Here is a 288,358-nt window from a genome sequence, read left to right on the forward strand (position 1 = left end):
AAGGGCCCAGTATTATGTTACCGCAAGAGGTTCCAGAAGACCAGGCCAAGGAGCTTCGGCAGAGCCCTGAGAAGCTAGTCCCGCGTAGCACCTGATGTGCTCTTAGGCTCAGCTGGAAAATGAGTTACCTCTGTAGGATCCGGAACCATGTAAGCCACTACTTGGAGGCCTGGCCACGTCGGAGAGGCTCTTAGCATTTCTCCACAATGTCCCTCGAGACTGAGTCCTGGACATTCCCTCGATGCTGGCCAGTTCCTTTCATCTCATATGCAATGTTGTAGCGTCCTGGACAGCGTCCTGGCCATCCAGTCTGCTCTTGAATACTGACCACTGAAATCTGAGCAGCTTGATCTGTGGTGGGACACTTTTATTTATTTATTTATTTATTTATTTATTTATTTATTTAATAAAAAATTTATTTTTCATTGGTGTTCAATTTGCCAACATACTGAATAACACCCAGTGCTCATCCCGTCAAGTGCCCCCCTCAGTGCCCGTCACCCACTCACCCCCACCCCCCGCCCTCCTCCCCTTCCACCACCCCTAGTTCCTTTCCCAGAGTTAGGAATCTTCATGTTCTGTCTCCCTTCCTGATATTTCCCACACATTTCTTCTCCCTTCCCTTACATTCCCTTTCACTATTATTTATATTCCCCAAATGAATGAGACCATACACTGTTTGTCCTTCTCCGATTGACTTACTTCACTCAGCATAATACCCTCCAGTTCCATCCACGTCGAAGCAAATGGTGGGTATTTGTCGTTTCTAATGGCTGAGGAATATTCCATGTACCCATAGACTACAGCTTCTTTATCCATCATCTGTTGATGGACACCGAGGCTCCTTCCACAGTTTGGCTATTGTGGACATTGCTGCTAGAAACATCGGGGTGCAGGTGTCCTGGCATCTCACTGCATCTGAATCTTTGGGGTAAACCCCCAACAGTGCAATTGCTGGGTCGTAGGGCAGGTCTATTTTTAACTCTTGAGGAACCTCCACACAGTTTTCCAGAGTGGCTGCACCAGGTCACATTCCCACCAACAGTGCAGGAGGGTTCCCCTTGCTCCACATCCTCTCCAACATTTGTGGTTTCCTGCCTTGTTAATTTTCCCCATTCTCACTGGTGTGAGGTGGGATCTCATTGTGGTTTTGATTTGTATTTTGTGGGACACTTTTAACTCTTATAAAGTCCTTCCTTTGACCCAGAATCTGTGTGATGTGAATATATCAACGGCGGTGAATAGGACTGTGCACATGTGCATGATTTTTTAGTTTCCATCAGAATTATACACTTCCCTTGACCAGCAGCTTCACCTAAAGGAATCTACTTGGAGGTAATACTAACACAATTGTATAAAGTAAAAGTTTCTGAGAATATTTCCTGGCGAATTGGAACTATGCTGAAAAAACTGGAATGCCTATTTGTGTGTGTGTGTGTGTGTAGGAGAGTGTTTCTCTAGAGGGAACTCCAGCCACAAGCAGGAAACTGCACTTGATGATCTCAAAGGTTCTTCTCATTATAAGCCCGTAAGTTGTTGGGCTGCAGAAGGGAGGGAGCAGCCCTTTGTAGTCTCACTTGCTTCTCAGCATCACTTGTTTCTCCTCCCTCTCTGTCCAGGCTATGGAGTTTTTCGGGGAAAGAACAGAAAAGACTGAGTCCGCCTCGGGAGCCTTCACATGTTCCCCGGGGTGTCTGGGGCCACCTCTTTTGGTAATGCTGGGGGTAAGAGACTGAACATGCAGACCCAGGGCAGATAAGCAGCACGCTGGCAGGGCCGGCTTTTAAGGATCCAGGGGCACACACACCAGCATGGCCAGGCAAGACACTTCTGACAATCCTCAGCCTTCCTGTGTCTGCATCGAGAGCTGCAAACACGTCCTTGTCCTCGGCGGGTACTACTAGCCTGTCAACAGAAACTTCTGGTCTCTCTACCGAGCAGCATGTGCGTGGTGACTGACGGTGATGATACCAGCAGCAAGCCCATTGAAGAGACAGCTGAAGGCCCTGTGATGGAGCCCCTTGTCTCAGCCTTGGAGTTAAATGCCCCAACTTGCAGAGCAAAGTTGATATGAGTGAACAGGATGGAAGCCAGGGGTCTCCCAACCCAGTATTGAAGCTCAAAGCAAAAGGAGGGAAAAGTCAGAACTTCCAAGAGATGTTCCCATTACCACGAGATTGGGGAGGACAAGTTGACCCTAACATCCTTCTTCTGCTGGTCCTTATCTTTTTTTTTTTTTCTTTTCTTTTCTATCTTTTCTTTTTTCTTTTCTTTTTCTTTTCTTTTCTTTTCTTTTCTTTTTTTTCTCTTTTCTTTTTTCTTTTCTTTTTTCTTTTCTTTTCCTTTCTTCTTTTCTTTCTTTTCTTTTTTCTTTTCTTTTTTTTTGTCCTTATCTTTCTATGGAGCTATTAGAAGAAAGAGAAAGCAAAAAAAAAAAAAAAAAAAAAAAAAAAAAAAAAAAAAGGCCAGAATAGCCCATGGACAGAGGACACAGATCTTTATCCCACAGAAATACCAGCTTTAGCCCTCTGCAAAGGAGTTCAGGTCATCTCAAAAATTTGAGAGGAGCTTAACTACAACTAGTTCAAGCTTTCTCAAGTAAGAGCCTCCGAAGGACTAGGATTCCAAAACCCACTCAACTGCACCAACCAACCCTAGGTTCTGTAATAAGATAACTAGAGGGCATGACTGTTTCCCGAAGCTCAAAGCACGTCCCCCCCCGCCCCCCGCCACTGCACACTGAAGTCTCTGGTCGTGGTAGGTTAGACCCTGCAGGCTCAGTTCTGCAAAGCCCACTGCACTGCACGTGGCCCAGAGATAGGGCTCCGGTCCGAGGCTCTGGTGGAGTGCAGCGTGGAGACCTCATGCAGACGGCAAATGATGAGGGAACAGCCATCACTGACACCGGGATACCTGAGACCATCAAAAAATGGAGTTGCAGCATAGGAATTGGGGTGATTCCAGCCGAGATTCTCTTCATTTCAAGTCTATATAAATAGATCAATATTTGTAGAAAAAAGGACAATTTGAGATTGTTGTACTGTCCTCCAAAAAAAAAAAAAAATCTAAGCATTTAAATTTCAGGTATAAGACTCTAAACTCAACCTACGTTGCCCACTGAGTTTGAGAGAAGTACTCGAATTAATTGTTCATACTTGATAATCTCCTTTTCCCCGGTCTCCAGCTTGGTTCCTTATCACTCCGTTGCAGTTGCCCGGTGGTGAACATTAGGAGGAACTTTCGGGAAGGTTAAACATCTGAAGCGGTTTCAGTGAATCATGATTATTCTGATTTTTTGATTCCCCCTCAAAATCACATCAAGTAACTATATTCATAAGCTACGACTACTAATAATGGGTTAAAATGAAAATCCTATTTTGGTTGCTGGTGAAATAGGATTTTGCATTAATTAGACCATTTTAGAAAGTGCTAATTGCTATTCCCCGTAGGTATTGCTCTGATGCTGCCCTTGCGAGAGGTGGATGTTGCGGTGATAGGATTTCAAGAATCTCAAGAAAGCCATCCATTCCACCAGATCCACGGAATCTGTACGTGGGAAACTCACACACAGAGGCACCCACACACTCACTGCCCCAGGCACACATGAGCACAAAGCAAGGCCCCGGGCGGGGATCGTCGTCGTAATACTCCTCGGCAGTACATGCCTCTTTGCCATCCCACTACATTATTTCCTATGGGAAAATCACCCTATTACACAGTGCGTGACCAAGTCTAAAATTGCAGTTTTACTGGACATAGATTGCAGCGTGATGGAAAGGGAAGGCCTCAGACTTTGGATTTGAACCCTTACTCCATTCATTAGGAGACCCCTGAGTGGTAACACACTGTAAGTGTGATCCTTTACCTCTTGTGACCACTGAATCAAATCACGGATCTGAAGCGCCTCGTGGGGAGCCATGCAAGAAAGAGGCACACTGAGAGCTTACATTCCTCCCTTCCACTCGACTGCTCAGATTCATATGGTTGAGGGGAGCGTGATCACAAGATCGCAGACCATCTGGGGACACAAAAGAGGAAGCAAGTGAACTCAGGTAAGGCTGACAAATCAGAAACAGGGTTTACCTGCTAACAGGTATTTTCTACGTCTGAATACACCTTAGAGACCTGTGTTTGAGAGTTAAAGAATTGCTAAAATGATCTAATCCTGACTGATAGGTTTCTTTGTTTGTTCTCTCCGTTCAGGATGAGCTGAAGATCACTTTTTGAAGACTATAGTGGAATAATGAAAATATCAGCGATGGTATTTGTCATGCCACCTGTCCTATCCGTCACCTTTACAACTACTTTGGATATTGCCATGATACAGACATAAAATTACGCTAAGCACTCTCACATCCCAACGCATGTTCCTCTCACCGTCCCCAACTAAATTACTCTTGACTCTTGCTAGAGTGTTATTTCAAAAATAACTTACTTTACCCTTTCTCTTATTTATTTACAAAACACGTCCCAACATTTTTTATGTGGAAGTATGCGTGGAAAATGATGTGGCCGGGGCCTATTAGGCTAAAGCAGGAGGCTGCTGCAGCTGCTCTTAGCCCCCAGAGGCTGTCTTACGGGAGGAAATTATTTCGGGGGAGTGGGGTCATGTCTTTCTGAGATATCCTATTTCTGAGAACTCTCATCCTTGACTTTCTTCAATAATTATTACGGTATAAAGGAAAAAAATAATGAGAGATAAATGTCACTGACCATCAAATTTGTCAGGTATATATGACACTTTGTCTTGTTTCATCCAAAAATACTCCCTAAAGATAAAACCTCCCCGTGCCACCGACGAGAAAAATTAAACATGTGCATTGCCTGAAGCACCAAGGAGCTTATGTATTCTGCTCTGTTCTCTAACTTAGATCCTCAACAGACTGAGCTGGGATTCGAACACAGTCTGATCGCTGAGCCCTTCCTCTGAAATGACTTTAAAATCCCAAGAAAATTATTATTGAGTTCCTTCACTATTGCATGACCTTCCTTTGCCAATGCTTCACTCTGTCAGGTTATCATTTATGGGAGCTGAACACAGTATGTGGGATATGGTCCCTGCCGATCGGAGCCAAAATACCCACAGATGGCAGCCCAAGGCACAGTTTCCCTGGTAGTTACCTGGAATCACTGCCACACGCCCAGGTCTTCTTTCTCATAGGCTCACCTCTTAACCAGTATTTCCCCCATCCTCTATATTTACTTTTGTTTTTCTGGCCTTATTGCTCCTGCCTTAAATAAATGTAAGTGGAGTTCATCTGGGTAGGGTTCCTCATTCTAAGTCATAATGAAACATCTGAATCTTACGCCTATTATTCAGCTTACTCGGTTCTCTCATTTCCTGGTCACCTGCAAATGTGATCATCCTATGCTGCGGCATTTTGCAAGATATCTGCAAATATGCTAAACATGTCAAGACCAATAACACAGTCTATCGAAACCACAGGCCATTCCACGTGTGCCTGCCTGGGTGTGCGTCTTGTAAAACTGAATTACGATGTAGGGCTTTCTTTTATCCAATAGAATAATATTAGCAATCCTGGACGCCGTGTGATTGACAAGGAAAAAACAACAGAGTTAATCTGTGTCTACTAATGCAGTGTGTAAACAGAAGATTAAAGCAATTTTAACACAGATGGAAAGGAAATGACGTTGAGAGAGAAATCCCACATTCCTATGGCTTATCCCCGGCAATGCCAGCAAACGGTGTGAAAATATTAATTCAGGTCAATCTTCTTAATTATAGATAATCCTGCTTTAAGAACAATGACTAAAGAGGCAACAGTTGAAAAACGTTCCTCAACAAATTGACAGTTAACAAATGTGATAAAAACCTCGGTCATTATTTTTAATTCTTGATCCCCTGATTTAAGGTACTATTTTCATGCATGTTGAACGATTCAGATTGTTCAGTTTAGTACAAGAAATGTCTTAAAGGATCTTGGTTTTCAAAAACAATAAAATGGAAAGATAAAAGAATTTTGATATCCAGCTTTGAAAAGGGTTAAAGAACAGTATAATAGAATGAAGAAGGCATTAAGAATGTATGTGAATTATATATATTATTATAATATTATATATAATATAATAATATATATTTAATATGTTAAATATAGTATATTTATATATAATATTTCATTATAATATAATATTATAATATATATTTCATCTCCCGTGGAAAAAAGCTGTTTATTCTCCAATGTCTTTGTTTTCACCCATACCATATGGTTGTGGTTTTGCAGGAAAGAAATGAGTTAATGGCTATAGTAAAAGGCTCTCCAGTCTAATGAAAAAGGACACTGTAATCATGTGGGTCGTATTCTGAATGTTGTTTTATGTGCCGAGCTGTCACTGCAGCCCCTTCTGAGCTTCCATTTCTCCCATCCGTGAAATGGGCATCATCATATTGAAACACAGGGTTCTTGTGATATCATTTTGTTTCCTCCAGGTGGCTGGGTGGCTCAGTGGGCTAAGCGTCAGGCTCCTGGTTTCAGCTCAGGTCATGATCTCAGGGCCCTGGGACGGAGCTCCTTGCCCCATGGGGAGGCTGCCTGGGGTCCTCTCCCCTGACTCATGCATGCACACCCTCTCAAATAAATCTTAAAAATAATATTTCTCTGCATCCTTCAATTCTTCACGCGGTTCACTCAGTACAATGCAACCCTCACCAAAGCTGACAAGGTATCACAGTGGCTCGAGCAGACTTCGAGGCTCACACGCTGTTTGCTTGGAACACCTCTGACTGCTCTCCTCCTGCGCACGACCTGCTCCCTGGAGGTTCACATATGATGAGCCGATTACTATGATTTGCATTTCTGCTCCCCCTGGGGATACGTCCTCCAATTCACAACATAAACGAGTGACTCCTGCCCCATCACCCTCTCCTGGTTTACGGTCCGCCCCTTACCGTGCAGAGCGACCACCAAACTCTGTAGACTATAAACTCCGTGACAGAAGGAACTTTGCCTCTTCATGCTCTGTCCTCAGAGTCAGTGTATAATCGATGCTTAATATATTTTGGTCAAATGAATCATTAAAGGTCTCAGTACATTGCTCAGATTATCACAGGTATAGAATAAATGTTAATTTCCTCCTTTGTATCTGAATTTTCTGACTGCATAATAACGTCTTCACAGCCACGCAGCTGCAGCGTGGAGGACCTATAAAAATAAAATCAAAATGAGAGGGTGCAAACATACACCCCCACCCCCACCCCCACCCCCCGGTAGACCTGAGAGCAGAGCACAAGTCTGGAGCAGACCGTTGGTTATCTGGAAAGGGCATTTTAACTCCCTGAGTGTCCTCAGCCAATTTGATGATAACGTTAAATGTTTGGGAAAGAGAATCCCTAAAATCTATACATACCTCTCCTTTGTAAAACCTATTCTGTGTTTGCTCAAAGAGGAAATGCAGCCAAATAAAGAAATTTAAATGTACATCGTAATAGTCAATAGATCTACTTTGCACTCTGGAGGTTCGGTGCCCTTAGGGGGACCACACTCTGAATTAAAAAGATCGACAATCACCTTTGGAGGCTCTACTGTCCCCCACTTTCCCATTACGGTAGGTGAGTGTCAGGTCACTCCCTCACCCTGGATTTGCTGTCGTGTTTTATGTCCACCTCCGGTGCATTCCTTCCACATTACTCCTGTACGTTCTGGGCTCTCCTTGCCCGAGAGCAGGCAAGTTGGGGGCCTCCTCCTCCTCCTACTACAGTGAGCAGCCCAGAACCGGGCTCGGCACTCGAACCACAGGAGAGTCATGGGGTGAATTCATCCTGTTAAATATACCATTAGAATCCATGCTTCTCGTGAAAATTTTAATGGACTTTATTTTTAGGGCAGGTTTAGGTTCACAGCAAGATCGCGAAGAGAGCTGTTTTCCCACACACCTCCCAGCCCAACGCGTGTATCAGCCTCCCCACCGTGGCCACCTGCATCTGTTTTGGTGCATCACCCCACAGCTTCCAGCAGCTTCTATGCTTGGTGTTACACATCCTACAGCCTTGGGCAAATGTATGATGATGTGGATCAGCCATTAGCAACGGTAGAGAGGAGCTTCACTGCCTTGAGAGTCCTCTGCGCCTTGCCCACCCATTCCTCCCCCTCCTAACCTACCCCTGGCCACTACTCATCTTTTTAGGGTCTCCACAATTTTGCCTTTTCCAGAAGGTCATACAGTTGGATCATTCAGCAGGTAGTCTGCTCAGATTGGCTTCGGTCGCTCAGTCGCAGGAATTCAAGGGTCCTCCCTGTCCTGAGCTGGTTTGAGAGCTCGTTTCTTTTTGGTGACTAAATGATATTTGATTGGCTGCAGTACACACTTTACTTATCCATTCACGACTGAAAGACTTGGCTGCTTCTAAGTGCTTTGACGTCTACATTTGGGGGAAATTCTAGGTCACTATTGCTTTAAGTATTTCCTCAGTTTCTTTCTTTCTTCTCCTCCTGGTATTCCCATGATGTGTATCGTATACCCTTTGTAGTTCTCCCACTATTCTTGGATATTTTTTTGTTTGTTTTTCCTCTTTGTTTCAGCTTTGAAGCGTTCTTTTTTTTTTTTTTTTTTTTTTTTTTAAGATTCTATTTATTTATTCATGAAGAGGCAGAGAGAGACAGAGGCAGAGACACAGGCTGAAACAGACTCCTCGCAGGGAGCCCGATGTGGGACTCGATCCCTGGACCCCGGGGTCACGCCCTGAGCCAGTCAGATGCTCAACTGCTGAGCCACCCGGGCGTCCCAGTTTTGAAAGGTTTAATATTTAAATATCTTCAAGCTCAGAGAGCCTTTCCTCATCCCAGTCTACCAAGAAGCCCATCAAAGACACTCTTCATCTCTAGGACAGTGTTGGTTTTTTATCTCTAGGATTTCTTTTCAGTTTTGAGAATTTCTGTCTCTCTGTTTGCATTTCCCACCTGTTACTGCATTCTATCTACTTTATCCATTAGAGCCCTTAACATATTAATCACAGCAATTTTAAATTCCCGGTCTGATAATTCTAACATCCGTGCCATTGCTGAGTCTCGTTCTGATGCCTCCTCTCTTCCTTCAAATGGTGTCTTTTGCCCCTTAGATGTCTTATAGTTTTTTGTTTCTTTGTTTTTTGCTTTGTTTTGGTTTGTTTTTGACAGGCAGATAAGATGAACTGGGCTAGAGGTCAGGATTTCCCTTCTCCCTCATGAAAGGATGGATGGGGCTAGAGCTGGGTGTTCTCATTCTCCTAGGCCAGCTGGGCTCTGATAAAGCTTCAGGAGATCAGTCTCTGGTCAAATAATTTCCTCTGAGGAAAGTCCTTGCTACTGAGTACAGAATTACCTGGGATATTTCAGAATAGTTCCCTTTCCCCTCTCCCTGCTTGAGACACAAGGGGATTTTTCTCTGATTATTCACTGTGAGAACCTGAAAGAGCTCCAGGAGGTAAAACTCACAAAAGCGTGGTGGCCCTCCAATGAGTAGGTCCCCCTGGAGTTTTTACCTCTCAAACTTGTACACAAAGTCCCTAGCAATTTGTCAGTGACATGTCAGGTTTTCCTATCCTGCCACTGGTTCCCCTGGAGGCTTCCGTTCCTGGATTTCCACCACGTAGGCTGCCTCTGTCACTATGTGCCCCCCCGCCTCTCTGATTCCGGGGGTAGGGATTTTCCCTGTGTTAGGGACTGAACGTTTGCGTCCCCCATTGTGATGGTACCTTTGGGAGCCTTTGGGAGGTGATGAGGGAGGGGCCCTCAGGAATGGGATTCGAGCCCTTCTAAGCGTCAGGAGAGAGCTTGCTGCTCCTCTCTCTGCTCCCTGCATATGAGGAAGGACACGCCACGCTGGCTCTGACCTTGAGCTCCAGCTTTCCACAATGTGAGAAGCGAATCTCTGTTGTCTATAAACCACCCAGTCTATAATAGTTCGTTATAGCAGCCCGACCAGGCTAGGGCATTCTCTGACTTCACTTCTCTTACGGATCTAAGAATGGCTGGTAATTTTTCAGTCTGTCCAGTTTTTCTTTCTTTTATTTTTTTTCAGTTCAATTTCTTTCTTTCTTTTTTTTTTTTTGGTCCAGTTTTTCTAACTTGTTGTTAGAACAGAGCGATAACTTCTAAGTCCAGACCAGAAACTGGAAGTCCTGAAAATTTACATCAAAATCTATGCTACATATCAGGAGGAAATATTACATTAATTAATATCCAGAGGAATCCTTACATTAATTAAGAAGGTTACTTTCCCCAAAGGAGGTCGACTTTTAATTCTCCAAGTAAATAGATGTGTCTTCTCTACCCCTGCCTGACTACACACTCACATACGGGATGATGCCTAGGAAAGAGAGTTTCACATGTTTTCCCTCATTAAATGAGCTCTAAGGTTATCCACTGGTGCTCCAATATAGAGAAAACTGCCTGAGCATCAAGTCAACCTAGAATAAAGCAGGTCTAAGCAAAAATGGGGAAAAAAAAAAAAAAAAAAAAAAAAAACCAGTTTCCTGAACAAATTATTTGAGCACTGGGGTTCACCCAGTTGTGAAGGTGAGGACAAATCTGTGTTTCTTGGTTCAACAAGCCAGTAAACTCCTACCTACCCCAATTTCTTTCGACTTGATCTAATTAGAATTGTGTTTCTCTCGTTAGCAAGGAGAAGGACCTTGACCAACATACCTCTCCTACCTCTCACTCTGTGGTATTACTCTGGCCTATTCACCATTCTAGAGGACACAATAGTGGTTTTCTAGACGTACAATAACTTGCGTAATTTTCATAGTGGATGTTTGTATTATATTTACTTTCTTTACTGTGGCTTAAAAAGAGGAGAAATTTTCATATGTTCCCAAAGATATACCCCAGTTCTTTTCCCAGTAAGCAAAGGTACATGGCCCTAAATCCACCTAAATGCCTTTAAAACTTAAAAACAAAACATAACAAAACACAACAAAGCACATTTGACCTGGTTTTTAAGGCTTATTAACCTCCTCTTAATTCTCCAAATTCCTGGCTTTTATTACCACAAAGGGCTCTATTTTAAAACAGGTTCCTATTTTGTAGGTACAATGTCCTTCATTTTTCTTTTTTAACCATAAACTCTACATTTTATATTTATTCACTCTTTTATTCTCTCAACAATATTTCTGAACGTCAACTATGAACCGGCAGTTGTGGTGGATGCCAGGTTGAAAATAAAAACAAATATGATAATTATTAAATATATAAACATATATATTTGACAGTTGTTCAAATTTACCAAAGATACCCCTGAATGGAATCCTGGTTTCTGATTCCTCTTACAATGCTCCTTTTAAAATAAAAACTTACTTCTTTTATATAGCAACAATGATTGTTTTTCCCCACTTGGTTAGATGGGGGAAAAAATCTGCATTCTTATGCCTAGACATAAACAAAAATCGCTCAAACATCATTTTATCCAAAGAGAGGAGTGATAATTCTTTCCAGTGTGCTTGGTATCTCAAGAAGACACAAAATATCATCCTCATTTACTAGAACTCAGCCATGAAAGCACGTACCCCTCATCAAAGAAAGCATTTAAAAATTAAGCTTCTCTTTAAAATATCCATTTTACTAATTGAGAAGAGAATTGCCAACAACATTTTGACAATAATAGCATCGCGGGCTTTAATCAACTTTTAAGAAAAGTGCTGAAATGGCTTATTTTCTGTGACACCCAGACACATATTGGGGAAAGACATGGGCTAAATACAGAGAGACCTTGGACTCTACCTCCTTCCAATCTTCATCTGACCTGCTGTGTGACCTTCGGCAAATCCTCAATTTCTGGGCCTGAGTTCAATGAGTCCAAGCATCTTATTTTTAAATGTGCAAAGGGTAGCATTTCATGTTTTGTTAAAATGCAGAAGTTTGCTCCGTTAAACTCAATACCAAAAAAGTCAAATGGAAATTATACTAATGGCTGTTATTATTGCCCAAGTAAGCAGGAGATTTAGTGATTCATTCATTCTTACCATTTTCACTCATTTAGCCCACTCATGTATTTCATTTCTTTCGAATTAAAAGTCAGCTTTTTTTGGTAAAGGTCAGATAATAAATATCTTATTCTTTACAAGCTGTACAGTCTCTGTCACCATGATTCAATTGTGTCACGTGACAGCAATACAACAATACATCATAGACCGTACATAGACAAATAGGTGTGGTCGTGTTACACCAACTTTATTTACAAAAACAGGTGGGGAGCCATATTTGCCGAAGAGCTAACATTTTTTAAACAAAAAACAGATATAATTTAAATTGGGCACTAGGCACCCCGGTAATACTTTTACTTGTTTACTCTGTTTAATTCTAACACCCCAAACCCCATTCATTCGATGTGTCATAGACAACAGAAAATAAGACACAAATTCTTACAGATTTTAAATTTCTGTGTAGAAATAAATTCAACAAACTAATTAATACAACACAAGCAAATTATGTGAAACAAAATAAAACAGAGTAAAGGCGTGGAAAGTACTGGGGTACCGTCTCAGACGGATTAGTCCTGAAGTCGTGTATGATACATTGATGTTTGAGCAAAGACCTAAATGAAGTCAGGGTATGCTCCTAACATGAGAAGTGTTTCAGAAGAAGAAAGAGGAAGTGGGAAAACAGAAAAGGCCCTGGGATGGGAGCGTGATTTTCCTGTTAAAGGAAAAATCAGGACATTAACATGAGAAAAGACACATGAGCAAGGTGGCCGGATGGGAAGTTCCCTGCCTCTGTCTTCCCTCAACAATAATCTGGCTTCTATCCACATATAAAAATCCACTTTAGGATCCAGGTAGGAGATGCTGGAATCTCAGTGCTAAGACCTAGGAGAGCCACTTTGAGAAATCCACTCAAACCCGGCCCCAGATACAGACCCAAGGCCCAGACACCAGTCCCTTACCCCTGAGGGCTAGCCTAGCGCCATCTGACTATAGTCCTGCCGCCAGCATCACACACCAAGGGAGGAGGGAGGAGGGAGGAGCCTCGCCCACCCTTGCCTCTGGTAACAGACACACAGACTTTGGTCTCAGCTGTGGACCCTGAGGTGGCTCAGGAAAGGCTCCAGCCTCTCTCTACCGTGGCCCCACGGGCCCTGGAGGTGAGCCTGCCAAAGTCAGCCCACGTGTAGATTCTGAAAGGACTCTAATTGCACTCCAGGCTGTCCCAGCCAGTCACTGAACAGTCCTGACGACTCAGGGACATGGGAGGACACACTCGTGTCTGCACCACTGAATATCCTGAAAGGGCCCTATAGTACTTGGCTCCAGGGCAGTGCATGTGCATGTGTGCAGCCACACAGGCCCCTACTCCCCGCCATGCAGCCTATGAGCAGTCTAGCCTGCCCAGGGCCTGGTGGGAAGCACCCCCATCTGTACCTCAAGAGCCAAGTCTACAGACCTCAGCCTGGTTATGGACCCCGAAACAGCCCAGGACTGGGCCCCAGTGCCTCTCGACCATATCAAACTCCAAGGCTAGTCCTGCCCACCACGGGGCCTACAAAATGACCACGCCGAAGCATTCCCAGGGACCTGACACCAAGCCTGCTGTCTGAGGACCCGAACAGAGGCCCTCATGTGAGCCCTTGTCCCGATGCCACCCTACTGAACCGTACCCTAGAGGCAGTCCCAACCACCCAGGGGCCAGACAGGACCCACACCCATCCGAGCCCCTGTAGTAGGCCTGCCAACTGTGAACCTCATTGCAGGCGCAGTGACAGTTTCATGACACACAACGGTGGTTCCAGAGGTAATACGTCTGCCTGCACGGCTGACTGGCGTGATTTTTTTTTTTAAATGTGGTACACAGATACACAATGGAATAGTATTCAGTCGTAAAAGAAGGAAGCCCTGCCCTTTGTGACAACATGGATGGATTTTAAGGACAGAAATATGAATTAAGTCAGACAGAGAAAAAAAAAATTATTGCACGATAATCACTTTAAAAGTGCAGAAGTCACTCTCAGAAACAGGGCATTGCATTGCATGATTGAAAGTTGCTAAAAGAATGGATCTTAAAGTTTCTCACATAAAAAAATGGTAATTATGTGAGGTGATGGAGATGTTAACTAATCGTAACTGTGATAATCATTTGGCAGCATATATATATATATATATGCTAAATCACCATGTTGTACACCTTAAATTTTCACAATATTATATGTCAATATAATATCTATAAATATATATATTATATACAATATCTATAAATATATAAATATATATAATATAAATATACTATATCTCAATAAATCTAGGGGGGAAAGGAAAGTAATATGACCAGAGCAACGAAGCAAACACACAGTTTGATGGAGGTGAGGTCAGAATGGCAGCCCTTCACCAGTCAGGCAGGGCCACGGAAACCATGGCGGGGAGTCTAGAGTCCATTCTGAGTGAGCTGGGGAGCCAGGAGAGAGAGAAGGAGAAGAGTCATATGATTTCATATATATTAAAAAAAAATCACGCTGGCAGGTATAATGTGCATTAGTGACGGAGCAAGGTGATCACAAACATCTACTACATAATTCAGGCAACAGATTATAAAAAAGGGACTGTGATGATAGTGGGAAAAAATAACAAAAATTAGGTAAATTTTCAGGTCAGATGTTGTAACCTCACATTAACAGAGACCAAAAATGAATCAGGAGGTCTTCAGTGATGTTTTCCAAGTGCAAACAGGTAGGACGTGTCAGGTCCACAGTGTTCCTACCTCCAAAGTCTCACAGACAGACATACTTTAACTCCCTCAATCACTTGTATATCCAAATTCAGGCAAATGGTCAAAAAAAAAAAAAAAAAAGAAAAAGTAGGAAGATACACTGTTCTCAAATCAATGTGTCCCCACAATTTTCTGCCCTGGTCATGCAATAATTTTCCTGTTTCCTGTAAGATTCATTACCTAATTTTTGCCTATTTCTTCTAGGGGAATGTAGTATCTGAGCAAATGCGGAGATAGTATGAAGGGATCAGAGTAGGAGGGTTAATTAAAGGAAGGGCTTAGAGATATCAAACAGTCACACTCATGCACGCTCCGTCAATGGCTCCACACATCCCCTCAAGGCTGCAGCCTCCCTGAAGGACGCCCCTGCTTCAGAGCACCACCACCATCTCCCTCCCTGATCCGGTGAGTCCACACATCCCAGTTTAACCCCGTGTCCCCCAGAAGACATCCAGCAACTATTAGGATGGGACAGAACCAAAAGTCAGAGCCAATAGTTGGCCAAGTGGCTTCTGGACTCCCTGTGATGACAGCCCTGGTACCCTCACTACTTTGGTCGGCAGGAGGTGCCCGGTGCATGAGCGCCCTGTGCTACCCACCCTTACCTCAGTAATTTTCAGAGAATAGTTTTAGAAATGTCTGTTAATTTTTATTAAAAAAATAACCAATTTTTATGAAATGAAGACCAAGTTTTATCTCAGGCTTCAAGCAAATATGCATCAGTCCTCAAACAGTAGAAGCCCGAGGTGAGTTTCACACTGTCTTTCAGAGATCCCCCAGCTGGCCGGGCCCTCGCTGTCCACGGGAGGGAGGGACGTGCCTGCTAACACCCACTCTGTTTCCCTGACCTCTCCATCTCCCCACGGGAGCTTCCTGGGAACACCATGCAAATAAACTTTAAATGTAGACCCTTGCCCCACAGTCTGGTCCTGGGGGATCCTCACCTAAGACACGGTTGCTCTACGACTCTAAGGTTCCTTTAGTATGTTGCTGATTGTGGCCCCACCTTCATCCCCGATGGCATATCCTTAGGATCTTGGAGCCAGTTTGAGGGCCTCTTCACTGATTCAGTGGTAAGGAATTTGGATGCTGAAGTTATAGAGACTGAAACTCTAGCTAAAACTCTTCCACGTATTAGTGGCATGACTTTGACAAAGTCAGTATCTTAAATTGTGGTGTCTTCAGCTATCTGCACACTGACAACTTTTCTACCTCACTTATTCTCATTTTTAACTCAGAGAACACCAGGTAATCTAGGCCTTACAGCTTTCCCAACATGCCTTTCTTATTAAACTATTACTACCTGCCACCCTGCCTCGATATGTTTACTCAGCACATGCCTTTTATTTCTGTTGAAATCCACGTGGTTCTGAATTGGAAGATGTCCTCAAAAGTCATCATCCTAACTCAAACAGGGAAACAAAGTCATCAACATTACACAGACAGGAGAATGTCTAAGTTTGGGATGATATTGTGCATTTTCTTCTGCTATAACCACCAGTCCCTCTTTTTGGATAACCCAATGATGGACATTACCAACATCACGTTAAACTCACTTGAGCACCTAAATTTACTCAAATCACAACATTCCTACAAGGCAGGTATTGTTCCCATTATTAGCTGTGAACGCTGAAACTGATTATAGTAACTAAGATTTACTTAGTTTCATGGGTAATAAATGTCAATATTTGAAACCTGGCCTGTTTTGGCACTAAAGCCAGAACTAAAATAAACTATTGTGTATTCCATTGAACGTCACATATGTTTACACTCAGGTCACCCTTCTCACTTTATACTTTTACCTAATGCTAATTATGACCCACAAATCAACCAAGATCAAATGATACATGGCAAATAGCTAATAAACAGTAGTTTCTATTATTATTACTACTATAGTAGTTGTTTAGAGAAGTATATTTTGAATTCATGAGATTTGTTCAAATGCTATTTTCTATTTATATTTCAAGAAAGAATCCTCTATTTAGCCTCAGAAATCCAGTACACAGACAAGTGTCTGATATAAAAACACATGACTTGTACTTGAAATCTCTATCTAATCGAACTTTGATTTTTCTTTATTTTTTTATTTTTCTTTATTTTTTATTTTTTTTAAATTTTTCTTTAAATTAAGCTTCATGCTTCTATGCTTGAACAGTCACTATAACCAAAAGTACATTAAGTGTTTATCATGCATGAACTTGTTTAGGAGTGGTTGTTTCAGTTAAAACTCATCATTAAATTCTTTTTCAGAGTTCATTGCTTATTATATATATTTGACTTTATAACTTCTAAATCTGACCATTGGGCTAGTTCAGAAGTTCTGCAAGTTATATAATATCTTTTGATAATATATTTACCCTTAATATAGAGTAGTGTCTGCTTCTTTATAAACAAAAACCAAAAGTGCCCAATATCCAGCAATAGTGCTTACTAGAAGGCACAGCCTCGGTAGATTAATCACTGAATATGTAGAATGGGCCTCTGGGTTTCAGACTGGCTAATGCAAAAGCTTGGAAAATTCTGGGTTGCTTACACACTCCTCAAATAAATCTCTTAGGTATCTCCAAAATATCTTTTGCGGTTCTCCTGGTTTCTGTTTTCTAAAATCTCTGAGCTGGGAAAGAAACAGAATTCTAAAATTGAAGTCACTACTTCAGTGACTCAAATGATCTTTCAAACTATTAATTTGTGGCTAATACCCAATCAACAACAACAAAAGGAGCATAAGCTCTTTTAACAAGGCTTTGCAATTCTCCCTCAAAGGGGAGAATTGATAATCAAATTAAGCTTGCTTAGTTTTCATGCATCTTGTATGTTTACCTTGAGGAAATGAGTCTTTTCTTTATTTCGATAATCATGACTTTTTCCAAATTTGCTTTGTGTATTTTAAAGGAACTTGATCATCATCTATTGAATTAGGGTAAAAAGTAAGAAAAAAAAAAAAGCACACACAAATATTTTTGTTCCTAATTTCTATGAAGCCTTCTTTCAAATTCAGAACCGAATCATAAACTATTGACTTGATACTGAAAAATGTTCCCCCAAGGAGTGTAAGTTCCTGGCATAATCAAATTCCGAAGACACAGGATTTTTTTTTGCTATATACAGAAACATTAATTCTTATTTATCACTAAGTGATGGATTGCATTGACAAAAATATTCATAATTTAGGTGTTATAAAAAGAAATCCAAAAATTTATCATCTGAGTTATAATTTATCCCACATCAGAACAAGTCCTTTTTAATGTAAACAACTACCAAATGTTTTAAGTATGATATACTTAGTTGACAAATTGAATGTAAATTAAAATATATATATATATATATGCATAGTATACTTAAACATACATTATTCTCAATTGTGGTTTCTCAAAGATACAAATTTAGAGTTCTATAGAGAGGTGAAAAGTGTTGCAATATAGATACATGTTTTTCACATTAAAATGCAACATTAAACTTTGGGAAGTTTTAAGATTTTACTCTTTTTGCAGTGTTTTGTTTTTTTCATGAAATATTCCATTTCCAGTGGCAGTTCCAGGGTACATTTGAAACTTTTAAGACATAGCAAGAAAACTCAAAGAAAAGGCCTTTCAATTCTTACCACAATTTTGTAAGCACAGACCAACTTTCAAATATTTTTAAAAGAAAGACTTGGAATCTTAATTTAAAAGTTCAGCTTGTATATTTGCTCAACTGCAACCCTTATTAAGAACATTCAAGATTCTTCAGTTACAAGATAAACATGCATTCCTTAAGCAAAGAAATCATATAGAGAAATATGGACTGACAAATATTAAATATTTTAAGGTGTAGAGGAATCTTGTTTTTGAAATATGACATATGGAGAATTATGTTTAAATGACATTACATTTTCCATCAGAAATAGAGATAGTTTACATCTTCTTAGTATTCCATTTTAAAAAGAAGCTGCTTTTGGTGCATTTTCAACACATTGAATGATTCATAATTGTCCACATCTCAGGCTTGTCAGAAAAATAATGGAGGTAGTGGAAACTTTAAGTTCTCGAATTGAACGAATTGTTAGAAATCAGTTTTGTTTAGTTTTTTCTTCTTCTTCTTTACTTCTTGTAAGAATTTCTTCCGTGTTAAAGGAGGACGTGTCAAGTGAGTGTAGTGGGGAGCATCTTCCTAAAACTTTTTGGTCTGGGATGTGCTGCATATTGAAATATTCTCAGGTCACTTCCCAGGGGAAAGTGACATTTAATCCCTTGCTAGCATGATGAGCAAATGCCATCACTGAAGTATTCATCAGAATATAACTCTATTTCTTCTTAAAAGATTCTGTGCTACTCCATATGGGATGCATCTCGATGCTCCCTAAGAAATACTTTCTAAAATACTCAGAAGGGGGCCAAGTGGGGGAATCTTCCCTGATCTGCACTGACTGTTTGGAAAACAATCAGAAAATCGCCCCTCAAGAGTCTGCAGCTTGGGAGTCCATTCGTATGAACAATCTCAGCTGAACGTCATTTCAGAGTCCTAACAGAAACTTGATAAATTTAACAGGAGATTGTTCACTCATCTCTATAAGTCTAGTACCGTTCTAGATGCTATTTATGATACAAAACTAATGTAGAAAACAATGCCTGTTCCCGCCCCCCCGCAGGGAATGGTTTACAATCTAAACTTACCTGGCAATAGTAGTGTTATTCACCTCAGTACTGGATATGAATAGTTATTTATTGCTAACATTTCATGAGACATGGTGGTCGTATTTTGCAATCACAAAGTCAATGAAATAACCTTGGAAGCATTCTTTCTATCATTTGTGATTTGATGCAAAAACTTTGATAAAAAAAGTTTTATAAGAAAATAAAAATTAAATTTCACTGATATATATGATTGATATATATTGATAAGTGAATCAATATATAAATTCGATATATACTGATTATAAGTTGATATATAACTTTGGTATATACTGATATATAATGATCGATATATTGATATATAGATAAATAAATTTCATTTATAATATAAATATATATGTGTGTATATATATATATATATATATATATATATATATATATATTAAATGAGACAAAACGAAACACCTTTCCATGGGGGATAAGTGCAATTACTTGCAAGTGAGACTATGTTTGAAAACACAGAACACAATTTTGTACTAATGATTCACAAATCAAAAAGGGCCAGACAAGCCAGGCACACCTCTAGAGAGGAGATATCTGGTTAAGAAATGAGGAGAATTTGGGAGGAAGAGCAAGCCTGGAGAATGAGGAGACAGAAAAGAAGACCAGCACAAGGTCGGTTGGTCGTGAAGGTACAGTCGGGCTAAAGGGTCCCCGAACCAGTGTGGGTTTCTGGGGTATCACGATGCATGAAGCACCTCTGATGTGCCTCCCTGACCCCCCTTCATTGGGGGACCTATTGTTCCCATTGCTGGGGCTTCCGTCGGCTGTCAGCCCTTCAGGACTTCCTCTGCCACAGACACTACCTTGATCACAGGGACAGTGTGGGAATAGGAAGAGCCGAAATCCTGGCCCGATGTGGGACAGTGCTGAAGGGCCATTCAAGCTCGGAGCTTGCTCTGACAAGTGCATCACAGCTTGCCCTCTCCCTCCCTCCAGTCCTGCTCCCTCTCCTTCCCTTGCAGGGCTGTGGGCCCCACGTTATTCCTCAGCATAAACATCCCGCCTACTAAATTTCACCCCAGAACTAGCTTTCCTGTGAACCTAGCCTGTGATCGCGTGAAAAGGACATTTAGCAAAAATGTTATAGAAACTTTGCTAGTTTAGTTTAATCTTAAACAAGACAATGTCCTTAAAAATAAGAAAGATTATAGGTAAGGAAGGAAATGCAATAGGTTGCTAAAGATAATTATTCTTTTAAAGTCACCTTGAACTTTAGGAGAGAGCATAGCTTGACCATCAGCTTCTCCCCTCCCCCCTTTAATTGTTCAACTACTACCCAAAATAGTTTAGAACATCTTCTGAAAAAATCATAGGTCAACCTAAATTATATTTATTGTAAAATCACTGTGGAGTTTAGACAGTGTTTTCAGCTTCCAAGATCTTAGAAAGGTAATAGCTTACTTCACATCTGATTATGTCATCCTGCAGCAGTTAACTTTGTGTTTTAGAAAAATATCCCACATCTAAGTACATATTCTTGCCCTTGTTTTTATTTCGTGGGGTAGTGTGGATAAATTAAAGAAAAAAAAAATCTCAGCCCTGAATATAAGAGAAAGAGGTTCAAATGCAGAGTCTTCCACTAACTGGATATATATTTACAAAATTTCTGTTACTATTGTACTCGGATCTTCCCTTATGAAGTTAATTAAAATTAAAGAGCTCACATAAATCACCAATAACTCCCTAGACCAAGGATGAAAATCACTTTTTCATACCATCTGAAAATTTTAATACTCTGATAACAGGGGACATTCTATTGAGAAGAATTCTGAATCTATAACTGAGTTTATGTACCTACTTATTTTTTTTTTTAAAGAAAAACCCATATAGTACCCAGTGGTATGCTGGAACTGACTTGTGTAGACTTGTAAGAGCCAATTATCATATAATTAGGAATTGTATGAAGTGGCTGTTAAGCATAAACATCATTAAAAATTAAATAATAAAAACGTACAATTAAATTATACTACAAAGATAAGAAAGGATCAGAATTTGCTGCATCCTAAGTACTTTACTACATTCTAATAATATCTATGCTCTTGAGGTTATTTATAGCTATTGTATCTGTGTAGTGGAAAATTGCATCCCCAATGTCACTGTGAAGCTCTCTCCAATACCACACTTGGTAATGCCACACTAGAGCTTGAAATTGGCCCCAGCAGGATTATAGATATGCAGCCCAGAAACCAGCCAACGCCACAAATCAAAGCCCTCCTCCACCAGCCTGCCCCCCACGCCACCCCCATCCCGCCCAGAGTCGGCTGTTAAGCCCTTCCCGCACTCCATCCACTGTAAAGTGTTGACAGCGTCACATTTCTGTCTGTGCCTAACTCACATTAAACCTTTGAATCCTCCCAAAGACTGTGAAGTCGCTACTACCATTACTTTATTTTACAGGTGAGGAGCCTGGGCCAGGTGTTTACAGTCTCCCTGCCTGCGGCCCACACTGTGTAAGTAGTAGGACCAGAATCTGAATGTGGGCAAACCTCACCCCCCAGACTGCTTCCAAACACTTCCCTCTGTTGGATGCGTTGTGGCTGATGATCACACCTGCCTGGGAAGGAGAACGGAAGAGGAGCCAGGGCCACATTATTGGGGACCCTAGTCTAGGTCAACGGCACTCCTTCCCTAGGATGTTGCTGAGCAGAGTCTGGCACTGTCATATGCTTCAGTTGCCTCCTCTGAAAAATATCCACTGCAGTCACCTCTACTCACGTCTAAGTGAGGCCAGAATGAGATAATGCAGCAGAGTGGCTGGTACACAGCAAGTCCCTTCATTTTAGTTATTTTTTAAATTATAGTTTACATGTACTAATGCGAATGGTCATTTTATCTGACTATAGCAATTTTACAGAAACAATGATTTTCTTGCGGAGTAAACAGGTTGGAGAAGAGTGAAGTGCTAAGGAAGGACGAGAAACACAGGAGACATCACACAGAACAGGATGGTTAGGAAAGAGAAAATGAGTAATGAGTGTGAGAGAGAAAATGCATGTCAGAGAGAAAATACAGACCCCAAATAAAGCAAAGAGAAAAATGAAGAAGGAACACAAGGACACTTTATTAAATTTCTGCATGAGCTTAATGTGGATAATAGTATCATTAACAAATTTCAAGATTACTTCTAACCAGGGCAGATAATTTAGTTCTCCTATAGCACCCACTATTATTTCCCTGTCCGGACACCCTTGTAATGTATTTGCATATGCTTGCCAAGACAGGCAGGGACTTAGAAACATGCAAACTTTATTTTTTTAATTTTTTAAAAGATTTTATTTATTCCTGAGAGACACACAGAGAGAGGCAGAGACACAGGCAGAGGGAGAAGCAGGCTCCTTGCGGGGAGCTCGATGTGGGACTCGATCCCGGGACCTTGGGATCACGCCCTGAGCCAAAGACAGATGCTCAACCGCTGAGCCACCCGGGTGTCCCCACAAACTTTATGTCTGCACAAATATTTATCACACTTAGTAGTTTGTATAAAATAGAACTCAATAAAAGTTGAAGTTAAATACTAAAGTTTGAAACATTTAAATAAATATGCCACACATCTTGTGAGCTTTCTGTAACAAGGAAAATTTTAAAAAATCATATATTCGCATTATCCCTCAAAACCATTTTATGATGATTTAGAAGCTGATGACTAGTCCACAAAAATAGCATGCTTAAAAACAATCTCCATTTTATGGCATATGAATCAAAACTAATTTTTATTGTAAATCTTTGCCCTAAGTGATCTTCCAAAACTGAAAACGAAGGATGGTGGGGAATACTTGCTGTGCTTCTAAATCAGTACTTGCCTACAGATCAATTCTACTCAAATTAATTTAGATCCTTTGGCACATTTTTACTAAACATCACATTATTGAAAATGTAAAATATGCCAAGCCAGCTACTGAGAGGAAAGTATTTCAGTACGAGCTGCATTTAAGGTTTCCCTGGCACATAATTATGAAATATATGATAAATTATAAAGCATAAATATAAACATAATTATTGTGTAACATTCAGAGAAGAACATGAGGTTTCTTAATAAGCCCAGAGAAGAATTTATGATTATTAATTATTCAGATAAAAATCACAGACATATTCCACATAGCAGGAAACCCTTAAGTTCTGCATCAGGAGGCAACATGCTGCTCACCACTGTGCTTCTCGGTTCTGCTTGAAACTTCCATCAGACACAGATGGCGGAGGGTGTGCGATGCAAAGAATCTGGACCAGAATTTGACCAGGAGGCTCCTCCATAAGTGCTGTCAAATGACTTGTATCTGCGCCTTAACCACTGGTGTCCTGCGTGAGGAACTTGTTTTCATTATAATAAAAATTTCGGGGCACTGTGATTTAAGTCATTTAAGACATACAAGACCCTGTGCTAGATGCAAGAGATTAAATGGCACAGTTATTCATTCAACTACAGCAAAAACAAAAGCGGAACAAAAAACAAATCCCACAAGCAAATGCATCGAATCTATATACCTGAAACTATGTGAGGCTCTGGGAATATAAAAGTAGGAAACAGCCCCTTTCCTTTAGAGTTAAGTAAAGCAAGATCCGACTCTCAGGAGAGGCTGTGTAACTCAGTGGAAAGAGCATGTCCCACGGAACTAGACGGACCTGCCTTGGATCCTGAACTCTTCCACCCATTGCAGTCACAAGGTAAACCAGATAAACTTGACAAAATTGGGTCTTCATCTTTAGAACTGATGCTATAAAAAAATAATAAAATAAAATAAATAAAATAAATAAAATAATAAAATAATATAAAATAAAATAATATATAAAATAAAATAATAAAATAAAAAATAAAATAAAATAATAAAATAAAATAAAATAAAATAAAACTGATGCTATACCTAACTCATTGAATAGTTGTGAGGATCAATTAAGATACTTTGAGATTCTGGCACAGTGTGTAACACATTAAACACTGTGTTTAATGTGTCAAACAGTCAATATAATTACTGATAATTTTCTCATAAGCTCCATAGCACTCCCACCAATGTTCTTATAAATATATTTTGTATCAATATATAATATGCTCTTTGCAAATCCTCATATTATGTATTATTTAGTCTTCATAAGCACAGACTTTTGTTTCAAATATTAATATATAATTTTTACCTTCTACCTGAGCTAAATTAAGGAGTTTTCTTATTATCTTAAGATGCAGGGAAATAAAAGCCCCTCTGAATGTAGGATTGTTCTTACATTAACAAATGACAAACTTTAATGTAACTGTATGACATTCTGTAATTGTTTAAATTAAAAGAAATATAGATGTCAAAAAAAAAAAAGAAATATAGATGCTGAACCAACTTAGCAACTTATGGATAGATACCATTTGAGGGAAAGTTGGCAATGACTATTAGATAAACAGGAACATATTTTAAAGATGCCAATAATCTAGCCAAGTCTAAGGACTTTTTACCCCGTTGGGAAGGTTAAACTGGAATACAGCAAAGAGGACAGAGGATAATGAAGAAGTTATCATGCATGTGTAACTTGTATGTATTAACCATGATGTTAAGCACTTACAACTTAGATATATCAGGATAGTAAAGATGTAGGGTACAAGATACTACCCTTAATTTGCCATGAAAAAAAATGAGGGAACAGGCGCCTGAACGTGAGTTTTTAAAAACTCACATGATATTTGCCCCACGTGACATGACTGGTTAGCAGAACCATATTTTAAACCTAAATCTATTAGTCTAACTTTTTTTTTCTTCTGGGGGGGAATACCCCTGCTGTGGAATCAGGTACCAGGTTTTGGGTAAGACAAGTCTAAAGAAATAAACCTAATGTCACTGTGTGACTATATTTCTACTACCTTAAGTGTAATCTGAAGTCATAATAACCATAGACGCATCTTCCATTCAAAACATGGAAGGATAATTAAATTCCAAAGCTTAACTCCGGAAAGTATTTTTTCATATTCGGTAATAGGCTGAATTATTGCCAATTTTTTCTACAGTTATGCAACTTGTGGAATTTTATTTTTATTTATTTATTTTTAGAAACTAATTACAGATAAACTAATGTCTGTTTAACTTCCGAGACTTGCATTTTCCCCTATGGCTGACAGCACGTGTATCGAGTTTTATATGATATAATAAGCAATGTAAAATGCATACGGCCAATCTGAGCCTTTTTTTTTTTTTTAATGAGTCAGATCTAAAAGGGCCAAAACATTAATTGGAGAGGAGGAGAGCTTTGGATGCTATGCTTGTTATTGTTCAATATTTCTGGATGACTAAGAAAGGTGCAGAGAAGCTTATCTATTAAGCAGTCCTCAGAAAGCTAGTCTCACATTCAATCCCTCTCCCTCCAATTCTAATTGTTAATTCATGTGTAAATACTAATCCACCTCAAGAAGTGGCGATGAATGTTATCCGATATAATGTGCATGATGTGTGGTGAACTAAAGCTCTGTAATATGTTCAAAGACCTACCATGGCTTTGTGTATTAGTGCATTCCCGTCTTCCATTAAGAGAAAAGAAAAACAGCTACGGCTGGGCTGTATGGTACATTGGCTTCTCATAATTTGTGCTGATATCTTTCTGTCAGCATTATTTCCTTTGGTTTATCACTTGCAGCAAACAGATTAGTAAACACCATTAGCTTGAGTCTAGTAACTACAGTCAAATTATCTTTGACCGGAGAAATAACCACACAAGAGATCATTTGCCACTAATGGGATCTGAGTGTTCTACTGAAGAGAAAACTCCGGTTATAATTACTGAAAGATGCCGTACCAAGAATTAAAAACAAATGTTTTTATCTAGGAATCAGCAATATCTCATCAAAATTGTGCACATCCTTGTTAGAAATCAATTTGATTTTAGAGTGGAAAACAGTGGAATCCAACCTTGGTAAATATGGTGAAGTTAAGGTCCCATATGGATCTGCGCATAAGCTGGAGGATCAAGGAGTCAGTCACACTCCTTCATAGCTGCCTTTCCAAGATGGGAAAACGAGCCAAGACCTTTCTTTCATGTTTATGTTCTAATGTGCAATGTTTAGTTCATCAGTTACAGCTAAAAAAATCCAAATTTCACTTTGTATTACTAAGAATTCATAATCTCCAAAACATTATACACCTTCAAATGGGATATTACCAAAAGTCTATTGTATAAGTTTTTAAGCAAAAATGAGACCAAAAGGAAGATACTTTCTTTTATCTTCCCAGAAACAGCATTTTAGTTATACTGCTGTGTGCAGACTTCTTACAGAGTGAGGTTAAAGAAAAAGAATTTAGAGCTTCCAGATAAATGGTGAGCTATTAATAATTTTATATCTAGTGTTTAATTATATACTTCTAGCTTAAGAGTTAGTCTTATTGAATAATGCTACTTTTTTCAACCTTCATAATGTTAGTTGTTTGTGAGGAGTGAAAGCCTTTAGAATCAAGCCCCACTATTTGTCTTTTGGGCTTTAGAGATAAAATTAAATCTTTCTAAAATTTTCATTTTTTTTTCCAAGCAAATGTCTGAAAGACTTTTTACATTTAAAATGGAAAACTCATGGTACATTTTGATTTAATGGGAATATGTTTATTCTTTCTGCTAACATTATCCCTGGGATAACAATTCAAAATGATTGCACCTCTTACCTTGAAAACAATTACTTAATGGGTCAATAGATATGAATTTGGAGGAAATTTAGATAGAAGATCAAAGGCAGAATTGATCTTTTGTTAATCCTTTATTCTAACAATTGTTAGAAAGGGGGTGGTACAAGTGCTGCTATCTTAGTACCTTTTCATCACCAGGTTGTCTTGATAAAGTACAAAACAGCACACTAGACCTGAAAGATCTACGAAATCTGCTTCACCTAAGTCCTAGGAAGTCAAAAACACAAACACAGAAAATTCAATAATAGCATTTTCTACCTAAAATATATTCAATTTAAACAAAATCAAAACGTGTATGTTGCTTTGTGAGGATAAAAAGATTACCTACTACCCCAACTTCCATCTCCCACATTCAGAGCATCATAGAAATGATAGTCAATAAATATATAGTCATGTAAGTAGAGATACTATTTCTTAAAAATTACATTCAAATCATCTAGGTTGTTTGCTAAAATTAAGTATTACATACAAAACCTAAACCAATAGATTCACTATCTCCAGAGATTAACAGCTGAGACATCTACATTTTAATGGTCTCTTTAGGTGACTTGTACTCATTAAAGATTGAGGTCCACTGGGATAAAAAAGAAAAAAAGAAAAAAAGAAAGAAAGAAAAAGAAAATTTGGACTTTGCTTTAACTAGTTCCTTAGCTTATCGGAGGCCCTTCCCACTCCCTTTGGCCATTACAAAAAGAGGAGTTATACATTATTCATGATCCAGCCAACCACATGTGGTTGTGGGAGTTCATATGTTTTCACTCATTCTTGTTTTCTGACAAATGTATTCAAGGTTTCACATTTTCCCAAGTACTGCTTTAGCTGTATCACACAAATTTTGATGTGGAGTGCTTTCCTTGTTATTAAATTCTAAGTATTGTGCAATGCTTCTGACTGCTTGATATATAATTCAAAATGCAGTTGCAAACAGAAACCATTTTCAAATAGTGGTTAGAAATAACTGAAATAACGCTATTGTGATAACACTTCAAGTATACTGGAGTTTAAATAAGGTTTTGGCTATTGTCTACAATCCCAAAGACTAATCCACCCATAATTTTTGTGAAATAATACATTACAAAATTAAAAGAAACAAGTATTCTTAAAATTAAATCCTTGTAATATATAAAGATTTTTAATTTGATACCCGTTTATATTAGTAAAAACTACTTTTATTATGTAAAACCATTCAATATTACAGCTCTAAGAACATCCGGTATGCTAATTCTACCCTTTCTCTCTATATATTATATATAGATATATGATATATATATCTATATATAATATATATTTTAGATAACTATATAGAGATAATCATTAGAGTAATCATTAAATAGGGAAATCTAAATAAGACATGTGAATTCACACACTCACACAAAAACACTCAGGTCCTGTTGTCATAAAACATAGTGCCTTCTCCAATTAAAACCAAATATTAGAGCCAAGTGTTTAAAGAATAAATGAGAGGAACTGAATATCAGGTTAGCATGCCCCAGAGTTAAAGCTATAAATACCAGATTTAAAACATGCTTCAACTCAGAAGCACTAGAAAGGAAAAAGAAAAGCAAAGAAAAGCTCTAGAGTAATGTCTTCCTTGACAATCAATTATTTTTTAGTGGCTAAGCCACAATTTTCTGCCAGGAATTCTTTTATTTGGGAAATGTATTTTCTAGTAGATCTCGAGGGCTATATCATCAGTTAAATATACCACAGGTTGAGACAGGAGGCATAACCAATCTGTATATAAACCTTTGTCCACAATACTGAGTACTTGGTACTTACCAAGCAACATGGTTACATGAAGAACATGGACATGGCTTCTGGAAAGAACAATTATCTGTGGATAGTGATGTGCAAGAGATTAGAAGGGAGACTTAAAATTTCCATTGGAAGGAGTCTTTGTTTTTCCATAAATTATTTATATGCTGCTTCTAAGATATTTGCATTATAATTAGACAGCTTATATTATGGCTATTTAGGACCACAAACTATTTATGGCTATTTGTACAAAAGAAATCCAGGGACAAAAGATGAAGATCCAGAGTAGAACATAACCTTAATTATTCTAAAACACCTACATGGACTTTTATATCAGACTTTGGAGGAAAATAATAGAATATATTAGGAACTGTACAGCTCTATATTGTCTCTACTGTCACTAATAAGATAAAATAAAAAAGTAAAAAAATCTTCAAAATGAGGAATTAAATAATTACATTTACTGGCTACTGGAGATAAAAATGAACTTTAGACTATGTTTTCAATGCATCCTCACAACCACCCAGAATGTAATTCTTGGAATTTCAACTAAACAGATAAGAGAGAGATAGAGATAGAGATAGACAGAGAGAGAGAGAGAGAGAATAAAGGATAAGTATCCCAAAGGTAAAGGAAATACTGACATCCATGAGGAACTCTAAAAATCATGACGTTCATTAAAGCAATGAGAATATGGACAAAAAACAAAAAGATCAGAATCAACTTTTTGAGAATTCAGTAAGATAATTAAAGGTTTAAAGTAATCGAAGGAATACTTATTAAAACACAACAACAAGCAAACAACAAAAAATACCACTGAGCTTTGTGGCCTTTTATCCAGTCTTTTATGTCCCCCTTCAAACTTCTGGGTACTCATGAAAACTGAAATCCTGTAAATTTGATGACAATAGCCACTCAAGGCTCTATGCAAGCAGTAGGCAAACGCTTAAGTAAAGTTAAGTGTGATCTCCATGGCTTAAAATTAAAAGTATGTCCCAATATGCACACAGAACTCCCTGGCAAAGACTGGAAGATCTATCGATTTGATACTTTTAAGGAAATCCCTGTCAAACTAAGTGAGCAGAGACTTTATTGGTCATACATGACAAAAAATACACACTTTGAAAAAGTAGTTCTGTAAACAAATAACCAATAACAACAAAAATCATTAATAAAAAACTATGAGGAAGTCTGGGAATCTAATTCCAAAGGTTGATATCTTTTCATATCTAAAATGTCCAGTTTTTTAACAACAAATTAAGAGACAAATTTTAAAACTTAAAATGTATGATCTATATGCAGGGAAAAAAAGACTATAAAACAGTCCTTAAGGCAATCTAGATGATGGACATGCTAAACAAACATTTTAATTCAGCTGTTTTAAATGTGGTCGAAGGAGAAAAAGAAAATATGAGAATGATGTAAAATCAAATATAGAATATAAATGTAGAGATTGAAATTACAAAAAAAAAAAAAAAAAAGACCAAGTGGAAATTCTGAAGTTGAAATCATAATTGTAATGAAAAAAATCACTAGACAGGTTCAATAACAATCTGAGCAGGCAAAAGAATGAATCAGTGAAATTAAGATGGTATAATTGAGGATATTTATTATGAGAAACAAAGAAAAATACTTTCAGATGAATGAAAATATAAACAAAACTTATCAAAACTCATGAGATAGGGCTAGGCAGTGGATATAGAAAAATTTGAAGCTGTAAATACCTACATTTTTAAAAAAAGATTGTAATAACCTAGGTTTTCATCTTAAAAACAAATATAGAAAAAAAGAGCAAACTAAAGTCAAATCAAATGGCCCAAAGGAATTTTAAATATTCGATTAGAAATAAATTAAAGAATAGGAAAACAAGAGAGAAAGTCAATGAATCCAATGTAGATTCCTGAAGAAAACAAGAACAAAATTGACAAATCATTAGTGAGACTAAGAAAAAGGAGAAGACTCAAATTATTAAAATTAGAAATGAAAGAATGACATTATTAATGCTCTTGCAAAATTATATATTACATATTGTACATTAATTTATGTGAAGCCTATAAATATATATAAAGAGAATACTATGGATAGTATATATCAGTAAATCAGATAAACCTAGATGAAGTGGACAAATTTCTACAAAGACACATACTATTACTGAGATGAGAATCCGAATACACTGCTCACATGTGGAATTTGCATTAGCAATCAGAAACTTCCCATAAAGAAAAGTCAAGGACACAAAGGTTTCTTGGTGAAACCTACTCAAGGCACAAATGAGAATTAACACCTAGCCTTCTCAAGACATTTCAAAAATTAGATGAGGCCAGTATTACCCTCACACTAAACCCAAATAAAGACATCACAAGGAAGAAAATAACAGAACAATATTCCTTACGAATATAAATATAATTGTCCTCAAACATAAACAGATTGAATACAGCAATATATAAAAGGATTACACTCCACGACCAAACGGGATTTATCCCAGGAACGCAACACTTGCTCTACATAGAGAAATCAACCAGTATAATCCACCAAACTAACAGAATAAAAACAAAAACACGTGGTCACTGAAATAGATGCAGAAAAATAGTTTGAAAAAAAAATCCAAGAAATTTTCAGGACAAAAGACAATCAACAAACTAGAAAAATACCCTTTAACATGACAAAGGCCATTACAAAGAGTCACAGGTAAAACCATACTGTAAGTTAAGTGACTGAAAGCTTTCCCCCTACGATCAGGAGCAAGGCAAGAATGGTAATAATCCTCACTTTTACTCAAGAGTGTCCCGGAGGCTCTAAGCCATGGTAACTAGACATGTAAAATAAGCAAAGATATCTAGATTGAAATAGAAAAAGTAAGAATATTTATATTTGCAAATGACTCTGTCTTGTGTATCGAAAATTTTTAGGAACACACACACATGTAAACTCACACATGCAGGCGAACCTATTAGAGCTATGAAGAGTTCAAGTTTTCAGGATACGTGATCAAAATACAAACATCCATTTTATTTCTATTCAGTAGCAGTGAAGAATCTCAATATAAAATGAAGAATTTCATTTACAATAACATAAAAATATTTAGAAATAAGTTTAACAGAGGAGATGCAAGACATGTACATTTAAAACTGCAAAAGGAGGAAATTGAAAGAAAAAAGAGAAATTAAAGAATTTAAGAGCTAAAAAAGAAAAAGGTATTCCCTATTCATGAATTATAAAATGCAATGCAGTTGAGATGAAACTATTCCCCAGATTGATCCATTTGTTAAATGTAACTCCTATCAGAATTCTAGTTCATTGTTTTAGAAAAAAAAATAATAAATTGACCATAAAATTATTAGGAAAATACAAAGAGAATCACTTAGAACCATCTTTTTAAAAAATTACAAAGCTGGAGAATGTAGACATTCTAATTTCAAAGATTACTGGAAAGCGGTGGTAATATATAGTATGTAACAGTGTTATAAGAATAGACATATAAATGGATGAAACATAATTTAGAGTCGAGAAATAAATCCTAAAATTTATGGTTAACTGATATTTGACAAAAATGTCAAGACCCTTCAATGAAAAATGAATGATTATTTTATAAATGATGCTGGAACAATTCAATATCCACATGCCAAAGAATAAAATTGGGGACTTAATTCACACATACAAAAATTATCTAAATTGATCAAAATCTGAATGGAGTAACTAAAATCATAAAAAATTTTGGAATAAAACATAAGTGTCAATCTTCATGAATTTGGATTAGCTGTGAATTCTTAGACATTACACCAGAAGTATAAGCAACCAAAAATAAAAAAATAAATAAATAACTTGTACTTCATTAAAATTAAAACTTTTGTTCTTGAAGCAAATACTAGCAAGAAAATGAAAAGAAAAATGACCCATAGAATAGGGAAAATGAATGAAAAATCACAGACGTGTTAAGATCTATTACCCAGAATACGTAAAACACTCTTACAGCTCAAACATAAAATAATTACCCAAATTAAACAATGGTCAAAACATAGGAACTTTTTTTCAAAGAATATACACAAATGGCCATAAAGCACATAAAAAGATGTCCAACACTACTAGCCATTGGGTCACTGCAATCCAAAATGTGAAACCACGTTACACCCACTAAATATTTATCATGAAAAACACAAACAAGAACAAACGTTGGTGAGAAGAGGGAGAAGCTGGAATGTGTATAAGTGACCGGTCAGAGTAAAAAATGGTGAAGCTGCTTTGGAAAACAATTTGACAGTTCTTTAAAAAGTTAGACATAGAACTACCATATGTGCCAGTAATTCTTCACCTGCGTATATACCCAACAGTACCTGCGTAAAAAGAGATAAAAGATCTTTGACAAGACATAGGACGCATGATTTTCGGTACTTTTCACCGAAGGGCTGGGAGACATGCTCTTAAGGAGAATATATGGCACTTTATCACAGACGAGCATGCGGACTAAACTCATGAAATGTCACAAACCGAAGCCCCTTGTGATTATTTTAATCAAATACTTAGCTTTGTATATATATATAAACCTATATTCTCACAGAGTAACTGAAAGAGAGAGAAAGATAAATTTCTTACAAAGTACTACTCTTTTATTGATTCCATTTTTGGCCAAGTTAAGATCAGACAAAAAGAGAACAGCGTAGGGGTAAAAATTTTAGAGCATGCGTCATCTGCATCCTTAACCGTATGTGACCTGAACTACTATTTTAAGATGATTATTCAGGTGTTTTCATTTAGCTTTAATACTGACCAAAATAGCTTTGATGTTCCCCTCAACTTCACTAAACTTTAGACAGGTAACTTCCTGATTATATCCTCTGGCTCCCTTTTCTTAAACTTTTGCTTTAGAAAACTTATCACTTTGGGGTCCCTGGGTGGCTCAGTGGTTGAGCGTCTGCCTTCAGCCCAGGGCGTGACCCCAGGGCCCCAAGATCGAGTCCCACGTCGGGCTCCCTGCATGGAGCCTGCTTCTCCCTCTGCCTGTGTCTCTGCCTCTCTCTGTGTGTCTCTCGTGAATAAATAAATAAAATCTTTTTTTGTTATTGTTTAAAAAAAAGGAAAGATAAAACTTAAAATGTTAAGTTCTTTCTCTGCCACCTTGAGATGTGCATCTTGTATAACCCAGGAAAGTCTTTCTCAAGGACCCAGGAGCCACCCCTTTGAAAGGTCATCATCCAGGACAAAGCCTTCCTGTGTCCCAGTCTCTGGGGAAGGGTAGGAGCCTCAGGTGACTAAGAGTCAGTCAGCAAACATAAATGCCTGATCAGACCGACCGACCTTCTCTTGAACCGCTCCCATGCTTTCCCATTAGCTCAGGGCTTAAACATCCTGCTGTCTTGTTTCAGCAAAACTGAGTTCAGACTCAAATGCAATAGTCGAGAACCATGTCCTCCTCGCCCTTCCCAACAGCTGTCTGATGGGGTTTCTCTTGAACAATAAACACGCGGATCTGGACGGAACAGAGACCCAGAGTACGCATGTGAGACAAAAAGGGTGTGTCCCTGGACGGGACATTCCCTGAAATAACAAAGTAGATTGGATTTTCTAAGAGAGTTGAGCCACACTAGCCAGTCTGAAATCCCAGGTGCGTAAAAGCAGGACGTCCCTGCAGGGCCTCCCCTGGAGGGAGGAACAGGTGGGCCCCAGGCCCAAGGAAACCAGCAGCCCAAGTAGAGATGACTGGAGGCCAAATGGGGCGGGAGGACAGGTGCGGCCCCGTGGCCTGCAGGAATCACAGCAGGACCCAAAGGTCAGGATTTTCAGGCAGGGGCATCAAGTGTCCAGACTTTCATGCAGGCTTATCCCAAGGGGAACGGAATCAGGAGGTCAGAGCGTCCTCATTAACGCTCAGCCTCGGCCACAGACAGAAAGAGAAAAGAAAACCAGCAATAGAGGTATCAGTTCTCTTTGAGAGGAACTTTTCAGGGAGCCTGAGTGTCTCCCTGATAAATCATTCCCTACTCTTCTCTGTTTTATGATTTTTGGCACAGATCGTGCACCTGTTTTGTTAAATCCCTTTATATCTCATACATGTTTGGTGCCACTGTAAATGTCACTTTTTTTTAAAAAAATTTTTTTTAGATGTCACTTTATAGAGAAATTACCTTCATTTGTGCCGTGCGAGCACGTAGAACTAAGTTGGTTTGTGTCTCCCAACCTGGATAACCTTACGATCTGTAGGAATCTGCCACGGATTCCTTGTGATTTCTTACATGAAACGTCATGTCATCTGTGCATCAACAGTCTTAATGTTTTCACCTTTCAGTCTGTATTATTTTATTGAATTGTTTAGGATTTCTTAAGCCACGTGCTGCTGCTGCTACTTCTGTAAATTGGCAAATAGGGCCCACGTTTCTATCAATTCTATGAGACAAAAGAGAGAGAAATGGGGATTCTTTAGACTTCAGTCCATTGGGACCTTTTGCCGCTGCATCCGGCCGGGAAGATGGGTTTGTTGTCCGCTGCCTGTGCCACAATTTTGGGCTGGTGTCTCTCTTCAGGGTAGGAGAGATGGGACAGGGATTTTTTTTTTTAAAGGGCATTTCTTTCATATTCTTCATCTTTCAGGGGGCCATTTTCCTAGCCCTCTGGCCATAAATATGGAGATCGTTTGCAGAATTATTGATGTTCATGTTGCCTAATATGCCTGCACCAGCAGCTCAACCTCTAAAAAAGGGTTGATAGAAATACAAATAACAGAAGAGATACAAAGTTGTGAATGTTTTAAAGTTGAAATAATAAGCAGTAGCTTGGAAATCAGAGTGACTATTTCTATTGCTACATGTACATACACATGCACACACACACATATATATTATTATGCAAACAGATGATATTTTCTATTCCATAGAGTCTTACCAACATAAAATGAGTTAATTCATACAAATGTGGGCTATGTCATAGGCAATATTCAAATGTTAACTGCTGTCACTGTTACTCTGAGCATATATTAAGCATATTAAATGAAAAAGTCTGCTCCTTCATGCTTACTTTTTTTAATCTTTATTTATTTATTTTAAGCATGGAGCCCGATGTGGGACTTGAACTCATGACCCTAAGTAAGATCAAGAGTCATAGGCCCAAATGACTGAGCCACTCAGATTCCTCTTTATTTATTTTTTAAGTGACTCTATGCCCAATGCGGGGCTCAAACAATCCAGAGATCAAAGGTGACATACTCTACCAACTAAGCCAGCACTTTCTTCTTTTTAGGGTGTTCTACAACTCTCCACCCCAAGAAAATGTTATATGTGGCAACAAAACTATCCTTTTCAGTGAAATAAACCTAAATATGTTTCAAACGTGTCCCAAAGCATATCTCCTAACCCTGTATACATATTTTCAAAATATTCTTCTTTTAGGAAAAGATCTATTTATTTTAGAGGGAGAACAGGGGTCAGATAGAGAGAGAGAGAAAATCTCAAGCAGACTCCCCTCGGAGTAGGAGCCCAGCATAGGGCTGGACCTCAGGTCCCTGAGATCATGACCTGAGCTGAAATCAGGAGTCAGTCGCCTAACTAACTGAGCCACCCAGGCGGCCCACAACTATTCTATATATTTAAATAAATCTAAAATTACTTATGTCTCTGTACTTTAGTTTCAAATATAAGAAAATGACAATGTCAACAGTAATGCTTGTAAAAATCATAAGTAGAAATATTTTATTTTCCATGAAACTCTTGAAATACTTTTGTTTTTACTGACCCATAATCGTCCTTATAACATGGCCAAGTGAAAGAATATCGTGATACTTTATTTTAAAAATAAGACATTCCTATTCATACCATACAATATATTAAAAGAAACATTTATAAGGGAAATTAATTCCTTTGTATACATAGAGGAATTAAGAGATATTTTTTCTCTTTCTGTTACTTATCATTTTCTCTATACTTTATTATATCGCATATGATATATATTTGCATAATAATATATATCTAAACATATATTACCAGTTTCATGTTGGCCAAAAGTTTTAACAACTTTTTTAAAGATTTTATTTATTTATTCATGAGAGACACACAGAGAGAGAGACAGAGACACAGGTGGAGGGAGAAGCAGGCTTCATGCAGGGAGCCGGATGTGGGACTCGATCCCAGGACCCCAGGATCACGCCCTGGACTGAAGGCAGGTGCTAAACCACTGAGCCACCCAAGGAAAATTACAACTTGAAATATATATATATACCCACTATATGGGAAACACTTAGTGCGTTTGCTACTGTTTTTGTTGTGATTTATTCAAGTCAAAAATCCTCTTAGAGTACAGTTTCCAAATATACAATTTACTTTTTACTTTAGTTTCCTCCAAAAAAGTAATGAATACTTCTCACTAATTTTAAATCTATTAAAGTAACTGCTATTCTAGGGAGAAAGTAAGATTCTTCAGATGTTTCAATAGGCACTAAGGGGACATCACTCAATCATTAAACCGTCTGTTCAAATGTGTTAAATGTGACTTCATACTTCGCAGAACTAATATAAAATCGAAATCCCCTAAATTTTTTCTGGGATTATAACTGTTTTTGCAGGCAGTCTATTTTTGACTAGGTCAAAAACCTTAGAGAACAGGAAAAAAATCTTATTCACATCAAATCCCAGGACTCTGGTGTTGTATGAGTCACATAGTAGGACATTTATGTTATGTTGATAACTATTTTGGATTTACACTAACAGTAGTTTTGCAATAATTAAGTCAAAGCAAATAATTTCATAATACAGCTAAATAGATTATTTAAAAATATAAAGAGAAAAAAAATATAAAGAGGATTTAAAAGAAGTTTTGCTGCTATAAATGTTTTTGGACCAGTCTTGACTTTGAATGACAAAAATATACACAGTAGATAATTAAAAGCTTTAATACATACTTTCAAAGAAAGTATACTTAAAATGTTGTTTATTTATGAGTGTTCATGATATATTGGTTTAGGATTTGGATGTGATATACTTAACTACTAGGGTGAGGAATTGACATTTAATAAAAATGTAAAAATGCAATAACACTTTGTTTAAAAAATATTCCAAATTCCATGAAAGTTGAAACTTTGAATGAACTGGAGGGTATTATGCTGAGTGAAATAAGTCAGTCGGAGAAGGACAAACAGTGTATGTTCTCATTCATTTGGGGAATATGAATAATAGTGAAAGGGAATATAAAGGAAGGGAGAAGAAATGTTGGGAAATATCAGGAAGGGAGACAGAACATAAAGACTCCTAACTCGGGGAAATGAACTAGGGGTGGTGGAGGGGGAGGAGGGCGGGTGTTGGAGGGGAATGGGTGATGGGCACTGAGGTGGACACTTGACGGGATGAGCACTGGGTGTTTTTCTGTATGTTGGTAAATTGAACACCAATAAAAATTAATTAAAAAAAAATAAAATAAAATAAAATTTGATTTGACACACACAAAAAAAAAGAATATATTTATTTTTTTCTCTATAGTGTATAAACTATATGCTGCATTTGGCAAGACATACTTAAGTATTTCTTATTATAGTTTTATTAGCCTAACTATATTTATTGGGATTAATAAGAATTTTTCATGATACTTCCATCAAATTAAAGAGTTCAATCTTGGAAAGTTTGAGTATGAAGACTAAGGTTCTATGCTAACTAAGATTATTCTTTTTAGGCATTTGGTTTGAAAACTATTATTAAAAAACAAAGTAGAGTTTGACAACTGAAGAATCAACGTACCATATACTTAAAATGTTTTCTGGAGCCAGTTAGCCTTGATCCTCCAAACTATGGTTCTCTATATGAATAATGCTAGTTTTTACAAAATATCCAAGGGGATGGCTTTCTTTATTTAAAGTATCTGTCTATGGCACCTTCCATTTGAATGGAAACCTGAAGAACTTGTAAGCAAGTAGGATTTCTTTGGCTTCCAGTCAACTACCAACAATATGTACGTCCATTATTACATAATGGATGCACGTCAGCAAAGAAGAACAACTTATTTACTTTTCCTTTAAAATATGCTGTTACCATGTGGATTCTGCATCTCAATGGTTCTGTCTCTGATGCTATGTCTCATGGGCATCATTTAAAGCGACAAGCCTAAAAATTATGGCTCTCCTTCTGTCTGTTCCTGTAACAGCAAAAGAATCCCACATCTGTTCCCCAGTTTTGCTTGATTAATAAAGATGTGCAGAACAGAACTTCTCTTCTCCTCCTCAATTGGGAAAGAAAAGCAGGGTGCTCAGGAATACTAAGCAAATTATGGATAAAGCAAAAATCTTTGTCATCAGCTCAGCCACAAGGGGAATTAGACCATTGTTTACATATGGATAGGCTCTAATTTTGGTGGCACATCATTTTGCTAGGGTTAAAAGGATCCTTTTCTCCTTAATTTTGGAGTTGAAAAGAGATACTATTTTTCTAAAATCACAAAGATATAAATGGGTTCTAGACCTGTGTCTGCCAAAAATCTGCAGTAAGGCGATTACACCGCCATACTGCTTGGCTTTAAATTATAAATGTCACACAAAAATCACTCATGTTTTCTTTTTCTATAGCTCCTATGGTAATGATCCTGAATTTACTCAAATGGTATTGAGTATGGCTTGAGGAAAGAAACAATGAAAACACAACTGGGAAATAAATTTACTTTAGATTAATTAAAATAGAAGTGATGGAGTACCTTCTATGTCAGAATTAAACAGAGGAAAACACCTTTTAAATATTATTTTGATTTACTACATAATTTTAGAATTTATGGATATGTCTAAATTTATTTCAATAATGCCATACATTTGGACAGTTAGGCTACTTCATTTTTTTTTAAACTTCTATATAAAACACAGCAAAGAACATCCTAAAACAGAAGGCACCTAAACTCATTTCTCAAGGATAAATTCCTAGAAGTGAAATTTGTGTCAAGCAGTATGCAAATTTTTAAGACACTAGCACTTCCATACTCTGCTGGTAAGAAAGCAATTTGATTCAATTTTCATTGAGATACATTTGACAATAAGTATACAATTTCTTCCACCTTTTACAATAATCTATCTTTCTGTATATATGTCACATTTTGCAATTTAAACAAAGTATTGGGATCTAGGTCACCTCACATTTGGGGGAAAAAGTTACTTTTGTAATTTATGCCAAAGCAGTGAAAACTCCATGACTATGTGGTTAATGAAGTAGGCTCTTCATCTTCCTTGACTATTCAGTGCAAGTTTTGTTACAATCACACCAATGGCACCAATAGTCTAAAATTAGTACAGGTTCTGTCAACATTTGGATGAGATTAGGGTTGTGTATATTCTAAGTCCAAACAAATAGACACGTAAAACACCTGCTATCAAAAGACTGACAGCCGGATATAGTGGATAAAAACACAGGGCCTAATGTCACCATTAGTGAGGACGAGATTTTATTGTTTATCTAGGATTAGTGATTTTGTTCTGTTTGTAAAGTAGTGAAAATATGTTTGTAAATAACTTAAATTCTATTTCATACAGCCAAAATCTATTATATCCCATTTCAAATTCCTACTCTATAATTAATGAAGTAGGACGAGTAGTGAGTGTTTCTAAGAGTTTTCCCAAAATAGTATTTCCAGGTTACTGAAAAACACAATAAAATCTTAATGAAGTAGATTATCATTGGTATGCATAGTACATATTTTAAAGTTTTCAACACAGCAGGTTATCAAATAGAAAGCTAAACATCAAGATTTCTCTAAGTTAGACATCAGTTATAATGAAAAGAAAGTGATAAGAATCTAACTTTTCTTTCTCAAAATAAACTATACATATACATATACATATACATATATATATGTAGTATCAACCAACAAGATTGTATTATTTATCATTTAATAATGATACTTTCTAGAGAATTAACTGAATCAAAAAAGTCTCATTTTTTTTCCAGTGGAGCAATATCATATGTGATGCTCCTAGATTGCCAATTCATGATGTTCTAAATTCAAGCCCCCAAATTTAAACCTTTATATCTATAGCCACCTGGTTCTTCAGTTTTTGAGTAATGGAAATCTAAATTCATCTGTACAAGCCTATCAATATTCATGCAATCTCATTTAGGACTGGATGATATATTTGCAAAGTGAAGCCTAAAATTTAGTTTATGTTAAGATGGACTGAGTTTGTGAGATTCAATTTTTATTAAAGTACAAATATATAAATACCTAAATTTGAAACTTAAAACTCAGAACAACAACTTGATGAAATCAAAGGGGAATCTTCTTATACATTATCCATCTTTTAAATATGCTATATGTCCTATTATTTGGGGAGATTTTGGTTATATACCTATATAATTCTATTGTGTATATTATATATATTATACCTATAATTATGTAGATAATTTTATATGATGTGTATTATACATACATACTTATTCATATTCTGGTATATTCTAAGTTCAGCATTTGAAAATTAACCAGTAAATTCATCACTTTAAAAGAATAAAACAAATGTTTTATTTTAAAAATCACTTGCTACCAAGAGCAAGACAATTATGTCCCCTCTCATCATTCCTTTTTAATGTCGTACTAAAAGTATCAGCTAATACAAGACAAGAAGAGGAAATTGTAGGTATACAAAGTGAGAAGAAAGAAACAAGACTATCTTTGCAGTTGACATGATCATCTGTCTATGTAGATAACCTGAAAATGTAACAAAAAATACTCCTGGAACATATCAGTAACTATACCAAGATTTTAGGATACAAGATAATACAGAAGTTAATCATTTTTTTCTATATACCAGCAATGAATAAGTAAATTCAAAATTAAAAACACAATACCATTTATATTATTACCCAAGAAATAAAGTACTTAGATGTAAATTTATCTATCTATCTATCTATCTATCTATCTATCTATATATATATATATGTAAGATCTAAATGACAAAAACTATAAAACTCTGATAAAAGATCTCAAGAAAGAACTATATCATTGGAGAGATACTCCACGTTCATGAATAGGAAGACTCAATACTATCAGGATTCCATTTCTTCCCAGCTTGATATTTAGAGTCAACAAAATCCCAATCGAAAGCCTACCAAGTTATTGTGGATATTGACAAACTAACTCTAAAATTCACATGGAGAAGCCAAAAGACCCAGGAGGGACAGCACATACTACAGAAAAAGAACCAAGTCAAAAGATTGATGGAATGTGATGTTAACACTATTTCTAGAGTTACAGTAATCAAGACAGTGTGGTTTTTGTGAAAGAACAAACAAAAACATCAATGGAACAGAAAAAAGATCCAAGAAAGAACCCCACATAAATATAGTCGGCTGATCTTTGACAAAGGAACATAGGCAATACAATGGAGAAAAGATAGTCTATTCAACAAATGGTGCTGGAACAAATAGATATTCACATGCAAAATAAGGTAGCCAGACATCTTACAACATTCATAAAAAATTAACCAAAATAGAGCAAAGACCTAAATGTAACATTAAAAACTATAAAACCCCTAGAAGATTATACAGGAGAAAATCTAAGTGACCTTGGGTATGGCAATATCATTTGAGATACAACACTAATGGTATGATCCATGAAATAACTGGTAAGTTGGACTTAATTAAAATTAAAAACTTCCACTCTGCAAAAAGGACTGTCAAGAGAATGAGAAGACAAGCCACAGACTGGGAGAAAATATTTGCAAAATACATCGGTAAAGGACTACAATCCAAATTATACAAAGAACCCTTGAAACTCAGCAATAAGGAGATATAACTGATTTTAAAATATGCAAAAGACCTGAAAAGAAAAACAATTTACCAGAGAATACATACAGATAGCGAATAACCACATGAAAAAAATCATGTATCACTAGGGAAATGCAAATTAAAACAATGAGATACCCCCATACTCCACTACAGAATAGCCATATCCAAAACAATAACCACAATAAGTCCTGGTGACAACTGAGAGGAATAAGAACTCTCGCATATTGGTTATAGGAATACAAATGGTAGAGTCACTTTGAAAAATAATTTATCAGTTTCTTCTGAAACTAAGCGTACTTCCACTGTAAGACCTAGCAGTCAAGCTCCTTGTATTTAACCAAAGGAGTTGAAAACATGTATCCAAATATAAACTAGCCCATGGTTAATTATAGCAGTTTTATTCATAACTGCAAAACTTGGAAGCTATCAAGATGTCCTTTATTAGGTGAATGAATAGATAAACTATGCTATATCCAGACAATGAAATTTATTCTGTGAAATAAAGAAAAACAAAAAGAAAGGAAAGAAAAGCAAGAAAGAAAGGAGAAAAGAGATCAATCTATGAAAAGACATGGAGGAAACTAAAATGCATATTATTTATTTTTATTTTTTTATTTAATTTTTTTTGAAATGCATATTATTACATGAAAGAAGGCAGTCTACAAAGGCTGCCCACCGTATGACTCCAACTATATGACATCTTGGAAAAGGCAAAACTACGGGGACAGGCAAGTGGGTAGTGGTTGCTCAGAAAAAGGGACCTATTCGAAGAGGCCCCTCCTATTCATAATAGGTAGAGCACCAGGGATCTTTGGGACACTGGAAAAAACTGTGTGACACTATAATGGTGTGTACATGTCAGTACACGTTTGTCAAGACCATAAAATGTACAACACCGGAGTGAACTCCAATGTAAACTCCTTTGAATGACAATGATGTGTCAAAGTTGGTTCCTCATTTTTGACGAGTCTACCACTCTGGATGCTGATAGTGAAGGAGGCTGTGTGAGTGTGGGGCCAGGGCTTATACAGGATATTTGTACTCCCTGATGAGTTTTGTCATGAACTTAAAAATTGTTTCTAAAAATAAAGTCTTAGTAAATAGGATTGGGGGGAAAAGGGGGAAGGGGATTAAGACCAAAAATAAAACGAAACAAAACAATCATTTTCTAAGTCAGTACCTATGTATCATAAAAACTCACAGCAAAGGAGGACAAGAAAGAACCATCTCTATTTTTTTTAAACATTGTATTTATTTATTCATGAGAGACACAGAGAGAGAGAGAGAGGCAGAGACACAGGCAGAGGGAGAAGCAGGCTCCATGCAGGGAGCCCGATGTGGGACTCCATCCCAGGACCCCAGGGTCACGCCCTGGGCCAAAGGCAGACGCTCAACCGCTGAGCCACCCAGGTGTCGCCGTCTCTATTTTGTTTTTTAATAGGCTCCACCTCCAGGGTAGAGTCCAATGTGGGGCTTGAACTCACAACCCTGAGATCAAGACCTGAGCTGAGATTAAAAGTTAGATGCTTATAACTGACTGAGCCACCCAGGTGCTCCCATCCCTATATTTTTAAAGTTCAACTTTTTGTTTCTAAAATGTTGTATGTTTAAAAATTGATAAAATTTGCAAAAATTATATAAAGATTTTCCATATCCAAGGTATTCTAAAACTTTCTTAGCATGCTTAGAATTTCACTATTTTGTCACCTCACTCTAGACCAAAACAAATACTTAACAGATCCATTTATAAAGTACTATGGTCCAAACTACATAATAAGCATTTTGAGTCTAAAAACTTAATAGTCATTTGAAAAAAAAGTTAATAAATAGAAATAGGGAAAAATCACTTTTAAAAACCACAATTTATGATGATGTATGTATGCCTGGAAGACTCCACATAACTTTTCAAATCTTGAAGTCAAATCAGACATCATCAACCTCATTAATGGTTCCACACAGATTTCTGATATTTTATTTTTATAGGTGTCATTAATCACAACCAAGATGGAAAATATATATTTTAAAGACATGATGTCATTATATTAAAGTAATATAACCTTATTTAATGTTGAAGCAAATAATTATCTCAAACTAGTAGTGCACACAGTATCAGAAAATACCAAGTTTTGCTGTTTCCCTTGAAAATGTAAAATAGCTTATGGTACCTGAGTTGCTATGGTTCACTATTTTAGATGGATAATTATATACTGTTTATAAGACATCCTACTATTTTAACATCACATTGGCTTTATTACTGGATAAAAGCTTGTAAATGCATTTTGAAATCTATCAAGTGTGGCTGGGAGTTACGTTATTTTTTACCTAGAAAGTAACTTCACCAAGGAGGTGAAAGACCCACACTCTGAAAATTATAAAATGCTGATGAAAGAAACTGAATATGACACAAACAAATGGGAAAATATTCCATGACCATGGACTGGGAAAACAAATATGGATTAAAATGTCCATATTACCCAAAGCAATCTACAAACTCAATACAATTCATATAAATATATGAACAGCATTTTCATAAAAACTAGAATAATCATAAAATTTTTATGAAATCACAAAATGGCCAAAGAAATCTTGGAAAAGAATAAAACTAGAGGTAACATAATCCCACTTCAGGGTGTACTACAAAGCTGTAATAATCAAAACAGTATAATCTTGGCACACAAAAAATAAGACATACAGATCAGTAGAACAGAGAGCCCAGAAATAAATTCATGACTATATGTTCAATTAATCTACATCAAAGGAGGCAAGAATGCCCAATGTGAAAATAACAGTCTCTTCAACAAACGGTGTTGGGAAATCTGGACAGCTACATGCAAAAGAATGAAACTGGACCACTTACTTATACCATACACAAAAATTAACTCAAAATAGATTAAAGACCTAAATGTGAAACTTAAAACTCTAAAAATCATAGAAGAGAGCATAGGCAGGAATGTCTCTGACATTAACCATAACAATTTTTTTTTCTAGATATGTCTCCTGAGGCAAGGGACACAAAAGCAAAAATAAACTATTGTGACTGCATAGAAATAAAAAGCTTCTGCACAACAAACGACATAACCCGCAAAACTAAAAGGCAACTACTGAATGTGAAGAGGTATTTGCAAATGACATATCAGATAAGGAGTTAGTAACTAAAATACATAAAGAACTTATAAAATTCAACATCAAAACAACAAATAATCCAATTTAAAAATGGACAGAAGACATGAACTGATATTTCTCCAAAGAAGGTGTAAAGATGGCCAACAGACGCATGAAAAAAATGCTCAAGGTGCCTGGGTGGCTCAGTCGGTTAAGCATCTGACTCTTGATTTTGGCTCAGGTCTTGATCTCAGAGTCATGACTTCAAGACCTATGCTAACATGGAGCCCAAATAAATAAATAAATAAATAAATAAATAATAAGTTTTTAAAAAATTCTTAAAATTTTAATATACATTTTTAAACATTTTTTAAAAGATGCCCAACATCATTCTTTATCAGGAAAATGCAGATCAAAACCACCAGGAGCTATCACCTCACACCTCTTGGAATGGCTAAAATCAAAAACACAAGAAACAAATGTTGGTCAGGATGCGGAGAAAAAGGAAACCTTGTGCACTCTTGTTGGAAATGCAAACTGGTGTAGCCATTGTGGAAAACAATATGGAGTTTTCTTAAAAAAATAAAAATAAAACTCTTATATGATCCCATAATTCTACTACTGGGTATTTACTCAAAGAGTAGGAAAACACTTATTCAAAAAGAGATATGCACCCCTATGTTTATTGCAGCATTATTTACAATAGCCAAGATATGGAAGTAGCCCAAGTGTTCAATGATATCAATGACACATGAATAGATGTAAAAGACTGTGTGTATGTGCGTGTACGTGTGCGTGTGTGTATTGCCCAGCCAGTTAAAAAAATAATGAAATCTTGTAATATGCAACAACATGATGGGTCTAGAGAGTATAATGCTAAATGAACAAAATCACTTAAAGACAAATGCCATGTGACTTCACTCATATGTGGAATCTAAGAAACAAAATAAACAAGCAAAGAAAAAAAGAGACGATTAAATGAAACAAAATCCGGACTCTTACAGAACAAACCAGTGGTTACCAGAAAGGAGGCAGGCGAGGGTGAAGGGTGAAATGGGTGAAGGGGATTCAAAGTTAACTTATCTTGATGAGCACTGACTAATATATAGAACAGTTGAATGACTGTTATACCCCTGAAACTAACATAACACTGTATGTTAATGATATTAGAATAAATAAAATTGGAAGAAATAAATGAATATATAAGATGTGCTACCTTAATATTAACATATTAATATCCACTGGACTCAGACTGGATCTTTTTGCTTGTAATTATATCAACTGTTTATTATTTTTGTAGTTTGTTAAAGCAAATGCACTGATTTGCTAAACACTGTACCATGTGCTTGTATTTTTTTTTAACTACTGAATCCAGCTCATTCTAGGGTCTTTAAATCTAATAAAGTTACTAACACAATACAAAGAGACAAAGACATCTTGATCCTCAAGGCATAAAACAAAGTCGTCGGTAAAATCATAAAAGAACAAAAATCTGAGTCACTATTTTCTAATATGAAAGCATCTATTGTCCCTCTAATAAAACAATATAAAATTTTCTCCCACAACCTGCAAATAGGTCAAATAGTAAAAAAGCTTGAAAATGTCCTGTGAGTTCTTTTGAAATTCAAAAGGTATCCCTCTATAAAAATTAAGCTTGGTTGTAACAGAGAGTTTGGTTTGTTAAATGACCCAGAAAAATCCCCCAAGCATCATCTTAAGGCAGAAGAGAACTACCTGGGGTTTGTTGCTCCCTGGTCAACAGGTGCCTTTATCATTAGTTAATGCTTTTGCTATTCATGTAGGGCACAGAGAAAGCCAAGTCTGATTACCTCTGCTACATTTGGAGTCTGATTTTAAGTGACCACTTTTCACTGTGAGTTTATGAAATCTTCAAGAGAAGCTGTGAAGGAATATAATAAATTTGAGAAATAAAGCTGTCTCAAGCACCCTGTAGATCCCAGTGGATATAATTTCACAGAACTGAGTTACTGCTCAGGACAGCCAAGATATTTTTAATGCCCCTTTCCATAGCCCAAGATTCTCTGATTTACAGTTCTAGAGGGAATAAAGTCTTGTGGCTAATACAATGAGGAAGAAACAAAAGCTACAACAAAATCTGTGATTTAGTTAATAAAGTGCTGTTTGACTTCCTGAATCTCTCAGAAACTTTTATCACAGATGTGGGTCTATTATTTCAATGATCCAAATAGTATAAAATGTCAAAATAGTATAAAATGTATTTTATACTATAAAATAGTATAAAATGTCAAAGCAAAAGCAAACTATCAAGGGAAAGAAAGAAGAAAAAAAGAAGAAAGAAAGAAAGAAGAAAGAAAGAAAGAAGAAAGAAGAAAAAAGAAAGAAAGAAAGAAAGAAAGAAAGAAAGAAAGAAAGAAAGAAAGAAAAAGAAAGGAAGGAAGGAAGGAAGGAAGGAAGGAAGGAAGGAAGGAAGGAAGGAAGGAAGGAAGAAAGAAAGAAAGAAAGAAAGAAAGAAAGAAAGAAAGAAAGAAAAAGAAAAAGGAGAAAAAAGAAAAACCCTGCCAAGAACAAAAGGAAGCATTGTTGAATCCTTCAGATATTCTTGGAAGTCTGAATGCATAAACTTGATTGAAAATTCTTATTTTTAGTCAGAGTTCACTTATAATTTTGTTAGAAACCATAAACTTTTTGCAACCTACAAATCTTATGCTATTAATCCCTTAAAAAAATACACAACAAAATACTCTTCAATTATTAGTAACTGATTTTTTATATTAAATCTTCTTGTTTGTACACCCCAAATTACCTTGTAGGAAGATATTATCCTTGTAGGATTATATCTATAATCCTTGTAGGATTATCTTGTAGGAAGCCAACAGGCTACTGGAGATTGAGTTTGACTGCAAATCCAAAGACTTGCTGGTCTCTATTTTGGTGACTTAATTATGTTGCTTCTCTTCACCTCTCTGTGTTGCACAGTGACATATCCTGTCTTCAAGGACAAGCACAATTCATGCTTTTTCCACAGAGCCACTGTCTTTCCATGACCTGACTTAATGAAGATGGTGGAACTCTCTACTTTGAAGACACCAGCTTCTCGCAATCTCACGTCACCTATCAGTCCTGTTGGAGCTACCTGCTCTGCTATGTACACACTCTGCTCTAGCATCTATTTGCCGTCTTATCATCTCCAGACAGGACACTTACTGCCTGCCCAGAGCCCCTTATTTTTCTGCAGCCTGTTACCCTGGGCTGTTGACTCCTCGCGTCCTTCGAGAGTTCACCAGTCATTGTGGTGATGTGGCCACCAGTTGCACTTTGTGCATTTCCCACCTCCTCTACCTCAGACCTTGGAAAATCAAATCTACTAAAAACCTGGTAAAAGTATGTGAGGGCGGTGTCTTAGTCCTAGAATAGACCCTAAATGACTCTTCTTGATCAATTAAATACCCACTGATTGACTCAATTTCATACTTCCAATTTCTCCTTGGAAATGAAAATGACTTGTGTATTCACGACTAGGCCTAGTTGTGATAATGTTACTTGAATAAAAATCTTTACTTCAAGAAATAGTTATTATTGTTATTACTTTAGCAAGCTTTAATTCACTTTATTATTTTTTATATATATATATATATATAAAACTATGTGGTGGCCACACCTGGAACCAGAGTCCTCCGCACAATGATTGTGGCGTGAGTCTTTCCAACATGGTTGGTGGATTCCTGGTCAGGAGACTTGGGGAACAGTCTCTTTCCAGAAGTCAGGAGTAAGAGAGCTATAGGTCTTGGGATGGCATCCAAAGTGGCCTTGGCAAAGGTGCCCAAGGTGGGAACGAAGCCTTTGTCTGAGGTGCAGTAATAGTTAATATGAACCACTGTCAGTAGCTTTCTGGGGACAGGGGCTGACACAATGGCAGTGCTCTGGGGCAGCGGTTAGGTGCACCAGCACAGAGCCACAGTGGCCAAAATAGTTTAAAACCTTATCTGATGAGAACTACCTAATGATCACCTCACCTCTTTTATTCTGGCTCCCAGAAAGCCTAAAGAAAACTTAATAATAATTTATAATCTGTAGTTTACAAATATATGCCTTAAGAAACCTAATGGTCTAACCTTACTGATTTTTAAAATTTTAATTCTAAGATGGTACCAACTATAAGATTTATAATTGACCTAACATAGTTTGATCAGGAAAATATTATTAAACATACACACTGATTACAATGTTCATCCATATCTGACACATTGAAAAATGGTACACCGTAAAATGAAATAAATTCTTTTTTTTTTAATTTTTTTTGTATTTATTTATGATAGTCACACAGAGAGAGAGAGAGGCATAGACACAGGCAGAGGGAGAAGCAGGCTCCATGCACTGGGAGCCTGAGGTGGGATTCGATCCCGGGTCTCCAGGATCACGCCCTGGGGCAAAAGCAGGTGCTAAACCACTGCGCCACCCAGGGATCCCCTGAAATAAATTATTAATATTTTTCTTGATACATTATTACTTTTGATGTGTGTTTTTAAATCATGTTAGATTGGGGGCAAATGGGTGGCTCAGGTGTTGAGCGTCCGCCTTTGGCTCAGGTCGTTATCTCAGGGTCATTTTAGTTTTATTTTTAATTCACTTTTCTCACTTAAAATTATTTAGCATAGTAGTTCGAACTCATCCTATGAATAGTTTTAATGAAGATAGAAAATACTGATCCCTTTTTGCAAGTTGGAACAGCTTAAACAATTTAATGGATTTCAAATACTATTTAAGAAAAAATTAATTAGGAGCTGAGAATATTAAGCATAATTTAAACTGTTTGACAGGTAATAAGACTATATTTCTCTATCATGTTATAGATAATAAAATAAGAATATTTCCAAATTAATACAAATATTTAAGCTTTTCTTTTTCACTTAATTGCCTAAAGTCATTGGAATGCTACTCTTTTTTTACACTATTTCAATTCCATTACAAGATGTAGACTCAATACCATTATCTCTCCCATCTACCACAAATTCAGAAAAATGACAAAGTATGTAAAAGTACATGTAAGTCCAAATCATCAGGATGTTAAAAGAGGGAACCTTTGGAGGTCTGTAAACTATAATAGCTTAGAGACAGAAAGAAGACAGAGGCACCCCCCACCCCACCAGAATTATTTTAGTATGATGCTACAAACACTGGAATGCCACCAAAAGCCATTTATGGCTAGATCAATTGGGTACAAAAGAAGCAGCAAGCAAGCAAATAGCAAGTGATGTTTTCCCTCTTGATTTTTCTCTTTACTAACTCTCTTACTTTACTCCTACATTACTTTTCCTCTTACTCCACTGGCGAGGCAAAAGTCATTTCTAGTAGGTAGACTTTTGTTCCCCAAAAATATTTCATGCCCTTGTTTGTGGGAATGTGCATATGATGAGATATGATACTCCTGAATGTGTTGCCTTAGATAGCAAAGATATTTTGTGGATGTAATTAAGGTTGCTAATCAGTTGACCTTCGATTAAAGAGATAATCCTAGATTATCTCACAGGCTGAATGTAATCCCATTAGCTTTAAAAGCTGAGGCAGAAGAAGAGGTCGGGGGACATGAAGAAGGAAGCCTAAAGGGGATGTGATGTGTTTACTGGGATGTGAGGATGGAAGGGCTCATGGGGAAAGATGTGGAAACCTCTAGCAGCAGAGAGTGGATCCTGGTTTATGGTCTGCAGGGATCTGCGACCCTACAACTGCAAGTAAATGGATTCCGTCCACAGCCTGACGGAGCAAATAGATCCTTTTCCAGGCCTATAGATAAGAGCTCAGTCTGGTGGACACTTTGATTCCTGCCTTGCAAGCCCCTAAGCTGAGCCCCCTCAAACACCTGACATAGAGAATGTGGGATGATAAATGGGCATTATTTGAAACCACTGAGTTTGGGGTAATTCATTATGCAGCTATAGTAAACACACAACATAAAAGAATAAAATTCCATCTCAACCCAAATATCCAAATATAGGTACTTTTTCTTTGCACTTTTCTTATGTTAAAGGCAGAGTTATTATTTTTGCCTGGATCTATGCTTTGAATTCCACCTTCTGCTTTTTTTCCTAGAAATCCTGCTTGCTCTTCTAGTTCCAATCTTTTCCTAACCCTTGGCCATTTCTTCTACATTTGAACGAACTCAAGAGTTCGATTTTAACTGTTCTCCACTCCTAACACACCCTTCCTTTCACTGTTATCCTGTTTCATCTTTCATTTAGAGTGTGTTCTTCATTCCAGATCTTACGCTTTTTATTTCAGTCATATATCAAACTCTCTACTGGGCAGTTCTCTTTAAGTGTCCTAGCTCTAATTCAACAGCTTCAAAACAGAGCTCACCTATCCCTGCTGCCTTTTAATCTCAGGGAGCAGCACCAATAGCCATCCAATTGATTGAGCAAAATCCTGCAGATCACGTTTCAGTTTTTATCCCCTTAATCTAAGACTTTATCATCCTCTTTTGATTACATACTCTAGAAAATTGACAATCTTCATTTATTTCTCTCCACATTTCCTGCCAGATTCTCATACACCCCAGCATCATTTACTATCGGGATAACTAGACTACAAACTTCTCTACCTTCCAAAATGTTGTCCTCCTCTAAAACTTTCACCATATTGGATATGAAGTGAAATTTCCAAATCTAGCGTTTGATCATGTTACATTTGAGCCCTTATGTTCTTAATCCTTGATGTTTTTCATATACTTCATTCTTACTACAGCCTACTTGACAGATGAGTAAATGGAAGCCCCAAGAGGGCAACTTTCTTAGATCAAATGCCAGTAAGAGTTGGAGCCAGGTGTCAAACATCAGCAACCAGGCCGTAGCTCTTAACCCTTAATTAGACCGCCTCTCTATTTGCCTGCCACAGTGCCCTATGCTATATTGCTAATTTTTCAACATTTTTATTTCACAGATTAAAAAAAAAAAAACAGTTACTTAATTTCCCCAAACTATTTTGGAGACAAAAAGTGAGTAGACCTCAAGTTAGCACTCACTATCTCATTTGAACATCACAACAAACATGGTTATATCCAAAAGAGAGAAGAAAATGAGTATCAAGTACCTGGCTTGGAAAGTATCCCATTATTAGATAACAGCATGGCCAAGGAGAAAAAAAATGTTTCCCAAACTCTATAACACATTTTTTATTATTTACAATTATTTCATAAATGTTTATTGAACAGTTGTTATGAACCAAATATTATGGGAGGGTGCTGGGAATAAAAAAACTGGTGAATTAGACCAATACTGTTTCTTCTTTTATTTGTAGTGTTTAATTTTGGTAAGGAAAGGGGACTTAGAACAAATATTGTAATAGTTAATGATTTAATTATATTTAATTAAATTCTAAATGAGAAAGAGGACCATGACCTGGTCTGGGAAGTTTTCTTAGAGAAAATGACATTTTAAATGAGCTCTTAGGAATGGGAAGGATAATTTTGACCATAGCTTTGGAATGTTTCATTTAATTTAAATGCTGCTAATGTCTGCACTGACTGAACATCCAGTATGACTGCTGATCAGAGTCAGTGTCTACATAATCTCAAGTTAGAGACATAAAATGTCAGTCAATTTAGGACAATGAGTGCAGCATCTTAATAACTGAATTCTACTACATTGGTAAAAGAGTATTTTCCAAATGTCTGCTCTCAGATCATTACTGTTCAAATAAACCTGAAGCTGCTAAATAATTATGAGGTGTGGACCTTGTCTGCAAGGCACTTTTTCACCCTTTGTGGAGATAAGATGAACAAAGGTCAAACAATTTAGGAACAATATCTCATATTGCAAGCACCAGGATTTAAATACTATGGTAACAGACAGCCTTCATTCAAATATGCCACTTCTCCTTGGCTGAATATTTTCCTACACCAACTAGTTGATTTCTGGTCCTTTACTATCTGCTTTTTCTTCTATGCAGGCATCTCCTGTATGGCTGGCTTATGGGCTCCATCCTGCTGCTGCTCATTACCTGTCAGTGGCTCCCAGCAACCTGAAGGGAAAATGCAGCCTGTTGAAGCTTGTCATCTGGGAGACTTTCTCATCTCTTTCCAGTTTTATTTAATCTCTAAAGAACTCCAGCTTTTGTGCAACCACTGGAGTAACAGTTGTTCATTCACTCACAAGGTCATGCATTCAATTGCTGGGCAGCTCAGACCTCTTTTTTCACTCTCTTATTTCTTTGAGGCTCAGCTATCATGACACCATACAACAGTGGCTCTCATAAAGTTATTTTCTGTGTATCCCCATTTTCAATTAGACCTTTGACAAAAATATACATAATTTAGGCTCCATCGTTCAATTTATCTCGGGTAACAGTCCATAAAACATGTGATGTATTAACTAAATATACATTAAATCTGTCTCCCTCCACTATTTCCCACTTAAAAAAAAAAACAACATTGTTTTTTTTCTAGAGTGAAAGATGGATACATAAATGAACTGAACAAAATGAGTTTCAAATAAGCCATTAAATGCAATGGTATAAATAAATAAATAAATAAATAAATAAATAAATAAATGCAAAGGTTTGCAACCTGTCTAATACCAGTGTGACCTTTTTTTATAGATTTGTGGATGGTGGATTTTTTTTTCTCCCTAAGTTTAAAACTAACCTATCAAATTGCCTAAGTAGAGTATATACTAGGCCTTGGCCTACATATCATTTCACTGGCAAAGGCTTTCTAAGCTCCGTAGACTTGCTTATGTTCTCAGTGCTCCCCTATCACACTCTGTTCTTTCACATCTCGATGTCCACTAATGATTATTTTACTTTTTTATTGCATATGTGTCCTCTTAACTCCATAGGACAATCATATTTGCCTATAATTTATCTATTCCCTGTCCTATCAGAGTCTAGCACCTAACATGGACTTATTATGTCTCTGATGAATGAATTAAAAAAATCTGGAATTTGTTGTGGTTTACACTGAAGAACCTCCCAGGCGTGAAAGCTAAGTTTTATTTTGGCAGCAAAACACGAAGACAAAGAACCACGGAAAACAAAACAAAACAAACAAAAAAGAAAGATAAAGAAGTTGGTAATGTCATTCTCCACTTCTACATCTCAAATTGTATCATTTTTAAAATGAAGACACTGGAGGAGAGAAGAACTTTTCTTGCAACCACACACTATTTCCCTTTGTTGCTTTGTATGGGGCTTCCTTGCTCTTATACAGAGAAAGCTTGAAAAAAAAGTAAAAATATCTGTTTAACATTTTCTACTTTTTCTCCATAAGTAGAACAAATATCTCATTAAGCTCATTGGAAAATTTTTGGGAAATCATGGGAGAACTTATGATTCCAAAATTGTACCCATAGATCTTCAAGCTCTTTCTAAATTACATAAATATGAACTTAGCCCAAAGAGAAAACAGAAAAAAAGGAAAGAGAAACTACATTCCATATTTTAATATGTGACTGAGTTTAACAGAGTTTGAAATCTTACGTATACACCACTGTTAAATTTTAAATTGAAATGATTTGTATTTTAGAGTTCTGCACCATATCACTCTGATAGTCAGATTTGCTTCTCTGGCTTTTAAGAAGGACAATAATTAAAACATTTGTTTTAATAATATATCTTTTGTTCGTGTAAAAATGCTCCCTTTGGAGTAGTGAATGCATTCTGTTGTACATTTTACAGTTGCTATGGGAATCACCAAAATGTCATTTTCCTTTTGTTTATCTCAACTTTCTGATTTAATGTGCATATCTCACAAGATCATACATCTATAACTACCTTTAACCAATACTTTCTAAGAGGAAGAAATGGCTAATTCATATAAGAGACTTATATAAAGAGTGGAAATGTCCTATTAAAAAATCAAAAACTAACAATGCATTTATTAATATCAATATATTATTAAATACAATAGTCTTATAAGAAAAAGGCCTTGTGTACTTTCCCAAGGGGAGCTAGAATGATTTTAAAAAATCAGCATTAAAAAGTGATATTAAATGATGGACAGATGGGAAAGTCTTGGGCCAGAGGTCATTTATTGTGACCTTTTTTCAAGATTGGCTGCAAATCCATCAAACTCTACAGTTGTAGAGCTGTTAATGAGTTCCTAATTAGGAATTAGTCAGCCATATTAATAATATGTAATATTCCCCAGGCCTGTCAACCGGGAGAGAAAAAGCATTCACTACCCTGAATGCTAGGCTTATTGATGTCTGTCCAAATGGGTGACCTTTGCTATAGTAGGTACATTTTCTTTTTGAAAAGGTATTCCCACTTCCTAAAAGTGTAAGGAAAGGATGGGCCTAAAATTCCTGAAAGAAATAAATCTGAAAATACATGCAAATACTTACGGTTATCAAAAATGTTTTCATGCCAGTAATAGTTTCCTTTCTAAATCTACCCCCTTTTATAGTTATTTATTCTGAATTCCTTCAAAAGATACACAATGTCATTGCTAAATAAATATATGTAGGTATGTATATATATAGGAAAGGGCAAAGAAAGGTCAGATTATTTTGTTTTTGTGAAAACCATTTCAGTAAGTTTCAAATCAGGAGGTTTCATGGGGTAAAGATATCTCTTTTGGCATTGGGATGTACAAATTTCTCAAAAAATCAAATAGGGTACAACAGTGTTTAAAATTAATGCTAAACTTGGTGTTCAAGAAAGTTAGAAAACAGAGAGATTTATGTATTTTTCCTTAGGATAAGGACATGGAAAATGTTGAAAATTGTGTTTTTTCATGTCCTTATCCTAAGGATAATAATCAAAAGGATTAATTTTGAAAGCTTATTTTTCTCAATTTTTGAGTACTCACCCATGCTCTATCTTGACATATTATACAATGAAAAATAAATCCTTAATAATATCACACATACACATATATTTTCACTAATCCTAGTGGAAGTATTTTTGTGTTGTGTTGCTGTTGTTTTTAAGGTTTTCTTTATGTCTATCCAGCAAGTAAGCCTTTAATTTCAGGATTTTCCAAGGAAGTTTATAATCAGAAATGCAATGCAATAAATATCTAGCCATAGAACTATATGTATTTAAAGCAAACTAATTTAAAGCAAGCTATAGGTCTTAGCAAACATCAGATGCTAAAGAGAGTTAGACATATTTCCAGTAAGCAAAACTAATTCACTTGTATTCAGTCAACCAAAATGAGATCCTTATTTAAGAAAACTAAGAACCCAACTATGAAGTATAAATGCATTGATTAGCAGAAGAATCTGAAGGACCGTCCAGTCTATTCATGAGCCTGATAATTCAATATTTCCTCTTCGATTCTTACAGGACAAAATCCTTGGGGCCATCCAGTATCTGTGGTTTTGTTATAGCCATGGAGGCCATTTTAGTGTCTAAACAGAATTTTCACTCCCTGTTTTGCTTTAGGATCTCATAACACACCCTAATAGATGGACGGACCACATCATTTGACTCTGCAGAGATTGGCTCTTTGCTGTACCATTGAATTTTCATTTAAAGAGGTTAAATAGCATGAATTTGGATACCACCCTTTGATGTAAGATCATAGGAGCTAGGTCTAAAACTCTTTGCTTGGGACACCTGTGTGGCTCAGCGGTTAAGTGCCTGTCTTTGGCTCAGGGCGTGACCCTGGGGTCCTGGGATTGACTCCCACATCGGGCTCCCTGCAGGGAGCCTGCTGCTCCCTCTGCCTGTGTCTCTGCCTCTCTCTCTCTGTGTGTGTGTCTCCTGTGAATTAATAAAATCTTTAAAATAAATAAATAAATAAATAAATAAGTAAATAAGTAAATAAGTAAATAAATAAATAAATAAAATTATTTGCTTTACTAGAGAACTTTGGAGAATTTTCTTTATTTCACTTTTCTCAAATATAAAATGAGAATGAGGACAGTCATGCTCAAAGTGGCTGGCTCATAGTGAGGGCTCAATATAGGCATAAAAATATAGTAACATTATTACTGCCATTCCTATTTCAAGTTTACCTTTTCTTTCTGAGTGTCCCCTGTTGCAAACTCTAAGTTTCAAGCTCCACTTTGGCCTTTGTTCCTTATTCAATTTATTTTAAGGTTTCTTTAGTTCCTGATCTTTTATCGATGCTGGAAATCTCTGTTCTCCATTGCTTTATGCCCATACACTCCTTAGGCAAGCCCATTCTGATCCTTCAAATCTTAGGGATTAGGGGAAAAGTCATAATAATGTAAAAAAGTTTTTTCCATAGGAGACATTTACTGAATATGTTTCCCATACCGATCTTGCACACAGACATGATTTTATTAAATTTATGTCCTGCATACAACTTGATTCCATATGTGATGCATAACACTGGGTCATAGGCTTGACCCTTTAGTCAATCTGAAGAAAACTAGCAAGTTAGAGGTACAATGTTTGAATCACATAGGGCGTGGTTCCTGGACAATTTTACTGACTGTTTTTATGTAGTAACACCAATAAGAAATGAACATTTTTAATTTTCCAAGTAAGCATGTAATACAGATAGGCTTGATCTACAGTTGGAACAAAGAGCTACTATTTATTGATATTTGGGCATTCAGCGCATAGGCAGAAAACAGATGGCACCTTCCATTTGGTAATTTGGAAAGGGTAATTTAATAAAAGATCTTTTGTAAAGTTCTCGGCAGGACACCAAAAGGGCTAGTGCTGAGAAGCTACAGGGTTTATTGAGGAAGGAGATGGCCCATTACCATCCTCAGGCTTAAAGTTGGGAGGTGGGAGCAGGCCCACAAACCAGAATAAAACAGCTGAGGGGACAGGACTGTATGCTTCAGCTATGGACTTGGTCTTGGGAAGCAACAGACGTGAGGAGACATTAAAAGGAGGAAGCAAGAGAAATAAATACCTGACCTCACTCTGCTCCCTCACTCCCATCTCAGCTATATTCCTTTTGGCTAAGTCAGACATAAGGCAGAAACCAACAGTGCCTCCTGTGAAGAAGACAGAGAGTGGGTCTGCAGGAGCACAGACTAATGAATACAATTCTAATTAATTTTACCCAAAAATGTGTCTTTCTCCCAGAAATAAGCATGTTAAATGATTTGCTTTAAAACTTTAAATGAATAGTAAATCTGATGCCATCTTAAGGTGATAAGAAGAAAAAGAAAAATGTAATCACTTATTTGAGTGATGTTAGACCATAACTACTAATAAAACTGTAATAAAAACATACATATATGCTACTTCATTAAACATGTTAGGAAGAAAATTTAAAACATTAATTGGAATATATACTGAACACTATATTGATGAAAATATATTTTTATAAATTATATATTAAGAGAGTTAAAATATGTGAATATGCTTAGTGTGACTCTATCTTGGTATTATTTAATTCTAAGGATTCCTAGGTCATAGAGGGTATAGGTTATTTTTTTATCCAGTAGAGTTATTAAGTTGTTCCATGACCCTGTTCCCTGCTATAACAGATATAATCCTAAAAAACCCCCACCATATATTTCATACACATTGGCTTTTTCATAATGTTGGACAGGTGGGTGAGAATGTATTAAACCAGAAAAATACCAGCTTATTATTTAACAAATTTAGAAACCATATTAATAACATTGTAGGCTCAAATCATGAAATATTTATACCAGATCCCAACTTCTAGGGAATATGATGCAAATTGCTTTCAGAAAATACAAATTTTTAAACAATCATTATTATTCAATTAATATTACTGTTAGATATGCATGTTAATGATACTAATCCCAAACTATTGGATATCTTTAAAGCAAGATCACAGTACTTGCAGTTAATGTAAGTGAATAATCAGCAACTCATCTCATACCTATCAGATGAATTCCAGACATATGTTCTAGTTAGAGATTGATTGAGAGGTCTAACTAGATTTTTCTCTAATTTTATCTCTTTCTTAAAAAAAAAAAAAAAAGATAGGACTGAGCAATAAAACCAAATGCCTAAAAAGGAAGAAATATAGGTTGGATTCTTTCACAACACAGTAGCAAAACCTCGAAAAAGGAAATTGAGAGAACCCCACTCTTCACTATCTGAGCCCTATACAAGCTTTCTTGACACCCTGTAACTGTTTGCTTTGCACTGAGTACAAAACAAATCCCAACCAGCCAGCAAATTAACAAAGGAATAAATTTAAAAAAATTAAACCAGAAAAAGGAATAAAAAAACAGAGAAGGAAAAATAAAACAAAATACCTCACTCATATAATACAGATGATATTCGCTGCAAGCAAGCAGCAGTGCAGTTGGTGATGCATCCATCCCATTTCCCTCCCTCAAGACAAGTCGCCAAGGGCTAATGAAACAACATTAAAGGATAACATGGTGACTGAAACTGGGAAGCTTGCTACTACGTTAGTTGGTGATAAATGTGCGGACCTTCTTTCCCCTAGTGCTTCCAGACACTGTAACTAACAGTAAGGGCAAATATGATTCTAAAAGCGTAGAGGTTTTCTAAGTAGCTTATATAGGATCACTTTTCAGGAGGTGAGAGAATGTCAGGACGTAGGAGATAATAAGACAAAAAAGGGGTGGGGGACAAAGCAGCAAACACTGCTGGGATTACTTCAGCTTTGACAAAAGTCCTTATATAAATAATCTTAGAAATATACTGAGAAAGGCCCCCAAGAACCACTCGGTGAGAAGGAATCCTTAACCACCAAGTAACAATCAACCATGACTGGCAACAAATGTTGTCCCATTATATGTACTGTATGTGCTCAATTATGTTAAATTAATGGAGACAGTTTACTGGACATTTACTCCGGGACAGTCACTGAACACGCAGATTGTTCTACTTCTCTCTATAGCTAAGGGAACTAAAAACACCGAGGGGTTAAGCGTTCTTTACCATGTTTTACAGCTGCCACGTGCCAGGGCTGATTCACACACTTAGGGAGACTATGTTGTTAGCACAGTACTGTGCTGGCTTTTTAGGAATGGATGAAGACATTAATGGTCAAATCAAGAGATGCACAGACACCTGTGGTCGAAGGCAGTACTAAAGATTTGTTGAATAAGGACATCTTGTACACATTGATTTCTTAGGGTGATTGATAGCGTTGGTGTAAAGCGATAAATGCTGAAAAAGAAACATAATGTGCTTAACTTCTGGATAAATGAGAAGAGCCACCATTTATTTATTTTGCTGTCATGGTGCGGTAGGCACTCCACCTATGCGCTTCACCATCTCTTTGTTGTAAGACATTTTCTGATTTTTCAGACGAAGAAACTGAGGGACACAGATGTGGAATAACTTGCCTCAGACCACAGAGTTTGACGGAGACAGGGATCTAGTCAAACTTTAATAGGGTCCAAAGGCTTTGTGCGTTTCTTCTAGGATACATCAGAGCCGATGCACTGACAGTGCGGTACCTGGACAGAGGCAGACAAGCCAAGTGGAATCAATTTGTATGTATCCTTGAGAAATGATCAAAGTACTCAGGAAAGGGGCAGGACTTGAACTTCTAAGGTGACCACCATGTAATAACTTGGCTGTTCTAGTCTCGGGAATGAAGAAATAATGTCAAAAATAAGAACCAAATTCTTTTTTAAAGTCACTGAGAGCTCCCAAAGTTCAATGCAAAAGTTCTGTATTTGGCTTCAGGGTCAGCAATTCACAAGGCAGGAACATCTCCGTGGGTCCCTTTCACTATTTCTCTGCCTCATTCACTTCTCCCCTGAAAGAAAGAAATGAGGTCATTGTTTTGAGGAAGATCTAAAACTTCTGTTTTTACGTTTATTATACTTAAATCTCAATTGCTCTTATGAGTGTTTAGAGACCTTTATTTACCAATTAAGGGATCTAGAAAAGTATTTTTCTTTTTGCGGTGAAAAAAAAAAAGGGTTAAAAAGGTGAGCTGATAAGGGCAATGAGTTGAAGAAAACAATTTCTCTTTATTAACCAAATTAAAAAAAATAAATGTTAGATCATTTGTCCAATATTTTATTTTACAAAGGTGCTTTGTACAGCTGATTCCCTTTCTCTGATGGGCACTACCACTTTGGGTGGACCCAAAAGAGAGCCATGTTGGGGTTCTCTCCACTGACTACAACCCTGATCAAAGGGGACTCCTGTTCCAGTCATGAAGGTCTCACTTCCTTGCGCTCATCTCCAGCAATATGTAAGCAGCCTTCTTGTTGTTGTGTTCTGTAATACTCATGGCATTGAGGTGAGAATGTATCAGAGCTCTGTGCTACTTACAAGAGGGATGGCAATTAATGCTCAAAAAAAAAAAAAGTCAAACTTATATGAAAATGATCAAGTAGGGCACCTGTCTGACTTCAGCTCAGGTCATGATCTCAGGGTCCTGGGATTGAGCCCCATGTGAGGCTCTATGCTCAGTGGGGAGTCTGCTTGTCCCTCTTCCTCTGCTCAACCCCCTGCTCACCATCTCTCTCTCTCTCTCTCTTTCTCTCTCTCCCTCTCTCCTATCCTTCCTCAAATGAAATATCAAACTTACATACAACTAAGACATGGGCACATCAGTTAATAGTAAAAAGTAATCCCAACAGTAATAGTAATAGGCGTAATAGAAGTAGTGAGGGACTCTATTTGCTAAGTGCTTACACAGCAATAGTTCGTGCATTTGGCCATTTAATGTTCCACCTATGGGAAAGGAGAAAAAATAAGTGGGAAATATCAGAAAGGGAGACAGAACATGAAAGACTCCTAACTCTGGGAAACGAACTAGGGGTGGTGGAAGGGGAGGTGGGCGGGGTTGGGGGTGACTGGGTGGCGGCCACTGAGGGGGGGACTTGACGGGGTGAGCACTGGGTGTTATTCTGTATGTTGACAAATTGAACACCAATAAAAGATAAATTTATTTAAAAAAATGTTCCACCTATGAAGGAAATAGTTGACTTCTGGTAGCCAAGGAAATGTGTCTTGCCGAGTCCTAACTGCAGGAAGCCCTCGCTGCTCCACTTTCCGATGCATTGTCATCTTTGTGCCAAGGCCATACCTGCTGTGTGCTGCTCCCTGTCAGCAACTGATTGCACGGGGAACACTAAGGAGGACCTATTTCTGGGACACACAGGACCCCTCTGAGGTCGAGCTCTGGCCTGAAGACTCCTTCGTGGCATGGCTGAAATGTTCTCAGGTGGCATGGCCATCTATCATGCTTCATTCAACCTTAACTCTCTCATTTCTTCACATCTGCATCACATCTTATGGTTCCTGGTCTTTTTTCCCTTTTTCTCTTATGTTTCTTCATATAGTCATTTCTGCCATAAAACCCTTGCCCGTTTTATCCAATCTTGGCTTATGCTTCTCAGAAGACCTGTACTAACACATCATTTTTCTTATGTTATTACAGAGAGAGAAAGAGGAGAGAGACACCGTGTCTCGATAATGCTTGCCCAAGGCCACATATCCATTAAGTTACAGGAATGGTACCTACTCATAGATTTCTGCTTTAAGCACTCACGGTAGTCACCACTCTGCAACCTGGGACAGTTATAGTGGGAAGCGAAGCAGATAGGAGCACTATGCAAATCCTGTGCCAGCTAATCATTAGCTGTAGCAGAGAAGTAGGAGTAGGAGTAGGAGTAGGAAAGAATCTTATTTTATTTAATATTTTATTTATTTATTCATGAAAGACACAGAGAGAGAGAGAGAGGCAGAGACACAGGCAGAGGGAGAAGCAGGCTCCATGCAGGGACCCTGATGCGGGACTCGGTCCTGGGTCTCCAGGATCACACCCTGGGCTGAAGGCAGAGGCTCTACCCCTGAGCCACCCAGGAATCCCCAAATCTTATGTCTGATAAGAAAGAAAAATCTTATGCTTATGGCTTTCATCCTACAGTGACTCCCACCAAAACTTGGGGTTACCGGTGATCCATGTCTTTCAAGGAAATCTTTCAATTTTGTGCATATTTCCACAATAGATCCTACATATATTTATATTCCCATACTTGTATATCCTTTCCTTGGGAATAATATACCGAAAATGACTGAAATAGAGTTCATACTTTGTTATAACACTGGTTAATTTTTTTTTTTTTTACTAAACCACTAAATTATTGTTGTGTAAGTCTAGCAAACCATCTTTGCCTCATGCCATCAAATGACTTATATTGTGTATTAAGGAGCTAGTTGAGAGGGATTATTTATTTTTTTTTTAATGATTTTTTTTTAATTTTTTTTTATTATTATTTATTTATGTAGTCATACAGAGAGAGAGAGAGAGAGAAAGAGGCAGAGACATAGGCAGAGGGAGAAGCAGGCTCCATGCACCGGGAGCCCGACGTGGGATTCGATCCCGGGTCTCCAGGATCGCGCCCTGGGCCAAAGGCAGGCGCCAAACCACTGCGCCACCCAGGGATCCCCGAGAGGGATTATTTATATGTGGGGTAAGTCAAATGTAGAACCCTTTGAGCCAGGCACCTGCCATGATACTTATGGTATTTCATACCTCTTGTGGTAAATGCCTAAGTTTAAACTTAATATGAATTCAGTCAAATGAAAATCCATCCTGTTTAGCCTAACCTCACATAATTAAATTTTCACTTTTTTTTTTACCAGAAGAACTCTCATCCTTCCTATCTTTCTTCCTTCCTTCTCCCTTCTTTCCTTCCTCCCTCTCTCATTCTCTCTCTGTCTCACACATATTATAGTTCTGTACATGGGCATGTGTATGGGCAGTAACCAAAATATCTCAAAATAAGGTCATTATTAATTTAGCCTTTTTTAAAAAATATTTTATTTATTTATTTGAGGGAGAGAGAGAGAGCAAGCATGAACAGGGGGAGGGGCAGAGGGAAAGGGAGAAGCTGACTCCCTGCTGAGGAGGGAGCCTGACATGGGACATGGGGCTTGATCTCAGGACCCTGAGATCATGACCCAAGCTGAAGGCAGATGCTTAACTGGCTGAGCCACCAGGTACCCCGATAATTTGACATTTTAACATGCAATAGATCTCTGCTAGTATTTTTAGTTTGCCAGGTTGGAAACACGAAAAATATCCATTGTATCTTACAACTCTTCAGTTTTTTCCCTGCAAATGAGACAAAGAAATACATTAGGACACTTAGGCAAGACACTGAATTTATCACTTTTCAGTTATCTCTCAATACTTTCTATGAAAATCACCAAAAAAAAAAGAAAGAACAAAAAAAAAAAAAAAGAAAAAAACACCTCAGAAGATAGAATTCAGTACAATGGGAACAGCGATGGTAAAACCGCTCCTGTGTTAAAAGTTGCCCAAAATGTAGAATGTTATTCTCTACTCTGTGAGAACTATAATCTAAAGACATTTTTTTTATTTAATTCTTGAAGGTCAAGATGTATAACATTTCCAAGCTTACTCTTTCCTTTTGAGGGTCGAGAGGTTAGGTGATTTAGTCATACTTTGTCTCACTAATTAAGCCCAAATGCCCTTGACTTCTCTCCATACTACCCTCCATTCTTCCTCTCTCTTTGGAGCTAAGCCTGATATTTATCCAGATCTCTTTGTAAAATTCTCTCTCACTTGGTTCCATCAATTATGTTCAAATGACTCTTCATTCCACTCTAAGCATACTGAGGGGAATGCCATTTTGGAGCAAGCAAGATCTTTTGATCTATTTGGAGTCATTTGTGCATTTCACCTTTCCAGTGACCCTACCCACATCTCAGGTGCACCTTCCCTTTTGTCGTTGACAAAATCTTTACTATCATTTATTTGGGAAGAATAAATATGTTCACTGACCTGTTTGAACTGTCAGATATTGCTTCTAACACTTGTAAAGATCTATGTTAGTATATTGATGGGAGGGGGAAAAAAGGATGCTCTATGGTGGCTCGCTAGATATTTTCAAAGATTAGAAGAGTCAGAGAAAAAAAAAATCAGCTTTACTCCCCTGCAGTTCCCTTCTTGCACATTCTATAACCCTTAATGAGAAGAAAGAGGCAATGTTATTTGTTATTGATAGTGTTTCATATAAATTCTTTCATATAAAGAATGCCCCAAATCCAAGGATTTGCCATATTACCACAGTTACATATATGACTATTCATTAAACTGTTTACCACACAAACTTAATGGAATACGGGAAAGGGTCTGCTGGCCTCATTCAGAAAGTCACTGTTCATTTAGAGTCAAATATTCCCAAAATTTTTTAAAGAATGAGTATGTTTAATGAGTCAATTTGGAAGCAAAAGTAAAAGATTTATTGGCAACATGTTTTATTGATATATAAGAAGTTTCTTTCCTCTGAATTCTCATTGTGTAATTTGCACTTGAAGTGTGATACTAAGTGGGCACACTTTAAACTCTACTAATTGGATCATATGAGTGAATAGTCTCGGTACAGAAGTGGTTTAGTCATAGAGGTTTTTCGGGACTAGCCTGCTGGCTTCAGATTCTTGCAGCTCAAGGGATGGAGCCGTTGCCTTCCTCTAGACATGCAGATTTAAGGCTGGTTAGAACTCTGGAGACTGAGTGAAGAACTAGCTGTTCTAAAACCAGTCTAATTATCCCAAATGAATTGCACTCACTCTTCTCTCTCACCGAAACTTGCCTCTTTTTTCTTCCTTCTCTTGCTCTTACTTTGACTTTTACTCTGTCCTGGTTTCTCCTGTTTCCAGACAGCCCAATATAAACTCTGGTGCCAAAAAGACCTGCCCTCTGTGAACTGGCTCTTGGGATTAGCCAGCCGACTGTACAGCAAAAGATGGAATCATGTGATATCAATATATTCAACTTATCTGCTCCTTTCAACATGGGCTAAGATTCAGGTGAATTCCCACAAAAAGGGAAATAAAGAAAAGGACTGTTGACCAAAAATAAATCTCATATAAAGTCCCTTCACATGGGAACTTGTTAATCCCAACACCCTATTTTTCATGTCTTTTTGTTTAAAAAATAGCATAACAAAATCTAACATACACAACTTCCTGCCTCATTCTATGCCTTCAGAAATGGAACGCTCACCCTACTTTTAAACTTTTACAAGTTATCCCCTGATATTTTCTTTCCCTTCCACTTATTCCTCATTCTCAACTTGCCCGCATCTATCCACTTTGTCCTTAAATAATACAACGGGGTAGGAAATAATAAACTGTCATATGATTGATAGAACCTTTATGAGGTAAAACTTCTACTTTCATGGATAATTACTGTTTTAAATAGTGTATGGGTAGTTTAAACCCTAAAATCTTTTTAAAAATAAATATTTTATAAATTATGCAACAGTTTTCACTCAAATGAGTTTTATAAAATGTAAAGACAAAATAATAATAAATAACGATAATACACAACCACCATCTGCTGGAAGAAGTTTCTTAAATACCTTCCTCTAGGAATATACCAAATTTTGGCACTAAGGGGTCAAAATGAACCAGAAATATCAGTTCTTTGTATGTCAGTGATCTGCAGACCAGAGAGTTTTAAGAGGCCTGAAGTTCTCTATGATATCTTTCCCAAATTTAATCAAAATATAAACAACCAGGAAATCAAAGAATGAACACAAGCCAAGATCTGAGGTGTGAAGGAAACTGGATCAGAATGCAAGGAGGCAGGCCAAAAAACAAAAAACAAAACAAAACAAAACAAAACAAAACAAAACAAAAAAAAGGAAGAAAAGAAAAGGCATGAGCTTGGATATCACTTTCCATTTATAAAAACTGGTACATTACAAAGGATTAACCTCATTTAGTCTTCAAAACACTCTACGTAGATATAATTATGGCTCTTTCTAAAATATGTAATTTAAAACATGAGCAAGCTGAAATTTAAGGCCACACACCTAACGATATAAACAAATTCCATCCCCTTTAAGTTGGAGAATATGGTTAGATATTTGTATTATACACAATACTGTACTCAGTAGGTGTTCAATAAATACTTCTTAAGTTACGGGGCTATTCCTATTATATGACAAAATTGCGGTATAAGTTTTATATGTATTATCTAAACATTCACCTAGATTTGATTATTATTCTCTTTTTATAGAAGATAAAACTGAGAAAGGTTAAACATATTCTTCAAGGCCACATAGCAAGCAGGTAAAAGAGGTGATATTGTAATTCAATCTGAGTCAAAACTCATAGTACTAACCATTATGCTATATTATCTCCTGAAAGCCTTCCAATTTCATGGTCTTTAAGCACCACCCAAAAGAAATACAATGTGAGTCACAAAGGCAATTTTATATTTTCTAGAAACCACATTAAAAGGATAAACTGAAAGGTAAAAGTAATGTTAATAATATATTTCATTTAACATATCTAAGGTAATATCATTTCCATATGTATTCATTATAAAATATTCATGAGACTTGCATATTTTGGACCATCTCTGAAATCCAAAGTATTTTTTATTCTTGTGGTCCATCTCATTTGGAATTAGCCACACCTGAAATGATCAATATCCACCTGTGATTAATGACTGCCATTCTGGATACTGTAGCTCTAGTCTTAGCATGTGTGTGTGTTTAACAAATGAGTCAGTCGTCTCCTCAAATAATAGCTTTAAAATTCCAGATTCATAATTACTTATACTTTTACAAGTATGTAAGGCAACCAGGGTCAATAAGCTTTTTTTTTTTTTTTCTTCCCTGAGAATGAGTGGCTTTCCATATATAAATCCTGTAAACAGGGACACAGGGTAGCTCAGTAGTTGAGCATCCTTCTTTGGCTCAGTTTGTGATCATAGGGTCCTGGGATTAAGTTCTGCATTGGGCTCCCTGGGGGAAGCCTGCTTCTCCCTCTGTCTACGTCTCTGCGTCTCTCTGTGGGTCTCTCATGGAAAAAAAAAAATCCTAAACAATCTTATCTTGATGCCCATTTCTGCAGTGTCTTAGCACGCAGCAAGGTGCCTTTAGAGTGGTTCTTGGGGCCTGCCTTCGTAATGACAGATTTTCTCTGTGAACCCCATATTAGATGAAGGCTAGGAAAAGCTTGAGACCTGATGATGACCTTCAATACGAATCATTCTCCTTACAACTCCCTATCAAGCCAAGTGCGAGTTTTCTGTTTTAAAATGACTTTGGTCTTTAGGAGGGCATGTACTAAAAATTATAAAATGAAGACATTAGGGGATATTGGATGAAGGCTACAAGGAACACTGCGCTGCTTTTGCAAAAAGTGAAACTTTTATTTTTTTAAGAGAGAACACATGCCTACTGCAGAAAGATAAAAGCCATGTGCCAAAATGGGATAAGCAGGGAAATAAAACTGAAAAATTATTTCAATTATTCATAAAACATGATTTTCAAAATTTGAATTAATGTCTATCTCAAATCACAATCAAATCTCAAATTTACAAATTACTAAATAATGAAATATTTTTCATAATATTTTTTTTTAATAAGTGGAGTTTTGTCTTGTTTTAAACTAAGTACTGTTTATGGAAGTACAGTTCCTCTAGAGGGGGACTGACTACAAGCATAGGACATAGAGGTTTTTAAACCACATATAGGTACTAGCTGAGTAGGCAAGTAGCTGAGAGGCTTTTGTTTTGTTTTGTTTCCTTTCTTCATTAATACTGAGTTACTAAGTCTTTTTTCTTATCAGCTATGTACCATACCAGGTAATGGATTTACAATAGTCAGAGTAGAGACATTTTCTTTATTCTGATGGTTTTTGGAATCTAGATGAGTGAAGGAGGGGGAAAAAAAGACCTTTAAAATTATTAGACAAATTGCTACAGAAAAAGGACTTCAAATGAGTACATAAATAATTACAAACTCAGATAAGGGTTTTGAAGGGAAAATAATGCATTTTAAGAAGCATTTATAACAATAAAACCCAACCAAGAATAAAGAACCCAGAAAAATATCCCCATAGAACTGACATTTGAGCAGACATGAATAATGAATACATGGGAATTAACTAGGCAATTGAGAAAAGGATAAGAGAGATAAGAGAGAAACAATTCCAAGCAGAGGAGAGAGGCCTGAGTAAGAGAGTCCTGGGTTGAAGGCCCTTAAAAATGTGAAAGGAGAAAGTGGTAAGTGATGTGACATTAAAGCTGGAGAGGGAAGAGGATGTTAGACCACCCAAGGAGGACTTTGGAGCATATTCGTATTTTTGACTTATTGTAACACCAATAAATAAAGTTTTTTTTCCCTTTGGTTTAATATGAGGGACATTTGATTATCTGTCCTAAAAAATACTTTAATTAAAGATTGATTAAATGCATATCCTTATAAAGTCAAGGCAGGGGTTCATTCATGTATGTATCTACTCACCTTACGTAGCAAATAGTAGAAGGCATGATGCTGAGAACTGGGGATGTAGCCTTTAAGAAAACAAAGGACTGGGATTGACTAGCAGACCTGCAGGAACGGATCCTCTGCTCACTTTGAACATTGTGCAATTTATTTAGACATATTATGTTGCCCTCCAACACAAGTCCCAAGAATTTATTGGGTAGGTAGCTTTCTCTTCCCTCCAAAATGAGGACAAAGGTCCTTTATGATGCACAGAAGGTAAAAATTCCCAGTTTCCCCTGTTTGCATATATATATTCTTTTATGCCTTAAAGTGTTGGGTACCATGCTATATGCTTCAAACACCTGGTTTTAATACAAGCCAATCTGTACAGACAACTGACCATTATATAAAGTAAAGAAATAATATGTTCTAATATTGGACACTGGCTCAGTGATACTAATTGCACCAGTTTCATCCCAAATTAAAAAATAAAAAAAAAAATCTTCCCACAGTGTAGAGTCACAGCAAATTTGTGTATCTAAGCTAAAATATTACCTAATGGATTATACAGTCTCTGCTGTTGCTTTCCCAGATGGAACATGGAACAACTGCAAGCCAATAATGGTGAAAATGGTCATATGGGATAGTTTAAGCACAAAAGTATATGTCAGATTCTAACCTGGACTTCCTTGGTGATGTTCGGAAAATCTAAGTCATACTCACCCAAACAGACGATAAGGGACATCCATTTGTCACAAAATGCATTGGGACAATCAATGACAAATGAACAAACTGTATTCCAGGAAGGAAATGATAAAAAAGAAAATTTTCATTTGTCAACTGAGGAAGATGTCAGAAAGGTGAGACATTTTAGCAAATTCTTGAACGATGGCTATGAATTTGAAATGAGTTCTGGGAATCAGAGTGGTAAAACACGAGGTGCTTCAGCCTCGGCAAACAACATGGGAGAAGCGTGAGGGTATGAAGGCATAAGGCCTGTTCGTCATGCAAATACAAGAATGATGTGCTACGCCTCCATTAAATCAAACATTTAGTTCTCCAGGAAAATGTGTTTTCCAGGAAAATGTATTTTCTATGGAACGTGTAAGACTACAGCATGCTTTGGGAAGTAATAGAGAACTTAAATCACTCTGGAAGGTTCTAAATGGAGATATTTCTGCTCAAACCTAGGAAACATGTCCTAATTGAGTTGCCCAGTGAAGTGAAGGGAATTTCTAGAAATTTCAGATACTGAGAATAGTCAAGAAAAGGTGGGCCCAATGCCTGTGAGGAAAGATTTGTACATAGTAAGGATTAGATAGAGTAAGACAGAGTAAGAATCCATCACAAACTGAGGACCTGCTATATTTTAATTTTTCAAGGCACCTTTTCTCTGAAAGAGAGATTCTTAAAATATTTTGTTGGTTTTAAATATAATTTTTTTCATTGCTTAAGTTTTTAATAATCTCCACAATCCAAAGAGAGTGGGAGGCCAGCAGTAGTAGAGAAGTTCTAGAAATAGATACCTGAGTTGCAACCTTCTATGAAAAGCCATGAAAATGGCACAGAGTTTTGGAAGCGTGCTGCCATGTAACATCATGAAAAGAACAGCGCATATCTGGTAAAACAGGGACAGATTATTTTTTGGAAGTCAGTAATGCACTAAAGGGTTTGATTTGACTTATCTTAGCTCAGTTTGCCCAAAAATATAGTGGCAACTATGGTGGATGGTATTTTTGCATAAGACTTAATTACTTTAAATTGGAGAATATATCATTTTAGATGTTATGACAATTTATTGGTAATTACATAAAACGTTGAAACATTATCCATTACACAGTTAAAATTTAGTCATCAAAATAAATTCCATTATGCTAACTCTAGAATGGGGAAACATTAAAAATGTGTTGATTCTACATAAGCATTAAACAGATTAGGAAAGCCATAGGACTTTATTTTCCCACCTGAGAGGTAATAATTGGGCTTCAGTAAATGAACGAACTGTACTGAACACAATCAAAATAGCTTTTTAAATTACTTTTATGAAATACCATAATCTACGGAAGAGCAGTAAGTACAGAGAAGGACAAACTGTGAGGAGTCTCTCTGTGAGGCTGAAGAATTTGGCCTCACACAAATCACACGTGTTGTTGTAGGGAGTGCTTCCTTTTATGACATTCCTACACCTTGTTTTATAAGGGGAAATGTGTTCTTTACTTGAAAGTATTTTGAAAACCTTGAAGGGAGAAAAGAAGCTCACTGGAAGACCTGCTGAGGTCAGTAGACAGCTAATGTGTATCATGAATCAACAAAGAGGTCTGCGGCATAGGACGCAGCATTTCTCAGACCTGTTTGAAGTCACAACACCTTCTTACTTTATTATTAGCACTGCTGTAGTTTTGTATGACAATTATAAGTTTCTCCTTTAATAGCTGTTATTTTCAGAACCCAGGGTGGGACATGCCTGAGAGACAGATCTGCCAAAATAGCACTGGCCCAATCCAGGGTAGTAGCCGGTTTACAAGTATCTCCTACTGATAGAAGTTACCAGATGTAGTTGAGTTATTATGATTCTAAAATTCCATATATTCCTAAACTCTTCTCAGTTCCATCTCTTCATTCTTTCTTCAGTTTGTCACTCTCAGTTTCCAAATTTAATCACAAAACTAAATTGAAAGTTTAATTAACATAATTTCACAAACAATAATTTGTTTAAAAAAAAGGGGGGGGGGATCTAGTAAATTGGTTGGCTGGCCCTTTTGTAGGCCAAAGCTGTTTGTTTTTCTGCAAATCCAAAGGAGACTATACATAAATTAAGTTCAAACCACATAAATACTTTAACACAGTGCATTTTGATTTCTTCCCCTTTCCATTTGGGATAGTTATATATACTTTAAAGTGTTTTTGTTTTTTGTTTTTTGTTTTTTGTTTTTTTTAAACAGCATGAAATAAAATACAAGAAATGCCTATGATAATTCCTAGCACATAGTAGGCATTTAAAATTGGTAACTATAACAATATCTATAGGATATTTTAAAAAACTAGTTTAAAAAGCCTTCCTACTACTTATTTTTAACAGAGCAAGTATTAATGCATGATTTGGGGAAGGGATGTGTGTCAAAAATACTTTAAGTTTGGGGAAGTGTTAGAAATAGCAATGAACTTATGCATGGCTGATGGGTAAAATTAGTTATGTCTGTGTAATTAGGTTGAAAAAGCTGGTATCTATCAAAATATTTCCTCCCATGTCAGCTGAGCATACTGCTCAATTTTTGCAAACATACACAGTATATCTGCCATGGAAATTAGCATATTTTCAGTATCTAAAAGAAATAAGGCCGGTCAGAACGTTATAAAGGTAATCAGGCATTAGCCTTAAAAAATAATTTTCACAACACTTGTCCGCTTTATTTTTGCTATGCTTCCATCACTGTTTCAACGTGTAACTTTAGTAAGTGAATGGGTAAAAAGAACTTCTGTTTGGGGGAAATTAACAAAATGAATAAATATTGGGAAGAAAGTAAAACTAAGAAAGACATATGAGAGAAAAAGAGAAAACCATCCAGGCCAGAGGTCAAATGAGTCAGGACAAGTGAATAAGGGAGGCGATTTGATGATTTGCTTTGCTAGATGAGAAACTGATAACCAGGAAGAGATGAGAATGAGCAAATTTACACGGTAGGCTCTGAGAGCTGTGATTTGATGGTCAAAATGGAGCGTTTGTTCAGTACCCGGGTACCAGACAGTCTTGGATCTTTCCACTGGTTCACATTCCTTAAGTCTTTAGCCACGTATTTTCTTCTTCATGTGACCATACTGGTTTCTCGTCTCCTTCTGTGTTCTAGATGTCTCCATAACACATTACTATCTTTTTTCTTATTTCAATTGCCGATCTCCCCTCACCAGAATAGAGACTCCATAAAAATTGTGTGTTTTTTTTATCATTGTATCTTTGCCACCTAGAGAATAACATATGGCAAATCTTAAGAGCCCAATATATATTTGTTGAGTGAATAAATAAAGTGCAAAGAATGAGGGTAAGAGGATCTGATCTAACTAGAATAAGTACTAATGTATTTTACCGGCTGTAAAACAGTATGTGGGTTACCACCTCCTTGTATCTTAGTTGTCTTTTCTGTAAACGATGATGCCACATGCTACAAAGATTGTAATAAAGAAAAAAAATAAAAAGAGAACCCCATTCACCAGTCAGATTGTTTAAATTAAGAAAGAAAATCAAGGTATGACGCAGCAAGACCATCTCTGAAATGTTTGTTTTGTTTTTACTAAGCTCTTTCAAGTTCTCTTTCATTTGATCTTTACCAAAACAAATAAGGAAAAAAATATATATAAGAGGTATATACTGTCTCATTTGTCATCAGAAGAAATGGGAGGGAGCAGAAAAATTAAAACTTACCCTCAAACAATCAATAAGGATAAAAGATTTGGAATAAAGATATGGTTTCATGTATTCCTGAAGCAATGTTCATGTTTTTAAACCGCTCTGCTATATTGGGAAGACCTTGTCTCGTAAAATCAAAGATAAAAGCAAAGGCAGGTGGCAGGAGGATCCTGGCTGGGAAATGGTCATCATGAGTCGGATGGGGCTGTACTCCAGGACCACATATAACCTGATATGACAGGAGGCATCCAAGCGTGCCGATGCTCCTGAACTGCTCTCCTGTCCTGACCTCCAACCTGTAATCCTACTTAGCTTCTACTTCATTCTTTTCCTAATCATCTCCTGTATCCTGTATTAACATCTGTAGTTAATCTTCAATCTTCATCCCTGCGCTCAAAAAACTCTTAGCACCCATGTACAACAATGTAATTCTAACTTCATCAATTTCCAGCCTGCTAGGGCACTATGTGTGTATTGTATGTGTTTAGGAATAGGGAAGGTATTTTCTTCCTGACTATTGATGTGAACAAAAAATTCAAGGGACTCAGAGAAATTAGGAAGATATTTTAGAGGTAATGCAAGGCTAAATGTTCCCAGTATCTTGATATATGCAGGAAAATCTGCAGCAGTTTGCAACTGTCACAGGCAGTATACAAGGATACATTTTTCCCAAAAAAAAAAAATTATTAGAAAAGTCTGACCAAACATTCATTAATTTCTTACGAGATCCTAGTCATTGGGTACATAATCTCAAGCTTAGGTTAGACAAGGAAGAACTTCATGATTTTTAAAACTAACAGGGAAACACAAATTGCTAATATAACAGCAAGCAGTAGGCCTCTGTTTCACCTCACTTCATCCCTGCCCACGGATCTCCTTCCTCCAAGTCCAGATGCAGTATCAGAATCCCTCATATCACGGTGCTCCAAGAAGCAGCTACCTCACAACCAAGTTGTTATAGGAGATGAAATCTACACAGAATGGTGAGCTCCTAGAATAGTCAATGGGTACTAGTTTACATCACTGAACTTGAAGTAATTGAAAAAAAAATTGTTCACATTTTCCATGCTCTTCAACGGAAAAAAAAAATCCTATAAAGAAACAACAGGTATAAGGGCACAGAGGATTAGCACACGATGGACATATATATTGGTAACACTGTTGAGCCAGTGGCTAAAAAAGAGGTACGCCCCATAACTGGAGGATACTATGATAACCGTCCTAGGTTATGTAGACACTTTTGGTGCCCTAATTATATATCTGGGGACTCACACTAAAATATCCTCTAGCCAGTTTGCTACTGTCAATACCTCTTTCTCTTCGCTGGAAGACGACCAGAATCATGCCAGGCAGGAGCACAAAAGTGCTGCTAAGTTAACACTCCTTAGTGGTGGACAATGACACCAGTGAGTTCCTCTGTAAGTGTTTTATCTCCTCCACCCCTCAGTGAGGACAACTCCGAGTTATACATTTAATACTACTTCCCAGAGTTTCCCTAGGCCCGTAAGTATCAGTCATATGCAGCGTTAGCTAGCTTGATAAGAAGCCCTCTTTTGTTGGCCTTGGCCTCTCTTTGTCATCTCTCATCCCTCTTCAGTGTTTCCTGAAATCATCTCCCAAATCAGGTACTTGCACTTGATTTTCTGTATCTGAGTGGTCAGTTTCAGGGAGAATGTAAACTAAGCTTTAGCCTTCCTTTTGCATTACCCTGACCTGTACCCACACATACACACATAAGCCATCAGGTCGAAACAATTCCTATCTCAAATCGAACTCTTCAGGTCTCACTTCATTTCCATATCCCCTGCACCATGTCTCAGGATAGATCCTCATATCTGCCATAGATTGACCAAAGAAGACGGTTTATCTTCTCACCCCTCTGCTTAGAACTTACTCCCCTCTACAGAGAATTCTACTGCCTCTCTGCCTTTGCTGGAAACTCTAAGGGTTTCTTCAAAACTTGCCTCCAACTTCCTCACAATGGTGTAGATAGACACTTCGTGTTCTCTGCCCCCACAGCATTGTCTCCATACGCTTCTAACTGCGTTTGTTGCATTGCAAGACCATTTGCAAGCTTCTGAGTGTATCTGGTTCACTAAGACTGTCATCTTTGTTGGGCCGTGACCATAACCTATTGATTCTGAATCCCCTGAAGTAGTATTATCTCTTCACAGAGACAATTATCGAGGAATGCATAATGTGCAGCATGAGTTTTGTTTCCCTAATAAATAACTTTATATTCAAAGAGTTCTCAGTAAAGAACTTTTGTAAGCATTATAAAAATATATAATGGAATCCATAAGATGCATCTGACATCAGTAGCCATTTCCCTTACATTTTGTCTACAGAGTAAAAAAAGAGCCTTCTGAACTTTTTCTTTTCTTAATAAAAGATCGTCTCCAGTTTAAAAGATCCACCCTCCTACACAGACCCTTAGAGAAAAGGTACATACAGCTAAAATCTGGTTAACCTACTTCACAATTTTGCCTTTGGCCCGTCCTGTGTAGAAGTACCACCAAATGGGAAAGAATTTGACTTAAATCAATATAAAGTCAGGATATAAATCAGTGCTCTTGGGTTTAACTAAATGTTCATTTGTTAACATATGAGCAACCAACTTTGAGCTATAAAAAGCTGACTTTATAGAACAATTAAGAATTTTAGTATAAGCACCAAATACTATAGGATTACAGAACTTACTGACATCAAAATGACCACCCAGATTTAAAAGTAGACTTGTCAGAAAAGGTGAGGGTTATCTAATTCCAAATTTGCAAACCCTATTAAGGTATCTGTACACGTGAGATTGGTATAAAATTCTATTCAAAGCTCCCTGTAATGTCTTTGTGTTACATATTTTGTAGAAGTGAAATTTGGAATTATGGAGATTTAAAAGAGCCCTTCACAAAGTTTCAATTCAGTCCAAGTCAAACCTGGTCAAACTACTGAAATTTCAAAGCTGAGAGACAAACCTAGAGTCATGGCTCTAATTAATGTCATGGACCTCTTTGGAATGGAAATACTGCCATCTAATTAAAATGAGTTCTCATTCAATTTTTTTCTTGACAGCTGAAATTTTAATTTTAGAAGCTGATTCTGAAGACTTCCTGACCTTTGGCAAAACATTCATTCAGTTTTGCACTCTGAATTTCCAGGTGAGCTGAAGTGATTATGGAACTTTGAGGTCATCTACAAAGTAGACTGATTGCCCAATGGAGTCTACTTCACACAGTTCCATTTTTTTAAGGAATTTCCCCTTGAGTGACAGTATCACTACACCTCAGACCTAGAGGTCTGGGATATCTCTTCAATCATTATACTAAATATACTTTTAGAAAGCAATTCTTTTTTTTTAATATTTTTATTGGAGTTCATTTTGCCAACATATTGCATAACACCCAGTGCTCATCCCGTCAAGTGCCCCCCTCGGTGCCCGTCACCCAGTCACCCCCATCCCCGCCCACCTCACTTTCGACCACCCCTTGTTCGTTTCCCAGAGTTAGGAGTCTCTCATGTCCTGTCTCCCTTTCTGATATTTCCCACTCATTTTTTTTTCCTTTCCCCTTTATTCCCTTAGAAAGCAATCTCAATGGCATTAAGATTAGCCATATTCCCACTCCTGGCTTATAGACAACTTTGTAAATATGCATTTCTCTTAAATTAGCCACATTATAGTCAAGCATCAGTATATAATCTATCTCACATTGCTTTCAGTTCATTCTGTGCACCACAGACATTTAATGATTGTGTACCGTATTCTAAATCGTAGGAGAGAAACACAAATAGCTACACTTCTTGATAGCAAGGAATTTCATTGCAATGGAGGATAGAACTATGCATGTGCTAAATACTATAATAAAGTATATGTATGTGCCCTATAAGTGTGTAAGCCATCCAGAGCAGTGTGCGAATATGAATCCCTGACATTGATTTAAGGAGAATGTCACAATTAAACTCAGCTTTAGATAATGAGTTTACAGTTGGAAGAAGGGCAGTGGGGTAGGTAGGCGTGCACAAGGGTGATAAATTGTAAGCAAGCATAGGATGTTTTCTAAAATGGCTAGTGATTGTAGCTGTGATAAAAAGGTTAACAGTTAGAATAAGAAAAATTTGCTGCAATAAAGCAAAGAGTAGAGATTAGGCAACAGTGAAGAGTTATAAAATGAGAAACATTTGATTGTAGTGGTGTGAACTTAGATTAACTCAATGCTTGAAAGAGGACATGAAAAGTAGGAAGGAATTGGAGTCAGGACATGGGAATGCTTGGAGAGAAAAGGAGGGTGCCTTATAAAAAATTATAGGAACGTGGGGCGCCTGGGTCACCTAGTCGGTTAAGCGTTGGACTCTATTTTGGCTCAGGTCATGATCTCACAGTCTTGAGATTCTCTCTCTTTCTCTCCCTCTGCCCCTCCTCCCCAAAAATTATAGGAACACAAGGGAGGAAAAGAAGAGGAACAGTTTGATAAGTTTGTGAAACACAATGGATCTGATGACACTCATTTAAGATAGATGGGAACACAGATATAAAAACAACACTAAATGCCAGTTTCTCAAAAATATAGTCACAATGGGCTTACAAAAAGTGGGAGTCCCTTTTAATTTTTTATTTCACTCAACAATTTAGGAACACTTTATGGCAGGTATTTTATTATTATTATTAAATAACTAATATTATTATTAATATTTATTTAAATATCAATGTATTTAATATTAATATTAATAATAATAAAATTGATGTTATATAAAATAATTTCATCAAGTATGTCCAGTGAAGCCAAGATTAAGATCCAGATTTTTCTAACCCTAAAATAGCCCTCTTAAGCCAGCATATTGCTTCCTGTTTTTAAAATAGGTTAATTTAGAAATCAACATGTGACAGTTTTGCCATTGGGTATTTAGTGCTCAAGATAATTAAATTAGCATACCTTTCTCTCTATATCCAACAACGCACTTCACTTGTCAGGCAGAGAATGTAGATTTTTTTTTTAATAGAGCACTACAATTCAGTTAGAAAAGTTTCCTTCTTGACTCAAGCGACCTAGTAATTATCTCCAAATGTCTCCCAAATCCCTGAGCCTAGATATTTCTTTCATGTATTAAGAAAATAACCTAGGTCTCTTCTTACTCTATTTTTGACACAATTCAATGAGATGGGAAATAATGCCATATGAATCTGCGGAAAATTAAAAGACATCGAAATCAAGCTTCCCAATTTCAAACTCAAAAATGCACATACCAATTTGTGATATAAAGTATTACAAATACTTTCAAGAAATGTTTGTGGATGGTGGCACATAATTTCAAATATGGCTTGATAGAAACATGTCAAAAATGAACTTTTTTTTGCATTTTTAAGAAAATAGATATTTTTTGTTTTTTTCCTCTTCACCACACAAATATTTTTCATGGTAGAGAATTAGCCAACATAGGCAATCATATCATTTTTAAAATACGTTCCAGTCTTAGAGATATTCCAGTTCTATCCCTTATTTAAAAAGATAGCCAGACAATGCCATATATAAACTCACCTACGTTTTATATTCTTTATTTGCCATCCTATGGATTGTCACTCAAGATTGTGGTTTAAAATTAGGTTCTGAGTGACCACACTGTATATAAGAAAAGGATCGTTATATTTTTGGCACATATTATAATTTAGGGTATTGATAATTACATTGTTCAATGATCCTTACATGAACATCCTCAGGACAAATTCTTCTTCTGGACAGAAACATTACTCCCTCCTGCTGAACTCATGAATTTCATTCTTAGTAGAAAATGAAAACATCAAGATTCAATCTTTACTTATAATAGATATCAGTTTCTACTACTCAGTCTGACATCTTAAATCTCTCTCTCTGGCCTGTCTTTATAATTATTTTCCTTTTCATTATATATTATTATTCAGAAGCACATGATTTTCTCTCATATTCTCTCAATTATTCAACTATAAATTCTCAAGCCCTTTGGGAAACAAAAGTAATACGTACTTTTCCTTCAAATTACAATGAGCTAAGAAAAGTAAAGTGGGCTTTATGAAAATTAGACTGCTTTCTATATTTCATTTTATATTTACAATCCAACAAATATATGTAAACCTTCATCTCAAGGATAGGAGACAATGTTTTGGAAAGTATTAGAGTTAGCACTTTGTCTCTGAGGTTTTGCCATGGTTATGAGGCAAGATCTAGGTATGGGTTTATTTTGTTAATATTATGTGGAATCCAGAATGTTTGTTTCTTCAAACTAAGCTTATATTTCTGTCCTCGAAGTGATGTATAATTCTTATCTATTTCTGAGGCAAGTGCCTCTCCGATGTCACTTTTTCCCTATGGATGAAAACCAACACCCACAAGAAAATGTAAGATTATGCAGGGAAGAAAAATATAAATTTTGCTTTATCCTTTTAGGTTCTTGGTTGAGACACCACTGTAAAAAAAAAAAAAAAAAAAAAAAAAAAAAAGACTAGGAGAAAAGCAAACCAAAGTTGAACGATACGCATACCCTGAATACACGAGAGCTACCTAGGAAATCTGAATAGTTCCCTCAATGGCCCCAGCCATCACCTAAAATACATCTCCAGCTAAAGACAAAAGATGTGGAGGGAAGGATGGGAGCTAGTTATGGGCGAGCACCAGGACAGTCAGAGGAAACAAGGTGAGGTTGTTGTGTAGATTTAAGTTTCTGTCTTCTCCACTGATGAGAGTTTCTATGATTAAGTCACCCTCCTCTCCCAGGTACACAGAGGGAGTCAGCCTTACTGATGAAGATTTCCCTTATAAATATAAATGTCCTTTACAAAAGGGTGACTTGTACTCAGTTGTCAGAGCTTCTCCTGGGTCTGCTATCTCTTAAAAATAACCAGCCTAAAAAAATCCTTAAATCAAAGAGGTATATTTTGGGGTAGCAAATTCTGCTCCCCTTTGATCACTTCATCCTTTTTTCCATTTCTTAATTTCTCTTTCATGATTTCACATTATTTATTTCTTCATTCTTTTTTTATTTAAAGATTTTATTTATTTATTCATAGAGACACAGAGAGAGAGAGAGGCAGAGACAGGCAGAGGGAGAAGCACTCTCCCTGCAGGGAGCCCAACATGGGACTCGATCCCAGGTCCCCAGGGTCACGGCCTGAGCCAAAGGCAGGCGCTAAACCACTGAGCCACCTGGGCTGCCCGATTTCTTCATTCTTTTGAGTGAATTGTGTCTAGTAGACAATTCATTAATTATCCCTTTAATCTAGTATTGGATGTTTCTATTGATTTTTTCCACTAACCCTTTTTATTTCTAAAAATATTTCTACATTTAAAAATTCATTTTATCCTTTGCGGAAATGTGTTCTTGCCTCACGAATTCTACTTTCTGGGAAAAAAATTTTGAGATATTCAGAGAAATCCAATCTCTTAGGGGTTGTTGCATCATCATTAATTTCAAGGTGTGAATTTTGCTGGTTTTGTATCTAATAATTTTTGGCTGTAAGCTTTCAGAGGAACTGTTTTCTTGGGAATCCATTCGTCTGGGTCATGGATGCATTCCTATAGAATCGCTTCACATTTCTCACTGCAAGTATTTTCATATTCTGAAATAGATTTTATGTTTATACTCACCTGGAGATCCCCGACACCACATGGTTAATGGTAATGAAGAATCCACAACCGCTTATGGAGCAGGCTTAGATTCTTTCTTTTAAATGTCCATCACTTTTTCCATCTTTGGCACTGGCTGTTCTCTAGTTTTCTTAGTCACAGCATGACTGGTGTGAGTTCTTCGATTCTCTTTGTATGGATAGGAGAGACTTCTGAGTCTGCCATACTTGGATCCAAAACCTTCTCTCCTGGCCTCGAATAGAAATCAATGCCCCAGACCCTTAAGACTATGTGGTTCTCTAACATGTTGGCTGTCCAGGCTGAATTCTCTCTCACTTTTGTTAAAGGATAGTTTTTTTTTTTTTAAAGGATAGTTTTTTTTTTTTTTTAAGTAAGATCATGACTCATATGAATATAAAATATACTTGGGCTGTTTTATTTAACTCACTGTTTAATGAATAAACCCGGCAGAAATTACAAGAGATTCTAAGGACAAATTAAAGAAGAAATCACTTCTGTAGAATAAAAAAACACTGGCATGAATTCACATAGGGATCCAAAATTAGTACCCCCCGCCCCGCCCCATGAGGTAAGGAGAGTCAGTTGAAACCTCCCCTGAAAGAATAAACTTGCATGTCTATAGACAAAAATTATTTTGCATTGCTATCAGTTTTCAATTTATAGAATTGTAAAATAGCTCAAAGGCAATGAAAGATTTGGGTCAGATAGCACAGAAGAGTGTGTTTAAACAATGCAATTTTCTTTTGGAGACACTCTGATCTTTTTTGTTTATTCCAAATGTTTTTGTATCTTGAATTTTAGTTTCTTCTAAGTTCTAGTTCTCTGAGACTCCTTTTCCTGCTTTCAATATTGACTGATTATTTTAAAAATGCATTTTATCTAGCATACCTGTGGACTTGTTGCAAAAAAAGAGATGTCTGAAATCAGCTTAGTCCACCATATTGACTAGCCTGACTGCTCCTCATCTTAAAACTCTTCATCTGCTTTTGGGATAAAAGTCCTCTCTGTTTTCCTCCTAATATTTAGACTTGGTCTTCTATGTCTTCATTGAACTTTCCCCCAGGTCTGACTTTTGGCAGTGTTTTCTAGGTTTCTGATCTTGGTAATTGTTCAGTGTACAGCCCAGCCTATACTTTCCACTGCTTTCTCTATGCTGATGACCTGGAAATTGACACCTCAATCTATGTGTTGCTTTAGGCACTTACTTCCAGCTGTGCAGTGGATATCATCAAACACATATCCTACTGGCAGCTCAAATTTGACAAGACCAAACTGAATTCATTAAACACCCTCTACCTACCCCTCCAAAACAGTTTCGAATTTGTTCCTCTGCTTGCATTTTCTCTATATCATGTTTTGATATTGCAATGTAATCATTCAAATTAGAGTCCTAGAAATCATCCTCAACATCTTTCTCCCATTTACTTCCAAATCAACAGTTACATATTCGTATCTTATAATCATTTTTTATTTCTCTCTTTAGTGTCATTTCTTAAGGAGATATTTTACATTTCTCCACTTCTTCTGGAAATATATTAATCTAACTAAGCATATTAGCTCTTATTTCTAACCTTTAATAATCTACTTGCTCAACAAAGACTTCTTTCTAGAATATGAATTTTAGGATACCATTATACAAGAAACTAATACAGCTCAATAGCAAAAACAAAACCAAAACAAGACAAAAACAATTTTAAAAATAGGCAAAATGAACATTTTTTCCAAATAAGACATACAAATGGTCAACAGGAACATGAAAAGTGCTCTATAATACTGATCATCACAGAAATGCAAATCAAAAACACACTGAGATATCACTTCACACTTGTTAGGATGGCTATTATCAAACAGAAAAGAGCCAGCAAGTGCTGAGAGGTTGTAGAAAAAAGAGAACCTGTATGCTGCTGGGGGGGGGATTGTAAACCCATACAAGTGCTATGGAAAAAAGCACATTGGCTCATCAAGACATTAAAAATAGAACTATCATATGATCCAGCAATCCTACTTCTGGGTATATATCCATGGGAAACAAAACTGCTATCTTGAAAGATATCTTTTTTTTTTTAATGATAAATTTATTTTTTATTGGTGTTCAATTTGCCAACATACAGAATAACACCCAGTGCTCATCCCATCACCCATTCACCCCCCCCCCCCGCCCTCCTCCCCTTCCACCACCCCTAGTTCGTTTCCCAGAGTTAGGAGTCTTTGTGTTCTGTCTCCCTTTCTGATATTTCCCACACATTTCTTCTCCCTTCCCTTATATTCCCTTTCACTATTATTTATATTCCCCAAATGAATGAATGGATAAAGAAGATGTGGTTTATGTATACAATGGAATATTACTCAGCCATTAGAAATGACAAATACCCACCATTTGCTTCAACGTGGGTGGACCTGGAGGGTATGATGCTGAGTGAAGTAAGTCAGTCGGAGAAGGACAAACATTATATGGTCTCATTCTTTAAAGATATCTACTCTCATGTTCACTGCAGCATTATTTACCATAGCCAAGGAATGGATCAAGAAAATGTGAAACACACACTCTGGAATTATTATCTAGCCTTAAAAGTAAGGAAACTCTGCCATTGGCAACAACATAGATGAATCTGGAGGATATTATGCTAAGTGAAGTAGGACAAAGAGAAAAAGAAATACTGCATGGTGTCACATGTGTGGAATCTAATTTAAATAGTTATACTCACAGAAACAAAGAGGAAGAATGTGTTTGCCAAGGGATAGGGTGTAGTGAAAATAGGGACAGGCTGATTAAGAGTAAACTTTTAGTTACATAACGAATAATTTCTGAGGATCTAATATATAACATGGTGAATATCATTAACATTTTATTGTATAATTGAAGTTTTCTAAAAAAGTAGACCTTCAATGTTCTCTCTCTCTCTCATACACATACACACAAATAAATATATTAATCTAGCTATGTGTTAGTTAACTCAAAGAGAATCCTTTCACAACATTTATGTATCAAATCATCTATCTGCATACTGTAAATATTCCACAGATTTGTCAATTGAATCCAAGAAAGCTGGAAAAAGAAAATAAATATTGGTACAGTGTTGGGAAAGGCCAAAGATTACAGTGAGCCTATTTGAGTATAATGCAGCTCCACCCCTTTCCAGTTGTGTGGAATGTTCTAACACACATTTCCTCCTTTGTTAACTGAGGGTAATAACAGCATGTCCTGAACATTGGGTAAAAATTGAGTGGAATCCAGAGGCATGCTCCCAGGAAAAAAGGAACAATATACAAATAATGGCCATCATTACAACGTTTCATTTATTTTATTTTTATTTTTCTTAAGATTTTATTTATTTTGAGAAAGAGAGAAAGAGAGCATGAGTGAGGGGAAAGGGCAAAGGAGAAAGAGAAGCAGACTTCCTGCTAAGCAGGGAGGCCTGACGTGGGGCTCCATCCCAGGACCCCAGGATCATGACCTGACCCACAGGCAGACGCTCAAGTGACTGAGACACCCAGGCACCCCGTCTTTTATTTTAATTTATATAGAAAAGTATGCTTATATTACCCAAGTGCACAATTTTATTAATTTGTTTATTTTAAGTTGCTTTTTTATTTCTTTGTAGTCATGTTTATGCCTTGTTCCCTATGTAGCATTTAATAACAGGGATAATCAACCAGATTTTCCTCATTGATATAAAACTGTAGAGGTTTATATCATATACTTGTATAGACATCAAGTTTTTCAATTTTGCATTTTTCAGCGCTACAACAGGAGCACTGTTTATTTATATTATGCTACCTTTTTTACCAAAAAATAAGTTTGGAAATTCCATTATCATCTGAGCAGGTCTTATACCTTTATCTTCTAATTTTAACTGCCTTATGAATATATTCCACATCTAAAATTGCATATTGACTTCATGATATTCTTTGAAAAATACCTTGTTATTAAAAATAAAGTTTTTAGATAATAGATAAATGAATAAGGTTTGATTATCTAATGATAACATAGTGGCTATAGTTGATAATAACATTGTACAGTTTAAATTTGCTAAGATAGTCAATCGGAGAAGGACAAACATTGTATGGTCTTATTCATTTGTGTAATATAAATAATAGTGAAAGGGAATATAAGAGAAGGGAGAAGAAATGTTGGGAAATATCAGAAAGGGAGATAGAACATAAAGACTCCTAACTCTGGGAAACAAACTGGGGTCGTGGAAGGGGAGGAGGGAGGGGGCGGGGGTGAATGGGTGACAGGCACTGAGGGGGGCACTTGACAGGATGAGCACTGGGTGTTATTCTGTATGTTGGCAAATAACACCAATAAAAATAAATTCATCAAAAATAAATAAATAAATTTGCTAAGATAGTAGAATTTAAGTGTTCTCAGCAAAAAATAAAATAAAATAAAAATTATCAGTGTTTTATGTATTCAAATAAACCTAAGAAAATGTCTATGCATCTCTATTCCATATTGTGTTCTTTGTAGTTTTAATAGTATTTGATATTATAATGCTTTTATCTTAAATAATATGAAGTTTGTGTTCAGTCAGAGCTCTAAGGGTTTCTGTAAGTGATTACAAATTAGAGTGATCATTTTAAGGAAAAGCTGTGTGCAAAACACATACTACATTTTTTTAAGAGTTTATTTATTTATTCATGAAAGACACAGAGAAAGGCAGAGACACAGGCAGAGAGAGAAGTAGGTTCCATGCAGGGAGCCTGATGTGGGACTTGATCTCGGGTCTCCAGGATCACACCCTGGGCTGAAGGCAGTGCTAAACCGCTGAGCCACCCAGGCATCCCCATACTACATTCTTATATACACATATCTAACAGGATACATAGAAATATCCAAAAATTAATTAGCAAGCAATCCAAAAAAAATTAAAGTTATAATAGGTTAAAAAACAATCACTATCAGTGTGAAATTACAATAAATAAAAATATAAAAAATAAATCAATGTAAGTAAAATATTTAGTAATAAATTGAATAAACGTATGACAAACTTGTACACTAGAAGCTACAAACATAGGAATGAGAGAAAGTAAGAACTAAACTAATGGACTGATATACCATGTTCATAGAATGAAAGAGTTAATAGTGTTAAAAGGCAACTCTCCTTTTAAATCTATAGAGTCAATCAATGCCAGCAGGATTTTCAGGTCAAAATGAGATTCTAATTCTAAAATCTGTATGGAAATTCAAAGGACTTAGGATAGTAAAATAATTTAAGTAATTATAATAAAAAATAATTATATAATAAATAATTTTCTATAACAAATTATACATATAAAGAATAGCAATGTTAGAGGACTACTAATCCTGATGTGAAGACTTACTTACTGTGAAGTTACAATAATCAGAACATTTTGGCATTAGCACAGTGATAGACGATAAATCAGTGAAAGAGAATTATGAATCCAAAAACAATCTCACACAAAAATGTCAAAATTGGGGCATCTTGGTAATGGAGTCAGTTAAGCATATAACTCTTGGTTTCAGCTTAGGTCATGATCTCAGGATTGTGATATTGAGCCCCACGTTGGGCTCTGAGCCCAGCATGGAGTCTGCTTTACAGACTTTCTTCCTCCCCCTCTGCTCTTCCTGTCATGCTCTCTCTCTAAAATAAATAAATAAATCTTTAAAGAAAAGGTCAAAGTAATGAGAGAGAGAATAGTCTTTTCAATTAATGGTGTTGAAGCCTAACTAAATGACCATATGGAAATAAAACTTGATGCCTTCATCAAGCCATACACAGAATTTTTTTAAAAAGATTTTATTTATCCATTCATGAGAGACACAGACAGGCAGAGACACAGGCCGAGGGATAAGCGGGTTCAATGCAGGGCGTCTGATGCAGGACTCGATCCTGGGACTCCAGGATCATGCCCTGGGCCAAAGGCAGGCAACACACCACTGAGCCACCCAGGTATCCCTATATAGAGAAATTAATTCAAAATAGGACATAGCTTGAAATATGAGAGCAAAATTCACACAATTTTGAGAAGAAAGCAGGAGAAAATAGTTGGGATTTGGGGTTAATCTAGCATTTTTTGAATTGTAAACAAAAAGAACAAACCTTAAGAGAAAAATTCACATTTCATCAAAATCAAAAGTTTTGCTGATGCACACACCCAATTAATAGAGAAACATAAAGGCAACCCACAGAATGAGAAAAAATATATTTGACAGAGGACATAAATGTAGAATATATAAACAATGCATACAACTTATAAGTAATCCCATTTGAAATAAATATAGATAAAAGATTTCTAGCCGAAGTATATGCTACAGAGAAGTAAAAACATCTCCACACAAAGACATATATGCAAATTTTGGAAGCATTACACTTAATTACCAAAAATATATAAACAGCCTAACATCTATCAACTGGAGAATGAATAAATAAAATGTGGTATGTCTCTACAATGGAATATTACTAAGTAATAAAAATATGTAAACTTCTACTGAATGTGATAATGTAAATAGATCTCAAAATACAACAAGCAAAGACACAAACACAAAAGACGATATACTATTTCATTCTATTTATATGATGGTTCAACAAAGGCAAAAGTAAAGCACAGAAGAAAATATGTTGTTGTCTTGAACCAAGGATCAAATAAACTGAACTGTTTCATATCTTAATTTTGTTGGTGATTGCTTGGCTATATTCACTGATCAAGACTCATCAAACTATGCACTTTTAATGGATAAATTTGGATGCATGTAAAAATAATAAGGCTTTAAAACACTTACATTTAGCTTGCCCCTTAAACATTTCCACCAAAACCCAACTCATGACTTTAATCCTGAAACCATTAGTCTCAACTTTTCTCAATATTTTCTTTTGCCTACATTCATAGCAAAAGTGCCCTTGTCTCATTGCCCATTCATTGCCTCATCCCTCAAAGATAACTTTGCCAATACACCTACTTCCAGCTCTACTGCCAACGTATTCTCCGAAGGAGGGCCCACAGATCTTCTTTTTGAGCAATTCTTTTATTTTATCCCATACAAGAAATGCTCAACCAGTTAATTTCCAATGACCCTTCTAGTTCTAAACATCTAGTAAAGAGTGTTAGAAGAATTAATCCTGATAAACACTATCTTAACGGAAAAAACATCTCAAGCTTAAAACAAGATCTTTTGGAGCTAAGGTTTTCTTCCTCTTCTGTGACTTTATCTCATTTGCTTTCTTTCATTTCCAAGTATTGCCATACACCTGAATGCTGGTGCTTTAGCTTACGACTATAAACACAAAGGGGGTCATACTTGTTCATTAGCTTGGTCAGCACATTCTCTGGATGTAGGAGAATAACAATTTTCTTGCTTTGGAAACAGGACTGAAAACAATGAATGTGGTTACCAAAAGGAAAAACAACAACAAAATTGGCATCTCTACTATAGCAATGGGCAAAAATAACTATTACGACAGAATATCGTCTTCAAGTCCATGTATATAACAAATGCAGTTAAATTGGTCACCTTCACTATGACTTTACACATCTTATTTTCTGAAATCAAACTTTCTCACTCATATTAGTAATAACTGGTTCAAAAAATCAGTATAGCACACACACAGAGAGACACACGCAGAAACACACACAAACACACACACCTCTGTATCTCACATCTCTCAAATAAAGGAAGACCTTAAATACAAATAAACCCCGTAATGGGGTGACCAGTATGTCCCTGAAACAATTAAGATCATTTTCATTAATATGATGAAAGAATGTTAATTAGCCATATTCAAGGTGTATCTTACAAAAAGCGCATGTGGGACAATGTTCATCAGAGCATGTTAAATTAGTTGTTAGGGTTTTGTATGGTCCATCCCAACAGCTTCTTCTCTGGATATTCCTTGTTCTTTACTACCACAATTTCTTTACTCAACAGCTAAGATACTTTCTTCTCAACCTACGTTCTATATATCCTTCAAAGCACAAATCAAGTTACCCTCTCTTCCAGGAAAAGCCCCATTACTTCAGTGAAAAGCAATTATACTTTCTCATGAATCAAAAGCGATATATCCTGCCACTCTTCTTACTTACCTTTTTCTAATTTGCTGAGTTATTAGTAATAAATGTTTTTTTAGTAACTTTGCATCGAAAATCAATTAAGACCCTAGTATGTGGCAGGTACTTTATGATATACCTATCACCTTCGTCAACCAATTTGAGGAGAATAATAATGTCTATTAACAATTTTATTCCTCATAGCACCAAGAAACATTACCTTGAATTTAGTAAATACTAGTGGTATAAATGAGTTAAAGCTACACACACTCTGATTATGATATTAAATGATAGCTTTGACTTTTTAAATGAAGTTTTCTCTAAGACATTTTTCTCATCTTCAGGATGTGGTCACTGATTCAACAAGTATTGATTGAGCATCTACTATGTACAGGAAATATACCAGGTCCTTGAAGTATATCCAAACAAAGCACAAAATTGCTCCTTTCCTTATGGATTTTTTGAGGATGGAGGTAAATATGCTGAGTGAAATAAGTCAATCGGAGAAGGACAAGCAGTGTATGTTCTCATTCATTTGGGGAATATAAATAATAGTGAAAGGGAATATAAAGGAAGGGAGAAGAAATGTTGGGAAATATCAGGAAGGGAGACAGAACATAAAGACTCCTAACTCGGGGAAACGAACTAGGGGTGGTGGAAGGGGGGAGGAGGGCGGGTGTTGGAGGGGAATGGGTGACGGGCACTGAGGTGGACACTTGACGGGATGAGCACTGGGTGTTTTTCTGTATGTTGGTAAATTGAACACCAATAAAAATTAATTTAAAAAAAAAAACAAAAACAAAAAACAAAAAAAAATTATGAAAAATAAATAATATACATGATAAATTAAAAAGTGGTATTGCTATGAAAAATTAAAACCACTAAGGAGGATCAGGAGTGCTTTGGGAATCAAGTAAATTAAGAAGGGAAAGTAAGGTAAACCTCATTGAAAACAGTCATAACTGTAGCCAGGCTAACTAATAGAAAAAGAGAGTGTAAATTACTAATATCAGAAATGAAAAGAAATGACATCAATATCATACTTACAGACATTAAAAGGATAATAAAAATAATAACATAAGTAATTCTATACCCACAAATTTGATATCCTAGATGAAAATGGGCCAATTCTTTGAAGACAGAATCTGTGAAAAGTCATACAAGAAACAGACAACCAGAATAGGCATGCATCTCTTAAATAAGTTGAATCAATAATTAATAACCTTCCGAAATGGAAAGTAGCAGGCCCACATGGATATATTATTGAATTATACCTAACTCTCATAGAAGAAGTTACATCAAATTTCTACAAACTCTTTAAGAAGGTAGAAGCAAATGTCTACTTCTTAATTTATTTAAAGAATTCAGGATTATTCTGAATTCCAAAACTATACAAAAGACATAAGAAAACTATATGCCATATCTCTCATGATAGATGATAAATCCTCAGTAAAATATTAGCAAATTGAATCCAACAATATATAAAAATAATTATACACTATGACCAAGTGGGAGTTATTTCAGATATATGTAAGGCTGATTTAATATTTGAAAATCAGTTAATATTATCCATCACATCAACCACTTAAAAAAGAAAAATCACATGATCATATCAATAGAGGCACAAAAGCATCAGAAAAAAAAATCCACTATCTTTTCATGACAAAAACTCTGAGTAACTTAGGTATAGAGGGGGAACTTTTTCAGCTTGATAAAGAACACACACACACACACACACACACACGAACACACACGCAAAGCCTACAGCTAACATTATACCTAACAGTGAAAATCATAAAGTTTTCCCTTTAAGATGGGGTATAAGGCAAGGATATCACCACTAATCACTCCTTTTCAACAGTATACTGGAAATCCTAGGTAATGTAACAGGCAAGAAAATAAAACAGAGGGTATTCTTATTGGGAAAAAGTAAAGGTGTCTTTCTTTTAGATGATATGATCATCTCATATAAAATCTGAAAGGCTAGAGACTACATGCACTCAAATACACACATAAACACACAAATTCTGGAACCAATAGTCAATCAAATCAAGGTTCCAGGATACAAGGTTAATACATAAAAGTTAATGGCCTTCCTATATACCAGTAATGAATGAGTGGCATTTGAAATTTTAAAAATCTCATTTACATTTGCACCCAGTGTGTGAAATATTTAGAGATAAATATACCAAAATATGTACAAGACTGATAGGAGGAAAACTATAAAACTGATGAATAAAACGAAAGAACTTTTTTTTTTTTTTTTTTTTTTTTTACGATAGTCACAGAGAGAGAGAGAGAGAGAGAGAGAGAGGCAGAGACATAGGCAGAGGGAGAAGCAGGCTCCATGCACCGGGAGCCCGACATGGGATTCGATCCTGGGTCTCCAGGATCGCACCCTGAGCCAAAGGCAGGCGCTAAACTGCTGCGCCACCCAGGGATCCCACCAAAGAACATCTTTTAAAAATAGAGAGATATTCCATGTTCATAGATAGGAGGACTCCATATTATCAAGATGTCAATCTTTCACAACTTAATCTATGGATTAAAGGCAATCTCAGTAAAGATTCCAGAAAGTTATCAACAATGAAAAAACAATTTTGAGGTATATATGGAGAGGAAAAAGACCCAGAATAACATAATATTGAAGGAATAATTATTGAAGAATATTGAAGAATAATAAAGTTAAATCACTGACACTATCTAACTTTAAAATTGACAAAGAATCAAGTAGGCTGGATAAAGAGCACCAAAATAGACCTACCTAAATATAGCCAACTGATCTTTAACAAAGGAGAAAAGGCAATACAGTGGAGCAAAGATAGACTCTTTGGTAAATAGCACTGGACTAGCTGAACATCCACTTGCAAAAAATGCCATCTGGACACAGATCTCACACCCTTCACAAAAAATGACTCAAAACGATTACAGACCTAAATGGAAAATACAAAATTATAAAATTCCTAGTAGATAATATAGGAGGGGACCTAGATAAGTTTGGGGATGGCCGTGAATTTTCAGATATAGCAGCAAAGTATTAGCCATGAAAGAAATCACTGATAAAGTGGACTTCATTAAAATTAAAACCTTCCGCTCCATAAAAGACAGTATCAAAAGATGAGAAAATAAGCCACATATTCAGAGGAAATATTTGTAAAAGATACATCTGGAAAAAGAACTGTTATTCAAAATATGCAAGGAACTCTTACAACTATAAGAAAACAACCAACCTGACTGAAAAATGCTAAGGTCAAAGACCTTAACAGACTCCTCATCAAAGAAGATATATAACTGACAAATAGTCGTGTAAAAAGATACTTCGCATCCTATGTCGTGAGGGAAATACAAGTTAAAACACAAAGAGAAAGGTGCCTGGGTGGCTCAGTCCGTTAAGCGTCTGAGTCCTGGTTTCAGCTCAGGTCATGATCTCAGGGTCCCGCGCCAGAGTACAGAGTCTGCTTGAGTTTCTCTGTCTCTCTCCTTCTGTCCCTCCCCACCACTCTTTCTCCTTCTCTAAGATGAGTAAGTAAATCTTTTAAACAACAAGATACAACCCATCTATTAGAATGGTCAAAATCCAGAACACTGACAACATCAAATGCTGGTTAGAGTGTGGAGCAACACAAACTCCCATACATTGTCAATGAGGGTGCAAAATGGTGCAGCCACTTTGGAAGACAATCTGGCAGAGGCTTTTTTTGCAAAAGTGAATATACTTTTATGACATGATCCACCAATCTCACTTCTGGATATTTACCCGAAGGTGTTAAAAACTTATGTCCACACAAAACCTGCACATGGATGTTGATATCAGTTTTATTCATAACTGCCTAAATTTGGAAGCAGCCAAGATGCCCTCCCGCATGTGATAAACTGTGATGCATGCAGACAATGGAATAGTATTCAGCACTAAAAAGAAATGAACTATTGAACCGTGAAAGACATAAAGGAATTTTAAATGCATATTATTAAGCAAAAGAAGCCAGCCTGCAAAGGCCACATACTGTATGTTTCCAAGTATATGATATCCTGAAAAAGGCCAAACTGTAAAGATGGTAAAAAGATGAGTGGTTGCCAGGGATGAGGGGTAGGGAGAGGGGAAAGGATGAGTAGGCCGATCACAGAGGGGTTTTAGGGCAGTGAAAATATTCTATGTGATACTCTAATGATGGATACATGGCATTACACATTTGTCCAGACTCATAGAAAGTACAACGCCAAGAGAAAAATATAAACCTTGAACTTTGGGTGAAAATAATGTGTTATGTAAAGTCATCCATTGGTGACAAATGTACCAATCTGGTGGGGGGATATTAATAACACGGAACACTAGGATTACGTGGTGGCAGGAGGCATATGGGAAATTTCTGCTCCTTTCAATTTTGCTGTGAATCTAAAATTACTCTAAAAACATAAAGTCTAAATTAAAAAAAATAAAATGTAATAAATGAGTCATGACTTGAGGAGCTTAGCCTGGAAAACACCTCAGAGAAGATGTATATCATAAAACACACATTTTACAAGGTTAGAGTATCTTTGGAAGTGTGCTTTAACATACTAAATTATACATAATTTCCCTCTAGGTAAAAAAGAGCTTATCTGGGGAATAGACAGTAGAATTTTATTCTATATCCTTCTATGATTTTTGGATTTTGAAACACGTGATTGTATTTCTATTCAAAAATTAAATAAACAAAAATATTTTATAGGAAAATTGTGAAGAATTCCTAAATCCAGCTCAAAATATTAGGGAAGCATTTCATAAAACTAGGACATTGGAATAGTCTGGCCTACTTTATGTCAGTTGGCATGTGCTGCATAACAAACCATCCTAAAACTGACTAAGTTAAATCAACAACTATTTATGTAGCTCATGATTTTCTGAATCACCAATTTAGATTGAGATCATATAGACAGTCCTTCGGGTGTGGGCCTGGTTTTGCTGAGAGTGCCCAGGCTTTTGGATTTGGGGGGTGCCTGAGGCTGGACGGTCTGTGACCGGCATGACTGCGACCTCTCCGTGTTGTCTCCCGTCTCTTAGCAGGCTGGGCTTGGCTTATCACATGGCCTTCAGATGAGTCCCACATCACCAGAGTGCAAGCTGCGGTCTCTTGAGTCTTGATCTGCAAATTCTCACATGATCACGACCTCACAAAGCCAGCCATGTTATGGGGTAGGGAAAAGAGCTCCACCTCTTGATGGGAGGAGGTAAAAGATTGTCACAGTCTCATAATCTCCTACGACTATAAAATGATAATTAACAATATTAATGGTGAATTACTCTTAGAATAGAGATGTAAGCCGTATCATTGTGTTCTGGCCAAGTCTTCGTATTTTCAATTGAGGGAGCTATAGTTTACAATAAATCATCTCAATTATGAATGTGATTTAAAACATGTCTGTGTTCCTAACTTCAGAGTTTTGGGGATATATCTACGTCCTTTTGCAATAAGCCTTTTTTTTTTTCATGAAAATAAAAGCCTCCCTAATAGATGTTTTTTTTCCATGCTAATTTCTAACATGACACAGCTCCTGTCATATCATCATATCCTCATTTTCCATCTTCCAAAATATTCACCTTTTCTTTTTTATAGCCTGTATATGAGAAAATGGGCAAATGTTTTAAATCTGATTCTGATCCATATAAAATAGGGTCAAAATATTAATTTCCTATTTTTGTATGACATTTTCACATTAGTCTGTTTTTAGCTTTGAGTACACAAAGGAACGTTCTAGTTTCTGATGTCCTGTAACACCTGCACCTTTTATGCAGCATATGCCATTGTTCCTTTCCTCCATACGTTCTCTGGGTTCATCTCTAAGTATGTATTTTAACCAGATTGCACTTCATGAATTCTTCAAAAGGTCATATAGCTTATGTATCTTTAATCAAGACTTGGATTGAGCTGCACCATTTCTACCATTTATGAGCTCTTTGAAATTAGACTTAGTTCACCTTTGTAAATTCAGCTTATGTAGCTATGAAGTAGGAATATTGCTATCTTCTTCATGTGGTTTCCATAAAACTAAGAAAGAGTACGTGAGGGATCTCTAGGTGGCTCAGCGGTTTAGTGCCTGCCCCTGGCCCAGGGCGTGATCCCGGAGACCTGGGATCGAGTCCCACGTCAGGCTCCCTGCATGGAGCCTGCTTCTCCCTCTGCCTCTGCCTCTGCCTCTGCCTCTGTCTCTGTCTCTGCCTGTGTGTGTGTGTGTGTGTGTGTGTGTGTGTGTCTCATGAATGAATAAATAAAATCCTTAAAAAAAAAGGAGTACGTGAATATTAGCTGCTTCCTTGTCCCCCTTTGTTTTTCAACCATTTACCACCTCTTCTATCTCATGTCACATATGTTAAGAATAAAAGCTTGAAGATTCAGTTGCTCCTCACAGAGAGACCCTCACACCATAGCAATGACCGACACCATTTACTCCACACCCACAACTAGATTATTGGTCTCACAGCAAGGGCATCCCAATTGTGTATTTATTCTGATAACTGGGTGGGGTTCTTCACCACCCGGTATGTAGGGTGAGAATGATAATGGTTATGACAGTGATGATAATATAATCATAGCTATCACATTTGGGATTAATACTAATCACCATATCAAAGAAGCTCTATTCTTATTCCCATTTTAGAGATAACACACTGAGCTTCAGAGTTGAACTGCCTGGGTTACAACAGCTATTAGGAGATGGAACAAAGATTTTAATCCAATTCTATTACACTCCAGATGTCTTGCTCTTAAACATTTACCCCATACTGCAAAATTGAATATAGTTGTGAATTTTTCATTGATTTGCTGACATGAAAGCTGCCACTAATCATATTTATGATTTTTCAATAAAAGCTTTAAAATTTTTTCTAGACCCGAGTGGTATTCAGGCACAACAGAAAACATGAATTTGAGAAAAAATGACTACACGCCATAATAGGATCAGATATAAATTAGGCCTAATTACTTGAGTCTAGTAAGATTGGAATGTGGACCTGCAGTGATGATAATGGGATTCAGTGGACATACGTTGTGGGCTCTGGAGAATGGGGTGATAGGTGGCAATTATCATTAGTGACTTTTGAATAAAGATGTTGGAGTCTTCTCACTCATTAGACCAAACAGTTCAATGGTCATTAGAAGTGGCTGTAAAAGGCACTGAAATACCATCAGAAAGGGGGTAATGATTATCACTGTAGCAACCTATTATTTCTATAATGGCGATGTGATTAAGAAATCAACATTAGACATTATTCTCCATCAGCTGTGGCTTTTAGAAGCTGATGACAGTGGTCACAAATCAAACTTGGAACAGTTTCTATACCTTTAGTGGAACTCCTATGGCACAGACCACTTTCTTTTCCAACTGTGACTTTAATTTGAATATTATCAGGGGCAGGTCAAAACAGATGTGCTATAAATCACTCCAGAAGTTTGGTCAGAGTTGGAGGCATACACACAACATTCCCTGTGATAAAGAGACTGCAGTTTTACAATCATAGTTTGTTACAAATCTCTCAGGAACAAGAACACAGATGCGGTTGTCACTTTTTTTTTTTTTTCTTATGCGCTGGTTGTAAATACAAGATGCGACGCTTTGTTGAAGAGTAATACATCACATCACGAGGACGCCACCACCCAGATTCTCTGTTAGGAGAAGGAATTGGGTGGAATACATAGTAAACTAAAAGATGTAAAGACTATACGAGAGGACATTATGCTTAAAGAAACAAATTCTCATTATTCTGAATAAGACCCTGAATTCTTAAAGTCTGACCTAAATGACAATTATAATTGGATATTTACAATGAAAAATATGTAGAAAACCTACAAGCAATAAGTCAGTGATTATGCACTTGCTAAAAACATGTGCTTGGCATTTTTTTAATTCCCTAATTAAATCCTAATTAGGATGTGCAGTGGAGTGTTAATTTTTGCTAGCTATACCTCCAGGGCATTTTTTACACCTTCAGAAGCCTAAGCTTATTCAGATATGTAAGAGATAATTATCAATAAAAGCACCACCACATTGTTGGCTTGGAGAGTTGCTTATGTGTGGTTTCAGTCTCTACCTAAACAGCCCAGGGGACCTGTGCGTGATGATAAACTCTAACACTGTCCTCAGCTGCCTAATAGGTAAAGTGTGACTGTTTCTGCATCCTCCAGCCAGAGTTTTCTTGAAAAACAAAAACAACAAAACAAAACAAAACAAAACAAACAAACAAACAAAAACAGAAGCCTGTGGATATGCTCAGCAAATCTGAATACAAGGTGGCCTGCCAATCAGAAGTATCCCACCTTTGGCTCCACATAACAACACGGAGCGTGAATGTTCAATATGTTTCCTCGGTCTCAGAATCCACAAAACCTGCTTTGACTTTATATCCTATCCGTTACAATTAAAGGATAGTTTTGAGTTAAGAGTTGAGCGTTATTCTTCTTAATTATTCTGCAAAGATTTTCTTGGACATGGTTTCCTTTTTTATTTTATTTTATTTTTCTGGATTGTCAACTCTTATATAAACTTTCTTTTCTGTTCTCCAAGCTGTCAAAATATTTGCTCAACTTATATATTAAGGTCCTACATTATGTACTGAGTAAGACATGTGTAAGGAAAACCAAAGCTCCATCCTCAAGAAGCCCGTAATCTAGAAAGGAGAGCGATGATAGTCATCGCTGTTATACTACTAATAACAGTAACAACCAACAATTATTTCATTCTTGTTGTATTCCAGGCTCTTTATAGTTTTCTCACACACAGTCTTCTATATCATCCCTTCCGACAACTTTCAGATGCAAAGTAGGCAATTTCTACATAGCTCGTTCATATGGAAATGAAAATCAGAAATGTCAAAGAAGCTATGTCTAGAAGTAGCAGAGTCAGGATACCGCAATTCTCACCCTTTCTCTGGACAAACACAGGTGCATGACCTGAATAGGAGATGTCTTAAAACTGTGACATGTGTAGCAGACGAGGAATTTGAGGTAAGAAACCCAGATGAGAGAAGATTATGAGTATGGAGGTGATGGTGGTGGTGATGGAGAAGGGCACAGAGTACGGTATCTAAAAAGTTGGCACATGGAAGAGGAAGAAAGAACCGAGAGTTATGAGCTCATGGTCCTTAAGGGTAGTTTCTAGGGAAGATTTTACTAGTAGGAACTTTTCATTGACAATCACAAATTTTATTTTTTAGTTTTTAATTTTTCTGTCTAAAAATGTTAGCTATGAGACTGGACAATTATTTGGAGAAACTGGAAGAAATTCCTTCTTCCCCCCTACTTTGTTATCCAATAGTATATCTCATTCATTTTGAACAACAGCTGTCCATAAACCATAAACATTTTCTAACGATATTTGATTGACTCAACTTCTTACCACCGTCTCTTGCCTTTGCCTTCACAAATCATGTTCTATTTGTAATATCAGGTTTCCTTCAAAGACTTTTAGGTGGATATAATATCTCCAACTCCAGTCTTGCCCTACTCCAAATTCTGAACTCAGGCGCCTTCCATCTGCTAACGCTGTTTTTCTCTTAGCTAGCATATGCACTGTTTGAAATGTCGTGCAGCACAACTCTGAGATTCAGGGAATGAATAAATAGATCATCTCCTCCTTTAAGACACCAGAACCAGTGTCACCTCCCATAAGAGTTTCCAATTTTTTTGCCTAGACAACCAAAACTTTAGTGTATACCTGCTCTTGAAAAATTGTGATCTTGTCCCCCCCCCCCCCCCCCATTGATTGGATACTCAAGAGGTCTCTCTTTGGATTAGGTGTGTCATCTCTTTGCTCCATCATCTCAATGATATAACTTGGACTTAACTAGTGTTGGGAATCTTGGGAGACAGTCACGCTTGCTGACTTGACATGGAGTCAAATGAGGTTTTGGGGAATGTTCTTGCTACTGGATTTTTGGTCAAGTGGTAACACTGTCAAAGACAACACTGTCAAATTATGAAATATATGGAGAGGCCAAAACAGGAAGCATTCTGAGATAGGTTTCCTCACACCTTGGGGTATATGACAAAAAAGGAAAGAAACACAAATGTCTATTAAGTTAAAGCATTTTCACAGTCATTCTCAGCGACTTCTCAACAAAATCAGTTGGTAGTTACATCCCAATTTTATAGATAAGAATTTTTAAGCTCGTAGATGTTAAAGGATTTACCCAAGGACCCATAGCTAGGAACTAATAGAGCCAGGATTTGAATTTAGTTATGAATCTGAATCACTCTCTTGAATATTCAAAATCCACTTTTACCAATCTCATTTATCCAATGTAAAACATTGTAAAAGAGTCCTTCCCAGATGACACTCCCACAGTTTTATGCACTTTATTTCTATTCATAATTTTAATAAAACCTTCAGTAGACTCATTTTTAAAATCACACTTTCATTTTGCTCTCTGTGATATCAGTGGAGAGCAACTGTCAACAGATGCTAAAGTTTACAGATCATTAAATTCTCCTCCACAACGCATCCTCAGAAATGCCCTGGTGTCAAAAGACCTCCTCTTTTCCATCTAAAAGGATTGGTTTTAGAACATTTTTGCTCAAAACTTCTAACTTAGTAAATTTTCTCCAATGTGTAATTAACCTGAACAATTCCGGAGATAAGGGCAGCTGTGCAATCAATGACACCTGGGCTCTTCTTTGCATCTGTATTCTATCTTCTCATCTGCTGAGCTCCCCGCCTTCCCTTATAGACCTTCCCTGGGTCAATTAAAGACTATGGGACAGATGGTTCTTCAACAAACTACAGGAGAGCACATGTTGTTTGGGAAAAATCAAGGGGAAAAACTCCTACTAGTCCAAATATCTGTCTGTCCCTCACTCTCTGCTTCACACACACACACACACACACACACACACCTTACAGCATGTTACTCTATGTGAAATGTACTTCCTCCATTATTTCCAACTCCAGAGATGGAAAATGATGAATCATCCTTAAAACCATAGCTTAGCTACCATTCTTTTAAAAAATTCCATCTTGAGGGACACCTGGGGGGCTCAGCGGTTGAGCGTCTGCCTTCAACTCAGGGCGTGATCTTGGAGTCCTGGGATCAAGTCACATTGGGCTCCCTGCATAGAGCCTGCTTCTCCCTCTGCCTGTGTCTCTGCCTCAATCTCTCTCTCTCTCCCTCTCTCTCTCATGAATAAATAAGTAAAATCTTTAAAAAATGTTTAAAAAATTCCATCTTGACTTATTCAATAAAATCATGCTCTATTTGAACTCCATTTGTACTTTTATTCATTCCACAAGAAATGTAGGTTACCATTTTTTTATTGTATGGCATTATATTTTATACAGCTGTATCCCTCACTTCACTGTATGCTCTAACATGCAGGGCGCCTGTGTCATTACCACCTAAATATCACCAGTGCAAAACCCAGTGCCTGACAAATATTTGCTGATAAAAGCATGCTTTCTCATTCAATTATTTATATACCTTTTCAAAAATATATTCAGCATTCGCTATGGGCCAGTCATAGAAAGACTTCTTAGATGACCCACAATGATCGCTTCTTCTTAGAATCTATATCCCTGCGTTGTTCCTCTTCCTTGAGTGAAGGTTATGCCTAGAGATTAACAAACAAAATACAGCCAAAGTCATGAGTTGTCTTTTCTATGTGTAAGTCATACAATACTGAGTCTTCTATCTTTATGGCACCCTCTTTTTCTTTCTGGTTTTGATGAAGCAAGGTGCCACGTTGGAGAGGTCCATATGGCAAATAATGGTTGGCCATATGGGAAAACAGCCTGCAAGGAACTACATCTTTCCAACAACCATGGTAGTAAGCTAGAATCTAGATCTTTCCCCCACTTAAGCCTTTAGATAAAACCATAACACTCCTTAATACCTTGACTACAGTTTTATAAGACTCTGAAACAGAGGACCCAGACATACTATGCCAGAATTCCTACATCAAAACAACTGTGAGATAAAAACATAGGAGTTATAGTAACCTAGCAAGGTTGGGGGTAATTTGTCATGCAGTAATACGTAACTAACACAGGGTTGACACCCCATTAAGTGCTGGCAGTGTAGTGATGAACAAGACTTTTGTTTGTTTTGTTTTCCGTCCATATCTAGTAATCAAATAAAAATTGTTTCATCTAAATTTAGAAATAGCTCAGTATTCAATTTATGTGGAACTCTCTTTGAATGGCGTGCCAGATATTCACTGCCCAGTAACAGGCTAAAACTTATTGTCTTAAAACTGTGACTCATTATTTCCCATGAGAGTCTTAGTTGTTTTCAGGGTTTCCCTACTGATTTTGCCTGGGCTTGATCACGCGTCTGCACTCACATGGCTGGTAAGTCCAAGAAAACCTCAGTCACATGTCTGGCAGCTGATCATGGTTACCAGCTGGGGTGCCTCGGTGGCTTCCACAACAGTTTCTTAGCCTTCAATAAGCTGGATTGGATTTCTGACGTGGCAGCTGCAGGTCAGTGTCCCAAGAAGGCAAGTCACGATGCACAAGTACCTTTCAAGCCTTGCAACAAATTTGCTGATGTCTCCACTGGCCAAAGACAGTAATGTTGTCAAGCCCAGAGTGGATGTGAGGAAGAACGAATATAAGTTTATAGTTACTTAAAGTCATGATTTACTGGGATCCATCACTGAAAGAATCTACAATAAATGGTATTGACATTTAGCTGAATAGAGTTGGTCTTAGGATATTATAGCTTAAAGGAAACTTAGGGGACATTTTTTCAGTCCCTTCATCATATAAATAAAAGAAAAGATATAATCAGAACAAATCAATTACTAATTAAAGAACTGACTTGATATTTAAATTCAAATTCTTTTTAATCCAATCATGCCCTTTGCCCTACAACTCGCATTGCTTGATTTTCAACCTCAAACCATTCAAAGAATTTTACAAAGAGAAGGTCATGATGTACTACTATGGGTCACAGAATACAATTCCAAACTACCAGATTCCTCTTCCTTTGGCCTGAGGTATTTTAGTGCAGAAATAGTGAGCACTCTAGTAATTAGAAACTGTCTATCTCAAACCATACCATGACGTGCTAATTATTTGAGGAGTTACCAATATCAAACCAATAGATAGTAAGTTTTCTCCCACTAGCAATTAGGATCTAGTAATCTACACCGTTGTTTTTATAATGGTCCACCTCAAGAGCAATTAGCAAAACATCGGTCAGATCATATTCAACTAGACATCTGATTTTTTATCTTCTCCAGGTTTATTTATATAGGTTGAAACTACTATTTCCTTATTCTTTCCATGCTAAAATAAAACTAGCCTGGGTATTGGTACAGATCAGCACAAATACCTTCATTATGCAGGTAAAAGCTTCTGATTTTTCAGGCCTGGATTATTATAATTCTCATTTTCTGGAGATTTTGTTCATGATGATTTCTCTGATGCAGCTCCTAGAAAATGCAGAAGTTGAATCTTCATAAGAATACACCTGTCTTTGTAAATTATTCCCATTTTGATATCCATGCACATGATCCTATCTAATCTCTAATGAAAGGATTCATATTTAAGAACTGGAAGGACAGCAGCTTTCTGCTTCACTATTTTTCTTATAGTCTGAACCATCAGATCATCCTGGGTACAAGCCTGACTTTCCAATTTTACTTTCCTAGCTAGAAAAGCCAAGATCATCACTGAAGAAATTCGCCTGACATCTCTATTGGACCTTATTTGAAAGAAACTCACTAATCAACTGCTATTTTTTACTATTAATTTAATTTCATTTTAGGACAAGCATTTGCTCTTTATAGGTTATTCTTTCCTGTCTACTCTGTAACACATTTTGTAAATCTTGCAATTTTTTTTTGAAATATAATATGCTCTTGTAAAGCTTTGGTGAGGAAGCAAGAAGGATTTAATCAGAATTATTTTTAAGTACCAGTTCCATCACTTATTTGGTTTCTGATTTTGAGGAAGCTCTTTTTACTTTTTTGAGACTATACTTATCTACTTACACATAAAGTGAAAATCTACCCAAAGGAAATATGTTTTAAAAAAGGGATACATTTCCCTATAGTAAGTAGCTTGGAAACTATAAAATCTCAGGAAGTGATAATTGCTTGAAATATTACAATTTCTAATAATATTTATTGCTTTCTATTCTGATATTGTTGAGTCTTCTAAAATTGGTTGTGACATACTTTTTCATGAGGATTATACTTTATTTACCTTTATATCCTTAATATACTGCACAATATTAGAAGTTTTCCAAATAATTCCTCACACATTTTTTATTTGATACTCACAGAAAATCCCTATGAGATAAGCAAATGTTATTACTTCCCTTTGCCAAATTAAGAAACTGATATTAGGAAAGTGAGGAATCCAAGCTTCTTAAAGTGAGTACAGTTGACCCTTGAACAAACACAGGGGCTGAGGGTGTCCACCCCTACATGCTGCTGAAGTCCATGTATAACTTTTGACTCCTCAAAGAGTTAATTGCTAATAGCCTCTTCTTAACCAGGAGGCCTTGTGGATAATATAAACAATCAACTGACATATATTTTCTATGTTATATGTATTATATAATATATTCTTAGCACAGAGTAAGCTAGAGAAAAGAAAATGTTATTAATAAAATCATACATAAGAGAAAATACATTTACAGTCCTATACTGTTTTTATTGAGAAAAAAATCCACATTTAAGTGGAATTGCACAGGTCAAATCTATTTTGTTGTTTAAGGGTCAACTGTAATCTAAAAACAAGAAGAGCTGAACTATATCAGCTCCCAGTCTTCTTTATCCCATTGTACTTCCTGGTATTTATTTATACTAAAGAATCACTACCAGAGAGAAGTGAGATATACATCCCCAGAAGTTGTGAAGGGTGAAGTCTAAAATGTCCTGCTCAGGTAAAAATAAGTAAGTAAATAAATAAATAAATAAATATTACTCTTTTAATATGTAAAACTTCTAAATCAAAAACAGATTGAAGACATAGATTTAACTTATCAGAAATACTAATAGAATAATGATAAAATAGTTTTTAATGGCTTAATACTGAAAATGAAAAGAACAAGGTGGAGTGGGTCCTAAAGGCATCCTGGATGACTTCTTGCCTCCTTCACCTACTGGAATATCTTTTGTTGACTAGTTTGTTTCAAATAACATGTGGTATGTTCTCCCCCATAAATATGAAAAAAACATTTCCAGGGTTTATCAGACATTTAAAGGAAGACTAATAACTAACTAACCAACTAACTAACTAAATAATTTTATATATATCAAGATCTATAAACAAATGAATCTCCATGTTGTAGCTTCAATGTGTTTTTTTCTATTTATGCTATCTCTGAAAGAGTCTTTAATATAAGCATCCATAAAACAAGAACAGAATGTTATAAAAAGTAAAAAAAAAAAAGACATTTCAAAATTGCTAAAAATAAGTCAAAAAATAACTTGGAAGATAAAACTAACAAAATCTGATTTTGTAATGAAGACAAAAATTGTGAGAACAGAATAGAGTAATAATCTAAGATATATAATATCTTACTAATAATCCTCCCAGAAAAGAAGAAAAAAATTGAATTCAATAATTAAAAAAAGAATTTCCCCCAGAGCTAAAGAACATCAGTCATCAATATTAAGAGGTCTTCCTAGTAATTTAAATGATTCATGCCTAGACACCACTACAAAATTTCAGGATCTTAAGGAATAAAGGGAATATTCTAAATTATTCTGAGACAGAGGTCAGTGTGGAACAGAACAGCAAGTTCCTCACAAATAAACTAGAATGTCAGAACAGAGTGGAAATGGGTGTTGAATGTTTTAAGGATTAAATGATGTTTTACTTCGTATCAAGCATATAAGAAAGAAATATATCTCTATATATATATGCAGGCTGATGCACTCAGACACCTCCATTAACACACCAGTCCTTGGGAAGTAATTTGAGAAGATGCTCCCATAAAATAAAAAAGAGAGAAAAAATACATGGAATAAGGAAATAGTTCCAACCACGAAAAAAAAAAATAACAAAAGAAATTTTCAGGATGAAAACCGTAGGGCAAGCATAAAGAGTTATCAAACTAGAACAAAGCAGAAGGTTACAGAGATTCCAGAACCATCTATATTAGATGGTATTTGGGATGTGACTGCACATATTTGATAATATTATTTATTAATTTTCAACTTACAAACAACCTATAAGCAAAGTATTTATACAATAAATATGTTACAAAAGAGTATATACACATAATATGTAATGTCACATATAGGAAAGGAGATTATAAAAGTAGACACAGAGTGGACAGGAGTTGGAATGTGAAAAGAATAGAAGACTACGGAAGATAGTAAGTGGGTCCCGGCGTATTCATCTTATAAAGGGAACTATAAAACATTAGTTATAGAAGACACTTAGGATGTGTATTATTTGAAAGATATAAGGCTAAGCAACACAGGAATAAAAATTATAACGGATTTTTGGGGAGCAAAAATAAATGAAAATTATGATGCGATTCCAATCCTTACTCTGAGGGGAGAACAATCAATTAGTAAAAATACTGAACATTAAGCTCTTTAGGATGAGTACATTGCAGTGGATGTTGCGTCTTGCCCATATGCCTCTGGGCTTCACAGTTCCTATATGCTGCAGGTAACTGCCACCTGCATACATGTGTCACAGAACTTCTACCCACCGCTAGGGTGGGTCAAAAGTGCGAAGGAATTAACAATCACCAAGAGCAGAATTCAACAACTACCAGATGGAAAGAGGTACACAAATATAACAGCTTTTCCACCAGCAAGTAGGCTATTTCTGAGGTATGTGTGCCTATGTTTTCCTGGATTTTTCCTATAGGATTAATCTCCACTCACTCATCAGGATGACTGACTCAACAATACAACCTCTGTTAGCTGCCTTTCCTTCCCTGTGTCATTTCCTTGCACCTTTCAAATAAACTACTTACATTTCACTCCTTGTCTCAGGATCTGCTTCTGGGGGAAATGTAAATTAAGACATATTTGTAGATATGAAATGAACCAACAGATATTAAAATGATTTAACCATGGAAGATGAGAAGTAAGGTAAGAAAACTGCTTTTCACTGAAGCCCTTAAGAGGACTGTTTGACTATAAATGTTCCTATTTTGCTAGACAAATACTAATAGATGATTCAAAGAGACGGTATATAAAGTTGTCAATTCTCAAAGTTGTTAATTAATCTAGCTAATTTATAAAAGTCAATGAGGGAACTAAGCTGACCAATTCAAAATTTCCTCCAACTACCCATGACAGCCAGGTAGGGCAGTTGAGACACATCCCATCCATATTGGGTTTTCTTATACTTCTGGTGTCCATGCCACTGTGAGGAATAATGGACAGAGATGGTGCCTGAGAAACTGCTGAGCTTACAACCCAGTTTATCCTATAGATCTACCCTCCACATGGTCCTTTATTATTAAACTGCAGTTATGTTCTCAGTACAAGCTTCTGCCAAAAATCCAGCTCAGTACCTCTAACTTCATGTGCTGCTTAGAAAATCAAATCCACACAGTCTTCCTCAGTCAACCTTATATTTCTAAATTTCTTGCTGACCAAGACAGGCATAGCTTGCTGACTGAGTCGTGTTCACCTAATTCTACTGATTTAGTGTATTCCATTTGCACTAATGTAATGCAAAGTATTTCCAAACACATGGAACTGTATAATTATATATTTTCCTCTGGAAAGCCTTTAACCAAGCACATTTTACATACTTCTCAATTTATAAATTTCTATACTACAAAATAATACTTTTCTAATCAATACAGAAATATGTTCTTCTCATGTCTTATGCTAAAATTAAGTCTCCAAGAAGGTGACTCAATCCTCCAGGACACCCTTGTCGCTTTCATACCCTGATGTGCAACAATATTATCTCTACAGGTGTGTTGTTATCCAGTTTGAAAACCATAGGGCACACTGTCATGAAAAAAATAGCCCTTCATCCTTTGAATAAAGTCTGAGATGTGATAAACCTTATGCCTGGCTATTAGATTCCAAGTTGTTACAAATACATGGGAATTATCCAGAGGGTATTAAAATCAGGTTGTATTTTGGGGACCTCTGAATACTCGGTAACCATGTCTTGATATTGCATAAACACTGGGTTCTTCACTGAGGATCATCTTACAGTAAAGTAATGCTTTTATCTTTTTACTCAAGTCACTTTTTGAGTCACACAGCAATGAGTGCACCCCATCAAGTGGCCTAATTTTGGTCAAAAATTATATCCCTAACTTGATCATGGGTTCATTTGATGACAAATTTTAGAAAGGCAAATATTTTCTTTTTAGGAAATAGATATCCCTTAGTGCTAGGCCCCTAAATTTTTATTGAAATCTTGTTGAGAAAAAGACATTAGGGTTGGTGATCAAGAAAAACTGAGACCCAGTTTTGAAGGACTTACAGAACTAGGCATAATTCTAGTTGGATTGATTATAATTAATTATGAAAAATATGATCCTTATAGAGATACGTAACTATGATATGCAATACTACCTGGTCTAGAAGATCAAGATTTTCCCTGACACCTGAAGAATGAATAGTAATTACCCAAGTGAAGTAGAGGATGATGCTGATTGCAGAAATGATCTTTTGAGTTGGGAGAATGGAAGATGGTAGCAGAGTAGAAAGACCCTAGGCTCTCCTCATCCCAAAAATACAAGTAGATGAGTAGCAAATCATCCTAAGTATCCCAGAAATTGACCTGAACACTGGAAAAACAAACTCCACAGCCAGATATAGAAAAGAGGCCACCCTGAAGAAGGTAGGAAGTGCCGAGACATGGTTTGGAAGAGAAACAGATCATGGTAACTTGGTCCTGTGGCCACAAAGAAGGGTGAGAGACAGACTAATACACAAGAGAGCCCCAGGGGAGATCAAATCCCCATTGCAATTGGCTTGGAAAGTGAGAGGGGCCAAATTTTGTGACTTCTTGCAGCCAGTAGCACTTAAAGCCTGGAGTTTTGAAAGTCAGCTGACTTGACTGAGATAAAGCCCAGGGGCATTACATTGCTCTTGGAGAGGAGGCCGACAAATAACTTGCAGACGAACAGCATGGAAACAGTGATCTGAAGAGCAGCGGGCTACACAGTGGGAAGGTCATTTGCTCATTGCGAGTGCATCCCAGGGAGGCGGCGTTCATGCAAAGGGTTCATGCAAAGGGGTCATGCAAAGACCCCTCCAGTAATAAAGGACCCACTATTTTCCTTCCCTAGCCCGCGATGTAATAACAGGGCCCATGTGAGAACCAGGGCAGCACTGACACTCACAACCTAAGTTGCTTACACCAAGCTTCAGCCCTCACCACGCTCTGGTGGAATTGCCCCTCACAATCATGCCTACCTCGTCCCAGAGTGGCAGGAGCCCTGGAAGACAAGCCCAAATCCCTGCCAACACTTTGTCTCCTGAATGGAGAGTTTTGCAGGGCCTCAGTTCCAGTGGTGGTGGCAGTGGGTCCCATCTGATGAGGAGACCAGACGACACTTAGCTAAAATGTGCCATGTTCAGGCCAGGGACCAAACACTACTCACAGTAAGCAAAAAATAAGCTCATGGGTTGGAAGAATAAATATTGTTAAAATGTCCATACTACCCAAAGAAAGCTATATACTTAATGCAGTCCCTAGCAAAATACCAATAACATCTTTCACAGAACCAGAACAAGCACTCCTAAAATTTGCATGTGACTATGAAAGACCCTTAATAGCCAAAGCAATCTTGAAAAAGAAAAGCAAAGCTGTAGGCCTCACAACTCCTGACTTCAAGTTATACTACAAAGCTGTATTAACCAAAATAGTATAGGTTCTGGCACAAAAATAGACACACAGATCAACAGAACAGAATAGGAAACCCAGAAATGAATCCACAATTATATGCTCAATTAATCTTAGACAAAGCGGGAAAGAATGTCCAATGGGAAACAAGATTATCCCTTCAACAAATGGTGCTGGGAGAATTGGACATAAACATGCAGAAGAATGAAACTGGATCATTTCCTTACATCATAGACAAAAATAAATTCAAAATAAATTAAAGGCTTCAGAGTGAGACCGGAAACCATAAAATTACTACAAGAGAATATAGGCAGTCACTTCTTTGACATCAACTGTATCAAGTTCTTTCTAGATACGTCTCTTGAGGCAAAGGAAACAAAAGGAAAAATGAACTACTGGGACTTCATCAAAAAAAAAAAAAAAAAAGCTTCTGCACAGCAAAGGAAACAATCAACAAAACTAAAAGGCAACCTACAAAATGGGAGAAGATATTTGGAAATGGCTGATCTGATAAGTATATATAAAGAACTTATAAAATTCAACACCCAAAAAAACAAATAACCTAATTAAAATATCAGCAGAAGACATGTGCAGACATTTCTCCAAAGAAGACATACAGGTGACCCACAGACACATGAAAAGATGCTCATTGTCATTCACTCATCATCAGGGAAATACACATCAAAGTTACAATGAGCGAGCACCTCACAGCTGCCAGAAGGGCTAAAACCAACAACGTAAGAGACCGTAGGTATCGGCAAGGATGTGGGGAAAGGGGAGACCTCCTGCCCCACTGATGGGATTGCAACCTGGTGCAGCCACTCTGGAAAACAGTGCAGAGGTTCCTCAGAAAGTTAAAAACAGAGCTACCTTACAATCCAGCAATTTCACTACTAGGTATTTACCCAAAGAATATAAAAATACTAATGTGAAGGGACACATGCACCCTGATGTTTTTAACAGCTTTACCTACAACCGCCAAATTATGGAAACAGCCCAAGTGTCCATCAATTGATGATGGATAAAGAAGTGGTATATATATATATATATATATATATATATATATATATATATATATAATTTAGCCATAAAAAATAATAAAATCTTGCCATTCGCAATGACATAGATGGAGGTAGAGAGTGTAACGCTAAGTGAAATAAGTCAGTCGGAGAAAGACAAATACCGTATGAGTTCAATCACATGTGAAATTTAACAAACAAAGAAGCAAAGGGGGACCGTCATCCATTCACCCCCGCCCCCCCCCAAAAAAAAGAAGCAAAGGGGGAAAAAGAGAGAGAGAGGTGCAAGCCAAGAAACAGACTCTTAATTACAGAGAACTCTGATTACCAGAAGGGAGGTGGGTGGATGAGTTAAGTAGGTGATGAGGATTGAGGAGGGCACTTGTTGCGATGAGTAACGGGTGATGTATGGAAATGTTAAATCACTATAAAATTGTGTATTAACAGAGAGAAGAGAAAGGGAAAAAAAAGAGAGAAGGAAGGAAAGGAGGCAGGAGGGAAGGAGGAAGAAAGGGGGGTAGGGAGTTAGTTATTGGGTGAAAAAACATGGACAAAGGTCCTGAGACAGAGACCGGACGCCTCTAGAACAGAGATAGCAGATCAGAGTGAAGACCACATCTTGCAGGCAAACATATTTATTTTTACAGGACAGTATTTTGTTGCTTTTTTTCTCTTAGCTTTTAGCCAAAATTTAAATGCGAGGAGACAACACAGAAATTGGAGAATCTGCTTTCAAATGGAAAATAAAAGGAGCAATAGTGGAGCCAATCCCTCGTCTCACAGACTGTCCTGGTCTCCTGCAGCCACCTTATTCTCTGCCTCTCTTGCCACAAGCCGCGTGCCCCAGGTGCATTCGTTTCATGAACTTACCTGCCTGGACAACTGCACTGGTAACTACTGCTCTGCTTCCAAGGGCCAGGAAGGAGGGGTCCTTCGTGATCCCTTCACTACTGTGCCCCCACTAGAGAACCCAGAAGGGGAGATAAGCCCCAAGCGTCTACTGACTGGTTTATACATAAAGTATTTGATGATAAATCAAATTGATGATTATTGATAAACCATTTGATGATAAATGAAGGGTTAGTGTGACTGGGTCCAGGGAAGAGGAAAACAGCACAAGAGAAGAGGCTGGGGACTAATCAGGTACGAGGCCACATTAAAGCTGTTTTACTTTACCCTAAGGCCAGGGAAAAAGAACATGTTCAATGAGGAGTGAAGATAAGATTTGCAAAACAAGAATTCCAGTCCACTGGGGAGAAGGAGATGTTACCTTTGGTGTAAACTTTATAGTTTAATTTCCTATGTTGTTTTCTTTCTTTCTTTTTTTGTTTTTAATAAAATTGTGAGGTATCACTTGAGATCTCTCCTCTGTCTCCAGACAGAAAATCTGCACAGTTTCTTAGGGCAACAGTGTCTTGCCCTAAGCCTCAGGTCCAGTAGATTTGAAGAGTTAAACAGAAGTTTTATCCCTGACTACCTGTGTCCTCCCCATAACAGGAAGTTAAGTGGGGAGATAAGCTCCTTTCACAGGTGCTGTGTTTATGTCAAAGATAAGACCTCGGCTTCCGTACCTGCACACGAGTGACTAACAACACCTAACAGGGCCTCAACAGTAATGCTTATAGTTTACCAGGAAGATAAGAAAACCTTGCTGTCTGCTTCCTTTGGGTGACCATGTCCTGATCAATGTTTAAAAAGACACATTTAAGAAAAACATGACGTTCTCTTCCATGAGAACCTTAGAATACTCATTTAAATATTAAATCCAAAGCTCTACTCATATTCCTGCATATCCGTGTGTCCAACGCTGCACTTTTTTAACATAGTCAAAATGATGTTTTTTTTTTACTATAAAAATACTGCCTTTTGGGACACCTGGGTGGCTCAGGGGTTGAGCGTCTGCCTTTGGCCCGGGGCGTGATCCTAGAGACCCGGGATCGAGTCCCACATCGGGATCCCGGCATAGGGCCTGCTTCTCCCTTTGCTTGTGTCTCTGCCTCTCTCTCTGTGTGTCTCTCATGAATAAATAAAATCTTTAATTTAAAAATACTGCCTTTTAAAGAAAGATGTGATAGGAAAAAAACACAAAAAGTTAAAAAGTTACCACTAAATAAGCCTTTAAATAAATCTTTGTTTTTATCTCTCCTGTGATAACAATTAAGGTCAAAATGTCTGTATGTATTTTTAAATGTGACTCTTAAAATAGACCAATGATCCACTTGATCTTACAATCAAACAGATACTCCTGATCTGCTAAAATCACGAGCTTATGTTTTTATATAACATTTGAAAACTATAACCATATTTAAAAGTAAATCCTTAAAACAATTTTATAATGCACCAATTTATTGACTATGGAGGAAAAACAAAACATATTATATTATACACACATAACAATTGTATAGTATTTCCAAATCAGAGAAATATTATATTTTTTTCATTCATATTTAAAATTAGTCGTATACCTGCATTATTACTTCTATCATATTTTGAATAAATTAACTTGCTATAAAGTATATTAATAAATACTAATGAAAAATTGCATGTGACCTACAGTTATTCCTGTTTTGTGGGCCTTCAGCCATTTTTTTTTTTCTGCGCAGGTGGGGTGATATTTTTAAAACAATTATCCTAATTTGTTATTCTCCTGTTATATCCTTTTCAGTGAACACCTGTTGCTCTTAGAGCAGTGTGGACACCTCATGGCTATAATAGTCTGGTTCCAGTCTGTTTACAGCCTTTCCCTAACCATAACCCCCTTGACGCCCCTACAAACTGCCCCAGCCACACTGCATGTCTTTCTGCTCCTCACCTGTATCTAGCCTTTTATATATTTATTTGAGGGAGAGAAAGAAAGAGAGAGAGAGAGAGAGAGAGAGCACAGGGGTGGGATGAGTAGAGGAAGAGAGAGGAGATCTCAAATAGTCTCCCCACTGAGCACAGAGCCCAACACGGGGCTCAATCTCACAACCCTGAGATTATGACTTGAGCCCAAACCAAGAGTCGGACACTCAACCTACTGAGCCACTGGGGAGTCCCATTTCTAGCCTTTTATTGTCACCAGGAGTTTGCATTGATGTTTGCTCAACCTGGAATGCTCTCTGAAAGGCCTTTAGGACAAATCCAGTTGGATATTATCTTTATATCTCAACTCAAATGTCACCTCCATGGTTCAGGAATTCAACCCAAAGGGAATAAAAACATGAATTCCCGGGACACCAGGCCAATCCTTGACATGTTTGCTATGAGATGCGTGGCCTTTTCCCTGCCCTCCTGTGTGTCAAGGTAGGTGTAGTTTTGATGACTATGTTTTCCCAATTTCCAGGTGAGGTGGCTTCTGGCTGGGTTTGGGCCATGGAAGGTGTTGACGGGATGGGAAGGCAAAGGGAAGAGATGACATACACAGCATTTCTGAGCATGGGCACATCTGCCGGTGGCTCCAGCTTCTTCAGACATGCCCATAAGATTTCAACTTCCACCCAGGGCCCCATATTCCTGTTTCTGGTCACAAAGCCTACTATCTCTGTTTATCCTATAAACCCAATTTCTTTTTTTTTTTTTAAAAGATTTATCTATCCATAAGAGACAGGCAGAGAAAAAGAGGCAGAGACACAGGTAGAGGGAGAAGCAGGCTCCATGCAGGGAGCCGGATGCAGGACTCGATCCTGGATCCTGGGATCATGACCTGAGCCAAAGGCAGATGCTCAACCACTGAGCCACCCAAGCATCCCATAAACCCAATTCCTTAATGGTTAAAGCTGCCCAGTTCTCAAATGGTTAATTCTCTATTTTTGAAGGTACTGAGGTCCTGTTCTAAAAATCTTCTACTTCAGAAATTTCTAGTGAATGATTACTCATCTTATTAAGGAAGAGAAAAGAGATGTATTACTTTTCCTGCTGATAGTTTTTCAAAATATCTAAAGACTACAGCTTTCTAACTACAGAGAATTCTTCTAGTTGAATAGGACTATTAAAATAAAATTCCTCACAGGTTATAACTAAGATCCCTTTCAGTATTAAAAATCATATAGGCAGGGATGCCTGGGTGGCTCGGCGGTTGAGCATCTGCCTTCGGCCCAGGGCGTGACCCCGGGGTCCCGGGATCGAGTCCCACATGGGGCTCCCTGCAGGGAGCCTGCTTCCCCCTCTGCCTGTGTCTCTGCCTCTCTGTGTGTGTGTGTCTTTCATGAGTAAATAAATAAAATCTTTCAAAAAAAATCATATAGGTAAAGCATCTAATTTTGGCTTTTGTTCAAAATTATGATTAAGAAGTAGCTGAATGATGTCTGAATCCCGTGGTTATCCTTAGGAAGTAAAAGCTTCCTCAGGAGTGAATTGTGCACATGAAAATATATATAGATAACTCATTCTCCTAATGACCTTTTTGGGATATATCCAACTCTGGCACATTGCTTAGCCTTGCTGTACCAAGATCTGGATTTCAATGTTGAGCCTTCAGTAATGTGTTTTGATTGTTTACCTCATGTCCGGATCCTAATTGTCTACTGAGACATCCGTAATGTAGTTAAGCCCTTTAGATTAATTTGCAAACATTTCCTTCCCTTCTAGATTCTTGGCCTCTCTCTGATACTCAACACCAATATATCGACAGCTACTGTTGAATAAAATAAGGCTTAATTTAAGAATTTAATTTATGAGGAGCAGTGAATATAAAAGCTTAAAGTACCTTACAGCTCGAATACATGGATATCTACAATACGCAAAATATGTAAGTCAAAAAAGTCATTCTTGAAACTAACCTAGAGAGTGGCCGTGTGGGGGTGGGCAGGGAAAGGCCCCTCCATCTTTTTACCTACTTCTATGTTTTGCTTTACTGAAATCACAGTACTTTGGTTCTTCTGGATTTTTTTTTTTTTTTTTTTTTTTTGGTTTCAGAGAGTTTCTGAGTGTCATAAAATGGGTCCCCTCACTTTTGGAACATTTCCACCCTAGTCAACTCTCTTAAATGCCACTGACATTCTGGGAAAGTTGGCATTTTAGCACATCTTAAATGTTTTTCCCCTTTAAGTTACTTCATTGAGTTTGTCCTTCTCGTCATTTTAAGTGCAGAAATGATCCCTCACTGCCTGCCCCCCGCCTCAGTGTCTCATCTACGTAGTAACTCCTGTTTCTTCCGTATTCCCAGTCACTCTCTTCACATGGCATTCTAAACGATGCTTTTTTCCTACTGCTAAGTTTTCTGTGCAACAATGAAAAAGTACTTAAATGTGCATGTGGGTGCACACACACACACACACACACACACTCCAGAAACCTGTGGGTCTTTATGCAGTACAAGGTTTCTTAATTTTGCTTACTTATTCCCCAGAGACATAAGTAAACAATTTAAATATTACCTGTTTAAAAAGTGAGTTGGTTGAGAGAAATGTTGGCCTGGGGATAAAATCCTACATGAAAAATGATAATCCTAACATTTCTTCCCTTTCCACAACACAAGCCTATGAGCCACATTCCCTTTCTGTGCTTTCTGCTTGGTTGAAAGTATCTAGAAATTTCCAATCAGGGATCTCTGGGGCCTCAGTGGTTTGGTGCCTGCTTTTGGCTCAGGGCGTGACCTCAGGGTCCCGGGATCGAGTCCCACGTCGGGCTCCCTGCGAGGAGCCTGCTTCTCCCTCTGGCTGTGTCTCTGCCTCTCTCTGTGTGTCTCTCATGAATAAATAAATAAATAAAATCTTTAAAAAAAAAGATTTCCAATCAAAATTTAGGTATATTCCTTAATGTTTGTTGAGCTTATTCTCAAGAAGCTAAGCTAAGAAGAGACAGCTTAGTTTTGACTCTCTCTCCTTGGCCCGGAGGTAATATTTAGGACCTCTGGCCAGTTTATCTTCCAAAGAACCTAAATTTGAGAAAGGGACAAGCACAGCATTTTACAGGTGGAGTTTAGATGTCTGTGTAATCATGGGAGTGTCTATACTCACACATTATCACTGTGCATTGGCATTTTGTCAGCAAACTGGGCAGGATGAAGGGAATCATCATAGAGATACTACTTTTGGTTCAGAAGGCCCTAATTCATCCTTGATTTTTATTGCAGAAAACCAATTGGTCACAAATACAGCACAAATGCTGTTTGTCACTACAGACCTCTAATGGCATATTTTTCTGGAGTTAAAAAGACAGAAGTGTCCCAACTCTGGAGGGAAAGCTGCCTCGTAGCGGCAAAGATTTAATGGTTTGTGTGCCTCTCTTTGCAATTAAGGGAGCTAACTCATCTTGGCACGTTTTAGTATTACCTTTGGTCCTTTTCCCCCTCTGCTTATATCAAATGCTAGCTTTTCTCTCTTGACCTTTATTGGAAACTAATTCGGGGGAGTAAATGAGAATGTCCAGGAAGTCAATTATTTTTATGATGGCAAGAAACTCTGGCACCTTCTCATTTAATGATATATTACATAATATTGCCTATTAGAAAATAATGGATTTTAGAGATCATCCAAGCCCATCCATTTCACTTTGTAATTTAGGAAATTGAGGCTAAAAATCTATAAAACGCTTCTAATTTTATGCTGCTAATAAGCAGGATAGAGAGTGCCCAAACAAAAGATTTCTGATTCTTAGATTATTGTTTACTTTTCTACTCCATATGGATGCGTACACGCGTGCATAAAGGTAGCAGCAAGAGAGAAAAGAATCCTAAATTGGATTTTGTCATCCTATAGACAAAAGCTGGGTATAAAAATAACCATTACTTTTATTTTCAATAAGAACCCATTTCAAAGGGAACCATTTCTGCTATATCCTTAGGAAAAACAATAGCACAATTTGGGAGAGTTCTCCCGAACCAGAGCAAGAGATAATAAAGCAGCCTCTCCTTCCAGAGCACAGCACAACAAAGAAGTGAATGGTGAATAAAAATGTTAACATCACACACACCCACCAAAAAAAATAATAGCTCTACAACAAGGTAAGGCAATGTACATGAGTATTTCATAAAGGTTTTTCTCCTAAGATGCATGTATAATCTCCCTCCCTCCTAAGCCTGATCTTTTTTTTTTTTAATTTAGAGGAAAGTGTGGTGATTTGTTACACTGCCTTTGAAAACCAGATAAACATTTATGAAGAAAGAATGTGTATGTAAATATATATATAGGGAGAGATAATGTATGGGGAGAGCAAAGCATTTTCAGAACCAGAATCTCATTTTTGTAGTGCACATCTACTGCGTCAGGAGCCTATCGCCATTTTTTTTTTTGTTTTTCTTTTTGTAATGTGTGCACATGCACTGTATTATCAATGGATTCTAATTTGCAGCTTTTGTATTTCAGACATCCCCCCAAAAAATCTCCTAAATGTCGTCTGCCTTCATGAGAAAGATTACCTGTGATGTCGTTTGCTCAGATAGTTCAACCAGGAGGCATGTGGCTGGGCTACAGGAAGATTACCCAGCATTGATCCTAACAAGAATTCTCAGCTTTCTTGTAAAGTTCCCACCAGAAGCCTCATTTTGGCGTCTTGCTCTCTATTCGCTTCTACACAAAGCCAGACGCATTAAAGTATTCCATTATTTATCTGATGCCATTGCTAGCTTGTCTCTTGATATTTTAGCTTCACCTCCCACTCCTGTCCAGTACCTGTCCCATCCACTTGGAGCTAAGCATGTAATTACCTTTTTCAGTTTGACCTACTTCACCTCAAGGGATGTATTAGTAACTATCCGACTTGGCCATCTATTTTTGTCTGAAGCCTCTTCCTGATCTGACCCAGTCCACTATCCAAAACTAATTTTAGCATCTGTCTAGACATTTGGGTAACTACTAGCACTGTTGCACACGTCTTCAAGAAAGGAAACTAACTACTGAATACACTTAGGTAGAATCACGTTTTTCTGCAAAATCAGGTTGTAGGAAGGAAAACAAAATTTCCGGTACCACTGGATGAGGCTCAGCACTACTTCTTCAAATCCTAGAGCACACCAAGATTTCTGGAGCACAAGCTGGGGCCAACTGATGGCCAGTGAGTCAATTAGTTTATGCATTTTATAGCAAATTGTATTTTCCAAAAAAAAAAAATGTCTGTACTACTACATATCACATCCTATATATTCTTCTAAAAGTGTAGTTTTAAGACTCCTCCATTGAGGGGGATTTCTGGGGGGCTTAGCAGTTTAGCACCTGCCTTCGGCTCAGGGCGTGATCCTGGAGACCCGGGATTGAGCCTCCCATCTGGCTCCCTGCATGGAGCCTGCTTCTCCCTCTGCCTGTGTCTCTGCCTCTCTCTCTCTCTCTCATGAATAAATAAATAAAATATTTTTTTAAAAAAAGATTCCTCCATTGAAAGATAAGGGTTGTATTCTTTCTCCTTGAACTGAGCACTTTTGTAACTGTTTCAATAAATGCTACGTGATGTATGACAATACAAAAGTGATGTTGAGTGACTTACAAGGCTGGTTTATGAGAGATGATGTGACTTCTGAGAGGTCTATTCAGACACTTGTCTTGAGCTGTCGTCCTAGGCTCACGTGTAAGAGGGCTGAGGGCTCAGGAGCCGTCCTGTTTGTGAGCCCACGTGGCAAGACTACCCAGAGACAGATAGAGAAGCCTCGGGGAGTCCATGTGGTGACAGCCTCCAGCTGTGCGAATTTCCCCAGTCCAGGCACTAGGAGGGAGTTGGACACACCTTCATTTGATTCCAGCCCCAGCTTGTGGGCCACCTCCACTAAAACTCTGTGGAGTAGAGGGGCACCTACCTCACTGAGCCTTACCTAAATCATGATTTCATGAGCAGAATAAACACTGTGGAAAACTACTAAATTTCAGATTGGTTCGTTATGAAGACATAGTAACTAGAACAGACAGGTTCTTTGGTGTTCCCAATGTTTTCAGAAATGTAATTAGCTGCCAAGAAAATTTGCATTTTCCTTAAGAAGCCTGATATCCAGTTCTCAAAAGATCAGAAAATCAGAAAACATTGCTCCAACATTCCTCCCCAGCAATTCTCAGCTGGGGAGGAGCAGGGTCTGCCTCTTTTATGGAGCCCTACAATTTCAAGTTCCCCACACTTCTCATCACTACAGCCAAGTTATTCATCTCCATTTTCTGCTTAGTCACGTTTGGAGCCCTGAGATGGGGGTATGACCCTTCTTTCTTTCACTTCACATGAGAATTAAAGACAATCATATGGGCAATTTGCCCTAGGATCTTGACGCAGATAGTGGACAATAACATAATTAAACGCCTGGTTTACCAGGGTGCCTACCTAGTACTAAAATTTACATTAAAAGGGGATTGGGCTTGTCTCTTCATTTCTGTAGCCGCAACAATCTCCTGGTGAGTAGGTAGTTAGAAAACTGTTCCATTTTTCATGTTTAGGACGCAGGAGCTTGTACAAGTCCAAGGACGGTGAGAGTCTCTCAAGCTTTATATTCTGTATAAGGAGTAGACTATGTTTCATTAATTCTTCTTTATTTCCTGGGTATGGTTTATATGCCCCTTCCCTGGGTTTGGCTAAAGATCTTTCTTCTCTTCACGGTGATTCCAGGCAAATATTTACTGATCTGACTTCTATGCTTCTAGAAAAGTACATTCTTTGAACGACGCCTGCTTGGATAAATGTCTCAGGAACCAAGTCAGAGCAGCGCTGGGGAATGGAAGGACAATGTGCCGTCCGAAAAGATCATGCCATGGAGAAGGAAAACATTTGATGCAAAAGAAAGAAAAGTAGGCACAAGTGTATTCCAATTGCTTATGGTTCTGCAGACACGAAGGGAGACCAGTAAGATGTCAGAAAGGAACAGTAACGTGGGCTTTGTCTGAAGAACTGAGCAAGACAGAGATCTGGAGAAACAGCCGGGAGAAAAGATATTTCTTTGCATCGTGTGAACATTTTTGCCTTCAACAATCTTTCATAGGATATTTGTATAACAAATAACCTTGGAAGAGTAAGGTGCTCCCAGAGCACAGGGAACATCTGTTTCCTGATCAGCATGATAGAGACCATGTGTTCCTCTAGGGCAAAAGCTGGGCAGGTTTGCCAGCAGCACCCTTACAAGACTGGGGCTATCTTCAGCTTGGGTGTCCTCCGTGTGAACACACAAGGTCAATGGACGTGCAGTATCCACCCAGGCTACTCGGCATCACCTCCACAGGTTGCATGGGACATGAGAACTGTCGCAAACACGAAGCTCATACAGCCTGCTGGGAGTAATAATAATCAAGGTCCCTGATCCTGGAGCCCTGTGTCTTCTGGAGACATATATGAGACAGTGTCAACTGTACTTGTTGCAGACGCATCACACAAGAGTGTTTCTTATGGTCTTAGAAACACAGTTGAAGGTGCTGTTCAGAATTAAGGGGTTATTTGTTGAGAAAGAGCTATTAACAGTTGGCACGACTTTTTTCTCTTACAACAGAAGGAAAAGAGCTCCAGGTGGCTGGAGTCTTCCTTAACGTCTCTTCCACATCCCAGGCGCTCCCTGCCCAGGCACTCTGAGTGTCAACAGTGTATGCATTTTGGACCCTTTTAGCACCCCGCTGGCTTCAGATCTAGTGCAAAACAACATTATATTTGTGTAGACTATCCCCCAAAACAAGCAAGAAAAAGCACGAAAGCAGCTGCACAGAGAGGAGAGAAGATGGTGAGTGGGAGTGTCTGGAAAGTGTGTTGCGGGGAAGAAAGATGCTTCTCAACATTGGAAAATGAGGCAGATCTCTGACAGTCCAGTGCATGAGGAAATTCCATTTAGAACAAGCAAGTTAAAGAAAGTCCAAGAGGCCAACGTGAAACCAAAAAGGGGAGGTCATTTGCGCGTGTCATGTGACGGACACTGGAGTACTGCACAAAATCTTTGAAGGCAGGAATGGCCGAAGCTTCTCAGACCACGCCTAAGGGCTCTCAACTGTATTTTACAGAGTTTTGGCTTCCTGGAGGGCAAAGGAAAATTGGAGACTGGTTTTCAGACCTTTCTAAATTCATTTCGGTAGGAAATGCTCCCCTGTTCACAGCTATAGTCTGGCTCCTCTGCTTATTTTTGAAAAAGTTAGAGGTGCAGAGAGAGAGGCCAACACGTTACGTGGACAGTAAATGGCAGGAATGGCTCTCAACCTGGACGTAAGAATTGTGTCTCCCGAATTTTGCAGCCCTAACCACCGATGAGACTATATTTGAATATAGGGCCTTTAAGGAAGTAAAGATAAATGACGTCATAAGAGTGTGGCCCTAATCCAATAGGACTGGTGTCCTTAGAAGAAAAGGAAGAGAAAAGACATAAAGAAAAGACCATGTGAGAGCAAAGTAGGACAGTGGCCATCTGTAAGTCAGAAGAGAGAGCTCGCCAGAGACCAGCCCTGCTGCACCGTGATCCTAGACTTGCAGCCCCCAGAACTATGGGAAAATACATTTCTGTTGTTTAAGCCACCTTGTCCGTGCTAATCCGTTCCGGCAGCCCAGGCGCACCAACACCCCGGGGCCTCCCTTTCCATGCTCACATCCCTTCACCACAAGCTGCCTTTCATGACGATTGCCAAGATGTCTTCAAATAGAGACATTCAAATACATCAAAAAGTCATTCTTGTCTGCATTTGAGTTTTGCAGCGAAAAGGATAAGAGTAGTCCATCAACCTTTTCTTTCTTTATTTCCACTTTTGCAGGTTATTTTCCTTATTTACTGCTGGATAATGAAATGATATAACCGCTCAAAATACTTTTTAGTTGGTTATGAAGAGAAATCAATACTGCTTTGTGTTTCGAAAAGAAAAGGCATGCAAGGACGCTGAGGTATTAAACACAAGTGGATTGAATAGTTATTTGTGAGGGGCTGCTAACAATTGAATTACTATTTTAATGTCATAACATGGCAGCAGTCAAGATTACCTTTCACATCTAATCATACCATTTACATGGAAGTGGGAAAATGCTTCTGAAGTGGCCAAATGCTATTCACTGAGTGGATCACAATAACACTAGAAATTGCTCTGGAGGAAAAATAATCAGATTCCTCACCAGCTCTGGGGAAAGGTTAATGTCTCTTCATTTGAGAAAAGAAAAAAGAAAAAAAAAAAGAGACATATAAGGCACATATTTTTTTAAAGCTAGCATCTGGTAAAAAAAAATAATAAAATAAATAATAAATAAATAATAACTATGAATGTTGGCATTAGTTCCTGGCTCCAATCTTGACTCTAACATTTGCAAATTACACATCCTTGGTTTAGCCTCTAGTAACCCTGGAGGACTAGTCAAAATCACTAATACATCAGAACACAACACCTCTGGGAATTGCATGAATTTTTATGTCACTGAATCCTCACTTCTGTGGGTTAGGCAGTATTTTTACGATTTTCGTGTTATAGATGAGGGTGTGGCAGGGAGTATGATGTGTCCACATTTGGGAAACAGCAGAATGGGAATCGAGCACCGAGCCTCGCTCTGTAAGGAGCCAACACACTGTTGTCACCAAGAACTCCTACTACGAGCCTCAGAGAAGCGTCCTGAGACACCGTGTGTGTCTACAGTGATGCATCGGTGTCCCCCAGTCCGGCTCCAGGCACTTCTCCAGCCCACGCTCAGCACTGCCAAGCCTTCCTCCCACTTTTCCAGTAATATCAAGTGCACGTCACCAAATACAACAGACTTTTTTTTTTTTTAAATGTCTTTTGTCTTTGATTTTCTTAGAAGGCCTTTCTATTTGATTCACTCTTCCAGCACATGTAGTTCCTCCGTCACGTCGTTCAGGAATCACTTCTAAACTCTCTCAAAGTCTACCCTTTCTCCTTGGCTCCCTAACAATCTGCGGAGCCTGACTCTGGATGCACGTTGTGATATAATTATGTTTAGATATATGGCTTTCCTGCTCTTATACAAACCACTGGGAGGCCAGCTCTATTTTTCAATGTCCGTGACATCCAAGTACAAAAATGTTTGTATGATTTTATGTATGTTTTCACATTTATATTTAAACAGTTACACATCAGTAAACACATGAAATTAAGATATTCTAGGATTGCTGAGACTTAGTAAAAATAGTGGACACCTCTGAAGCCCTCGCTACAGGCCAGGTACTATAGTAAGCGTTCTGTGGGTAATAACTCACGTGATCCTCACATAGTCTTATGATATTGGTACTGCTAACTGGCCCGTCTTCTAGTTAAGGACACTGAAGTACCAATAGTTACATCATCTTACACAGGTTGACACAGTTCTCATATGGCCGTCCAAGATTTAAATCTGAAAAAACGGCTTTACGCCCCACGTTATCAATCATTAAGTTGTGCTGAATAACCAATTTCCAAATAAGACAGAGCAAGGGAGAGCTTGTGGGTTCCTGTGTGACCAAACTGTTAGACATATCAAACAGGAGAATCACACCACCCCTGTCTGTGTAAAATAATATAGAAGTTAGCACCTACCCTTTTAGAGTAGCTAATTTAAGACGTTAATACTTGTATCAAGTGTTTAGAAACGAACAATTCTAATAAGCACACATGGAGTGAATGGACTGGAGCACCTGCCATGTGAGGGGTTCTCTCAGGACGCCATGGCAAGAATGGCTGAAAGACAAAAGATCCTGAACGCCTTTTGGAATGGAAATATTGGGAAAGGCAGATCCATCCTTAATAATTGCATTATTCATCTTTTTCGGATCAAAGGACAAGTCAACCTAGACCTAACACCTGATCTGCTGGGATGAAACAGCTACTCATTTTATTGCTTTCTCTTGTGTCAACCTAATCCTATTCATAAATCTGTGACAAGTGAGGATTAGACTAGCTGATTCTCCCCCAAAGCCTTGGGTCCTCTGACATTTAGATGCAATTCAAGGACACTGTTGTGAGCACAGTATTTGGACTAACATAGTCTTTGGCTTGAGTCCCGCTGCTTGTTAAAGATACGGCACTGATAAACCTGCAAAACTGCTCTGAGCCTCAGCCTCCACATCTTTAGAATGGGGACAACAGCAATGCCTACTGCACATGGTTGATGATTAAATGATAGAAGAAACACAAGGCACTCAATTCAGCATTTAGTCCTCCCTTCAAATCCATAGAGAAGTAAAGCTATTAAGCTCCTCATCTTAGAGATACAGAGAGAAAGACAAATGACGGAGGAGAGATTTGCCCTTTAGCAGGCCAGAGATGCTCCTTTACTTAGCTAAATTATCCTGCCTCTGTTTGCTCTATTCCTGGTGCTTAGAATTTTATCACCACGTCACATTTTTGACTGATGACCTGGTGGACAGAGCATGTAGTCTCAGCCGTGCTTGAAAAAGACCAGAACCAAAAAAAAAAAAAAAAAAAAGAAAGAAAGAAAAAGACCAGAACCCTGAAATATTATGGTCATCCTTACTGGGCACTAAGTATGTCCACTAGCTGCCAGGAGCCAATCAAAATGCTTTATGCAGGTTAACTCCTTTTAGCCTTATAAGCTACGCGTCACTAATGTCCTACTTTACAAATCTTTCCTGCATGCATAAAAATACAGGCACAGAAAGGTTGAGCAGTAGGCTCAGTCACACAGCTAGCAAAAGTTTGAAGATTTGATTCAAATCTAGCCTTGCCAACATAACCATGATGTCTCTCTACATTTCCCCACACCCCACTGTCTATGTCCCCCAGTCTGAGGCAGCAGATTGCAAGCACACATTCTCCATTATCAATCACTTTCTATTTATTTCAAGTTAAAAAATTTAAGGATGGGGCAGCTGGCTGGCTCAGTCAATAGAGCATGCGACCTTTAATCTTATGTCTAGGAGTTGGAGTCTCACACTGGGTATACAGATTACTTAAAAAAATAAATTTCAAAAATTTAAGGGTGAATATGCTTCATCAACTAACTAACAATTCTTTACAATGATTCATTTTGTATGGGGAAATAAAAGTTCAAACAATAATACTGAGCCCCCACCCAGGCTTATGTATATGGAACTCTTTGGGATCCACAGAGACTTCTCACTCACTGCATTTACACAGATTTTCTGAGTTAAAATCTGTGCTATGAATCTTCTCCCTTTTTATTACAATCTCTCCAGAGGGAGAAAATACTTTAGATCAAGAAGGTGACTTTGTTCGAAAATACTAAGTTAAAGCTGGAGAAAAAGAGTTTAAAGTATATAGAGTTACTTTACCCAGGCAGGAAGTAGGGTGGGAGACATCTAGAAATGAGATTTTGAATCGCCTTTCTGCCATTCAGCGTATTCTTAAGTCTTGTCAATACTATTTCAACGCTCAGTGCGATCTTAGGACATCTCTGACCAGGAAACCAAGTAAAGCTACAGACTCTGACTCTCGACTTCTAGCTTTATGGTTGTACCTCACCATACCCTACATTCGTACGTGGATGTCATCCAATCTCTAGGCTCTATCCCGTATTCCCTCGGGATAACGATCTTTTCTTCCCTTCAAAAAGCAGGTAGTTCTTTTCTGCCTATTTTTGGTGACCATCTTCCTTCCCAAATATTTGCCCATGACAAATCTGATATCTTTCTACCTTAGCTACCATTTAAATTGACTGTTTTTAGGCGCTTTTCAGTTCCTATAATCCTAGAAAGCCACTGATGATCTCCAGTGTTTGGTCTTGACAAACTAGAAGCAAATGCTAAGACTCCCTATTAATTTCCTGTTCCATTAATTCCAACCCTACCTGTTTCTAGGCTTGTTTTTAAGTCTTAGTACATCAGCAGAGACTACTTGACTGATGTGTCCCAAACCCAATGGATGATAGTGACCCACTTCCAGTCAATGCTCATTGGTTCAAGTTACCAACTTAGCCCTTTGCCTCCTGATGGATCAGCAGCCCAGACATAAAACCTAACTTCCTTTCATTACATATTTATTGCTCACTCATAGATTAAATCTTAGGGGCTATGCTAAAGAGAGAGATGAATAAAATATACTCTTTGTTCTAAGGGACATAGATACACAGTAAAAATAAATAAATAAAAATAAAAACCAGCTTCGTAAACACCCAGGGTAAGTCATGTAGAGATACTCTAGAGGAAATGGTGTGTTCTTACTTACTCGGTGTCGCTGAGTGGGAATGAGTGCAAAAACAAACAAACAAACAAACAAAACAAAACAAAACAAAAACAAAAACAAAAACAAAACCTCAAAACCATTTATAAGTTCCTATCCCATGGTATTCACTGAAGTTTTTCAAAATATGGTCTCTTGATAAAATCTATCACGGTAGCCTCAGGAACTTGTTAAAAATGAGTCCTATCCCCTAATGTAGGCAAACATCAGAATCTGACCACAGGCCAAGGCTTGTCAAGTCTCATACCCCCACCTTGAGTTTGATTCCTATGGTAGGGATCAGCCTCCTATGTTTCTGAGAAGTCATAAGACTGAAAGCTGAACCAAACTACTATCCAGCTGAAGAAATAATTAGAGCTAATTCCTGTGCCCCAATAATTAATGGCTCTAGCTTCAGCCCACAATCATCCAGGGACAGTAAAGCTCTCTCAGTGTAGTGGCATTAGCTTTGTATTCCTTTACCGAGGACTGTCCTTCCTCCATCATGTCCTGCGAGGTCAACTCTTTAAAAGTCAACTTGTCATTTTCCCTATAAAAAGGCTTTCTAAATTTTCAAGGCCTAACCAGAATATAATCCCCTACCTCTGTTTTGTAAAATGTATGCACCTGTTATTAATATATTTACCTCTATGTGACCTAGGTCTGCAGAACTCAGAATTGCTATTAATGGTGTTATAGACATGCGGTAGCACTTGCACTGAAATGTGCTAATCTTCACTGTATAACGTTAATTTGTCGGATGTTCTACTCTGTAGACTGATTTCTCTCACAGATTCAGTGAAGTTTTTTGGAAATTCTTGGTTTTTTTCCTGATGGGTAGTATTATATCATTTATTGTTGTTGCTGTTGTTGTTACTTAACAGTTTTGGCGCACTCTTTATAAATGTTGCCAAGGTAACAACACTGCCAAATCTCTCAACCACTTTCAAAAGCATACTTATTTTTATCTATAGGTTTTCATTAAAAACCAAATTGTGGGAGTATTTTGTTAAATAAAACAAAAAAAAAAAGGAAAAGAAAAGAAAAACTAAAGAAAATAAGCTATGAAATTATAAAATGTAGGTATTTGGAGACATCTATCTCATAGATGAGAGGTCTTTTTTTCTTATAAAAAAAATCTGCTGATAAGTATTAAATGGTTAATTTTGCATATAAACTATGTTTACTTTGTGTTTAAATGCTTCTGATCCTCTGAAAATACAAGGGAGTAGGGCATCCACGGAGCTGCAGTTTAAGGACTTCAGTGAACCAAATTCAGGCAAAGTGGCAGCAGCATGGGCTTTCTCTGTTAAACTGTAACTCACAGGAAACTGCTCCAAATAACAACAGTTGGGAGTGGGGGCAGTTGCCAAAGATGGTTTTCTGAGAAGGCCACTCGATAGGATGAATGACAAGAGCAGGGTTATGTAGTAGAAAGAAAAATGAATTTCAGAGTCAGACAACTGGACATCATCCTTTACAAGCTATGTGACCTTTGAGGAAGTATTTAAACTTTCTGAGTCTTAGCATCTTTATTTATAAACAGAGATAATACCTACTTGAAAATTATGGTGAAGATTAGTGTGATAAAGGATATACACTGGTTGGAACATAATTGACGCTCATTCACATTTACCCTCTTATATCACTATTTACAAAGAACTACAGAAAAAAATTCAACGTATGGAAGAATGCTGATTCAGACTATTAAATCAGAGATCAAATGGGGTAGTCAACATATTGACACTGCAAAAAATGTCTATTCAGTTCATCTGCCCACTTTTAAATCAGGTAGTTTGGTTATTTATTTATTTGTTTATGCTATCAACTTGTATCAGTTCCTTAACATAGTTTGGATATCAGCCGCCCATCCAATCAATATATGATTTGCAAATATTTTCTCCCATATTCTGTAGGTTGCCTTTTCAGCTTATTGATGGTTTCTTTTGATGTGCAGAAGCTCTTTTGGTTTGATAGAGCCCCATTTATTTTTCTTTTGTTGCCTGTGCTTTTGGTGTCAAATCCAAAAACCTACTGCCAAAGGTAATGTTAAGAGGTAGACTTTCCTCTATGTTGTCTTCCAGAGTACTTATGGTTTCAGGTCTTATGCTGAAGTCTTTATTTTGAGTTGGATTTTGTGCATGGTGTAAGATATGGATCTGGTTTCATTGTTTCACATGTGAATATTGAATTTTTCTAACACTGCTTACTGAACAAATTTTCCTTTCCCCATTTTATATCCTTTGCATCTTTGTTGAAAATTAGTTGATTGCATATGTGTGGGTTTATTTATGGGCTCTCTACTGTGTTCCATTGGTCTATCTGCCTGTTTTTAAGCCAGAATAATGTGGTCTTGATAGCTAGAACTTTGTAATACGGTTTCAAGTCAGGAAGTGTGATGCTTCCAGCTTTGTTTTTCTTGCTCAAGATTGATTTAGTGATTGAGGTTCTTTTGTGGTTTCATATGAATTTTTAAGATTGTTTTTTTCTATTTCTGTGAAAAATGTCATTTGTCTATATGTCATTTGCCAAAATATATCTGCCTGTCTGGTTAAAAAGGCTCAGTTACCACAGGGGGAAAAAGACAATTCATGTGACCTTTTTAATTTATCTATTTTGCTCTTTGATTTTGCAGCATTGGCCTCAACACTGTAGCAGATGTTTTTGGAAAAGTGGATGCCACATGATATGCACAGTTTCCTATCTATGTCCAGTTATTTAAGGATTTTATATTAACAACAAACCCAGCTACCTTAATCTCAAGGAATTATGTTTTCCTAGAACATTCCTGTGGGATTATGTTTCTCAAAATCTGTCATGAATATATTTATGACTATTTCAGTCCTAACACCAATATTTACATTAAGTAGTCATGGGCAGAACCACTGAATTTTCATTTTTACCAACACTCCAAGAGTTCTAAGGCAGATGGTCCTAGTGACATTAACAGGTAGTGACTACTCCTCCATTCTCAATATTTACCTGAATTTAGAGGACTGTATGGATTGATAATCAAAAAAATATATATATATATAAAGAATTAATTAAGAAATTGTGCTAAGTGAAAACAGCAACCTCAAAATGTTACATGTTGTATTATTACATTTATAAAACAAGATTAAAATGGTAACATTAGAGAAATGGAGAAGAGATCAGACGTTGCGTGATTTATCAGCAGTGGGCATGGAAGAGAGAGAAGTGTGTCTGTAAAAAAGCAAGAAGAGGGATCCTTGCTGAGATGGAAAGTGTTGTATCTTGAATGTAGGTAACAATATCAATATCCCAGTTGTGATATTGTGTCATAGTTTTGCAAGATGCTAACATTGTGGGAAGCTTGGGTAAGGGCACAGAGAATTATACTCTGAATTATTTTTTACAGGTATACATACAAATCTACAATTGTTTCAACATTTAAAAAATAAACTTTAATTTTAGAAAAAAATAGAATGTTTAGAATTATATTGAAAATAAAAAATAAAATGGTTTTGAAGTTAGAAAGCTGTCCACAGACAAATTATGTGTTTTCAGGCAGGAATTGCCACAGAAAATTTACCTTCTACTCAGAATTTTTAAAAAATATTTCAGCAAGTAATCTTGTAAAAAAAAAGGTAAATAAATCTTCAAAACAATAGCAGCACTATAAAAAGAGACTCTAGATTTAAAATAACCCTTGAGATAAAAAAGACCATATCTAAAAATATTTATGAGACGCTAATAATGAGTAAAATCAATTATTTTTTAAAAGACACACACAGGGATGTTTCAGTCAGTTAAGCACCTGACTCTTGATTTCAGCTCATGTCAAGATCTCAGGATCCTGGGACTGAGTCCTGCATTGGGCTCCATGCTCAGTGGGGAGTCGGCTTCAAGATTCTCTCTCTGCGTCTCCCTCTAGGCCCCTCTTACTTGCACACTGTCTCTCTAAAATAAATAAATAAACCTTTAAAAAAAAAAGAGACACACATAATAAACTTTTGAAGGTGATAATATACATTATATGTATATAGCTGAAATATATATATATATATTTCTGTCCACAGGGGGTGAAAAATAAAATTGAAGAAAAATCTATATAAGCAATCTGTGGCACTTATATAAGTCAAAATAAAATAAAATGTTGCATAATTTTTCATCTATTGCATATTAAAAGAAAAGAACTACTTGACCCTGTCATTTTAAACCTTCTCATGTGAGCATCACAGATTTAGAAACATAAGATTATATTACCTTCTTGTTTGATACTTTGGTTTGCAAAATTCAGGGAAAAAAAGGTGACAACTGTTCTAGATTGCAGCAGAAAATGTAAATGTCATAAACCATAATATTAAAAAATGATGGTATAACCAATAGCATTCAGAAGACTAAGAAAGGGAAGACGTGAAGAAGAGGTTTATAGATTACATAGTAGAGACAAGATGAATTGTCTATAGCTGAGATAAGGAAACAGTAACATTTTATCACTTAAATATTATTTGTATATTACAAACACTAGGCATGGAGAGAAGATGTAATGTTTTGAATAGAGATAAATCCACCATCTTTCACGGCTTATAGCCAAGTATAACATAACAAGAAATAGAAGAAAAGAGTATCATCATTTTGGAATTGTGTTGGAACCACTGGAAGAATTAAAAGGAGAAATGGTCAAATTAGTAATTGCTGGGGAAAAGAAGAGATGATGTCAGTCAAGAAGCATTCCCATTTAAATTTTCATCACTGTAGGGGATCTCTGGGTGTCTCAGCAGTGCCTTTGGCTCAGGTCGTGATCCTGGAGTCCTGGGATCGAGTCCCACATTGGGCTCCCTGCATGAAGTCTGCTTCTCCCTCTGCCTGTGTCTCTGCCTTTCTCTGTGTCTCTCATGAATAAATAAATAAACTCATAAACTCGTAAACTCATAAACTCATAAACTCATAAATAAATAAATAAATAAATAAATAAATAAATAAAATAAATACATTTTCTTCACTGCTTGAAAATTAATTTCCTTTTTCAGACATTTAATTTTATAACAGTAACCTTAACAAAGAAAAAAATGTTAATATAGATAAAGCTTCTAGCAAGATGTTTGGGGTAAAGATGTAGTAAATAGAGGAAAATAGGACAATAGGCATAGTTAAAACTCAGTACTTAAAGAAATAGTCTCATGAGCATCAAATATGTTGTGTGTTTAAAGAAGGAAGTGTGATTCAGTAGAAAAATGACCTTAAAATTACTTAGAGGATCCCAACAAATGATGTGAGATCCTGTCCAAGTCATTTAATCTGCTTGAAATGACATTTTTAAGGAAAAAAAATGTATAGAGTAAGACTATGTTCTCCAACTAAAATGTTCTTAGAAGTCAATGGAGTAAAGCACCATGGAACTGAAGGGCGGGGGGAGTGTGCCGTGGCAGCTATAAAGGTATGTTGCTCAGAGCTCCCTTGAACAAAGAACTTTCTGTCCAATGGCAACAAGTGCAGTTAGCTAACAGCCTTCACCCACTAATGTCTTCAGGATCCATCTCAGTTTTCCTGCTAAGGTCATGCTCCTCCTGGGCAGCCCTCACCAGTGACTATACTCAACAGAGTAACTGGGACTTGGCTATTTCTATCTACCTTGGATTTATCCAGTGAGAAACCTTTGCTTTGGATTCTCCTTTGGTTTCCCAAAGAAATTTCCAAATCTACATTTCAGTTTGAGGCTCTTCCTGTCCAATCCCGCCACCATGCCTCTTCTTTCCCATAGGAAATGATCCACATCATGATTTGGAGTTTTCCCTGTACAATCCCACTACTGCTCTCTTTTCCCTTTTAAAAACATTATCCCAGGGAGCAGGAATATGGTAGTGGAGTAGGAAGACCCTAGCAGGGCCACCTCATCCCACGAACACAACTAGATAGCTATTGAATCACCCTAAATACCTCATAAATCAACCTGAAAACCAACAGAAGAAACTCTACAACTAAAGGGAAAGAAGAAGCCACACTGAAGAATGTAGGAAGTGTGGAAATGTGGTTTAAGGGAGAAATGGATCATGATTGCTGTGGAGGGGAGAAAGCAAGAGAAGCACACAGGCAAATGCACAAAAAGAACATTCCTGGAGAGCCTTTGGCATGGAAAATGAGAGGGGCTGAACTTTTTGAGCTCTTCCAACAAGTAGGGCTTAAAGTTTAGAGTTTTAAAACTCACTAGGCATGGCTGGGAAAGAGACCAGAGAGCACAATGCTGATTCTGGAGAGAAGGCAGACAAACAAACTGGAGGCATACAACATGGAAATAGCAATCTGAAGAGTGCCTGGGGTACACAGAGGGGAGATTACTTCCTCTTCTAAGAGTGTATCCCTAAAAAACATTCACAGAGACAACTCTCAGATAACAAAGGAGCTGGCTGGTGCCATTTCCCTCCCCAACAGCATAAACAAAAGGTCACCTGTGGGAAGCAGTACAAGACCAACAGTGGCAATCAAACTTTCTTACATCAAACCCCACCTTTCTGCACTCTGGTGGGAACTTCTCATCTCAGTCATGCTTGCCTCAACCCCAGTAGGGTGATCTCTCCCCCCCAGAAGACCAGCACAAACCATTGCCTACATTCAATCTCTTGACCAAAGAGTTCTGCAGGGTCTCAGTTCCAATGGAAGAGGTGACAGGTCTCATATCACAAATAGACCAGAACACCCCTAGTTAAAATTCACTACATTCAGGCCAGAGACTAAATAGTGCTCATAGCAGGCAAAGAGAGCCTCTGCAGACAACTGGCCTGAAGGCTAATGCAGCCAGAACACAATATCAGAGCGTACACAGCACACACCAGAGACACCAGGCTCTAGGCACTGCATGATCTCTCCTCTTTCTAACAGAGAGAAGAAGGCAGAAACTTAGACAAAATGCAAAGACAAAGGGATTTATCATAAATGAAAGAACAAGATAAGGCCACGGTCAGAGATATAAGTGAAAAAGTTTATCGGTAACACACCTGATGAAGAATTTAAAGCAATGATCCTAAGTATACTCACTGGACTTGAGAAAAGAAGACATCAGTAAGACCCTTACCACAGAGATAAAAGAGTTAAAAAAGAATGAATCAAAGATGAAGAGTTCAATAAACTAGACTAGCAACATGCTTGATACAATGAATAGCAGACTAGAGGAAGGACAGGAACAAATTAATGACCTAGAAGACAAAGTAATAGAGAGCAATGAAGCTGAAGGAAAGAGAGAAAGAATTATGCAAAATGAGAACAGACTTAGGGACTTTAATGACTGTTACAAACATAATAACATTTGTATAATAGAAGTCCTAGGAGAAAAGAGAGAAAAGGGGGCTGAAAGGAAACAGACATCCAGATCCAGGAGGCACAGAGAATTCCTATAAAAATCAACAGAAGCAGGTCAACACCAAGACATACTGTAATTAAATTTGCAAAATATATTGATAAAGAAAAAAAATCTTTAAAACAGCATGCCAAAAGTAGTTATTAACTTGCAAGAGAAAATCCATAAGGCTACCTGGAAGATTTTCAACAGAAACTTGGCAATCCAAAAGGGAGTAGAATGATATATTCAAAGTGCTGGATGGACGAAAACCTGGAGCCAAGAATAATCTGTCCAGCAAAGCTATTATTCAGAACAGAAGGAGAAATGAAGCTTCCCAGATAAACAAAAACTAAAGATATTCATGACCAGTAAACCAGTCCTGCTAGAAAAATTAAAGAGGGCTGTTTGAGTGGAAAGGAGAGACCAAAAGTGACAGTATAAAGGCAGGAAACACAAAAGCAGTAAAAATGAATATTTCTGTAAAAATCAGTCAAGGAACTCACACACACAAAAAAGGGACATATAATATAATATAATATATTCATAAAATATAGAGAGGAGAAAAAATGCATCAAACTTGAACATTAACATAATATAAACTCTGAAGAGTCTATATACAAACCTAATTGTAACCATATATCAAAAACAACCAATAAACATGCAAAGAAAAACAATAAAGAAATCTAAATATATCTCTAAAGAAAATCAGCAAAACATGAAAGAGACTATCAGAAAAAAGCTTCAGAAACAATCAGAAAATAGGTAATAAACTGTCAGTAGGTATATATCTGTCAATCATTATTTTAAATGTATATGGACTAAATGCTCTAATAAAGAGACGCAGCGTGTCAGAAAGGATAGAAATACAGGACCTTTCTATATGCTGCCTACAAGGGACTCATTTTAAACCTAAAAAGTCACCTTCAGATTGAAAGTAAGGGAATGGAAAAATATTTATCATGCAAATGCATGTCAAAAGAAAGCTGGAGTAGCAATACTTATATTGGACAAATTAAACTTTAAAAATTTTTTATTTATTTAAGTAATCTCTATCCCCAACATGAGGCTTGAACTCATGACTCCAAGATCAAGAGTCATACACTCCCACAACTTAGCCGGCCAGGTGCCCCCAAACTAGATTTTAAACCAAGTTTGCAACAAGAGACAAAGAAGGACATTATATAACAATAAAGGGGACAATCCAATAAGAAGATATAACTGAAAATATTTATGCACCCAACATGGGAGGAGCCAAATATATATATAAAAAAAAAAAGTAACAAACACAAAAGAACTAATGGAAAATAAAACAATAAGATTAGGAGACTAATACCCCACTTACATCTATGGACAGATCAATAAAGAAGAAAATAAACAAGAAAACAATGGTTTTGAATGACACATTGGATCAGATGGACTTAACTGACACGGTCAGAACATGCTATCCTAAAACAACAGAATACATATTCTTTTCAAATTCATATGGAATATTCTCCAAGATTGCATGTTAGTCTAGAAAACAAGCCTCAACAAACATAGGAAGATTGAAGTCATACCATGTATCTTTTCTGACCACAATGCCATAAAACTATGGCAACAATAAGAAAAAATGTAAAAAGAACACAAATACATGAAGATTAAACAATATCCTACCCAACAATAAATGAGTCAACCAGGAAATCAAAGAAGATATTTTTAAAAATACATGGAAACAAACAAATGATAGTCCCAAACCTTTGGGATATAGCAAAGACAATTCTAATAGAGAAATATAAAGTAATATAGGCCCACTTCAAAAAGCAAGAAAAATATCAAATAAACAATGTAACTTCACACCTAAAGGAGCTAGAAAAAGAACACACATGAAGCCTAAAGATAGCACAAGAAAAGATATAAAGATTAGAGCAGAAATAAATGATAAAGAAACTAAAAAAAATTAAAAAGAAAAAAATATATAGAACACTTCAACAAAACCAAGGGCTGGTTCGTTGAAAAGAAATCAACAAAATTGCTAAGCCTATAGCCACACATATAAAGAAAAAAAAAAATGGAAGGACTCAAAAAAAAGTAAATAAAATCACAAATGAGAGAGAAGAAATAACAACCACACCATAGAAATATAATCATAAGGGAATATTATGAAAAATAATATGCCAACAAACTGGACAACCTAGAACAAACGAATAAATTCCTAGAAACATATAAAGTACCACAACTGAAGCAAGGAGAAATGGAAAACCTGAACAGACCAATAATCATCAACAAAGAAATGGAATCAGTAATCAAAAAACTCCCAGCAAATAAAAGCCCAGGGCTATAGGACTTCACAGGCAAATCCTACCAAATATTTAAATAAGAAATAACTCTCATTCTTCTCAATCTATTTCAAAAAATACAAGAAGAAGGGAAATTTCCAAATTCATTGTATGAGGCCAGCAGTACCTTGATACCCAAACCAGATAAAGACACCTAAAAAAAGAGAACTACAGGCCACTATCCCTGATGAACACAGATTCAAGACTCCTCAACAATACTAGCAAACCCAATCCAACAATACATTAAAAAAAAATCATTCACCAGGATCAAATGGGATTTCTTCCTGGGTGGCAAGAGTGGTTCAAATTTGCAAACCAATCAATGTGATACATCACATCAGTAAGAGAAAGGATAAGAACCATATGAACATTTCAAAAGACACAGAAAAAACATTTGAGAAAGTATACAACAGCCATTCTTTATTTAAAAACAAACAAACAAGCAAAAACCCTCAACAAAGTGGGTTTAAAGGGAACATACCTCAACATAATAAAAGCCATCTATGAAAAACCCATAGATATTTCATTTTTAATGGGGGAAAACAGAGCTGTTCTTCTATGGTTAAGAATACACCAGGGATGTCTGCTCTTACTACTTAAAAAAAAAAAAAAAAAGATTTTATTTACTTATTTGCACATGACAGAGAGAAAGAGACAGAGACAGAGAGACAGAGAGATACAGGGAACAAGAGCGAGCGCACAAGTGGGGAGGTGAGGAGCAGAGGGAGAGGGAGAAGCAGACTCGCTGCTGAGCAGGGAGCCCAACATGGGGCTCCATCCCAGGACCCCAAAGGCAGACACTTACCTGAATGAGCCACTCAGGCATCCCAAATCTCACTGCTTTGATACAAAACAGTGCTGGAAGTCCTAGCCACAGCAATCAGACAACAAAAGGGGAAAAAAATGTCATCCAAATTGGCAAGGTATAAGTAAAACTTTCACCATTTTCAGATGACATGACACTAAATACAGAAAACCTAAATGACTCCACCAAAAAAAATGCTATAAATGATAAACAAAGTCAGTAAAGTCATAGGGTATAAAATCAATGTACAGAAATCAGTTGCATTTCTATACTCCAACAATGAAGCAATAGAAAAAGAAATTAAGGAATCAATCTCATTTACAATTTCACCAAATACAATAAGATACCTAAGAATAAACCAGACTAATGTGGTCAAGGACCTGTATTCTGAAAACTATAAAACAACTGAGGAAAGAAATTGAGGAAGACACAAAGAAGTGGAAAGACAATGTATTCTCGTGGATTAAAAGAACATTGTTAAAACATCTATACTCCTCAAAGCAATTTATATATTTAATGCAATTCCTAGAAAACACTAGCAGCATCTTTCGCAAAACTAAAACATGAAATTCTAAAATTTGTATGCAAAAATGAAAGACCCTTAATAGCCAGAGCAATCTTGAAAAAGTAAAACAAAACCAGAGGCATAATAACTGCAGACTTCAAGTTATACAACAAAGCTGTATTAACCAAAATAGTATAGGTTCTGGCGCAAAAATAGACACACAGATCAACAGAACAGAATAGAAAACCCAGAAATGAATCCACAATTATATGCTCAATTAATCTTAGACAAAGCAGGAAAGAATGCCCAATGGGAAAAAGATTATCTCTTCAACAAATGGTGCTGGGAGAACTGGACACAAACATGCAGAAGAATGAAACTAACCACTTTCTTACAGAATGCAAAAAAAAAAAAAAAATCAATCAATCAGTCAGTCATTCAATCCAAAATGCATTAAAAACCTCAATGTGAGACCTGAAACCAGGAAAATCCTATAAGAGAGCACCAGCAAAAACTTCTTTGACATCAGCCACACCAACTTCTTACTGGACACATCTCCTGAGGCAAAGGAAACAAAAGGAAAAATGAACCCCTGGGACTTCATAAAATAAAAAGCTTCTGCACAGCAAAGGAAACAATCAACAAAACTAAAAGGCAACCTATAGAATTGGAGAAGATATTTGCAAACGGCATATCTGATAAAGGGTTAGTATCTAAAACATATAAGGAACTTATAAAATTCAACACCCCAAAACAACCCAATTAAAATATCAGGACAAGATATGCACAGACGTTTCTCCAGGAAGACGTACAGGTGGCCCACACACACAGGGAAAGATGCTCATCATCACTCATCACCAGAGAAATGCAAATCCAGACAATGAGCTATCATCTCACACCTCTCAGAATGGCCGAAACCAGCAACACAAGGAACAATAGGTGTTGGTGAGGATGTGGAGAAAAGGGAGACTTCTTGTACTGTTGGGGGGAGTGCCACCCTGGACAACAGCACAGAGGTTCCTCAAAAAGTTAAACACAGAACTACCCCAGGATCCACCAGTCATACTACTAGGTATCTTTCCAAAGAATACAAAAAAAAAAAAAAAAAAAAAAAAAAACCTAATTTGAAGGGATACATGCACCCTGATGTTTATAACAGCATCACCCTCAACAGCCAAATTATGGAAACAGCCCAAGTGTCCATCGATTGATGAATGGATAAAGAAGTGGAGATACAATGGAGTATTAATCAGTCACAAAAAAAAAAAAAAAAGAAAAAGAAAAAAAAAGAAATCTTGCAATTTGCAATGGCTTGAATGGAGATAGAGAGTCTAATATTAAGTGGTCTAAGTCAGAGAAAGACAAGGACCACATGAGTTCAATCATATGTGAAACTTAAAAAACAAGACAAAGAAGCAAAGGGGGAAAAAAGAGAGAGAGAGAGAGAAAGAGGCAAACTAAGAAATGGACTCAACTCTAGAGAACTGATGGTTACCAGAAGGGAGAGGGTAGGGGAATGGGCGAAACAGGTGATGAGGATTAAGGAGGACACTTGTGATGAACCCCCAGGGGTGTGCGGAAGTTTTGAAGCACTATTGTATACCTGGACCTAATATGACACTGTAGGTTAACTAACTAATTTGAATAAAAGCTTAAAAAAAAAAACCAATATTAGCCCCCCAAACACCTTTGCATTCCTATCTCCATCTCAGCACCTGCTTCCTAGAGGACCCACTAACATGACACCTTCTAACTCCGTTTCTTCTGGGGTCAAAGTTATTTACCTCGATACTTAGAGTCACGCATCCCAACTCTTCAGTCCTATATACCTGCAGACGTGACAGGTACATGTGCATATGTGTATCTTGGATGAGTATAAATGGGCATATTTCTATGTGACCTCTTTAAATGCCATGTATTTTTTTTCATATCTACCACAAAGTCACTATCCTCACTAAGGCAGTCATTCTTTTTTATTTATTACATATTTTTTGTGCCGTATCTAAGAAAAATAAATAAATGTGACTTATTGTTTGAAGGAGGGGAATGTATTTAATAGACTCTCAAGACACAGGTCTTAGATATAAAAAGATGCTCTCACCGATCTTATAAACAATTGCTTCCTTGAAGGTACCTAGGAACAGGACCATTGGTTTTTTTTTTTTTTTTTTTCAGTTTGTTAACCGTTAGCTTTGTTCCCAGGCCAGCTTGCTCCTTCCGTTGTTAAATGTGTTTGGGTTTACTCCTTCACTTTCAACTTTCCCACCTCATTTTAGATGTCTCTCTAGGAAAACACTGAACATCGTGTGCTCTTGTCAGTAGTGCAGTTAGTACCCTGACCTACGGCAAACTCTCTTTATATTCTGCTTAAAGCCTGCTATTAATTGAATCCGATCTTGAATTTCACTTTGAGTGAAGAAGACTTTGCTGAAAGTTGTGCATCGTCTTTGATAAAATGAGAGACTGCTGATTTTCAGCTTTTATTATAACCTATTTTTTTTCTGTCAGAATGTCCTTTAATACAGACTGTTTTTAATCTCTTTAAATTAATGAATCTCATTAAATGGCTCTTAAGTAAATCATTTTGATAACGGTTGACAGATTTTTTTGTGCCCCAGATGGATAGTTTAAGATAGTTTCTTTCTTCAAAAATAAAAAAAAAAAAATGCCATTCCCAAACCACATTATTTTGTGTTTCCCAGATGAATACTCCCCAGTGCTGGTTTTCTGGTCTGTGACCAAAGAGTGATTTAGTTGTTGAGGGAAAAAAAAAAAAGACTTAGATACCCATCAAAGAGCAAGACCTCAGGGACAGACAGGTTTAGGAAATTCTTATATTTTTGGTCTGTTACACTCTTTTGTCAACTTTGTTTCTAGCCTTGTACCTTTTATTACTGTCTTTCATGCGGTGACCAGCTGCTTTTTGTTAAACTGTAATTTGTCTATGGATAATACTCAAAATGTACTCCCAGGAAGTCTTCGGTTCAGACCCACGACTTCATTTAGTGCTGAAGACATGACGTTTTCCATATGATCTACTTTTATATGTACATTCGAGTCTATGTAGAGTATATTTTATTTGAAGTCTAAGCACGTGTTCTATTACCCCATTATCACCTCTCTGGACTAGGTGGAGGTGGGGAGGGGGAGCTGGTCAGGGGTTTGAATGATCTGACTTGGTGTTTCTAAACAATAATAGTTTTGAACACAACGTTCCCATTTCTGAATGGCGCAGCCTTAACTGCTCTTCCCTTCCTCTTCCAATTATCTCCATTCCTTCAAAAATATGTGAGCCTTTCACCCAGTTTAACCACAGCAGGCCAAACCATTCATCAACAGACGTGCCCAGAGGTACACGGCATCAGGCTCTGCAGCTCTGCCCAGGGCAGGAACTATCACAAGGGGAAGAAATGGAAAGAAGAGTAAGAGAAGCCAGGCAGGAATACATCTTCTTTGTTTGAGTATAATAAGAGAGCGACAGGGTGAGAGCATGAGAAAAGGAGCAAAATGTTTAGAGACCAAAGCAGGATGATATTCCCATTGGCCGGTGTGCGTAGGGAGGTTGGGAGGGACACTGTTGCTTTGAACTAAAATCCATGCTGAGCAATGATACCCAGAATGTCGCAATTAGGCAGATAGTTGGCCTTTTCTAGGTTTTGTAAAACAAAATAATAGTAATATATGCAGTAGTGACCCCAGACTCCCCACACCACAGACTGTAGAGAGACTCACTACCTGGCTGGTTGTAAGGCCGGGTGATGAGAGACCAAATTTTTCATGCCTTATTACCTTCGTGGTATGGCCTATGACGATGCTCTAGACTAGAGTCCAACAGTTATTGCAATCTGACTTAATTTAGAGTCTCACACATTAAAACAAAAGGGGGTAAGAAAGATCTGGCCCCGTTTGCTTGCCGCTTGCCCACGAAGGCTGCAGGCCAGGTAGCTTTGCTCCATGCTTCCGGGCGCTGGGGTGCAAGCGGCCACCTGGCCCGGCTGAGGCAGGCAATTCCAGCAGCTTCTTTGAGGGACAGTCCCGACACTGTGTGGTGCCCTGAGCGGCCGCTGGCCTGAGCCTAAGGATGGTTTTAAAAGAGCAATGTCAAAAAAATAAAAATAAATAAATAAATAAAATAGTAAAGTAAAAGAGCAATGTCAGAGCCGAGCGACCATCAGCAGATCTTTGAAGATGGGAACAAATATAGATGAATAGAATCAAGGCCAAAAGAGGCGCCTGTATTATTTTCAGGCATGAGGCTCCATTTTAAGGCAGTTTAAGTGAGATGATACAAATATTTCCAATTGAGCCAATACAGAGAACTCTCCAGTTGACTACAGAGGGTTGAGCAATGGGATCCATGCATTTTTCAACTCCCGTCTTAATCCACGAATTCTGCATCTCCTAAGGGAATAAAATGCAGTAATCATGTAAAGTTTCACTTTCCTTTTTTCATGGGACTTTCTAATCACACGCACTCTTTCAGAAGATATTCAAGGAAGAAATCGCCATATCCTAAATTCAGCAATTCTGTTTGTAGAAAGGGAAAAACAAAAGGCAAATCTCTTATCTGCCCTTTGAGTTTTCATGGCATAAACTGTCATTCATTTCAACTGTTTTCCTTTTACTCCAGGTGATAGATTATCAAGAGGCTGTTTAAAATCCCCAGACTTTTAAAATAACGTATTCATGAGATTTCCCCATAACAAACCTTGAAAGTGAAAGAGGAAACTGCATGTGGAAAGGACTCTCCTGGTGCAGAATGTGGAGAGCAGTCTCTAAAAATGCCATATGGGAAAAGGAGTTTACCACCCCTGCGACCCGGGCTTTGGCAGCCTGGCTTCACTTTTTTTTTTTTTTAATTTATTTTTTATTGGTGTTCAATTTGCCAATATATAGAATAACAACCAGTGCTCATACACAGTGCGGGGCGTACGTCCCCTCTCCAGGCCCGGGCGGTAGGGACAGTGGCCACAAAGAGAAGGCTGAGCCATCTCCAGGGAGTTGAGGGGAAAAAATTAAAAAAACTGAAAATACATTTGATTTTTTTTCATAAATACATTTTCCAAACTCTTACGAATTTTTTAAATACTTTATTGTTGTTTGAGCTACATTTTTAATTCTCCCTACGCATTATTTACTTCATCTGCTAAAGACCTTTCTGTAAAGGTCTTCAGAATAAATTTTAATCTTTTAGATCAAGGGTCAGGAAACTATGATCCATGTCCAAATCATCCCCTGCCTACTTGTGCATAGCCTAGGGGCTAAGGATGCTTTACATTTTTAAGTATTTACCTTTCAAAGATTATATAAAGGCTTGTATGATATCCCCCAATTTTATCTGGCCCTTCACAGGGAAAAAAAAAAAAAACTGCCGACCCTTTCTAGATCATTATCCTTCATATTTCTATGTTCAGATACTACGTACATGGACCCAAGGACCCGGCAAGGCGAAATTACGATGCGATCTGCCCTTCTTTCTTGACCCTCAATTATTCTTTTTACTCTTACCTCTGAAACTACTACTTCATCTGGGGTATCGACATGTTATCACGGAAACGATACATAATTAAAACAATAAATTATTTGGCAATAAATGGATTAATATGAAACCACAGATGCATGGAATACTTGAGCTGGGGACTGTCAGGTTATTTCAGCCTCCCTGCTTCAGGATCTGCTATTAGACACACACACCCCAATCCCTTCCTCCAGATTAAATGAGAAAGCCTAGTTCCTGGGCAAAAGAATGAGCTTTGCCTTTCATCAATCATGGAACTTATGACCAGAAATATTAATTTATTTGCCTAAAAGAAACAGTCAGTTTATATCAGAACCAGACCTAGGGCCGGAATCCAGATATAGCAAATGCTCAAGTCAATCCCAAAAATGTCATTAAGCTATATCCACCCTGTTTCTGCACAATTGTGCATCCTACATCCCATCCATGCTCACGTACTGACAAGAGAAGATACTCCCGGGGTAGGGGGAGGCGGGGGGGGGGCTACTAACTCATTCATGGGTTGTGGCTCCGGCGCTGCAGTTCAGGATAATCTTTACTTATTTCTTTGTACTTTGTAATTCTGTTGTTGTTGCCTGCATTGTTTACGGTGTGTATCTTCCGATGGATCTACGCTGAAAAATGAGTTACCAAGGAGCATTTTTCAAACACCTGGGTGTGAATTAGCCAAGAGGTAGCGAGGAATTAAGCACACTGGGCTAGGGAGGTAGATATAAAACACAAAGTACACGATTCTCGAGCAGGGAGCCCAGAGCGTGCCTGGCCACTATGCACACAGGCCATCACGTAGTCCAATCAATTCTTAATTCTAAAATGCATTTCCATCCAAGTCTGCCTCTGTATTTTGTCTCTGTGAGCACACGGGACACATTTTCCTAAATTAAACATGTCTTTGGGATAGGAACACCCATGTCAGGGCTCCTGCATTGATCAAATGGGTTAAAAATAATGATGGAGACAGCAGTTGCAAGGTACGGGGTGAGTTTGGGAATCAGACCGGTAGAGAATGCATTTGAACACTGCTGCTCGCTGACCTCGTGCCATTTGGCAAGGCCTTTTATAGCTCTGAGCCTCAGTTTCCTCACCTACGAAGGGACAATGATAACACACCCTTCCAGTGCTCTCACGAGGGCGAAAGGTACAGCTGTTCACTGAGGATGCTATAGTAGGATTCCAATGAGATGTCCCCTGTGCGCTAAAGATGTGCCATAGGTCGTTGTTTGTCCACTTATGGGAGGGGACGGGGAGAGAAAATGCAAAACCAGCATCACTAAAGCAGACAGTGGCAGGACCAGGGAACAGACCTGGATGTGCTCGCTCCAGTATTTTCCAGGAGTCAGCACCGATGAGTGGTTGAGGACACATCTCTTAAAGTTGCAACCTACTCCATGGGCAAATTCTTTTTTTTTTTTTTTCCAATGGGCAAATTCTTAAATGCCTTAGAGTTTCGTTTATTAAAATGGGGACATTCGGAGACATAAATTATATTTGAAATTGAGTGGAGATACATTAGATATTTCTCTTCTGATGCCAAGTAAATAGTAAGGGCTTCATACTGAGTAAGCTCTAAATATAGATCATACTCTATTTTTCATGATACCTTAGAAGCGGCCTTGATGGTTCATAGACATTCAAGGAGTAGTTACAAAGTGGAAAAAAAAATGAATGAATGAGTGATGAGAACTGGACCTCTCTGCTGACTTTTTCTTCGGTATTAACGTTACACTTTAATTAGCCACATTCTTTTTCCTCCATTGTCACATAACAAGTCATGGTCACAATCCTGTCCCCAATTACTCTGTCCCCTAAGCCTTCCAATCACAGTGAACAAGGTTAAGGCGACACATCGGTGGCTGAGAGCATTTTGTCTGGAATGCAACACTCCAGGCTCGTTCCCAGATCTACCACTTAAGAGCTGCATGACCTTGAATGATTTGCTTGCTCTCCCCAGCCCTCAGTTTAGTGACGATCATACTGCTTCAGAGGTATATGAGAAGGATTAAACACAGATACTGTTAAAGTACTTAGCGTAGGGCCAAGAGCATATACGTGATCAGCAAACAGGAGCTATTTTTATCTGTATTATTACTTATGTCACACTGACCGTCCCAGAGGACCGGTCCGCCGTGCGTTGGGCCCCATGTGCCCCATCTGTGCAGAGGAAGATCCAGTTCTTAACGGCAAAAGAAATCTGCTGGTCTTCAATGGGCTGCCACCACCAAGCATGATTTAACGGGGGATTTCTGCCTTAGTGATGAAAACAGCATCATCCAGAGACACTCCCTGAATCTGTGTGGTCCAGAGGATTTGAAGAAAGCTCCCTGGTTGTAAGAGGGGACTGGAAAGCCCAAAGAGGAAATGAAAACTGTAGAGTGTGTCATTTAGCCTAAATAGATACTTTTGCAGTATCTTTAGAGGGAGAGAGTAAGTGTTGGAGCCATTTAAGTTGTGTGTCTTGTTGAAGGTAGTTGGGGAACAGGGGGAATGAATCATGTGCTATTTATCTCAGTATTTTATTCTGTCGAGACCTCACATCACTCTTGCAAAAACTGATACAAGTACTTCCATTTATAAAACGAAAATAATGCCGAGCATCCAAGAAGTTGAATAACCTGAAGCCACCCAACATTTAATGGCAGAGGGAACATTGGGTACTCAGATGTGGCTGTTGCCAAACTTGTGTTATTTCAATGATATTACTTTTTTTTTTTATTTAGAGAGTGATACATGTGCATGTTAGCATATTTCAGAAATGCAGATAAAAAGTGAAGTCAGAGCGATTTGGAGTCGACCTGTACGAGGTAGCCTTCGGGGTGTATTTCCTCCAGGCTATTTTCAGTACACCAACCGCCCTCGCTGAACTCCTGAGATCCTCACTTTTCTCGTCTTTCAACTGAAGCAAAAGCAAATGTTTCTTCAGTTCCTCGCAGCTTTAAAATCCCATGATTTTATACTTCAAGCAATTTTGCTTTCATATTTTAGTTCCCTTCATGGGGGAAAAAAAAATGTAGCCGCACAGAAAGATTGGCCGATTTCCTGGACAGTTCAATTCCTCCTGCACAGGAATGACACTCGGCCAGGAAAAGAGTCTCTCTGTGGGTTTCATGACACCCCATCCGTCCCTCATTTTCTGGACAGACTTCACCTAAGTGGCCACTGAACGTGGAGCTGTATCACCTGCCCCCGGCTACATTTAGGATGATCAGAGCAGGGAGTAAGGGGTGGGGGAGGTGGGGAAGAAAGCTTAGGGAGGTCTTAACATTGGTGGGCATTAAAGTGAATTTGTTGAGTATAAAGCTGTTGACCAGCGTAGGAACCTTTATGGGACCAGACATCAGTAGCTGACAGACTGGATATTACAGCAGAAGCAGTGGTTAATCAGTCACCTGTACTTTAAATGTTCAGTCCTTCTGGTTTGCAGGTTTTTTTTTTTTTTTCCCCCTCCTGCCTCCTGACTACGGCACTGACAGAAAGATTAGCAAGTTACATAATTGCATTAGGATAACAAGGCAGTTCAGGCAAAGGCTGATATCCAGGCAGTATTTTTAGAATAATTTGGAGGAGCTGCCATTACCATCTTGTTGAGAGCTGTCTTCATTTGTCAGAAGGGACAGAGAGAAGCGAGTCTCTCTATTTTTTTTTTCAGATTAGTGGGTACTTGAAAGATGGGTAGAAAGAAGTAACGTGAAGATCAAGTGGCTTAGAAAATAAGGACACTGCTCACACCTTCACAACGACGTACAGATTGTGTGTGTGCGCGCGTGTGTTTGTCAAGCACAAGATTTGCATTATTTCGCACGCAGCCTTCGTTTCTTCTGCTCCAAATCCCACCTCATCCCCTCCCCTTCTCATTTTTCTTTCTCGCCCGATCACACATGTACACACATGGAAAGAGACACAGAGATGCAATTACATGGAAACGCAGAGATACAGCACACACACACACACACACACCCGACTGCGGGAAGATGCCTCTTCCTTGAACAAACCCTGTACTTACTCACATATGTCTACACAACACGATCAGAATGGATCCTCCCAAATGATTTATAATTTCCTGTTTCTCTGAGCCTCAATTTCACCACCCATAAAATTAGGATGGAAATGCCATCCTACCAGGGTTTGTCATAACTATTTTTGAAATAGTTAAAACCTTCTGAATTAAAAGTGATGGGGATTCACTCTCTTGGGCAAAAGTGGAAACCTTGTTATGGGGAAGTGCGTTAGTTCCACAGCATGGATGGGCGGGAAGTATGGGTAATGAGGGATACTGTCAAGATTCTCTTTTTTTCTCTTTCCACATATACTTCACATATCTGATTCTCTGCAATCGGTGAAGGCTGTTCCCAGAAAATAGCACGCAAGTTCATATTATCCAATAGCATTTCACTGTAGATTTGACTCCGGTTTCCATAAAATAAAAGCAAGCACTGACAAATTCTTCGGAGTTATTATCCCCTGGGCCCTTTTCAGGATCTGCTCTATTCTCTATAAGGCCATGTTCACCAGGACCCATTAGCAACTCCTCCCATCATATCTCTTCCTTCTTTGACACACTGAAATATAAATATAATTAAAGGTAAGAAGAAATAAGAAAGTGGAGAATTTTATTCATTGGAAATTATATGCAAATTCTCACAGAAAAAGCAGTGAGGGAGAGAATAATGGAGTGTCCAAGATCATTTTGCCCCTGAGAAGCAAGGAAAGACACGGGGTCCGGAGTTTTAAGGTGTCTATTGATCCTAGAGCAAGGAGGGAGAAAGTTCCTAGTGGCTAAAACCGGAATAGAAGGAAAATATAAGAAATTGATGAGCAAAATGCTAAGGAAGGGAATATAAAAAATTGGAGAAAGAGAAAGAAACAGATTCACCAAAAAAATTATAGGAAAGATTTTTTTTTTTTTCTGGGTACCAAACTTACAACTCCTCCATCCAAATGCATAAACTCTCACCAGTTTTTCAGAATGATTGAAGTAAATCTTTGTTATGATTCTAATGACTTTTTAAATGCTAAATTTATTTAAAATGTGTGTGCTCACTTATAGTTTTTAGGTATCAGGATTTTTTTTTTTACATGTAATCAACACAGACTGACCATGAGGAACCATAGTTACAACCAGGTTGCCCATAATGTGGATGTCTCATCTCCCGTATCGATCATGACAGCTTGACAGCAGGTCCTTTTTCTGACTCAATGCTCATTTTAAGAAATAAAAAATGAATAGAGGAGAAGAGATACAACAGGATGAAGGACATGGGAAGTCGAGAAGGATTAAGTAAAGTGAGAAAGAAAGAATGGGAGAACTTCTACCTCGTTTCTTCCTGGACCAGGATACAGGTGGAATTTGTGCACTGCTGTCAGTATTGGTATGTTGTCCTTGCACCAGGTGTAACACGCTCATTTTCCAGCATTTACAAAAGAAAATCAAGCCTGTTACATGTTTCATTTTCAATTTCTTTTCAGTGAGGCTAACTATCCCATTAATTCTATTTTTTACTTGAAAGTTTGGCTCCTTAATCACACAGCTGTTTCGCACCAACCCCACAGTGATTTCGCTCACACATACTCGATATTTCTCTTGCTGGGGTCACATTCCTGCTATGAGGCTCTTTTGGCAACTGGGGAGTACAGCCAGTTTCCAAGTGGAATCTGTTTCCAGGCCAAGTTTTCAGATGAGTACATATATTTCTGGCTAAGTACCATCTTTAAAAATACCTACATTTAAAAAAAAAAATCTTGACTTCTAAAACAGATCCCAGAAATGAGAGGAGCTTCAAAGTTGTATGGAATAATGGTTAATGTATTGGTTGACTTAAAGAAAGAGACCAGGTTTGGTAGTCACAGGTTCTAGTCCTGCCTAATCATTTGATTTCAGCATTTATTAAATGGAGCTCACTTGATTTTCCATTGCCTTTATATTTTCAGTGTCTAACGTAGTACCTGATACATAATAGGTCCTCAGTTAATAATTGCTAGGTGAATAAAAAAAATGCATGAAGAAAAAACTGTCTTCCCTACACTACAGTGATTTTGTGACAGTGAAGAAAAAAATGTAGCTCTGGTTATATCCAAAAACTCAAAAGAATTTTAAAAAGTGGTCAGGAGAAGTTTTTTCTTTACACAATATACCACCAACTTTGAAAGAAGTAATTGTGTACATATTGTGTAGGTAGATTCCTCGCGCTACATCATACGAAGTTACTGATTAAAGGGGATTAAAAGATATTTGGTTCAACCCTTTTTTCTTTCATAAGTGAGAAAAATGAGGTCTAGCAATGGGAAATAATCCCACTCAGAGCATACAGTTGGTTGCTAACCTAACTGATGAAGTTAATTTAATGGGGAGTTTTATAAAACACTGCTCTTCCCTCTAGAAGATTTCTTCCTTAAGTGGATTTTGTTTTGTTTTGGTTTTTGTTTCTTTTAATATCAGCATCAGACTCAACTTCAAACACCTGACTCCTTTTGGGATAAGAAGCGGCTTGCAGAATAATGGGCTGACAACATCGCCAAGAGCCTCTCTTGGTTTGTCATCAGTGTTGGAGTCTTCCTCCCACAGTGGCGGGTCTGCTAACGTTGCCTTAAGCAAATTTTAGCTGAATTTCACTTTCCCAGAGCACCCGAGGGCTCAGTCAGGTAAGTGTCTGCCTAGGCTCAGGGTCCTGGGTCCCCACATCGGGCTCCCTGCTCGGCGGGAAGTCTGCTTCTCCCCCTCTCTCTGCTGTTCCCCTTTCATGATCTCTCTCGTGTTCACTGTCTCTCAAGTAAATACAATAAAAAATAACATCTTAAACAACTTCTTCCCTGGAAGAAGTCCAGGCAGGAAATGTTTGCTGAGGGAATGAGTGGGGAAGAGACATGGAAGCCTGAATGGCCACAATGCTCCGCAAGTGGTGGGAGATGCTAGAGAAAGGCCACGGAGTAAGGCCCGTCCACTTGTCACAGAGCCCAGGTCTCATGGGGCTGACCGACACATAAGCAGAAAAGGAGCTGCAAGACAGTCTAACAAGAGGTTTGGGAAAATCCCCCATGAGATGCTTCGTAAGCACACAGAGAGGGACTCACCCATTCAGGGTCTTTGAGGGCTGGACAAGGGACGAGGCAACTAGCAAAGGCCCAATGCAAACGTGGATGCCCAGTAAGTGAAATAACAGTGGCACCCACCACCAGGCTCAAAGGCATGAAAGAAAGGAACCATGCAACTTCTTTTTTACCTTTTTTTTTTTTTTTAAAACCATGTCACTTCTAATAAAATCCTTTGTTACCACATCTGGCCTCTTAGAGTTCTGTTCGGTAGACAAAGTCTCTTACAAAATGTCAGATACTTCTTCATGGCACCAGGAGCGGTGGGATTCCACAGCCTCTTTAAGGTTGGGTATCTGGTATACCCTCTTTGGGTATCTGGTGTAGGTGAGAGAGGGGAAGAGATATGTAAAGACAAATACTAAATAAGAAAATCATCTCCGTGTGATGCTCAGACATCCTCTGACAGCATCCGACTTGAAAAAAAAAATGAATTATTCTCAATCTTCCATCTGATGAGGATCATAGCCCATGATGCCATGCCAGCTCTCACAGAAATGTGCAAAGGCTTCTCGTAAGCCAGGATATAAAATGTCATGGGAAGAGGGCTTTGGTGGACAGATTTAAACACGTGTATGGGTTTTATTTATTTTTGTCAGACTTAGTCTGAGATGTTTGGATGCCTGTATTTGACTTGAATCCTCTTCACTTATCCTTTAATACACATTGATTAGCAAGTCTACTGTGTGCCAAGCCTCTGTCTTGGTATTGTTCAGGAAGGTTGATAGCCCCTATTTCACGGATGCCAGAGGTAGAGCACGAGAGGTAAGACAAGTGACCCCAACACTATTACACAAAAGTCAAATAAGACAAAGTAGGGCAGTTACAAAGACATTTACATAAGGCTCAGTGGGCCAGTGAAACATAGATGACATAGGAGTGATAATCTTAGCAAAGACTGGTGATAAGAAATCACTTGCATATTTGGAAAAACATGTGGGTGGATTATAGGGAAGAATTAGCTAAAATGAGGGGAATTAGACTGGAAAAATATTAGAAATAGTGCTTTATGTGTTGAGAAGAGAAGCTCCACTTAATTTAAGGATCAATGAGAAAAAGAATGCATGGCATAAATATGCCATAAATTTCCAGGTTTATTTTGCTTTTCTTTGTTCTTTTTTTGGATGCTAGGTTATGTATTTTTAATTTTGTTCTCCTTCCTACATTTTAAATATTTTATAAATTTTCTTAAGAGAACCTGTGTTTGGTCTATAATATGAAAAATACATATTATACAAATGATAGATTAGATGCCACTGAAGGCTTCTGAAGGCCATGTATGTGAGGGATGTCAGAGAAATGGTACAGAGAAACTAGACAGAAAAACTATCATAAGATTAAATATTTAGAATACAAAAACTTGAGTCTCTTCAAGTAAACAAGTTATTATTGATACAAAGTGATGAATCCTTTTTGGGGGAGAAATTCATGCATATGCTTGCCGAGAAGACAGCCTTCATCAAAACTACCCCCAGCTGATTGCCTTTTTTTTGTGTGCCCAAGTCAAAAGATGGAAGTAATTCAGCAAATCCACACAGGAGCCGTATCTAAATGACAAGCGTCTGATTCTAAAGCTTAAGTGCAGTTATTATGCAAAAATGACCTTTATGCTTTCAAATATGGTAATTCTATATAAATGACACTCCTATCCAGATTTAGTTATAAGTAAATATTTTCTAATGTAAACTCAAGCCCAAAATCAAACCAAGATATCCTTTCTATATTAAATTGCTCTATTGTTTTTTTTTTTTTTAAATCAGTTCTGCATATTTCAAAGAGTCTTCTCTTTTCTCTTAATTTTGAACAGAAAGAACGCCTTCCCTAAGGCTGATTCAATTCCTCTGAAAAAATTCTCCAGGCAGTAACTTTACTGTCTGGTGAATTTAAGTGTTTCAGAGGAGAAGTCTGAGGCCAGCAACAGTTTTCTTACTTGTTTTGCCTAAAAAAACGCAGGACACTGTCTTCTTCATAGTAAATATTGAAAGAATTTGTCTAGGGATGCAATAATTCTTTTAAATTAATTGGTTAGTTTCTTTAAATCTGCCTATCTAGTTCTATCTAGCTTTGGAAATAGACTTTGAATTATTTGTGCCATCATTTTTCCCCTGACAGTTTAGGTGGTTTTATTTTACCCTTAAGTCTGTGAATTGTAGGTTTTTCCTAATGTGCTTTATCTCACTAAGAATAGTTCTTCTATACAAAATCACTAAGAGTTATCATCAATAGATTTTGAACTTTTTCTGTATCTATTGAGATGATATGATTTTTCTTCTTTATCCTATTGGATTTTGTGACTTACATTATGTTTTTTTCTAATATAGAACCATTTATAGAATAAATTCATTTGTAATATATTCTTAGATTTATTTACTGATCATTCATTTCAGATTATTGCATTTCTGTTCCTGAAGGTTTTAGTTTGTCATTTTCTTTTCTTACACTGAACTTTTCAAATTTTAGTACCTGGGTGGTTATGCTGTTCTTATAAAAAGTAGTTGGAGAGAGTCCCCTTCTCTATTTTCTAAAGAAAAATTGGTCAGGGCTCCCATTATTTCTTCCTTAAATATCTGATTGAATTCACCTATGAAGCCATTCAGGCTTTTATTCTTTCTAGGAAGGCTTTTGGTTACAAATACAGTTCCTTTAATAGAAACACAGCTTTTCAGATTTCTTCATGTGTTAGTTTTGGCATTTGTGTTTTTGAAGGAGTTGGGTTAAGAAAAGACTCCTAACTCTGGGAAACGAACAAAGGGTAGTGGAAGGGGAAGCGGGCAGGGGGATGTGGTAACTGAGTGACGGGCACTGAGGAGACCACTTGATGGGATGGGCACTGGGTGTCATATGTTGGCAAATTGAACTTCAATTAAAAAAAGAAAAAAATATTTAAAAAAATAAACAGCATTTTCTACTGTCAACCACCTTAATACTAAATTTGAGGAATATTGGAAAAAATCCATTCAAAAAATAATTGTCCAGGAAAAAAAGGAGAATTATTTCTGGGAGAGAAATTTTCTTTTTTTTTCAGATGATGCAAAAGTAAAACATGAGTAACTTAGATCCTGCCACCGCAAATTCACTGTCCAGCACAAAGGCAATGATGGTCTTGCTTGACTTCAACCTCCCTATGTCACATCTGGGATGTTATATTTGTTTCAGGGTGCCTCAAATTAACACAAACATCTACTAACTTGGGAGCATGAAAATTCAGATCCATTAATGAGAGCAAGCAGGAAAAGTCCATTAGTGACATGGTCAGCCTCCCAGATGAAGTAAAAGTGTTGGAGACATGGGAAGCATACCCTACCCTAAACGGACAGTCCGGCTGACGGTTGCCAATCTCATCAAGATACACAAGAAACTGGATTACCATGAAGCTTTCGGCATCTCTGGCAATGGGGTGTGGGGTGAGTCTGTAATGTACAATCTCTTTGAGCGATCAATTAGAGGAATGTGAAGAGCATCTAAAAGTATACTTCAGGAAACCTAATAATGACTAAGTTAAGATCTTTATTTCAGAAGTAATGATCTCGAAGAAACATAGTATCTGGATTCAAATATTTGCATGACCATAAAGTAAAAGGAGGATCTAAAGTATCATGTCTTAGGCTCCGGCAGATGAACAGAATACTAATAATATTGATATTATATTGATAATATTATTATAATATGATATAATAATATTATAATATTGATATTATTAGTATTAATACTTATACTCAGCATTATTATAGTGAGCACTTCCGCAGCATTCCCCTGTGCTGGACAGCGCAGATCATTTAATTCTCAATCTATGGTCTAGGTGCTCTTTTATATCACTCTCTGTTTGAGAGAAGTGAAACATGATTAATATTTAAATAAATTACCCCCGATATCATAGTTTCTGGATAGTAGAGTTGAGATTTAATAATTGGTGTCCTGGAGACACCTCCTAATGGCTCTCAAGAACTGATTGTGTTCACCTCTTCCCAATCCTGTGCTCAGCAAGGTCATGTTGATAGCCTGAAATTAAACATGAGGGAAATATTCATATTACAAATGTGCCAAATGCTACAAACCGACCCCTCTCCTCTCCTTTAGCTTTAAATCAGTTCAGGTTGTTAATCATGTACCCACTCACCATTGCTTTAATCTACATAAGCTGCTCCAAAGACTGTGCTCTTAGCTAGTATCTTACAGAGAAATTACAAAGATCCTGAGGTCCCGAAGAATTCTTTTTAACAGTAAATTTATATTACCAAAGTAGAGGATGTCCCTGACAGTGGGATATTTAAACAGAGAGTAAGCAACCACCATTTAGGGCTAAAGCAAAGATTATTCACACGTTAGGTAGAATGGTTGGGATTCATCATTCCAGAACTGCATACATTTCTTTTTTTTTTTTTCATTTCTTTATATACTAATTAGATATTAAGAGTCTACCACAATGGCATATGAGTGTTAGCATTAATTCAAATTAGGATATTCTAAGAAATATAAAATTTTAGCTGGTTAAACCAGAGCCAAGTTTAAGTTTAGCTTCACAAATATTCATTATTAAAAAATACATTTTTGAAAGTTGAGAGGCAATTCTAAAATCCTTGAAGTTTCACTTCAACTCAGAGAGCTGACTCATAAACCAAATTAAACATTTCCTAAAAATGCCATCCAAAGTCTGGAAGGGTCATTTTATTTTGGGGGTGCATATTTCAGAGCCGCATGACATTTTCTTAGAGTCTTGTTTTATGTTGTAAAATATTGCACTAAAACTGAAGTTAAGGTTAACAGACTTTAGAGCTCATTCTTTTAAAAAAGGAATATATGTCAATTTTGGCCTTTTATGCAAAACGAAAGCCCCTGAAGCACAGACATAATGCTGTTTAATAAAGCCTAATTTAAATTCATCATGTGATCAATGCTTTCACAGAAGGTGGCTTGAGGTAGAGGGAAATTTAACAGAAAGTTTCTCCAAAAATAATATAATGAATAACTAGGTTTTTTTTTTTTAAGAAAATGAAGGAGGATTAGGGTGAGCTACAAAATGTTCTTTGATTACTATTGTTTCATACTGGTAAAACTCTGGTTTTGGCCAGTGGGTAAGCTCAGGTCACAGTTTAAGCCCGTCCCTGTTCATAAATGCACTTCAACCTCACCATTTCCTACTTAAAGTCTCTCCAGGTTAGTACGTCGAACGCTATTTCACTGCTGACCTTGGCGACTGTGATTTGCAGGCACTGACTGCAGTGATCAGCAGCCTCCTCACAAACTCCTCACAAATCTGCTTTCTCCTTGTGTTTTCGAAGGATAAGTATGTCTCTATTCATTATGTCACTAGTTATTTATTTTCTTGCACTGAATATATTTTAAGTATCATATCTGACAGGATCACAGATGAACTTTGTCACTTAGAAACTACCTTTCGATTATCTACACGCTTTCCAAAAGACCTTTTCTGGATTTTCTTTTTATTTATTTTTTTTATTATTTTTTTAAATAAATTTATTTTTTATTGCTGCTCAATTTACCAACATGACGGGCACTGAGGGGGGCACTTGATGGGATTTTCTTTTTAGATTATCAAATGTAAACAAGTTGATGCTGAAAATTATGATTTTTTTTTCTTCTTCTCAACATGAGAAGACGGAAGAGAAGTAGAAGGGACACATGAAGAAGGGAAGGGGAGGAATAAAAGGGAGGATGTAAAATATAAATAAATTTATTATATATTTGCTAAGTACTATGCTGACTGATTTAATATATTTTTTCCTTTTTATCTTCTTGGCAACTTATTTTTACTTTCTTAGTCCTGTTCCTTGTTTCCCCAGCTTTCTTGCATATCAGTTGTACTTCAATAAACGCTATCGAATTAATGTATACAATGTGGTGAGTTTGGACATACATATCCACTCACGTGGCCATCAACCAAAATCCAGTAATAAATGTATTTATCATCTCCAAAAGTTTCCTTGTGTCCCCCCTTTTAAAACGAGGAGAGAGATGAGAACACTCAGCATGAGATCTACTGTTTCAACAGATTTTTTTAAGATGTTATTTATTTATTCATGATAGACCGAGAGACACAGGCAGAGGGAGAAGCAGGCTCCATGCAGGGAGCCCCTGGGATCACGCCCTGAGCTGGAGGCAGACGCTCAGCCACTGAGCCACCCAGACGTCCCTCTGTTTTAACAAATTTTTAAGGTCATCTTCTTGTTCAACCTGAGTATTAAGTTATTATACAGGAGATCTCCAGAACTTACTGGTCGTGTATACACTTATACCCCTATCTCCCCACTCCCACATGCCCTTAGTAACCACCAATCTATTGTCTATTGCCTGCTTCTGTATGTTTAACAAGTGCAGACGCCTCATAAAAGAGCAAACACTCCTAATCCCCCATCACTCTGCAACTGGCTCATGCCATAATGTCTTTTAGGTTCCATGAGGGAGAACAACTTAGTTTAAGACACTGAACGCTGGACTTGCAAACTCGGTGTAAACAGGACCTTCATGGTCTTTCCCCCAACACTTGTTCTTGTTATAGATTTTTTCCAGTCTTCATCCAGTGTAGCTTTAACGATATTTGGTGATTTAAAGTTAGTCTTTTTTAGTAACTTCTGCGGTTGTTTTTCATTTTTATTTATCACCAATATGTAAAATTCCACTATTGAATTTCCCTCTCCTTTTATCTTGCACTACAGATTTTATAGCTTTTTTATGGCACCCAACTACTTGGCCTTTAATTTCCTTTGCTGGAATTGTGCCATTTTATAGATTTCTACCCCTGGGTGAATCTAAGATTCAAGAAGCCTTTTATCTCTTATTCACATCCCACAGTATTCTCTAACATTTATTTTCAAATTGGTTTTCCATGTCAGTAAACAAAACACGGAGATGACAATTTGAGGAACGAATTAAAAAGACAAGCAACAATCCATTTTTAGTTTCTGGAGATATTCTGTGCTGAAGTCACAGGCTTCCATTATTCAAGACAAATTAAGATTTATAAAATTGCATTCCATCTAAACGTATGGGCATAGTGTTGGCAACTGTGGATTTATAAAATAAAAGAGATGCATTTTCCTTTGGCTCATAGCAAGGCTGTTCAAATGATAATTAAAGTGGAATTATCATTTAAAAAGATCTCTTATTTTCCTGTAAAATGACAGCAGCTACTTAAAAATTTTTTTTCTAGTTTTCAGAGAAAAATGATCCATCATTATGGTTATTGAGAATTTTTTGTCTAAACTAATGAAGGTAACCCTTCTTTTATGTTGTAAAATAATGGACTGATTTTTAAATATCTTGCTACAAATATTTTTTACATCAAGGTATACTAAATGGATTCATAATTTCAAGATTATAAAGACTACTTCTCTTAAAAACCTTAAGCACAAAGAGTTTAATAGGATTTCTTTAAAGTTTAATTTTGACTTCTGTGGTTGGTTTGAAAATTAAATCTCAACACTGAGCAACTTTTGTATTTAATTGGTTTCTTTTTTAGCTTTAGGTCTAAACCATGTGATCAAATGGTCTCACTTCATGCAAAAATATGAAAGTATTTTTACGTGTAAAAGAGTAACTGTAGAACTTTGCTCACAGCTTCCTTTTCATGATTTTCCTACCTTTGAGACAGTATGTAAAGAAATTCATGCATTACTGTCCTGCTTCCTATATAGAGCCCTATTCCCTTTTATTTAGAAGCCTGTTTTTTTACTAAAGGTGGCATTAAGACAATTTTATAAGTACTCCTTGATACTGTATCATAGGAAAAAAGCCGTATTTCTTTCAGCTATGTTTTATGAACTTTAATACTGAAGTCTCTAACTGATAATCGTTGGGTAAATTTAGTCTTTTTGTATTCTAGTTAATGACCTCACCCAAACCCGACAGCAGGATGGCCGCTCTGATAATCAAAATTTGTGCCAAATATTCTTTAGGACTCCAAGATCAATTTTAGGCTGATCCAATAGTCCATCAGTACTGGGTTTTGATCAAATTTTCATCATCTGGAGCCTTAACACTTTTTATTATTTGCTGCTTCTCCTCATTCCTTTCTCTCCCACCTTGAAACTACCAGATTGTTTTAATAGACATAATGTTTTGCCCTATTAAATTTTATTGCTGATTTCTGACTCATTATTTTAGCACACTGCCAAGGTATTTTTGGATCCCAATTTTATCAGAATCTGAAATACAATCATTTTCCTTCCTGGTTTCCCAAACTTCTCATCCACCTCTGGAATTACTTCTCATTCCAGCTATCTCCTAGCCAACCTCAGCAACATTTAAGGCATTTCTAAAACGTCTTCTGAGACATTGCTCACTGTTCATCCAAAAACATATTGTGTTTTTCCCAATTTCAAGATACTAAGGTAAATGTCTTAAAATTTGTTAAAAATACCTATGGACATAATCTGAAATGTTGATGCTCTTTTCTATCCCACTTAATGCCATAATTCCTTTCACGTACCACTGAAAATACACAACCAAGTTTTTTTTTTAATTTTTACCTATGAATATGTCAGAAGGAAGATATGCATTTTATAGGCACATACTAATTGTTTTCTTTCTAAAACCAAGTTTTAATTACTCCAATAAAAGGATATAATTGTTTTAATTACTAATAACATTTTGTGTAATTACTATATTCTCTATAATTTATAAGTGCTTAAATTTCAAGTTATAACAAATTCCTGAGATAGTAGGTTTTAAGATACATAGAAGCTCAAGATGTATTGTTTTAATCTACAGAGTAGGAGAGAAAGAAGCAAAAGTATACATTCCCTTTGGTTTTGCACTTTAGTTTCAGAATCAACGTATTTTAGATTCTCCACCTTCCCTCCATTTTGTCTATGATCTGCTGGATCTTATTCATCTCCACAACCGAACTTGGTTTAAAACCCCCATCACAGATCTCCTGTAGACTCAATATTCACCTAACCAGTCTCCTCTGAGATTCTTCTTTAGGCTTTTTATGTCTATGTAAAAAAATTTAAAAAAAATTTAAAATGAGCAGAAAGTGAGTTCTCCTACACTCTCCCTCAGCCCTGGCATGCAGCTTCCCATATTATCAAATCTTGAATTAGTGCAATACATTGTTTACAAATGGAGGACCAATACTAATACATTATTATCAACTAAAGTCCATAGTTTATATGAGGATTCCCACTTGTACAGTTCTACGGGTTTTGATAAATGCATAATATCATGTCTTCACTATTAGACTGTGAAAAACAGAATTATTTTAGTGTCCTAAGATTCCTGTTGTCCATCCTCTCTCCTAGCAACCACTGAACTCTTACTATCACTATAGGTCAGCCTTTTCCAGATTATTACGCAGTTGAAATCACACAGCACAGTCTTCTCAGATGGGTTTCTTAGCAGTAAGTTTTCAAGTTCTTATATGCATTTTTATGGCTTGACAGCTCATTTATTTTTACCAATGAATAATATCCCATTACATGATATAACCGACTTACATATTCACCTATTGAAGAACATCATGGCTGCTTCTAAATCTTGGCAATTATGAATAAGGCTTCTATAAACATCCATGTATAGATTTTTGAATGGACTTGTTTTCAACTCATCTGGATAAATATCTAGTTGCTAGATCTTAATGTTAAGACTGTGTTTAACCTTGTAAGAAATTGCCAAATTGTCTTCTAAAATACCTTACCATTTTTTATTCCCACTAGCAATTAATATGGATTCCTGATCTCCACATCCCCACTAGCATTTAATGTTAGAGTTTGGGATTTTAGCCATTCTAGTAAGAGTTAAGGGGTAACTTTTATTTTTATTTTTATTATTTTTAATGAATTTATTTTTTATTGGAGTTCAATTTGCCAACATACAGAATAACACCCAGTGCTCATCCCGTCAAGTGCCCCCCTCAGTGCCCGTCACCCAGTCACCCCCACACTCCGCCCACCTCCCCTTCACCACCCCTAGTTCGTTTCCAAGAGTTAGGAGTCTTCATGTTCTGTCTCCCTTTCTGATATTTCCCATTCATTTTTTTCTCCTTTCCCCTTTATTCGAATTAAGGGGTAACAATGCTATTTTAATTTGCAATTTCCTAGTGACAGATGATGTTGAGCATCTTTTCATATGCTTATTTGCTGTCTATATTCTTTGGTCAAATGCCTATTTAGATTTTCACCTTTTAAATTTAGTTAATTTGTTTTCTTATAGACTTATGAATAGTTTTAAAATGCAAACTTAAGGCAAAATCCTTTCTAAAGCATACTTCTATCAGTAGCACTTCCTTGCTCTTCCTGGAATGCTCTTTCAGATCTATACATAATTGAATTAAAATATATTAGTAACTATGATTATTTGCTTATACTTTTGCCTGCCTCATAGAGGATTATGAGGTCTATCAGAAGAGAAGCATATCTGTATTCCCAACCAGGTACAGAAGAAGCATTCAATAAATTATTTTGAGTGATATCATTACTGGATTCAGCTACAGCTAGTTCTATAGCAAATTGTCTAAAACACTGACTCAAACATATGTTAAAATTCCTTGTTTCAAAAACAGAAAGTAACAATTGAAGGTTTTGCAGGAAGAAGAAAATTCTGACCCATCAGAAAATTTTTAAAAAGTATATTTGATTCTTTGTTCCCATTTCATCCTCCAGTTTCTTAACAGTAGGAAGACCTGGGAGTTAGACTTTGATTATATCATTAGAAAAAAAATCCATTTCCTTTAACCTGAGCCTTTACTAAGGATCAAGGAAAAGGAAGGTTTAAGCACTTATTGATCAGTTCCAGCTAGTCAGTAATTGATTCTAATGGGTGGATATAAAGAAAGTGGTGGAATCGTTTTGACCTTCTTAAGTAGGTCCAATTCAAGAGACAAAGCATTATCTTTATCATTATTGTTTAATTCAGATGGACTGTTAGATATAAATTTAGAGAATAGGAAAATGAAGATGAATTCAATAATATCTGGTACAACTGAGAATGTGTATACTTTTTCTGGCTCAGAATTCACTCTAGGCATTCAATCCTTGTTAACTCTCATAGGGGCTCACAAGTAAACATATATATTATTTTTAACTGAAAAATACAAAAAAAGAATATTATTTTTGTATTTTTGTATCTTTCAATTAAAAATAATATAAGCTACAACTAATTATTTATGGGACAGAATGCTATACACTAGAGGAAGGAAGAAAAGGAGGGAAGGAAGGAAGGAAGTACACAGCAATATGAACAGATCTCAAAAACAATGTTAGGTAAAAATTCAAGTTGCAATATTAAAAGTACTCCATGACAGAATTTGCCTAAATTAACAACCAATATATTTTACTTACATATTAATGTTTTTTAAGATTGTTACCAATATGATGCTATTAATTAATATGTTCCTAAAACTTGACTGGCAAAATATAGACCATATTCCAGTTAGCATGCCTATGTGAAATGTGATTGAGGGACAGTTAAGAGGAAACTTTGTCGCTAATTTGTGTGCATTTTTTAATTTTTTAAAATGATTTTATTTATTTATTCATGAGAGACACACAGAGAGAGGCAGAGACATAGGCAGAGGGAGAAGCAGTCTCCATGCAGGGAGCCCGACGTGGGACTCGATCCTGGGACTGAGGGGTCTCGTCCTGAGCCAAAGGCAGACGCCCAACCCATGAGCCTCAACCACTCACATAGGTGTCCCCGTGTGTGTTCTTTTTTAAATGTTCTGAAGCTAACATTACCGAATATTAAGATTTTGACAAGAATAGATATTGCTGTATCTTTTTCTATGTTTAATTATAAATTTTGTTTTGAATACAAATGCAAATATTTTAGGGAGACTTTATTTTCTTCTAATATATACTCAATTTCATAGCTATAAAACTGATTAAGGAAACAGAATATGACACCAGTTGAAAGAACCTCAGTGAAAACTGAGTAGTCATGAAAGTTGTCCAGATGAGCTCAAGGTAAGGAAATAGTAGCTAGTAGGCACAGAAGACAGCCCATGCCCACACCAGAGATGTGAGATATGCTAGAATGTGTCTTACTACGTGTGGGACCTTGGGCAGGAAAGCTTACCTCATTGGGTCTTTCTTTTCTTCTGTAAAATGGTGGGTATAAACATGCATATCTATCATACATCTTTCATCTTTAAAATATAATGGTCCTCTGAATATGGCCTATATATTTTATCAATTCTTTCCATTCTTTTTTTTTTTTTTTACATTTTGATACTATTATATAAGAAAAAGAAGAAAAAAAAAACAATGATTTAAATCGTTGGTTGCTACTCAAAAGCCATTTCTCTTGAAATGGCTTTTGATTTCTCAAGGGTGAACAATGACCTAATATTGGCCAATGAGATGTGAAGGATTATCTGTTAGGATAAAGGAGCTTCTGGGAGGATTTCCCATTTTGATCAAGAGATGAGCCTTCCTATGGTGGATGTCATTATATGATACATCCTTCTTGGAGTTATATAGCAGAGCCACTTTATGACCATGCAGTGGCAAGCAGGAGCATGAAATGTTAGCTAATATAGTCTGTGTTCGGTTACTACAGGCTTATGAAGCGAGGTCATCAACTGGCTTCTATTCCTTGAGTTATTGTTATTCTTTTACTTGCATCTTAATAGTTCAACATATATTCTCTTAGTTCTCTCCATTGAAGCACACTGGTTTCCACTATAAATTTTTAGTCACATTGGCCCATATTTTGAATATGTCTCCCTATTACTAGATGTTTGAGGCCAGGAATCTAAACAAATTGCCTATTATTGGTTTTCTAAAGTAATAGGACCTACCTCACACTAGTTGAAACTCAAATCAAGAAAAAAATAGAATTTGTGATAATCCTTAGTACAAAATAGTCTCCCAATACGGCTGAAGTATCTTCGAGGCACAGTGAGTCAAAGATACATAAAGTTAGCTCGTGATAGTAAATCAAGACAACTGTGGGCATTACCAGTGAACAGGTTGACTATGGTATGAGCAGGCAAATCCAAAAGGAAAACAACAACACAACAAAAATAGAGATTCTAGAACTACCATCTTTTTGAAAGCAATGTTTTTCCCATGCCATGACACTCTGCTCTACGACTGTAAGCAGAGCAATAACATACATTTTCTTTGACCCCACTAGTTAGTTGTGATAAACCCAGACCAGTTTAAACTCTCTGAGTCTCTCTTTCCATTTGTAAAATATGGATAGCAATGCTGTATCAAAGGATTAATAAAAAATAAGATTAGGAAGAGAAACGGAGAGGGGACATTTGGATGGACGGGTATAGTGTAGGCATCCAACAATATTCTTAGTTTCCTTATAATATTTGCTGCTTACTCATGCATATACTTTTTACTTTTGATTCCTTTGAGCTTGGTGAAATACCGGAGTAGGACACGAGAAGTAAATAACAATAATTACACACACACACACACACACACACACACAGATTTGAGAAGTTAAGTAATCTTTTGGATTTCCTCCAACCACCACACATACTGGCATCTTCATATAGCAGACATCACCTTACACACAGGAGTTAAGACAAAACAAGCTACAGTCCCTGAGCACATGAAGCCTAGCACAGCTCCAAACTCCAGGAAGAATCTCAATCTCTTTTGTCAATTTTCTCATTCTGCTTTCCTCACCATGCACTGTCTGTCCCATGGGCATCTCTACTGTGAAAAAGACTCAGATAATATATGATGCAGTTCTTCTGCTTACCAAAGTCTACCTATGTAAGTGCAACCAATTATTCCATCTCTACTACCATAAAGTGATCCCTGATCCTTCTACTCAGAAGTAGCCTCTCTCCAGGCTGACACCCAGTGCACTTTATTCGTGACCTTAAAAAAAAAAAAAAAGTGCTTTTCTACATACTACTATGTTTTATGATTATTTTGATGTATTTTTATTTCCCTGATAAAGAAAATCAGATTATTATATTCATTATTATTTTTAAGCTTTACCATATATAGTCTGAACTGTGCACTATTGCAAATTCAGCATATATGTGTGAAAACATGAATGCATATGCATAAACTTGACAATAATAACTATATTGCAAGGAAGAAGAAGTTCAAGGCACTGTGCCATGTGTTTAAATAATCTTGTGCAATGTATTATTCAAAAGATATATCCAAAACCATTATTATATTCATTTTATAGAAGAGGAAATAAAGCTACGTAACTTATTAGTAAGAAATCCAGAACAGACATTCAGAAAACTGAGTTAGGATAAACAGCTTGGGAACAGTCACAAACCTAGGATATGAATTTGTCATTTGAATATTTCTCTTTGGGATTATCAGAGAATCTACCTTAAATCATCTTAAAAGATATTTATTGGCTCATTAGACTAAAATGTTGAGAGGTCAGTCTTGGGGATGATTTGATACAAAACTTCATGGCATAGGCTCTGGCTTATTTTTCACAGTTATCTTGCCTGTACCATTCTTTGTGTAAAGACTTCTTCATCGGGGTGGCAGTCTCATGATAGCAACTAGCTGCTGATATTCAGACCTCACGTCTACATCCCACGCCATTCAGAGCTAAATGAATTGACTCATAGGAAAGCTTCTCATAACATATGGAATAACAAGGAAGAAGCTGCTCTAGGAGTCCCAGAAAATCTATCTCCTTATCCAAACTGGAATAGCTACCCATATTTGTAAATATCCAAGATGGCCTAGACTTCTAGCAGAGAGCAAAAGCCCAATCCCATCCAAATCAATTCACTAATATAAATTGGGCAAGAATAGATTTCTTGGAAAGAAAATTAGGGTACATTTTGTAGAAAAGGCTGCTGAGCATGGATTGGATCACATGACATCAAAGCTGATATTCTTTAAAATTATCCTCTGTGGCTCTAGGCTCTTTTACAGGAGAAAAGATAATTTCTCCTTTGGCTACCTCAACCACTATGCGGGAATTTTCAGAGCCTTTAGCGGTACATATACGTACAAATACTGGTTCCAAATTTCTCTCTTTTCCAAAACCCTGCCCTTTCTCCCTAGGGCATATTGCCTGTTCTTTTCAGCCAAGCCATCCTTCAGCAATCTGGGCTGCATGAGTGCAGCTCAAATGTAATGCCAAACAAATCAACAGAATAGCTGTCAGGCCTTCACCGGAAACAATATTAGCCTTGTCTGTTCATACTGAGAGCAGAATGGAAGTGACACAAATAAAATGTAATGGGATAAAATATATTGCTCAATGTACAGTAACAAGGAACTATTGGTTGACAATTTTTTTCTCTCCTCACTACATTTCAATATATTTTCTCTATGGTTTCCACGTAATATTGGTTCATCATGTACTTAAAGACATGCTGAACACATAGTAGGAACACAGTAAGTGCATTTTTAATGATTTTAATGATAAATAAACAAGTGGATTAATTAAATCAGACTCAATAAACCAGTTATAGAATTTGTACTTAGAAATGCATAATCTGAAAGCTGGAAAATAATCTGGCCTAAAAGCCATCTCACACATCTCTTTTCCTTAAAAATGAATCTTTTCCACTGAGTTCCTGATGTGTAGTTATTACAAGACTAGTTGAATATCTCTGGAAAGAAAATTCATTATCATGCAGATCACTTAATTCCAATGACATTAAATGACAATATCTGAGAGCTTCTGAGATTAAACTGCAGTATGGCCCTTGTGATTTCCACCCACTGAACCCCTCCATGCTGGGTTTGAGGAATTTGAGAAGTATTATGGTTGTATCAACAGACACTATTGCCTTTGGATCTATAATATGTTTATATGATGAAAGAATTACTAACATATAATATAGTTTCAGATAAAAGCATATGATGCCTTTAAATCTACAGTTTTATTTTTCTTAACACAGTTCTCTTCTCTCCCAATAAACTGTATTTTCAAAATTTCAAAACAAAATAGATAAAAGTAAAGGGAGCTGATAAACATCTAAATATGTCCATGGTATTGCTTTGCATTTCATATACTCAATCTCTTTTTTATCTTTGCAACATTAGCATCAACGAGATATTGCTACTAATTTCATTCTCAGAGGAAATAGATGTAGTAAATGTAAGTAGCGTGCTCAAGATCACACAGCAGGTAAGTTATGGAGCTAGCACTTGAACCTAACTGAAACTTGTGTCTATCTAGCTAGAAAGTCCATGCCTTATACCTATATTCACTGTCTTCCAGCTATGTTTATCATTTCTTCCCTAAATTGCATCAGGAAAAAAAGAAATCCAGAGATATTCTTGGCAAAAGACTCATTTCATAAAACACACATGCCATTGGTTCTTCCCTAACATTTAACATTTGTGAAACTGTTTGCTGAACGAAGAGAAATGCTAAGACTCCAGACCAACTGTTTACTGAGCAGATTATTCTTGATGGCCTTCTGCTTAAAAGTTTAAAATTAAAAATAGAACACTATTCACTATTTGTCCCCTGCCAAACTGTGTGGGAGCAGCAGCACAGGCTGCAGGGCAAGGCTTCCAAAGCTGGAGCTCAGCAATACATCTTCCTTTGCCCCCAGTGTTAATATCCTCTCTCCTTTTCTTTCAGAACAGAAAATAGTAACTAATAGCTTTAATAGCTGCCACTTTCATCACTTTAACTGCGAATAAACTCAGTTTTTCTTTCATCCTTCAGAATCTACAGACCACGGATGGCCACCTATGGCTGTATGGAGTCCTGGAACTGTTGCTTTGAGGGAATTACTGCAGTGCTTCCCCAAATATGTCTCACCACAAAAATGATAAATAGTGGTAAAGGAGCAAGGATAGGTTCTTGAGAGACTGTAAATGTGTCCCTCAGCTCTCTGAATGTACTCTGGGCTTCTCACCTTGAGGGAATGTGGTTGTAGTTGTATTATGTGCTGAGAGTAAATGAGAGCACTCCTTTCTCTTCTGATAGAACTTGGGAGAATGGGGGGCTTTCGTAGAATAAAATGAAACATTTCCCTTTGTCCTGATCTATTTAGCCAGGGAAAAACGTATGTGTTGGTGAAGGCATTCTTCTTGATTCTGCAGGCAAATGTGTTAGTGTGTTTTATGAGCAGGAGGTCATAGGGGAAGGAGTACTTGAACTGGGGGAAGACAGGCCCTGCCTGTTTACTCTCCTCCCTGTCCGTGTGATCTAAAGAATGTAATGAAAGTTCTCCAAAACTTACTTTTCCCCCCAACTGTATTAACCTATGTCACCTTGCAGAATTCCCATGAGAATATAGTTGCCAGATTTGGCAAATAAAAACACAAAGCTCCTAATGAAATTTGAATTTCAGATAAACAACTTTTTTTTTTTTTTTTTTAGTAAAAGTATGTCTCAAATGAGGTCCGGGATATACTTATACTAAAAATGATCTCTTGTTTGTTTAAAGTTTAAATTTAAATGGGAGTCTTATATTTTAACTGGCAACAACTCAATGCTTGACACAGATTTTTTTTTTAATTAATTTTTATTGGTGTTCAATTTACCAACATACAGAAAAACACCCAGTGCTCATCCCGTCAAGTGTCCACCTCAGTGCCCTTGACACAGATTTGTTGTTGAATAGAATTTATTTCCCTCTCCACCTCCTACATTTTTGTTTCATGCTCCACACAAGGACTCATTTTTTAACTGTCAAAATGAGTCAAAGTTTAATTTTTTTTTGAAGCCACATATTAGCAGAGCAATAAACGTTCTCTTTGGTGAGAGCCAACTAAACAATTTCTGATTTCTGCCATCAAAGATGAAAAGTATCAAGACTGACTCCCTTTCAATAACTAGAGTAGGAAGTAAATCAGTTTGTCAACTAGAAAATACAGATTAGTACATTTCAGTTTATGTCACACCATTTTTTGTAGATATTTAATTTCATAGATATTTAATTTCTTATTTCATTTGATCAAACATAGGTATTTAATTCCATATTTCATTTAATCAAACAAAAAGGGAGGAATAGTGAAAGATAATTCTCCATTTCATAGTTGGAGAAATTAAGGCATTGACTGATTGAATGAATGATTTACTCAACAAAATGCAGTCAATCAGATGGTAGAAAGAAAATAAAATTTAAAGTCAGTTCCTTGGATTCTAACCACGTTTTATTTTTGTATTTGACTTCACAGAATGAAGAGAGGAGGAAATACAACAGAACACATAGAAGTATTTGGAAACATTCAGAAAAAAAAAACAATAAAACTGAAAACACTGTTATTACATAGGATCTAAGTATGTTTGTCACAATTAAGTCTATTTTCCATAATCCTAATATTAAAATGAAGAGCAAGTGAGCTACAATTAAACAGCATTTAAATTAGATTAATGTGCACAAAGGTTGGTAGTATGAAATGTAGCTCTAATTTCTATTTTACAATTGAGGTTAAGTCTAGCCTTCTCTCATTGTGTTATTAAATTCAATTAAAAATATTCCCTGTGCTACTAAAAATAACCATTTCTTCTTTTAAAAGATAATCCCTAGAAACATAGATCTTTATTTTTAACGTTTATCTACTAAACGTATGGTACACTACTATATTTGTACATTGGTTTTACCCACTAACCACAGTCAAGGTAATTTTAGATATTTTAAGGACTATTATAAAAAATAATATCTAGAATTCTTAGTAGCCCTTAGATTTCAAGATACCTATGTTCTAAAACCCAAGGTGAGTAGAAAAAGAAATAATAAAGAGCAGGAATAAATGACATAGAGAGACTTAAAAAAAAAAAAAAAGAAGGAAAAAAAATCAACAAAACCAAGAGTAGGGGCACCTGGGTGGCTCAGTGGTTTAGCACCTGCCTTCGGCCCAGGGAGTGACCCTGGGGTTCTGGGATCGAGCCCTTCATCAGGCTTCCCACAGGGAGCCTGCTTCTCCCTCTGGTATGTCTCTGCTTCTCTGTCTCTCATGAATAAATAAATAAAATCTTAACCACAATAAAAAGAAACCAAAAACTGGCTCACTGAAAAGATAAATAAAATTGACAAACCTTTATCCAGACTCATCAAAAAAGAAAAAAAAAACAAATAAATTTAAAAAAGAGAGAGAGAGAGAGGAGAAATGATATCATAGAAACACATAGGATTATAAGAGAATAGTATGAAAAAAATATATTCCAACCAACTGGAGAACCTAGAAGACAAGGATGAATTCCTAGAAATATGCAATCTTCTAAAACTGAACCAGGAAGAAACAGATCAATTACAAGCAACAAAACTGAACTGGTAACCCAAAGAACTACAAAAAAAAAAAAAAAAAAAAAAAAGGCCAGGACCAGATGGATTCACAAGTGAAGTCTACCAGATATTTGAAGAGGAGTTAATACATATTCTCTTCAAACTATTCCAAAAACAAGAAGAGAAAGAAAAGTTTCCAAACACATTCTATGAGACCAGGATTACCCTGATACAAAAACCAGGTAAAGATACAAAAAAAAAAAAAAAAAAAAAAAAAAAGAAAGAAAGAAAGAAAGAAAGAAAGAAAGAAAGAAAGAAAACAAAACTAAACTACACTAAAACTACAGGCCAATATCTCTGATGAATACAGATGCAAAAATCTTCAACAAAATATTAGCAAACCACATACAAACATACAATACATTAAAAAGATCATTCACCCTAATCAGGTGGTATTTTATTCCTGGGATAGTTCAATATTTGTAAATCAATCAACAACATACTTCACATCCACAAAATTAAATATAAAAATCATATGATGTAGGAAAAACAATTTGACAAGATTCAACACCCACTCATGTTAAAAACTCTCAAGGAAATGTGTTTAATGGAACATAGCTCAACATAATAAAGGCTATAAGAAAAATACAGCTAACATCATCCTCAATGGTGAAAAACCATGAGCTTTCCCTCTAATATCAGGAATAAGACAAAGATGTCCACTCTGACCAATTTTATTCAACGTAGTCTTGAAGTCCCAGCCACAACAGTAAGACAAGATAAGGAAATGTGTCATTGATATTGGTAAAGAATTTAAACTGTCACTATTTTCAGACATGATACTGTACACAGAAAGTCCTAGAGATTCCACCAAAAAAACTATTATAACGAATATACTAAATATGCAATTAATAGCCAGAAATTGGTAACGTTTCTATACATTGACAATAAAGTCACAGAAAGAGAAATTAGAAAAACAACATCAATTGTAATTGCAACAAAAAAGAATAAAATCCCCAAGAATAAACTTAATCAAAGAGATTAAAGACCTGTGCTCTGAAAACTATTAAACCCTGATGAAAGAAATTGAAGATGACAGAATGTAAACATATCCCATGCTCATGAATTGGAAGAATTAATAGTGTTAATAGTGTTAAAATGTTCATATTACCCAAACCATCTACAGATTCAATGCAATCCCTATCAAAATACCAACAGCATTTTTTTTTTTTGCCTAACTATAACAAGTAATTCTAAATTTGTATAGAACCACAGAAGAGCTCAAATAGCCAAAATAATCCTTAGAAAGAACAACAAAGCTGGAGGTATCATAATTCCAGATTTCAAGATATAATACAAAGCTGTAGTAATCAAAACAGCATGGTACTGACACAAAGAAGGACACATAGATTAATAGAAAATAATAGAAAACCCAGAAATGAACTCACAACTATATGGTCAATTAATCTATGAAAAGGAAGCAAAAATATAGAATGGGGAAAAAAATTATCTTTTCAATGAATGGTGCTGAAAAAAACTGGACAGCTACATGTAAGAGAATGAAACTGGCCACTTTCTAACATCATACACAAAAAATAAACTCAAACCAATTAAAGATGTAATGTGTACCATAAAAGTCCTAGAAGAGAACGCTGGCAGTAATTTCTCTGACATCAGTCATAGCAACATTTTTCTAGATATGTCTCCTGAGGCAAAGAAAACAAAAGCAAAAATAAACTCCTGGAACTAAATCAAAATTAAAAGCTTTTGTGCAACAAAGGAAAGCATCAACAAAACAAAAAGACAACTTACTAAATGGGAAAGGACGTTTTTAAATGATAAATGCAATAAGAGATTAATATCTGGGATGCCTGGGTGGCTCAGTGGTTGAGCGTCTGCCTTTGGCTCAGGTTGTGATCCCCGAGTCCTAGGATTGAGTCTCGCATCAGGCTCTCTAGAGGGATCCTGCTTCTCCCTCTGACTATGTCTCTTCCTCTCTCTGTGCCTCTCATGAATAAATAAATAAAATCTATTAAAAAAGAGTAATATCTAAATTATATCAAGAACTCATACAACTCAACAACAACAAAGCTAACAATCCAAGTAAAAAAATGGGCAGAGGACCTGAAGAAAACATTTTTTTTTCCAAAAAAGACTTACAGATAACCAACAGATAATATGAAAAGATGTTCAACATCGCTAATCATCAGGGAAATGCAAAATCAAAACCACAATGATGTATCATATCACACCTCTTAGACTGCCTACAATCAAGAAGACAAGAAACTAGTGTTGGTGAAAATATGGAAAAAACAGAATCCCTGGGCAGTGTTGATGGGGATATAAGTTGGTGGAGCCACTATAAAAAAGAGTATGGAGATTCCTCAAAAAAAAAATAATAAAATAAAATAGAAATACCATATGATCCAATATCTCTACTATAGGAACTTACCCAGAAAAAATAAGAACACTGACTCAAAAAAGATATACGCACACCTACATATATTGCAGTATTATTTATAATAGCCAACATGGAAGCCAACTAAGTGTCCATCAACAGAAGAATGGATAAAGAAAATGTGGTATACACACCCAATGGAATATTAGATAGCCGTACAAAGGGTGAGATCATGTCATCTGAGACAAGATGGATGTTCCTGGAAGGTATTACGCTAAGTGAAATAAGTCAGACTAAGACAAGTACCATATGACTCCACTCGTGTATAGAATCTCAAAAGAACGAATAAAGGAGAAAGAAGCATCACAACCATGAATCCAGAGAACAAACTGATGGCTGCAAGGGGGGTGCACATGGGGATTGGGCAAACAAGTGAAGGGCAGAAGGAGAGATAGGCCTCCAGCTGTGAACTAAGGAAGTCACAGGCATAAGAAGCAGAGGGCACCAGGTGGCTCAGTCAGGTAAGCCTCTGCCATCCGCTCAGGTGATGATCCCAGGGTCCTGGGTCAGAGCCCCGAGGGGGGCTCCCTGCTTGGCGGGGAGTCTGCTTATCCCTCCCTCTCTGCCTCCCACTCCCCCTGCTTGTGTTCTCGGTCTCTCTCTCTGCCAAATAAGTAAATCTTTAAAAAAGAGAAAAGCATAAAAGCAGAGCATAAGGAATACACTCAATGACACTGTAATAGTGATGCAATGAGAGGGATGGTAGCGACACCGGTGGTGAACATAGCATAATGCTTAAATTCGTCAATGACTAAGTTGCACACCTGAAACGAAATGAGGTTGTGTGTCAACAAGACTCAAAAAATATAAATTCATTTCCTCTGTGTGATATGGAGCTTGATATGTGTCCCAGTTTGTATTCCATTTAATTTATTCTCATTTTTCCAAGTCTAAAATAAAGACTATTTATTCTGGCAGTGGATTTATCATATATATATATATTTTTAAAAAGAGTGAGCAAGATGGAAGGAATAGCTTTTAAGTGGCTTAGAGTTAGTCTTATGTTCAAGAAAACTGAACAGATGTAAACTTATAAAAATATTTTTTATATAGTGAATAATACCATATTGCATATTTGAAAATCACTAAGAGAATAGATTTTAAAAAGTCCTCATCACAAGAAAAAAATTGTAACTACGTACGGGAATGAATGTATGAATGTAAACTAGACTTATAGTGGTGATCATTTGACAATGTATATGAGTATCAGATCATTATGTTATACACTTGAAATTGATAAAATGTTATATGTCAATTATATTTTGAGAAAAGATTTTGAGGGAACTTATCTTACATTGGATTTGGCATCAAAAACTGGGATATTAAAATACTGATTATATTTTTCCAGGTATCTGCAATTGTGCTTTTTAGCGTTTGGGGGAATTCTCTGTCATCCAGATTTTTTTTAAGGAAATGGAATAGTCCTTGGCATTCTATTAATGCCAAATAATTGTTTTCATGCTTTTTTTCCCCCAATCTAAATATTGCACCTTTCTTTTCTTCTAAAGGCAGCGTGAGGTCCACAGGAGGAAGGCTACAGCTTTCATCTTGACTTATAGATGTGACGATAAGAATTTAGGCTCAGCCTGTTGCCTCCCCTCTGATGGAATGCAGCCTACAGCAGTGTTCAAAGACACGTTATCCATAGCTGAAGTAGCTTGGCTTTAGTGAACATAGCCTGCAGTTTGAATGTATTGAATTTAGGTTCAAGTTGCGCAGAAGAGACACGTAAGACTACTTGGATATGTTTTCCAATTAATTCTGTGCCCAAGACCTTTGTTTTTCTCCCCCTCAATCCTTGGGAAGTTAAACCCTGAGCATACAATGGTCAATATAGACTATAAACATATTGATGAAATATTTAGCCCGGATGCAAATGTTATGACATTAATTCATCCAGAAAATAGCTTTTGTGAATGTTCCATACCTGCCAGACACTATCGTAGGGGCAAAGTCTATAACTGTCTCAAATCTTATCAGGTTGATGATCTAGAAAATAGGTAATAAACATGCAAATTGCAAATAATGAAGCAGGTTACACTGGGTAAGTGCAGGATGCTACGAAATAATATAGCTAAGTAATAGTTAAGGCTTCTCTGATGAAGTGATATTTCATCTGAGGCTGTAAAGCATAAGGAACCAGACAAGCAAAGAGTAGAAGGGAGACTACCTTTGTCAGAAGACCCTGAGGATACACGGGCACAGGGTGCGGGGCTGATCAAGGGGAGGGAAGACCTTGCTGAACCCTACAGGTCATTAAACTGAACAGCTGGGAAGTCGGTGGCAGGAGGAAAACAGATTGATCTGGGGTTCGTCTCCTGATACTGTGGATAGAGGATGCGCCGAGGATGGCAAGAGCAGAAGCAGGAGAACCAAAACAGACGCTTATAAGAACCATATAACGGCGGTGGAGATGAAGAGGAATGGATTGCTTGGAACATAACTGCTTTCACTTTTTTTTTTTTTTAATGGACGAGTAGCATACATGCTCTTTGAGTAAAGTTGGAGAAGCGTAAAAATCATACCAAAAATCAAACCAAAGATGTTAAGGAAACCCTCTAGGAGAGACGATTGAGAGTAAGAGATGAAATAGTTAAACATTCTTATTTATTTATTTGTTTGTTTATTTATTTATTTATTTATTTATTTATTTTTATGTGAAACGCTATCTACCCCCTGCAAAGGCCTCATAACCGCATATGGACACAGCGAGCTCTCGCTCCTGCTTACCACATTCTGCTTCCCCACCACCTTGTAACCATATTACTCTGTAATCCAGAGAAATGGTGGACTTCCACGGTTGCCACCTCCACTAAAGTCTATCCTCCTGCCCTCCTCTTGTCTTGCTATTCAGCTCCACAAACAGTACCTTTCACCCAGCAAGTTTTCAACACACGTGAGAACAGGTGGAACAAAGGAGTGGTAACCTCTATGTCAAACAACTGGAATGAATGCGATTTAACATAGTCGTTACCAAACAAGTCAAATGGGACAGGAACTCGCTCATCTCTGCAATCACCCTAAATTAGAATAAATATATTAATTCCGCAAAAGGAACAAAGCACCATTCTAAAACAGTGGGGGCTGCATGGGAACTTGACAGAAGAGGACTACATGAGGTATCTGCAATGCTCAAAATAGCATCATCAAAACACTCAGCAAAGTGATTTTTCGGAATTTTAAGGGTAAAACAAACCAGATAGAAGAGCTATACTGTTAAACTAGGTATTCTAGAGAAGTGAAATGTTTTCTCTTTTAACAATTGGTAGAGTAGGCGTTGCTGTTTGGAGTTATGCATCTCAGGATTGCTATCAACTCCCTTAAGTTAAAAAGACGATTAAGACTCAAAAATACTCAGACTATAAACAGGTAATAGCAATAAACTTCTGATAAAAGTTTGTTGCTGACATTTGCTTCTAAAGAAGCAACCTATACAGTCCCTTATCCCACACCCTACACAGTCCCTTATTCCACACCCTACACAGTCCCTTATCCCACACCCTATACAGTCCCTTATTCCACACCCTACACAGCCCCTTATTCCACACCCTACACAGTCCCTTATCCCACACCCTATACAGTCCCTTATTCCACACCCTACACAGTCCCTTATCCCACACCCTACACAGCCCCTTATTCCACACCCTACACAGCCCCTTATCCCACACCCTATACAGTCCCTTATTCCACACCCTACACAGTCCCTTATTCCACAACCTATATGGTCCCTTATTCCACACCCTACGCAGTCCCTTATTCCACAACACAACGCTGTCCTACACTCATGGTTAAGTCTGATTGCTTTAAAAGAAATGTTGGGAAATATCAGGAAGGGAGACAGAACATAAAGACTCCTAACTTGGGGAAACGAACTAGGGGTGGTGGAAGGGGAGGAGGGCGGGTGTTGGAGGGGAATGGGTGACGGGCACTGAGGTGGACACTTGACGGGATGAGCACTGGGTGTTTTTCTGTATGTTGGTAAATTGAACACCAATAAAAATTAATTAAAAAAAAAAAAGCAATTGCATTCCCAGATAGCTAAAATGTGATTTTATATTTCTTAATTAAAACTCACATTTTTAACTACCATCTCTAAAAAATGTTCTTCTGAAGCATACAAGTCTTATTACTTAACTTTGTTTCTTCGGCTTTACAGAATAAACACAAAATTGAGTGACTTAATCTGGAGGGTTCTCAGCTTTCAGCACATAAAATAGTTTCATTCTCTGTTATAATATTTTAAATATGTTTCCTTCATATAAAGTAAAAAAAAAAAAAAGAAAAAATCACAATAGATATGGAGACATTGAGGAGTGTAAGCGGAGTCAGCTGATGTGCAAATATCTGTAGTTCCCTTAAAAATGGCTGTTTAGTGGCATCGATGGGAAAGAGGAGGTGGTTTGCAATGAACAAATCACTTGAAACTTGAAAATATCTGAACCCTGCGGCGGCTGGGCGAGGTGCATCTCGTTCCGGCACAACTGCTGAAATGATCCCTGCGTGCTGTGTTGGTGAGTCACCAAACTTCACCTCTCTAGAGAAGCCCTGACGGTCCAGTTAAGCCCTCCAGTTTTACCAGTGGTGGGATGATGGAATATCTGTGGGCAATTAAGTGGTTATATAGTATATTGATTGTGCTCCGCTATCTTATGCGTTGAGCTCACTTAATAACTGTTAACGCTGTATATGATGCATCAAGTCTGCAGGACGTTGCTCTGAGGCAAATTCCCTTTACAGCGGCTACCTCTGCCCTTCACAAACATGCATACAACGGGCAGGCACGGTTGGCTAGAGGCCACTTGTCACACTTGAGCAAAACAGCAGGCGGATGCTATTCTGTGCTACGGCCTAGTGTCTTCTGGAGCAGTGTAAGCATCCTGTGGCGACGTGTAGAAACGGCACTTACAGCAGAGCCCTAGTGTGCGGGCAGAGGTGCCCAGAACAGCAGCCCGGACGCTCTTTGTGGATGTCACCCCAACCAGTGGGATGTTCGGGGATGCACAGGCCGTCACGACAGAGCTGCTCGACTCAAAGAAACCAGATTGTATTTATTCACTACGACCCTCCACGTCTGAGCAACAGTCTGCAGGGACGCCACTGAACCAACTCCCAAAATAGTTGAGTTTTCCTTCCTGATCCCCTAGTTTCACAACAAACATGTTTAGATATTTGCGATAAGAATGAATTTAGACGACGCTATTTATCTACTTAGGACAATATAGCTGCAGCGAAACTGCCTTTACCCAAATAAGTTTTTCCAAAAGCCCCCTGGAGGCTTTCTGTGATCCCTAAATAACTGTACGTAGAAACTCAGCAGAATAAGGCGAAACATCAAAACCTACTCCCACCATCTCCTTTGCTGAGGACCTGGCTATCAGTAGTGGCCTTAAACAAATGGAGGTGAGAATTTAGGGCAATGCCTGTCACTATACTAATACCTGGGGGTACAAAGGCAGGCAATCCACCTGTGTCTTCTTCTCCCAGGGTACGTATGGTCCCGTCCTTCATCCTTTATCTCCACCATTTATTGCTATTTTTCTTTAACAATCATTTCTTTCTTTTTCCAATTTCTTTATTTTTTTTCTTTTTCCAATTTCTTAACCAAAATTATCAGCTGTAGACCTTTGCCTGGCTTCTTGGTCAAGATTACCAATATAAATTGGGTTATAAATTAGGATCCATTCTCAAAGAAAAGGCCACGCTCACGTAGATAGCCAACAACCAGAGGCAGTGGAACTCATTTAGAATCAATAGTACCAGGCTATCCAGCAGGTATTAAACAGTAAGCCTGTCTGCAGAAAGAGGATAAAAAAAGGTATAAAAAGTGTGAAGGATCTGTTGGAACACAGTTGTAAGCATCATGCAGTAACTGTGAATGGCTGAGAAATCACAGGAGTTTAATAGACCTGCTGGGCATATCTAAGGAGACGAATGACTTTTTTCTTTGAACAAAGTAGTTGCCTATGTCTGCAAGCACCATGAGGTCTGGGGGTTGGGGCTGACAACTTTTAACAAAATAAAAATAAATTTGAAAACCATTTAAAGTCCGCTTAAGAGGAGAAACGAAAATTGTCTTTTATTGCTATTTTCAGCCACAATAATCGCAGTAATAACAGTAAGAAAAAGAAGAAAAATAATTGCCATTAGTCACTATTTTGATGAAAGCCATCTTACTGTGAGCTGAAAAAATAACATTCATCTGTGTGTTCTTTTCATATTAATATTAAATGAAACACTTCTAATCAAAGTGGCTGATGCAAAAGGAAAAATGTGCTTTTTTAATGCGATGGAAAGGCTTCAGGTATGGCTGATTCCAGGCACATAATCAATGCCATGGGGACGCCGATGTCTTTGCTCTCTTCTCTTGCACGGGGCTCCGTCTACAGGCGAGCTTCCCCCTCATGCCGGCAGAAGCTACAAGCAACCCCGGATATCAAACCTATCTTCTCATCAAGACCCAAAGAAACTTCCAGATTCTTTTACTCAAAGATGTTGTGATGAATTCCAGCAGCCCTGATTATCCTTCCTCGGGTCGCTGCCTGACATTAAGTCAATGCCCTGCTGGGCCTGGCCTGGGATCTATCTACCCCACTTGACTTGTGTGGAATGAAGAGGAAAGAGGGTTCCACGTGCAACTTGAGATTCTACTGCGAGTCTGGGTGAATGGCTACTAGATAGTCACAGACACCCTCTAGTCTACTAGGAAGAAATAGAGGAAGAGGCATTTAGGACTTAGACCTAAAGGATGCTGCACCCAGACCAGGAGCCAACGTTTAAGAAACACTTACATGCAAGAGGCATTGCGGAGCGGTCTCTTATTTTTTTTTTTTAAGATTTTATTTATTTATTCATGAGAGACACACAGAGAGAGAGGCAGAGACCCAGGCAGAGGGAAAAGCAGGCTCCATGCAGGGAGCCCGATGTGGGATTCGATCCCGAGACCCTGGGGTCACGCCCTGAGCCAAAGGCAGATGCTCCACCCCTGAGCCACCCAGGGTCCCCTCTAAAGCAATTTCTAAGGGAAACTCCCACTAAGGCCCACGTCCTACTAAACAAAGTATTGACAAATGTTTAGCCAAAAAGCCTGCATCAAAGTGCCCCCCAGGAGTGCCTGAGTGGCCCGGTGCCTGACCCTTGACTTTGGCACAGGTGGGCATCTGCCAATGGAGGGATGGAACCCCCATGCTCGGCGCAGAGCCTGCTGAAGGCTCCCATTCCCCCTGCCCCCCCCCATGGTGTGCGTTCTCTCTCTCTCTCTCTCTCTCAACTAAATAAATGAATCTCCAAGCGTCTTCCAAATAAAAGATTCTCAAGACAGTGACAAAATTCTCAGGTCCGAGCTGCCCGCAAAACAATGCCTCGTGCCTTGGCGAGGTCGTGCTGCTAATGAGGAGGGTCTGATGAGGGCAGGAAGGCGACGGTCCTGTGCTGGGGTGAAGCAGGTCACAGGTGAGCACTCAGAGGCCCGAGTCCGTTTGTCCGATCCGCACAGTGGCCTAAAGACACTTGAGCACTTCTCAAGTAGATTCGTATTAAGGGGGACGGACTCCCAGCTCGCCTCAAGATGCTGTAAATTGAGGCTGAGAATCCGAACTCTGGGAGATGCCAGGAATACGATCACCCAGGCTGGGGCTGTTTGCCTCCTGCTGCGCCGGATCCCGTTCCCTCTCCCCCTCCCATCTCTTCTGTGGCTAATGTGAGGGAATATCTGAAATGTGAAAAATAACCTTATTTTTTTTTCCTATCCCTGATGGTGTTACCATATGGCTTTAGCATTTGGTTCCATCCTTTTCACCCTCCTACTATTTATTTATTTTAATCACTGCTCGTGATTAGTAAGAAGAAGGTCTCTGGGAGTCTATTCCTGGCTCTGCTCTCGCTGGCGGCTTGGCCTCGGATCATGTCATTTCCCTTGGCTGCAGACACTGCCATCTTCAAATGAGCATAACGCTACTCACCAGTTGAATGAAATCCTTAAAAACGATAGTTCCTTATATTTTAAGGGAGTTTCTATTATCTGTGGATTTTTTCCTCCCTAAGATCCAAAACCATCTGTGCCTCCTCGTTTATGACCGAGACTTTTTTGAGTCTCGAATTTGCTTAGAGCTGACACAACACAACATCTGGATTTCAATTCAAGGAGGAAGGCTCATTTGAAAGCTGCCTAATGCCCCTGGACCACAATGAGATCAAATTGAAGAACATTTTTTTATGAGTTGAGTGCAAATGAATTAGAAACATGTGGATTAAATTTCTCTTAAACCTCAAAGGGAATTTAAATATTAAGGAAAAGTGCTTTGCAAACTGCTTCTTGGCTTCTGCCAAAGTCAGAACACTTGAAAAAAAAAGAAAAGTTGGCGATATCGACTGAATCCAAATGTGCCCAGCGTTCCCTTCTGTAGTGTACAGAGGACATCTTGATCTCTGAATAAAAGGGAATATAACTAAAGATGTGCAAGTTTCATACCCAATAATGCTTAATCCTAAATCTAAAATAAGCATGCTGCTAGAATTCGGTCTTTCTTTTTCTTTTTCTTTTTTTTTTAGTAGCTCCTTGTTTTGTGTTAACGATATCCCAGAATACGAGCCAATGACATAATAATTGTGATGTAGCTATTTCACGTGCTCATTTCAACGATGGGACAAACTAACAGGCATTTATCTATTTGCTTCAAACCTGGGAGTGCCGAAGCCTCACAACAAGTCTCTGTTATTTTGTGGGTCTTCAGATTTTCTCTGATTAGTGGAAAACCAGGCCCCTGGCGCACTCACCCCAGGCTCAAGCATGCCCCTCATAGGCGGTGCGGTCCACACAGGTGTGTGTGCTCGCAGGTGCGTGTGCAGAGTGTGCAGACGCAGTGGCACTCGTACTGGAGCTCACCAGCGTGGCCTGAACACCCGCAGGAAGCAACTCCTCGGGTACTTGGGGGGACACGTCGGCCGTGCTGGAGCTGAGTGGGGTCCCTGCCCAGGTCAGCTGTGCAGAGGCCAGACTCAGGGGAGCCCCCCCAGTGCTGGGGCCGCAAGTTCCCCAACCTCCTGAGTCGCGGGCAGCTCCAAATGCTCCTCTGCTGGCAGCCACGAAGCCTGAGTGACCGAGTGGCCCTGGCCCTCTGGCCTGTCCTCGGGCCACCTCGGTGCCTGCAGTCCCCAGGGAGCCCGGGTCACGGCCTGTCTGCAGCCCCCGTCGCCGCGGCCCGTCGCACAGCCCCGCCTGGAGATGACACCAGAAGCACCACTTTGAACAGTCTCTTTTGGCACAAAATGCTCTGGTAACGCAGACTCCGTGGAGGCAAACACAAGGTGCTGGCGACGACTCCAGAAGTCCCTTGACAACATGAAGCTAAGACCTTACTACTGACACTCGTGCTCCTTCTCTCTCTCCCCTCCTCCTACATCTTATAAAGCAACCCAAGACCTTCAGGGACATCCTTGTGCTACCGGGGTCTACTCGGGGATGATGCTAAAGCACACGCTGTCAACCTGAGCGGGGAGAGGAGCCCCAGACATCCAAGTGTGCTCTAGGCAAACAATGAGAGCCGGGCAGTCGGGGTGGGGAAGGCGTCCGTCCCAACACACACTTCAAAATTATGCCAAAAAGGAAGGCACCTGGGTGGTGCAGGGGTTGAGTGTCCACCTTGGGCCCAGGGCATGACCCTGGTGTCCCGGGATCGAGTCCCGCATCAGGCCCCCTGCATGGAGCCTGCTTCTCCCTCTGCCTGTGTCTCTGCCTCTTTCTGTGTCTCTCTGGGTCTGTCATGGATGAATAAATAAATAATCTTTTTAAAAAGTATGCAAAAAAATGAGAGATATCCTCAGAAAATGAAGATGCGTTTGTGACCAATAAAGCTGATATTTAATCAGCTACAGTAAAATACACAAACAGGCTCGTTCACCCTCTGCCTCACCTGAAGAAAATCTGTAAAGAAGACAAAACCTGCAGGTTTCTCAGCTCCTCGCTTATCCACGGTAGGTGGGACTGAAGGGAAGAGGGTTGGAACAGCCCCCTGCACATGAGAAACCTAACGAGGACAATTCCCCGTCCCGGGTAAGGAGCAGGCTTGGAGCAAGAAAACAGGTGAGTTCAAGGGGAAGTGCCTTCTCCCAGAGAGCAGACAAGTGAAAACGCACACACGTGCGCTCAGGAATTTTGGTAAAACTTACCATTTCCACACATTTGCTGGGAATAACGTGTTGGGTTGTAACAAACAAGCACACACACACACACACACACACACACTCAAATAATTCAAATATTGCAAAACAATCCTGACCAATTCCAATGCAATGATGGGTCAACATTTTAATTAAGGCATCTGAAATGATCCACTTCCTGTCTTATGCTGCCCAGTGTAGTCATTAAAGGAAATGTATATTTCTTTTTCTTTACATTTTATAAAACTTCTCCGGAGTTCAGTTCTTCATAATATGTGCTTAGTGAAAATTATTAGGCAAAGTGTGTTTTATCCAATTGGAATGCCACATTCTAGTGGTTTCTGATTCCTCAATCCACCCAGACACTCTTGTCCCTTGTGAAAAAATGTAGGAGAAAAATTTTATGTCATTGCTGTCAGGGTAACTGTAGAGCATTTCTTAATGCCCTTTTTCTGCAAAAAGTGGTTTTCCACCATTTGTTTAAATCCCATCTTTGACACTACACAATGACAGACTATAAAGTTGTGTGTGTGTGTGTGTGTGTGTGCACATATACATACGTACATTTTGGTATGTCTATATGTGCATATATATAATATATATACATACCAAAATTCATATATGTACACACACGCATAAATCTTGAAACTGGCAGACATTTTGCTGCAAGTGATTATTAACCAATGACAAAGTGAACAAATAAGCAATGAATGAATATCAATGGGAACATTAAAATAATTCCTAAAAATAATCTAAACACTATCTCTTGTACCCAATATGGAGTATTATAAACATTTAATAATATAACTTTATTATAATAAATATTTAAAAATATAATTTATTATTTGTTATTAAAGGCATCACTTATTCAAATTACGGAGTATGATGTTAATATTCAACCCTGGAATCAGAGAAAAATAATTTGTTGGCATGATTCCAAAATCTATGTAAATATAAGGCCCTCGTTTATTCATTACTTCACTGAACAATGATTTATTTTTAAGGTATATATATATATATATATATATATAGAGAGAGAGAGAGAGATAGTGCAGGGGGAAGGGGCAAAAAGAGACAGAAAGAGAGAGAATCTTAGGTGGCTCCTCACAAGTGAGGCTAAAACCATGACCCGAGTCAAAATCAAGAGTCCAAGGCTGACTGAGCTACCCAGGTGCTCCTGAACAACCACTTGTTAAAGGCCACATGAATTGGAAGAACCTAGTAGACAGGATAATAGGAGAGGCAATACCTAACGTTTATTGGCCACTAATTACGGCACCATAATTACGTGGTACCTGACTTGATTATTAGAACAATGCTATAAGGCAGATACTAGTATTAACTTGTAGCTCGGAAAACTGAGGCACATATAGGTCAAACAGCTTATTCAACGTTCCACAAGTAGGAATGATCAGGGATAGGATTTAAATAAAAACTTTCTGCCCCCCCTCAACACCCAAACACCATGCCCTAGTGCCCTGGTGACAGAGATCTCAAATATTTCACTCGTTTTTAATATATTGAGCTACAACATAGAAAACAGAGATGGCCAGATGTCTTGTTGCAGTTGCAGCTGCCTTTGCTATGTAGTTAGAAAACCTCTTTCTAGCATCTAATTTAAAAAGTATAATTTCTTGCACAATGTGCCCTGCTGGTGGCATGAGTTGCGCGTAGTTATACGAGCCCCGGCAGCACAAGGCCGTGTAGATTGTCCAGAACTCATACCTAATCATAGTGATGCAAGTTCAAGCTGCTCCTCAATGCACCCCATGGTCACCTCTAAATATGCTGCTGGTCAACATACCAGCTGCGGCAATTATTTGACATGCTTTTTTTAACACCTAAAAGAACTGTTTTGTTTTTGTTTTTGCAATATTCTTATCTGGATTTTTTAAGACCTTTACTGTGGCATCTGCTATAATGTGAGAGCTCCAGCATAATCACATACTAATTATTGTTGTCTCTTTCTTCCTTGTACCCATTTTGACACTTTGCAGAGATAGCATAATCTGGATATAAGATTGACTTTCACTTTCCAGATTTTTTTTTTTTTTTTACTCAACAGCACAAGGAGAAAACAAAAGATTTTTTTTTTTTTTTACTCAACAGCACAAGGAGAAAACAAAAGGAAAGGAAGAAAAAGAAGAAGAAAGAAGAAGAAGGAGAAGAAGAAGAAGAAGAAGAAGAAGAAGAAGAAGAAGAAGAAGAAAGAAGGAGGAGGAGGAGAATGAGAAGGAGGAGAGGAGAAGGAGAATGAGAAGGAGGAGAGGAGATGGTGATGGAGGAGGGAGAACTACTTTTCATGATTTATTAAGTTCCTATCAGCAAAGGATAGATGGATCGATGGCGTTTACAGTTCATATGCGCCCAGCAAGCGCTAATCAGTCTTTGGAACCTAGTGAGATACAACCTCCTCCCTGAAGATGCCCATGACCTTCCTGCCTATCCAGTAATGCTCATCACTGCCTCGTACTTCCTTCCTCCGTAATGTTCACACTACTCTGTAATCTTCTTGTTAACTATCTTTCCTACCAGACTGTGAACTCCCTGGAAGCAGTAGATGTGTCTTACTTATCCTTATACTCTTTGTTCCACCTCAAGGATCTGGCAAGTTATTGTAGCTCAAGAAATGATTGTTTAAATAAAGGATATAAATCAGCATCTGGTAGACACAGTTTGAATAGCGGTTACAAAATGTTTTCCATAAAACCTTCTCCTGAAATTTTACCTTCGTGATGTGCTGGAGGTCTGAAGGAAAGGCACAAACAGGAAAGATCAAAGAAAAATAATAAAAATAGGTAATATCTGTTGATGGTTAATCTACCTGCCAGATATTCTGCAAAGCGTTTCAAGGACTATCTCTAGTCACCCTCGCAACTACCTCATGCAAAGAGAACTTTTATGAGATAACCTGATAGAACAGGAAACTGAGATGCATAGACAGAGCTTAGAGGACTTCTCTAAGAAAGGTCGTCAGCTCAGCAGTCGTGAGACTGGATATGAAGCAAAGCAGCTTCACTCTAGGACCTACACTCTCCACTGGTATTTATACTTCCTCCCTGGCGAATGGTGACACTTTTGGTGTCTGAACCCAGCTGAGGAGCTTGCACTGAAGCCAAGGAAAGGCTCCTTAAGCAAGAACTTAAAAGACCATAGAGGTATAGAGAAGGTTGGGTGTACTGGGACATCCACAAACCAGAAACTAGACACACAAGTTGAGGGTGGAACCCGTCAATAAATCTCTTCTTCAAGGCAGCAAACATTCGCCATGTACCTCTGGGCCTCAACTCAGTACTAGTCCCTGACACAAAGCCAAATGAGACACAGTACAACCCCTGCAGGGTCTCACAGTCTAATAGAGTTTTACTCCAGAGTGTCACTGTACAATATGGCAGCCCCACTAGCTACATATGCCTGCTTAATTTAAACTGTAATTAAAATTAAACTAAAAATTCTGTTCCTTTATCCCTCTCGTCACATTTCAAAGGCTCAACAGCCACCTGTGGCTAGTTGTTTCTATAGAACAAAGTACATGTACAGTCTTTTATTCATTGCAGAAAGTTTTATTGGACATTATTGCTCTAAAAAAAACTCATCTTGTTCTTATAACAAGGAGGCATATGCCAGCTACCTGTTTGGGCAGGATATTTAGCCTCTCTGTACCTCAGTTTTTAATTTCTCTATCTGTTAAAGGAATAATGATAATACTTGCCTTTGAGGGCCATTGTAAGGTTGTTTTCACTGGTTCATATAAACCTTTTGAACACATATTTAGTGTATATGTGTCCAATAAATATTGTTTTAAAGTTACTGTCATAGATGTCACTAATAACATTATTTATATCTTTCAAAGCATGTAATTTGGTTATACTATAAACCCTGAAAGAAGAGCATCCCCTTTCCAATTTACAGATGAGAACACTTAGTTTTATGAGAAGTTGCCCACATAAATCAGATTCACCTGGATGGAACCACTGAGTGCACCATTCATGCCCAACACTTGTGCTCTTGTACATGCTTAAATACCATAGCAGAGATTTTTTGGGGCATTTATATAGTAGATACAAAAATATATGTTATGGAATATATGATATGATAAGAAAAAGTATTATATAAGTAAAGTAAAACATACGTGATAAATAATATTTACAGAAAACAAGTAAACTAGCGTCAGACACTACTGACCTACAGACTCAAGAGTTATTAACTGGGCTTGGCTGCAACGCATTCAAAGAAAATTTCACCATCCATCCCTTCCCAACTGTATTCGGCAGTTAATAGGCTGGTTTCATCCAGCACAGAAACATGGTATGACATTGAGATGTCTGGGATGGATTCTTCACAATGGAAGGCACTAGAAGGGGATAGTGAAGAGAACCAGAGCGTCTTTCACAGAACACTGGAGAAGCAGATATGTTGGGTGAATGAGACTCCATGGGTCCACTTTGCATTAATCTTAAAGCAATTCACTGAGCAAGATACTGAGTATACTGTACTATCCCATAGACTGAACGAGTGAAATCCACGTTCGGATATATACTTGTAAATGTTGCTTAATTAAGATACTGCATTTGAAAAAAAAAAAAAAAGATACTGCATTTGAAAATATTTTGCTACCAAACTATTATACATACATTATTCATTCAAGTGAAATTTTGTTGGATCCTCATAGAAAATCAGATACTACTCTAACACTGATAGCCACCCCCCTCACATGCATAATTTTTATTATAATAAAATAAAATAAAAATAGTGAGGAATTATTGTGTTCTTATTCTATCCCTACGACTTTAGACTGATATTACATAAAATGGATATAAAAACAACAAAGGCAAAACACATAGTTAATAGATATGTTTGACTCTGTGTTAACATGAGTATATCTCTCACTCTTCCTGAAGCTCTGTATTCCTAGTAGGATAATTCCACCTATCTCTATATTTTTAATGAAGATTAAAATAGGTGATGAATATGAAACACTGAATACATTGCACATCCTGTGTCACTTAATAATTAAAAACTAAAATTTTGAATAATGGTATAAAATGTGACTCCCACAAAAATAGGTATTATTATCTCTTATTTGCAAGTGAAGAACTGAGGATCGCAAATCTAAAATAGCATGTCCAAGCTCAAAGCTGTCAAAATGATACCTGGTGAAATTAACCATCTACACCCAGATGTGCCCCGTACCTTCCTTCCATTGCCCTTGAAGTAATACTAAATTGGGACAACTAGGTGGTTCAGCAGTTGAGCATCTGCTCAACTCAGGGCGTGATCCTGGGGTCCAGGATCGAGTCCGCCATCGGGATCCCCACAGGGAGCCTGCTTCTCCCTTTGCCTGTGTCTCTGTCTCTCTCTCTGTGTCTCTCATAGATAAACACAATATTAAAAAATATATATTAAATGTTGCAGTGAGGCAATATTTTTAAAAAGTTAGGGTAATTCTGAAAAAAAAAGATATATAAATTTAAAATGTCTACAGATAAGGAGTGAAAAAATATGGGAAAAAATTCCATATCCTGATGACCCTCATTTTATATCTGTAGCCTGGATCTCCACCCTGGATTCTAGGCTTGTATCCAAATATTTCCATGACCACCAAAGCTCAAATATCTAATAATCCCATAAAAATTAATATTCCCAAAACTAACCTCTTGATCTTACTATTTTCCAACTTCCACTTGCATTGTCTTTTTCTCTACCTGGAAATTCCATCCAACCAATTGCTCAAACCAATGCCTTGGAGTTATCCACAACTTCCCTCTTTCTCTTAGATCCCATATTTAATCACATCAGAACATACCAGGAATCCAACCACTACCCACGTCCTAACTGGCCTCCCTACTTCTCTTTTTTTAAAGAATGACTTATTTATTTGAGAGAAAGAGCATGCAAGAGTGGTGGGAAGGGGTAGAGGGAGACAGAGAGAGAGAATCTCAATCAAGCTCCCCGCTGAGCATGCAGCCCGACGTAGGGCCCCATCTCATGTCCCTGAGATGATGACCTGAGCCGAAACCAACAGTCAGATGCTTAACCAGTCGAGCCACCCAGGCAGTGCTCCCTACTGCTCTCTTTCTTCTGTTCTCAGCACAGAACTGGAATGATTCATCTCTTTATAAGAAAAAGCCAATGTCCTGAGAATAATCTATAAGATCACCCGCCTTCCGAATACTTACTCTCCTTCCATTAACTCTCTACCCTCAGATGATAGGATCCTTGCTCACTCAACGACAGTCAGATCTTCTATGTTCTATCAATGCTAGAGGCTAGATTGTAGGCTGAACTATGCATTGCTTACTTCTGCCTTAAATACTCTTCTCATCTATCCAATAAGGTCAAAATTAGGCCTTCTTTAAGACTTTGTTTGCACTTTCTCACAGAACTTTTCTCCTGCCATCGTATTTAAGAATTACGATCCTTTCTACCCATACACACACCCCTTATTCCTCTTCTCATTATTTTTCCCCATTATATAAAGGTATGTATCACCTTCTGAGGGATTAGGATAAGATAGGAAATGACATAATATGATATTTATTCTCTTTTTTCCCATTAAGAAATTGTAATCTCGTAAGAGATCAAATTTCTGTGTTTTGTTAACTTCTTTATCCACAATGCCTGGAATAATAGTTCAAACACTATATGCGGTTAATAAGTATTTCATAAATAAATGAGTGAATACACAAGGCAAAAAGTTGTTAGAGTGGTAAAAGCTATTTTATTCTCCCCTAGTTTTCTGTTTTAATATGAGCAATAATTCTTTATATTTTAAATGCCATGTTTTCTTACATGATAGATTTCATTTTTGAGTCTCCATCATCGTGCCTATAATATTTCATTTCTGTCTGTTTCCTTGTTTTGATTTTATGAGTTCTGCTTTTGGCGAGCACTGCACGAACCTAAAAATGTCCACTGTTTGAAAACAAACACATAATGATAAATGTAGTAATAGTTCATGGTCTACTAGTAGTGGTAGTAACATCGGCAGAGCAATCATTCACCGGGGGCCTTTTATGAATTTTGGACCATGATGGATCTTCTACTTGTGTTGGTTTACTTAACACTCAGAAAAATCCTATGGAATGTCCATTATTTTTTTTTCGAAATGTCCATTATTAACAAGAGATAGAAAGTGAAGTGCAAACATCTTAGATAATTAGCTCATGGTTACAGAATTGGTAATCGAGAAGTTGGAACGTTGATGCTAGTAAGTCCTTATCTACGTAGTTCACAGCATCTTTATGTCCAAACACTGTACATACTTTAGTACAATATATTGAAAATGATTTAATTTGTTCGATACATACTCGCTAACACAATTGACTATCATATGGATTGAACATTACCAAAAGGATTGCAGTTCTCCTATACACGTACGATAGCAAAGTTTTAAAAGTAATGCATGGCTCTCAAGTGAACTCCCCTTTCTGAGCCAACAGTATCTTATTCTTTGTCTGCATGTATTTTCAGCTGCTGCTACAGATCTTGTAGATAAGCACGTGACTCTACACAGCCCACCTTTCTTTCTGAAGAGTGGCCTTGCTGCCTTGCAAAGGACTCATAATCACTCTGTTACCTTCCCTTAGATATGTTTGCCGGACTCCTTAGGGAGGCTTTGAAATTCTGACACTCCGCATAAGTGCAGTGAGTTTGCCAAAAAATACTCTTTGTTGGGGAGGCTGAGGACTTCTTTATTTACTTACGGACACAGCATGGTTTATAGCCTCCCAGAGTGAGGAAATAGAAAAGGAAATGGCAAAAACAGAATTGAAACCAGCTAGTTGGTAAAATAATTTTAGTTTGTACAAAAAAGAGGTAGGGAAACTCCAAAACATGAAAGTCCTTCGGAAGTAATCAAACTGGCTTAAGTGGAAATGATATTTATTGAGCACCTACTGTGTGCCAAACCTTCTATAAAGTGCCTGTGTAGGTTTTATAACATGTCTTTGCAGAAAACACTGATGTCCATATTATTCCTACATTATTATTATTATTATTATTATTTTTAGGTAGGAGCATTGTGTAGAAAAAGCTTAAATACTGATTCAAATCAACTGCCTAGGGGTACATAGGTGGCTCAGTAGGGTAAGCATCTGCTTTCAGCTCATGTCATGATCCCAAGGTCCTGGAATCTGCTTCTCCCTCTCCACCTCCCCCTCACTCATGCTTGCTCTCTCTCTCTCTCTGAAATAAATAAAATCTCAAAACAAATAAAATCAACTGCCTATGTGTCTCTTCATTTTCAAAATTATGAGCCTTCAGATTCAAGTCTAGAAATAAAAGAGGAAAAAAAATAGAAATAAAAGAGGAATGCTAACAGTCATGGTTTACCATTATGTAATATACTCTTTCCCTCTTTTTTTTTTTTCAAATACTCACCATATTTTTCTTCCCTTTTATGCCTTTCTTCCCTTAATCATACTACGGTCATACTTCTTCTAGGATTCTGGAGGGGTAGGAAAGTTTTTAAAGGTAATAGTGGGGAAATCCACATCTTTCTGATACTTAGCATTTGCTTAATAATGATAAACTTTCCATTAAATTTCAATTTATCATGTGTATTATACCAAAGTTCTTTAAAATGTATGCTAAGGCCAAGATGGAGTAACAGGTGGCGGATTTATCATTTCACTAGAAATAAAAACAATGAGCAAAGTCAGTGAAATATTTTTCCAACTATACAACGAGGTGGCACAGGACAGTGGTACGTGAAAGAGGCAAATGTATGATTATCCCCAGGTTATGGCCTAGTGAGACGCCACACTGCAGTGTCGAGAAGAAGGACCCAGTCAGCGCTCATCAATTGCACTACGCTGAGCGGATGGAGAGTGGAGTCAGGTGTGTGGTGTAAAGGCCTAAAATTAAAGTCCAATATTATGTGCTGCCTCTATATCTGGTAAAACCAAGAGGGCATCGAATCGTATAAGCACAAATTTACCTCCCAGTTCTGCTCTCACAGGTGAGGTCTCCTAGCCAAACAGCCTTCTTGATCAAGGGGACTAATTCAGGCTGACAGCTGAATAGTGGGTTCCCCGACAGCTCATGGGATTATCCAACCAACCTCATATTCTTTCATAGGAACTGGGCTCACCACTTGCAGCACTACAAAGGCTGCTTCCTGTTCAGCTTCTAGTTGTTCACTGTCCCCAGGAGCCACCTCTGGGACCCACACCGTGTCAACCGCCCCAGACTGGGAATCTATGTGACTAATAGGACCTGTGACTATGGTCAGTTTCCTCAGTCCGGTGTTGAGTGACATAGGTTTGGTTATCCTCAAAGGTCTGGGGTGAAAATTCCTTCCTCACCAATGGGGTAAGTAGGAGGCAATTAAAAGAGGAAGTCCAGGAGGGGAAAGGTTAGCAGGTCAAAGTAGGGGGGAGAAGGGATCTTACACAGAAATAAAGCAATGGAAATCTTGGAGCCTTTCTTCAAATCTTTGTCTCATCACTGATAAATACATATATAAGCATGAGAGCATGAAGAGAATTATGCAACCAGAAAGACAAAACCCTCATAATTCACAGGAAATCAGAGAGAATACTTAGAAAACTCTGTAGGATTTCAGTAGTGGGCAAAATTAGATGTAGGTGACTCTAATCTAAGGATCCCGAGCATGTAACCTAAAAGCAAACTCAAAAGCATCTATATCTTTCCAAGTAATTTAACTATGTTCTAGTACAAAGTTTAAGAACATTTAAAAATACGTTAAAGTATCCGCAACAACAAAATTAAAAGTCACAGTGCATGGCATGTCATTAAAAACTGCCACTTAAGCAAAGAATCAGGAAGGTATGATCGTTAAAGAAAAATAAATAAACAAGGATCTGTAGAAACAGACCAAGAAACAATCAGATACAGTCATACCTCCTTTCATCACACTTTACTGCATATTTTACAGCTTGAAGATTTGAGGCAATATCGCATCAAGGAAGTCTTTTGGCACCAGTTTTCCAACAGTGTGTGTTCAAGTTTCCGTGTCATATTTTGGTAATCCTCATAATATTCAAACGTTTTCATTATTACATTTGCTATGGTGATTTGTGACCGATCATTATGACTTGCCGGGATGGTTATCTCTGTATATATTTATTTATATTGTTTTATATTTATAATTTTATTAAGTAGTTTGCATCAAAGTATCTTAATCTTTGAACTAATCTGTACATCTTTTTAAAGGCATAAGATTATTGCACACTGAGTTTGTCTTAAATTGTCTACAGTTCTAGTGTAAACATGACTTTTATATGCATTGGGAAACAAAAATATCATTTGACTCACCTTACTGTGATATTCACCCTCTTGTGGTAGTCTGAAACCAAACTCACAATATCTCCAACATATGTTTATAGAATTACTAGATAAGGGCATTCCAGGTGGCTCAGGGGTTGAGCACCTGCCTGCGGCCCAGGGCCTGATCCTGGAGACCCGGGATCGAGTCCCACGTCGGGTTCCCTGCATGGAGCCTGCTTCTCCCCCCTCCTGTGTCTCTGCCCCTCTCTCTCTCTGTGACTATCATAAATAAATAAAAATAAATAAGTAAAAAAATAAAATAAAAAAGAATTACTAGACAAGGACATTACAAATGTTATGATTACATGCTTATGTTCAAGAAGAAAGGGGAGAACATTAAAAATGTGAAGTAGCAACGTCAATATACAAAACAAAACAAATAAAACTTCATGTCTGCCATGAAAAGCACATTGGTTTTCACTGACAGCAGAATAGAGGCTTCAGGAGAAAAGGTTTATAAGCCCAAGACACAGCAACAGAATCTATCAAAAATTAAATACAGAGAGGAAAAAGACATATGATAAAGAATATATCCTCAGTGAGCTGTGGGATAACTACAAGTGGATTACCACATGTGTAACTGGAATCAAAAAATAATAAATCAGGGCAGGATAAAATAAATAAAATTCAAAATCAAAAAAATATATTTGAAGAAATAATGGCTGATTTTTTTCCAAATTTGATGAAAACTAAAACCCCACAGATCCAATAAAGTCAATAAACCCCAAGTACAGGAAACATGAATAAGACAATGCAAAAGCACACCTTAAACCAATTGTTAAATAAACTATGATAAAGGGAAAGTCTTGCAAGCAGCTAGAGAAAAATAACAGATTTTTTAAAGATTTTATTTATTTATTCATGAGAGACACAGAGAGAGGCAGAGACACAGGCAGAGGGAGAAGCAGGCTCCATGCACCGGGAGCCCGACGTGGGACTTGATCCCGGGTCTCCAGGATCATGCCCTGGGCTGAAGGCAGATGCCCAACCACTGAGCCACCTGGGTACCCCAAAAGTAACAGGTTTTAAACAAAAGAATGAAGAATGATAGATTTCTCTATGGAAACTAAGTAAGCCAGAAGGAATGGACAACTCTACTAAAGAAAATGGTCAACCTAGAATTAATAACATAGAAAAATATGCCTTCAAATGATAAAATATAGACTTTCTTAGATATATAAAGCTAAAAAAAATTTATCGTTCATCTGTGCCACGAGAATTGCTAAAGAGGTTCTTCATACAGAAGGAAAATAATACCAGATGGAAATATATATCTACAGAAAGCAATTAAGGGCACCAGAAATTTTAAATATGTGGTAATTATAATATATTTTCCTCTTCTTATTTTATGTTTTACTTTTTCTCTTTTTAATCCCTATAAAATGAATCAAACGTACATAGTAAAAAACAGTAACAGTGTTTCCTAAAACCTATAATATATTTAGAGTTAAATGTAGGACGACAATGTTACCAAGGCCTGTGGGGGGCGGGGAGATACAGGAAGTCACATAATATTACTTAAGTTATAATAATTTAAAGATGTACAATGATAAACGAAGGAGACTTCAAAAAGACAGAAGAGTATATTGATGGGATTCACAATCTGGAAAAATCTGAGCATCTAAATAAATCATGATTATGTTAGATTATAATCCATTGAATAAATTAGGACTTTCTTAATTCATATCGATACAATAAATATGGACAAATTATTAAGGAGGAAGAGAAAGCTCTTCTTTTATTTTGCCCCTAAATTTCATACTTTCCTGGTGTATAAGGCAGCCTTTTTCACCAATCACACACACGGATGGTGTTCTGTGGATCCAGGCCGAATTCCACTTTCTGTTATAAATTGGTAAGCTAGTTCAATAAAATGAAAGGTTCATTAAACTGCACAGACAGCAGACTTGATTGAAGGCATGAAACAAAACTTTATCTATATTTGGATTTTTTTTCTTGTTATTGCTTTTATTGATTTAGAAACACAATTTGATTTTTTATTTGCTTATACATTTCTTGTCTATATCATTTTACAATCTTTATGAAAATTCTGTTTTCATGATGTGCCCAGTCCAGTTTTGAAATCCAAGGGAAAAAGGCATATGTTTTGATGAACAGATAACTGACTCTTTCAACTTTTAAAATGCAGCTATGTGTTCAATGTTAGTACCGAACTTGGTCTATTTGGGAATTTTTGAATCCAGAAATAACTGCTTATGCGTGAAATCGCAGGATATGTGCGCATTCTTCTCCCCAAATAATCGCCAGAGATACTTATTACTTCTGAACAATAAAGTAAAATTAGCTACTACTCTCTTTAGACTACCGACAGAGATAAGATAGAAAAACCCTCTTAGTCTCTTTTGTTGTTCATATCTGATACCACACATATTGCAAAAATGGCCTTTACGGTAAAATACAGCACCTTGGACAATACAGGCCTGTCATATAGGGCATATAATAAGGTTCGGGTACACATATTGGAAAAAAGAAGAAAAATGCCATCTCAGATGGAAAACGACAGAACTCAGTTTCCTTTCTTCCATCCATCCTACTAACTGAGTGCCAAGTATGTGTCCAAAACCATCTGGAGGACGCCTGGGTGGCTCCGTGGTTGAGCATCCGCCTGTGGCTCAGGTCGTCAGTCCAGGGGTCCTGGGATCCAGCCCCGCATCAGGCTCCCCGCGGGGAGCCTCTCTCTATGTGTCTCTCACGAACTAATAAATAAAATCCTAAAATACAAAACAAAACTATTCTAGATTCAAGATGTAAACTCCTTATAATCAAGTTTCATATGCTGACCATCACCACCCCACCTTACCAAAAAACTCGAGTAACATTTTATTGTCTCAACTAAATATGGATTATTTTCTTAAGTCTATAAAAAATTGCTAAGTATAATCTAGGTATTAGACTAATAACAAATAGCATTAAAATAATTTGGAATGAGTATTGGTAAAAGTTTTGATAACTACAGATGCTGGGATGTATCTAGCCATTAGACGTAACTTAGAAAATCATCTTCGGATAGTAGAAAACTAAATGAGATCCTTCAAGAGAACGAAATGATCCTTCTTCCCTCAGGAAAAGAAGTTACATGGCTTTTACCCTAGATATATTTTAATATGAAATATGAAGGTGAGGACAAACCACTGTCTGAAGCAAGAAGCTGAGCATTTTCAAGTTTAAAGTGTATTACAAGTGGTTGCTGCAAGACAACTCTAATTGTAGGGTGGATAAAGGAAAGGAAAACATTTATATTTTCTTTAGTTGTTCCTTTACTATAAAATCTTTGAATCTCTCCTCCACCAATACGTATATCCATATACTCTCCATGTTTTAAGGTCTTTAAAAAAATAATAATTTATTTATTTATTTAAGAGAGATACAGAGAGAGGAGAGAGGGACAAGTAGACTCTTCATTGAGCACAGAGCTCCACACACGGGGCTCAGTCCTACGACCCTGAGATCATGACCTAAGTCAAAACCAAAGAGTCAGAGGCTCAACTGACTGAGACATCCAGGTGCCACTTAAGGATTTAAAAATTTGAATGAAAAAAAATTTAAAAATAAAATAAAATAAAATGATTGCATGAACGAGATGGTTAACTTGATCACAATAGTCCATACCACACTAGAATGAAAGAATTGAACTTTTCCATTTGAAATCATCATAGACCTTGATAATCCCCAGCTTGCTCCTTTATTTTTATTTTTTTTTGAAATACAGGTAATTAGTTAATGAATTGATTTAATGGCTGATACATAATCAAGTACATAGATTGTTAGTAATGCACAAAGAAAAATAGGTGATGTACATATGAGTAGAGAAATGTGATTTTATATATGTAGATATTGCATACATTTGTATGTAGGATTGTTGCTTGAAAACAGAATGAGTCTTCATTAAAGTGTTTTTTTTTTTTTATCGGAGTTCAATTTGCCAACATATAGCATAACACACAGTGCTCATCCCGCCATTCAAGCCTTCTAAGCCAAAACTGTGATTTATTTGGTCATTACATGGTAAATGTGTCATCAACATTTCCACGTTACAATGAAAAGCAACAACAATCAAGAAAACAAATACCCCAAAAGCCTCATGCTGTCTCCAGGGTGATTTCAAGAAGGATCAAAGTCAAAACATGCGAAAAGAACGAAGAGTATTTAAATATCCAATAACATGGAGATACATCAAAAAACCGTGGAAAATCAAAATGCAAAAACGTCCTTGCCCCTTATTCAATGACGTGGAGAAGCATCCCAGTTGGGATTGGGGCCGTGGCTCCCCGAGCCTGGGAGATCCTTTATCCGTGCGTCCGCCTAGGCCGCTCGGGGTCGCAGACCCTTGCAGAAGGCCTCGCCCTTTAGGGACCGAGTCCCCAGGACGCCGGGTGACGAGGATGGAGGATGCGCCTGCCTCGGTCTGGTGCCCACGCGGGGTGGGCCCGAGGGCCAAGGGCGGAGCCCCGAGGCCGCCTGCCCGCGGGGAATGTGCTGGAAGCAGAGGATCCGGGCAGCGGCTCCTTGCCGAGGCCGTCCTGAGGCTGCGCCCCCAGGATGCAGCCAGGACCGTCCAGGTCAGTCCTGCCCGGTGCAGGTGCGCTGCCCCGTCCTGCATCCCCCAGCCTGGGGGCGAGAGAGCTGACGTGTTAGGGATGCCCAGGGGAGGGGCGGGGAAGGGGGGGTGCCCAGGTCGGTGCCCCCCGCCCCATAGTAACCCTCCCGGAGAAGCCCAGGAAGGAATCTGAGCAGGTGCGCGAGCAGGTGCCTGCCTGGAGGCGTCCTGGAGGCATCGTCCTGGAGGCATTGCCCGCAGGTGAGCGGCGGCCGCCGGGGCTCCGGCCTGCGCACCCGGGGAAGGCCCCGGACAGCCGCCCACCCGTCCGCAGACGCCGTGGCCCGGGCTGGGGAGGCTCCGACGGGGGCTCCACGGGTACTCGGCACTCGGTACTCGGCACTCGGCGCTCAGTACTCAGCACTCGGCACTTGGCACTCAGCACTCAGTACTCGGTACTTGGCACTCGGTGCTCAGTACTCAGTACTTGGCGCTTGGCACTCAGCACTCAGTACTCGGTACTTTGCACTCGGTGCTCAGTACTCGGCTCTCAGGACTTGATACTCACTACTCGGTACTCAGCACTCAGCACTCGGTACTTGCTACTCAGTACTCAGTTTTGGCACTCGGTACTTGCTACTCGGTCCTCAGTGCTCGGTACTTGGCGCTTAGCACTTGGCACTCAGTACTCAGTACTCGGCACTTGGTACTCGGTGCTCAGCACTCGGTATTCGGTACTTGGCACTCGGTATTCACTATTTGCTACTTGGCACTCTACTCGGTACTCACTACTCGGTGCTACTTGGCACTTGGTACTTGCTACTCGGCACTCGGCTCTTGGCACTCAGTACTCAGCACTCAGTACTCGCTACTCAGTGCTCAGCGCTCGGTACTCAGTACTCGCTACTCGGTACTCAGCACTTGGCACTCAGTACGTTAGTGTGGGGCCTGAGGCCCCCCAGGCCGCCCCAGCTGCTCCCACCCCAGCCCGGCCCGCGCTGTGGCCCTCAATGCAGGAGGCTTCCTCTGACGCAGGAGTTCCCATTTTTTCCAAAATGCTAATTGTCAAATAAAATATTTTGTTCTCTAAATACATAGATAAGAGCTTCTCGGGACGCCCGGGGGGCTCAGTGGTGGAGCATCTGCTCTCGGCCCAGGGCGTGACCCCAGGTCCCGGGATCGAGTCCCGCATCCGGCCCCTGCTCAGAGGTCGCTTCTCCCTCTGCCTGGGTCTCTGGGTCTGTCTCTGGGTCTGTCTCTGGGTCTCTCAGGAACAGGTAAGCACAATCTTTAAAATAAATAAGTAACCGAGCCCCGGCCTGCCCGCCCGCTGGGCCCACCCTAGAGCCCCGTCTCTCACCTGCCGGGCACTGACCCCAGGCCCGCCCTCTTCCTGCTGCTGCCCCCTGTGCCCCCCCACACCCACTGCCCTTGCCCCGGCCGAGGTCCCAGGTGCTCGGACCGTCCCCCCTGCATGGGGGCAGGTGGGCCCGCGTGTCCTCAGGCAGCCGGTGGCTTCAGCCCTACCTGAGGAGCTCCGACATCACCTCAGTCAGCTCCCCCCAGAACAGGATCCTACAGCGGGAAGTGCTGAGCAATGAAGTTAATGCAGCTAGAAATTCCAGAACCGTGTTCACAACATGCACGTGGACCTACAGCACCGGGATCCAGGCCATCGGACCCCGGGCCACTGACTTGGGATGAGCCGGTGACCCCTGGCTCAGCAGCAGGTGCAGCTGCCACTGCACTGCCATGAGCTATGCCTCACGGGGGTGGTCGTCATTAGGGCCCGAGCACACGCAGCCGCACAGCAGAGGAGGTCACAGGCTGGCAAAGCTCACAGACAGCAGGGAGCTGGTGGCCTGGGCCCGCGCCTGTGGCTCGCGGGTGAGTACCGGGGACACGTCTCCAACACTCACCTCATGTCCTGGTGAAAACGGCCACGTCCGTCACAGCAGAGCAGGACATCCTCAGCCCGCAGCTCACCAACCTGGCGGCCAGGCCCCACCTGCCCAGTCCTGAGCAGACCACGCTGTTGACCAAGCACATGCTACGCTGGCCAGACGCCACCAGAACTACGCTGCGTGTGCCCTGGACACTTCTCTTCAGAGCAGAGCGGAGCCCTCGGCCCCCCGCTACCAAGCTCCCCCTGGCACCCAAAGCAACCCCAGTGCCCTGGACACTTCTCTTCAGAGCAGAGCGGAGCCCTCGGCCCCCCGCTACCAAGCTCCCCCTGGCACCCAAAGCAACCCCAGGCTCGGATCACACTCAACCATGGGACCACCTCCAGCTGCGCTCACTGTCCCACCCATTGAATGCCAAGGCCACAGGCTACCAAGAGCTCCCAGACTGGCCAGGGGGAGCCCCAGACACATCTGCACGCAGCATGGGGGGGGCCTCCATGAACCAGGTGCCCAACCTGGGAGAAGAGGAGGAAGAGGAAGAGGGGCCGGGCCCACAGAGTCCACAGGTAGGCGCCCAGAGTCCCAGGGTGAGTCCGTCGAGGAGCGCAGCGGCTGGATTCCAGCTGTGAGTCCAACGGTGAAGACCAAGACGAGGGAAGGAGTAAGAGTGAGTATAAGGAGGAGGAAGACAACACGGGGAAGATGAAGGAGGCACCAGGAGGCCTCTCCTCGGAGGAGGGCAGATTCCCGCTGCAGCTCCTCAGCCTTCGAGGTGACTGACCCTGGATCCCAAGGAAAAGCAGGAGGAACCTGACTCCTGAAAGGAAGAACCAAACCAAAGCAAACGACCACCTCCCAGCGGAGCACGATCTAGAAGACTTGCCCCTGCCGTCGTCCAGCCTGTGTCTCCAGCCTGGTCGTGTTCAGCCGTCCGGCTGCTGCTCCGGGGGGCCCGACACCCCCAGGCCCTCCCCTGATGCGCTTCCTGATGAATCCAGCGTCAGGATGGAAGGCAGCAGCGGCTGCACCTCGGTGCGAGGGACAGGCGGGCTGTGGCCTCTGTCCCCGGGGAGCCCCCATGGCTTCTGTGCTGCCCACCTCTCCAAGAGCTCAAGTGCCCCCCTCAAGGGCATGCACGTGGTCACCTTTAAACTCTCCGCCGGCGTCACCTTCCTGGAAGTGAGTCCCAGCACCCAGAGCCCCTGCCCCTGCTGTAATAGGATTCATTTCTGAGACGCGACCGAGGCGCTCAGCTTCTGGCTGTGGATCTAAACCCAGCAACACCCCCCCCCCATTCAGCCACCAGTGAGTAGCAGGTGGCCCCGTGTGTTCGTGGGCGAGAATGGGTTCAACAAGATACAGGAGTTCAAGAAGGAAAGCTCAAGCTGCCAGGCACCTGTCAGGGGGGCCACACAGCGGGACGGAGAGTGACTGCCACCGGCAACCTGGATCGTGTCCTTTGTGGGACAGCTGACAAGCAGAGCTTGGAAGGGAGGGTGCTGACCAGTGGGAGCCTGGTCCTGCTGACGCCGGACACCCTGCCTGCTGGAGCTGCCTGCTGACAGTCAACAGCTCGTAGTCTCTCTGTCTCTCTGTCTCTGTCTCTCTCTGTCTCACATCAGATAGCACATAGGAGATCCCCTCCCCCCCTGGTCATGACCCTGATCCCCCACCCCATGAATTCCTAGAACCAGAGCAGAGGGAGAAAACAGCTTCCCCCTTCAGTCATCCCGGCTTTCTGCAGCTCTTCATGTAGCAAAATCTCAGTATTCTCCCTAAAATATTTTATGGCATATATATGACGTGTGATGCCTGAACTTATTGTAATCATTGTATAATACGTGCAAACACCAAACCATTGTGCTGTACGCCGGGAGTTAATGTAAAGTCGCACGTCAACTACACTTCAATACAAGAGGAAATATGTAAAATAAAGTTCAGGAGCATTGGATGAGAATATCTGGGGGCGAGACTAGAGATCTTCCTTTTAAAAATGTCCAAGATGGGGGATCCCTGGGTGGCTCAGCGGTTTAGCGCCTGCCTTTGGCCCAGGGCGCGATTCTGGGGTCCCAGGATCGAGTCCCACGTCGGGCTCCCTGCGTGGAGCCTGCTTCTCCCTCTGCCTGTGTCTCTGCCTCTCTCTGCGTCTCTCTCTATAATAAATAAATAAATAAATAAATAAATCTTTTAAAAAAATGTCCAAGATGATTTTAAAGCAGAGTTAAGTCTTACAGAAGCTAATCCCTCTCCATCCTGGGCTCTTCCGGGTTGGAACAGCCCTTCAGAAGGGATTCTGGTAACCGGCACGGAGGTCTCAAAGAATTACTGAAAAGGGAAAGAACTGGTAATCCTGGGGCCTGGTCATTCTACGGGAGTTAGTTGACAATAATCAACCAAATGAGTATCTACTAGGACACAGTTCGGGGGAGGCGATTCTTGAAACCCAGAAAAGAGTGAGATTTCTAACCTTACTTAAGGAGTTTGTAATGTGATAGAAAACAAAGCCCACATAAAAGTCATGGACGGAGAGAAGAAAATATGACCCCTTCATTACTTGGGTAATTGTCTTGGCTTTTACACCTACTTTGACTAGGGAGGCGGAAATTCTGAGTAGCCTCCTAACCTGCAGTCCAGGAGGTTCCACGATATATTCCAAATGCTTAACCATAATTTAGTCTAGATTTCCTAGTCTCTTACCTAGAAATTTATTTTGATCAACTCTATCAATAACAGACTATAAATTTAGAATTTAAAGAGAATGTCTCCTTTCAAATATCCTGGGTAATTTCCTCAAATTATTAGAAGATTTCAGGAGCTCCATCATTCTGAAATCTTCTAATGCCTTTGTAGTCAAAAGTAACACAAGACAGCTATTATTTTTTCACTCGTTAATTCACTCAAAGTGAAAAATTGAGAGTAACCTATATCCTCGGATACTAAAGGTTGTTAAAACTTAGTCCCCATTCTCATGGGCCAGGCCACAGCCTGAGAGATAAGGCGGGTATATAAATGATTGTGACCATATGCCCCAGTTTTAGAATATATATATATATTATATATAGAGAATATATAGAGAATATATAGAGAATATATATCTAAATATACCTAATATATCTAAAATATATATATTTAGAAATATATAGAGAGAAATATATAGAGAAATATATATATATAATCACTATATGGAATGCATCTGGTCCATTTTGCTTGGCAGATAATGATTTTAGCGGGCACGGAAATGAGTGAAATTAGTACACAGAAAGTAGTTCTATATAAGTTGGGTGGAGGGGAGCACGCATTTTCAGGCAGCAAGGATATGGGTAGGTGACAGATAAGGCAAAGAATCTTATTTCAGCGATGCAGAAGTAAAGGACCCGTAATGATGTAGTCAGGGAAAGGGCTGTGCTCCTTAAATAGTCACCGTCTGACATGCTTTCTCCACCTGATGACTAGATTAACTGTGACACAATAGGATTTAGGGCATGGGACGGGAAGGAAGAAGAGCCCCCAACATGAAATGGAAACAGGGCCAGAGTACAGGGCTGCCTGCCCCGCCAGCCAGAGATGTGTCACCTGTGAACGCAGGCACCCCTCAAAGCATTTCCGGAGTGAAATCCTGGGCCGCCTCCGTTTGTCACCCAGGCTCCTTCCCTCACCTGCGGCAGGAGGCTCAGATGCTAATTGCCACGGCGAGCCCCTGGATTTACACACCCAACACTATGACATAACCCTGGAGGAAGACAAGGAGATTGGGGAAGACAGATCTCGTCAGTCCTTCGGTGAGAGTGGAGAAAAGCGAGTCCAAAATGAACTTGACAACTTTCCCTTTAATTGATTTGAATTAGGGTTCCCTCCAACATCCAAACTGTTTTCTAATTAAGTTCGATAGGAATGATGGTCCGTGTTGCAGGTGGTTGAAAGGTGGGTTTTCTAAGACAATAATGAATTAGGGATGTAATCTAGTTTTGTGGAAGTAAAACACGCTATTCAGATGACATCTTTCAACATGGGGGTGGGGGGGCAGTGACTAGATTATTTGAGATTTAAAAAAAAAAGAGAGAGAGAGAGAGAGAGAGAGGTCCTACTCAAAAAGCCTTCCAAATGCTAAGGTTTGCGTTAAAAATAATTTTGATGAGATTTATTTTTATTCATTTTAAAAATTGATGTGTGCTCATGAGAAAATATTTGGGACATAGAAAATAGGGGGAAAAAGTGCCTAGCATATCAGATATAGTCACTAATAATTTTATGACATTTTTCAGTACACAGATTTCCCTGCTATTTCCTCCCGCTATTATCCCCCGTTTGCTTTACGGCACTTGGCTTTTATGAAAAACCTACACTAGTACCGCCGTTTCTCAGTAGCCAAAAGAAATCTGGAGAAAATGTTCACTTTTACAAAACGCTAATTGCTTTTTTGCTTTATGCCATTTTACCTTACAAAAGGTTTCATAGGAAAACTCTACTTTTGATCGTGGGGAAATCCACACACCTCTCATGCCTTATATGCTAACCTGCACCTAATTTTGAGGTAATAGGAAGTATTATACGTATAAAGTCACATACCTTTTCATATACTATGAAGCAAACGTGTTTCCATGATATTAAAATATTTTGCAAAGTTAGTCCTTGGAATATACGAGTATTTCCTCACATACAGCATGCCGTGATTTGTTCATTCTTCTTTCAATCATATATGCCATTTCCAAGTGTTCAAAATTTTCAAGAAGACTATACAATATGGATATTAATGTGAATATTTTAACTTTTGGCTGATTTTGATGTGTTTGTTTGTTGAATTCTTGTGATTTATTGCCAGAAATAAGATTAAGGGTTATGGGCTTAAAGATTAAAAAAAAAAAAAAACAAAAAGAACACAAGGAGTTTGATGTATTTTGTGACATTTTCTGATAAGTTTACCTCAATTTTTGCCTCACCATTAAGGTAAAAATGTAAGCATTCTCATATTAAATATCCTGACTTTTACATTTGCTCTTTGTCTAACAGTGAAGCTCAATTTATATGTATTTGATTGCTGAGAGGTAGACGATTTCCATACTTGCTTTTCAATCAGCATCCTCTTGCAAAATGTCTATTCAAAACTTTTTTTTTTTTTTTAACACATGAACGTAAAGTTGTCGATTCCTTATGTTTAAAGGATGCGGTTGGTTTGTGGATATACAATAAAAACGTGCAGGCGAGCTCACCTTTCTGTGGTGATGGCTCTCACAAAAGCTCAATAAAATTGCCTCAAATCAAACAATAGCAGGACCCCTCTGCCGCACACAGACTCCCCCGTCCCATCAAACTTCCTTTAGCTTCAAGCAACCTCTGCAGCGGGAGCAGAGCCCTGGGGGAGAGGGGACCGCGGATCCCCACCCAAGGGGGTGCAGGTGGGCCTGGGGCTTGGGCAGGAGAAAACATCCCGCGGGGGCCGCTCATCACTCTTCTCCCTGCAGCACCAAACACACACCTCGTGACCAGAGAGCAGTCTGGGGGCTCCATCCAGAGACTCGAACTGCCCTTCCACAGGGGCTGAAATCAGAGAAGTTGGGTCAATTCACTGGGAAGACAATAAAGGTCTAGAGTAGGTAAAAAGAAACAAACCAACAACAAAAAAAAGATAGCTCACATATGAAACCTCTGGTTAGAGAAACACTTGTGCTTCACGGTGAGCTCATTTGAGATAAATAAATATATAAATGGATGCATACATTTATTTTCTTTGTGGGGAGAATGCTGAAAATTCCATGAAATCAGTTTTACGCACTTTTTTTTTTTCTCCACGTCAACTCTCTATTGTGGTCATTTTCTACAGGGATTCCAAAGGCATTAGCTCTATTGTTTATGCTACTTACTGCTTAAGACGACTGTCCCTTAATAAAAATATCTAAAATAATGGAACATTCCCTTATGAATCAATGCACATGTTTACACCCAGCTAATGTAAAAGGGGATGTAGTCCTGGCCAGTTCTATAGAAAGTGCCTTAGTCTCTCACAAAAATATGAGTTTCTTAGCCAACTGCTCTGGAAAGTTTGGGATAGACTTTGACACCAGGAGGAGGGGGAGGATTGAAGTAATTCAATAAGAAAATTGTAACTAAAAGTTCTATTATTCAGTTCGTATTAAAAATGAAACAAAATGAAAATATAATAAGACCCCAAATAAATTTGAAGTATGAATATAACATGAACTACTAGTAATAATAATAGTTTTCCCTGCTAGAAAGTGAATAAATGGAATACATCTCCCATTCCATTTCCCTCTCAGGCACCTCTCCTACGTGTATTGTTCCATGAGGGAATTTTATTTTCATTTATTTGCAAACTCCTGACCTTAGTTTCCTTGATTGCAAAATAAGGTTAACATTTCCTACCCCATCACACCTTTGTGAGAATTACAAGAGAATTGCATGTAAATTAAATACCATAAAAAAAAATAAAAAAAATTAAATACCATAAAGCCTAGCATTTGGTAGGTGCTCATTAAAATGTATTTCTATCAGGTCACCTTTCTCTTAAGTACTATAAATTATGTATGGCACAATCCACAATTTTTCAGTCTTGTTTAGAGTGGGGGCAATGACAACGATCTGGTTTTTATCCCTTGAGATTTCAGAGAAAATGGCAAAACCTAAGGAAGAAAGTCTTCCTTTTGAAAGCTTAAAGGGATCAATTGATTCATTTTCCTCAGCAATGTCCATCTTTTTTAAACAGGATCAATACGGCAAGATGCAGAAGAGAGTCTCTCTTCTGATCACTGATGAAGGGAGACGTCAGCTCTACTGTTCAGACACGTGTGGCTTGCAGAGAGAAGAGAGAATGACATTTTAGGGTCCACAGTAGACGAACAAAATGGGACGTTTGAGGGAAATGCAGAGGGACTGGCTATTCCGGGCGTCTCAGAAATCAGGCCTTTGTTAGGCGTCTGGGTGCCTGTGGAGCTGTCAGGCTTTGTTTAGCTAATGACTCGCACTTGTTGAAATTTTAACCAGGGCTTCTCCTGCTGCATTTCAAAAGAGTCATAACATTCCTTTTATTATTTGTTTCCTGTTTGAAAGGACGATCTCACATGAATATTTCTTATCATTTAACGATGTAGAAGGCGTTGATTCGACTCTCTGACCCTCCATCCCTCAGTCCATTTCTTCTTATTCTAGGAGGCTCGTCTGCCCTCTTGTCTTCTGCTTGGAGTTCTGGGTTTCTTCCGGGGTAAGTAACCCATGAGGGTATTGAGCAAGTGGACTGGGGGTGAGGAGGAGGGAATGCCCTTTGTCACTTTGGGGCATGTGGTGAAATGGTTGAAAGAGCTGACGGCTTATGGGAACGCTTTGCTAAAAAATCTAGGTACATCACCTTATTCGATATCTATTATCGTCCTGCAAGGTAGCCCTTGTTTTCATATCCATTCTGTGAAAGAGAATACCGAGTCTTAACAAGAGTAAGTAACTTATTCAATATACGCTAGTGGTAGGTTTCCAATAACCCCCGGCGATTCTTTGAAAGTAAGGACAGCCTTATAAAGTTTCACGAAACAACCTATAAGGCTTTGGGGTTTCAATGTTACAGATGAGGCTTAATTAATGTGCCTAAGTTCACGTAGATAAGGTAGTGATAGAAAAGGCACAAACCTGTAAATTCGATGTGAGTCTATTCCATAGGTTTTTTTTTATTTTTATTTTTTAAATTTATGATAGTCACAGAGAGAGAGAGAGAGAGACAGAGACAGAGACATAGGCAGAGGGAGAAGCAGGCTCCATGCAGGGAGCCCGACGTGGGATTCGATCCCAGGTCTCCAGGATCACGCCCTGGGCCAAAGGCAGGCGCCAAACCGCTGAGCCACCCAGGGATCCCCTATTCCATAGTTCTTGACCCATGTATGTCTTTTGGTACTGGCCTGTTTATAGGTATTTTACGTGACAGAAAAAAAAAATTTGGTCATTTCCCTCAATATGTTCAGCACCTATAGGGAGAAATGATTTTTATATTAAAAAAAATGTCTGGAGTCAAATGCATATAGTGAGAATGGTCACCAGATAAAAATAGAAAACTATGAGATCAGGTGAGAGAGGAGAGACCTGGAGAGGAAAACAAAAAACAAAAACCAAAAAAAACCTGGATGAGAAATAGGTAGACCTCTAGGCATTCTCTAAAGTGGTGGGATTTAGGTAAAGGGTAAGTATTAGTGATTATGAAATCAACTCCGAGAACTGACAATAACCGTTCTGACGGATTGATGCTCTTCATTTCACCCCTAGTGACACAGTGCAACTTGAAAATTTTGGTCTCCACCGATTAAGAGGTTTAAATAATGCTGACAGTGGTTGTTCTGAAATTTACCACAGCCTTAATAATAATAATAATAATAATAATAATAATAATGCCCGCAAAGTTTGCTGAGAAATTTCTGGAGTGCAAACAAAACTAATTGGGATGGTTTTAATGTGTTTGATATTTTTGACTCCTCATAAGGACTTTAAAAATATTCGCATATCACATTCTCTTCAATATGCGAACTCATTTGAAAAATATGTTAATAATATAATAACTCTAAGAAGACCTCTTTCAAGGATCCCCTAGCTGTTAATAGGATTTTTATTTCCCTGGTTGTAGTAACTTGGTATTTGAGAAAGAGTAAAATATAAGGAGTTGTTCAGATCTCTTTGATCCCTGACTCTTTTACTTACTTGCTTTGTCTGTAAACCTTTGGAAACTATTTCTTCGTTTGCAAAAAGGTCTTATGTTTTGAGGATTAGCGGATTCAACGAAATACGCATATAAAAAATAGCCTGGCTTCCCGTATCTAGCAGACACTTAACAAATATTAGTTCTCTCTCCTGGAGTAAAATGCCTGTTGTTATGCCTGGTGGTTATAGAGCCCTCCTAAGTCTCCCCCATATTAGCAGATAATAGTTAATAGGTAAAAACTTTCATTGTCCCATGTGTGATTCCCCAGCAAAGGTTGAGGTGCTCTTGACTCTCCCCCGCTTCCTCCTCAAGAGCATTTGATAAAGCAAAGGAAGCTTCTGGGCGCTCTCCTCGCCCTCAGCTGTGAATGAGAAGAAACACTAGCTACCAACCGAGCAAAACACACATCAGCAGTGAATCCTAAATACTGGAAGTTATCGTTGTAATTAAAGACGGGCTCAGCCACGGAGCCACTGATTTTTAAGTCTAATGAATAAGTGAGCCGCTCTGCTAATATTTAACTTTAATTTTCTGGCAAGCAGAATATAAGAAGTAGCTTTTAAAACGTCATTGGCAAAAAATAAAAATAAAATAAAATAAAATAAAATAAAATAAAATAAAATAAAATAAAATAAAATAAAATAAAACGTCATTGGCAAAAAAAATTTTAAAAATTAAAATAAATAAAACGTCATTGGCAAAAATTTTAAAAATTAAAAAAAATAAATAAATAATAAAAAAATAAAAAAAATAAATAAAACGTCATTGGCGACAAGTGAGTTTGGGGCATGCTTATCTCAGGGAAAAGAAAGATTAAATAATTTAGAGAACCGACACAAGCCGCACGTAGGAGCAGCAGGCCCCGTGATGAGAAGGAACACACCTGCACCCACGGTACTGGCGACCTGGAAATCCATTAGTCGCTGCGATACAGCAAAGGCTCAGGGAGAGGGAGGAGACTCACTTGGGCCTCCTTTGACTTCTGGGAGGTAATAGTGTTGGTGATGCTTGAGGGACTTCTTTGCAAGGGAGTCGTATAATTCTCAAAATACCTGTGTGAGTTTATCTTCCCAGGTTTCTTTTAAATGTCCCAAGGGCAAGAGGGAAGGAACAAGAGGAATTGCAGTCGGAACACCTACGTGGTTCTAGGCACTTTGCACCCGTGATCATTACAGGAGGTAAATACACTTGAAAGGATTGACTCGGGGCTATTGGACAAGTCACAGAGCTAACGCCTGAGGCCTAGGGGTAGCATCCAGGTGAGTCCCACTACGTCCACGGTTTTCCAGGATCTTGCGTTGCCTCCAAGAAAGAGGTGTGGCCGGATTTGCCAGTGGTGCGTTGGGCCTCCTTCTGTTTTACGAAGATCTAAGTGCTCACATCACAGAGCTTAGGCGTGTACTAGACACCTCGTTAGAGAACACTCCCAAACGCATCTCCAATGTCCAATCAACCAATTCGCCAAACAGAATTCCTGTAAGTTGGGGGGGAAAAATCAGTGTAGAGGAGCAAGCGCACACGGTCCATTCCCACACCATTCTGGGGAGACAGTGAAGGACGAGTTTGCCTGGCCAGGAGCCAGGACTCCACCATGGGGATGGAACCATCACCCCGAGGGCCCCCGACGGGCTGCACATTCAGCTCCCGTCACACCCCCTTCAAGCCAAGCTCTGAGCACCCGGCTCCTGTCAACTCGGTTCTTTTGCTGTTAGGGCAAATGTGAGAGCCACCTCGTTAGAGACCCCAACAGTCATCTGCTTTGCCCTTCTCACTGGCACCCAGGCTTCCCTGAACCCGACTCCCGAAGCCAGACACATCTGTATGGTGTCACAAATACATTAAAAGCGGAGTCCCTGGCTGGGTGGAAGGCCTGAGACCCAGCTACTGTGAAAAGTAACGCCCCCTGCATGACTTTGTTCTTTACCCTTTCCTGGGTGAGTCTATCGGATCCTCCTCCTATTCAGAAGGATCCAAAAAGTCTTCTGATCTGATAAGTCCGTGGCAGTATTATCAGAGTGACAGAGCCAGTATTTTACTAGCAGGCTGCCCAGCAGATTGTAGCTAGACACGTGTCATCCCCTCCTCTAACGCCTTGTGGCCTTGTGTTATTTCAGTTCAGGGCAGTTTGGCTGGGATCCAACGTCTGCTCATCCACCAAAGCCCAGGACTTCACACCGTGAAATCCCCTGAGAGGTGATCCCAAGGGCGGGCGTACAAGGTAGGGATTTCACACACGGTGTCATAATGAAAGAGGGGTTTTCTTCTCAAAAAGAAGAATACGGTTTGGAAACCACTGATGTGCTGTACGATCTATTTTCGATACCGAGGAAACACAAACACACCACGTTGCAGGTATGTGGTGCCTGTTGTATCCTATTGTATCGTATTTTGGTCCAGATGATGTTTAAGGCACAAGACCACGCTCTTCTCTCTCCTCTCTTTTCTCTCTCCCTCTCTGCTAATTCCTAAATCGAGTTACAATCAACATGTAACACTACGTCTTGGGTGTACAACAGCACGATCGAGTGTGTGTCCACATGGTGAAATGGTCGTCACGGTAAGTCCGGGCAGCACCTACCTACCTGTTACAGCCACGAAGAAATCTCTTTCTAGTGATGACAACTTTTAAGTTCTACTCTCTTAGCAACTTTCAAACATACAGTACGGATTTTTTTTTTTTACAATACAGATTACTAACTGTAGTCACCATGCCGTACATTAATCCCATGGTTTATATATTGCATAATGCTCTTTTTTTAAAGTAAGGTTTTTTTCTTATGAAAATATCAGTTTTGATACACATGCAGCCTTAATTTGGGGGGAGTTCTTAATACGGTGTCGGAACCTGATATTGTCTATGCCAAGACATAGAGTTCTGAGTACAGAACAGTGATTTGTATGATATTTGGACCAATATTTTGCATTAAGTATTTTTTTTTCTGTTGAAATTATTATTGTACACAAAATCAGTGTCCCTTCCAGGTGTAGCCATGTAGGAGATGGCGTTTGACACAGCCCACAGATGATTTGAACAGTTTTAATTAGTGCTGGTTTCTGAACAATTGGAAGTGGCTGATACTGTAGTTGCTACTCAGGGCCTGGCTGCTTCAGGAATTCTTAAAAAAATGTTAATGTGGTAACAGAATTTCCAGTTATCCACAGTATATAAATATGAATGTGTACTATCAATATCACCACAATGATGCTGGACTTATTTTTCCAGGAATAGACACATTGTCAGTTTTAGATTAATTTTAATAGGAATTAATGGCTCCTTAAATAAATTGTTGATGACAAGCAACACTTTCAGAATCAAGTATTCTCAGATCGGTGTCTGTAACTTGGAGCGATGTCTGTATATATTTATGCCAATAGCTCATTAACTGACTCATATTTTATTTAAGGAGTCAGCTTTATGGCACGTTGAGGATTTAAAAAAAATATTTTAAAAAATATCGAATACTACTACAGGCAAGACACTGTACTAGGTGCTTGACATCCTTTCAATCAAATTCCTTAGTATCGGTGCGCGCAGAAACTGTTGTCCTTATTTTTGATTAAATAAAATGAAGGGTAGCAAAGACTCATGTGTCCCTGCAGGACACATGGACGTGGTGAGTGGTGGAAAATGATATTTCAGAGGTAACAATTATTTGTTGTTTCTCTGTTATATGCCAGGTGCTTTACTATCATTCAACGCCCCGAACCCTGCACACAGAGATAGGCTTTTAATTAAACGGAATTTACCTCTGTTTCTTTTTTATTTGGGGAAGATTTGCAAGACAATTGTCATCACATGATATTATGTCGCATTATGATAGTCTGGCAGCAGGGTGAGGGTGCGGGAGGGAAAGAATGACGCTCGCTCGTCTCTACAGAGATATCTTGAGTCATTAACATTCATGACTTTTATAGCTGATCACAACTCAACATCTGAAAACTTTTTGTGCTTGGGGTGGTTTATCATAAACAGACATTACGGAGGGTCCCTCTAGGCACACAAGAGTGCTCCTCGTGAACTGAAAGCAACCGTATTCGCATGTACCCTAAATATCTCTAATTTAACTGACAGAAACATTGTCAAGGCAGCTGTAAAGTCAACCGTGCACTGGTTGGTGATGATGACCTCAGCCAGAAATGTGCTCCTGATTCTCAGACTCAATCCATCAGAACTTATTTTTAATTTTTGCTGTTGTTGTTGTTGTTGTTTTACAGAATTTCCTTTTAGGCCCTCAGCTAAGAAAATAAATGTGTCCTGTTTACCCGTTGGCAGCCAATTCCAGCATCCTCCACGGGCGGCACAGATACTGCCCCAACCAGAGTCCCAGGCGTGGCTGTCAGGCATCAAGCTGACCTTGAATTACAGTCCCAGGGGTGAAAGCCCAGAGCTTTCTCCACTTAGCAGTCGATCTTCTTTGTTCTATTCATTCAACTTTATTAAGCCCAGTGAAGGCTTTCAGGCCTGCTGCTCGTTTCCTTTCCTCAGTACCAACCAGACCCCGAGCATATACAGACTTACTCATGCACATGGGCCTACACACGCTAGTCTGCTAACATCCTCCATCTAAGCTAAAAATGTTCATTTATGAAAGGCTTTTTTTTTTTAAATTAAATCTCTAGTGCTGTGACAGCCAGAGAATATTCTTAGTCTCTCTCAAACAGAGGAATAAATCCACTACTTTGGGAAAAGAGAAGAGTTTGCTAGAGCTTTGGTCTGAGACTCAAACTGACGTTTTATTAGTATTGTGGCAGATGTAGTGACATGTGCCCTTAATAAATCGCCTTATATCATCTCTAAAAATTATTTTTGAAGGGCTCCTGGGTGGCTTGGTCAATTAAGCACCTGCCTTTGGCTCAGGTCATGATCCCAGGGTCCTGGTTTGGAGCCCTGCATGGGGCTCCTTGCTGAGCTGAGAGTCTGCTCCTCCTCTCCCTCTGCCCCTCCCCCTGCTCTTGCTCTCCCACCATCTCCCTCTCAAATAAATAAAGAAAATCCTTTAAAGAAATTATTTTTGAAATTGGTATCAAAATTCTTCTTGACAAAGAGGAGACCCTTTTTTTTTTTTTTTTTTTTTTTTGTAGAAGCTACGAGAGTTAAATAGTCACTACATCTTGGACACTAGTGGGCCTGGAATTTGAATATATTTCAAGTTTATTCCGAAAAACACGTCTTTTGATTTAATGTAGCATTTTGGGGTGATGGTAAACATAAATTGAAATAAAAGGGATGAAAAGACAAAGATTGTTCCTTAATTCCCCAAAGCTCAAATGCTCCTATTCAGAGTAGGTGGCAATGCCTCTGGTAATTCAGACTAAAAGGAGAAACTGATAATTATTTACAGACACAGGCCCCATCGTTATCTTTGTAGTCAGGTTACTCTTCTATATTTTGTGTGCATGTTGTGAAATCAACTTCACATACAGAGATGATGAATTATCTGATAGGTAAGAGTCTCAAACGTCCTGGATATTCATTATTTGTTTCTTGAGATCAGCTCTCTGCCTGGTTATCCTCCAGGCCTGACATCTGTGGATCATACCCAAAAGGCTCCCTGTTTTCTAGAGTCCCACCAGGTACATCCAATGGGAGGAACCGGCTGGAGATGAGAGGGTGGGAAGAGACAGAGATCATGGTATTCATACTCTTGGCTCCCTTCTTGCTGGATCTGGGTCTGGAAGTACGTATGGGATCCTTTTAGGGGGGGTCCCTCTGCTATAGTGACAGCACTTCCCAGGTTACAATAACGTCTCCTTATACCTGAGGCCTAGGAAGGGCCTCCTGTTATTTCCAACCCCAGGGTGATATACTATATACTTTGTTCATTTTTTACAATCTTAGTGACACTTGTGTGAAAGTACCATCGTTAAACTCTAGTGCTTTTGAATATATCACCAATTTCTTCTTTTTTTGGCAGGGATTCTGATTCAGTTATTATGGGAGATCTTAGAGGCAGTTGAAGAGAAAACACTGAGATTCTACTGCATTCCTAATAAAACCCTAAAACAAAAGATGGATGAGGTGATCAATCACTGAAGGAATGCCCCTTGAAAACTATTCTATGTAGTATCCTTCCTCTGGTCATAAATATATTTGCAAATACACTATATATGCTTGGTGTTCTCAACTAAGAGCACAGACCTTTTTTTGAAAGTCTAATTAGGGGATCCCTGGGTGGCGCAGCGGTTTAGCACCTGCCTTTGGCCCAGGGCGCGATCCTGGAGACCCGGGATCGAATCCCACATCAGGCTCTTGGTGCATGGGGCCTGCTTCTCCCTCTGCCTATGTCTCTGCCTCTCTCTCTCTCTCTGTGACTATCATAAATAAATAAAAATTTTAAAAAAAGAAAGTCTAATTAAATCTACATAGAAATTCCCCTCAGATAAATATTTGTAACCCTAATAAATATCAGTTTCACATTTATCCTAATACTTGAACAACATGGTGCTGTATTAAAAATAGAGTCCAGCAAATGAAAGTAATAATAGAAAAAAATAGAAAAAAGAAAGGTTCCAAATATCACCTGCATCTCTTAGGGAATATTAAAGGGGATCCCATTCATATCCCAAAGCAGCACTTCACCACAGAGTTTTGTTTGACCTCAAATTATCTCTCTATCCAGCAGTGCTCAAACAGTCTGAATTTCCAGTCTGTGAGACCTTACCTTTTTTTTCTACCTTTTTCTATTTCTTCCTGCTTCTCTACTCTTGCGTCTCCTTCTCTTTCCCGTCATGCATCTATGTTATAAATTCCATATCTATCACACAGAATCATACTCACTGATAGAACTTATTTAAAGGAGTTAGAGGAAGGAGAAAGATAACTAGGAATAAAAAAAGGTGCTTTGTTTTATTTTTTTAAGTCCCTCTTCTAGGGGAAAGGGTGCTGTTGTGTCATATTGGACAAATATTTCCGTGTGATTTCGGTTTCAAGGTATCCATAGAGACAGTGAAGCTCTGTCATGGAGATACTAGAAATTAATAAGTCTCAAGTTCAAAACTAGTAGGAAAAGTAAAAAATAATAATTATATATGTATACATACATATATATATACATATAAAACACGTAAAAACTAGAGAAGAAAAGTCTATATTAAAAAAAGAAGCCATTGATGACATTCTTGACATTCTGATAAACGTGTACTATGATCATGTATAGTCTGTATATATATCTATATATTCTTTATATATATGTAACTTTTTCATGACCTTTTATTTTATTTACTTACTTTTTAAATGCCTCGTGGGATTTTTGTTTGTTTTTACAGTAATCTCTATGTCCAGTGTGGGATTTGAACTCACAACCCCAAGATCAAGACTTGCGTACTCTCCCAACTGAGCCAGCGAGATGCTTCACATTGACCTGTTTTTTCAAATGCCTCCGGATGAGATTTTTAATTGTTTTAAAATACTACTTTAAGGCTTATTATAATTTATTTGCCAATTTCCCTCTTAGACATGTATGTTATTTCAATTTTTAAACCCTATATCTATTAACTGTAATCAAACATTTATTCACATATAAGATCAATTCTCTGATAGATTACTAGACAAGAATGAATTGGGTCAAATATTGGAATATTTTAGGTCTTCTGATTTACATTGCCAAAGGGATTTCTAGAGAGATGAAATCAATTCACATTTCTACCAGCAAGATGTTAGTGAGGCTATTTCTCTGTAAAACCTCCAGTCATTTATCAGGTGCTAGTTAAATAAGTAAGAAATGGCATATTGTTGTTTTCATTTGCATCAATATAAAGTTTATTATGTATTTCACAAGTTTATTGACCATTTGTATTACCCATTTAGAAATTCTCCCATTAATATCCTTTGTTTATTTTACTACTGGCAAAATTTTTATTAAATTTTATAGTGCTTCAAATTAGGGCATTATTTCTTTGTCGTTATTTTTGCAACTTTACATTTCTGTGGTTTTCTATTAATGTGACTATTTTTTAGCTTTTAACTGTCTAACCAAATACGTTTCTAAAGAATTTCATCATGTTATCAATTTCAATTATTACCCCCAAATGTGTGTGTGCTTCACAGACGTCATCTTTTTCACATATGAACATTTTTATCAGTTAAAGCAATACAAACTTGATATCTAAATTACCCCTGCCTACGTTGCAGAATTTTTAATATCACTTGTTGGACTGTCTATCAATATTCCCATTGATAATGAGAGATCTCGCCTGGCTTTTAAAAAAATATATGTTTCTGTATCTTCCAAGCAGGCTGAAGTTCTATTTATTTTTGTTCTATTGATCAGTTTGGTTTCATGTATTATGTCCAAAAAAATTTTTTTTTTACGATTTTATTTTTATTCATGAGAGACACACAGAGAGAGAGAGAGAGAGAGAGAGAGAGAGAGACAGGCAGAGGGAGAAGCAGGCTCCATGCAGGGAGCCCGACGTGGAACTCAATCCCGGGTCTCCAGGATCACACCCTGGGCCGAAGGCAGGTGCTAAACCGCTGAGCCACCCGGGCTGCCCTTATTATGTCCAAATGTTTAAAATCATTTTCACTTTATTGTATGTTCTTACAGCTGATAGGAAAATAGTCTTCAGTCTTCTTATTTAGACCATACTGAAAACTTCTGTTCAAAAGATCCTATTTTGGGGGACACTTGGGTGGCTCAGTGGTTGAGCATCTGCCTTTAGCTCAGGTCGTGATCCTGCATCGGGCTCCTGCATGGAGCCTGCTTCTCCCTCTGCCTGTGTCTCTGCCTCTCTCTATTTTTCATGAATAAATAAGAAAAATCTTTAAAAAAAAAAAAGACTCTTTTTTGTAATAGTTCTATTATTTTCCAAAGCTTTCCAAAGATTTCGGTTCTGAGCTTCCACAAATTAATACATAAACACACATATTATATGCATGTGTGTACATACATACGTGTATATATATACGTAAATATATGTATTGTGTGTGTATCTGTGTATGTTGATGATGCTGGATATTTCCCTCAGATAGATTCGAGTTCTTTCCAATTCTTCATGTGTTCTTTTCCATCCCTTGGTGAAGTCTGTATTTTTTTTTTAAGATTTTATTTATTTGAGAGAGAGAGAGAGAGAGAGAGAGAGCACGAGCAGGGAAAGAGGCAGAGGGAGAGGGAGAAGCAGGCTCCCCCGAGTGGGGAGCCTAACGAGGGGCTCCACCCCAGGACCTGAGACCATGGCCTGAGCCAAAGGCAGATGCTTAAATGCCTGAGCCACCCAGGCACCCTGTAAAGTCTGCACTTTTAGCGGATATCCTGCTACTCAGATTTTGTCAGGCTTATTCTTGGATAATTCATGTCATTGATATTCTGGATATTTTTCATGCATTGTAAACTAATTAGGCAGAAAAATAGGAATTTTTTTTTAATTGAACTTATCCTTGATTAATTTACTGAACCAAAGTTTATTTGAAAATAATTAAAGATTGCTTTGAAGAATGTCACCTGTGATTATTTTTTGAGTATTATCACCTGTATTTTCTAATATGTAACCTAATTCCTGTACAAAAACAAAATTCAAAGTGATTAAATAGACAACTCACCGGGCAAATGATTGAATGCATGAATGAATTCTACATCTTGTTGAAATGGTCAGAATTTCTAAACTACTATTAAAGATGTTTGATATCCTAGTCATTATGGCTTTTGTTCCCCATTTTAAAAGTAACGCCTCTTGAGTGCAGGTGCATCTCAAACACTGCATTCAATTTCTGGGGCTTGCAAGCCCCCTGAAACCCCCTTGCTTTTGTTTTTGTTTTTGTTTTTTATTGTGTGCATATGGCTTACCCCCTTCCCAAGGAAAAGAGGTTTTTGTTTGTTTGTTTTTAAGATTTTATTTATTTATTTGAGAGAGAGAGAGACTGAGACCCTGAGAAGGGAGGAGAGGCAGGAGCAGACTCCCCACTGAGCAGGGAACCCAACTAGGGGCTTGATCCCTGGACTCCAGGGTCATGACCTGAGTCCAGGCAGATGCTTAACTGACCGAGCCACCCAGGTGTCCTGAAGAAAGGTTTTAAAAAGAAATGAATTTATCAAAGGAAACCTGTTTGCCCCCAAACATTGAAATTCCAGGATGTATTTTATTAATGTGTTATTTTGGCTACTGGTTTAAGATTAACCTTGTTTATCATCTTATAAATGAAATCTAGGGGAAAAAATTACTATTTGTGAAGAAGGGAAATTGACTTTAAAGATCACATTATATTATTCAGTCCAATTATCTTATTTATTAACCAATGAACTATTGATTTACTCTATTAGGTTAATTAATATTAAAATAGTGCTATTTCCTTGCATTCGTTTCCCTTAATTATGTAGGGTTAGTATTTTGATAATGCAATCATATTAAATTTTCCAGTGCTTGATTTGTTATCTTTAAAATCCTGTAATTAAAATTGTTCAGATGGGGTAATTGGGTGATGGGCATTAAGGAAGGCACTTGATGTCATGAACACTAGGTACTATATGCGACTGATGAATCACCAAATTCTACGCCTGAAATTAATAACACATTATATACTAACTAAATTGAATTCAAATAAAACTTTTTTCAAATAAAATTGTTCTAGGAGTTTTTGTTGGTTTTATTTTCATATTATTCATGTTAATGGCTTTAAATAAACTATAGCAAGAGGGAATCACTTATACAATTGATAGAATATGATGATCATAACCTCAATGTTTGAAACTCACGAATGTTTCAAGCCTCAAGCTGGTTTTACAGAAAGCATTTTTTAGATCATCTATTAAAATTTCCTTTTAATTTTTATATTTTTTATTCTGTTTGTGTGTGTGTGTGTGTGTGTGTGTGTGTGTGTGTGTTAATCTCTAGTTTCCCCACGTTCTACTGTCCTACTTGGATATAACTTCCATCCAACCATTACATTCAGGTTCTCTGTAATGTCACAGGTGTCACCTTGTGTCTGGACATAGCAGAGGTGAAGTCAAGGATAACTTGGGCTCCCTCTACAGGAAGAATTGCACACTCACCCACAAACAGCGCTGTGACATGCTTATTTCCTTAAAGGAAAAAGAAAAAAAAAAAAATTACTGATTGGCCAGTGGCTCATATTGCTAATTACAGTATACTGCACTTTGGTTGCTTTTTTTTTTTTTCCCCAAAAAGTTATTCCCTTGAAATGCTTTTGAGTCCAACCTCTGAATCTTTGAAATCTACCTAACCCATCAGTTGTATCCCATTTCCCTGGAACTCATGATGCAGCCAAGTGGGTATCCGACCCAGCCTGGAATCTGGGTGCTTCCCTGGTATTTGCATGATTGGAAAAAAAAAAAAAAGGTTTTCCCTTTTCATTGGGATTATTTAACCAGGACGGTGGAACTATAGAGTTGATAGTAGCCACGTTTCCTGGCATAAGGAGGAACAGAATGTCTGCAGAATGAAGTCAGTAAGAGAGAAACAATGAAGAGAAATCGATGAAGACAAAAATCTTTGAGATACTCCCTTCACTTCAGTTCTTAGGGCTAGAGTTTCTTCAGCTCATGCTTTGATTCTGTGATTTTTTTTTCCAGTTTCTTCCCTGATATAGTAGTCTATGCATTTTCTTATGGATTAAACCTGGACTCATTGGATATTAGCTACCTGGAATCAAAGAGTCCTAATTTTTGTCAGCCATCCTTTAAATGCCCTATTAATGGATATTGATACAAATCATACAAATCCATAGTGAACTCATTGATTTGTTCTTTGTGAAATTGACCTTTCCCTCATGTTTTATAATCCTTTATCTCCAAATGTATCATGTCCATTCTCCAAAGCTACTTAGAGACTTGTAAGAGCCTCATCTAGATGTCCAAGCAAATCCTTTTCCCCACTGAAAGCAGAGCAATAACGGAATTTGGTGAAGGGTAGTTAAGGAAGTTAACAGTAAATGCAATTTCTCAAATACTTCTAAGGCACTACCTGCTGTAATCTCCTCCTGACTAGTCCTCTTCCTTACTCCTGCCATATCCATCTCTAGGATCCTTTCAACCTGCTCCAAATTCTGGAATATGCTCTTTTATTTGAAAAAAAAAAATGTCAAATGTTTATTTTTTTAAGTTTTCATTTAAATTCCATTTAACATACAGTATAATGTTAGTGTCAGGTGTACAATACAATGATTCAACGGGTGATGAGCATTCATCCCATGCGCATCACCCATTTCCCCCATCCCTCACCCATCTCCTTTCTGGTAACCATCAGTTTGTTCTCCATAATTAAGAGTCTATTTATTGATTTCCCTCTCTCTCCCCCTTTGCTCTTTTCTTTTGTTTCTTAAATTCCACACATGGTATTTGTCTTTCTCTGACTGACTTATTTCACTTAGAATTATCCCCTCTAGATCCATCCCTGTTGTTTCAAATGGTAAGATTTCTTTTTTTTTTTTTGTGGCTGAGTAATATAGGTATATACATTTGTATAATGGAATTATATATGGTGGAATGGACAAAGATGATATATATACCACATGTTCATCAATTGATGAACACCGGGGTTGTTTCCATAATTTGGCATGTATTTAACTGAAATCACTGACCAGCATACGTAACAGGGAAGCAGTAAGTTTCCCTGTTACCTTGCATTCTTAAAATTATTATTTCATCATGCTCGTGAATAATGAAATATCTGAACTTGCTCTTAACGTTATGTTTAATGAAAAAAGAAAAAGAAAAGCCACACGGTAGACTTTCCATCCCAACCCTGGTATGTCTTAGTCCTCTTATCTGGACCATAAAACACATGGTCTATTCTTTGACAAATGACCACTCTTCAGTCAAGGTGGCGCGTAGGTCCCGTGCTTGCCTGCAGAGCTAGTGTAGAGTTGTCTGATCCGAATAGCCTTGCCTTTCTTTGAGGGGAGCTAGGGAGAGCCTGCTCATTTGTCAGGTCTTTATTTTTAAGTCATTTTCTCTTTAAGTTCTCAATACTGCCACAAACTAGGTTAAGAGCTCCATGCAGCTATACAGTTGCATCGCACGTTCTGAATATCCTTACTGACAATTATGTCTTCAGTAACCTTCTTTCATATTAGACTATCGCCTCTATGAGGTCAGGGACCACGTCTGATTTGTCCATCTAGCGTCTCCTATCTATAAAATGTATGTTTTATTTCTTTATAAAGAAATACCAAGGCTAGATTTTTTTCGATAGGGTTAAGTATCGAGATCTACAGGCACAAAAGTAAAAAGCCCATTTTCTTAATACAAATAAATGAAAATGGAATAAATATTCGCATCATGCTGACTACATTCTTGGGGAAAAAAAAACATGACTTTTTGCACATTTACATGACATCAAATCAATTCCGAGAAAATATTTGGGTCTATAAGTGGAGCATATACAATATTAATTCTTTTCTAATTAATTTTACACAAATAGTCTGTAATGGGAGCATTAGGGAATGAGTTGTCTCTCGTTATTTTCACTGCAAATGTTAAAAGGGAATCTACAATGCAAATATTCTTTCAGAACTCTGAACTAAGTCCAAATGTTTTCTTTCAGGGTGGCGTAGAGTGGAAATGCAGATAGAGTGTAAATACCAAGCAGCGAAAACCTCTTTCTTGGCACTTGGTTATGGAGGCTCGAATGAATGCATGGACATTAAGGAAGGAGAAGGGAGTTAGGAGTCAATTCACAGCAGGCAGATTGCTACTTATGTTTTTCGATTCATTCATGTGTGGAAGAATATCATATCATAAAATGAACCATTAGAAAGCCAGAGAATGGAGCATATGGGAAATAAATTCCTGAACCAGGCCAAGAAGCAGATGTGTGTGTGTGTGTGTGTGTGTGTGTGTGAGTGTGCATCCAATGAGTGGAATCGAGAAATCTATCTGTCCTCTGCCTGTATGTGCTACGTAGGTTTAGAACCACAAAAGTCCTGAAGATGCTCCTGGGGTCGCGGGGATGGCCTCATTCTCAACAGCCTGTTTAGGATCTAGGAGTAAACAAGCTGTCTCTAACCTCACGTTTAGGCAAACATATCTGAGTATTACAATCTAACAAACATATTTGTGTTCGTTTTCCCGTTATTGCTCTGTGGGCATTTCGAAATTGAAGTCGAAGTCAGCTCACAAAGACGATTCAGTGAACTGTCAATTTTGGTAAACACAAACAATTTAGTAAATCAGTGCCCTGATTTACTAGGCAATACTCCAAGTATTAACTACATTAATACTCCAAGTATTAATAACTAGGCGATACTCCAAGGCTCTAACCTCATACTGACCCATGTACTTACCTCATGGGGCTCTGGACGTTATAGCCTTGTTTAAGGCAATTATCCTAGGCCCGCTAGCTCCACTCATTTAGTCCTATTTAGGACTGTTCCTAATTACTCCATGCCTGGATTTATCGCTTGTCTCCTAGTCTTCTCCCAGTTTATCCCGAAACATTGTGTTGCACCTAGCTTCCTTTTTTTTTTTTTTCATATTCAGTGAACGCTTTTCTACATTGTTTGAACCATAACGTCATCACTTCCTAGAACTGTTAAAATCAAATACAAACAGAGATCAGGCTTGAAAATACCCTGAGCAGACAAAACCTGTTTAGTCATCAAGCAAAGCTTAATTTAGCTCATTTTTTGAGACAAATTAGGCTAACTTGACCTGGGTCACTTCCTGCTTATGCCTCTGAAAGTGGTAAACAAAATTTAAATAGGTTCCCAAGGTTGATAGGAAGTAATCGCTCACCAATTCCCCCTCATTTAAGAAAATTGTAACGTTGTGACCAATCAGGGTAATGAACAGACACTGCCCGCTGGCTAGGTGCGGTGCTTTATCACAAGACACCTCTGCTCCTCGGGTCCAGGGTTTGGGTGCGCTCCCAGTTTGCAAACAGTCTTCCGGGTGTGTGCACAATAAAATTCTTCAAATGGCTATTCAAGTAATTGCTTGGTTTTACTTCAGTTTTTAAGCTTACTTTTGACAGAACTTACAAAGATCAATTAAGCCTTCTCAACCTCAATCTTTCCATTTGTAAAATTAGTATTGTGCAAATCACTTCCCCTATAAAATCCGACATAAACACCAAGGAAGTCTGAGATGGTGAATGAATGGCAAATTTGAATCATTTGCTCTCCTTGTCTGCTGGCTTCACGGAGTGCTGTAACAGCACTACCTTAGCACACCTCATTTCCCCGAGTTACCAAGTTACCGACCAACTCAGATCCTACCCTGCCCCACACGGGCACCGGGTGGGGGGAGTCTGGCGGGGGGCAGGGAAGCAAGGTCAGATTTGTGACGCAGACTCACACGTTCTATTAAACATTCTATTAAAAATTAAATAACCACAGAGTGAATCCAGAAACTGTAGAAAGGAAGGAAAGAATAAACTGGAAACTGACTTAAATTAAAAGTAATAATAATAACCACAACAAACACTGGAGATAATCAACTAAATCTAAAACTGATTTCTTAAAAGACACTAAGAAGATTGGAATGCCTCTGCTAAATTTACCAAAGATGAAAAAGAGCAAGAGTAGAATTGAACATTACAAAAAAAAAAGAGAGGGGACATTAAATACATGGAGGATCTTTGTTATTCATCTATTTCTAAACATAATCTTTTGCTAATCATTTTAAAAATGTGTTTTTCTAGAAATGTTTTATTCATTTTCTCTTATGCATACATACCGACTCAAAAATATTTTAAAAATCGGAATAGATCCACAGTCATTAAAGAAAGTAATAAAATTATCTGTCTCAAAAACACAAATAACACTACACCCAAAGTGTTTGATAGGCCATAAATTCTAGAAAGGCCATCTAAAATGTCTACTCTCCTATTTTGCCCAGATTACTGTTATCAGCACAACTGGAAACCCAGACACAGAAATGCAGACAACAGTCATAGTGAATTATCTTAGGGGTGATGATTCGCATACACCAAAAAGTGTGTCGCTTGATTCATTTACATTAAGTGGTTGACACAGTCTCTTGTCACGAGAGGCAGGCTTATTGTTCCCAAAACAGCAAAAATCACAACTTCCTCTGTTCCAGAAGGCAGCATTATCTCAAGTGTCTTAATAATTACATTTAAATAAATAAGAGAAGAGGAAGGAAGGGGATGGCATTATCCCCAGAGAAGGGAATACGTCTTAGTATCAAATATTTACAAACTAATGTAGGAAAAAAAAAAGGGAAATTTGCAAGAGATCCTAAAAGGAGATGGATTTTAGCGAGAATTCCAGAGAACAGCTTTGTCTGACTTTTAAAAGATAAGTAGGACTCCACAAGTTAGGCAAAGGAAAAGCTTTGAAAAAAAAAAAAAAAAGAAGGATTTTAAGGAAGCTGAGAACCGCGAGGAAGCCTGGTGTTTGGGGGGCGAGGGGGACGCAGGTCCCACCAGCGACTCCTGCTTCAGGGGCTCCTCGAGGTCACCGCGATGGCTTCGACCATGCCCGCTCCCCAGCTGAGGCCCTCACCCAGGTGGCTGCATGTGGCGGTGGGGCCTACGGGGCAGGTGCAGCGCTGATGGCCGGGGGTGGGGGGGGGGCGACCCCGAGGACCCGGACGGCCGCACCTGCCGGGCCCGATGCTCTGACACCGCCCCGGGGACCCCGAGGACCCAGACGCCCGCACCTGCCGGGCTCCGGTTGCGCACCTGGGGCCGACCAGGCCTCCGACACCGCCCCAGGGGGACACAGGAGGCCCGAGGCCTGGGGCCGGCCGTGCGGCTGGGTCCAGGGGACAGGGGCGAGGAAGGCGGCGGTGAGTCCCGGCTGCACCTGCTCCGGCGCAGTCACGGAGACCCCGATGCGCCTTGGCCCGGGCTCCCATCAGCCGGTGCGCGGCTGCCGAAGGTGCTGGAAGAGGCCCGCGCGCAGGACCCGCTGCCCCTCAGGCCGCACAGCGCGGGGGTCATGAGGGCTGCGGGGCCTCGGCCCGGGCTCGGACACGCTCAGGTGTGCACACCCCTGCCCGGGGCTCTGACGCGCTCGGATGTGCGCATCCTCTAGCGCTCAGGTGTGCACACCCTGTGCCCGGGGCTATGACACGCTCAGGTGTGCACATCCTCTAGCGCTCAGGTGTGCACACCCTGTGCCCGGGGCTATGACACGCTCAGGTGTGCACATCCTCTAGCGCTCAGGTGTGCACACCCTGTGCCCGGGGCTCTGATGCGCTCGGATGTGCGCATCCTCTAGCGCTCAGGTGTGCACACCCTGTGCCCGGGGCTATGACACGCTCAGGTGTGCACACCCCTGCCCGGGGCTCTGACACGCTCAGGTGTGCACACCCTCGGCCCAGGGCTCTGACACGCTCAGGTGTGCACACCCTCGCCCGGGGCTCTGACACGCTCAGGTGCACACACCGTCTAGTGCTCAGGTGTGCACACCCTCGGCCCAGGGCTCCGACACGCTCAGAAGTGCACACCCCTGCCCGGAGCTCTGACACGCTCAGGTGTGCACACCCTCTGCCCGGGGCTCTGACACGCTCAGGTGTGCACACCCTCTGCCCGGGGCTCTGACACGCTCAGGTGTGCATACCCTGTGCCCAGGGCTCTGACACGCTCAGGTGTGCACACCCTCTGCCCGGGGCTCTGACACGCTCAGGTGCACACACCCTCTAGGGTGTTAGGTGCACCCTCTAGCGCTCAGGTGCACACCCTGGGGCTCTGACACGCTCAGGTGCACACACCCTCTAGGGTGTTAGGTGCATCCTCTAGCGCTCAGGTGCACACCCTGTGCCCGGGCTCATTCCGAGGGAACAGGGGCCACTTGGACGAACAAGACGCGGCGTGCACTGTCCGGCGGCTGCTGTGCGCACCCCGAAGGCGAGCCCCCTCCCCCCCCCGCCCGTACGAGCTGGGGCCGCCGCCGACCCGGACGACACGCGAAGGCCGCGCTGTGGGGCGCAGAGCCCGGGGCGTAGCATCCGCCGCAGGGACGGGGCGTCGGCCCCTTCAGCCCCGGGCGGGCAGCAGCAGCGGGGAGAGCATCTGGGGACCACCTGCTGAGCCGCAGGCTCCCGGGATGGGCGACCCGGGCGGGGACCGCGAAGGAGAGGCCGTGCAGGTGCAGGTGCGCGCGGGAGGGGGCCCCACCTGCCCCGGGGCCGCTCAGGGCGGAGAACGGCGGGAGCCGGGGTGAGAACCCAGACAGGGCCTGGGACCTGCACGCACCGCGGGGCCCAGGCAAGCCGCTGTCCCCAGGGAGGAGCCGGAGGACGCGCTGCCCCGTGGCCTCCTGACCCCGCCAGCCACGGTCACCCCCGGTCCTGGGAGGGGCGCGAGGATGTCCAGGCATGGGCGGGGGGGGGGTTGGGGTGGGGGGGGGAGGTGGTCGGGCCACTGCCCAGGGCCAGCTCCTCGGGATCCTCCTGCAGGTGCTCGCCTCCGCTGCCCGATGTCAGCTCCTTGGAATCGTCCTATGAGATGCTCACCTGTGTGTCCTTAACAGGAGTCAAACCTCCATCTTAATGTGAAGTTTCTACCCACCCTCTCCAGCCCCCGCCCCACTCCTCATCTGCCTCACGTCTAATCTTGTCCTGTTGCCCGTTTCCCAAACCGAGCTAGTCCGTTAAGAACGCGGTGTCCGCGAAAGGGAATATAAAGGAAAGGAGAAGAAATGTTGGGAAATATCAGGAAGGGAGACAGAACATAAAGACTCCTAACTCGGGGAAACGAACTAGGGGTGGTGGAGGGGGAGGGGGGCGGGTGTTGGAGGGGAATGGGTGACGGGCACTGAGGTGGACACTTGACGGGATGAGCACTGGGTGTTTTTCTGTATGTTGGTAAATTGAACACCAATAAAAATTAATAAAAAAAAAAAAAAAGAACGCGGTGTCCAGATCCCGGGGTGGCGCAGCGGTTTAGCACCTGCCTTTGGCCCAGGGCACGATCCTGGAGGCCCGGGATCGAGTCCCGCGTCGGGCTCCCTGCATGGAGCCTGCTTCTCCCTCTGCCTGTGTCTCTGCCTCTCTCTCTCTCTCACTGTGTCCCTATCATAAATAAATAAAAATTAAAAAAAAATTAAAAATGCGGGTGTCCCAGCTCAGGACGGCCTCGCAGAGACAGCCTGTGCCCCTTCTCACAGACACTTCTAATTTGCAGCTCCCTGTGGAACAATTTCCTCTAAAACAAAACAAAACAAAACAAAAAACTCCTCTGCTACTCTGATACTAATGCACGGACTCCTTCGCATCTGGGAAATGAGAAAAACAAAGAAACAATGCGCTGAAGCAGGTAGGAAAGGTGGCAACACGATGTCCCAGGTCCAGGTGCAGGGGGATCTGAAAGCCCGGAGCTTCTCCCCCAGGAGCAGAGCATCCACACTCCAACATCAGGTTCCCCGACTTGTATACCTTTACCCGAGGGATGAGCCCCCCAAATATCTAGTTTTGGGAGCTGACAGGGCTGGCGTCAGCAGACCTGCAGGGCTATAGCTAACAGAAAAGACTCGGAGGCTCTTGCAGAGGCACCTGCTTCAGGGCCCGGAGCACAAGGAGTCTCGGAAAGGCACCAGACTTGACGGCAAACAGGTTCAATGCTGACTTTAAAGCATCAGACTGAGAGGCAGGGGCCTGATGGGATATTCCCCAGGGACAAGGCTCGTGGACACCCTCCCTTAGACCTGCCAGGGCAGCAGGTGCCAGCCCTCCACCCTCACCCCTCCTCCACTTGGGTCCCATCTTTCAGCCTCATCCACCAGATGCTATCTTCACACTTTTTCCTTAACCTTCCTAAACCTGGAGGGCATCATCTTTTTCTTTTCCTCTTTTACTTTTATCACTTTAGTCTTTTTTTAAAGATTATATTTGTTCATGAGAGACACACAGAGAGAGGCAGAGACACAGGCAGAGGGAGAAGCAGGCTCCATGTGGGGAGCCTGATGCAGGACTCGATCCCAGGGCCCCGGGGTCATGACCTGAGCTGAAGGCAGATGCTCAACTGCTGCGCCACCCATTCCCCCCACCTTTTTTTTTTTTTTTACTTTTTTATTTCTTTTTTCAGTGGGTGCCATCTTTGCCCTGTCCCTCTGCCTTGCTCCCAGTCACCAGTGTCTCCCAGAGAGGCGCTTCTACACTCGTCTGGTGACCTATAGCCCAGCCGTCGCGCCCTGATGCCTCATTGTGGAGGCCAAGGGGGGCTTGAGTTCCTGGGTCCCGTGAGGATGTAACAGGGACATAGTTCTTGGCGGCTGCCGGTCCCGGGGCCGTCTGCGGGCCTGTGCTCTCAAGCCCCCAGTCGTCCTGAGGAAGAAGCCCGTTTGCTCACCCAGGAGCTGTGGTCTGAATTCCCGGCTGGGCTTCGGTGCACTTCAAGGGGACGGAACAGGGCCTGGTGTGCACAGGTGTCGTGCCCCCTTCTGTCTCATTCCTGCTCCCTGATAACTCGCACGGTGGGCATTCGACTGCGAAAGTCGTGACCCCTGTAATGTAAGTTAGATAATCATAGCCGCATTTCTCACAATAAGTTGTCTGGGACATATACCTACTGCTTGTTATTTGTCCAAAAATAAGTAGAAATATTCATAACGCCTAAAATGTTGAGATGTGATAGACATTATTGCATGAATAAGTTTATTTAGCCTGTGCGAGGTTAAGAGTCCTAAAATAATGTGAATCTTGAATCACTAAAAAGGCGATTTGATATACATCGATAGTGGACATTTTCTTAAACTATTCAGTACGTAATTTAATCAAAGCACGTATTTTTTTTTTTAAATTTTTATTTATTTATGATAGTCACAGAGAGAGTGAGAGAGGCAGAGACACAGGCGGAGGAAGAAGCAGGCTCCATGCACCAGGAGCCTGATGTGGGATTCGATCCCGGGTCTCCAGGATCGCGCCCTGGGCCAAAGGCAGGCGCCAAACCTCTGCGCCACCCAGGGATCCCCTCAAAGCACGTATTAATTATTTAACATGGATCAAGGCATTTCCTAGGATTAGTATTCCACGAAACATACTTTGCAAAACAATGTTGAAGTAACATCTCATAAAAGCCAAATTCTTTTTATGTCTTATAAGCGTGTCATACTTGACATAATAAATTTAATAAATTTATAATAATAAATTTACTTTTTCATATATAGATATGTACTCATACATCAAATCAAGAGTTTTATCCTTACTCTCCTAACATTCTTCCCCTCCCCACAATCCAACTAAGATCCTTGGATGTATTAAGAGCTTGGTAAATAATTCCTTCCATGGGGTGACCTAATTTTAATTCCTAACATGTTCCTGATTTGTTATCGTAAAATCGACATCACAAAATAATAAAACGATGTAGGAGACACGGCCGTCTTAGGAAATTGTTACCCCTTCCAACTCTTCATATAGTTTCTCGTGTACCTGGGGATCGGTGGGAGCGAGGCTGCCAACCTGCAGGGAGATGAGAGTCTGTCCCCGGGATGGCAAACACTGCGCAATACACCTCACACAGGATTTAAATATGTACATGATGTTAACAAAGACATACATGATTCAAATAAATCCTCTGGCTTAAACAGACCTCAGAAAATCCACGCCGTAGCGGATCATGAAATGTTTGCTTTCCCAAATCAGAACTGTGAACCGTAATCCGTGAAAAACAAGGGCGTGCTCCGCTGGTATTCAGTGAGTGCGGATTTGTACCCAATCTCCATACCTGCTCCTTCTGGCTTCTTTTCTTTTTTTCTTTTCTTTTCTTTTCTTTTCTTTTCTTTTCTTTTCTTTTCTTTTCTTTTCTTTTCTTTTCTTCTTTTCTTTTCTTTTCTTTTCTTTTCTTTTTTTTCTTCTTTTCTTTTCCTTTCCTTTCCTTTCCTTTCCTTTCCTTTCCTTTCCTTTCTTTTCTTTTCTTTTCTTTTCTTTCTTTTCTTTTCTTCTTTTCTTTCTTTTCTTCTCGTTTTTCTTTTCTTTTCTTCTTTTTTCTTTTCTTTTCGTTTTTCTTTTCTTTTCTTTCTTCTTTTCTTTATACATCTGCCATTTGTACTGTCAACATAACTGAACGGGGACATACTTTAGGAAGCACAGATTATCATGGTCTCTCTTACCCAGATGGCTGTACCTTTATATGTAAAAATAAATTTAACAGAACCAAGCACTTTCCTATTAAAGGGATTTAATTATTGCAGCAATGTGGTATTTATTTGTCCCAGTAACCCTTAAGAGATCATAGATATCGCTTTTGCTAACAGAGCATGAACACACCAGATAAATGACATTTAGAAAGTAATTGACATCATTTCCACACTTAATGTCTCTCCGCGCATCATGAAGATCGCGCCTCTTGATCTGCCCTCATGATGTGTGACATCCTTATTTTACAATAGATGTGCCAACTGCTTCACAACTGTCCTCTGTTATCACACTTTTGCAGTTCAGATTATTCCTATCACAAATGCAGACGCATGAGACAGCGCTATGGAAAGAGCTATTTATGACGGTGCACCATGGAGGCTATAAATCAGTCCCATCGCATCTTTATTGGAGACCCAGGAATGCTATCGAGGCCAGGAATCGGATTAGTTTACCCCTCAATTTTGATATTTATTTTAAAACAATGTCTCCATTGCAAGAAACTAGTCATTTCTCAATTTCATATCCAATTTCACATGTTGCTGTGTTACTCCATTTGAATAATTTACAAGAATTCTATTTTCTTCTAATAACAGAATCTGCAATTTTCCCTGTTTGATAAAATCATTCAATATTAACTATTTTTGGCCAGGGATCTTTTAATTACCTTCTGTTCTTTTAATAATTTATATTCTAATTGAATCTTTTGGTCACAGCTGAAAGAGAAACTGAACTTGCCTTGCTCTACAAATTCCTAATAATCTATAAACAGTTGGCCGGAGCTCTACCCGTGGAAGTTCCATTTCAGTTGCCAGGTTGGTTTTCTGTATTATACATACGTCAGAGCTGTGTTTCTTCGTTCACTTATTTTACTCTTTTACCAACTGTAGGTGACTCCTCTGCACCCATTGGTTTTAGGTCCCTGATGCAATATAGGAAACACAACACATTAGCTTCGTTCTCTCAAGAGGCTTATACATGAGAGGTGGAAAAACATAATTACAACGTGGAAGAAATTCACGGAACAAAAAAATCAGAGCCTGAAAAGAAACAGGAGCAGCCTGTTTAGATTAAAGCAGTGGGGTGCGACCTCTCCGGGCGGTAAATCCCACAGAGAGCAGTGCCAAGTGCTGGGGTGACCAGAGTGTGTCGTCTCCCAAGACTGTGAGGGGCCCAGCGTGCTCTGGGGACAGGGAGTGAGGAGCATGGGGGCAGGAGGCTAAGCCGGAAAGGGGCCCGGGGCCAGAGCACAGGGGTCCTACAGTGTTCACCATAGGTTACCCGGAGAAACTTAGAAGGAATTGCCTCATGAGACTTCGTTTTCCCTCTTTGGATTCCGTTCTGTGCCTTGCTGTGTTGCCCTTGTTGCTCCCAGATCAGGCAGGAGAAGGAGGAGAATGGGCTCCACCCTGTGAACACTGCGATTGGCAGGCAAGGGTGTTACTAGGATAGGCCGTTGTCCTGGGGTCCTCGGAGCTTGCCTGCCCTTCCTCCGCACTGACCCGGGGTATGTCAGGGCGTCGCAGCCTTGCACAACCACCATTCATCCCACTTACAAAGAACATGAGAGTGTTTTCCTTGGAAAAATGTTTCCTGATGTAAGATTACATGTGAGGAGCTTCTGCTTTGGGAGCTCACCATACATGCACGTGCATGTGTAAGATCCCCACGTGGGGTGCACACGTTAGTGTCAACAGGCTGCTGTGGAGATGAATTAAGATCACGTGGGTATCTCTATACCTATTTTTTTTTTTTTTTGTATATTTGTATCTTACTCGTCTCTTACATAAGGCAGTAGATCCATTTCGTTTCTCCTTCAGCCACATAAAAATGGATCCTACCGAATGGTGTCAGGTCTCCCAAGTGACCCTGTTTGATGCACAGAAGATGTTTACAGCAGCCCCGTGAGACAACCATGTTCCCTCACCCGCCATCCACTGACTATCATCTAAGACGACGGTTCGCAACCTTGGCTGCTCATGAGAACCGCCCGGAGAGCTTTCAAAATTGCTATGACCAGGCCTCTCCTGAGGTCAATGGAGTGATAATCTCGAGGCCAGGGACTCTGACACGTCTGGTCTGAGAGCCTCCCAGCTGCTTTCAGTGGGCAGCCAAGGTTGAGAACCCCTGTTCCGGGGCATTCCATACAGTGACTCAGGGTTACCCTGAAAAAAGCGCATATACTAGACTTTTCAAAAAATGTATTTTCTTTTGAAATCCTACTTTGCTTTAAGTCCCAGAAGAATCGGCAGCTCTATTGTGAGGCCTTCCTATCTGAGATAACCTTTACTCCTCAATATACTCAGTGCATATCTTCATCTCGGCTTTTATAGAAATAGCCATCCCTAGTGGAGGGAAAAGTGAAACACTTCCCTCTGCTCCTAGAAGAGAGGTTTCCTGAAGGCAGGGAGATGGATGGATGGATAGACACATTTAAGTATAGATATGTAATCAGATACACAGTTTGACATTCTCTGGGAATTTAAGAGGATTTTGAATACAGTAAACATTTTAGGTAAACCCAAAGATATCCTTAAAACAATAAGGAAAAATCTTTGTCTCTTAAACATAATGGTGCTCAGTAAATATCTGATGATAATTTTTATGCTATCCGTACAGTTTGACACATTTTTTTTGCATATTGAACCTTAGAAATTATAGGATATTCATTGTCTCAGAATAATGGTCAGGACAGAGAGAAGAGGCTTTGCAATAGAAACGCGCGCGATTGCTACAATGGACTATTACCCAGCTGTGAAAAAGAACAGAATCTTGCCATTTGAAATGACATGGTTGGAGCAAGAGAATATTATGCTAAGCAAAATGAGCCAGAGAAAGACGCATATTGTATGATGTCACTCACATGTGGAATCTAAAAAACAAAACAAATGAGCAAAGGGAGGAAAAAAAAAAGAGGGAGGCAAACCAGGAAACAGAGTCTTAACTATAGAGAATAGACTGTTGGTTACCAGTGGGGAGGTGGATGGGGGGTGGGTGAACAGGTGAGGGGGATTCGGGAGGGCCCTTGTCGTGATGAGCACCCGGTGTCACATGCAGGCGTTGAGTCACTATTGTGTACGCCTGAAACTAATACAACACTGTATGTTAACTACCTGGAATTTAAATAAAAACTTTAAAAAAAGAGATTGGAGAAGATAGAGGTGGCTTTTAAGAAACATTTATTTATTGATTAATAAGAGACACAGAGAGAGAGAGAGAGAGAGAGAGGATCCCAGGACCCCAGGGTCATGCCCTGGGCCGAAGGCGGAGCTCAACCCCTGAGCCCCCAGGCTTCCTTCCCTAGAAGTGGCTTTTTGAAAAGAAAACTGTGCGCGTAGTCTAGCTGGGAAAGAGAGACTGTAGCTTGGAGTCTGGCAAATACTTGCTGGTTAGTTTCTCTTTCTTCATCTGTTGCCTCCTCCGTGTTCGTGCGTTTATGAGGCTTGTAACTGAAGTCCTACAACGAGGTTCCCCACCACAGCCTTGGAAAAGAGCTTTGTTGGCTCTGCTCCTGCCTCACTGTGATGGGGTAAGGGCAGATGCAAGCCGATGAGCAAGCGACCCCCCAGGTGTGTTGGCATCGATGACTCGGGTAAAAGGCTAAGAGGACTCGCTAGGTCTGGAGGCGTGTGCACGGTGGGAAAGACACAAAGGAGGCAGGTGACAAGCACCCCTGGCAGCGCCCTTGGGGAATCCCAGTCACCCAGTCACCACAGCGAAGACTCCAGTGCTGTGAAGACATAAAAGTATTGCTCAGATCTCAAAGGAAAGAAATTGTGAGGGCCTCATGGAGCGGAATGTGTGGACCTCACTGGCCATGGTTGGTTTGGGTTTTTTTTCTTTCACACATTTGGTTTACATGCCACAGGACATGCCTCTTGAACCCTTCATATCTGGCTAGTTCAAGATACGAAGGGGCTAAATTTTTAGTTTTGTGTCACTTTAGTTAGATTAAAATATCCACATGTGGCTGGGCCGCCGCCTTGGAGGATGCAGGCTCAGATCCCAGCCTCAGCATTGGTCCTTTGGGGGCGGAGAGGTCACGGGAGGAAGCACTCATTGCATTGTTGGACACCTGTAGTCACCTGCCTCGTTTCAAGAGCCAAAACGTCGCCTTCTTACAGCTTCCTCAAATTACTTTTAGCACTAAACGTTCCTCTGAAACCACATTAAAAAAAATTAAAAAGAAAAAAAAGAAAAAGCCTAATTCTTCTTTGCTGTTACAGCTCTACAAATTCATTTCTTAGTCTAGTGTTGTATTCTCCACCCTAAATGGCCTCTTTTGGGGGCACCTGGCTGGCTCAGCAGTTGAGCATCTGCCTTCGGCTCAGGTCATGATCCCGGCGTCCTGGGATCGAGTCCTGCATAGGGCTTGCTGCTCAGTGGGGAGCCTGCTTCTCCCTCTGCCCCTTCCCTCTCCTTGTGCTCTCTCCCTCTCTCTCTTTCTCTCTCGTTCATTATCTCTCTCTCAAATAAATAAATAAATGTTTTAAAGAATAAACACATCGCCTGTTTTTCATGCAACACGTCTCCAGACTTAGGCTCGGCCAGCGACCGATGGACTCCACCTTCTAATCAGGTGGACGTGGGCTGGAACCCAGGGAGCTCTGCTTGCTGAGCGCCTGTTCGTGGAAACTGTAGCCCTTCTTGTACAATTAGGGTATGAGTAATAGCTGTGTCACATTTAGCTAATAGGGAATAACCTATATCCCCTCAACACCGGCCGGTGTGCAGCAGGTAGTGACATCTTAGCTCTCTCCTACCTTTCATAGCTTCTACCTTGGCTCGTCCACCCCATCCCTCTAAGGTCTGATTTACAAGTTTGGATTCAGTGTCCTCTGGGCACTTGTGCAAGGACTTGAAGGCACAAAGGACAACTTTCGAGACATTTGGCCTGCTGCCTTGACATTGTTTCAGGGAAGGTATTTAGCTGTTCTTTCTCCTCAGTGAAAGACACCAAGGGAATCGCCTTGGCAACAAGTTTGTTTCTAAACTTGCACCGAGAAAAGGCATCACCGGATTTATTGAAGTCACCTCGTCTAGTGCATTCTTGAGTGACTTGATGTTCCCGCTGCAATGACTTCTCATCTACGGGACTCCCCGTGTTACTGTGGGGGGACACAGCAGCTTTACACCAGTCCACCTCACACAGCTCATCCACCTGCCCCCGGAAATTGGTCATTGCGTTTAGGAGGACGGAGGGGCTGAGAAATGGATGGGGGTCCACGGACGGTCTTTCTGAAACCACAGGCTGCTCCACCCCGCACCAGGCTCCACGTCAAAAAGGGAACAATGGGAGCCTTTTGAAGTGAAGGAAAAGCATATACTTCAAGCAACATTTGAGAAGACACTGCTGAGTTTAGGCTTGTGAAGCAGGTAGATTACTGAGTGAGAGGGAGGGAGGGAGGGGGAGGGGGAGAGAAAGAGGTAGGGAGGAGGGAGAGGGGAGGGGGAGGAAGGGAGAGAGAGGGAAGGGGAGAGAGAGGGCAGGAGGGGGAGGTAGAGGGGGAGGGGGAGACAGAGAGAGGGAGAAGGAGGGAGGGAGAAGGATGGAGAGGGGGAGGGGGAGAGGGAGGGAGGGGGAGGGAGAAAGAGGGAGGGAGGGGGAGGGAGAAGGGGGATGGGGAAGGAGAAGTGGGGAGGAAGGGAGAAGGAGAGGGAGGGGGAGGGGGAAGGAGAGGGGGAGAGGGAGGGATAGGTAGGGAGGGGGAGAGAAAGAGGTAGGGAGGGGAGGGAGGGGGAGGGGGAGGAGGGGAGAGAGAGAGGGCAGGAGGGGGAGGGGAGGCAGAGGGGGAGGGGAAGCAGAGGGGGAGGGGGAGGGAGAGGGGAAGGGAGAGGGAGGGGGAGGGGGAGGGGGAGGGAGAGGGAGGGAGAGGCAGCCCAAGCAGGTATTTACCTGTGGGCCGACCACACTCCCAAACCACTGCTTGAGTCTTCTGACCCTACAAACAGAAGTCGGGGATCGAGCGGGGGGATGCACACCTACAGAGTGGGATACTAGTGGAGAGCACATAAAGATGGTTCCTCTTTACCCCATTACCTTTGGGCCTTTGTTCAAAATTTAATTGAAGAAATATCCGTGGCTTGCCTAGGACCTGAGCACACAGACCAGAGGTGGGGAGAACGCTCAGTCTTGCTTTGTTGCTGCTCTGGGGAGCAAAGCGTCCAGTCCCTCACTATTGACCTGTGGGGTTATCTGTAGGTAGATTTTAGAATATAGTTTACCTGGATCAGGAGATTCCTTATTATTCCCGTTCATTGAAATACTGTCAGATGTTAGATTTGGTCAATGTTTTTCTGCGTCACTTGAGATGATTATATGATTTAGTCTTTATCTCCAATATTGGCTTATTAGCTATATTTCTATTTTGGTGTATGTTACTATTTGACTTGAGGCTTATGGCATGTATGCTTCTAATCAGTCTGTCTTTTAGGACAAGCAGACCACCTCATGCCCAGCACCAGGACCCTCTACTGGACCGTGGCCATTTCTCTGCCGTCCCTCCCCAAGTTTTCTACTGCTGCTGTCATACATGTGAGGTCATAGTATATTATAAATGCCATACAATATTGTTACTAGTTTTGCTTTAAAGAGTCGGTTATCTGGGGCGCCTGGGAGGCTCAGCAGTTGAGCGTCTGCCTTCAGCCCAGGGTGTGACCCCGGGGTCCCGGGATCAAGTCCCACATCGGGCTCCCTGCAGGGAGCCTGCTTCTCGCTCTGCCTGTGTCTCTGCCTTTCTCTCTCCCTGTGTCTCTCATGAATAAATAAATACAATATTTTAAAAAAAAGTTATCCTTAAATAAACTTAAATAATTTAAAAAAATCTTAAATAATAAGAAAATATCTTAATTTACCCACATAGTTCTCATCCTCTATCATTTATTTATGCATGTCCAGATTTCCATCTGATTCATCCGTCTACCTGAAGGATACGGTATACTTTATCTTATTCTTGCAGCGCAGGGCTGCTTGCAATAGATTTTTTTTCTAGGTCTGAAATGCCTTAGTTTATGTTAATTTCTTGAATATATTTTCTCAGGCTGTAGAATTTTAGGTTGGCAGGTGTTTGTGTGTTCATGTGTCTGTTTTCCTTCAATACGATATAAATGTTGCTCTTTTTTTTTTTTTTTTTTTGACCTGCATTGTTTCTAGCAAGCAGTGATTAGTCTCTTTGTTCCTCTCTATGCATTCTGTCTCTCTTCTCTGGTTTTCCCCCTTATTTTGGTTTTAAGCCACATGTTCACCATGTGTATTCATGTGGTTTTCTTCTTGTTTCTTATTTCATTGATTATTTTTAATCTGTGGATTTGTCGTCTTCATCAAATCTCAGATTTTTTCAGCCACTAGTTCTGCATTGTTTGTTTATTTTTAATATTTTCCTGCCCTTTCCTCTTCTCCAGGAATGCCAATTGCACAGACAGTAGGACATGTGAGGTTGTCCCACGGTTCACTGATGCTCTGTGCTCATTTTTATGTCACTGTTTTTCTTTGTATATCAATTTAGATAATTTCTAGTTCTATGTCTTCAATTTCAGTATTTTTCCCCTGAAATGTCTAATCTTCCTTTAAATCATTCCTTGTATTTTCATCTCAGATATTTTAATTTTCACCTTTAGAAGGTTTTTTGGGTCATTTTATATCTCTCTATCTATCATCTGTCTATGTATCTTCTCTATCTTCTTAAACATATGGGCTCTATTTATGTTAATTGGTTTCACGTCTTTTTCTATGAAATATATAATCTGTCATTTCTGGGTCAGTTTTAATTAAGTTTTCTCCTCATCATGGGCTATAGTTTCTTGATAGTTGGTATTTTTAATGCCTGGAAATTTTCACTGGACTCCAGACATTCTACATATTACTTTTGCGATATGGTGGATATCATTGTATTTCTAAAAATAGTATTTTCACTTTGTCTGGGATGCAGTTAAGATACAGGGAAACTGTTTTATCTTATCAGGTAGTGCTTTTAAATTATGTTGGAATTACAACAGCGTTTGCTCTAGAATTAATTTTGCTTCATTAACTGAGTATGTTTCCCTGAACGGATTTCTCAGTGCATCACACTTATAAGGGGATTCCACTCTGCCTTGTAGGAATAGGAGATTTTTCTAGTTTTGCGTGAGTTTCAATGATCTTTTCTTCTAATATTTTCAGGTGATTATTTCCCTGGCCTTGGGCAATTTCTGCAGAGGCATTCATTGCTTAATACCCAGTAAGACTTGAGGGAGATGCTCTGCAAATATTCACCATTCTCTCTAAGTGCAGCTTTTTCTTCGGTGCCATTCTTTTCTGTGAATTCTAGTCATCTTGGATTCCCTAGCTTTTCTGCTTCGTATCAGGGATTTCTCTGAGTTCTCCTTGGGTTCTCCTTTTCTGAGAGATGGTTTGGATACTCAGTAAACTGTCAGTAAACTGAGGCCATTACAAGACTCAGTTTGCTTGTCTCCAGACACTCAAGGCTACACTGTCCTTCATTACCTTTTTTTGGGGGTGTGGGGGTGGAAATACATTTTAACTTATGTTTAATATAAAGCAAAAGTCTAGCCCCCAGATACTTTCAGCAATATCTGGGATTCCTCTCTTTCAAATATTAAAATATTATTTTAAACTAGTTTCAAAAGGGAATAATTAATTAAAATTATTATAAATTATAAATTACTATAAATTTATACATTATAAATTATTTTTTCAGCTCCACTGAGGCATAATTGGCAAATAAAAATATATACATTTAAGATATACAACATGATATTTTGATATAGTTATACATTATGAATTGATCTAATTAGCATAACCATCATCTCTATTTTTTTTCTAATATTTTATTTATTTATTCATGAGAGACACAGAGGCAGAGACACAGGCAGAGGGAGAAGCAGGCTCCATGCAGGGAGCCCGATGTGGGACTCGATTCTGGGACCCTGGGATCACACCCTGAATGGAAGGCAGACGTTCAATGCTCAGCTGCTGAGCGACCCAGGCAATTATCATCTCTAATCTCATGTCATATATATATATATATATATATATATATATATATATAGTATAATTATATATAGTAAATTAGATTCCTATTACTCCATCTTGTTCAGAAGGGAAGTATTTATAGTTTTTATAGAAAAGCAAAGAAAGGATGGTGGTTCAAAACAACACTAAAATATTACCTGAAAAGAAAGTATAATATAACCTATCTCAATATAACAAGCTAAATAAAGACTTGTAGAAATGGAAGAAATACCAGGAAAAAAAAAATGGCTGTGCCACAAAGCCTTATATTTTATGATGGAGTAAATAGAATTAAATTAAAAAACTAGAATGATTATTAAATAAGAGAATAAGCAATAGTAGGCCATGATAAGAAAGCTAGACTAATCTTAGGAAAGATTAGAAACAAAAGAAAAAAAAAAGAATGGAAAGCAAGAAAAGCACTGGAAATAGAGCTAACTTATAAGGACCATGAATGTTCAGATAGCACAGAGAATCTCATAAAGAAAATAGAAAATGAAAATAAGAATAATGAAAATTATTGATGGAAGTGAAGAAAGTGATAAGAAGAATTTGCAAGCAGGAATACAGAAGAAAAGCAAAAACACCACGCATGAGAAAAAGAAAACTAAAGCAATGGAACACACACACAGTGACATTACATGCAGTTCAAGAAAACTTTCCCAAATGGAGATGTGAACTCTCATATTGAAAGGGCAAACTGGGGAAAACTGACACATCATGGTTGATTACAAGACATTAGAAGAGTTGTTAAACTTTGAAGCAAGGGAATATCCTCTCTCCAAGCTAAAAGCTCAAATCACTTCAGGAAGAAAATAACACTGATATCAGATTATTTTTTAAACATCACTTTATTTCAGGGGAAATCGGTGTAATATATTTAAGATACTGAAGGAAAGGAAGCATAAAGCAAGGATTTTATATCCAGCCAAACTGATCTCCAAGAATAAAGATTACAGGAAAATGTCATCAACATGTCATTCAAAGAGTCTGGTTTCTGTGGACCCTTCTCAATGAATCTAATTCATTCTAAAAAGTAGTTGGAGAAACTTCAGCCAATAAATAATATAAGAAGCTTCAACATACAGGGAGGTAGCTAGCGTATTTTACCACGTAAAAATGCTCAAGGCCATGAGGCTCCTGGGTGGTGCAGTTGGTTAAGTGTCCAACTCTTGGTTTCAGCTCAGGTCGTGATCTTCTGGCTGCAGAATGGAGTCCTGCCTCAGCTCCCGTGCTCAGTGTAGAGTCTTCGTGAGATTCTCCCTCCCTCTTTCTCTCTCGCTCTCTCTCTGTCAAATAAGTAAACAAATCTTTTTAAAAAATGGACAAGATCCAATAATAGTCAAACAATATGAAGGGGGTTTCTGCAGATAAGCCCATATTTGTGGAAGAGAGCTGTTTTACACTACCCTGCAACTGACTTGTCCTTTTTTTGTTTTTTTTCTGACTTGTCCTTTAAAAGAGAATCTCCTAGAATGACATAAGAGGGAAAGTTATTGAAACACATAGTAAAGGCAATTCAACTCAGTTTATTTCATGAGAAATGGCTACCAAGGAAAGTGTCTTTACCCTGTCTTTACCCTGCCAAAGGATGGGCAGGAAAAAATGCAGACAAGTTAGGTGAGGGAGAGTATGTCCAGCAGAAGAAACAATGAGTGCAAAGATTTGAAGGATAGTATGTGGCATCTTCAAAGGAATGAGCATGCATCAAGTGTAAGGGGGAGAGTGACATGGGATTTTAGTGAAGAGATAGACAGTTGCCAAGTCTATGGGAGTCTTGAAAGCAATATTACGGAACATGGGGTTTATCTTTAAGAAGAATGTAAAAATATACAAATACTTTTCACAGGAGAGTGATGAAATTGATTCTATTTTAACAATTATAAATGTAGACAACATATTAAAGTGTGCGAGATGGAAGGGACAACATTTTTTATAGGAAGCCTAACCATAAGGGTGCTGCAGTAATCCACGCAAGAGATCATGGAAACATGGATAAGGTCAATCTGGCAAAAAAAAAAAAAAAAAAAAAATTAGGTTTGAATCATAAATGAGTGAGCACTTTCAAGGGTTGAGGTTTTCCCTGAGGTTGAGTATGGCTGAAAAACAAAGATGCCTGACCATTCATTTAGCACCTATGATTTTTATCACGACCAAATATACAAAGGCCCTACGATATCTGAAGAATCCAAGTGAAGATTCAATCTGTGGTATTACCAAATGCCCCCCTCCGAACCTGATATACCCAATCCTGTCATTGATTAGATGAAATCTGATTCTTAGTTTTCCGAACTATAAGAATTTCTTTTTATACCTGCAGATTTAGCTCCTTGATTATTTATAGAATAAAAAAAAAGATAATATTAATTTAGTTCAGTTAACTCTGTGTGTGAAAATTTGATCCATAGGAACCTCTGCTCTTCTGGCTATTATATCCTGGTGCAGGTACATTTTCTTGCACACCATAGATGTTCAATAAAAATTTACTGAATTAATTGATTGATCAACACATAGAAGTAGATTATATCAAAAAGAGCAGTAAAGATCTAGTATTATAATACAATGTGATGACCATTTATAGTCAATTATACCGTATTAGTTTTCTATTACAGCTGAAACACATTACTGCACACTAAGGACTTAATACAAATTTATTATCCTATAGCTCTTTAGGTCAGGACTCCAGAATGGGTCTTACTGACTAAAAATCAAGGTTCTGCTTTCCTGGAGGTTCTAGGAGAGAATGTGTTTCCTGCTTTTCCAGGCTGTTGACAGACTATCAGCAGACTGAGCTCAACTTCTAGAAGCCATCACAGCCCTTGACTCGCAGCTCCTTTCCTCCATCTACAAACCCAGCCATAGTGGGTCTAGTCACATCTCTCTCTAACCCTTCTTCTACCCTCAAATATCTCTCTGACCAGAACCGAAAAAGTTTCTTTTTTTGAAGAAGTTTCTTACCTTTAAACTCCTCACTTGATTAAATTTAGTCCATCATGATAGTCAAAGATAATCTTTCCATCTCAAAGGCCATAATCTTAATCATATCGTCAAAGTCCTTTCACCAGAATAAAATATACAGAGGTTTTCAGATTTAAAGGAATGAACATCTTTGAGACCCATTATTCATCCTACAACATATATCTCTAAAAATTCCTTAAATTTTCCCTCATAATTCAAATTCAGTACAGTTTACTCAAGAAAATGCACAAAGTGGTATTTTCCTCCATCACTGAAACAAAATAAATCCTTTTTTTTAAAAAAAAAGTGGGTTTAAGTGCTGGATTTTATAAAAATATATTTGCTATTTTTAAATGCCTGAAGCGTTTATTCAGAGTAAGGTGCAAATATTATGAGGGCTCTGAAATACTGAGAAAATGAGAAACACATCTTCAGAATCTTCTATCTTAAATTCTTTCTGGTATATTAGCTTAAGTAGTAAAATGGTGAGTAAACACGCCTGCACAATTCTAATTGTTCTTTGCCTCATTTCCTTCTTCCATTTCTCTTTCCTTACCTGGATTTTTCCTTACTTTAATCTCTCCTCCTTCTTTTTCTGACATAAAATGAAATAAATTAGACATAGATATAATATAATTTCACCACTGTTAATTGATATTTATCAGATTTATATCTGAAGTCCCTGGAGTGGCATCTGTCTTGTATCATACAAGCCAACATCATCCTCTCCCTTCAAGCTTGTATCTGACGTTCACTTCAAGGGGCTTGAACAATTATTCTAATTGCTCAAAGTTTGGAAATGTGTAACTTGGGTGGAAAAAGCAAAAACAAACCAGGAACATTGGACTAAAGTCCTCAAGGTGATTAGAAAGAAAAAGAGATTAAATTCAGAAGATGAGTAAACCCTACCTTGTGTGACAAAGACATTTCTCATGACCATCCATCACTACCTCTTTATGAGCGACATAAGAAATATAAAGTATATTAGTACCTTAGTACGATTCCACTAAGTAGCACTTAGTATTACTAGTATCATGCCACTACCTTACAATCAGAAAATGTGTATTAAAAAGCACACATAGAATTAAGTGAAACAATCTGTGTAAACTACCAAGGGTAAAGAATATTTCTGCAAGGATAAGATGATTATCTGTGTTTCAAAGATGAAGACGGAGAGTTTTAGATAAATTTACCAAATATCTTGCAATACATAGCTAGTGCATGTCAGGAGTTGGGGATTTTTACTTGGGACTCTCTAACCACAATATGCAAGGTTTGTTTTGTGGTTGTTGTTTTTTTGGATTTTTGTTGTTGTTTGGTTTGGTTTGGTTTGGTTTGGTTTGGTTTGGTTTGGTTTGGTAAAGCCTTCGGAAGCCGTTATAGGCGTACTGGCAAAGACAGAAAAAGCACTCTTATTATTTTCCTAAGGCTGCTATGACAAAGTAAAACTGAGTAGCTTAAAACAACAGAAATATATTCTTTCATGTTCTGAAGGTTAGAAGGTGGCAATCAAAGGTATTGACAGGATTTTTTTTTTTTCCTGAGGACTCTGAGGAAAAATCTGTTGCCTGTCTTCCTCCTGGCTTCTGGTGATGGTCAATAATCCTGGGCCTGCTGTGGCCTGTAGATACATTACTCACCCTCTGCCTCTGTCTTCACGTGGCTTCTCTCTGTGTCTCTGTGTTTTCACATACACTGAATTCTTGTAAGGCCATCAGTGGTACAGGAGCCTATCCTACCCCACAATCTCATTTTAAATAATCACAGCACCAGCAACCCCGTTTACAAGAAGTTCACATTCTAAGCTACTGGGTGCTAGGGTGTCAACGCATCTTTCCTAGGGTTCACAATTCAACCCACAATGACAGATTCCTATCTGAGTGTAAAACGTGTTCCCCCAAAACCTGTGGGGTCAAATCAGAGGACAACACCTGGAAAGGTAATTAATCTTTACAAAATGCAAGGGGAAAATGAATAGGTCCTTGGCTTCAAGAAGAAAAGGTTATTTTTGAACAGCAGTTCCTTAATGCAGTGCTTATATTTTATTTAATAATTAATAAATGATTAATGCAGATTGCTTTCTTCCAAATAAATTATCAGAATGTGTTATAACAGATGTGAATAAATCATAGGCTCTAGTTCATGAGTTGTCTGCACAAATGTCAGGAGTATAATATATTATATTTAAATATTAGCTATGTGCCTGAAATATGGGTGAGGACTCAATCATAATATATTAACCACTATTTCTATCAATGAGTTATTAATTATTGAAATCCAGCATGTTCTGAAATGACTTTCTAGATATTTTATTGTTTAAAGCATGTATTGATACTGATTTAATTTTCTCTTTTCCTTTTAGTGGCATATAATTGAATTGTTAAAAATATCATCTATAACAATTAGAGATAGTCTAAAACATCAGCAATAGTGTTAGAAAAGTCATCGTAGCACATTTTTTTCTTCGTATTAAGAAATGGAATTGCTCATTCAAATGATTTTAAATCATTTTCTTAATGGAAATAATTTTTAGAGGATAAGAATAATGTAGCAGAAAGATCATCACGTAATTACCCATCATCATCATTATCATCATCATCATCCTCATCATCATCAATACTAATTATTGAGTACTGGCCATGGGCCAACCATTAAGAACAGCGCTCTACAAAATAGCATTCCAACCTCAAAACAATCTTAGGAATGAGTTATTATTATATTTCCCATTTTGTTCAGAGAAAATTGAGTTTTAGAGATGTTAATGTTTTTCTTTTTTTAGCACACGGTCAACAGATACGAGCCAGGATCAGAACTCAAGAGCCCAGGATGATACTCTGAATCTTTTATGTCCCAAGAATGCTAGATTTCATGACAAAGAAGCCTGGTAATTTTCTGCTGTTTGAGGTTGCTAATTTATCCTGACTTTTTGAATTTGATGTCTGTCCCTCATTTGTAATCAGAGGATATTAAAGATGATGACTAACATGTGTATGGTGCATATAACCATATGATTCTTAGTGCTATACGCATTTGAGCTCATTTAACCCTCAAAATAATAAAATGTGGGAATTTCATATTCCTCCTTTACAGATGAGAAAACTGAGACACGGTGAAACTAAGTAACATTTCCAAGGGTATCAGTAATAGTTGTACTAAAATGAGAAATATTTAAAAAAATAAAATAAAAAATAAAATAAAATGAGAAATAAATTCTGGTTGCAAAACCTCTGCTCTTAACTCTATTACAATATTATGTATATACGTTCGTATGCATGTATGTGTGTGTGTTAAGATTCTCATACTCCCCAGCTCTGAGCCTCTATGATGCTCTGTTTTTTTATCTGCTATTTTTTTTCTGACTATGCTTGTTCTTGTTTAATGTTCCAAGAGCATTTTCAGGTGATCTCTCCTCCAAGATTTTGTTGAAATGACTTTTGCTAAATGGAAGGCACTAGCCAAGCACTGGGAATTATTTTTCTAAGAACGCCCTCAAATGCATGATGGTGAGTAAAACAAGGGTGTAGAAATATGGCTCGTTCAGGTTCTTCAAAGTTCCTTCAACATATTCCATTATTTCTTATCACCCACAGTGCTCCAGATAACTCACAGATCCCGGTCTCATTCAGCTTACTGAATGCCACATGCATGTTTTTCTTCTTACTCTTGTGTTTTCTCTGCCTTGGACTTATACCAAAATTCTCCAACTTCAAGTAAAATTCTAAAAGATATAATTGTGACTATTTGACCCAGAGTCTATTTCCAGCTACTTGGGTTGTACTACGGAGAAAACCTTAATAACCACTGATAGTCTACCTGGATATGGTCATGGTTGTTATAGAAACAGTGTCTGCCTCATTCACAAGAAGCCAAGCAATTCTTCAGATACCACTAAAAGCCAAGCTCTCGTCACACTTTAATATACTATTTGCGTCTTTATTCCATTTATACCTTAGCAATGTTGTGTCATCCGGCGTTGATTCTGATGCCTAGAGGAGGCAGTCTAATGACCTGAAGGAAAGACTTGTTCACAAAATGGATGGTTCTGGGCATCCCTACAAACAACACATCCTTGCCTACTTGGTCAGGCCCTTAAACCCCATGTAAGCTATTACTACTAATATTAAAATCTGTGATGATTTCTAACATTTATTGAGAGCTCTGCATGTTAAACACATTACTTAGTCTTTATAACAGACAAAATAATAACTATCTGTAAGTATTGAGAGGATAAGAGGTAATTCACTTCAATGGGTGGCAATAAACCTAGGAAAGGTAAGAAATTGTACCTCTAATAAGAATAGCAGCCGAATTTGAGGTCTAACACTATCAACTCCAAGTTTATGGTTTAGATAAGTGGCTAAGGGCAAAGCTTTCCCAGTCAATACAAAAGAAAGATTATCAGGCACCTTAAAGCAAATCCTTTAGGATAAGATACGGGTTTTCAATCTGGAAGTGCTTAAGGATTGCCTTGAGTGCTCCTCAAAACTTCCTAATTCTAAATCTTTGGGGGCAGAATCTGGGAATGTGCATTTTAACAAGCCTGGAAGGTGATTTGGGCATCTTTTCTTTTAGAAACCAAGTGCTAGAGGGAAAATTATAATTTTTTTTCATTGTTTCAGACAAATGTGCTCAATGAAAGTCAAATTGCAGATGGGTAGCTGGCCTACTGAGAGTAGTCAAAGATCTTAAAATAGGGAGAAAAAATAGGGATGCAAGGAATTCTAATTTATTACAACAAGAAAAAGTTGCATAATAAACATTCATGCATTCACTCAGCAAGTACTGATTCGGGACAGAGATTATGTGCTAGATGTTTGGCTTACAATAGGGATTTTATGGAAATTGTAATCAAAGGAATAACAGAAAAGAGCCAATTTCAGCAAACTGAGAGGATAGCTCTAATAAAGGATACAGAAATAGGTCTTGAGATGTGAGAAATGCAGAGAAATGAAAGAACACCAAGGCATCATCTTGGATCTACCCACTGGAGGATTCCCCAGAAGGTGTTTTGTGCTATCTAGTGAGGACAGACCCTCCGTAGCCACCCATGTAAGCCCCGGCTCTCAGAACAGTGATGCTGGTACCGGTCATATAAGATTCCTTGGGTAGCACAGGATAGGGCAGGCTTTGAGGAATACACATCTGGTTTTGCATCCCAGCCATTAAAAATGGTTGCGCAACCTGATTCAATTTAGTTAATTTCTCTCAGTTGTAATTTTCTTCTCTGTATAATATGGATAATAACATTATTTTTCCTCTAGTGTTTTGTAATGATTGAATAAGTACACATTTATTATCTCATTTAATCATTACTTCAAAGTATTTGGAAAGCACTTTGAGATATAGAGGAATATAAGACCAAGAATAAACCTATTTTCTTTTCCCTTTATATTAACCTCTTAAATTGCCTCATTTAACCTCTTGGTCTTAAATAACATTACTATCCTGGTGACTCCCTTGAGCTTTAAACTAAATACTCAACTTCCCATTTGAAATCTCATCATGGGCATTTAATAGTTATCTTAAAGCTAATATATCTCCCCAAATTAATATATCCAAACCCAGACTTTTTATCGCTCCATATTGCTCATCCCTGAATTATTAGCATCTTGGTAAATAAGACCATAATTCAGGCAAAATGAATTTAATCTCGATTCTTGTCTTTTAATCTCACACTATATCCAGTCCCTTTGGAAATCCTGTTATTTCCATCTCTGAAAGGTGCTCTAAATCTGGCCACTTCCCCCTGGCTCTGTGCCCCAATCAAGCCACCATCATCTCCTACTTGGTCCAATGACACAGCTTCGCAACTCATGCCCCTGTCTCATTCAGCTCTTGACACGGGCTATGATTTCTCCTCAATGACCAGAGTAATAATTATTTCATTAAATTCAGTCATGTCACCATCCTCCTCAAAACCTTCCAATGCTTTCATATTCTAAAGTAAAATCCTGCTAACCCACATTTCTAATACAATCAGCCCCCTGCCCACTTCTCTGACTTTGCCAAGCTGACCACATTTTCAGGCATCCGGTGTTTCCAGCTATTTTTCCAATAGGCAAAAGAATACTTATTTCCACCAGAGCAGCTTTCCATGTGCCGCTCTTTGCTTTGATCCTTCATATCATTTTCCCTTTTCACATGCTCCATGTAAAAGAGGAAAAATGTATAATAGACATTAAAAGTAATTTATAGGGGCACCTGGGTGGCTCAATTGGTTAAGCATCTGCCTTCGACTCAGTTCATGATCTCCAGGTGCTGAGATCGAGCCCTGAGTTGGGCTTCCTGTTCAGTAGGGAGTCTGGTTTCCTCTCTCTCTCTCCCTGTACCCCCCCCTCACTGCTCATTCTCTTTCTCTCTCTCTCTCTCACTCAAATAAATAAATGACATATTTTTTTTTAAAAAGTAATTTATAAAGTAATATCTAGTCAAGAAGAAACCTCTCTAAAGTTCAGTTAGGTTGAGGGTACATTGAACACAATCTTGGTCATGGGATAAATAAAGGTTCTGATCTCACGTCTTGCATAAAGCAATATAATCCTGCTGCTGCTGGTGGCTGCATTGTTATAATAATATGTGACAAATACTACCTGGGGAGTCACTAGTAAAGTTCACCAACTATGTCTAGGTCTCTGCTTTGGGGCACGCAAGGGATGGCGTGCTGAGGAGTGGAGAGAACCATGTGAGTAGTTTCGTCCAGTGCATTATAGGGAGGAGTGACATATGCCACTGCCCACCCCAAGGATTCAGTTGTTACCGCGTCAGCCCCCACCAAGGCAAGCTGGAACATTTGAAAGGCTGGTGCTTCATCAGACTGACTTCCAGGGTAGGAAGGCCTGACGCCGAGCCCAGGCCAATCCACAAGAGACTGTAGAGTGAGCTTCAACAAGCTTTTGTTGAGAGAAGCTGCTAATATCAGGGCATTATATGCTGTTTTAGCATCACCTGGGTATCCCTTCCACGCTGAAAGCATCTTACCTGAATTCAATCAGGAAAACAAAGTGAAACTGAAAAACAAAATCCTCCAAAGTTCCAGAACCATCTACCAAAACGAAGTAAGAATATTTGGTATAGGCTCCGAATCATGACAAAAGGTTGCGTGCGGGAAGGGTATGAGGAGCTGGGGATGTGAGCTTGAAACATTGGTCTCTTTTCTATTATTAAAAGGCATTTATTTTTCCCTGTTCATTTTTGATAGAAATATGAGCCATCAATTTTCTTTTATTTCAAGATCTTATAGATTTTCTACAAATCTACCACAACGAAAACATTTATATTTCATTATTACAAATTCCACAGGGAACTCTCTCTCTTTTATACTCCTTCTCAATTTCATTACATAATTAAAATGGGGAAGTGGCCTTGGGGAAATAATAAATAATAAAATAATAAAATATACCATCATGTACTTGTCTTAAGTAAATATACAGGAAGTATATTTTTATTGAATATTCTAGAATATTTAGCTTCTTTTTTAAAAAATATACCTAATGACTTGACATAGACAATTACAGAAACTTGCACATTAATAGCCTCTGAATGGTAATTATATTTTAATTAAAATGCCAGAGTGATGGAAAGGTGAAGAATAAGCTATTTACTGTGTGGAGTCTAAACAATGAAATAAATGGGGGAAAGGACTTAAATTTTTATGATGTTTTTCTAGTAATGCTGAAAAAGTGTTACTGAGAGCAATTATTATTTTTTTCCCAAAATACGGTAATACATAAATAGAAGCAAATTAAATCGACCACTCAGCAAATTTCATTTGCCATGGGGAGATTAATATGAAAAGGGCCTCTGAATTTTTATCAGAGCAGAAAACTTAATAGGATATTTCAAAAATTCAGCTCTGGCTGGCTTGAGGATAGATAATGGAATTTTTCAGCTTAAATCTTGAGGTCACTATTTCAAAAATGCCCCAAGTTGGCAGTAACTAAAAGGCATCCCTATCTGATGGCCCATGTGAAATGAATTACTGGTTTCACTCTGATGGTTACCAGATAGGACTCTAATACCATCTGAACAACTGGAGCTAATTGGCCCAATTGCTGGTATTTCAAGGAGGCATCCAACAACCGAAAATGGAATTACATTCTTGCTCTGTGCTTGGTCGCTTTCCCATGATGGGAGAGACAGGTGTGAAGTTTATCTCGGCTTATCTTGGGCTTTGATGTAAATAAATCAAAGATTACTTCTGGCAGCTCTTGCCTCCCCCGCGGGTCCTAGAGATCTGGCTTATGAAGTGGAAGATGGTGTGTCTTGCTTCTGTTTGCCCGGAAGGAGGTGTGTGAAAATGAGATGGTGATGCTTGGGGCCTCGGGCCCCAAGGAGAAGGGATGAGCTCTAGGCTGGAGACGTCCAGGCAGTCAGTATAGCTGCCTGCTCCCATTACTCAGCTTGCACAAAACTGACTCTGGCACTGCAGATTGCAAGAGGAGGAAGAGGAGGGATTGAGTTAGACTGACGTGTGAGCTGGGGGCGAACACTAACCATTACACTGTCCTCAAGGCAGTGTCAAGAGCACTGGCCCAAAGACAGAAAACTTGGATCAAACACTGGTTCTCGCATGAAATATCTGTACATCGGGCATGTCACTTATCCTCCTCCAAAAGCCTCAAGTCCTCACCCTTGTGTGTCTCCTGAGGGTTGAAATAATTAAATGAACATATACATAAGCAGTCTGACATTAGGTAAACACCTAATAATGCTGGTTAGAACATTGTTATTACAACAAATATTATTATTATTATTATTATTACTATTATTTTCAACATCTGTCTTGCAAACCTCCTCGATTTGTTATGAAAATCAACAGACATTAAAAAAAAAGGTGAAATGTAAGAAGTTCTGTGCAAATTAGAGATTTTAATTGTAATAGTCTGGTTTAGTTTTATTTTTGTGTATTATCTTGTGTTATTTTCAAATACATCCTATTCCTGAGATTTCAGACAATGGCATCAGGGACCGATTAACACTCTGGGCATAGAGTAAAGCTGAAGCAAACAGTAAGAGGAATAAAGAGGGTCTTCCTGGAAAACCTTTGGGAAATATGAGACCCATCATTGCCTTAAGCAGATTCCCTTGTGCTCTGGGTTAGCGGGACTGCCAGGTCACCAAGCATTTTTTTGTACGTACTGTTTATTGGAGCCGGTAGGTATTAAATTATTTCATCAAGCAGTCCTGTAACTTTGCAGCTCCCTGGTGGGTCTTCTAATCTCAGATTATGTTCACCCATCGAGCCATGATTGCTGGAAGGGTTATTACTATTTCTCATTATGCTATCTCCTGAGCCCTCTTTTATCCCTTTGTTAAAATTGTTCCACTGAGAATATTTTTTTTTAACTCAAATTGAATTTCCTTTCTGACTCCTCACCATGATGTCATAGAGTTCCAGGTTCCTAAAGATCTCTTAAAAATTCTAAGGGAAAACAAAACGTATGAATTGAGTAAGATTTCTTTTCTTGAAAATAATTTCATGTTCCCCATTCATTCCACATGTACTTGTCTGTCCTGTACGAGATCCTGCAGATGTGCCACACACACGCGCACACGTTGAGAATGGTAGAGAATAAGGAGCCAGCTCGATGACTTCTGTTGACTTTAATTCAGGATTTTTTTTTCAATAAAATGGAATTTAAATTAACAGGCTTTCCACCCTATATGTTTAAACTACACCTTCCATTTCCTTGTTCCTCTCTATTCCTACTATCAACCCAGGTCTTTTTTTTTTTTAATTGACATTCTTAATATGTGGCAATTGACTATGGAGTATAGAAGTGAATTATACATTATACATGAAAGACCAGAAACAATATGTCAGTGGCACATTTTGTACTAAGTGGCTGATGCACTGAGTCTTCTTTGGGTATATATAAGGTTTGAGCTTCCTGCCTGGTGTTTTAATCTCTAAAAACACCCTCCTTGGATCTCTCATCAGACATTATTTTGGTGTCCTGAATATTCCCAGCTCTTGACTACTGGGAGCAGGTCTTGATCAGAGAACATCTAACCACCTCACTTACTCTTCTTTGGGGTTCATTCATCTTGTAGATCTTGCAACTCACCCACCCCCAAGAAAGACCACATTTTCCAAACTCCAAATCAAAAGACTGAGAACTTGTGTTTCTGTGTATAAAAAGGTACAGAGACATTGGAGTTTCTAGGATATTCTTATGATTAATGTGATCTCTGATTGAAGTAAGGAAATGTGGTTCCCAGAAAATTTTTAATTTCTGGTCACTATGTCAAATTCACCTAGAATGTTTAGTTTTTATACTACAACCTTAGTAAGGACAAAAGCAAACTAACACATTTTAAAAAACAAGAAATATTCCAAGAAGGGTAACGGCTGATTCTAATTGTCATGAGGACTGGGCCATTCCTGTTTCCCACTATGGCATTATCTAATGATCACTACACTCCCTGGCACACAGTAGAAACTCAATAAATATTTGTTGAAGAGAAAGGAAGGGCAGGTGACAGCCACAGACACAACCGCAAACCTGTTGAAGGCTCTGGAGGACAGAAGAATAGACACCCATGATTTCTGAGGACGCAGGCAGCACATTTCCAGACTCCTGTTATCTTGCCCTGTGATATCTACTGTGTGTGTTATCAAATAGAAAACCAGTTTCCTAGGATTCCTCTTTCTAGAAAATTTCTTTTATTGGACCACTAACATATAATTTGGTCTAAATAGAAGATTCCATCAATTCTCGCTCCATTTCCAGGCAAATATTCGAAGGAGGGATAACATATTTAAACTTCTAATTGTCCAAAGTCATCATCTTCTCAGAAATATCATTATACTTCTACTAAGACTTAGTTTCAACCTCTTTATGTACTTAACATATTTATCACAAACTTCCAGTGTATCAGGAACAACTCTAAAAACCTCAGCACAGGATAATTCATAGAATCCTCTAAACAAATTACAATGTGCCTATGATAAGTCTCTCAAGGAGGCTCGGAAATGTTTACCTGAATTTCTACTATGATCCAATCATTATCTTAAGGGGTGCTAAAGCAAAAATGAGTGATGCATGGCTTCTCCCCTTGAGGGATTCCTATTTTCTTGGGGTAGATGGACATGTACATAAATATAAATAACAAGGAAAGTGCTGCATTAGGATGTTCATAGCATAATGATTAACAAAAATATTTTGGATGTCAGGTTACTATGCTCCCAAACTTCATTCCGTCATTGCATAGCTGCAGAGTCTTAGGATACTATTAAAGTCTTTTATGCCTTATTTTCCTCATCTAGATATTTAAAGGTAATACGTGTATCTATCTCCAAGAGTCGCCATGAGAAATGAATACAAGTGATGCATGTAAGTGGCTAGCACTTGTTCCGTTCTTAATAATCAAAAGATAATAATATGGGCAGCCCAGGTGGCTCAGAGGTTTAGCACCTGCCTGCAGCCCAGGGCGTGATCCTGGAGACCCAGGATTGAGTCCCACATCGGGCTCCCTGCATGGAGCCTGCTTCTCTCTCTCTCTCTCTCCCTATCAAATAAATAAAATCTTTTAAAAAACGATAACAATTACCAATAAGTCATTATTGCTATTTTCAGAAAACTAATGAATTGTCTGCTAATGAACTAGAACAGCTTCATAAGGAGGAGTATTTGAGATGACTATAAGGATGAGTAGGTGCTGTCCTAACACGGCAGCAGAGGATATTAAATCCTGACAGTTGGAACAGCGTATGCAATGATTATAACAGTAAAATTGAATTTCCTATAAAACGTTGACCTCCAAGTCAGAAACATGGATACATACTCTTCCTGTTGACCACAACAAGACCAGTCTTCCTCAGAAGATGAATTATACAATTTGGACCATTGATCATACAGAAATTCATTGTCAGCTTGACTTTTAAGATTTGCCAGGTATTAGAAGAGCTTATTTATAGAAAGCAGATGGCTTTTTGTCATTTAATTCACTGAAATTTACTTAGTATGAGGAAGGGAGAAATCAAGCTGGCTCCATGATAAAAGCTCTCTAAATACATTAGCTCACTGAGTGGACTGCAGAGGGACAAATGGAACACTGCTTTTAAAATGAATTAGCCTTCTTTTATGTTTTAGAAGCGATAAGACCAAAGTCCTCAGCAGTGAACGATAACATGAGTAGAAGCAATTTCAGAATTTGCTTTATCAAGTGCTGAATCCTCTCTCATCCCATGGACCATAGTGCCGTCTTTCTTATGAGGCGCCCTCACTGCCTTCCTAGAATGGGTCAAGTTCAAACAATAGGGCCTTATTTCATACCCCAGACCCATTCCATTTCAATTCTCAGATTTCTGCCTTATTTACCTACTTTTTATTTTATTTTTTAAACCGAAACTCCAATTGGCTGTCCTCTCCTCCAGCATTACAAAGCACCTTAAAAAAAATTGTTTATTTTTGCAGTAACACGTATCCTGCATCCTTTCAAGTATTGCCCAAATTATTCAGCCAGCTGTTTTTTTTTGTTTTATTCTATATTTCATTGTGATATATATGCTCAGGTGAGTGTGTTCCTTCTAGTCTTTTGGTCTCCATCTCTCCTTTCCTTCATGCCTTCCTTGCTCTCTTTCTCTTAGCCACCTCATGCCTGGTGGGCACTATTCAAGAAAATGTGAACTTTGGAGGCAATAGCTCTGTGTCCTGATTGCAGTTCTTTGATTTGTGATGTGTGGATCTTATCAAAGTCTATTTTTTCTCTGCAATTGTCCAATCTATAAATAGTTGTGGAATTGTTGAGAGGAATAGATAAGCCAATATGTGTAAACAGTGCCTGAGAAGATAGACTTATTACTCTTATTGCTGTTTACCTTTGATACGTATCATCAGATCCTAACTAGTTCTCATCGCTGGTAGTTACCAGGGATATAAAGACAGAAAAAGTATTTTCCCTGAAGGAGCTCACTACCTAGGATTAGAGAAGCTCAGAGTAACATTTTACGATAAAAGACTTGAATAGGTAGACAGAGAACGAAGAGCGAGACACAACGGTCTAATTCTTTCAATGAACAACTTTTAAGCACTTCCACTTGCAAGGGAAGGCAGTTGTGTCTTAATCTACATGCACTGGAGATGGCCTGGAGTTTTCTGTTCGGAAACCGGCACTGAACTATAAAACTGCTCAAAAGGATCACATTAATGATCTTTGGCAGGGACACGGGATGAAGAAGGGGGTGGAAAAACCACCTCATGAGTTTGCCTGTGATTGACACTTGAGGAAAACGAAGAATGCCTCACAGTCACTGACCTGAAAACCTTATGGTACCTCAGTAAGGAGAAGGAATAAGGTGAGGGAAAGACAAGGCTTCTTGGAGGAGCATCATGGAAATGCTGTTATTTTGGCCCAGTGAAGGTCAACTACGATGGGCAGAGCTCAATATTTGTTCCAGGGCCCCCTACAAGAGTTGGTCAAGACTTTGCCAAACCCGAATGACTTCCTGCGGGAGTCTTCAAGCTGCTTTTCCTACTTTCTATTTTTATTCTTCTACTCCTTCATCTAAACAGCAGTTCAGCATGATCATTCCAAAAGGCAGTTCTGTGCATGTCATTCTCCTGCTCAGAACTCTGCTGAGGGAGTGGGGTTTTCTATAATCACTGGCTATAAGAACCTAGAAGAATTCTTATCTCTGCAGCCCCATCTTTTCACCTTTAAGAGCTTCCATATGACCTTTCTCATCCAGTCTGTACCTCAATAATAGTTCTCCTCCTCTCTTTCTTTTTTTTTTCTCTCTCTCATCTCAAAACATGACCTGTGCTATTGTGTTTGACTAGAAGGTCCTTGCGTATTCCTTGTCTAGTGATCCTGACTCATCCTCCAGGTCTCAGATTAAACATCCTTCCTCATAGAAGTTTCTGACACACTGTGTCACCCACCATAATAAGAAACAAGGCAGGAGGCATGGTTCAGGTGTGTCCACAGCAAAGTATGCATGTTAGATTATTTCCTCTTCCCTACTCACCCTCAAGTTCCAAGAGAGTATAATAATGTCTACTTTATTCAACACTTTATCCTAGGACTTGTTATTGTGTCTGGTGTTTGATAAATGTTTTTCCCTCTAATGACAAAAGTGATTGGCTGATCTTTGTTCCTGTTGCAGAAGACCCTGAAGGAATGGGGATCCTATAGTATTTTAAGTGGTTGTGTCTTTTCATTCCAGAACAATTTCTCTCCATTCTCAAATTAGATGGAACATTTCTTGAGAGTCCCTGAAATCTGGGATTAGTCACAAGAGGATTTGATCTTTAACCAGAATGATGATGGCTCAGAGGGTGGATGATTATAGCCTAGCATATCACAAGAGGACTCAAGTGAGTGAACACAGATTTGGCATTCTGAGGCTTGTTGAAGCAACGCGAACACCCCCTTGTCAGTCTTGATAAAGGTCAGATTATAAGAAATAAAAGTAAGTACTATTTAACCCAGTAGGGAGCACATCTATACCTCTATTTTCCCTAGAGCCTGAGAATATAAATAGTTGAAAGAAGTTTCAGAGAAATTAACTGATCCAGAATACAGTAACATATCATTATCTGCCATCAGGTATCAGCATCTTTCTATGATTCTTTTCTTCTTCTTTTTTTTCCCCTGTAAGTATAATGAGTTGAATCTTCAATTTTTCCTAGCCTCTTAGATGTACCTTTTTCTTAGAAATTGTAACTAGTTCTTAAAGGCCAATAAACTAAACTGTATGAAAAGAAACAATGAGTTACTTCAATAAAATCCACAGTCCTTACACGTTTTTAAAGAAGGAATCAACCGAACAGTAGGTGAGGAAGTGACAGTCCTCATCCCAACCCCTGCTCCTGAAATGTGTCCATCCTCCTAGATTCCCCATAAACATGAGTGCCTCCACCTCATTAGCCTCCAGCTCATGCATGAGTGAACTCTCAGATACCTCAAATGCCCAACCGAAAAATAGATCAGAGACACAGAAACATAAATTCAGTTACTTTTGTTATAGGTAAGGGTGAGCTCTCGCTATGCTACACTTGTACTCAGGGATCAGACAATCACAACCACACATCTAATCACCCGGTAGTGAGTTTTTGTAAACAAAGTTTTACTGTAATACAGTCATGGCCATTCGTTCATGTACTGCCCATGGTACGTTCACCACAAAGGCTAAGTTGCATACCTAAGACATATGCCATAAAATAAAGCCAAAAACAAATAAGCCCTTTACAGAAAATGTTTGCTGACCCCGGAAAGTGTGTAAGGTCCTATTACAACACCACTTGGTCTCAGTGCTGGGGGATCAAGGAACGGGTGTCTGCTTCCTGAGGCTAGTATTGTAGACGCATAGATGTGTAGTAATAAATAGGTAAGAAATCCTTAACTACTATTGAGTTTTGAGGTAGAATGCTTGAGCGTCTTGGTATTCTCTTCATTGTTAATATTGAGGAAAAAGTATCAATTGGAGGAAGGGGATTTCAGTTGGATTAATCAGATATATTGAATTTTGGGCATCAGTGGAAAGTGATAAAGAGTTCTCTAGAAGCTCATCAAAAGCTGGAACCACATATTATGGCTATCTGATAGCCCAGCACGTAAGCCAAGTACGTTTCCTAAGAAAACCATTAATCTTTCATCCAATGATCACTAAGCAGTTAATGTTAAAAAAAAATAAAGGAAAAAAAAAGTTGTACTAGATGCCTCAGTAGCTCAGTAAGTGAAACTTCAAACTTTAAGATTGGCAATAGGTGTTTGGTCATTTATTTTGCTTTTAATGAAAATCTTTTTCTTTTTCTCCTTTTTTTTTTTTTTAAGATTTTATCTATTTATTCATGAGAGACACACAAAGAGAGAGAGAGGCAGAGACACGGGCAGAGGGATAAGCAGGCTCCATGCCGGGAGCCTGATGCAGAACTCGATCCCAGGACCCAGGGATCATGACCTGAGCCAAAGGCAGATGCTCAGCCACTGAGCCACCCAGGGGTCCCAGAATCTTTTTCTTTATAATTGTTCACATATCATCTAAAACGAAGTAGACTTCATCTCACTTAATAGTAGGTTACATAACCTCTCGTGACCCAGTATCAACCCATGTAAGACAGAGATGATCATGCTTAGTAATTCATTGAGTTGTAAATGTTAAAGTAGTTATTATGTGTAAAAAAAAGTCATAACACATTTTTTGGCATAGAGAAAATACTTTAAAAAACAAAAATACGAAGCGTTCTATTAAAACGGTTGCAGTAAGCACAATCATCTCACAAATGTGCATGCCCCATTGTTCAGATTTATCCCAAGGATGCAGCTGGTAGCTGCTTAAACATGCAGGGCCCTGGTCTCCCCTGTGAAGCCATTTCCTGTTTTCTCTGTATTCTGTTTGTCTTATGGAAAAAAAGAAAACAAAGATGCCTCCACCTACCTTCTGCTTTTTTTGTTGTTTGTTTTTTAAAAGATTTAATGTATTTATTTGAGGGGGGGGGCATGAGGGACGGGGAGGGAGAAGCAGACTCCCCGCTGAGCAGGGAGCCCAACGTGGGCTCCATCCCAGGACCTGGGATCATGACCTGAGCCCAAGGCCGACGCCTCACCGACTGAGCCACCCACACGCCCTCACGTCTGCTTTTCATTAATTCTTCCTTGTTCCTAGGCTGACCCCTCTTTCACACTTGTTTTCTTCCTACAAATTTCATTTCTTCTACATTTTCTACCTTTTCGTGTTTTCCAAGATCCTGGGGTTTTCGATTTCATACCTTAAGTGTGGGCCAATATATTGTGACCACACTTCATACACCTGAAGCCCCGGTCAGATACCCATTGTTATTATCGCTTTCAATCAAAGAGAAAGTCTCTTCCTCTTGTCACTTACCTGATACCACTCTCTGGCAGATACTTGTGGTCTTACAACATTTAGCTTTCCTCAATTTGGTCTTTTTCTTTTTTTTTTTCGTCCCAACCTCTTTGTGTTTGTTTGTTTTTTTACTAATTAGGCTTATTAGGTATGTTAAGTTACAAGGCGAACATTTTCAGACAAGTAATGATAAACCTTCTTAGGTTATTCTGTGTGGGTAACTGTTAGAACTATTCCAAAAATCACATAAAATTCCTAAAGTTTTAACATGTCTCATGTAATGTCATCACATGAAATTCTAATTACTGAAATGTTGAAATGTATGTCACACAAACAGTTGGCTTTCCTTGTCAGCTGCAGCACAATGAACTCTCATCAGATTTTTAACTATGTCTACTTTGAGTCTTTTGTCATTTATAGTTATTGCTTCACCTCCCAATATCTTATATTATTAGAAGTCTGACCTTTAGTATAGAAGCTAAATAACGGAAAAAAATAATAATACTTTACTTTCCATTGAACCTTATAAATATTAAATACATTGTCACAGGAAGTCTAAAGCTGGACTCTAACTTGAGGCCAGAAACCATATTTTATTTACCTTTGCAAGCCAACAGTTTGCCTCACATCTAGCAATTATCAGGGGCTTAATAATTTTTAAAATGTAAACATTATCATCATAAAGGCCCTGTAAGAAATTCAGGTAGAGTACTATGTCTTCTATACAAATAAAATAAATTCCATCAAGAACACACAGAACTAGAATTTTGTTATTCTAATTTATTACTCAAAATTCTTCCTACTACATTAGAACTTGCAAAAAACAAAAACAAAAGAGATGGTTTCTCATTGACATCCTCATGATGTTGCTTTCAATGACAGGGTATCACAATGGATAGATTATTATTATAACCTGCCCTCACAGGATCACATACTTTATATTATTCAAGGAATTTCCACTGCACTGATTAATAAGGTAGACATTTGCCATATATGACTACTTAAATTTTAATTTTCATTAACTAAAATTAAATTAAATTAAAAATTTCATTCCTCACTTACACTTAAGCACATTTTAAGTACTCAGTAACCACGTGGGGTTAGTAGCTACCATATTGGAGAGCAAGGATATGCAACATTTCTCTCATTGCAAAATGCATGGAAGGTGCGGGAGTAACTCTAGTCAATACTCATTCCCAAAATTCATATCCCAGAATATCCACTGGGACGCAGAGGCAGATGTAATATGGTTGGGGTGCTTTGAAGGATTGGAATGTATATGAGAGTTAAAAGGAGACATTCCTTGAAACTGTATTTTAAAAAGTGACTTATTAGTATAACAGAAAGAAATATTTTAATTTGTCATTGTTTCCTAAAATGTAGTATATGTGCATTCGCGTTTCAGCTTAAGATTTCTTCAAAAACCAGCTACCACTCTTGTCTGACAATATTTCTTTGTCCATTGTTCCCCCATGAAGGTACTAGAAAAGTTCCATGAAACTTGTGAAAAAAAATTATGTGTAATGTGGAGTTAGAAGCATTAGATAAATCCAAACCACTTTCTCATTCCTTAAGACCGTACAGTTCATATGAGCAAATTTTACTGAGAGCCTATGTTTGTCAAGTATCATGCTACATGCTAGGGGCAGAAAGGATAATACATGGAATCTACATGAAGGACCTTGCAGTAAAGGAAGGAAAACAGAGTATTTATTTTAGAATAATTGTAAACACATGGCTTGAAAAAAAGGAGAGGTTTTTAGTGTGTTCTTTGCAGAGCTTATCGGGAGAAGGAAAGTATGCCATTCTGTAAAGTAGCTTGGATTTATGGGTTTGATGCTTTTTGGTGTTTCTTTATTCTCCATTTCCCAAACACAAAGAAAATATTGCAGAAAATTTAAAAAGTGAGAAAAATGTAAAACCGATTTAGTTAAAACAATCCAGCAAGAGACATGCAAAACTTTAAACAGCGTGTTATTTGGCACCAACACTTGATATTGTTAGTATGTCCGAGAAAAATACAAACAGTGGGCTAAAATTAAATGGCAAATTTGACAATATGGCAAAATGTCTCCTCACACAAGTCTTTGGAGAGGTAAATGGGAAACATTCTCTTTTCTCTAGAATTCTCGCCATGATCTCCGTGTGAAAGTTCTCCAAGAACCACTACTCAGTTGTAAAAGCACAGGATGAAGCCGAGGAGAACGTTCCAGGGAGTGGTGAGTATTTTAATGGAAGAAAATCTGAAACACCAGTAGAGAAAACAAGGGAGCAAGAATGATGAATTGTCAACCCTGAACAAAAAGTCACATCCATACTTTTGTTTTTCTTGAATTCATTAATTACTGTAACACAAAGTAGCATAAACAATAGGCACTAAATAAATATTCAGCAAACAAAGGAATAAATAAACCATGTGGCTGCATAGGTACAAAGGAATAAAATCTCCCATCAACCTGTGGAGGTGAGTAGACATTTCTCCATTTAAGGATTCTTCGAGTTTAATAATTTATAAGGGCATCTTTTATTCACCCCTAACTTTTTTTTTTTAATTTTTATTTATTTATGATAATCACACACAGAGAGAGAGAGAGAGAGAGAGAGGCAGAGACACAGGCAGAGGGAGAAGCAGGCTCCATGCACCGGGAGCCCGACGTGGGATTCGATCCCGGGTCTCCAGGATCGCGCCCTGGGCCAAAGGCAGGCGCCAAACCGCTGCGCCACCCAGGGATCCCCATTCACCCCTAACTTAATAGCTCAGGTTTTCCAATCTTTTTTAAGAATGTAAAAGATTTGAGATGGTACACAAGGTCATTTGTTCTGTTTCTCAACGTATATTTTAACTGAAGTATAGTTGACATATGATGTTCCAGTAGTTTCAGGTGTACAACACGTTTTCCACTATCTCTACCAATCATCCTGCCCTTACTCTCAAGCCCTTATCTCCTTTGCACCATCAGCCACACTGAACTGAGGCTTAATCATCTGTTGAGCCCTTCTCAGAATGTGCTCTTCCCCCTGCAGGCCATGGTCCTTCTTTTACTCTCAACAGATTTGACTCAAGACTAAGACAAAGATCCAACACCACTATGCTTCCTGGGAAAGAGCAGCATGTCACTTCCATACCACGTTAGCTGCTCCTTTTCCCCCACTTATCAATGAATTTAAGTCTCAAATGACAGGATCAAATGAAACTCATGCATAAAATAATTTCTTTATGCTCCCCCTGTAGTGCATTTATGTATGTATTCTCTCTTTTGTTTATTCATAAATATTTATTGAGCATCTACTATATGCTACACATTATATAAGACACCAGTAGTATAACTACAGTTATGAATAAAATATAGATCATTTTATCTCGGAATTTAAGGCAAAGTTCAATAAACACGGTGCCTGAGATATGACATAGCCAGTAATTGTTTGAAGGCGGAAAGGAAGAAAACACAAGTGAGAAAATAGGAGAAGGACAGGGACAGAGGGAAGGAGGAAGGGAGAACATGGAGCAATAGGGAGGGAGAGAAGAGGCGAGGAGAGAAGAGGAGTGGGGGAGCCCAGAATACCAAGTTCTCCTGACCAGAGCTGGCTCTGAGGAAGGAGGAAGGAGCAAGTTTCTATAGAATGTGCGTAGCTGCCATCTTGACAGAAATTCATTTTTATTTAATGTAGACTATCAAAGAGTGGGTGATGCGCCGCTTCACAAGCTCTCCCACTGAATTATTCTAACAGCAAAAAGGAGTGAATGAGAACTCCAGGGGCTCCCAACTAGAAGAGCGAAATTTATTTTAAGTCTTTGGATTTATTTAAGAAATCCATGTAAATTTTATATTCTACCCATAATACAGCCATGCTAGTCTCAATATATATATATACACACATTAGTTTTCTCTCAAAACTGCTAATAACCTGTGTGCTGGAGGAAATGGCCTCCACGGTCCCCACACAGGTGCCCACCGTCCAGGTGTGCCAGCACCTACTCTCACAAACAGGCCATGCAAGGCCGTGGTGTGGTGAAAACCCGGGTCATATGGTCTCGGAAAGTGAGGTCTGCAAGGATTGTCCCCGGAAACAGCGAATGGGACGCCTTGCCACTAACTGCTTACGAGGGGGGCATGTCCACGCTAAGATTCATCTGCTCTTATTCGATGTGCCTGGAGTCCTTTAAGCATTTTAAAACAGCAATTACCATTTAAGAAGTTCCATTTTAGCTGTTTCTAAATCAGTTAATAATATGTATTTTCCTTTTAATATCTTTCTGAGGAGACTAAAGTACCTCTCACATAATTTCATTAATCTACACAACATTTCCTTTTCAAAGATGGGCTTTTTCATCACTTAAAGTACCTTATTTTGTACCAAGTTAATATCTAATATCAAACATTTCACTGGCTTAAGTAATAGCAATGTTTATAATTGGATGGCATTTAGAATTTGAGCTTTAAATCTAGAGGCTATTTTGCTATTAAGTTAATACAATAAAATAGTGGGGGCTGTAAAGAATTTTTTAACTCATGGATATATCTGTATCTCTATCTACCTATCTACCTGTCTATTTCTTCTTTAAATTCACAGGCATTCCTATAGCGCTAGAGTTCTCCTTTACCAGGGAGATAAGGCATTTACCAGTTCTCAAGGCAATAGTATTACTAAGTATATCATATGCAAGCATATATATTTATAAATGATGACGTTTCAAATTGGAGTATATGATGATACAGATATCCCACTTGACCGAGTATCTTATAAACCTGAGGACCAGTCGCCAAACCCTCTCTTTTATGTGTTAATGGAAATTTTCTAAAATATTTGAAAATTCTTTTCCCAAAAGACATTGAAACCAGTTATTCTCATTATTCAGGCAACTCAGCCTGGAAGTTGCTCTCTTTCTGTCAGGATGAGACGGTCTAAAAAGCCACCCCACAGAGACAAGGTATAAGTAGCAGGTGTTTTTCCAGTGTGCGAAGAGGAACAGAGTGTGTCCCTGACCTGCTAAAATTGCTTCAACGTGTTGAAAAGCAAATAAGAGACTACACGTCTAGAATAATAGAACTCCTATGGCGTTATTTTTTTTTTTACTTTAAAATAGATGTAGAGGGTTACAGCATTTCTGTCTGAAATTAATAGAATTATTGGCTTTTACATTAACAAGTGCTCAATCCAAAATGAATCAAATTGATATAGTAAATATTTGTTAAACCCCTACATTTTTTAAGGGGCTGATGATATAGCAGCAAACAAAACAAAACAAAAATAATAAACAGCCTTTCCTTTTTAAAAATATTTTATTTATTCATTCATGAGAGACACGAGAGACAGAGACATAGGCAAAGGGAGAAGTGGGCTTCCCGTGTCAGGAGCTCAATGTGGGACTTGATCCTGGGACTCCTGGATCACGCCCTGAGCGGAAGGCAGATGCTCAACCACTGTGACACCCAGGTGCCCCATAAACAGCCTTTCTTACAGTGTTTAAGGTCTAGTTCGTACAACGTAGGTCAGGAAGCATCAGGTAAGGACAACCATTTACTGTTGAAGGCTATGGAGGAAGATGAAGCAGGTGTGGAAAGGAAGAGTGGACACTTCCATGCAGGGTGCCTGGAATGGCCTCACCCCGCAGGGGCAGGTAAGTGTGACAGACGAAGGAAGGGAGCCACGGAAATAAGGACCTGAGCCAGGTTCTTCCAGGCAAGCTTGTCTCATCTCCTGAGTACAAGAATCCTGAAGAGGCAGGAAGGACTGTGGTAAGTGATGAACCCGAAATAGAGCAAAGGCCGCAGGGGTTCCTGTAGGGATGGTGAGGAATAGATGTGTGGGGTCTTACGGAAATTCTCTGGAGTGACTTGATCTTCTTTAGGACTAAAGAGAGGCCACTGTGTTGTGTAGGAAAAAATAAATAAAAACAGGAAAAAGGGAACCATGGATGGCAAGAGAAACCATGACTGTCTACAAGACAGAAAGGTGGCTTGATAGCTGTACATGTGAAGAGGTTGGATTAAGATATATCTTGAAAGTAAAAGCAATAAAACGCCGATGCCCTGACTATGAGTAGTGAGGAAAAGTGGAAATTAGACTGATACAAGGTTTGGTCTGAATAGCTGTGACATTTATTGAGGTGAGAGAACACTGCGGGGTGATCAGCTCAGGGCAGTAAGCAATCAGAAGTTCTGGGGAGGGTACATGAGGAGTGTAACTTGTCAGTAAGAGGAGATACAGAGTAGTTCCCTGGAGAGGTAGCCTTCAGGAGATGCGAGAGGCTAAAGGTGAGAACAGAGAATTTACTTCAAGAAGAGAGGCAAAGATTGACCCTTGGTTCATTCCACCACTTAAACATCAGGAGTAAGGTAGAAAGAACCAGCAAAAGAACTCAAGAAGGAACAGCCCGAGAGGCAGGAAGAAAGAGGACCGAAGAGCCTCAGAAGCCAAATACCAAAGTGATTCAGGAAGAAGAGGCAAGTAACTAATGCTGTTTTGTTCTAGTGAGATGAAGCCCTTAACTACCAGTGAACTAACGTAGATGAAAATCCAGCGATCTAGTCAACGACACCGTGGAAGCCAAAAGACTAATAGGAGTGTATTGAATAAATAACAGGGCATGAAGGATGGAAAAGCGGTTAGGTTTAGGCTTTTTTTTTTTTTTTTTGAGCATTTGGCCAGAAAGGGTCAAAGAGAATTGGGGTGATAGCTAGAGGGCCATCAAGGCAAGGGTTTTTTTTTTTTTAATGAGGGTTATTATAAAACATGTTCTTCTATGACTGCAATGACTCAGTTCATCTAGGTCTCTATCTTCATTAATAATCATCCAGTTCAAAGGGCTTAGAAAAAAGCCTAATTAGAGCCATTTAAATTGATCATGATTTCATATTATACGCTAGGATTTTCAGGAGGGGGCTTAGAGTTGCTTATACTCCGCTTAATATATCTGATGTATGTGCTCTAATCTCCCATTTGTTCCTTGAATCATTCTATAGCATAACCTGCAGTGTCCCTTCTGCACAACTGAATGACCCCTAAAATAAAAATTATAATTCTGGGACGCCTGGGTGGCTCAACGGTTGACTGTCTGCCTTTGGCTCAGGGTGTGACCCCGGGGTCCTGAGATCGAGACCCGCATCAGACTCCCTGCAGGGAGCCTGCTTCTCCCTCTGCCTCTCTCCCTATGTCTGTCATGAATAAATAAATAAATAACATTCATTTTTAAAAAGTTATAATTCCTACAACTTAACTTTTTTTGTCATCACAAATATCAACAACAGAAACATATTTTGGATTATTTTTGTTCAAGAACTAAGATTCCAGGTGATATGATTGATCCTGATATTGTATGAATCACCGTTTTACTCTTAACTGCTTTGATTGGGTCCAGACTTTGTAAAGACATAGGACTTAGGTGTTTTAGTTGTTGCCAGAGTCATCTGACTAAAAATTAAACTAAACGGTTGTTCGGTTGCATAAAGAGAAGAACAGAACGAAAATCAAAGAAGGCGACTGTCTTACTTTCCTCTTCTGATTATCCCAGATTTGATTTTTGTAGTAATATCACATTTACCCAAAAAATTTTGGTAGATATAATACGTATCTCCTGCTGGAAATAGAGAAAAAGATACAATCTCAACTCTAGAGGGGCTCACAGTCAAATAAGAATAGCAGAGACAGGAAACTGCACCACATTGTGTAAAATTGCTCTCATCTTATGAGGTACAGAAGGCTCCGGACAGAGGGGATAGGGAATAGATACCTGATTCAATTCTGGTCTTCTTCCTCAAAATACATGGGGCTCCCCGTTCAAGATGGGTCTATAGAAAGAACAGAACACTCTAAGATGAGAAGAGCTGTTACATTTTCAAAGGTTGTAGGCTTTATGTTGGTTTGCCAATCAAGAAAATTTGTGGCTGCCACTACAAATAACAACAATAAGCATGCTAACCCCATCCTGAGCACGTACCACATGCCTCGAGTAAGTCTTGTGTTAATTAGATGAACAGCTCTGTGAGGCAAGTTCCAGAGTTTCATCCTCTTCTACAGTGAAGCAGTGGAAGCACATGGAGGGAAGCTTCTTTCCCACGTCACAGAGCTTTAGTGGGAGAGCTAGGACTTCAAGCCAATCAGCTCAACCTCCAAGCCTACGTAAAGCTCAACCTTGACTGCTAATAAGAGGGCGAGGAGGTGTGGAAACTACAACTTATTAGGAATCAATACAATAACTCGTGTCTGCTGATCTCCAGGTTAAATATCCTGAGAGCATCTGAGCTGGTGAGGGTCATGGTTAGAACATTTAAATACTCAAATAGAACAAAGTATTTTTTTCCCCACAAAGACATTTATGTGATTCCAGACAGTAACGGTAAGGATAAAATATCAAAGTTACAAGAGATAGAATTGATCTAATAAAAGGGATGCATTGATTTAAACAAATAAAAGTCTTCTCTTTTATGAGGTAGTCAACAAAAACCAGATAATCGGAATTCTTCAATAGTATGCCCTCTGCCCAAATCATATGGTTGACCTGAATTAACAGCTTTCAGCATAAAAGTGTTTAAGAAATAGAAAAAGGTATAATTACATTTCAACTAAGCTTTACAAAGCTTCACCTGGTGTAAAAGCTGACTACAAAAGTGACCTTGGTATTACCAGCCACGCTATGGCCTAGAGCCGCCCATAGAAGAATATGTCAGTGGAGTATGGTCTTGGGTGTCCTCCAAGAAAACAAAGAATGTTGAAAATGATCTCATACAAATTTTAATAGGTCAAGTAGTACTGCTGCTTACAAGTTACATAAAGTCTCTGGATCGTCGTTTCTTCACCTATGATACAGAAATCATGCCTATTTTGCAGAAATACCATATGGTTTCAAGTCAATTCACACACAACACCTTTCAGTTTCTGGAGTATAGGACATCCCAAATATGGTCATGTTATATATGTAAATGAATAGCGTAGCATTTACTCACTGACAGTGTTTAGAGTTGAGAAATGAAGGAGAGGTATAGTTACTGCCATACAGCTGCCAGGAATTTTGTTAGCTTGTTTTTAAGAACTTCATTATTTTTGTTACTTTGTAATAAAAAAATTGTATTTAAAAATGCATAAAATTTAGAAATATGAAAACAAATCACTGATTACACAAAAGCAACCACAGTTAAGATAATAGTATATATCTCTTCACATGTTATGATGCATTGATCTCTTTTTCAAAGGCAAAGAATTACTCCTGGTCTCCTAAGTGCTATAAAGCACGGCCTGGCTTTAATGATTCTGGTACCTTCCTGTTAGATCAAACTGGAATTGACTGATCTTGGAAATGGCCTGTTTTTCTAAAGCCAAAAATTATAGGTATGCATTTAATTTAGCTTTATAAATTTAAGGAACCTAAGGAAGACACAAAAAAACTAAGAAAACGTAGTTCATGGTACATGAAGAGTTTGCTTTTCATGCAGGGCTGAGGAACACTGGTGAAGTGGAGGAGAACGAAGGAATCGCTTTTGTAAGCCACGTGGTCCAGACTTTGCTTTTTGAGGTCTTTTGTTCTCAGATGGAAGATGACTAGCCAGCAATTATTAACTGACTTGAGAATTTTTCTAGTAAATTATATGAATGCTTTTCTTTCTATCTTGTGCATCTCTTAACATTCCTGAATAGGTTCTTCAAATTAGAATCACATGTGCTAGCCATTTGCATTCATGTCAAATGTTTCAAGGGCGAAGAGGAGACTCTGTCCACACTACTTTACATCGCATATTACTGAGGTGCTAATTTCTCCATCACCATAAAAGATCATAATTATCTCTGGATTTCTTCACTGCTATGTGATTCACAGATACATGCCCGGACACTGATGTCATGTATATTTTATTAAAACCTCACCCAGCATCAGCAAAGATAACTGTTCATACCTCCAGAATTTTTTATTCATGTTTATCCACAATGGGTGAAAGCAGCATGCAAAATAAATGAAGAATGATACCACAAATGTCTTTAGAGAGATATTAGGAGAGAATCAGCAGAGAGGCCTTATGAAAGTTGTATGAGCCATGTATTATCTATGCATATGCTACAACGGTCAGAGCATTTAGTATGTCATGCTCCATACCAGCCCCAAATAATATATTTGACACATAATGAAGTTTTAACTTGGGATGGGGAACTAAATTCTGCCTTTATTGTTATTTTTAAAAATGTATTTGCCTCTCCATGTGCTGTTCACATGAAAAGTCTCTGCATACTTCTGCAGTCATTTGAAATCGGCCCTTCGTACGGAAACATCAAATAGCTATGCTCCATTACCATGTGTAAGCACTAGCATCATTTAGTTAGCCCTAGTAGGGCTCAACTTCCTAATGTCATTCATATTCCTTTTGTCACAGGGTTACTAATGAATATTGAAGCTGAAGACAGAAAATAAAGTGCCCAAGACAAGGTCAGTAGGTTAAAACAGTAGCATATTAAAAAATGCCCGTAAAATGTGTCTTTGAGCCCAGGAGTCATATGGTGCACTGGAAGATGAAGAGGCCCCCTTCACTTAGGAAGGCATTTTTCTTCTAATTAGCATGTGTCAAACAGGGCTGAGGGGAAAAATGCATGATGATACTTCAGACAATGCAATGGAGATGCTGTCTATGGAGTAGAAGGTTTTAGCAAAATCTTTAAGCGTATTTACGCACGTTTATTTTTATTACTATTTTTTTCATATCATTGTCCCTTTGTGAATGTAAAGGATATGGTTTTTTCGAAACAAAAGGTCAGAGCTGGAAAGGAATTAGACATAATTTAGTCTGGTCTCTTCATTTTTAAAGATGAGGATGCTGCAGTCCAAGGAGGTCAAGGGAATTGCTTAAGTTCACATAACTAGCCAGAGTAGAAACGAGGAGAGAGATCTCCTGTTTCTGAGTGTCAGCCCTCCCATTTTGTTCTATTCTGTGACCTCAATGACCCACAAATCAAGTACATACTCAAAGAAAACTTCAACTATGATACCTTGAACATTTTACTGACCCCACTACTGATGACGAACAGTTTCAAATACCTCAGCTATTTTCAGAGGGAATTCTAATATTATTCTATGTGGGCTCTGCAGCAAAGTGAGGCAATACAGGAACAGTTTAAACGCTTGACTATGGCACTGGAGTGAGATGTCCGTAATTTCAAACCTACAACTTCTACTTATGCGACCTTGGACAGATTACTTGATTTCTCTATACCTGAGTTGGCTCATTTGGGAAATCTGAATTATCACAGTCACAAACTCCTATGGTTGTTGTGATGCTTAGATGTGTGTACATGAAACGTTCATCATGCCATGGAGTCCAAAGTTAGCCCTCAGTATATATTAGCAGCTATTATGATTTATTATTATTCTTAATGATAATAAGGAGAGTTTTTCTCACCTTGCACTTGGATGTAGACCATTAGACTGATAAATTCACCTACCTTCTATAAGACTATGGTTTCCATCCATCTTTGTACAATAAAGAGGCATAAGGAGAGAGAGATTGGTCAATTTTCATATGATAATTGAACAAAAACCAAAAAATTCAGTCTCATTGGCTTCAAATATATAGGCAGATGGTCTCTTTTGGCATATTGGATTCCAAATCCTTTAGCAGTCTTATAAAGTTCCATCTAATGAAAACCACATTGTAAGTCATGGTACAAGAAGTCAAGTATTTGGCCATTGTTGAAATGTATGGGTTAGATCAAAGTAAATAACCCTTGGAAGACAACTATTTTCTGACTAAAGGACTTTTTGTATGCAAAATTATTAAACAAACTATTCTAGTGAGGTGCTTTGAGTTACAATATATTGTTAGTACAGTTGGTTTCTGGACTCAAGGAGCATCCCTTCACCCACCCAACATAAAGAGTTTCACTTCAGGGGCTGCCCAGTTACTTTGTCAGCATCCTACATGTGTGACCTACTGAACTATATTCTGGGAAGAACAGCCCAGAGGCCCCTGGAGCCAGTTTCTTGATACAAATAGGGTAGTCAGTGACTCCAACTCCAGGAAATCCTGGAAAAATCATTTAAGGACAATTAGTGTGAATGCTTCACTGATAAAGGTGAAGTCTTCCCAGATATTAGTTCCATGCTTTTTTTTTTTTAAGTGCCATATAAAAATCTGCATGGTCCTTGTCATGTTTCTATTAAATAACGTATGACACTAATAGCATAATGTTTTGGTAAAAATGATACAACCATAGACACTATGAAAATATCTTCTCCTTTGCACATGCTCATGTTCAAATCTAATGGCAATATACTATTCAGAATAGCCAGGGGTCCTAATTACCAAATAAAACACTTTAGCTCAAAGCAGATTTTTGAGCTGAGAAACAAACAGCTAATTGATTTACAAATGACTTGAGGTCCAAAACTTAATTTGTAAGCAACTCAGGGATTTAAATATCCCCGTGAGGACTATTGACTTGTAGAATCATAAAATAATCATAATAGTAACAGTTTATAATGAAGATCGGCCAATAGTCAGATTACTTGTCTTTCTCAATGGTGACTCTGCTATAGTAAGCTTTTAGTGACATTCTCTTTGATTAATGTTTGCATTACCTACAATTTATTGGTCACTTGCTGAGCTGAATCTTTTCAGGAAAAGATTACATATAATGATGTTTCCTCGGTAATATCTCCATAAAACATATCTAGATTGCAAACTGGACAACAGAAGACTAATTAACACTGATCAGCAGCTGTGCCCGCCGCGGTGGTGCACTCAGACAAATTTACCACTTGGTTCCTGGAAAATAAATTTATTTGTGACCCCTCGCAGAATACCTGGATGGGCATTTAAAGTCTATCCCCAAGGCCCTCTTCCCATATTATAACACCCACACATCCGTCTTCGGAGTTAGATAAAAGGAATCTGATGAGGACCACGTTAACATTTATGTTGAGCTTAAATAAAACATGAAACTAACATCTTGAAAGACTCGGAGTTGAGCAAGGCAGCATTCACACCACGCTATTCAAGAATTATTCATGAAGCTTCAGTGCTTCTCAAGATTTTAGTTGCTTATATCTGATTTTACTTAAAGTTCTTCCTTGCAATGATTGTTTTCAGATATTTCATCTACTGAGATAGGAAGTGTGCAATAACAGGAAGAAACCGTTTGAGCACCTAATGATATCTAAATGTCTTAATTGCCTGATCATCTTCCTTCCTGAGTGTTAAGTATCTCTGTTTGTTGGAATGGGGAGGGTGTTGATGGTGGGAAGGGGAAGGTTTACATTTAGGAAGAACAGATTAAATGGAATGATCTTACTTAGAAAAATTAAGGCTAATAATCTCCTGGGTTCAGAGTTCAATAAAGTCTGAGTCATTTCCTAATGACTTTGCCACATATATCTTGGTTTTATCGTTAAGCAAAGACCCAGAGAACAGGCCCCACTGAACAAAGTTCATAAGAATCCATACTCAAAATTTCCTGGCTGTAATGGAAGAGAAAGCCATCGTCTCCCTTGGGTTTTTCCTCCTCTCTACTCAAAACTTCCTTAGTCTCCAGGGAGAAAGCAAATGTCACAGATTGACCCACCCTGACACCCTTCAGCCCCTTAAATGGCTCTGTCCCACCTGGTCATTGAGAATTACTTGTGAAGCGAGTTTTATGTCCCAATAAACAATATTCCTTTATCTTCCAAGAATTCCCCCGTGGTCCTAGTTGCGAAGCCAAAAACCAGAGACCCTTCAGTGACAACAGAGGATTATATCTATTTCTTTAGTGGCTTATAGTTTTCAAGGCACTTCCACAAACATTTTCTCATTTGATAATGATGAATATTTAGTTCCATTGAAAGCATATGTTAGACTGGGAAAGGCAGTGTGGCAGATGTGACATTTATGGGACTTCACACAGGGCAGAAATTAGCATGAGGAAGCCAAGGCTGTTCAAGTGTGTAAGACTCATAGTCCATAATCAGACACAGGGTGTCATTTGTATTTACACGCAAGCAGAACTGGAAATGCTGATCATGAAACATTCAGCAACATTATCTCTCTCTCTTTCTCTCTCTCTCTCCCTTTTTAATGTTGGCATGCGTTTTTAACTCTGGCGATACCCAAAATAATTTGTGCAAATTTAAAAGATAGAAAGTGTTTTGACCCAAACTATGCATCCGTTAATAAAAAGAAGAGAAAAAAGAACACCAAGCGTACAAATGCAAAATTATTCTTTCAGTTGGAGTATTTCTATTCAGTTTGAAATTAAAGTGTTTAATGGAGGGAGGGCAGACTGAAGCAGTTTTTTTGGTGATTAGATGTATATTATATGATTTATACTTTGCAATGACATATATAGCTTTCCCCTATGACATTCAATTCTTTGTATACTTTTTTCATATTGAATTACTATATCACAGTGCTAATGCTTCTTATTAAGAAAAGAGCCATTGTATTTTTTTAAAGCCATACAAACTACACCTAAAGGATTTGATTTTTCAGAAACAAAATGGCAAATACGTGTGTCTAGATCTTAAATTTATATACCCTTTACAGTTTTTTTATGAAAAAAATGTGTATTCTATCAAATAAAAATATTCAGGGACGTTCTCTATGAAAATCTAATTCTGAGTATTGTTCAGATCTGTTTTTAATACACATTTTGGTGTAATAAATCATATGTCCAGAAAATGTATACAACTCATAAATGATTAAGTCAACTAATTTTTAAAAAGTGAATGTACTTGTTCAGTCACATGCAGATCAAATTTGTACATTCCTAGTACCTCAAAAGCTTCATTTATACTCCATTCCAGTCATCACAATCTGGAAACTATGTCTATGACACCTTAACATAAATTAATTTTGCCTGCTCAAAAATTTATATCGATGGAGTCACACACTATCTATAGATTTGAATATTTTTCCTAAAAGTTATATTTCTGATATTCATCAATGCTGTAACACATAGAATATAGCCGTGGGTTCATCATCTCTTTTCTATGGGATGTTTCTAGTTCAAGTTACTATGAACAATCTCATATGTATTGATTCTAAAGACATTTGATTATATTTCTGTTGGGTATAGCCTTTTTGTTTGTTTCAATTTTAGCCATTCTGATAGATCTATAATGTACCTATGTATGTTTTATTTTGCATTTCTGTACTGACTAATGATGCTAGATATCCTCTTGGGTAAGGTGCTTGATAAAAACTTTTGCCTTTTGTATTAGATTGCCTAGCTTTTTCTCATTGAATTAATGGAGCAAACTGATGGAAAAATTTATAAATCAATTGCTAAGTAGGTAAATGATAGATAGATAGATAGATAGATAGATAGATAGATAGATAGATAAAAGTAGATAATGAAATAACCCTATTTATTCCTGGCAATATTCTTTATTCTGAAATATATTTTCTCTGATGTTAATATAACTACTTTGGTTTTCTTTTAATTAATACTATCATAGTATCTCTTTTTCCATCCTTTCTCTTTCAGCCCATTTGTTTTTATATTTAAAGTGAGTTTTTCTTTCTTTTTTTCTTTTTTCTTTTTGGTAGACAGCATATAGGTAGGGCTTGCTTTCTCCTTTTAAATCTAACAAACTTTGCTTTTAAAATCTTTTTTTTAATTTTATTTATTTATTCAGAGAGACACACAGAGAGGCAGAGACACAGGCAGAGGGAGAAGCAGGCTCCCTGAGGGGTGTCTGAAGCAGGACTTGATCCCAGGACCTTGGGATCATGACCTGAACCAAAGGCAGATGCTCAACCACTGAGTCATCAGCCAGGTGCCCCTTAAAATGGAATTTCTAAATCATTTACATCTAAAGTGATTATTAATATAATTGAGTTTAAATCTACTATTTCTTCCTTTTCTATTTTCAGATTTGTTTCCATTCTCTTTTAATTTTGTATTAATGACTCCATTTTATCATCGATTCTTTTTTTTTCATTTTGAATAGATTATTTTGCTATGTCTTCCATTTTTCTCATCTTTTGCGATATCTAATATGCTGATAATCGCAATCAATGCATTTTCCATTTCAAATATAGGTTTAATCTCTTAACTTTGATTAGGGTCTATTTTTTATGCCTTCAGGTAACAAATCCAATTGTTCCTCTAGTTTCTCAAGCATATGGAATATAGTTTATAATCTTTTAATTACATTATTTAGCTAGTTATATCATTTGTGTCAGGTCTTGGACAGTTTCAATTGTCCAGATTGTACTTTTTATCATGTGTCATGTATTCTTGGATATGGCGAAGTGACTTAGAATAGTCTGATCCTCTGAGTTCTGTTTTCAAGCTTAAGTGATGTCAGTGTTTACTCTAGAGTTAGTTTTCACTCACGGCTGAGATGTGACCCTTTGCTATACTCCATTTGATGTCCTATAAATTATGAGGTTTTCACTCCAACTGACAGGAGAAGACTTTATTCCTGGTACCATGAAGTCTCTGGGCATTGTTCCTTCTGAATCTTTTTGATGGTTTTATGCTAGCTGTCATTAGTTTCCTTAAATTTGTGTACTACAAGTACTCAACTGAACACAAGAAGGACCTCTGCAGATCTCTGGAGTCTATCTCTGGGCAGCTCTCTCCTCTCCAATACTCTGTCCTGCAAACTCTATTTGCCTTTTCCTTCCCAGATTCACAACCTTATCTCCTCAACTCTTAGCCTGACTGCCTTTTCCTAAATTCTTCTTCCTTTCACCTTGACTTGGAAACTTTCTACAGGCAGTAAGTTTGGGTAACCATAGGTATCACCCCGTTTCCCATATCTTTGGAAAAACTAGTCTTCATTGCCTGATCTTGGCTAAACGTCTCTTGTTTCTCTTTTAAAGTATTTATGTATTATTTATATGAGAGAGAGAAAGAGAGAGAGAGAGAAAGAGAGAGAGAGGAGGAGCAGAGGGAGAAGGACAAGCAGACACCATACTGAACACAGAGCAAAATGTGGAACTCAAAGCCACCACCCCAAGATCATGACCTAAGCCAAAATCAAGAGTCAGACACTTAAGCAATTGAGACACCCAGGTGCCTTTTTTTAGTATTAGTTGATGAATGCTGGACATTGGGTTAAAACAATAGTTCAGCTTATAGAAATAACTTTTATGTACAGAAAAGGACACATACCTTCTTTTGTCAGGCTGCTTATGTAGAAGACTGGTAAATTTGTTGCTCTGTGTTCAGGTTTTGTTTTTCATTATTTAGGGGCAGTTCACTAGTTTTCCAATGATTTGAGGGTGTAATTGTGAGCCTTCCTTTGGTAGGCCTTAGGTTCTAAAGCCTGAATGGTTTGTCTCAGCCACTGGTATCATCTCAGTGCCTACTTAGGAGTAGCAGTAAAGCAATAGAAGAAAAGGAAACCCTAGAGGAACCCAAGCCCTTACACTAATGAGGCAGTGTTCCTATAGCAGGAAAGTGGCATGAAAACTGAAAGAGACACCTTCTCTGGCACAGGTGTTAGGGTAGAAATATGAGGGCAGAGCTGCCTGCAAGAAACTCCCCAGACACCCTATGCCTGACACTCAGTATCTTCCCTACTCCTGTTCTTTCCTAAAAGCACTTGGTGAAAAGAATTGTCAGGAGAATGCAGAGTGGCTTTTCTGTCTGTGGCTCTCAGAGAGTCTAAATTGCCATGTCAGTTCACCCTTGAACTTTAAAAATTCATTAAAGTTTAAGTGTTTGTGTTGCTTCTTTTAACTCACATCTATAGTATTTTTTTTCCCTTTTTCCATTCCTCCATTAAGGGTAACAACAGCCATGAGTTTCCTCTCTCTTGGGATGGGCTCCACACTTTCTCAGATTTCTTCACATTCTCAATTCTCTATTGGGATTTACAAACATGGTTGTGTAGGTAATCCAGAATACCACAGTTGTTAAGATAGGAGCACATTCTCCTGCAACTTCCTATATCATAAGAGAAAGCGTAATTCTCTTGGCTGGGAATCTTTGATCAAATGCCACAATGTATATGTAGAAGCACCGAGCGTATAAGTGGTGCCATCTTCCCTCAGAGACGGTTGAGCTTCTGTTTGTCTGGTAGACTACTGGAGCTTAACCTGATTGTCATGATCCAATTAGTTAGTAAATTAATTCAAGGTTGAGTTTTAGGCTCTTGCACTTCCTGTTTACCTTAGTCCAAGAATAGAATTGTTCTAGGACTTACACTGAAAGCCAAGTTCCAGCCAGAGCTTGTGGAGTCCCCTCAGATCCTAGAGTTTGTTTTCCTTCTTCAGTATTGTGAGCACTCTTTTAGGCTTTTTAACTTCTAAACCTCAGATTTTGACAAAAATGTTCAGCTCCTATTCCTTGAATTCATAAGGTGGCAAATGACTTGTGATCAAACTGAACAAAATAACAGGTTGACGTTTTATGATTCTTTTCTTTTTCTTTTTTTTCAGGGATCTTTGTTCAAGATCTAGAAGGCTTAAGAATCTTCCATTCTTATTTTAGGAGTGTTTTCCCAGCCCTGGAAGACTGCTATGAGCCCCGAGGTACAACTTTCTATTTCTGTATCTAACTCTGAGAATCAGGAAATGCACTAAGAGAGAAAAAGAACATATACAAATAGTGGCAAATATTGGATTTGCCTCAATACATTATCCTTTTTCTCCTGTATCTTGGTTTGTTTTCTGATGTCTTCAAAACCTGTTGGATGGTCATTCAGAGTGAGAGATTTTGTATCACTCCATCACAGCCTGGAGTAAAGATTTTAGGGATAATTTATTATTAAAAACTATTTTTAATTTGATAACTTATATTTCCCACTTCATGAGAAGTGCTTTGACAGCCAAAACAATCTATACAAAGTTTAGTTTGTTTTAAATCATTTTATGAGAATTACACTAATATGAAATGTTAGAGTGTCATAATAAAGAAATAGCAACTTTCCACCTATGTCTTGCATGCTATAAGTCAGAATATTTAAGTTTAAAATCGCCTAATCCCTATGACTTGCCCAAGTTCATACCAGCCGATGGAAACTGCTATTTCAAAACTCTAAGTATCTGTTCAATCCAAACTTAGATTTGTTGGCATTTTATTTTACAAATAAAATAAAAATTGTATTTTTCCCAACATTAATAAACAGAACATTTATCCAAACATTGGGCCAAGCTGTAGCTATCTTCAATTCTTCCTTCCCCTTACCTACCACATTAATTCATGTTTTCAGTCCTATGAGTAGTGCTTATTCAGTCCAACATTTCTCAGATGTATCCTCTTCTTATTCCCTCCCCCTGCCATTGCTGGGGCTCAGATCCTCACCCTTTCTTGCCTTAATTATTATTATCTATCCTAATTTGTCTCCCTGACTCCCCTTTCCAGGCATCAATCGTAAAGCTAGTGCTTTGAGATACCTTTTCAGAACATAAATATTACTATTTCACTCTTACTTTTAAAGCTTGTGACAAGCTCCATATATAAAATGGAAAGTAATGACATTTTTTTTTAAGACAGTAGCCAGTTTCTATGGCGGTTTTATAAGTCAAGTTAACTTTCTTGTCTTAATGTCTATTTCCAAAACCATAACCCATAAGTACTCCTAAGTTATTATATTTACAAGTATAAGTATATGTCTTTATCGGAAAGGCTCTTTGAATAAAATCTCTTTCTTTTCTGAATCCTCTGGGACCTCCTCTGTAAAGACTTTCTAAAAGACTAGCATATACATTCTTTCCTCTGTTCTTCCATGACTCCTTTAAAAAAAATTATTTATGAGAGAGAGAGAGAGACAGAGAGAGAGAGGCAGAGACACAGGCAGAAGGAGAAGCAGGCTCCATGTAGGGAGCCCAATGTGGGACTCAATCCTGGGTCTCCAGGATCAGGCCCTGGGCTGAAGACGGTGCTAAACCGCTGAGCCACCCGGGCTGCCCTTCCAGGACTCCTTTATATGGACCTGCCATGGTACTGGTGCAGGCTCTACTTGTGAACCTTTATTATTCTCCAGAGATGTCTCCTAATCATTTTCTCAATTCCATCTCTCGTTCATTGATTGTATCCATGCCCATGACTCTATCTGCAATGTGTATACAAATTATTCTTTGTTGTCTCTCCAACTTCTCTTTCTCTTGAGCCTCAGAATTCTACGTAAATTACCTTTTTCAATCACTCTGCTGTGTGCTTTACTTATTCCACGTGTAAAATTGAACCCGTTATCTACTGGTGCTCATGTTATATTTTGTATGTTCTCTAATCATATTACTGGATACCCAGCTTCTTTAGCCAAGAAAAATATCATTTCTCAATTTCTTTCCAATTCATTTCTTTCCTTTAGTTCCTATATCCATTAACTTGCCAAATTCTGTTGAGCCTGTCTCATAAATGTTATTTAATTCTGCTAACTTCTCTCTATTTTTACCATTATTATACTTTGAATCATCATTTTCTTTTAAATGGTCATCTTTCTAGCAATGTCACAAAAGTATCACTTAAAGATGGATCTAATATTACTTCTTCTGCTTAACCCTTAATAAAATATCCTAAGATAAAAATTTAGCTCCCAAACTTGATGTATAAGACATTGAATTAATTTTTCAGTTTGATCTTGCTTTAGCTGCACTCCGTCCTCCTAAAAACTTTGCATTTACTAATATCCAAACAAAGACATCATATACTCACATTATTTTTTCTACCTGAGAGCATGTCTTTCTTCAACTGGCTAATCTTCCATTCACAGAAGCCTGATCACTTTTGTCCTCTCTATGAAGACGTATATAACTTCCACAATCAAAAGTGGTTGCTGAATTCATTCTACAAATATTAATTCACTGTCAGCTTTGTGTTAGGTGCCATTATATGTGCTTAGAACACCTCAACAGAAAAAACAAAAATCCCTGTCCTTGTGAATCTTATATTCTATTGGGAAAGAAAGAAGGGGATTGGATAGGTAAGAGTTTTCAACAAAGTGAGCAATAAGATGGCCACATTGAGAAGATGATATGTGACACAGACTTGAAGGAGATGAAGAGGTAAAACACGTGAACAGCTAAGGAAGAGTAGTCTAGGCAGGGAAGCAAGCTACTACCAAGATCCTAAGGCAGAAGAACGTGTGCCATGTTTGAGGAACAGCAAAATGTTGGCTTAAAGTAAGTAGAGAGAAAGAGTAAGAGATGGGAATCATAAAGCTATACAGAGAAAACAATTACATATGATCTTGTCTGAATTTTTCCTTTAACCCTGAGCAAACCTGTGAGCAATGCAGGATTCTGAGGAATAACACAGTCCACCTAAACATTATCAAAGGGTAAGTTTTATTGTTCCTCAAGAACTTGATACTAATCTTTATTTTAATACTTAACATGATATATTTAACTGTCATGCTGAGTCTCACTTATCCCTGGCCCCATATTCTAGAGTTCTTAAGAGTAAGAACGATGTTTTTGTCTTTGTGTCCATAGATAGAAGCTGTACATACCCACAACATTGCATGTGGCCAATAAGTTCAGATGTAGGTTTAATTACAAAATATTTCCTGTCTAGGATGTTTCAGGCACGGAGATAGATGCTGTTGCATAATAATTCAATTCATAATAGAGTCAGAGGTACTTTAAGGTATATACTGCTGACAGCACACATTCAATGTACATTGTTATTTCATTCACCTATGGATGATGACTAATCATCTTCTGCTACATGCTCCTGGACCAAGAAACATATCTTTCCATATATTACCTGAAACCCCCACATGATCTGAACAAGACTGAGTATGAGGAGGAAAAAAAAGAAACCCTGAAGCCCTAATAAGACCTGTTATTGTGAGGCTTTATATATACTTTAATGTTTCATTTTTCTATAGGAATCCTAAGTGGTATATAACACTCTTCGTTTTCATAATGAAAATTATAATACTCATAAAGAATTAGGATTTGAACCCAAAGATATCACATGCAGAGTTTCAATGTCTTTCTGTCTCATGACTCCATTCAGGAGAAAGTCTCTACATTAGAGAAAATTTATGCATCTGTATTACAGAAATAGTTATCTTGACATATATCCATAGACCTAAGCACACTTACACAGCACTTACATGAAAAAAAAATTGCTACCACATTTAGGAAAACTGCCTTGTATCTAAAAAGAATGGTTTGTGTCAGTGGCAAAGGATGAGATTTTGGCATATCCGAAGGACTGAAGATAGGTTTAGAAACTTATTTTCCTCAATCTGGAAATTCTGACTACTTCAGTAAGATACCTTATCAATTTCTCACTTTGGCTAAATGTGCCTCTTAGAATGCTTTGAAAGATACATGGGGCTCTAAATTGCAACCTTGGTTCTTTTTACCTTCTCATAGTAGAAATAAACCTTAGCGATTTTTCATTCTCTCTGACTCTCCCTGTTACCTGAGTGCTCTCCTCATCCAAGGCCACTCTAGTCTCACCTGAAGAATAGCGCCTATCACTTCCTCAAATGGCTCTAGTGAGGGGCAATTCTAAGAGATATATAAGAACAATTTGAAACAACAGTGTATGTAGAGACAGGTAGGTTAGATAGACGTGCACACACCTGCATGCATACACATACAGGATAGGCTGTTTGTGTGTATGTGTGTATGTATTTATATATAGTTGTCAAAAACCCTAAACCCCAAGATAAGATAAACAGATTGGAATCTCAACCCTATAATTTTAGTAGCATCAACATTAGCAAGTGACATGCTCCCTGAAATTCAGTCTTCACATCTGAAGGAGTACTGTTGACATCCTTAAAAGTTATCATAAGGTTATAATGATGCAAAAAAAATGTAGTGATACAATAAAATTAAAAAATAGTAGAAGCTAATATTACTCATTTGATAGTAGTGTCTTTTTAAGAGTTAATGACTAACTAAGATCTATATGTTAATATCTAGTATTTCCATGTGCAAATTGCATTAATTTAGTAACTGAAAACAAAGTACAGGTCAATATATAATCAGTTTTCATAATGGAGCATTGTAATACAATCATGTATGCAAATAGGATATTAGACTCCTTTGTTTTATAAAGTCTTCGGTATAAACTGAAAAATCACACAGAGTGGCAATGCATTGCCATTTTAAAGGAACTTGCCTCTCAACCCTTCCTCTCGGCCGTTGACTATCCTTTCCAATTTTCTGTGATTTACACATCTGTCCTCTGTGATGTGAAGCCATGCCCACAGGTGGGCAGAGGTGGGCCACACATCGATCTCTGTGACATGCCATTAGCCATCTTCTTTGGCTTAATACTATCTGACGAGTCTTGACCAGTTCAATTTTCCCACTGAAGACACTGTGTTTAATAGAATTAGAACTTCCCCTGCTCTCATGTCACATTTTATGTTTAGGCAGATTCAAAGTTGTCTCTTCTGAACTCTCTCTGTTTTAGGTCATTTCAGCTAAATCTCAGTTCCTTTTGAATCCCTATATGAAATGAAAAGCAAACGTTTCAACTAGCCTGGATGAAATTTGTCGGTCATTCTTTTGGAAAGTTTAGAATGCTAACTCAACCATGATGTTGGATTGTTCAGAACCCTAGTAATTTGGAATGTTTATCTTTGTTGTTGTTTGCAACAGAATTATGAATTCATACTTTAAAATGTGTCATTTTAGTTTTGTCAATGGAAAGTAATTTCAGTTTATTTTGAAAGTTCTTTTTTTTTTCTCTAAATCGACATATGGTAGGGATAAGAAAGTTGTAGTGACCCAGAATCAACTCTTTTCATGGAAAAAGTCTGCAACTTTTTGTTTACAATTCACTTTGTTTTTTGTTTTTTGTTTTTTTGCTTACTAGGATGAAGTTTCAGCCATAAAATTAAACATCTATTTGTAACAGACACCAACATTTCCCTGATGAGCAACTCTGTCATTTCTAGAGGACTTCAGAAGAGAAAGTTTACTAGGAATATAGAAAGTCAAATTTTATCAAAAATGTTTTTGTTGAGAAATAACACAGTATAAGTCATAGCATTAATATACATGTAATGAATATTAGTTTTTTTTAATTTCTTTCTCTCATTCTTTTTCCTCTTCTTTTTTCTCCTAGGTGATATGAATGCATTGTATCTTTTAATATATAAAATAAGCATCTGAGGGAGTATTTGGTAGCATCATCCTATTTTTGAGGAACATAAAGCAGGAAAAGAAAAACCTTAACAATAGTATACACATAAACTATTTTGACTTTTGCCTATTTCCTTCCCATATGGTCCCAGGATATTGAAGGCAATTGTTAGAATTTGGTTCACCATTTTCAGGCACCTTTCATTATTAGTATTGCCTAAAAGGGTTCATTTGGTAAATAAAATGGAAACAATAACAATGATACAAAAGTAACTACAACTACTAAATGACGTAATTATAGCAAGGAGGATCAAGGTTCTTTTTACCTTCTCACTCACTTTACCACTCACTCATTAAGATATTATATAAATTATGCAACAATTTGCATATGTTTGCATGTATGAGGGTGTATATGTGAGTGTGTGGGTATGAGTGGGTGACTGTATGCATCCCAGTGTTCATTGACTTTCCACTACATAAGTGGAAATGAAAAATGCTGAACATCAGACACTTTTTTTCTGCAAGTTCCCCTCAGTCTCCACCATCTTTCACACTGTATTGTTTGGGATTTATTAAGCATATCCTCCTTTGATAGCAGAATTATGGTTCTTTCCAACCCTTGTGGCAGACTGTCCCCTCCATTCTGTTTATAGAAGGCTTACCCTAAATGCCAGTATTGGGATTCAGAACTAGTTGCTGCAAGATGTGCCACTTTGCATATGGATTATTTCAAGCTGAAAAAAAATAATAAGGCTCACAAGACTCAAGAAGAAACTATCCTTCCCCCTAAATACCTAAAAGAATTTAGATAGAGGAATAGCTCCAGAAAGACAGATATCGCCATAGAGAACTACAGTATAAGAAGAGCTATGTATGGTAGACAGAGAGGAATTTAGACAAATCTGTTAAAATTCCTCTCTATGCCCCATTGTTTCTGTATGGCATAGAAAACATTTGTTTACCAAAAATTTACTCTTTTTCATATTCCTGTGAATTGCTTTTTTTTCTCTCTAAAGTCTCAGACCCCTATGCCCTTCTCCTTAGTTCAAGATGACATTTATACTTCATTTTGCTGGTCTGTCTTTGGAATTTCATGTTTGTGTTGACTCTCCATATATACACAAGTAAATTTGTTTTTCTCCTGTTAATATATCTTCTGTCAGTGTAATTCTTTGACCAGCCAGAAGAACCTTGAAGTCTAGAGTAAAAATTTTCCTCCCCTACACCAGGTTCTCTGAAGTTTTTCTTGATTGGTGTATTTGTTTCCTCTTGCTTCTACAATAAATTAACATAAACTTACTGGCTTAGAACAACATAAATTTATTATCTGAAGGTTCTGTAGGTCCGAAGACTAACTAGGCTAAAATCAAGGTATCGGTGGGACTGCTTTCCTTCTGGAAGCTGTAAAGGAGAATCATTTCCTTGCCTTTGTATATTCTAGAGTTGGTCTGAATTGGTTTGTGTCCTTTTCTTCCTTGTTCGAAGCCAGCAACAGAGCACCTTCAACTAGCTCTCCGACTCTGACCCTCTCAGAAAGCCTTCTGCAGTTACATTAGGCCAACCAGAATAATCATGGATAATCTTTCCACCTCAAGATCCTTGATTTAACCAGATATTCAAAGGGCAAAGTTTCTTTTGCTATTTAAGGTAATATATTCACAGGTTCTGGGGATGGTGACACAGACATCTTTGGAGGGACAATATTCTATCTACCATAGATGGAAACCAATTTCATTCCTCTCATTATATTTCTATTAAGTGTTTAGGCCACTTTTACATGTAAAATGCAATAGAGATTTATGTATATTTTTGTTGTGGTTTAATTTCCTCACATACCTTAAAATTAAAAATTCCATGGAGCATTGAAATCTTAACCTCTTTAATTCTATGTTGTGATACTTGAGGACATCCCTAACTCTTGGACACCTTTTGATTCCTACAACAGACAACATTAGTTCAGTTGGTTAAATTGAATTTAAAAGTGTTGTGAGTGACTATGTTCAACTATGAGTCAGGCAGGGCAATAGAAGCAATGAATAGTAGAGTTACTTTGGTAAATGATTTTTTGTTGTTGTTGTTGTTACCAGGTAGAATAAGATTGGCAATAATTTAAGCCCAGTCTGTGCCCTTTCACCAAAATTAAGTCTATAAAGTGAGTTGGGGTTGGAATATTTTCTAAATAAGTTTGTTTTCTAGGACAAGATGCAGTCAAATTTGAGAGGTAAATACCTATCATAGCTGTTGAGGAAAAAAATAGAGTCATTTGAGTCTAATCTTTAATCTTGGTTGCCTTCTAAGATCATTGTTGGGATCAGAGGCTGATAACTGTGCTTCTGCGTCATATGGAGAGATTTAAACTCTCTATAGACTTAGTCCAAAGCACTGACAATAATTAACTTGTTTGATGTCTATCTTTAGAATTAAATGAAGAATTAGTCATAAAGATAACGATATCCCTTGTCTCAATTTCTGGAGGAGTGGAGAGTTTTATTCATTCAGGGACTATGGTTAGGGGAGATAACAGAGAACATGATCGATGATTTCTTCAAATTCAAAGAAAAACAGTTGAGTTTTTCCACTGATCATGATCATCACATTCCTGCCACCTATAAGCATTTTAAAGACCTAGAGAGATATTTTGAAACTGAAAGAAAATGCCAGAAAACAAGAAAAATAAACGAGTTTCTGCAAGGAGAAAATATCCTGTGTTGAAGAAATAAAAACATAGCATTTTTTTGTTCAAAGTACTATGCTATTTGTTTCTAATATTAATACCCATAACCTCCCTAAGAGACATTCACTAATATCCTCAATTTTAAAATATAGACATTATGTGAAAGAGATTAAATAACATGAAAAATACAAAATCATAAATATGAATCAACAAATAAGTTTAAGTGTCTTAAAAGAAAGCATTAAGAAAACCCATTAATTTTGAAATAAAAACATGTTAAATTAGCCATCAAAAAATACCCATCATATTGAAAACATGTTGTAGGTTAAATTTTCTGACTTTGTAATAGCTTTTAAGTGGACACTAATGTTTGCTGGAGAAGGATAGTCAATTTTAAACTAAAGAAGTTACTTGTGGCCAAATTATTAGAAAAGCCAACTATGAAAAGTCTTCCAATTTATTTTTATAATGAATTAAAATCTTCTGAAAATCAAAAGTGCCTGACTAGTACCCACAAAGATTAAAAATAAAACTTACATCCTTCCTATTAAATGTATTTTATATGAATTTCAATTGGTAGTCAGAATGTCTATTTTATAACCTGTTGTCATCAGCTAACAAAATCTATAAAGTTAAATCTCGGTTGCAAGGAATAGGATTCTGGGCAAAGAAGAACAATGGTTGGGGAGACATGATAATATGTTTCTGAATGACAGGTATGAGAGCTACATTTATGTGTCAACTTGGCTGGAACACAGCATCAGATTTGGTAAAATATTCTGAATGTTTCTGTGAGGTGTTTTGTGATGAGACCATTTAAGTTGATGAACTTTGAGTAAAGTAGATTGCTCCCTGTAATGTGATGGGCCTCATCTAATCAGGTGAAAGCCTAAATCAAACAAGGTTGACCTCCCACAAGCAAGAGGCATTTCTGCCAGCAGAGGGCCTTAGGACTTGAGTTGCAGACTCGGGATTTTCTAGCCTCTATCCTTGTATCTGCTAGGGCCTTAGCATGAATTCCCCTAAATAATATAAATATAAATATAAATATAAATATAAATATAAATATAAATATAAATATAAATATAAATATAAATATAAATATAAATATAAATATATAGTTTTATATATGTATAAATATTGGTTATATTTATATATAACCCATTGGTTCTATTTCCCTAGAGAACCTTGACTAATACAAAGAGAGAAAGGGGGTGATGTATGACCTAGAAAAAAAAATGAAATAAGAAACACTGGATCAGAAATAAAACATACTATCCAAAGTAGTATACACCATAAAGATGAAAAGTGACTTGCAAGAGTGAGACAAGGAAACTAACATCTTTTAGCTACCAAGAACTGCACTTCTTGCTTCCAACTTTAACCCCCTTAGCCATCTTAGGAGATGTTCATTATCAGCCTCAATTTTCAGTAATGGTATCAAAGCCTGAAAAATTAACATATAGCCTCAAGCAACCACAAAGTTTGGAGGAAATGCATAAATTAGACCTTCTTTGCAGTTGTGTTTTTCAGTTAACCTAGCATCTCAGACCTAATCTGATTAACTTGACATAACCACCCCATACCACCACTACCATCTAACCAGGTATTTAGGTATCAACTCACATATCGGGGACAAACTGCTACCTTAAACTCCAGATGCATTACTGGTATGTTTCGGTTGAAGGTCCTTAATGGGTTTGCCCATGGCCACCGGTTTATGAGTTATAATTTATGAGAAATGTCATAAATATAAGTGGCATATATGTCATTCGAGTATCATTTAAATGTAGTTCCAAATCCTTGCACATATAGCTGAGTCAATTATTGGGAATTAACATTATGGGGGGTGACTTCATACCTACGGACATCATCCTGGGCTCTTGCAATGGAAAGAAACCTCCAATAGCCCCTCTGTGGCTGTGGTTTATTACCGCGATGATTTTGTTGCTTGTTGTAACCCAATATGTATGTTAGTATACCTTAAGGAATAGGTTGTCGTCCGATTTATTAGTTGGAGTATCTTACATCTTTCAATGGTAGGGAGAATTTTATATTGACATATCCAGAGTTTTTATTGAAGTTATATTAGTCCTATCTATCAGAGATATGCTAGAAAATCTATAACTTCCACCAAAATGTTGCCCATGTGAGCAATTCAGTTTATGAAGTGCAATCTTCTAAGGCAGGCTTAGGGCCTCGTGATTCATTTTTCAACCTATGTGATGTTTAATGATTTTGTCAAAATAAAAACTAATATACAGTTCTATGTCCATCATCAAATTATGCCATTCAATTTATAGCTTACACTATGAAAAAAGACATCCAGATATGGAGGTCTGAGGAGCAGGAAATAGCTCCAGTCTATGCAATTCTCCTTTCTTTTGACACAGATATTTGTAGTAGGTGAGAAGTTATTTGGCTTATTATTATACTGGGAATTTTTTAGAACAGAGTAATGACATTGTTTCATTATGTCAAACATGTAGATATCTACCTAGGGTATACTGTTGGGCAAAAAAAAAAAGATTATTAAAAAAATGAAACTATATAAAACAAGAGGGAAAAGGGGCTGAAAGGTCTTTATTACCTTGTTTAAACCAATCATAAATCCCATTTTCTAAACTACTGAACAGTAATTCCCAAGCACATTCATTTTTCTTAACCATCATAGAATATCAAGAAGCATTCTTGCAAGTTGTGTGTGTGTGTGTGTGTGTGTGTGTGTTGTGAGCTCATGCATGCACATTTTAAAAGGCTGAATATAATGCACATTCTGTCTCCTTTTTTTACTTATTATTTTCTTAAGAATTAGATATTTCTAAGTAACATCAAGAAATGAAAACTTTAGTAATAAAAAAAGGGACAAAATAATATGGTTTTCTATTTGGAGGATATGATTTCTGTAAATAAAGTATACACTGGTTATTTAGATAATGGTATTTCAAAAACAGCCCTGATGATAAGTCTAGCGTATTTTCACATTTAGAGTTGATGAAAAGCAACTTTACTTTTTGAGTAGAGTTAATTTTCTGAGATTCCTTTCTTTCCTCTCCCTAGAGAGTGAGGCGCTTAATATTTTACAATATCCACTGAAGATCCTTTATGTCAGTCTTTTTGTGTCCCACTCTGAGATATGCAGGGATGTAGACCTACTATGTAACGCCCTACAAGTATCATGGCAGGTTCACTTCAAAGGTACATATGTTGAGATTGTTCACGATCCTGCATGAAGATATTTATTTCAATATTCTGAGAAAACAAATAAAGCTTGGAATAATTCAATGACTAGCCCAGAGCCTCAAAGTTAATTAGCAGGGAATTTATTTATTTATTTATTTATTTATTTATTTATTTATTTATATTTTATTTATTTATTCCCAAGAGACACACAGAGAGAGGCCGAGACACAAGGCAGAGGGAGAAGCAGGCTCCATGCAGGGAGCCCGACGTGGGACTCGATCCCAGGACCTCGGCGTCACGTCCTGAACCGAAGGCAGACACTCCACCCCTGAGCCACTGAGGCGCCCCTAACAGGGAATTTAGACTCAGACCTATAAGATTCAAAGGCCTATATCCTTTATGGAATATGACACAGCTTCTGGAAGTTGTTAATGTTAACTGTAATGGGACAAAATCACAGACACATGTCAGATTTAGCATTTATCGCCAGAATGTTCAGTGCAAAGAATTGATCCCCTTTTGCATGCAAGACCCTGCCATTAATCATTTTGCCTTTTTCTTCCACACAGCACATGACTTCAAAAACAAGGCTCATGTGGGAATAGAATTTGCATTTTCAATGATATGTCTGTTCCTG

This window comes from Vulpes vulpes, chromosome 12, assembly GCF_048418805.1.
Source record: "Vulpes vulpes isolate BD-2025 chromosome 12, VulVul3, whole genome shotgun sequence".
Classification (NCBI taxonomy): domain Eukaryota; kingdom Metazoa; phylum Chordata; class Mammalia; order Carnivora; family Canidae; genus Vulpes; species Vulpes vulpes.